The sequence below is a fragment of the Podarcis erhardii genome, assembly GCF_964252035.2.
Source record: "Podarcis erhardii genome assembly, chromosome: 5".
NCBI lineage: Eukaryota > Metazoa > Chordata > Lepidosauria > Squamata > Lacertidae > Podarcis > Podarcis erhardii.
Genome location: NC_138509.1, coordinates 14535852 through 14797112, shown reverse-complemented (window position 1 = coordinate 14797112; position 261261 = coordinate 14535852). Strand labels below are relative to the sequence as shown.

Genomic DNA, 261261 nt, shown 5'->3' with positions numbered 1-261261 from the left:
GTTTCAGTATATCCGTGTGATACAAAATCTTCAAAGCAAGTGAATGAAACATGGTGTATCCGGAGATGGGGAGGGAACTCTAATGACAGACTTCAACCTCTCACCTGTTGGATTCTGAGAAATGTATTGCTCCCCCTCCTCACACACATAATGTACACATCTTGACTGCCTTATATTTCCCACACTCCTGCAATCCAGCCCTTTCTTCTGGTGCATATCCTGTTAGTCACAAACAGATTCAGTGGGAAACAAATACACAGAAAACACTGGAGAATCAGAACCAAACCTGAAACTCCCTAACAGCCAAGAAAAAAATCAGGATTCCATACTCCACATCCTTGCTCTCATCTGTGAAAGTTGTGGGATTCTCCAGCACCATTTGCCCCTCCCCCCTTGAAAAAGTGGCTCTCTGTTCCTCTCAACCCATTAAGACGCTTCTATCTTCTTCCCTCACAATCAGAGGAAATGATGGATGCCTCTCAAATCCCCAAATCTCCCCCTGGAGAGTTCTCAGTGGTCTATGCCCTTTTGAGGCTGCCCTTTGCGGTTTTAGCATGAGTTTTAAGGCAGGGAATAAGGAAAAGCTCTTACAGTCACCTCCATTGTGCTCCTAAACAAGGTCCCTTCCGCAAGTTGTTTACAATATAGCAGGTTTTAAAAAACCAGTGCAAATATGTGCCTTTTCTGCTATCATGTATTAGGCCCACTGTGCATCTTGCAAATGTCTTCACTGAAAGGTCAAATCCACACTATTCATGGCTTTCCCCAAAGAATCCTGGGAATTGTAGTTTATCCCCCCACAAAGCTATAGTTCCCAGCACCGTCAACAAACTAAAGTCCCCATGATTCTTTGGGAGAAATCATGTGCTTTGCATGTATGGTGTGGATGTGAGCAGATTCTAATTCCTCCTTTACAGAGAGGATATAAGGCAGTCACACATGCGCACATGGCCACTAGATGGTGGTCTCGTGCTTCCATAGCCTAGCAGGGTTCTGCATTCACCTGCTGTAGTGATAAGTTGGGAGGATTTAAAATCTTATGGCAGACTTACAAATCCTCTCCACTTAATCTTTTGCCCTTTGGACTTCACAGAGAATCACATCTGGCAATTACTCTGTGCCACATATTTGCAGGGTTGCAAACCGATCGCACATTCTTGGCTCTGCAAACGGATGGCTTGCAAAAAATCTGTTTTGCTCCACCTGCGCTGTTATGATCACAGTCCGTGTCACAATTCTTCCACTTCGCCCAGCAGGCAGCTGTGGTCTAATGATGCTAACCTTTTGTTGCTTGTGCAGGTTACAACTAGTAAGGGCTTGCTGTTTGCTGCTGCCTTAGGCTCTCTGCAAGGGTGACATGCGTCACACACCACTGAACTACAAGAAAAACAAACGTCTGCGGAAAACAGAAATGTAACAACTCAGCATGGAAGCATCATGTATGAGGTCTCATTTAGAGGTATGATTTTGCATTTAGTGGTAGGAAAATATGGTCACATCATCAACATACATTTAAAGCAATGGCTTCCCTCAAAGAATCATGGGAACTATAGTTTGCTCCCCACAGAGCCACAAATTCCTGCACCCTTCACAGACTTCAGTTCAGGATTATTTGGGGGGAAACCATGTGATTTACATGTGTGTGGCCACATAGCTGGGTTTGTAAAAGCCTAGAGGTTTTGCATTCCCTATGTCAGATGCAACAAAAGCATCAGTGGTTTAAAACCAAATACACAGAATAGAAATACAACAGAGCATAATTTTCTAAACCAGTTCATCCAAGAACAGAACGAAAGGGTGAATCTAACCCTAGCCCACAATATTCAATCTATAATACTAACTAACTAATAATAATAATAATAATAATAATAAATTATTATTTATACCCCGCCCATCTGGCTGGGTTTCCTCAGCCACTCTGGGTGGCTTTCAACAAAACACTAAAATACAATAACCTATTAAACATTAAAAGCTTCCCTAAACAGGGCTGTCTTCTAAAAGTCTGGTAGTTGTTTTTCTCTTTGACATCTGGTGAAAGGGCATTCCACAGGGAAGGCGCCACTACCGAGAAGGCCCTCTGCCTGGTTCCCTGTAACTTGGCTTCTCGCAGCAAGGGAACCACCAGAAGGCCCTTGGTGCTGGACCTCAGTGTCCGGGCAGAACGATGGAGGTGGAGACGCTCCTTCAGGTATACTGAAACAAAGAAGATAAACAGAAAGAAAAAATGGGGGGTGTCAATTACTTAGGTTAAAATATGGATAAAGGTAAAAGGTAAAGGACCCCTGGACGGTTAAGTTCAGTCAAAGGCGACGGGTTGCGGCGCTCATCTTTCTTTCAGGCCGAGGGAGCTGGCATTTGTCCACAGACAGCTTTCTGGGTCATGTGGCCAGGATGACTAAACCGCTTCTGGCGCACGGAACACCGTGATGAAAGCCAGAACGCATGAAAATGCCGCTTACCTTTTAGAATATGAATAATATGAGAAGACAAGTGTAATCACAAAGAGGAAGAGGAGGGTTTGTTGTGTGCTTTTGAAGCAAAGCACATGAACCAAAGCTCCGCGTTCTGTTTTAAAGACAAAAATCAAAAGTACTTCTCATAAGTACTTCATAAGAGAGCACCTTCCGAAAATGGGATGAAAGGGAACCAACCCTCCAAGCAGAGAACCAGCTCCAGAAAAGCAAGCATCTGCCTTACTTCGGCTCAGTGCAGTGACCACTCTAAAGTCATCTTGCCCTTCTCACAATGTTCCAGTTTCTGCTTAAACAAACCACTTCACTTTTCCATTGCGCTAAAGTTTAGCACCTGGCTGCAAACAGCAGAAGAACTATTAGGACTCTGTTGTGAAATTTAAGGACTTGTTGAGGCAGCTTACAATGATTGGATTGGGATAAATGAGATACACTACAAAACACACATTTAAACCAGAAGCATTGGGTATTCAGGCAATTCTACTACAGGGCTGCAGGTGACGCTGTGGTCTAAATCACAGAGCCTAGGGCTTGCCGATCAGAAGGTCGGCGGTTCAAATCCCTGCGACAGGGTGAGTTCCTGTTGCTTGGTCCCTGCTCCTGCCAACCTAGCAGTTTGAAAGCACATCAAAGTGCAAGTAGATAAATAGGTACCACTCTGGCGGGAAGGTAAATGGCATTTCCGTGCGCTGCTCTGGTTCGCCAGAAGCGGCTTAGTCATACTGGCCACATGACCCGGAAGCTGTACGTCGGCTTCCTCGACCAATAAAGCGAGATGAGCGTCACACCCCAGAGTTGTCCATGACTGGACCTAACGGTCAGGGGTCCCTTTACCTTTACCTTACTACAGGGTAATATAGGCCTACTAAGTGACCTCAAGACGCCTTTCAGCTTAATCTACCTCACAGGGTTGTTGTGAATGAAATGTGGAGGGGGGATCATATACAGTACATTGGGCCCCTTGGAGGAAAGCCTGAATATAAATATAGCAAATGAAATAAAATTCACCTTGTAGTCACATTTCTTCCAGGGGTGTTCAGAGCATGACAGCCATAGGCTTGGGTCTTGCTCCATATGCCCAGGAACATGCAAGAAGACCCAAATACCTGACCAGGTTCCTTAAGAAAATTGAGCTAATTTGCATGCCAATACGTTGCTTACTTGAGTTTGTTGGCTGCTGTGATAGAATCTCCTTTTTAAACACGTTGAGCTTGTAGCCTTACGAGCTGACCACATGACAACTAGCAACAGCAATGAAATGGACAAGATGCACCAGCAACCGCCGTCCTATTGCAGCTTGTTATCCGTGACCTTAATTCAATCTTGCAAGAATGTAAGATGACACAAATGTCTAGGGCTGGGAGTGTCGATAGCTATATGTGTGTACACCTGGGGCAGAGCCAAGAATTTTGACTGCTATACCTTTCAGTAGAGCTGCACATGCCATTGGCTTTGAATATTTAGGGAAGTTCTGTCTTCTGAAGCTCTCTCCCTCACACACACAATTCTAAGTGCTGTGGATTTACAAGAGGAGTGACACTGCCAACAACGTGTGTTCCTTTGACTTTTGTATATATAGACAAGGAGGGTCAACATAGCTTCTGCAGGACTGGAGAGTACATAGATTTGTATGCAGAGCAACAGAGTTGCCATATCAACTTTCATAATGAGGGGCACAGCAAGCCAAACTCAGAAAATGATGTTAGGGACCTGAATGTGACACTTCTGCAATGTGTGGTGATACAAACCAGGACAGGCTCCCACAGAGAAACTGGGGTGAGAAACATGAGTCTCATGCTCTCCGCTGCATTATATCAAATTAGAACTTGGTAGGAACGACACGGGTGGTGCTGTGGTCTAAACCACAGGGCCTAGGGCTTGCTGATCAGAAGGTCGGTGGTTCAAATCCCCGCAATGGGGTGAGCTCCCATTGCTCGGTCCCAGCTTCTGCCAACCTAGCAGTTCAAAAGCATGTCGTGCAAGTAGATAAATAGGTACCGCTCTGGCAGGAAGGTAAATGGTGTTTCCGTGCACTGCTCTGGTTCATCAGAAGCGGCTTAGTCATGCTGGCCACATGACCCGGAAGCTGTCTGCAGACAAACGCTGGCTCCCTCGGCCTATAGGGCGAGATAAGCTCCGCAACCCCGGAGTTGGCAGCAACTGGACCTAATGATCAGGGGTACCTTTACCTTTACCTTTAGGAATGACAAAAGACCCTTTTGCCAAAGCAGTGCCCCTCACTGCTCACTGCCCTGGACCCTCACTGCCCTGGACCCTAATTTCAGAGCACCAAAGAATCTCAGGTTTCCCCAATTCTTTCTTCAGTTTTGTCAGAGCATCCTTACAATGCTACCACTCTAAGGAAATGAAACAAAACATCAAACATCCTTTCTTTCTTACAGTCATGAGATTTTTTTAAACAAATATTTAAATATAATAAACTGCATATAACCTTTAATGTAGGTTTTATATAATGTGATAGTGAGAAGCATGGACAGAACATGGTCCATACATTTAAAATTATCCCACTGTCACTACTGGCCATGCAAAGAGTCAGGATGAAGACCTTTCAGTCAAGCAGGCATAGTGGAAAGTACTTTCACTCAGGCATAGTCCCAGCCTGCCGTAATCCTACAACATGAGGACTCCACAGAAGCAGAGTCCACTGGGAATGACGGCTGGTCCATAGTCACCCTAGTAGATTAAGGTGAGAGAACCTTGAAGAGAGATCCCCACAGCTGGGAACCTTGACCGTAGCAGGAGAGTCTGGCCCTTTAACTACAGGAGACAGAACTTAGTGGGTGGGGCTTCCAGTCAATAACTACTATGTAGACCTGCTATAAAACTCAGCCAGTTGCTCTAGGCTCTTGCTACCACTTGGATGTGTTGCTTTAGCAGCTTTATCTATAATGCTGAACTCACAACTTGGGTCCTTTTGCCTGTACAGCCAGGAACTTCTGACCTCCGGTTTTGTGGACTATCACCCTTATTTGTGGTGGACATCCCTTCGGATCACAATACAGCCTGACCTGGAACTTCATATAGTTCTTCAACATGGAGGAGAGGCCAATGGACTGCCTGAGTGGGTAAAGTTATCTTAAATATAGAGCCTAAAGGGACATCATAGCTCAGCAAGCCATTCAACCTGGAACCTCAACAGCATACCATCTGGGGGTGGGATGTGCAATAACATAACATTTCAATTTGTAGCCCTAACAACTCCCGGCACCCACATGGAGAGGCCCCCATGGGATAGCCCATGTCTGAGAAGGGTGCTCTGGCCTGATAGCTGATTGCAAGAGACTGAGAGACTGCTTGGGAAAGGTTTTCTCTTTCAAAAAAGAAAGGGAATCCAGAGAGTGGATGCTCTGCAAGATCAGGCGCTGACATGAAACGACTCATACGTTCTTGCACAAGGCTATGGGAATGAGGTTACTTGCAGGGGAGAATGCTGAATGTATGAACCAAGACATGGAGAGCCTGCTTACCAGCAGCTGGCAAGACCCCAGCAGCACAGGATCCAAGGAAACTTTCAAAGAATTGAGATCCATCAATAGCCAGCCAAATCCCAAGTCTTGATGACTCCCAGAGCACTGTCCCACAATTGACAGTAGTTATGTGAAAGAGGAAAATTCAGCAGGTGTAGTTTGCACAACAAGCTGTCATTCCCTCTTCCGCACGATTATTAACAGCGCAAGAGCCCCGCCATCTTTTGCAACTGACCACAGTGGTTCAGAGTGTGAGTGCAGCATCCTCTTCTTCGGAAAGGCCTTTTCCTTTCAAATTCTATTTCTGATGGATTCAGGGACTCTGAGGTTGTGTTAGGGGGTTTCCAATAACTGAGGGGTCAGGGGCTGGGTCACAACAGTGCTGAGGGTAAGCATAAAAGCTCCTGGTGTCACATAACCGAAGCTGGAATTGCAGCAGTTACCAATGCAGAATCTGACAGCACTTGGTGTTTGGGAAGAAACACCTTGAATATGACCACCTTACTTGACTGCATCTTGCTGTCAGCAATTCCTCTACACTGCACCCTACACTGCACCCACCTGGCTGGGTTTCCCTAGCCACTCTGGGTGGCTTCCAACAAACCATTAAAAATACAATAAAACATCAAACATTAAAAACTTCCCTAAACAGGGCTGCCTTCAAATGTCTTCTAAATCAGATAGTTGTTTATTTCCTTGACATCTGAAGGGAGGGCGTTCCACAGGGAGGGTGCCACTACCGAGAAGGCCCTCTGCCTGGTTCCCTGTAACCTCACTTCTCGCAGTGAGGGAACCACCAGAAGGCCCTCAGTGTCCGGGCTGAACAGTGGGGGTAGAGATGCTCCTTCAGGTATACTGGGCCAAGGCCGTTTAGGGCTTTAACGGTCAGCACCAACACTTTGAATTGTGCTTAGAAATGTACTGGGAGACAATGTAGGTCTTTCAGAACTGGTGTTATGTAGTCCCGGCAGCCACTCCCAGTCACCAGTCTAGCTGCTGCATTCTGGATTAGTTGTAGTTTCCGGGTCACCTTCAAGGGTAGCCCCATGTAGAGCACATTGCAGTAGTTCAAGCGGGAGATAACCAGAGCATGCACCACTCTGGCGAGACAGTCCACAGGCAGGTAGGGTCTCAGCCTGCATACCAGATGTAGCTGATAGACAGTTGCCCAGGACACAGAGTTGACCTGCACCTCCATGGATAGTTGTGAGTCCAAAATGACTCCCAGGCTGTGCACCTAGTCCTTCAGGGGCACAGTTACCCCCTTCAAGACCAGGGAGTCCTCCACACCTGCCCGCCCCCTGTCCCCGCCCCCAAACAGTACTTCCATCTTGTCAGGATTCAACCCCAATCTGTTAGCCACCATCCTCCAAACGCCTCCATGCACTCACACAGGACCTTCACCATGGCTTTCACACTTGCAGCTCTTGCTTGGCATGCCTTGTGCTTCCAGTCCCTTGCTTCCCTGTGTTTCTCTTAGGGCACCTCCAGACTGCTTAATATTTTGTGAGACATTTAGGTTGCAAAAACTGAAGCAGTCTACCCTCTAGCACAACAAATCCATTTTGAAATTGAAATGGACTGTGGAAAGTGATGGGGAAACACTTTGAAAGGCACAAGATAGATGAATGATGAGCAGGACAGGACATAAATGCTCATTGTTCTTGCATAACCCACCTCCATGCAAACAAATCAGTATGAATGCTCAATGAAGACCGGATATAAACTAACTTCTGTGTATGCTTTGTGCAAGCAAACCAGGATGAATGTTAAATAAATAGGTCATCCAGGGGGAGCCCTCTATTCCCACAGTCCTGCTTTTCTCCAAATTTCCTGACACACATTCCTCTCAAGGAGTCAGGATTGCTCCATGCCTTACTTCCCTGCTCTGAGGCTTTCTAAATGGAGAGGCAACTTATAAATGTTAAAAGTAAATTTAGAAGGTAAATAATTTCCCCGTCTGCTGCAAGTACTCATACTTCTGTTGGTAAAAGTATGTGAACTGAAATGCAAAGTGTCTATTTTCTTCCTGCTTTGCACACTGGAGAGTTGAAACAAGTACACTGAGTCACCACTATGCCAACGGCAGCAGAAGTGACACGTGGCATGACATAGAGGGGCTGTGATCATATTGCTCGTCTGTGTTCCCCTCTGAGCCCCAGAACCTTTCCACGCCCATTCATCTCACAGAGCTGCCTGCCAAGTTCTGCAGAACTGCATGCCCCAACCGACCCATCTCTTATCAGCTTACAGCCCATTGCCCTTAAATGCATGATTTCAAATATGTAATTCATATAGCTTTTTATGCAGGTAGCAGCAATGCTTACAACCTAGAGGAAGGAGAGTGATGTGCAGAGCTGGTCCCCTGCTTGGTATCTGGCCCCAGGTTGAGGTAGCTGTCGTGGGAGTGCTGAGGTGCACTTTTCTCCCTTCCCAGCCTTGCCTGGGCTGGTGCTATCTGAGACTCTTGGACTCTGAGATCCCGTTGACTATTAATAACCCCAGGATGTCTGTGTGAGCAGTGTCTCCAAGAGTCAAATTCGCAGCACTCCACATCAGCACTTTGTGCCGTGCAGACCCTGAGCAGGGAGCGTGTGGGCCCCCGGATACCCAGGGGGGTCAAGAAGAGCTACTAAGCCTCCTGCAAGACCAAGCAAGCGAAGAACGCCAGACACACCAAGGTCTGCTCTTGCTGCTGGAGGCTCTGCGGAGTGGCCTGTGCATGCGTGCCTGAGGTGAGTGCCTCCACAAGGTGATGGTGAGCCGGGAAAGCTAGCTAGGAGGGACGGGACATTAAGAGAGGGGGCAGAACAAATGGTGGAAAGTTTGCATTGCAGTGCAGTGCGCTGCCTGGCAGTGGGGTAAGGGGTTAACAGGCAAAGCAGGCGGAAAGAAGTACTTGCACCTGTGAGCCTGAGACCCCCTTCCTCCTGAAACGCTCCTGAAACCACTAAATCCAGCGAATCCTCTTTCCTACACTAGAACAGCAAAATCCTGCTGAAGTCCCGCTCTTGGGGACAATGACCATTACAGACATCCCTTTTTCTTGAAGCGATCCACTCAAAATTGTCACCGCCGGCACTGGCAGCTTCAGCAGTCTTAAGTTACCATCCAGGACATTTGGGAAGGCTGCCAACTCTCCCGTTCCTTTCGTGGCCTTACTAAATGTCAAAATAGATCAGATCTTTCTCTTGGATGTATCTCAGTATACTGCACATAAGGGTGTTTCCTCCCATGTTTCCCCACTTACTAACTTATCTCACTAAGTAATACTACAGCAGAAGTTCTTTCCCATTCCCCATGAGGTCAGGTAGTAGCACCAATGCCTTGCCAGCTCGTTTCTGCTCCTTTTTTCTATCACCGGAGCAGCTGTCCAGGATCTTGCCGAAGTATTCATACGGGGCATTTAATTGGCACATCTGCTGCCCTTGATTTGGAGATATACACATTTGGCAACTACATGACATGGAGTTCACACTTGTTGGATGGATCCCAGTTAGAAAGAAAAGTGTGGAAATCAGTAAATAACTCCATTCCAGAAGACATTTTGTTGACCCGTTGGGTTCTCATTTACTCTGGCCAAGGTGCTACACAGCAACAATCAGCCTTCACTTCTCACCTCAAACTGTTCAAAATGGAATTTAAAAAACCCCAAAACCAGTAAAAACAGTTTTAAGATGAAAGAGCTCTAGCCCAGCCTGAGCTCTTGGGCTCAAATGAGGAATTACAGGGTGAAATGTGTTTTGACTTTTGAGACAAGAGTAATGCTGTCCTTTGCCCTTGAAATCTAAGAATAATGAATGAAAAACCTTGCTTGCAATGGATACATTTCGCAAATCCTCTCAGTTTAATGCCTGCAATTCTGTACTTTTAATCAGAGACTGGAGAACAGATGGCAGAAACAGCAGAATTTAGATGTCCAGCTAGCTGATTTCTTCTTCTGCTTTAAATAGAAGGTGCAATCAGCTCCCTGGACAGCTAGATTCTACCAGTTATACCATCTGTCAAATAAGTCCTACCTATTTTGTCATGGCTGAGACTTTGGGGTGCAATTGCCAGAACTCTCCCACATAATTGTAGAAGCAAAACTGGAAGTCCAAAGGTGGTCTTGCTTTATTTTTAACCACTTCCACAGCCTTAATTTTAATGATGGATAGCAAATGAATGTAACAAATTCATCTGCTGAATTCCTTGTCTCAGACATTCCTCATCTTGCCAAGGGAAAAGCTGGAAGACAAAAAGGTGAATTAGGATTGTGTGGTGTAATAATATCCCTGTGCTTTTGTTCCTACTGGTGTAAATAACTTCTGCATTAGCAAAAACAAAAGTAATGGAAGGGGTTTTCCTATGCAATCGGTTTTTTGAGAAAAGAACTTTCTAAGGTTCAAGAGATTGTCCTATATCTATATTCAACCTTCAAAGTGTACAACAAAATACAACAGCAGATTAATTATCATTTTATTGCATTGATTATGACTCGGAATGGGTGAATAATTCAATTTTGGTTTATGTCAGTGTCTCATTTTTCCAATCTGAGCACAGTTCTCAACATTTCCACATCAGTTTCCATTTTTTAAAAAATCTCATGAACATTCATCAGCATTTTAGTGCAAATTTCTCTTCGTATATACATTTTTGTATGTAATTTTTGCCTAACGCATTTTTGCAAAGCATTTTATTTTCCCTAATAGTTCTGTTTCTCCAAAAATAATGCATTTTTGAATGTTATTTTCACTGATATATCCATTTTCATGCATATTTTATCCCAGTATGTGCACTTTTGTACACATTGCTTGGCTGGCGAACTGCACTGCAAAATTCGGAGACGTGTGAATTTTGAACAGTTGCATTTCCGTTCACATATTGTTTCGTAAAATGTGAATTAGGCAGATTCGCCTTTGTTTGTGAACTGAATTGAACCTATGCCTACCTTGTAGGAACGTGACACATAGGTAAATAGATCCATTTCTACACAGTCTTTCAAAAATGTTGAGGTTCTCAAAGGCAAAATGCAGTATACAGAGACCAGAGCGGCTGCTAAGGAAACCAGAGAACACTGATTGGTGAGATTCTGGGAAACATATAAGAAAATTTAAATTTCCAGTGAATGCTCATGATTTGGGGGCAATGATTTGCTTACTTTAATGGAGGAACCCCTGCACAAAACCTTTGGCTAATATAGTGGCTGCTTGCTTCTTGGGAGACGAGACACAATTTCTGAAAGGATGTGAAAAATATAGGAAATAGTGTGATGGCTGGGAGGATCACAAGAAGAGTTGTTTGCCCAGGTATGAAGTTGGCCAGTCTCTTTAGGCAGCCATATAGGGAGCAGCAGGAATAGGCCTGTAGAAGTGTGGGTACCGTTGGCATAGGGAAATGTCAGAGGGATGACCTGGGTGCTAAATTTAGGCTGTTCGGTAAGAAATTTGGGACCTCCATGGTGGCTTTCTCTAAATAGACCTCCTGTTCCCAAATAGGAGCAGTAGGGCAAGCAGAGGTTCTGATGATCAATGGATTAACAAGAAACCAGTAGTTCTAACAAGTACATTTTTCCCCGCTATTAACAAAGGAATATTCTGTGCAGGAAAGAGATTACAAGCCAGCAATGAATTTAGAACTAAAACAGAATGGAACTGGGCATTATGATACAGAAACACTTGAAGAAGTAGTTGCAAATTAGAGAGTGGTGTGGACATGAACAGATTTTGCGGGGGAGGGGGGGACTCCCAGCGAAATTGCTAAAATCTAAGCAGGCCCTGGAGGTCACACAAAAATTCCACAGTGCCATTTCCTTGAATAAATTGGCAGCCCCCTATAGCTGCCTTGACGTTGGGTGGGGGAAGGGGGTAGATCTAAATTATGGTTCTGCTGAAACCTAATTTGGTTCTTGGACAGGGAGAGCGAGATTAAAAATGTCTCTTAACAATTAAACTCCCTGGGGACTCCTGGTCAAATCATCACCTTCTCTGTCTAATCTATGAGGCCACCACTTTCCTGAAGTTAAGCAGGTCTAACCTCTAGGGGAACCACATGTATGACACTTCGGGTTCCATTACAGAAGAATGGGTAAAATGCAAGTGTAAGAAAATGGCCGCTTACTCAGTCTCTGGGTGGGCAGCAGTTGTGGAATTCCCTCTGCCAGCTGCAAAGAATGGTGGGATAATCCACCACCCCTAGATTTCAATTTGGCCATCAGGTGGCCAGAGGGCCCAGCTATAAAGGTCAGTTGCATCCAAGTTTCGGACCATATTCAGATCCGAGAAGGAATTTCCTGCAAACAAGATTGACCCCGTTTGGAGATTTTGCCTTCCTGATAACAAATAGTCACAACTTTTGGCAGTTAAGGCATTGGGTGGAATCCTTTAGTCTAATATCGGGTTGGTGTGAAGTGGTGTATCACCTCTAATGCAAACTGGAGCGATCGCAGGGTACTCCATTAGAGGGGTCTAGTGAGAACTCTGTCCAGAAGCCAAGCATGGGCCACCTATGTAGACCCATGTTTTGAGAAAGTCCCATAATCTCAGGCACAACCCCACTCAAACATCTGCCACCCACCTGGAGGCTGAAATTGAATATGCACCCAATGACTGAGCCAAAGCCTATAACTATAATTACCTACAACTATAATCAATAAAAGTTGTGGCCAGTTTTAAAATCCCAGAATGCTTTCTTGTTTGGTTTGTGACACATAAACATTGCCTAGGCCTTTGCTGCCTGGGTTGGGGGTCACTGTGAGTGGGTCCGCTATAGCGATGCAGGCAAAGAGCATTTCAATGGAAAACAAGCAGAATTACATTTGAGTAGAAATACAGGATTGTGATGCCAACGCAGAAGTTTGAGAACTGTCAAAAACTGAGGCGTAACTAATTTAGTCTTAATAGGCATTGCAAATGTACCCAAATATTAGTGAGGTGATTATAAGGAATAGGCCTAACCAAAAGAAGCTTTATGTGCGGTTGTTGTTTTTTAAATCAATGTAACAGAAAGGAAAGTGGACATATGCTGGACCTTTGCCATTGGGCTACTAAATGTGGAAGTTTATTGGTGCATTTTTTTTTCCTGGTGGTGGCTTGTCATGTGTGTGGTGATATTTCAGTGGGTGGTCCCTTTTGCCACACCCTTGCTTCCATTTGCTTTCCCCTAAGCACAACCTAACGGGACGCGGGTGGCGCTATGGTGTAAACCACTGAGCCTAGGGTTCGAATCCCTGCGACGGGGTGAGCTCCTGTTGTTCGGTCCCCGCTCCTGCCAACCTAGCAGTTCGAAAGCATATCAGAGTGCAAGTAGATAAATAAATACCGCTCCGGCGGGAAGGTAAACGGCGTTTTCGTGCGCTGCTCTGGTTCACCAGAAGCGGCTTAGTCATGCTGGTCACATGATCTGGAAACTGCGGACAAACACCGGCTCCCTCGGCCTATAGAGCGAGATGAGCGCCGCAACCCCAGAGTCTGGACCTAACGGTCAGGGGTACCTTTACCTTTACCTTTTTAAGCACAACCTAATCATAAATTTAACATAAATTTATACATATACCATGCACTTTGCCCCTTCTGTTCCCACCCCAATATATATTTTCCTCTGGTAACTCCACTTGTAAGGAGCAGATTTCACTCATTTCCCTCTTGTGTAACCTACACATATGGCTAAGCATAGGCAGTCCAATGGAAGAATGGAAATCACTTAACTGTTGCAGTAGGGGGCTAATCCTGTCCCATATTCATCTTTATTTCTCTTGGCCTAAGCTAAGGGTATTTTGAGGGTAGGGAGGGTATATGTTTTACCAGCTGCCAACTGTGCCTTTGACTGGGAATGTGGACAAAGATTGCACTTTTTGAAATCGCTTACAAAATGTCACGCAATTCGCTGTTTTGTGCCCTCAAGCACAGCGAGCGAGATTCTTTGAGCGATCGCAGGATTACAGTGCTCTGCGTGGTGGTGGTGCTTTTTAAAATGAAAAATCTTCTTTTCCATAATGAATTCTGCCATTTTAGCTTCCCGTTATACAAGTAATCTCCTGGACATATGGCAAGTAGGGTGGTTATTATTATTATTATTATTATTGAAAACCTGTTAAAATTCCCAGGAAATCTCTCATTTTAGGGGGGGTGTTCCCAAAGAAAGCTAAACAACTTTGCCCCCCAACTTTGTCTGGAGTTCCACTTTGGGGGATATGGCAGCCCTAAAAATATGTAAGATTACGCAAACCAAAACCATGCTAGAATTTGTAGCTGGAATTCATGTTGAGAAACATACAGTCTGTCAAAGTTTTTGAAAACAATTATGAATTTTGTACTTCTTTTTTTTTTTTTACTCTTTTTACAACAGACGTATCACATTTATGAAAGAAAACAAGGTTTAAAGTGGGATGGGTTCAATAACTTGAGAAAAATAAATGAAATAAGACAACATCACAAATCACATCGTTATTGATAACTGAAACCAGAAAGAATGGAACATTGATAACCCAAGCGAGAAACACATGGGGACACATATTGCAGACTAACCTGCATCTCTGGAATACCTGAAACAGGCAGCAATTGTTAGTGGCAGAACTAATTTTTTTGCTCAAGCCATGAGCACAATATAGATACTCCCAATGTTAAAAACAAAACAAAAAACACCTCAGAGAAAAGCACTATCAATAACTAACCTTATTCTGTTGCAACGTAGATGTGACCTTTAAAACAAAAAAGCAGCTATGCTTTTAAGTAACAGATTTAAGTAATAAATCTGATAATATGCAAACTAATTATCAGATTATGTTTCTGCCATACAGCATGTTGTATCAACTTCTATTAAATATTGCTGAACAGATTTCTAACAATATATCTGGAACATTTATATGGTCCAGTGTTAGCAGAGAATCTTCCTTAGCTTCTTCAGCCTAGAAATTAATAAAGAGGCTTCCTGGTCCTTTCTATCCTCCTCAGGGACATGCCACATCTCTCTCTCTGGCTCCGATGGCAGTTCCCTGACATCCCAGTTGGGGAACTGCCCGAAGAGATTGCTGAAATTGGCCAAAACTGCAAAATGTGCAGCCAGAATGAAAAACAGGTCATGTGCCATCATTGTTCCTTAGGGTTTGCTGGGGCTAGGAAAGATTCCAGAAGCATTTGTGTGGACTGGCCCCTTTTGTCTTGAGAGAGGAAGTTGGTAGACACCTTTTCTATATATGCCAGAAGGGGGAAGGGATTAGCAAACGAAAGAAAACTCCATTGTGAAAGAGGCAACAGCTCTGTATTTAACCTAACACGAATGAGAAGTTCATTTACGCTATTCTATTCTCGTACAGAAACAGCATGCCTCTTGCAGGAACCCCGGCTCCCAATAAGAAGAGAAAGCCTACTAAACTCATTTTAGAACTAACCCAAGAAGGTAAGATATATGTGCACCTGAACGCAGACATAAAATCCTCTCTGAGCACTTCCTCCCTTGAGTATCTGTGGAGTGCCAAACAGAGAACAAGCATAGAAGCTTCTATGAAAATGAAGAGGCACGAGTGGTTAAGTTACGGCTTATGTAGACGGACCACAACAGTCTCCTGCTTTCAAGAATATTTACAGAGCCAAAGGGCTCACCCCAAAGAGCCAAACTGTATGTGATGATGTTTAGTCACATGCAGTTGGTCTCAATTTTTTCCTTTTTCTTTTACAAGCAGAACCCTCAAGCAGAAGAATGGCACAGTGAGGGACACAATGGCTACCCATATTTTCCCAGCTGAGGAGAAAATATGGATATTTATTGTGGTCTCTCACTGTCACTGAAGTTAAGTCCTTAGATTTCAAGTAGCACTGCAGCAGCAAATGTTACTTAGATATACACTGACCAGTGCCGGATTTACGTATAAGCTAAACAAGCTATAGCTTAGGGCCCCACTTTCTTGGGGCCCCCCAAAAAGTTCACTATTAATATACTTCTAAATTGTATTTCAGTTCAACAATAACTTTGATAAAATACATATTTTGTTATGTGCAAATGGCTTTAGATACCTATTAGGTCCATAAATTACCATATAGCATATATTCAACACAAAAAACAGTGACAATTTGTTGTTGACAAAGGACAGCTAGACATATAAAGGGCCCCATTACCTTCAGTGGTTTAGGGCCTCATCAAACCTAAATCCAACCCTGACACTGACATATGTGCCTCTCCTGCGCTACACATTGAAAACAGTATTATGCCACTTTAAACAGTCATGTTTCACCACAAAGAATCCTGGGAACTGTAGTTGGTTAAGGGTTTTGAGAGTTGAAAGGAGACTCCCTATTTCCCTCACAGAACCACAATTCCCAGAGTTCACTAGGAAGAGGGATTGAGTGTTAAGCCACTCTCAGGATTGCAGCTCAGAGAACTCTGGGAACTATAGCTCTGTAAGGGGAATAGTGGTCTCCCCACAACTCTCAGCATTATTAACAAACTATAGTCCCCAGGATCCTTTGAGGGCATCCATGACTGTTTAAAGTCATAATACGTACAGTGGTACCTTGGGTTAAGAACTTAAGTCGTTCTGGAGGTCCGTTCTTAACCTGAAACTGTTCTTAACCTGAAGCATCACTTTAGCTAATGGGACCTCCCACTGCCGCTGCGCCGCTGCTGCGTGATGTCTGTTCTCATCCTGAAGCAAAGTTCTTAACCTGAAGCACTATTTCTGGGTTAGCGGAATCTGTAACCTGAAGCGTCTGTAACCCGAGGTACCACTGTAATGCGTTAGAGGTACAGACAGGGTGGTAAAGAGTTGGGAAATAAGTTAATTGTTTAATTATCTTGCTTTGACTGGAAAACAGGCATGGCTTGATTCTGAATATCTAGTTCTTTGACTTGTTGATGGGGGGGGTGCATAAATATACTTGCACAAGCAAGCCACACGAACCTCTGATTCAGTATTGTAAATGAATGGCAGCGCCTTGGCTGAAATGTTTCAGTATTGCTTGAAACCTTGTCGCATGGCCTCCAGCATGCTGTGCACATAGTTTATCAGCACAGCAGCCACAGCAAGTGACTGCTGGGGTTGGGATATGAACAGCTGTGACCTAAGAACCATGAGGGATGTTAATGGTGGCAGAAATTTTAGGACCAGGTGGCCTTCAAGTTTAGGGCCTCAAACATATGCAGAGCTCAGACCATGCAAGGTGAGCAAAATGGTGTTGCTCCGATTGTGTGGCGTATAACTGGGCTCATCCCAGCTCTGTACTGCGGAAACATCAACAAAATCACAGAGGTTCCGTTGTTACAGTTCTCATGCTGGATTCCTGCTGAGGAAGCAACAATGGAATCCATGAGAGGCAACCGGGATTGCTGCCTTAGAAATGAAATGTTAACAGCCTGTTTTGTTTGTTTATGTTTGTATGTGGTTGGGAAAATTAAATAAAAATATTTCCTTTTAAAAAATGGCGAAGACCAAAAATTGGCTTCTGCTGGCTTCCTTGGTGTCAGGGCTAGCGTACATTAGAATTTCTAATGAGCATAATCTGCCAATTTCTGTTTGGATTAGGATGGAAATCATCAAAAGTAAAAAAAAACCCCAGAGATACAGAAACTAAGAATTCTGCTGTCAGGTGTGCAAATGCCATTCCCATTTTCACTTGCCTGAGTCAAACATCTGTTCTGACAATGACCCATAGAGATCAGTCCTTTTCCTCTCTCTTTTTGACACCCAATATCTGCTGTAAATGGTGGAAGTGGACATGGCGAGAGAGTTCCGATCTCCACTTCATAGAATAAGCAACTGAGGTCGACAGGTTGGCATGAAGTAATTTTAGTTTGTAGGCTAGTGTTATTGCTTCTCAAAGGTACCGCCAACCCTGCTTGATGCCACCTGAGTGATATTGCCGTTAACTGAGAAAGAACCATTTGTCTGTGATAGCTGGTAGTGTGTAAAGATGGGTAAAGTTGCAGGGTGAGTAGAACAAAAAACTGAACATGTTCAAAACTCAGTGGTGCTTGCTAAGCAGGACAGATAGAAGTAAACATGGTTAAGACTCTAAATGTCACTTCCGGGATAGCCAGAGGAAATGTCACATTGTACAGATACTTTCTTCCATTGTGGGGCCATCTCTGCTCTCCACATAATACCACCCATTACGCAGCCCCTTCCTACCACGTCAAACTTATTGCTTAAGCTTGACAGGCGATGGCTTCTTTGCTGCTGCTCTTCCTCCTCCTCTCTAGCTCTCAGGTAATCTCACTCCCTTTCTACTGCTTCCTCCTGCAAAATTTTCTCAGCCTCATTCCCTTTATGACCTCCTTTGTCCCTTACACTCCCATTAATTCTGATAGCCTGGATCCAGAGGTCCTATCGTTGCTCTCTCCTCAGTCAACTGTTTGGTATTCCTGTCACTCCAGCTGTTCTGGGCCTGCCAGGGTCCCTCATCCCCTTGGCTCTGGGCTTCCCTGCTCTCTCCTGGCTTGGTCTATCCTTCATCTTGACTCCTTGTGGTCCTCCACTTGCCCTCCATCCCCACTGCTTCTGGAACGCAACCATGGCCAGCATCCCCCGGTCTTCCACAGGGAGAAAACAACACACAGTTGCTGAGGAAATAGCTGATAACAAAACCTTGTCTGTTATTTCCCCCTTCGTTGGAAGATCATAACAACTGCTTTTGATATGACAACATGTGGCTTTTCTGGTCATACTTCTTACATGAAAGAAACATGACTAGAAAAGGTACCATTACATGTACAGTAACAAACTGTTTGCAAGGACACACAATTTGATGTCAATAATGTAGGAATTTTTACAGGGCAAGATTGAGGCTTTTTGTGTGTGTCTTTTTGGTGATTAGTAACAAGATGGTGGCCATTCAAGACCACTATTTGTTTCTTCATTTATTTACTTATTTCACTCATTTCCTTTAGCAATAATACTTGCAAGGTAGTCTACAAACCAAAATAACAATGCTACCAATAAAATAACAATAAAACTATAATTGAAACCAAATTAATCAAAAGAAACATACCCGCATAGTAATATATGCTTGAGTCAGGAGAAAACATGCACAAAAGTATTGTAAAATAGATGACATTGGTGTTATTTTTCTAGAAAAAGAGGTGTTGAAACTTACAATGAACACTTCCCTCATTCTCTCAGAATGGCAATGGCGCCCACCTGACAGGTGCCAGAACTGAGTTCTGGAGAGTTCCGGCTGAAAAAAAGTCATTAATAACCTATTCAGAATCTATTTAAAAGCAATGAGAGTTCTCACAGAAGGGGATTCAACCATAGCAGAGCTGCTCCTGAAAAATCCTTGCCCCTGTGTCCATTCATCTAATCTTTGCTAAAAATGGGTCAGAGAGCAAGGCCTCAGCAGCTGATTTTAATGGCTGAGGTAAGTTTGTGTTTGCAGAGGAGATCCTTCAAATAACTTTTGAAAGGTTAAAACCAGCACTGAAATGACTCGTCGTTAACCAGCATAGTTGTGGTACAGAATCAATAACTGCCCTGTTCATCTCAGCAAGTTGGAGAGCCAGAGTTTGAACCAACTGCGCTCTCCAAACTGTCTTTAAAAGCAGCTCCACTTGGAAAGCATAATTGTAGCCCAGTCTAGATGTGACCTGTGCACTGTGGAGGCTGGTCCATTTGGGTGAATGGGGGCACTGCTCCATCAGTCTTGCTCTCAGCCAGCTGCTACCTGTTTCTTCCAACCACTCCAAGGGATGGCACTGCCTGTCTGCTTCCTGCTCCTCCTTAGTCTCAGTACCACCTTTATGTAACTCAACAAGGAGGAGTAAGGTGACTAAATCTTGACTGTCATTGGCTCTGGTTCCACCTACTGCAGATTTCTTTAAAAGGCTGTGGGGATCATACCCTGTTAGAAACAACATAGGTTAGGGCAAACAACGCAGTTGGTAGGCCACAAACCTTCAAGCAGTCTCCTCAGGAAGCGAACACTTGAAACCTAACTGGGCGGTATACCATATACACTCATGATACAGGTGAAATCAAAGTCAGAGTGGACTCAAATGATTTTTATCTGCAAAAAGTATCGAAAACCTGTCACAACAGGCCACTGATAGCTCCATCAGCTGCTCCCTTGGGCTTGGCTGCAATAAAACCTTCACCACTCTGAAAAAGGTCAGCTGCTTGGCACTGTGCAAATGTGTGTTCCCAAGCCTACATTTTGCCAATACAATGGAAATGGAATCAATTACACAATATTTACAGAAAGGACAGAAGGGTGCTTACCCCCACCAGCACATGTAGATTCTCTCTTACAATCCCAGGTCATTTAAGTTCTTCTTACCTATTATTAAATTATCAAGGGCCCATAATTTCCTTTCAGAGAAGGCCAGCTCCACCAGTCATACTTTATAGGCTTTCTGTTTTTTAACTGCTCTGGTTGCACTGGTCTGGAGGAATGAAGAAAGAGGTCAAAATGTAGGTTTCTTGTAGTTGTAACTTTGTCCTTGTTGTACACCTTCAGTCATGCCACAAGAAGGGTCCAAGCTGAACCTGGGGAAGAAGATCAGCATCCCCAGGGATGTGATGCTAGAAGAACTCTCTCTCCTCACCAACAAGGGATCCAAGATGTTCAAACTTCGTCAACTAAGGGTAGAGAAATTCATATATGAGAACAACCCAGATGTGTTCACCGACAATTCTGTGGTAAGTATAGGAAAGTATAGAAATGTGTGGTCAATTGCATTTGTCCATGGTGATCAAAAGGATACCTAGATGGTTGCACACTGTCAAAAGTGCCCAAAGGTAGGACCGGCTGTGGTTCCTGGTGAAGTTTGTTTTTGTGCCTATATAAAAGCTGGCCCTAATACAAATACTGATCTTCAAATTATGTGTATACCTCCATACAAATGCATGGTAGTTAATAATAAATCTCTTTTTTGGCAGCACTGTTGTTGAATGGTTGGATATATTCGGGAGGGGGCATTTGAAATCATTTGGGAAGCCAGATCAGACCCACAGCTCACCAGAGTGGTTTTGGGTTAGTAGGTTGGATTGAGATATAAGACATCGAAATTCAAATTCCTGCCGTCAAGCTCATTTGAACAGACTCAAGCTGGTCTGTCCCTCTCATCCTAGCCTACGGTACCTGATCTTTTGAGGATAAAATGGAACAAGAACCTCTTGTCTAGAGGATGAGGCAGAAAAGCAGGTCACCTTACTATCTCCCTCGTATATTAATTTTCCAATAATATTGTTTCACCTACTTCTACAAATTGTTTGAAGTTCCAGGGGCAGTCGCTACAGGAGCTATTTCCTTGTGAGGAGAAAGTTCTGGAGATGTGTGGCATTTTTTGGGTGATATATGTTTGTTTATAAGTATACAAATTGTGCATAGAGATCTGACAACTGTGTTCCCACATGGGAGTCTAAAACAGTGCAAGGGACCCAAAAGCAAATATAATCTACCTGCTGTCCTTCCCCTGCTAAGAACAGACCCAGATTGCTGCCTGTAGCTGAACTACAAATGATTCCCCTTGCTCTCAGGCAAGGTGCATAGAGCCTAAGGCTAGGCAAGTTATTTTAGCATCTGAGGCAGAAAATCCTGCGAGTGCTTCTCCTTGGGAGTAGAAATACAACAACAGGTACAATTTGTTGACTCTCAAAATTAGTTGCCCCACTCTGCCCAATGTTAGAGCTGGCACTGCAACTGCAGAGGATGATTACCATCCAGAAGCAAGAAAGCCACATCACTTAAGAACAACAAGAGGGAAAATTTACAGCATACATATATATTTTATTATACATTGTTAATATATGTGATGCTATAAAAGATTGTTTTTATTCTTGAATTTGACTGTGTTTGAAGTTGCTTTTCGAAGCGTACAAAGAGGAGCACATAGGTTATAATGAAGCAAATGACCCTTCCTACCATTTTAAATATAGCCAAAATAGTTTAATAGACCAGGGGTCTGTTTTTCAACCCAAAGGGCTGTAATTCCTCGTGGGGAGCCTTCCAGGGGCTGCATGCCAGGGGGAAATCCAAAGCATGTCCTGGATTCACATGTTGCCCTGTTCTGCATAGTGTGATATCTCATTATATTTCCTAGACCCTCCCTAAGTTTTGCAGTCAAACTAAGGAAGCAAGAGATAGTGGCAGGCAGAGGCAGAGCTTCGCTGCTTCTTCTCAGGCCACTGAATTCCATGTGGCAAGCCAAGAAGGTCCTAGTCTTTCCTCCATATCTAAGTGCTGGGCCTTGGACAAGGGCAGCTTTTTCAAGCTACGTGCCGACCAATAATTGCTGGCCTGCCCACAGGCCAGTGGCATAGTGTGCAGGGGCTCAGGGGCAATTGTCTTGGGTGCAACATTGTTAGGGGCGCAAAATTTAAACACCCGGTGCTGCCTCAAAACAGCTGTGTGCTTCCCTCGCTGGACTCTGTTGTAAACAGCTTCTCCATGCGAACCAGGAAGTGGCCTTTCCAGACAACAGAACGACTGTCCTCTGTGGCTGCAATCTCTTGGGTGACACAGATGCTGTTAGGCAGTTGAATGTGCATGCATACCCTGTCCATTTCCTTCCCTCCCATCCCCCCTCCGCACGTGCAAGGCCCCGGATGCTGGCAACCCACGCTATGTTGCGGACTGCCCCTGGACTCCCACAGGGCTTATGGGTCCAGGACAGTGCCAGAGGCTGGAGTTCCTAATTCAGGATCCCCAACAACATGCAGACACCGTTAGCGTTGCATGTAGGTTGCAGAAACGATCACTGATTGGCTTTATTTTCAATGGCTGTTGTTTTTAGCAGTGTTGGGGTGCATACCCTCCAACATTTCCCCAATAAAAATAGGTACATTCTATTTAATAATAATAATAATAATAATAATAATAATAATAATAATAATTATACCCTGCCCATACGACTGGGTTGCCCCAGCCACTCTGGGTGGCTTTCAACTTATATAAAAACATAATAAAACATCAGACATTAAAAAACTTCACAATACAGGGCTGCCTTCAGATGTCTTCTAAAGGCTGTATAGTTACTTATCTCCTCGGCTCAGGGGGTCACATAACTCCATACCCTCCCACATTTCTCCAATGGAAATAGAGACGTCCTACCATAGCTTTCCAGTATTTCTCCAATGAAAATAGGAACATTCTAAGGAAAAACAGGACTTTCCGGGATCAAATCAGCTTCTGTAAAGACTTTCCCTGGAAAACAGGGACACTTGGAGGGTGTGGGGAAGGGTTCAGGGTTCAGAATCTTAGGTGGCCTCTCACTCCTGACATAGGAGATGCAGGCAGCAATTCTGTCCTAATGAGCATAGGAAGATTTACTTCTAAATAAACATGTACAGAATTGCAACGAAACACCTCACAGGTATTATTTTAACTTTTTATAGAAATATTACCTGCACAGGTAAGGGCAGGGTTGCTCATTATCAGCAGTATCGCAGATTCCAGCCGTTAGCGACCCGTGACATGCAAAAAAAACCTAGATCCTTGTAGCATTCAGTGCTTGTCATGGATATATTGGGGTTTTCATTACTTTGCCAGCAACTGTGAATAGTGGTTTGAGTACTGGGGAAATGTAGTTCCCAAACAATCTGACAGGCTATTTGAGGAAAGGCGTTTGACTCCCTTATAACAACTGACTAATTACAGAGGATTTCAGCTTCCATGTACAACACAACATGGATTTAGAGAGGTCTTAACTTCCCCCATTTCAAACTAAAGGCTCCTTTCTACGAGGGCTGAGGACAGTGACTGAAGGCGAGTGACTGTAACTCCAGACGTGTTGTTAATAACATAGACTGTAAGCATTTTGGGAAGCTCTTCATCAGGGAGGTGGAAATAGAAACACACATGGTGGTCTCAATCATTCCCTTTAGGGCACACTGAAAAGAGCTTCATGGCATCTCCCCAACTCAGCAGGCCTCCCCCCCCCCCCCAGTGACGTCAGGACCTTGAGATGCCTAGCAGTTCCATCTCCCTGAGGTGGATCGTTTTTCATTGCCTAGTTCTCCTGAAGCACATATAGAAATGCTGGAACTAAAGACAGCCAAAGTGCCTTGCGGCATCAGGAAAGTTGCCGCTATTGGGAGGCATGCTGAAGGGCACACAAGTGGAGTTCTCTCCTGTTGAAACAGAAGGCTTGGCCTGCACCAGATTTGAAGGTGCCCTCTGGGCTAGCCAGGCTATTTGGTGACCAACTCAAGCCACTTTGGGCAAATGTCCAAAGGACATCAGTATGCCAGCTGTTAAGTTGTGGGTGAACATATCAGACAACACAGCGATTCTTCAAACAGCTCTTGTTTATTCAGGGCCAGAACTGAACTGAACTGAAGAGCTCAGTCAGCCTGCTTATATAGAGCTCCAGAACAACGTAACTGTAGCAGCTTTCTAAAACTATCCAATCACTGAACGTCACTTTCAATCTTCATTTGCATAACTATCTACAGTATCCCCCTGCTGGCCCAGGGTGAGAACTTCAGTACATAACACCGGGCTTTAGTGTGCAGTAGACAAGCAGCTCCTGTGCCTTGGGGATATTTTGGTCCTATATTAAAATGGCATTGAAAGTAACAACAAAAAGAAAAGTGAGATGTATGCAAATGCCCTTTGCTGATGTCTGAAGCAGTTACTTTTTACATGAGCTGCACCACACTTGGTCCTGTGTCCCACTGCAATGAGCACTGTACTCATGGGGTGATTAATACCTCACAGAACAGGAATGAGCCATACCACATTGTCACTTTGCCAGGACAAACATTTTTCTAATGCCCCCACCAAACCGTTGCCCTCCCCATCTCTTCTACCTTTGTGTGTGTGTGTGTGTGTGTGTGTGTGTGTAAATAGAATGTGCACACATCTACCTTCTCACTTGTCTTCTTCACTAGATATCTCATATCTCATCTCTACCATTCCATCATTCACCAGCCTCCCAAACTTGCAGAAATATAGTTTTGCACATATATTGTTTTGTGTGTGTGTGTTGCATACATTTCTCCCCTTGGTTTCATGTTCTGTGGATGGAAGTACTCATTTGCTCATTTCCATACCATTTGCCTGTATTCAAGATATTATGAAGGGGGGAAACCTTTCAAGATTCATCAGCATCTCTTATTATTATGCCCAGATATTTATTAATGGGGACACCAATTACACTGCCGGTATTAACCCTAAGAACTGACTTTTTGGCTTTCAAAGAAAGAACACTTTAAATAGGGTTTCTGTTCACCTGTCTGTTCAAGAATTAGAACCAGGTATATTATTGGATTGTTGGGGGAATGAGAACTCTGTGTAAGATGATGAACAGTGTGGAAAGAAGAAATGGGTAACATTTCCCTTGCCTTCACACAATGCTAGAACTCAAGAGCCCCTTTCAGCCACTTCATATTAGGGTTAAATAAACATGCAAGGGGGAGCCTTGGGAACCAGCACATTGTCTGCAGCTGCATCACTCTCCCCATAACTCTCTTTGAGTGGGAGGGCAAACCTGTGAACTCAGGAACCTAGGGAACTCTAGGTTCCAAAATGTGGCGGGAGCCCTGACACAATGGCTAGGAGTGTTAGTCGGCAGGGTGTAAATTCAGGAAAGACAAAAATAAGGACTTCTTTGCACAATCAATGTATGCAATCCATTGTCCCAAGATGTAGCAAATAGTTTGAATGACTCTAATTATTATTATATAAATTTGTGCAAGATAGGTCTCGCAACAGCTGTTGTATCCATGATAAATTGGTCCTTCAGTGAATATCTTGGTGAACAGCCCATCAATTTATCCCTTTTCTATTGCCTCTGAACAAAACATACCTATAGCTATTGCAGACAACACACATCCATATGTCTCACCCCATTATGTCTTCATAATGCCAATATGGGTCATAATCCTGCTGGTGTCCCCCAAAACCAGTCTCTCCCAATAATTTTTCATAATAAATGCATTTTTCTATGTACAAACATCTAAAACAACCTGATGCATCAATACCCCTTTTTCCCTTTGGCTGTTTTCTGATTGGCATCGTTCGCTCATGATTTTGCAGACTTTGCCTAAAGCACAGAGAAGATTCCTCTTTGGACTTTTGTCTCTCCCTTCCACCAAGCCTGGTGTTTGGTTTTGTTAACCCTTCTTTGCTAGGCCTTTTCGAGTCACCATCCGAAGATTCCCTTCCTAATTGTACTCAGGTGGAGCTCGTCTGTCCCCAGAACTCTTGGTTTTTTCCTGAACAGCAGCTCTTGGGTCACAGTCACACTAGCTATTTAAAGCACAACACGTTGCTTAACAAACTACAGTTCCCAGGATTCTTTCTGGGGCATGCTTCAAATATATGGTGTGTGTGTGTGTGTGTGTGTGTAGCTGTAGAAAGGACCCAGTGGAAGGGAATGTTCCAGTTTAGTGTACCAGATAAGCGTGTCAGATTTCGAGCAGGAAGACCCATGTTTAAATCCCTGCTCAGTTATGAAGCTCTGGGGCAGTCACCAGCTCTCAGACTATCCTACTAACATAGTAGTTTGTAGACCCTCCAAGTGTCCCTATTTTCCAGGGGCAGTCCTGGATTTACAGAAGCCAGTTTCTGATATGATCCCGGAATGTCCCACGTTCCCTTAGGATGTCCCTATTTTAATCAGAGAAATGTTGGAGGGTATGAAGATATCTGAAGGCAACCCTGTATAGGGAAGTGGGGTTTTTTAAATGTTTAATTATTCATTATGTTTTTATATCTGTTGGAAGCTGCCCAGAGTGGCTGGGGCAACCAGTAAGATTGGCGGTGGGGTAATAATAATAATAATAATAATAATAATAATAATAATAATAGAATACTATTATTGAATCGACCATCCCTATTTTCATTGGGGAAATGCTGGAGGGTGTGCAGGCAAAGAATATGTTCTTTTAAATATCCCACAGGCCAGAAACTAAACAACTGTTTCAAGGGTGGGTGAACAGGACTGCGTCCATACAAAGAGGCAGAGAACAGAATTAAGGAAGTTGTGTACCAAGCCATATACAGTATATCTCACTGAATGAGACCTCCATTTACCATATGATATACCCAATGACTTAGGAGCAGAATTATGTGGGCATCTCCATTTGTTTGATCACCTCCATCCTTCCGTATATTTTGAGCCTCTTGTGACAAGGCTGGTAAACTTGTCACCCTTCAAATAGACTTCACCTTCCATCCTCCTTGACCACTGGCCATGCTGACTGATGCTGCTCTGTGCCCTCTTTTGGTAGGAATATGTGGTCAAAAGAGTTTCTTTACTATGTGCCTAGGAATTAGGATTGTAGTGTATGGGACGTTTTGTGATTGGGCTAGACAGAGGCTACAGTATTGATGTTATTGTGCAGCTAAGTTAGATCAGTGCCCAGGGATTTCCTCTTCTTCACTCTCATCTGCCCACATCCCCTGCTCAGTCCGGCTTTCCATTCTCCTTGTTGAAGGCAACCACCAAACTTTTGAGCTGTCTGTAGAAAATCCAGGTGGTGCATGATTGGATCTCAGTAACTGAAATGCACTGGAAGCATTTCACTGCATGTGCACTTTCTATTTTGTACTGCAAGCACCACTAAATACCACCAGTTTACATGCATGCGATTGTTTCAAATTGTGGGCCTAGCCATTCTTAGAACAGCTCGGCATTTCAGAGGATGAATTGTGGTTTTGTTAAGAGTGGGTGCTTTTTGCTAGCTCCTTTTGCTGGATAAGCACAAGGCTGGTGTGCCCCACAGTTTTGGTAAGCGCTGGCAGGGACGTTAGCCTGGCAGAAGAGGAAGCAGATGCGAGGGAGGGAAGCAGCCCAGATTGTTCTTGGCGACTGGAGTTTAGTGAGAAGCTGTGCTGAGGAATTGCCCACCTGCAGACATAGGCATCATCGTCACATGTTCACCCTTCAAGCAGTCTGGCCTCCTGAACTCAGAAACCAGTTGCGGATTTCAGTTCGCATTTGTGCCGCTCCATGCTTCCCTGTTTAGTATGCGAACAGACAGCCCTACCAGCCATAGCCTCCAGCTCCAGGCAGCATCCGAGATGAAACCTTCCATGACTCAGATTCTCTTCCTCTTTTCCTCTCTCCCCCTCTCAACCCCCAATCCCATATTTCCTAACATTCAGAGGGAATTCATTCTCCTTGTTCTTAAAATGGGAAATTTATATAGGCAAGGGAGGGAGATTCCCCAGAGCTCTGTCAGTTTAGTTTGCTTGATGGCTCTGTGCCCAGACTGCAGATTGGATGACCTGCTGTGAAGCCCTGGCGACTGCAGCTGAATACATGGAGTGGAGTGTTAGATAATTCTACACTCAGCCTTGTGGGGTTTTCACTTCTTCTCTCCTATATTTAGCTGACCGAACAGCTGGCCTTGGAAGCCTGTTTACAGCCTGGAAAGCTTCTCATCACTAAACAGTGCTGCATGTAACAGGCAAGCAAAGTGCTTGACTCTTTAAAAAAAACACCAATGTGGGGTTTTGCTAGGATCTCTCAGAGGTGATTTTGCAGGTGGACCCAGTGGGCCTTGCAATTTTGCAATCATGCGCCTTTGCTCAACAGAACCCGAGTAGTTGCTGTTATCTCTCTGTTTTATGATTTGCACAGGCTGCCTGTGTGATTCCTTAATTTTTTCCTGCAAAATGTATTTAGTGAAGGCAAATAGCTGGATAATATGAACATTGTCTAGTTTAGTGCACAGATTGCCTGTTGTTGGCAAAAGTCAAAATGACTTGCTGGGATTAGCTGCATGCAGAAGGAAACAACCTGCAGGAAAAAACGCCCGACAAATCTGCATGCAGATGGCAAAGCAGAGGTGTTTGTTTTTAATCATGGGGCGAAGAAGGGGACCCTGCTGATCAGCCTCTCTCCGTTCTATTTCTACAATATTCAGAACTGGTGGAGGAGGTTCCCTTAGATGTCAATTAAGCTGCCAACCAATCAATGTCATACACTTGTATGGATTTTCTGCCCACACACAAATCTAAGTTTGTAGGCAAACTTCACTAAGTCAAGTTTAAAATTGCAGGTAGGCTTGGTAATTTTTGTTCCTTTTCTAGCAGGTCTCTTTCTGCTGCTATGCATTGTTTGTGTCTTAGTTGTGCCTTTTACCACCCGTTACATCTTGAATGCTGCCCTAGTATTGCAACAAGGGGCACTTTGTCCTAACAATCTAGTTCTCAGAACCTAAATTATTATTATTTCTTAATTATCATTATTATTATTAATTAAATTTGTATCATCCGAATATCACAGGGCGGTTCACAGTGTAAGTAAACCTAGCAAAGATACAGAGACTCTTCCCAGCGCCAATTCTCACTGTTGCTCCTTTCTAATATTTTATTTTATCTAAAGAATTTATATGCTGCTTAACTACAACACTCTCTAAGCGGTTTACAAAGATAACCTTGAGGCCAATGCATTTACACCTATGGCATAACTGCTCACAGGGTGGATTTGATTTAAATCAAATCAATTTAAATCACGATTTAAATCACTAGCTAGTAAGACTTGATTTAAATAATTTTTAACAGAAAGACTCATTCTTTCTGGTATAATCTTGATATTTACAACCAGATTAAGGTTTCATTTTTTGAATAATAAATTTTCAGAGTAGTTTTTACAGTTATATAAAAATTACTGATTTGGTTATACTATTAGAAATACATAGACTGATAATTATGAAATTATTGGGAGGTTTAATAAGTTAACTGTTTATCACTGAACAACTTTTCTGCTGTACTTCATTGGAAGGAGAAAAACAATCATTTCCTTAATAACAATTTAAATAATTTATTTAACTAAAACAATAACATTATAGCATATGTATCCATGTTTGTTAACTGATGTGGTTAAGCAATTAAAAAAACAAAAACAAAACCTAGACTGAGTTTTAGCACATATGAAAAACTTCTTTCCTGATGAATTGTATTTGGACTATAATGTAACTTAAATAGAAAACTTTCTTTAGAAATATTTTTCCTCCAAAAGCATTTTATTTTAAAAATCCAATTTACCGTATTTTTTGCTCTATAAGACTCACTTTTCCCTCCTAAAAAGTAAAGGGAAATGTGTGTGCGTCTTATGGAGCGAATGCACGCTGAGCGGCTATCTCAGAAGCCAGAACAGCAAGAGGGATCACTGCTTTTGCTGTGCAGCGATCCCTCTTGCTGTTCTGGCTTCTGGGATTCAGATTTTTTTTTTTCTTGTTTTCCTCCTCCAAAAACTAGGTGCGTCTTATGGTTTGGTGCGTCTTATGGAGCAAAAAATACAGTACATTAAAAAAAATGGATTGATTTTTATCCACCCTGCCAACAGCAATAGGGCCCACTAAGAATTTTGTTAGCTGGGAATAGGTGTAATGAATCTGCACCTTGATGTTCACACTTCTTTCTTTCTCTCTTTCTCTCTTTCTCTCTTTCTCTCTTTCTCTCTTTCTCTTTCTCTCTCCTCCCTTCCAGGATCATTTTCAGAGATTCATCCCATCTGGGGGACACTACGGAGTTGATTCTCACGGTTATTCACACAGCAGTGGGAGGATGGTGGGCGGTGTAACTGTAGGGCAGTATGGATCCAGTAAACTGCAATACCCTCCTGCTCCTCCTCCAAAACCTGGGAGCAAAGGTGGAGCTGGAGGAACAGGAGGAACAGGAGGAGACCACACCCAGGGATCTGCCGGCACAGGAGGGGGCGTGGATGGTAGCGGAGGAAGTGACACCACTGGCGGGAAAGGCAAGTATCTGTGAGCATATTGCGCATATATATATATATATATATATATATATATATATATATATATATTTGCTTTCGTAGATTTTCACGGGTACAGGAATGCAGGTTTTGGTGTCCTCGGGTGTCTTCCCGTGTAAAAGTTGGGGTGTCTAGGCGACGTTTCGACGAGGTCTCACTCGTCATCTTCAGGCTGGTGCTTTCGGCTTCTTGTTACTGGAACAGAGCAGGATCTCAGTGTTTGAGTTCCTATAAATACTGTAGAGGGGGTGTGGTGTATAGCCTCCAATGTTCTGGGCAGAGAGGAAGTTCCCAGGCTAGTGTGCCTTTTCTTCTTTTGTTCCTTAATTACTTGAGAGATATCTTGAGTGATTTCTTGAGTGATATCCTGAGTACCACTTAGGTGGGTCATTAGGTGTGGATTAGTTGTTAAAGTCTTTGTGTCTTGACCTCTTGAACTTTGTGAAGAGTTTTCCTGAGAAGATGGCTGTACTGTACTTAGTTGTGCTCTGGCTTGGCTTCGTGTATAGGGGCGAGCTGTGGTTTTGTGGCTTGTGTCAGCCAGATCTGTGTAGGGATTGCAGGGGGGTGCAGCATCCGGAGGTGCCACCATGGATTGGCTACTGGATGGTGTCTGTAATTCATCTGTGGAGAGGGTCTGGGTTTGGGTCTGGTGTGGTTGATTGGTGTTGGCGTTCTGTGTGTCTCTGGATCTGGTGTCAGTTTTTGTGGGGAGGGCTAATTTCCAGATGTCTGGCAAGCGGGATGTGTCGTCACGCTTGTTCACAACACCCTCACAACATGAACAAGCGTGACGACACATCCCGCTTGCCAGACATCTGGAAATTAGCCCTCCCCACAAAAACTGACACCAGATCCAGAGGCACACAGAACGCCAACACCAATCAACCACACCAGACCCAAACCCAGACCCTCTCCACAGATGAATTACAGACACCATCCAGTAGCCAATCCATGGTGGCACCTCCGGATGCTGCACCCCCCTGCAATCCCTACACAGATCTGGCTGACACAAGCCACAAAACCACAGCTCGCCCCTATACACGAAGCCAAGCCAGAGCACAACTAAGTACAGTACAGCCATCTTCTCAGGAAAACTCTTCACAAAGTTCAAGAGGTCAAGACACAAAGACTTTAACAACTAATCCACACCTAATGACCCACCTAAGTGGTACTCAGGATATCACTCAAGAAATCACTCAAGATATCTCTCAAGTAATTAAGGAACAAAAGAAGAAAAGGCACACTAGCCTGGGAACTTCCTCTCTGCCCAGAACATTGGAGGCTATACACCACACCCCCTCTACAGTATTTATAGGAACTCAAACACTGAGATCCTGCTCTGTTCCAGTAACAAGAAGCCGAAAGCACCAGCCTGAAGATGACGAGTGAGACCTCGTCGAAACGTCGCCTAGACACCCCAACTTTTACACGGGAAGACACCCGAGGACACCAAAACCTGCATATATATATATATATATATATATATATATCTCACATACAAGTTTAAGTGAGGAAAGATGCCAGGTTTTGGGGGCTATTGCTTCAGAGATTGAAATACGTGTTTCAGTTGAGCAAGAAGCAATCCGCATCTTGCCTTTTGCATTATCTTTCCCAAAATCTGGATACCCCTGACAGTCATAAAACATTCAATTGTTTATGCTTCCTGGTCCAGGAAAAGGACAAGTTTGCAGACATTTCAGCACCACTGAAAGATGGGTTGGGTATTAATAATTATATTATTATTATTATTATTATTATTATTATTATTATTATTATTACAACATTATTATTCCTACTACTAACTTATTCCAGCTGCATCCAAATAAATGATAATGTGGCACTCTGGTAAATCCACACAGAATGGAACAACTTGCGTAATTTATTCTGAATGGAGGTTTTCTGATTCTTTGGTGCAGAATTTGGATTTTGTTTGAAGCAACCTACTGCTACCTTTTGATAGCCCCACTGGCATTCTTTTATGTGTTCCTCTGCTTTGCCTTTAAAAGATGACCTAAATCATCTGTTGTTGTTGTTGTTGTTGTTGTTGTTGTTGTTGTTGTTGTTGTTGTTATATTTCAGGTGACGGCAAAGGTGGAAGTGGGAAACATGTCTCAATTTTTAAGACCTACATCTCTCCATGGGAAAGAGCTCTAGGCATGACCCCTCAAGAGAAAAGTGAATTCACAATTGACCTCCTTTCTTATGGCTCCAAAGCAGACCTCTGCCATTATAAATCTTTCAACAGGTAAGGGGAAACTTTTGATATATTGGTGGAGGCTGATAGTGGATGGTAAGTAAGATTATTGTGAGTTAAACGGAAAACGGATTTGATCTGGAGCTTCAGCAAAAGGAAGTAAGACTCTCGTATTAGGAAAAAGACCCTTTCCCCTTAAATGCAAGGGAAATGAGCTGTTTGGTTATTAGGGAAATAATACTGCAAGTACAAGACAAAATAGCCAAGGTCTGTTGATACTGGAAATCCCTGTTCCCTGCTGGGACTGAAAGAGGCTCTGGTTCCACCCATTGTGTGAAGCCAAGGGGTAGACCTGAACCCCATGCAAAATGGCATTTTGGTTTCTTCCAAATTGATGATCCTATAAACTGTGAAGGGCTGAGCAGAGAAGATGCAGAGAGTACACACACTAATAATAATAATAATAATAATAATAATAATAATAATAATAATAATATTTTTTTATTTATACCCCGCCCTCCCCAGCCAAGGCCGGGCTCAGAGCGGCTTACAAGCAATAATAAAAACAAGATGAATGATTACAACTTAAAAACAAAAATAAAACACAACATTAAAATAATGGAACATTAAAATATTAAAATGTAGCCTCATCGCAGGAGGAAAGATGGAAAATGATAGGGAGTTGTTACAAGGAAAACTGCACGACAAAGTGGCAGGGGAGGGGAGGGTATGTTGAATGTGGACAGTACGACAGCAGGGAAAGATATTTGATTGTTTGTTTATTCAGTTTCTATACTGCCTTTCATCTGGGGATCACAGGGCTGATTACAGAGGTGTACTTCAGGGGGCGCATGCGAAACTGACCTCCACTGGGGGCGTAGGCCCAGGCCCCCCTCCAAGGAGTCACCTATCAGACTGTGGAGAGTGTGACGCATATGTGTGTGTGCTGTTGTGGCAATATCAAACACAAGATAAGTTTCCCGTTTGTCTCACACTGTGGCACAAAGGCGTGTGGTAAAGTGATTTTTTAAAGGGAGAGAGTGCTGATACAGCCCATTGCCAAGGTTGCAAAGGACCCTAGGTACACCTCTGGTGGTTAACAGTATAAAAACGCAAAAATACGTAACATAAAGGTAAAGGTAAAGGGACCCCTGACCATTAGGTCCAGTCGTGCCCGACTCTGGGGTTGCAGCGCTCATCTCGCTTTATTGGCCGGCGTACAGCTTCCGGGTCATGTGGCCAGCATGACAAAGCCGCTTCTGGCGAACCACAGCAGTGCACAAAAACGCCGTTTACCTTCCCGCCGGAGCGGTACCTATTTATCTACTTGCATTTTGATGTGCTTTCGAACTGCTAAGTTGGCAGGAGCAGGGACCGAGCAATGGGAGCTCACCCCATCGCAGGGATTCGAACTGCCGACCTTCTTATCGGCAAGCCCTAGGCTCTGTGGTTTAACCCACAGCGCCACCAGCGTCCCAACATAAAGGTAAAGGTAAAGGGACCCCTGATCCTTAGGTCCAGTCATGACTGACTCTGGGGTTGCGGCACTCAACCACCACAAACAGTTTAATTAGACAATGGGGAGGAGGAAGTCCCCCCCCCCAAGCATGTAACAAAGGCGCCAAGCAACTCTCCCTTGGGAGAGCATTGCTTTTCCTCAATTAACCGGAAGCAGAATTAAAACAATGATTCCACAGGGCACGATACCATGTTATATTATCTGCCAAGGCCTGCCCCCTTGGCCAAGATCCTTCTATTATGTGTACTCAGAAGTCATTCCCATTCAGAAGAAGTCCTCTGCTTCTTCCTTCCAGTTTCAACCTCTAGTTGCTTTCTGTTCAGCCCCGTACAGCAGTAGTAATTAATTGCCTCACAAAGCACTTGTTTCCCTTTCCCATGGGGCAGGGGAGGCTTTCATTTCTATGTAATTAAGGGGAATCTCATCACTGCACACATCTTGAGCGACCTAGAAAGCAATGAGAGTGAGGGGAACTCAGTGAGGACACTTCTAATGAAAGGTACAGTAGCCCTGAAAGGCCTCAACAGCACTTTGCCAATTCAGACTAGACCAGCTGGTGCCGCAACTGCATTTTAAGTGGGGGGAAGTTTGCCACAAATTGGGTCTGTAAAAAGATAGCAGGACCACACAGAGAGAGAGACACACACAAAAAGACTGGAATGCTAAGGGTTGACAATAGCATCATCAGGCTTCTCCGTAAAAGGTGAGTGGATGAAGGGGCAAATCAGTTTACAGTGGTGCCTCGCAAGACGAAATTAATTCGTTCCGCGAGTTTTTTCGTCTTGCGAAGCACGGACTTTGGAAAAGCTTCAAAAATCACCAAAGTCTTCAAAAACCTCAAAAAAGGCGTGCTATGAGTTGCTCCTCGAAGTGAATGCACGGTTTTAAGAAAAAGGAAACAAACTTGCAAGACAAAGGAAACAAACTTGCAAGATGTTTTCATCTTGTGAAGCAAGCCCATAGGGAAATCCGTCTTGCAAAGCAACTCAAAAAACGAAAAACTCTTTCGTTTTGCGGGTTTTTCGTCTTACAAGGCATTCATCTTGCGAGGTACCACTCTATATTTGTTACAAAGCTCTGGTCTTCTAGGATGCAGTCATTTAGAAGACATGGGGTAAGCCAGACTGGTGTTCTACTGGACACAACCACCTTCCCTTTTAAATAAAATTCTGATTGTTTAACATTATGATCAAACACAATCTGTATTGTGACATTATTATTTTCTGATTATTGTTTTCTTCAACACTTTGAGATGAAGCCTGCAAACCCGGTCTCAATACATTTATTAACAAAGATTTTGTCTCCATGTTGATTTGTTCCTACTTCCCTATTTTGGAATGTCTTTTTTTTTTTAATAATAATAATTTTTATTAAGTACAAATTAGAAAACATACATATTTACAACAAAAGAAAATACAAAGGAAAAAGAAAATACATATAACCAAGGAAAAAAATTAGAGAATACTTTGCCTCTTTTCATATTTACCATTATTTATACCTCTATAAAATGCTGTTCACAATAAAGGAGTGAAATGAAAGATATCAGAAAAAAGAAAAAAAGAACAAAGAAAAAATAAAGAAGTAAAAGAAAAGGATCATAGGTGAAAAATTTTAAAAGTAGATAAGTATTCACTATACATAGCCGTTTCCCATCTATATTTATATTCAATTGTATAATTTCATATTGTCCTTGTCCTTGTCTTTTTTTTGGGGGGGGGTAGTGTGGAACAGAGAAGGGGTTTTTCTGCCCACCGTGTCTCCATTCCAAATCACCCGATTATGTGTAGCTGTTTCTCATTCCCCTGCCCTTCCTTTCCTTTCCAGGGTTCAGACATGTTTTGCTTTGGATAGCTGGGAAACAAAGCTAAGCATCTTCATTATCAAAGTAGTGGCTGGGTTGGCTTTCTCCCTGGGTCACGTATAGCTAGGGCAGGCATAGGCAAACTCCGGCCCTCCAGTTGTTTGGGACTGCAATTCCCATCATCCCTGACCACTGGTCCTGTTAGCTAGGGGTGATGGGAATTGTAGTCCCAAACATCTGGAGGGCCGGAGTTTGCCTATGCCTGAGCTATGGCTTCCCTATGCACTGAACTGTCCCTGGTGCTGAGGCCAACACCTTGATTGCCAATTCTACTTCTCCCTAGGACTGCAATGCCGTATGGGGGATATGAGAAGGCAGCCAAGCTAATGACCTTCCAAATGCCCGAATTTGATGCTGGCCCTTTGGTACCCGAACCTATCATTGTGTGCAACCAAGAAGTCACCAATAGACCGTCTTTCAACAGAACCCCGGTACCCTGGCTAGGGTCTGGAGAGCCTACTGAATACACCATTGAAGTGAACGTGCCAGTTGCAGGTGAAACAGAAGAATTATAGAACCTTCCTTCCCTGCCCCCTCCTTTCTGCATCTGCCCACATGCAAGTCTGTTACAAGGAGCTGAAAAATGCACTTCCAGTCCCAGAGATTCCTAATCTTTGTCCTTAGAACAGCCAAGTTCCCACTAGGTTCTCAAACGTATCTTTGCTGTGGTATTTATCCATATCAGAGGTAGAAGAAGGAAAGCACTAAAGTAGGAAAGAAGAAAGAGAGATGGTGTGGGGAGGGGGAGATAAATGACTTATATATCTGCCCTCCAAAACAAAACAAAGGGACAGTCTTGGAATGTTTAAGCCGCCTGCCTGCTCTGTACCGGGTTTGATCCTGTTTTGTCATTTGGCAAAAACAAATAAAGCATCTAGAAAGAAAGAAGACAAGACTCTCTAATCTTTGTTTCATGTTCACAGTTTATTTAAAACATCCACATCCTACTTTACATTGTGAGGGTGGGGGGAATCTAACAGGGCACAAAGAACTACCATTCAGCTTTGCCATGATCCAAGGTTGCCAAATATATTTGTGGCTCTGGTATGTAAGGATGCACCAATGGGACTGGCACCAACAACCAGTTCAGTTGCGCATCAACTGCCAATAGGTAGCTTTTGAAGTTGCGCAGGTCTTGTGGAATTATGCTGCTCATCTGCTTAGCAGTCCAAGAAGAAATTTAAACCTTTTACTCATCAACTTCCTGTTTGACCAGCCACAGTCTAAAGGCTCTTCCACGTAATGGCTGGATCCACACTGCAGCCCCTTACAGTTGCAAGGTATTGCTGTACTAGGTTGTTGTTGTTGTTGTTGTTTTACAAATGCAATTGCCGCTCATTAAAAAAAAAAAAAAATAGCCATTTGGTATTGAGAATAAAATGGAGAATAAAACTTCATTCCTAGAACTATTCAGCTGAGATGAAAGGTTAAAAGTCAATTTCAAGCTGCCTATTTTGCAAAAAGGAAATTGGTTGAATACAGTGGCACCTCGGGTTACATACGCTTGAGGTTACAGACTCCGCTAAGCCAGAAATAGTACCTCGGGTTAAGAACTTTGCTTCAGGATGAGAACAGAAATTGCACGGCAGCAGCGGGAGGCCCCATTAGCTAAAATGGTGCTTCAGGTTAAGAACAGTTTCAGATTAAGAACAGACCTCCGGAACAAATTAAGTACGTAACCAGAGGTACCATTGTACTGGGGATTTCCCCCCCCCCAAAAAAAAAACTAAAGTAGTCTGACACAAGAAATCTACTTTAAATAGCCCCAAACTTTTTGCTGTTAGGAAAGTGATGGATAATGCACTAAAAAGTGTGGGGGAAATGATTGATTAATGGGAAGATGTATAACCACTTATGAAAGGAAATCAGGATGAATGTTCATTTTCATATAGTCAACCTGCAAACAAATCAGAAGGAACATGGGGAGGGGGGGAATCCTGACATCACCTAACTGCCACATAAGCTGTGTGCAAGCACACCAGGAAGCATGCCCAAGAAACAGGAACCCAAATATGGTGTGGGGGCAGAAGGTGAGGAAAAAGGGTACCTAGCTGGTTTTCCAGGATTGACACCACTCCTATCCGTAACTGCATTAATGTCATGCAGGTGGTTGACGGGACCTGAACTGCAGAAGGAAAAAGCAACAACTCAACAAAGTCACCATAAAAGTAGGCTGCAGAATCCTGAAATAAAGGGTCAGTAGTTGCAGTATTACTTCAGGTAGGGGGCCTGTGTCATGTACCTCACAAGCAAGCCAGAAACACAATACAGTACCGAGGCAGAGTGCAAATTTGGATCTGACCAAGAGTCATCGTATCCTAGCTGGGATTTCAGACTTTACTCAATACACCTCTCAGTTCCTGTTCAATGGTAATAGCATGCAACCACTTGCCTTGGAGCCTCACTTCCTGTGAATGATATAAAAATCACACTGAGATGGGAGACTGGAAATTCCCTAGTTAACTGACCTTTTTCATGGAATCCCGTGCTTAGTGCAGTCAGATGTAAGTGAATATTAAGCAGCATTTGTGCAGCCATCGCTACCCCACATTTGGCAAACCCTCAGCATGATCAACTCCTGCCCAGAAACCTATGTCCCCATTGTGGAAGGACGTGCAGATCCAGAATTGGCCTCCACAGTCATCTACGGACACACTGTTAAGACCATATTCATGGAAGACCATCTTACTCGGCCTTGAGTGTTAAGTTGTGGGCGAACATATCAGACGACACAGCGATTCTTCCAAAGCAGCTCTTTATTTGTAAGCTGGAACAGAACTGAACTGAAGAGCTCAGTCAGCCTGCTTTATAGAGCTCCAGAACAACGTAACTGTAGCAACTTTCTAACACTATCCAATCACTGAACGTCACTTTCTATCCTTCATTTGCATAACTATCTACAGTATCCCCCTGCTGGCCCAGGGTGAGAACTTCCGTACATAACAACGAGTGATCGCCAAAGAAGAAGGAAGACATTGCAATAATGCCATGTTGCATGCTTTGCCTTCTCCAAAGAAAGAGAAAGCAGCCTGTTTTTGCTTACCCTCCCAACACCCTATTTCGTTTTTCATCTATTAGGACCCTTATTCTTCCATCCCTGTGTTGTTGCCTAAAAACTCAAGGAGTCACTCAGTATCCACACATGTAACTAGGAGTAAGTTCCAGTGAATTTGGCTGGATTCAATTCTGTGTAGACATAGTTAGGACTAATTTGCTAGTCCCATAAGCTTCAGAAGCTTATATGTTGGAAAAAAACATCAGTTGGCAATTACTAAGGTGCCTAAGCAGTATGCTTACTCATAGGATTCAAAGGTAACAGAGTGGTAAATTAGATCTATTATGCACTGGCTACTGCCCAACGCAGTATGCTTGCCAAGTCTGCATGTACGGCAGTACCTTCTCTGCTAGAGTGTGAAAGTGCAGTACTGGAGAAGAATGGTATCCTAAGAAGCCACGCTGCCTGCTTGGTCCTATGGCTGAAGAGAGAATATCTTTCTCAATGAGTCCAGAGGCATTGCACAAAGAAACAGAGAGGTGGACACGTGAGACAATTCGTGCTGGAAGATGGGTTGGAAAAGTTCAGTACTGTCATTAAACTAAACTTATTAGGAAGAAACAGAGCATAAATTAGATAATGCATAGTTCTTCCCAAGATGGGTTTCTAGACTACTTATGTAAGAAATTCAGACCAATCAAGTGTGTTTTGGGATTTTAACATGCAATTTATTTTATTTCAATGTTTTGTGCTTTTGTAAACCACCCTGGGAGCTTTGCTGAGGCATGGTACACACATTTTTTATTTAGCAAACTGCATCATGTTACAGTCACCCTGTTAAAGCAGATTCTCAACGTGGGATTTCTTGTCATTGTGACTATGTTGTAACTCTTCTGAATATCAGTTGCCGGAAATTATGAGCAAGGAAAGTGATGTTTCCCTCGGTCCTGCTTGTGGGGTCCCCATAAGCATCAGGTTGGTCACAGGATGCTGGTCCAGATGGGTCTTTGATCTGATCCAGCAGGGTCCTTCTTAAATTCTTATATTCTTACTCTTGAACCTAGTTCTGTTCCTTGAAAGGAGTTGGGCAGCTTGAAAGCACCTTTCATCAATTATATCTGAAAGGCCTGCTGTGTTTGCCTTACACAGAAACAGGGATTGAGCTAATGTCTTCCATGCATTGAAACTTCAAAGCACAGAAACGTCGTGATGCGGGTGGCGCTGTGGTCTAACCCATTGAGCCTATTGGGCTTGCCGATCAGAAGGTCGACAGTTTGAATCCCCGCGGCGGGGTGAGCTCTTGTTGCTCTGTCCCAGCTTCTGCCAACCTAGCATTTCGAAAGCACACCAGTGCAAGTAGACAAATAGGTAGAGCTGCGGAGGGAAGGTAAATGGTGTTTCCGTGCACTCTGGCTTCTGTCACAGTGTTCTGTTGCACCAGAAAAAGTTTAGTCACGCTGGCCACATGACTCGGAAAGCTATCTGTGGACAAAGGCCAGCTCCCTTGGCCTGTAACTGAGATGTGCGCCACAACCCCATAGTCACTTTTGACTGGACTTAACCATCCAGGGATCCTTAACCTTTTACCTTTTACTTCTTATTAATGTGTGGGAAGGCAAAGGCAGGCAAAAAGAGTAGAATTTTGGTAGGCCTGTGGAGTACAGAACACCCCCAACTCTGGAAGGATTTTAGCAGAACAAGTCAGACTGCTCACAGTTGCCACACAAATTCAGTTACACAGCGCCTCAGCCAAATTCCACAGTGCATATTGGATGAGTAATTACTTCCACATTCTACTGGAAGCACACAAGCATCTTCCAGTAGCCCTGAAGCAAGTGCAGACTCGGGGCTTTCTTCTATTTCTTCTTGTTAAGTGTTTGCCTTAATTATTTTGGGTCCCGCAGAGAATCTCAAGGCATTGCCTCCACGGCACCTCCAGTTTCTGAACGGGTCAGTACACAAGCACGATGACTTAGAGAACTGAGTGACTCTTGTGGTGAAGAGGCAAATCTTTTGAAAAATATGTGCATCTCCTTGTAGTTTTCAGATAAACATATATACTTAAAAAATATATTAATAACTTGGTGTTGCAGTTAAAACATATTGCAGATACTAAAAATCCCAGCTCTGTCAAAGGCAATAAGCAAAAGATAGCTGAATGAGGCTTGGACTGCCCCCTATAGGCTTCACTGATTATTTATTAACTAATGAACGCAATACAAAACAGAATACTTTGCAGCACTACCCAAATCAATTCAAACCATGCCCAGCAAGTCAAGTAGCCACAATAGAAATATTCTAGAATTTAATTCTCGTTTTTATGATAGTATTTCATAAAGAGCTAAAACAGAAGAAAAATCAATAAAATGCCATTCTTCAAGCTGATCTACACCTGGCCATTCTTGAGATCTGCATATCCTTCTAATTTAAGCATTGCATGAATATACAGAACTTTTGGCAAATTATCCTTCAATCAAACTTCGTCTGCAGCAACGTTCTTGTACATTTGTGTACAGGGGGAGCTCAAAAGCAGAAGTGATCCACAACTGCACTCTGGTCTGAGTTCACCTGTGAGGCAGGCGAGGAATCCTTCCTTGGGGAAGTAACATACCAGTCCTAAGGTGTTGAAAGATCTGCCTAGGCCAGCAGAACAGAGGCAGCTTGTGCTGGAGAAGACTCCTATGGCAATCTCACAAGTGCCACTGAGTCTCTTTAGTCCTATATGCAAAGTTGAAAGTAGACAGCAGCTACATTTAAATCATCTATTTGAGATTATATATTCTAATTGCGTATGAGGATAAGTGCAAAACCCATTTAATCATTACTTCTGAAAACAACCATTGCTGCTCTGCATTGAGAGGCTCTACCACGGGCAACCTTCCTGAAACTGGTGGCCTCCACATGGACTTCTGTGAGTATATGTGTGTCAATCTGAACGTTTTCTATGGTTTATTATTGTAGATCAGTGCTTTTTTTCTAAAAAAAAAATGTTTATCGGTACTCTCATTTTCCTACTCATTGAAATACTGCCCCTCAATGAGGCCAAACTTAGTTTCACAAAATGTTTAGGGGTATGCTTACCCCCCCCCGAAAAAGCACCTCTGTAGATCGCTGCATAAGTAAAAAGGTTGACATAACTTAGTATGACAGGAGACCCTGCCTGACTTTGGGAACCAGTCTGATCTCCAAAACATGTCCTGGAAGGCATTTAGAAACACCCTAAGCTTCTAATACTTTGCATAAAGGTCAGCACATGTAAATCTAGCTACCATTAAAATTTACTTACCACTTGAATGGATACCTATCAAGATTCATAGTGGGATAATTTTGAGACAGGAGGCGGACAGGAATGGCCAGTTTTGTCAATCCATCCCTAGAAACCTGTTCTTTCAACTGTTAATTAATCAAGATGGGCAAGGTTGGGAAGGAAGCAGGAAACTCTGGGATAAGTTTCATTAGCAGTGTAAAGATGTGGAAATTATAGGACTTGTTAATCTCAAAACCCACTGCATTCTCCTTTGGAATGCACCAACTAAAAACAGAACAAAAAACACTAGATTTTGAATGCTTAGTTAGCTCTCCTAGCTCCCACAAAGAATTTATGCAGGATTCTCAAGGAATCCAACACCTGCTTTGTCTTAAGGACAGATATACCCTTTCCTTCCTCCTCTTCTCTTTTTTTTTTTTTAAATGATATTTATTAAAGTTTCGAATAAACACATATAAACACACACAACAATAAAAACATACATAAACCAACAAACAAATCAAAAACAAGTATACATTCAAACCTTTTTTTTCTAAACCTAATTTCACCGACCTCCTCACACCTCCCCCTTCTGTATTCTAATCTCATTTATCTTATCAGCAAATCCATTCCCATATTTCCCATAGTTTTTAATAATTCTATTCTTTTCCTTTAATCAACGCCCCTGCAAACCACTATTTTTTAAACCCATATCTTTTTAGCCTTCATTAATTTTATAATGTTTATTAAGATAGTCTTTGAACTTCTTCCAATCTTCTTCCACTGTCTCTTTGCCCTGGTCTCGGATTCTGCCAGTCATCTCTGCCAGTCCCCTCCTCTTCTCATCTTTCTATTAGTGTGAGTTCTGTAGCAAAATTGCCACACTCACTTCTGTAGGCTTACGAGAATAGTAGAGATTCTTTCACTCTTTATTAGCTCAAGGTGTGTCTGTATTATAGGATTTGCTGCCTGCTTACTTTGTATTTTTGCTGTCTGAAGCAGCATTTATATATTCTGTCCCTTTCATTTGATATTATTATATCAAATGGTTTATTAACCAAGCTTTCTTTATTCATTTTGTGTAAGGACTTATTGTGGGCGTAAGGTTTGTTATAAGAATTTAAGGACACAGATATATAAATTAAATGTACAAAGCAAACACATACATAAATACATAAACTACATGCCTGAAACAGTACAGGAAGACAGTCCTGAAACCATTTTGACTCTCCCAAACTGACCAAATGTTTCTCCGCAAGGAGAGAGGAAATGAAAAAAACCTCCCCATTGTCTCTGTGCTCACAAATCCTGCCTTAAGGGCACATTTAAGGTGTGAATAGGGTGAGCCTGTGACCTGTGACCTGGATTCAGGAATTAAGTTGTTATAATAACAGCAGAGGACGAGATGGTTGAACAGTGTTCTCGAAGCTACCAGCATGAGTTTGACCAAACTGCGGGAGGCAGTGGAAGACAGAAGTGCCTGGCGTGCTCTGGTCCATGGGGTCACGAAGAGTTGGACACGACTAAACGACTAAACAACAACAACAATAACAAAAGAGTGGCCAAAACCCAGATAATGCAATCAAAGCAACCTGCCAGACAGGAGATAAACAACATACTCAGGATTCCGTTTTAGACTGTGCCCTGTGATGTATGTGTGATATATTGGGGGAGGTGGTCCTGGGCTACACCCCTTCTGTGATGTATGTATGATATTTCTGGGGGTGGTCTGGAATTTGAGGGTGGGCAATTTAAAAAGTCTATATAAGGGCGGGCACACCTTTGTTCTGGGTCCTCCTCCTCTCTCCTGCGTGTGAGGGGAGCTCCCTGTTGCAACAGCTTTAATAAAGATCAGGCTTACTAGCTTCTTTGCTTCTCAGTATTCTCTGGTTGGCCTCTGTTATTTTCTCCTACCGATGGAGAACCTACAAAGGACTCTATAAGGGCTCTTGTGTACCCCATAAGGGAATAAGGGCGGATTTCGTTTACAACAGGTTAAAGGTATACAAATATTCATAACCAACGGACATCCTAACTCTAGCAAAAGATCCCAAACACTCTGGACACAAACGTGGGCTGAGACACATACAGCTGTATTGGCTGGAACTGATGGGACCTGAAGCCTGAAACATCTGGAGGGAACCAGATATGGGAAGACTGGTTAAGAGCAATTACATGCACAAAGCTAGAATTAAGCAGTGACATTATATAACTCGGGCTCACACTGCATGTGATATGGACTTCAATCCCTCTCCTCCATTTTTTGAAAAAGTTACAATCTTCCTCTGTGGGCTGGAGGTGATGGTGAATGGATGTCACCTAACCATTCATGCTCTGCTTATTCACTGTGGCTATAAAAGATACAGGATCTCCCTATTTATTTATAAAATAGTTTTTATCCTGCTTTTCAGCCCCACACAGGAACCCAAGGCAGCTGAATTTACAATCAACAGTTTTAAACATAGCGTAAAAAAATTAAATGGAATGTTAGAAACCCGAGCCTTTTCACAGAGGGTGAAAAAAGAAGAACTCTACAGGATCAGACCAAAGTTCATGATCCTGCTTTCCACACTGGCCAAACCAGAGGCCTCCAGGAAATTCACAAGCAGGGATTAAGGGGATTAGACCTTTTCTGCCGTTTCTCCCCATCAAGTGATATTTACTGTTGTACTGTACTGCCTCTGAACCAGGATGATTCACTATAGCCATCACTTTCACTAGTACTGACCTTGGGCAAATGTACTGATGGCATGCTAGGCAAAATGGCCTCAGCTGTGAACAGGAGAGGGAACTCTGCATGCTCAAAACTCTGCGGTTTCCCAAAATCCAAAAAACGAAAGTGAGAAAGCCACATGCCCCTAACAGAAACAAACAGCCCACCCAGACCGCACATGAAATGGCCACTAGGTGGATCTAAGACAGGCATAGGCAAACTCCAGCCCTCCAGATGTTTGGGACTACAATTCCCATCATCCCAACTAACAGGACCAGTGGTCAGGGATGATAGGAATTGTAGTCCCAAACATCTGGAGGGCTGGAGTTTGCCTATGCCTGGTCTAGGACGGTGCATAAAAGGAGAGCTTGGAACAAATGCAGAAGTGAGAGGGGCGGTCAGCTAAGCTGTCCACACATAGCACAAGCCACCTTTTAATCACAGTGGAAGAGAAAGCAATTGTGCTGGATCTTGGAGGTAGGAAAAATTAGGGCAAAGAAGCCGTGGGGTGAGTGAGGATCCAGGAAGAAGGGAGGGAGAGGGAAGGGTAACAAGTGAAGCAGCGGCACCCAAGAGACATGGTGCAACAGCAGAGAGAAATAAAGGGTGCAGGAGAGATAGCTGGTAGAGAAGAATCTGGAGGCAGAATGTCTTCCGCACATACACACAAGGCCTCCCTTGTCACAACTAATAGTCGTTGATAGATCAATCCTCTAATACAGGGCTCCACTGGGCTCCAGGCTGTATCTGGCTCCTCTGCCATGCCCTACTCCCAGCTCACATGCTGCTTCCGGTCCATCATCCTGTCTGAACATTGCCTAGGAGAAGGCAGAGGAGGAAGAAAGATTAAGCTGCCCTTCATTCCCCAGACGATCAAGAGCGAGAACAGGGACCGATGGAGCGACTGCTGCACAGATTCACACATGAAGGACTGATTGTGTGTGTGATTTATTTCTGAGTAAAATATGCCCAAGGGGAACAAATTTATTGAAGGGATCTAGGTGAATATTTTTGAGGTGGGGAAAATTGACTTGGGGTGATCTCCAGGTAGGAAATTAATTTGGGACGAACTTATTGATTGCCGTCAGGTTCTGGTGGCGGTATGTGTGGGAGAGAGGGAGAGAGAATGAATGAATGGATGAATGAATGAGGTGCATGCCTGTATGAATGAATAAGTGAGAGGTTGCTCATGTGTGTGATGGTGATGAAATAAAAATATGATCCACCTAGATAATATCCCACTAGCCAAGTTACACCAGCAGAACAGGTGAAAGCAGGATGGGGATGTGGCAGAGCTACAATTTATCCTAAGCTCCTTCATTTTTACTGACAACGATGACACAACTTCAGGCCAGATCAAAGGCCTGAATAAAGATCAAAGGTAAATATTTTTCCTCCCTTTGAAGTCAACAAAGCAAAGAAAAATTAAAATTAAAAAGCTGTCTTCCTGCTTCTTGCCATGCCAATGTGGAAATGAAAGAGAACAGGATAATGTGTGGACCCACACCCAGCCACGTGACACCTCATGCGGTATACAAACGGCACACTGGGAGGCCACAAGTGAGATGAAAGGTGCCATGGCCCTTTCTAGAAGCTATTTAATTTGTTTCTTGTTCTTCTGATACTACGTGGGCCTAGCTGCCACAGAGATGCATTAAAGTACCCAAGCCAAAGAAAAGCCCACGATCCTGAGGTAACGCTACTTGGTGATGAAAGGATCTTAAAACTGCTTCACTCGGTAAATACATTTGGATAAGTGCTCCTGAAAATTTTAAAAATTGAAATGTATTCAACATACTGCATTTTGTAAATAAATTATGAGTACCACCAGGTACTTGAAGCTATATGCTTTTTCACCTTCTGGTGCTTTATTTCCTTCCATTTTAAATTTCTCAACCTGAGGAATAATCCACAGTTCAAGAAATATGGATGGGAAATACATCAAGAACAGGGGAGACTCATCAAGGGAACAAAACAAATCTGCAATATAGACGCATTGCTAAAGGGGGGGGGGAGTGTGAGCAAATGAGATTTTAATCAAATTTCCCACTGTATGTATAATATTTTTGTTTCCTCTCCAGACGTAAGGTTATCAGCCTCATAACTACAGCAATCCTCTTCAGAGGTCAACAAGGGAACACACCTGGCATTCTTCTAGCAAACGTGTCTTTCAGCCTGAGGCATGTTGATGCACTCAGTTGTGGGAAGCATAATGCACCGTTTGTTTATTTATTTAGATGAGTTATATTCCGCCCTTTGCATACATCACAGGGCAGTTTACAACAAGGCAGGTTATGACTGGCTTATTAGTTCAGGGGCAGGAAAGCAGGTTGGGTGGCCTGTCTGTCCATGGTGGCAGTGCTGAGCAGAGAGCTCCAGCCTACACACCTAAAACCCATGGCTTTTTTTTCCATTTGGAAATCACCAAAACTCAGTTCCAGCACCTCTCAGGTGGGCACCATGACATGGTGAGTTCTGGCACCTTTTTTTAAATAGAAAAATAGCACTGCTAAAGCCTCACCCGTCTTAATAATACAGGACTTGCCCCTGATGCATACATTCTGGGAAGAGATGGCATGCTGGAGGCTGCCAAGTTCAGATGTGCAGGCCATTACTGTTGCCAGACTGCCCTCCCTAGTCTGAATCACGGTCAGTCTGTGTATGCTGCTGAATGAAGCTCTATGCCCACGTCTCAATTTCCTGGCCTGACCATCTATCTACTTGTTCTCCCCGACGTACACACATTTGGTGTAGGGGCTGATACAAGTAAGATGGCAGTGCCAGAGCATTTTGGGTTTGCAGGTGCAAAGTTCTGCTGCTGCATCATTCACCATCCCTGCTGTTTGCCCCTCAGCCCTGGGCACCAGGCCTGCTGGAAACAGATGTTACCAGTATACATTTCTGAGATAGAATCCTAAGACATACACAAAATTTAAAAATAATGCGATCTCAAGGACCACCTGCACATTAGAGAGCAAGCTTTCGCCGCCAGCCTGAAGAAAGGAATGGCGGAAATGATGTTTGAGGTAGAATCCTATGTTGCAGTTATTCAATCTTTTATTCATTCATTGTATGTATACCTATAGGCGCCAGGTAAATACGTTCCTTTTTAACCAGGCCTTTGGTTGACCTGATTGACATCCTATATACTAAGGTTACCAGATTTTTTCCAATGAATCCGGGGACACTTTTCAAGTTCAATGTATTTTGTATGGGGACTGATGTGTAAATCTGGGGACTGTCCCCGGGAAACAGGGACGTCTGGTAACCTTACTATATACCCTTTTAAAATGTGGCTCTTTTGGGGCAGATGTTATTGGGTTGTTGTTATTATTTTGATTTTATATATTGCGATCTTTTCTGTGAACCGCCCCGAGACCTCCGCATATAGGGCGGTATATAAATTCAATAAATAAATGAAAACAATAGCTAAGGAGAGAAACTCTTTGCTGGCTAATTGCATCAGGAGGATGCAATCAGGTCGGCCCCCACAAGAAAAGGAAAAGAATATTGTTAGCTTATTCTTTGCTGAGAAAACAGCCCCTTACAAGAGAGCAGAATAGAAGGCTGGTATCTTCCCAGGACCAGGAAATCACAGGGCGCTCCCGAGCAGCCCAACCACAAACACCCCGCCCCCAGGGGCGCATCTGGCTATTAACCAGCTGTTTAATATCCCTTCCATCTCCACAACTCTCTATTATTTATATACGCTCTGCAGTAGCGGCGGTGGGCCTCGCTGGCTCTCGCGATACTTGGGTTCCTTTATTCCCGCCGCCACATTCCCCCCCTTCCACGCCCCCCCCCTCTCTCTCTCTCGCGGGCCGCGTCCCCTCGCGCCTGAGCTATCGCGAGAAGCGGTTGCCTTGGCTCCCCGTAGCTATAGCAGTAGTGACACAGCGGCCCGAAGGGCGAGGGGGGCGGGGAAGGAGGCGAAGCCGCCGAGGAGGCGAGGCGAGGCGATGCTCTTCGCGAGAGACGCTCCTGAGGGGGAACGGGCAGGGTTGGCCGGCGGTGAGTAGGCATAAGTTGGTAGACCCCGTTGAAACTCCTCGGAGCGGGCCGGCCAGAGGGCCTTGCTTCAAGCTGGGCCGGGTCGAAGCCGGGGAGCCCAGAGACCTCGGGTGGGGGGGGGAAGAGTAAGGCGGCGCGCGACCCCCCGGCTCTGATGAGGGTTTTTTTGGGGGGGGGGCGGGATAAGCACCCCCTCCAATTCCCTCGAAATATGGGGAAGGTAAATCCCCCTCCATTTTCACTCACGTTTTTTGGGGGGACATTGTTCCCACCCCCGTCGTTTCAGGGCGCACCCCCCCCAATATCGTGCAAATGCTGAACTAGACTCTTAATCCCATTCCTCCCCCCCCCCCCCAATCCCGGTGTGGGCACCTTTTTGTTGTTGTTGCTTTGTCACGCTACAGGTGTTAAATGGGCACAGCATAGCTGGAGAATGCAGTTGTCACACACAGACATATACCCACACCCCGAAACGGCAACAAAACACATCCTGTTGAATAATCTTAAGGACTCGGATTCATCAGATGCAGAAAAGTGTTATCCTCATTTTGTCGGGCATGTTCATATGGGTTCGGGCAAAACATTGGCTCTGTATGGTATGGGCTATTTCGTTATCCTTGTTGGTATAAATTTGGGCTTTAGCAGGCCAGCTACTGCTACTTAACATTTTAAGGCCTCCTGCAGCCTGGACCTAACTTTTTAAAATACCTCCCACAATTGTGTATGTGTGTGCGTGTGTGTTATCTGGCAAGAAAAGATTATCTTTGTGGCATCTGAAAGCCTACTGCGGTCCACAATGCTTATGCGACAATAAACCTGTTTTTAAGGTTCCGCAGATCTCTTTTGCTCCATTCTGAAGGATCATGCTTCTTTCATTGTTCCCTGCTTCACATTATGCATTACTAGAAATGCCTGGTAACCTTTAGGAATCTTATAATTTGAAAACTGTGGATTAAGGCTGAAATTACAATATATAGACAGTATTGAGCTATTCACTTTCCTCATCTTCCTAATAACAAGGCAGGGGTATTTTGAAATAAAGGCTGTTCATCATACTGTATGGCATTGGCTTCCAAACTATTATGCAGATTGTTGAGTTATTTAGAAGTTTATCAGGGTTTTCTTAATGGGAAAATGAGTAATGGCAACCAGGGTTCCTTAAGTTTCTGCAAAGCAGGCTCCAGTCTTTTCCTGTAAGTAGATCCACTGCCAGTGGGCTGCAGAAGGTGGGAGGGTTTTGCTCTTCCATACAATGAAATCTCATCTCCCTCATGATTTGTAGCTGCAAGAGAGTATCATGTACAGTATTCGCCATTCAGAAAGAGTAATGATGAACACCGTGTGTGTGTGTGTGTGTGTGTGTGTGCGCGCACTCTGAAATGTGTTGTGCAACTCCAGGATCTTTTGGATGAGTTTGATCTCAGGTCTGATTTAAGTTCTAAAATTTCATTCCCCTGACAGGGGGACCCAGTTTATTTCCCCAGACCTCTCAGTGGGTTTTCATACGATCAGCTGTGGTATCTTTTTGATTTATTGCCTGGGTTAGGGACACTGTTTTACAGCAGTTCTGTTCCCACTTAAAAAACTGTAGTTTAAATACATTATTGTCTTACAATATGCTATATAAACAGCTCAAAGAAAGCCACCCTAGCATATAAAATAGCTGCATTTCTTGTTACTGTGTAGTCACATCTACATACACGTGCAAAGAAACACAATGCCTCTAGTATCCCTTTTCAAGATTAAACTTGCAGAAATTCTCTCACTGTAGTCCTAGGCACACTTATCTGGAAACAAGTCCAACTGAACATAGTGGGGCTGACTACTGCATTTTATTAGTACAGTGGTACCTCGGGTTACATACGCTTCAGGTTACATATGCTTCAGGTTACAGACTCTGCTAACCTAGAAATATTACTTCGGGTTAAGAACTTTGCTTCAGGATGAGAGCAGAAATCGTACTGCGGTGTTGCAGCAGCAGCAGGAGGCCGCATTAGCTAAAGTGGTGCTTCAGGTTAAAAACAGACCTCCAGAACGAATTAAGTTCTTAACCCAAGGTACCACTGTACTGGTTTTGTGGTTCTTGAAGGGACCCTGGAGAAACATTTTTTGAAGGGTTGTGGGAAATCAGGTACTGTATTTATCAGTGTGTAATTCATTTCAAATCCATCTTAAACTATAGCTGGTATTTCAAGTTGAGCATTTTCTGAAGGCATTGACAAATTACAGTATCTTGAATTCAGAATTTAAAAATTAAAGAAGTCTACCTGCATTTATTATTACAGTACCAACTAGCTTCCTCTGTCCTCATCTAACATGATGTTTAGCACACCCATGCAAACTAACTACAGTATAGGCATGAATGGAATCTCATATTCAACAATATCCTGACACATGGGGGAAAATTCCATTAGTTTTGGGTGACCTCATAGTCTCACTAGAGATGCACCAATTAAATCAGTATATCTTCTCTGTAATGTAAGTAGTATCACATCTAAAATATTTATGCAGTGCAATTTGATGTGGTTCATTACCTGCCCATGAAGAGCAGGGGGCAGCTGGGTACAGTTGTCTTGGGCCATGGTGGGCTAAGCTGGCCAGGGGCCCTCACCAAGGGCCTACTGGACTTATGCTGTCATGCCAAAAACACCCTGGGCCTCCCAGCCGACCGGGGACTCTTGCCTCAGTCAAGCTCTGCACAGGCCTGGTTCATAAAGTCTGTCCATGGACTGAAGCATAGTTTTAATGTTTAGAGCTCTTAGCCATTGTAATTTAGGAGTAGATTCTATTTTGCCAGTTTCCGTCAAACATTATACACCTTGTATAAAAAGTCTTTTTGGTCAAGAGAAGTCCCCATGAAAACTTCAGAAAGTTAGATTCCTTCTATGTATAAAAACAACAGCCACCTTCCATTGAATGCAGCTTCAAATTTCATGAATTTAAACAGGGGAAATGGTACCTTAGACAACTTTTGTATTATTTAGCCAAAGAGAAAATGTCCCCCTGAGCTGTATTTTATTCTTAGTTAAAATGTACTGATTGCCTTTATACAATAAAAATCATGCAGAGGGTGAGCACTTTAGTGTCATCTGTTCCAACTATCTACAGAAACCTATCCTCTTTTTAAAAAAATTCTTGCTAGGATAGCAGCACAATCATTTCTTTTAATATTCAATAAGGACAGGACTTCTGCTGGGCTTGAGAGAGGTTTGGCAAAGAGTCCTCTGCTCCCTGGAAAATGAAGATGATGGTGGCTGCTGCAGGAGTTTTGCCAAGTGCTTCGCTTCTCTTAGTGCTGGGCCGAGCACCACCATCCACTGCTGCTGTGAGCCACCACTGTCCAGTGCTGCCTGCCTCACTGCCTGTCTCCCATAGGGATGCCAGGATTGTGATGGGGCAGACTGTGATGATGGGAAGAGAAACTTCACAGCAACTTCTACCTTGGTTTCCCCAGAATGCCTGTGGGCACATGTGGGAGAGTATTTTTGTAACAGAGTTAAAAGGAAAGAGAAATCTGGGGCACACATAAAATGGCATATAAGAGACAAGTGACAAATAAGATCAAGATACAGAATTTAGAAGGAAGTTAAATGACTCGCTTGTGAAGAGTTTTGATTTACCAGTGTCAAAACATTTTCATAAAGCTGCTGAATAAACTGTTAGACAGTAAAACGTCATTCTTCAGTACAGTACAGTCCTAGTATGAAAGGAGCTCTGATGTAGGCGGATTCAGCTCTGCCTGAGATTATGTCTGCTCCCTCCCACAGGTTCAACAAAGGAAGAGGTGTTGTGGCACCCTGTTGCATTACAAGTTATGTTGCTTTCACACCAGCTTTTTTTCTTGGAATGTTTCCTAATACCAGCTGGAGTTGCTGAATCAGGTTCCTCTTTTGAGTTTGGCTGCAGGAAAGCGAGTTGCTTTTCCTCAGCAATGTTTCCCAAGACACTGTTTTCTGAGGAAGGACACCAGAACAGCTCCAACTCCTGCTGTATCACAAAGTGGGCTCCACTCTTCTTGCAAGTCACTGCCCCACTGCCATGGGGCTGGAGAAGGTGGGAGGGTTTTGCTCTTCCTTACAATGAAGCCTCCTCCTTCGTGACAGATCCCCCATCAGCTTGCTGTGAGATGGAGCATGTTAGAACCCTTTCTTATCAGCCTGTTTACTAGTTAATTCCTGTGCTGCTGTTTGCAGGTGCGAAATCCATGCATGCATGCAACCAACAGGACAGGAAGTCATAAGGATAAGCGGGGGCAATCTTGCTTCCCCATCCTTCTTGGAAGTTAACCAGTAGGCACACACAAGTAGGAATAGTGTTCTAATGATAGCACTGCCAGATCATCCAACCCTGTACAGTTTTACTGGTATACAGGAAAAATCATGTGGGTGAATTATTAATTACTGTTCTCCACTGAACAACCAACTGCTGTCTTGGAACCTAACTTTGCCATTTACTATGTGTAAGCATGCACCTGACATAAAAAGCTACATCAATTTGTATTGGCACAAAATTGGCCTAATTCGTGTAATCAGAGGTTATACACCAGGGATGTAAAGAGCTTTTTAAATGGACAAGAGTTGTTGTTTTTCTTTCAGTCTTCATGGGTACTAGGGACTCAAATCCGTTAACACAGTGGGACTTTTTTCTGAACAAATATACATAGGATTATGCTGCATGACTGACAGTGGATCACAAATAACTAGGTATGGTTGAGCAGGCAGGCTTATTCTTTTTTGAAAGCCTGTTGTATCCGTTTAAAAGGAGGAAAATCAACATGTTCTTACATACTTGAAATCCAGGATGTGATTAATGAGGGAATAAGAAGACTGCTTGTTAGGGGGGGAAACTGTGTTGCTTCTGTGTTGTTAACAACAGCTAAGGATGCTTTCTGCTGGAATATAATTTTGAATAGCTACATTAAAGCTTGTTTCTTAGTTATTTCAGTGCAGCAGGATTAATTACTAAAGCTGAAGTCTGAATACTATTTTGGAAGACTTTAAGTTTGCAACTAAAAATGTTATTCAGGAAATTCAGTGATGATAGCTCTGTAGTACTGTATTCTTGCTGGGCTGATAATGAGTTCTTTAACAGGATTACATATTCTGCCTGCCCAAGACAGTCTGTTTTGCTAGTAGATAATGTATTCTTCCCTGTATCAGAATTACATGAACATAAAATCTGGATGCTGGTTTTAATTGGCCTAATCATATGGAGTACCGTATGTTGTTTCATTAGGGTAGAACATGTGTCTGATGCCCACCTATGCAGGGAAGTTTTGAAAATGTCATCAATATTCAAACTATTCAGTAACAGGAAAAATACTCTTAAGTACCGTAATATCATACTGATAAATGAATACTCTTGGATCACTTATGTAACTGTAATAGAAACTAAACATTATTTCCCCTTTACAGCATAATTCCCTGCAAACGCACAAAAGGGAGGGCACTTTCTCTTTTAGAATACAGCTACATGGTTAAAGGTTTTAGTCTCCTGTTCTGAAGAATGATTATGGCTGCTGTTCTGTAACCAAGGATTAGAGTCCTAAAAATAAACCAAAACAAAGCTCTTAAAAATTTGCAGGTACTACACTCCTTTTGTTGGATCAGTAAATCAGTGAAAAGAGAATTGCTATGGGCATCATGGGCATAATAAAGTGATTGCTTTCAGTATTGTTAGTACAGAAAATGTATGCATAATTTAATTTTCAGATTTGAATTTTTTTACTTTATGTATCCTCAAAAGATCAGATAGGCAGGGCTTTTTTTTTAGCAGGAGCTCGGGGAAACTCAGTTCCGGCACTTCTCAGGTGGATGCCGTTGCCGTTCTAAGAGAACGAGGGAGACATTCATGGTGCGTTCCGGCACCACTTTTTATAGAAAAATAGCACTGGAGATAGGTAATAACAGTTTGTCTCCAGAATCTTCTGATTATCCCTTAAAATTAAATGCTCATGCAAATAAGATTTCTCGCCTTGTTTCTGAAACACTATAATATGGCCCCAGCATAAACCCTTGTAGCAAAGTCAAAACTGAATTAGGCAAACATACACTGTAGCCAGTTGTAGGATCAGAGTGGGAAGGGACCTCAGAAGTCATGTGGTCTATCTCCTACCCTGACTATGTAGTAAATGTGCTCCTGCAGCATCTTTGAAAGGTGGCCATCCAGCCTTTGCTTAAAAATGTCTAACAAAGGAAAGTCCACCGTATTCCAGTACACTACAGCATATTTCCTTGCTGATCAAACAACAAGGGTGCCAACTTGAATAAAATGTTCAAGGAGGGGCAGGTAAGCCCCACCCTCATAATCGATCACATGATGTGGTGCATGCACACCGTTTGAAGGGCAATGACCATCAATCTTGGGGCCCCCCTCAAATATTTTAGGGGGGCGAAGGGATCTTGGCCCCTAGGAGTTAGCTCCTATGTCAAACGGCTTGTACAATAAGGAAGTTCTTCTTAATGTTTAGTCTAAATAACTTTCTTTCTTGTATCAGGAGCCATTTCGGTTATTCATCAGGAAAGCTTGCGCAGATGAAAGGGATAAAATGAACAAACTGATTTGCTTTTAAACCGATAGATAGATAGATAGATAGATAGATAGATAGATAGATAGTACAGTTAGTTTAAGCAAGGAATATGCCACTTATTGGGGCCTGAATTATTTAGTTTAGATGGAAAACAGTTTGACAGAAACAGTAATTCAATAAGCCGATTCATGAAGCAGGTGTAGTAACCCTCCCTTCATTACTTCCATCAAAGTTCAAGTGAGGCAAAGGTCAGACCAGTTAATACAGTTGAAACCGAGAATTCTAATGCTCACTCAGAAACAAGATCAGCACACTCAAATGAGAGTGAAAAGTGTAGAGCTGTTCAGGTACATACTTCAGGTTCTCCGTTTAGCTGTTGGTATAATCTTATCCATTAGGCTCTTCGGACTGTCAAGCAATGCTTCATAGAAAGCCAGGAATCTGAGTCAATATTGTTTTGCTGTTCTTCCTTTTGTGATGTCCTAAGTGCATGTGCTGATAACCATGCTTGGTGTGATTGCTGAGATGCTACCACAGCTAAGATTGAGGTTTTTATCTAGGAAAACTAGAAAACTCCTCCCTCTGTCAGTACCTTGTTAAGGAGCTATGGTGTAGTTGGTGAAGACAACCAAAAGAGCATACTTCTCCCTCTGCATTCGCCATGTCCTCAAGTTAGTTTCTGAACACCTATTGTCCTTACTCTAGAAGTGAAGTGGTGTACATCTTTTCAGTTGTGGCACTGCAACGCTGAGAGAGGTCCAACTGGTCTCCTCTAGGTGAGCAGTGAAAACCTGATTATTTAGCAAGGCTTGCGTGATGAGTTGATACTGCTTGACTGGTCGATTTAGATGTAGTTTTAAGCGTAGATTTCTGTGTAGCAATCTCTCTGTTGCTTCTCCCTGACTTTGTAGATTATTATGGCTTATTGTTGTTTTAATCTTGTATAAACTTTGTTGTAGTGGAGGTCCTTGAATCCTAAATTTGTTGTATTAAATGGTCAAATAAATAATGAACTGCTGTTGGTTGATCATGTATGTGGGGCTAGCTCATCTTGGTTGTGACCTGGGTGAGCAAAGTATATATAAGGAAATAGTCTCAAGGCATATGGTGCAGTAATTTTGCTAAAACTAACATTTCTAGGTTTCATCATGTGGACGGTAGCCTCAAATGTTCTGTGCTGCTTTTAATTTCCATGAAAGAAATATGGGAAATAAATGTAATAATTATGAAAACAAATGTCCATTCCCTCCTCTGTTCCCATTACATTTTTGTATTACGTGAGAATGATAGCATACCTCACACAATCCATTGAATCTTTGATTACATTTTGTCTGGAGGGGAAAGAGAGTTCTGTCGAACTTGAAAGTACCTAGTTTTCCCAGCAAAAGTAATGGCTATGATGACACTATTAGCATTGAAAATCTTGATAGTCTCCGTAGCTTCTGTTGAGACTACCAATTAATTTCTCACAGCTGTTGAACAATCTTTTTTCTTGAACTATGAGCTATCTTACGTTAAACCAGTGCCTTGCCGTTAAAAAGTAGTGTATCCTGTTACCAATCCCTTGAGCCACCCAGATGCCTCTTTATCCCAAATCTTACTTGATCTCTGCTCCAGACTCTACCATGTCCATTTAACAACACATTAAGACTGCCTGCTCTGGATGTGAGTAAACGGTTGGTTAAATATAGAAACGGTTTCTTATTTAGTGAAGATTTCCATGACAAATCCTTGTGGATCACCATATAAACACAACCATATGGCCAAGTTCAGTATTATCTTAAAACGATTAGCTTGGAGCTTAATACTGTCATTAACTGAAAAATACACACATCATTTTATTTGTATTCCACCTTTCCATAGTTCTAACCATGCTCAAGGCAGTTTACAACATGAAGACAATTGCTTAATTACAAACATAACCAAAAGGAGCCTTAAATAATAAATAAAACATCAAAAAGTACATACCGAAATAGAACAATTTCCACATAAATAATAAGAAATAAAAGAAAGATACAAATGATTAATATCAATACCAGCATCAACCCTCAAGCGAACCCCCTAAACAGTATTCCAGCCCAAGATTGAATTCACAGCTTTTGCGACTGGCTTGTGTCAAGCTATTGATAATTACCGTATTTTTTGCTCTATAAGACTCAGTTTTTCCCTCCTAAAAAGTAAGGGGAAATGTGTGTGCGTCTTATGGAGCGAATGCAGGCTGCGCAGCTATCCCAGAAGCCAGAACAAGAAGAGGGATTGCTGCTTTCACTGCGCAGCGATCCCTCTTGCTGTTCTGACTTCTGAGATTCAAAATATTTTTTTTCTTGTTTTCCTCCTCCAAAAACTAGGTGCGTCTTGTGGTCTGGTGCGTCTTATAGAGCGAAAAATACGGTATATGTAAAAAAAGTTGCCGTAAGCATAAATAAAAGAACATTATCACACATTCATTAATTTCTTGATCTCATGAGATCTTATTGATTGTTGTTTTATTTAGTGTTCATTGATGATGTTTAATGGAACCTAACTGGAGCTTTTTTGTTTTTGTTTTTGTTTTTTTAAAAAAGGGAAGAAAACTGTTGGATAACATCCTTCCCACATTGATTTTAAAAGGTACTTCAAGCAAAGCAGTTCACACAAATGCATACAGTGGTGCCTCGCAAGACGAAATTAATCCGTTCCGCGAGTCTCTTCACCTAGCAGTTTTTTAGTCTTGCGAAGCAAGCCCATTGACGGCTTAGCGGATTAGCGCTATTAGCGGCTTATCGGCTTTTAGCGGCTTAGCGGATCAGCTGATAAGCGGCTTAGCGGCTTAGAAAAAGGGGGGGGGGAGGAAAAAAACCCTGCAGGAACTCGCAAGACATTTTCGTCTTGCGAAGCAAGCCCATAGGGAAATTCGTTTTGCGAAGCGCCTCCAAAACGGAAAACCCTTTCGTCTAGCGGGTTTTCCATCTTGCGAGGCGTTCGTCTTGCAGGGCACCACTGTACTTACTAACCCCTCAATTATACCTGTTTTGTTTATTTTTAAATAGTTTCTGGGATGGACAGACTTTAGTTGTGGCCAATTTCATACCAATTTGCTTGGCACCATTCTGTCTGTCGTTGAAACTGATTGTTACCCCTTCATTTGTATAAATGCATTATAATATGGATTGTTTTTCTATTCTATATTAGCAAGTGAGAGCAAGTATGATTTAGTGGTTTGAGTGCTTGACTAGGACCTGAGAGGCCAGGGCTCAAATCCTCACTCAGTCATGAAGATCACTGGGGGCCTTGTGCCAGTCATGGTCTGTCAGCCTAACCTACCACAGGGGTGTTGTGAGGATAATATGAAGAGGAAAGAAATATGTACACCACCTTGAGATCCTTGGAGGAAAAGTGGGATCTAAACACAATAACCCACCTTTTTATCATTACAGCAAGCTAGCAACTGATTGATTGCTCAAATTTATATTGAACTGTTTGCTCCAGTGTGTAACACTTTACATTTACTTAAGATGGATCTTATTTGCCTATTTGCTTCTTTTTGGAGCTGTTCACAATTTGTGTTTTCACCATCCTAATATAAGTAATCCGGGGCAATCTGCAAACTGGACTTCCTTTCAGCTTAGCATTTGCACAGATCATTTATTATTAAGTTAAATCATATGTTTGTCCTCATTATTTTTATGATATTCAAATATCTGTTTTGGTCCATTGTGTCTTTGCTGTAAGAGTTTTCAATTTCACTGTTTAGTTAAATCCAGAGACTTTTCTTCCCATGGAGAAAGTCTATTAGGTATATGCATGTCAACAGTACAGGTTGACAGTGTTCCAAACTCCCATTGTTCTAGGTGCATTTTGTGACAGGGAATTTCATTAGTGCATGCAATTTCTGAGCTCTGGGTGCAGTACTATGCCTAAGATTTCAGATTAAACTGCAGAATGGAAAGAAAAGAACCCTTTTCTGCCTCTCCCCTTCTAGCTACTCTCTGAAGACTGGAGAAGAGACCCTCTTAAGAATATTAGGGGGGTAGACAGGGGAAGGAATAGACCATGTGAAAATTGAACATAATATTTTAGCTGCAGTTTGTTCATTTTCAGCTTTGTATTATTATTATTATTATTATTATTATTATTATTATTATTATTATTATTATTATTAAAAAGCACACCTAGACATTCCGCTGTTGCGCCCATAACCTAGGTTTAAGGTGCCATTTAGCTCCTACCTTTCATATCTCACTTTCTAACACTGAAGTTGGAGAATCTTTTCAAGCAAATCTAAGACAACATTTGACTGAAATTTGTAAAATTTAATAGACACTATTGGTTAGATTAGTGCTTGTACTCTTTGGAATTGCAACTTCTTCTTTTGTTTAGCCAGGTTTCTCTTTCCCAGTTTTCTCTGCATGCTGTCCAGTTGAGCCTTTCTGTTTATTGATGTGTTTCAACTCAGAGAGGTATTTTCCAAGCAGTGGTGGCTGTGGTGATGTGCTACAAACTCATCTATTTTGCAGCGCTATGAAAGGCTCCATGTTTCTGTTGTTGTCAGCTGACTAGAGCCAAGGCCCTTTGTTTTTCCATTGTTTTTTCTACCAAGTGGGATGTTGATGGAATTGATTGAAATGTATTGAAGTGTTTAGTGCTGATTGTGGTTGGGAAGTCAGCTCTGAAAGGAAACTCATTGTTCTGAATGATGTGTCCTGCGGTTTCATTTTAGCTGTCAAAATAAAGATTTCTCTCCAGGGCCAAGCTAAAAAAAAAAAAAAAAAAGTAGAATTGCTAATTTAGCATATGCTTACAGGGCATAGTTATAAAGAGGAACAGCAATTATTTATTTTGTCCTCTTTTGATGTATTTTAGAATAAATATTAAAAAAGGTAAAGGTACCCCTGCCCGTACGGGCCAGTCGTGTCCGACTCTAGGGTTGCGCGCTCATCTCGCTTAAGAGGCCGGGAGCCGGCGCCATCCGAAGACACTTCTGGGTCACGTGGCCAGCGTGACAAAGCTGCTCTGGCGAGCCAGCACCAGCGCAGCACATGGAAACGCCGTTACCTTCCCACTATAAAGCGGTACCTATTTATCTACTTGCACTTAGGGGTGCTTTCGAACTGCTAGGTGGGCAGGAGCTGGGACGGAACGATGGGAGCTCACCCCGCCGCGGGGATTCGAACCGCTGACCTTGCGATCAGCAAGTCCTAGGCACTGAGGTTTTACCCACAGCGCCACCTGCGTCCCAGAATAAATATTAGATTTTGTAAAATTGCCGGGGGGGGGGGGGGCAAAGCTCCCAACAATGCAACAATTCTCTCACAAATTAATTTCCACCCTTTGCAGAGGCACTAGCCACAGTACCAGTATTTGGTACTGGTAGTGAGGGCTGAAAGTATCCCAAATACATGGTTTCCCTTATACCAAAACCATTATTTGTGTTTTTACCTCATTGCCTTGATATTATTTCCCCATCCATGTTTAGAGAGAGCTTATAAAAATAAATCTGATGACATTCAAATAGAAGCAGCTTTACAATTGTGTGTGTCTGGTTTTGGGATGTCAAACTGGAAGCTATTGCTGAGAGGTAGGTTGTAGAATTTTCCTTATCATGGAAATGTTTGTGAAGGTCTGATTACACAAGGTTCTTGCGTGTGGGTGCTTTCGGGAGGTGGGTACCTAGATCAGTATTACCTTAGTGCTGTCTGCTCACAAGTTCTTACATGTTCCTTATCTTGAAGCAGCAGGTCAGCACCTGCTGCGAGATCTTTTGTTGAATAGTCTTGACTGTCTTTTTTCCCTCCCAAAGAGCTAAAGTCTTTGAATATTATTGGGAAATTTATTTCTAGGTAAGTGTCAGTCAAGAAATTCTGCTGGAAGGGTGGGGGGGACTCCTTTGCTTAGTGTAAGATTGGGTTTAGCAAAGCTTGATGGATTTGGCTGCCAAGAAATCGGCAGCTATTTAACTGAGTCTTGCTATGCAACTTTAAAGATTTGCTGCGGCTGTGCTGAATCAAGTTCAATAGCTCAATGTGCAAAATAATGGCAATATTGTTCCATTCATATTAGAAAAGCAAGAGCTGAGAACTTGTGTACTATCAAATAGCTGTTTATTTCAACATCTGACTTGTGTAGTCAAAACAAAATTTCAGAACAGAACATTATGCTGGTAAAGAAAGTCGAGTGATAGATGAAGTCTTAAGGATTAAGATTAAAGTCTGTATTCAGAATCAAAGTTATGGCAAAATACCGGTAGTTTTGCTTAACTGGTTTAGTGATCTCAGCCCAAAGCACCCAGTCAGTTCAGAATTTAATGTCTGCATATCTGTCAGCATATAGATAACTTGCTCCAATAACAAATTGGCTCACTTCTCCTAATCTAACATCTGCAATGCTCTGGCTTACTAAATTCATGTTGATATTGGGGGAGGGGGGAGACTATTGAAAAACTGTGACAAGGACCTCGAGTGTATTTGAGAGAAGGGAACTAATCAAATTTTCTTTCTCATGTTTGTTTTTAACTTGCTTTATTATTGTGCTCAAGAGAAAATGGCATAGCATTAAACTGTTGTATGTTTTGAGTGTTTGAGAAAAAGTTGGCCATGTCTAAGTGTATTGCTCCTTATATTATGTAGATGCCCATTGTGTACATCCTGGAGGCCTAAGTAGGAGGAGATACAGATTAGGAAATTACGTGGATCGAAGAGGCTTCCTACCCTTGCAGAAAACAAACAAACAGAAGGTTGGAATGGCCTCCCCACCTGAAAATCCAAATTCCCCCCCAAACGTCTGCAGGTTGTGAAAACCCAATAAATGTCCCAGCTGAGTGGGAATTTGAACTTGGGTTTCCCTCCTCTTAGTCTAGCCCTCTAACCACAAGTTTCCATTGCCTCCTTTTAAATGATTTTATGTAGGAATGTGTGTGTGAGAGTTGAACAATAAAGCAGATCGTGTATAGGAGAGCTACCAACTACCCAGGGCAAATGTTTTCTTTCATCTGGAGAAAGCTCAGTGCCATCATCTAATAACTTTTTCATCCGAAACTTATGTTGTATCTCTTTACAAAAAATCCTGTGTGTATTCTTCAGTGGCAAAAATTGAAGTGAAATCACTGGGACCTGCTTTTTAAGAGATGCATTTTGATGACAATCATGAAAATACAACCACCTTCTAATTTTGTGTGTGTCATTATGTGTCAGAGAACTCTTGTCACTTCTCAGTCGAGCATATTTGTAGAGTCAAGTCTTATGGTTAGCTACTGTTTAAGAGATACAAAAGAAGTAAAACTTGTAACATTTTAGATGTAAAAGGAATTAGCCTGTTATTGCTGTGTTGTGTTTGGAGTATTTAACATGCAGGTTGAAGAACCTGCTTCCTTTCTGCTGCCATAGAGTATATCAGCAGCAGAGCACATGGGTAATCTTTGCTATCTGGGTAAGGGAAGCCATGTGCATTCCCTCAGCTTAACAAGGCCCCCAGTGAATGTTTTAAAGGACAATGTTTGTTCTGTCATTTTGGTGAAAAGAGCAAGGTTTTACCTCCACTGCCAAAAGTAATTTGGTGGGGAGGGGTGGAATTGTGATTTAAAAAGAAAAAGGGCCTCTTTCTGCCTGAGACCAGTTCATCTCTCTGCTCAGCAACAATTGTTCCTAGGACAAAAGGCTACTAAGATCACTCTTGGCTACTGAAATGGAGCCAGCCTCTAAGGGTGGATACATTGCAGAGGGGAAGGAAAGGAGTGATACCACAGTTTTAAAAAATCGATTTATAATGACCCCATAGTTTGGACAATAAATACTACGAGAACCAAAACTCCCTTTTTCTTTCCTTCTCCTGACAATTCCTTGCTGGTGTGTGTGTATAGTATGCTTGCCACTTTTTTATGCAAAACCTGTTGGGATATTGTCTGTAAAAGTTTGCTTTAACTTGGACAGCAGATCTTCCCACAGATTTCCTTAGCATATTCTAAAACTTTTAATGAGGAAGACGAGGCCTTCAGGCACAGAAGAACAAGCATGGTTTGGATTTCAGTTTGCTTTGTCAACTAAATAGTAGAGCAAGGATAACTAACATGAGGAGCCATTGTTAGGGATAATGGGGTTTCAGTCCTGCCCTCTTTTCTTCCCAACCCTATATGGCATATAACACCAGTGTCTCACAACAAATTTAACTGAAGAACCTGAAGAAAGAGACAATGCATGTGTTTTTTAAAACGAGGGGAAATTATTGTTTTATTTTAAAAAAGAAAAGGAGTGTGCAGCAGCCCCCAGTATTTAAAGAGCCCCAACCCCATTACATCATTAGAACCAGAACATAAACTGGAAAAGAGCAAAAAATATCAATGTTTGGTCCAGATCATAGGTCCATAGGTACCATAGACTGTATGGATGATTCACTAAATGATTGTAGGATGACGTGTGTACCTGAGCTTATGGCCTCAAATTCACTTTATCTTATATGCTGCTTTATTACAAAAATGATGACTGGACTACTGATCCTAAACGGAATAGTTGCCCAACCACCCCCTCCAGAACCCACCGCTCTCAAATGACTCTCAACTGCCTCGCATTCAAACTCCCTTTCAAATCCTCATCCAATCATCACTCACCACCAGAATTCCACAATCTCTCTTTCCCCCTCCCTCCTTAACATTCCCATAATAATTCTGATACAATTACCTTAATAACCTTATCACATTCAATATTTTATACACACTGCTCCCTATAACCATACTGTTCGAAGCACTTGAGCTTCCCATTCCTGATTCCTAGGAAATGGGTGGTGAGCAAACTGCAGGTTCTCCATCCCTGTTCTAAAAACCAGATGTCTTCTCCCAAATGATCCTGGGAATTGTAGTTTGTTAGGGGTTTTGGGGATTGTAGGTCCGTGAGAGGGAAGCAACAATGGCACGAATCATTTCGGGGGAAGTCATGTGCTTTAAAGGCACATTGGATGCAATGAAGGAATCTCAACTAGGTGATCCATGGCTGATGGCCATCCAAGCTCTGCTTAAAAACCTCCAAGGAAGGAGAGTCACTGCTTCAGGCCCTAAGGGCCTCTGGAGCAGGAGAAAGGAAGCTTGCTCCATCCTCCATGTGACAGCCCTTTATACTTTAGTTATTGAAAAGGCTGCATGGTGTGGATCTCATATCAGTGTTATGAGAGTGTAAGCAACACATTTCTCTCCCCTTTCTCCACACCATGAAGAATTGCAATGGTAACCAGAAGGCTGGAGTTTGGAGCCCAGCCAGGGCTGGCTGTGGGCAGGATCTTTGTTTTGCCGGGGGGTTGACTAGATTACCCTTGAGATCCCTTCCACCTCTGCCATGCTATGATTATATCAAGCAGCTAAAGGAACAAAAAGATGCTTCTGAAACATTTGGGGAATCATAGGCACATTCTCCCCACCAGTGGCTTCCGGCAAGAGCTTGCATCTTCCTTAGGAGAGAGGCAGTCCAGAACAAGGAGGGAAAGGCTCAGAGTTCAGGTAGGTGGAAATGCCAATTGAATGCCCTATACTATAGGAATGCTTCCTTCCCGTGTCCCCCACCCTCATGTGCCAGACTGGTGCTAGCATGGCTGGGAGCCAGGTGCCTGCTTATTCCTCCATTTTCTTTGCAGGGGGGAGCCTTTCCCCAACATATACCGTATTTTTCGCTCTATAAGACGCACCAGACCACAAGACGCACCTAGTTTTTGGAGGAGGAAAACAAGAAAAAAAAATATTCTGAATCTCAGAAGCCAGAACAGCAAGAGGGATCTCTGCGCAGTGGAAGCAGCAATCCCTCTTGCTGTTCTGGCTTCTGGGATAGCCGCACAGCCTGCATTCGCTCCATAAGACGCACACACATTTCCCCTTACTTTTTAGGAGGGAAAAAGTGAGTCTTATAGAGCAAAAAATACGGTACTTTGTTCTGACCAAATCCCTGAAGAGATGTGATGACCCTCAGGTACTGGGGCAGAGGGAAGGAAGGGGTCCTTATGAAACACATTTGGGGAGTCTGTGGCTTCCAGGAGGTGCTTTTCAGAAGCATTGCTCCCTCCAACAGGGGAGGCTGAGCATAGCCATCACAGCTAGCTGCCTTTGATAGGCCTCTCCTCCATGCAATTGTCTAGCCCTCTTTGAAAGCCATCCCATCCAAGATGCTCTTGTGGTGCATCTGATTCTCCTGTGGTTCCTTGCTCCTGCAAGGAGATGACTATGGTGAGATCCTTTGGTTAACATCTGTCTGGGCTGGAAAATATTAAAGAATCAGAGGACTGGTGAGCTTCGCTTGAAGCACAACTGATCAAAGGCAGGCAGATCTGTTAGCACCTTGATAAAGATGCTCAAACAGCAAAGGATGCTATCATACCCCGCAAGCATCTCAGAAAAAGCTCCCAAGCTGATGGAGAAGAGAGCAGTTAAGTGGTCAGTGGGACTCCAGGTTGCCGTTTCCAGATCCCACCACAGCCCTTCCAAGTTGCCCAAGAAATCAATGCCGCAACAGTTTTTTCCTCACGCCTCCTCCCCATGATCCCTCATGGGGCCTTCTCAGACATATGCTGTGTCTGAACCAGCAGATCCCACCAAACAAAGTAATTTGAGGACCCAGAAAAGGAGTGTGCACAGTCATACCATAAATAAGCAAAATAACTAAACAGGTACTAGAAGTCACCCCAGAACTGGTCCTACTGAACATCTTCCAAGATAACAATGCCCACTCGCACTAGAAAGAGCTCATAACCCACCGACAGCATACGATTCAATATGGCTAACTTAACCCGACAACACTCCTCACCCATGCACAAACAAATCCCACTGCAGCCAGGCAAAGAAGAAGAAGAAGAAGAGTTTAGATTTGATATCCCGCCTTTCACTCCCCTTCAGGAGTCTCAAAGCGGCTAACAATCTCCTTTCCCTTCCTCCCCCACAACAAACACTCTGTGAGGTGAGTGGGGCTGAGAGACTTCAAAGAAGTGTGACTAGCCCAAGGTCACCCAGCAGCTGCACGTGGAAGAGTGGAGACGCGAACCCGGTTCTCCAGATTACGAGACTACCGCTCTTAACCACTACACCACACTGGCTCTCCCTCACTGGCCAAAGGTTTGAATCCCCGTGGCGGGGTGAGCTCCCATTGCTCGGTCCCAGCTCCTGCCAACCTAGCAGTTTGAAAGCAAGTGCAAGTAGATAAATACTGTATTTTTCGCTCTATAGGGTGCACCTGACCATAGGGCGCACCTAGTTTTCAGAGGGGGAAATCAAGGGAAAAAATATGACCCCCCCCAGCAGCCTGTGCACTTCTCCCAGACCTTCTCCCTGCTATTGCTATTGCGGGAGGTGGGGGAATTCCCCTATATCCCGCAACAGCCCACAGGAGGTAGAAGGGACTGATTCAGTCAGACAGTCCCTTCTCCCTCCTTGGGGAAAAGCCCCCAAGAGTTGGGGGGAATTCCCCCATCTCCCACAAAAGCCCACAGGAGCCATGCACCCTTTAAAGAGCGCGCAGCTCCTGTGGGCTTTTCGACTAAGCTTGTGGGGTTGGAGTGGGGGGAAGCGCTGCTTTCCCCCACCTCCAGCCTCAAAACCAGGTCGGGGAGCAGCGCAAAGGCGTCACGCGCCTTCCCGCTGCCCCCGAGCCTGTGGGGATGGCGGTGGGGGGAAGCGCTGCTTTCGCTACCACCAGCCTCAAAACCAGGTCGGGGAGCAGCGCAAAGGCGTCACGCGCCTTCCCGCTGCCCCCCGAGCCTGTGGGGCTGGCGGTGGGGGGAAGCGCTGCTTTCCCCCACCGCCAGCCTCAGAGACCAGACTCTCCTGGCCTCAGCGAAAGCAACGCGAAGCCTCCGGAGCGCAGGCATCAGAGGCTTCGCGTTGCTATCGCTGAAGCCAGGGAGCCTGCATTCGCTCCATAGGATGCACACACATTTCCCCTTAATCTTTGGAGGGGAAAAAGTGTGTCCTATAGAGCGAAAAATACAGTAGCTTCCTCTGGCAGGAAGGTAACGGTGTTTCCGCGTGCTGCTCTGGTTTTGGTGTTCCGCTGCACCAGAAGTGGCTCAGTCATGCTGGCCACATGACCTGGAAAAACTGCGGACAAACGCCGGCTCCCTCGGCCTGTAAAGCGAGATGAGCACTGCAACCCCAGAGTCATCTGTGACTGGATTTAACTGTCAGGGGTCCTTTACCTTTACTTTTTTAGGAATATTAAACACCTGTATATGGTTGCTAGCAATTTTGAATGAAAGTAGCTTGTGTTCTTTATTACTAATCCATACCCTGCAACATTTCACAGATAAAGATTTGACACCTGCATGTAACACCTCCCATACTGTTAAATATGGTGGTTTAATATATTTAATATTACCCCTCTTTTCTCTGCAATAGCTTGTCCTGCACTGGTTTAAAATCTGATAAGAGTCTGTTTGGTTTTTGGGCTAAAATTATACTTAAAAAACAATGAGCTTTCTCTTGGGTTATTAAGAATCAAAAGGAGCTTCACCAACATATGCAGTTGCTGTCTGTGCACTGCATGGTGCTTTAGTGTTTCTGCGCACATGTCTACATGCATATAAAGAGACAAGATGCATCCACCACCCCACTTCTTGTGAGCCTGGGAAGAGAGCTAAATATGGAAAACTGACAGCAGCTCTGGCAACTCCCACTAAAATTTTTTTATCAAGACTTCCCCCAAAGGCAAATATAGAGACAGTGATTGTACAGGAAATATAGATAATCAGAGCATATGCTGAATAAGCATGTGCTGTGCAAGAACAACACTTTTAGGCATTTATGGTGGGAACATAATTTCAAAAGTTACAGAATACAGAGCATCTTTAGGCATGGGGTCGAAATTAGGGATGTACCAAGCATGTCGGTGGAATGTCTTTATACAATATAGTCACTTTTTTCAGATTCCTTCTTTAAAACAGGGATTAAAAATTCCTAACTCAATTACATGAACCCAGCCTTAGACCAATGAGTGTATTGATGGAGGTAACTCAAAACTCGTTTATAGTAGATTATTCTAAAACAGGCTTCCATAACATGATGATTTCCAGATGTTGGACTACATCACTGCAATACCTCAAGAATGGCCTCTCTGCATATAAACCAACCTAGACTGTGTTCATAATCTGAGGCCTTTCTTTGTGTGCCTCCTCCATGTGAGGTCCAGAGAGTGGCAACATGAGAATGGGCCTTTGCTGCAGTGGCTCCCAGTTTGTGGAATTTTCTCCCCAGGAAGGTTCATCTGGTGCCTTATATATCTTTAGGCACCAGGCAGAAATATTCCTCTTCAACCAGACCTTTGGCTGATTAATATTCTACAGCTTTTTCAATGTATTTGTAGGAGGGGGGTTATTGTATTGTTGTTTCTGTTTCAGCTATTTATTTGTGCTTTTATCTCGTGTTTTTATCTTATGAGATGCCCTGAGACCTTTTGATGAAGGGTGGTATATAAATCTAATAAAGAATATATCATCCCTAACCACTGCTGGCTGTGGCAGATGTGAGCTGAAATGGAACAATATCTGGAGGGCACTAGGGACTTGGCTAGATTGGTAAAGAAAAAGTGTTTTATGTGTGTTGTATAGGTGCTATAACACTGTGACACTAGATGGCACTGTGGAGTCCTGTCTTTCCATACCGGATATCCCTGTATGTGTTTAACTGAATTGCTTCTTTGACATGTCTAGATCCAGCCCAGCTTAGAGAAGACTGCTTTAGGAAGTGAGCAAACAGATTCTTCTTACTCATAAACTCATGCACACACACAATCCAACAATCTTTCTTTCTCATGTTCTATTCACCTAAGCAGGTGGGCAGGGCTAAGGTTGCTGGTTTGACCACAACACAGCCTTGAGCCTCAAATACTAGGAAAAGATAGCCTAACATGTGGATACGTTGCTGCTACTTTACCACACTACTCTGCATCTATGTCTCCCCTTGCAGGCCAATTGCCACCACTGTGTTCCTCCACCTCTTCTCTATCCAGGTCAGTTGTGTACACACAATTTAAAGAAGAAAGAGGAGGGGTTGGAATGGTGTTAAAATCTGGCCTGGCAAGCTTACACTTATTCATCCTTTGTTGCCTGTGGAAAGCAAAAAACTGAGTGCTAGTCAGTCAATTCACAGCAGACAGGAAGAAAAAATCCTGGGTGTGTTTGTATTATTTGTTTGCTGAATTGTGACCATAGATCATATTTATTTTATATATTGCAGTAGAGATAGTAGGATTAGGAAAAGGGACATTTTTGTAGTGACTAGAGGAGGAAATGGAGGTAAAATATTCAGAGCTAAAATGTTTTTGAAATCTTAGTCTCTAATATGAAAGAGAGATTTCTCTCATCTACCTTTACACATTTGGGGCAGAAGTATGGGACTAAACTGCATTGTCTTTGGTTTATTGTTTGTTATAGAAGAATTGTGAATTGTCACCTGCGTTTCAGCGAAAAATGACATTTCTTTGCTGTGGGTCCCCCCCCCCCCCAAAGGAGCAATTTACATCCAGGCTGAGCAGAGCAGAGCAGGAAAAATGCAGAAATTGAATGATTACGGGAGTATGTTCTGCAGTGCTGAGAACACACTGGCAAGGGCGGTCTCTGGCTGTCACTTTAAAAAAAAAATGACCTGCTTGTTGGAGGAGGGGCAGTTTCCTGAGAATCAGGTGCATGTCTGTAGAGATGATGTCATCTTTCTAAGTAGACCTGCTTGAGAGAGACGGATGCAGAGGAGGGAATGATTTCCTAATTGCAGATCTCCAGCTGGGAGGAGTAAGAAATGGATAGAGCACAGGCAGTTTGTAAGTATTAAAAATATTGCTGAAGTCATCTGCAGTCTTCAGGAATTAATTGCTGTGTGAAGGTGATACAAAGAGCATGCTTCTTAATTGAGGACTGGAAAGACACTGGTTTGAAAAGGTGTTTTTTAAAAATTACTAGTGCCCCATGTTTAGAGGTAACGTTTCTTAGGTTTCTTCCTAATGACAGTAAGTGTCATATGCTTTCTTCCTAGGGAAAAAAGCATGCTGTGTGGCTTATTGAGTAATTTTATCTGCCTTTTCATACTGCCTTCTTCATACGAAGAGGCAGTGCTGTAGCACTCACTTGTGGTAAAATGTAGTCCTGTATTGATGAGAAATGTCCTTGGTCCCCAGGCACTGCTTGCTTGTACCTTGGCTTTTAATTTTTGGCTTGCAAATGTAATTAACACATGCAAGATGGACAAGAACAACAAAAGTTAGCTGCTTTCTTGTCTTTGATATCAGCTGTCAGCCTGCTTTGTGGTCTGTGATGTGATTGTTGGACTGTGCTGAAATAGTTCTGGCATTGCACCACATTATCTAGGTGAACAGAGGGTCTCTAAATAGTGGCTTCATGGTGACTTGTTAGCCATTCTTCTCAGTATTCTCTTTCTTCTGATTCAGAAATAACCAGGCCTCTGCAGACTCCTTAGGCACCCACATACACAAAGAGAAGCAGTTAGTGCTAGTGGATAGGTATGGTAGGTTTTGAACTGTAATAGTAGACCTAAATTAAGCTAGCACAGAACCTAGAAAGACTGCAGTTACAGCATATGGCTGTAGTGGATTGTTGTTTGCTCTGACACGTGTAAATTTCAGGAGGAAGTGAAATGTTTACTTTTGATGAAAGCAGTACTTTAAGGGAAGAGAATCTGCAATTGGATTGAAAGACTAGCAGAACTTACTGGCTATTTCAGAAAAGGTTCTTTGTGTACACTACTTGCATCTTTAGTGTTTATAGTATCTACCATGTATGAGGCAGTGAACATAAGTAAAATGTACCTGCTGTTGTGTCTTGTGAAGTTGAAAGTAGAATTATGGTTTGGTGGAGAAAGTTGCTATAGGCAGTGGGGTACTGGCATATAGATAGAAACAGGCAGTGTGGAATGGCACCCCTAGGTGAGCTGAGTTTCAGTGTGAAGAGGCCCAGAGTTTATATACAAGGAAGGTAATTGGTTCATTCTGTTCACATGACTCCTTTGCCAGAAGAATTCTGCTTGAGGTTTCCATCTGATGACTTAAAAGGCCTGCAAGCTCCTATTCCGATGAACTCTCCTGCTAGCGCAGCATGTTAAGGGAACAGGGACCTGACTCTCAGTGTTCTGATGTGAATGCTCCAGTCCCTGACAAGAATGCTGCACTTATGAGTTGGTGCTGCCTCAGTTTTTTTCTCCCATCGTCCCCTTGGATGCTTATCAGCACATGGCTTCCAGTAGGTTCTAGGGCACACACATGCCCTGTTGTGGCTGTCTTACTGCCTGAGATTATTCCATCAGCTTCATAGGGTCACAGGAGAAGAAAGTACCTGATCTTTGGGTAGGCCCATTTCTACAGAGCTAACTATCCCTTACTGATTTGGTGTGTATTTATTATAGGTTGAAGGTGTACATTTGGAAGTTGGATTCATGAATGGAGGGGAGCCATGGATTCAGAACTACTAGAGGCAAATGGACTTGCTTTAGCCCAACATAAAACATGTTCTGAAAATGTACACTGTTCATTAGAAAGGGAGTTCATTAGCTGTGTTCTAAAAGCTTTAATAATTACATAGTAACCGTTAAGAGCTGCAAGTTTAGTCGAGAGCTAGGAATCCACCTCTTGTAGATCCCTAGGTGTACCACTTGTGCCACTTAGAGCTGTGGAGGTGGGGACCCTGCTGTGGGATTTTACAGACCTGCAAATGCTGCTCTACCACTTTGTTTCATGTTGAAGGTAAAGGGCTGTTCTGTTCCAGGTAGTGGTCTCAGCCAGATGAGGTTATAGCTCAAGGTGGTGTTTGTGGGTTGATGTTAGGCACAAATTTGTGTTCAAGCAAGGAAACCAAGGCAAAGTCAAGGATATCCAGGTTCTGGTCTAGCAAGGGAAAATTCAGCTTCTACTAAAGCAAAGCCCAGCAAAGTGGAAGCCAGGTTCCAAGGAGGTTGGGGTAGGGAAGTTTTTCAACCTGGAGACCACATGCTAGTGGTGGGTAGAACCATAAGCAAAAATGAACAGAACGGTGAATATTAGTTACCTTTGTATAGTAGGCTTACTGTACTTACCCACACTCTTCTCCATCCAGGCAAGCAATAAGCATTATTAACGACATGTTCTAACCAGGCAAAGTACTCAAGGAGAGTACACAACAGGGATGGTGAGAGGATGTGCCTGGGGAGAATTCTAAGAACCAGACAGAGAGGCACCAAGAGCTGCATTTGGTCCCTGGGCCTGAGATTTCCCATCCCTCCAGTAAGACAAAGTCTAGTAAAGCAGAGATCAAATTCTGCTAAGGCAAGGCAAGCAAAGCAAGTAGCACTGTGGATAGCTCCATTTGCCACTCAGGCTGGAGAGCCAAATGTTGCTTCAGCAACAAGCAAGCCCAGACTGAGCCAGCAGTTAAAGGGTCTTAGTCTGCTTCAGCAGTAGTAGTATTTGTTGCTGTTGTTGTTTGTACTCTGCCCATCTGACTAAGTTGCTCCAGCCACTCTGGGCAGTTTCCAACAGAATATACAAAAACACAACAGAACATCACATATTAAAAGCTTTCTGATACAGGGCTGCCTTAAGATGTCTACAGAAGGTTGTATAATTATTTATCTCTTTGACATCTGCCGGGAAGGTGTTTCATACCATGGGCATCACTACCGAGAAGTCCCTCTGCCTGATTCTCTGTAACCTGAGTTTTCATCATGAGGGAACTACCTGGACCTCAGTTTCCGGGCTGAACAATGGGGGGTGGAGACACTCCTTCAGGCATGCAGGGCCAAAGCCGTTTAGGGCATTAAAGGTCACCACCAACACTTGGAATTGTGCTTAGAAACGTACTGGGAGCCAATGTAGATATTTTAGGACCAGTGTTATATGGCCCTGGCAACCATTCCTAGACACTGGTCTAGCAGCTGCATTCTGGATTAATTGTAGTTTCTGAGTCACCTTCAAAGGTACCTCCCTGTAGGGGGCAATGCAGTAGTCTAAGCGGGAGATAACCAGAGCATGTACCACTCTGGGAAGACAGTGGGCAGACAGGCAGGGTCTCACCTAGCATACCAGAAGGAGTCGCTAAACAGTCGCCCAGGACACAGAGTTGACCTTCGCCTTTATGGACAGCTGTGAATCCAAAATGACCCCAAGGCTGCACTGCTGGTCCTTTAGGGGCACAGTTACCCCATTCAGGAGCAGCAAGTCTCGCACACCTGCCCGTCCCCTGTTCCCCAGAAACAGTACTTCTGCCTTGTTGGGATTCAGCCTCAATCTGTGGACTGCCATTTCCTCCAGCCACTCACACAGGACATTCACCGCCTTCACTGGTTCTGATTTAAATGAGAGGTTAAAGGGTAAAGGGACCCCTGACCATTAAGTCCAGTCGTGGCCGACTCTGGGGTTGCGGCGCTCATCTCACTTTATTGGCCGAGGGAGCCGGCGTACAGCTTCCGGGTCATGTGGCCAGCATGATTAAGCCGCTTCTGGTGAACCAGAGCAGCGCACGGAAATGCCATTTACCTTCCCGCCGGAGTGGTACCTATTTATCTACTTGCACTTTGACATGCTTTCAAACTGCTAGGTTGGCAGGAGCAGGGACCGAGCAATGGGAGCTCACCCCGTCGCAGGGATTTGAACCACCGACCTTCTGATCGGTAAGTCCTAGGCTCTGTGGTTTAACTCACAGTGCCACCCACGTCCCGCCAGTGAGAGGGTAGAGCTGGCTATTATCTGCATACTAGTGGACACTCAGCCCAAACCCCCAGCCATTTTATATAGATGTTAAAAAGCATGGGGGAGTGGATGAAGCCCTGAGGCACCCCACATGTGAACGCCAGGGGTCTTAACACTCACACCCCAACACCACTTTCTGGACATAGCCCAGGAGGAAGGAGTAACCACTGACTGATGGCACAGAAGTGACTGTAGTTTTCTGGAGTCCTCAGAATTTGAGGATGTCAGTGTAACTTTCTCAGGCTGGAGTGATGAAACAGTCCGCTCCTGTGCTACAGCTTTCTGGACAGTAAAGTTTGACTTATTCCAGGGGCAAATCCCTCACTTACTTTGATACTTCCTCTGAATCTCTGGCCCCATACCCCAAAGATGGGGAGTCTGTCCATGGGTCTTGAAAAGGGGACACTTGGAAGAGCATGTATGGCAAGGTGCTTGTGCTAGTGTGTGCATGTATGTACGTGTGTGCGCGCGCACTTATACACAAGGAATGAAGTACTGCATATGTGAGAAAGCAGGGTGTTGCTGCATATTTGAGGGTTGATGCGGCATTTATATTTCAAAAGATACCATGGGTTTTCAAGAAGAGATGCCTGTGGCAGCATATTAGCTCATGGACCAAATTGTAGTTCTGTCTGTGTGGTGGTAGGATTTTGCCGTCACCTCTGCTCACATCTTTTCCAGTGTGCTATCTTGCAAAGCCATTGCATACATTCCGCCTCAGTGCACTGAACCCTTGGAGCTAAATGATGCTGCGGAACTTGGATTTGTGGGTCATGCAGTTTGAGTTGGTGCTCCTCAACTGTAGGTTAATGGTTTCAATGTCCATGCCTATTCCAGGCTTTAGTGTTATATGAATTTTTCATAGCAAAATGCCAGGTATGCTAGTAAATTCAAACTGTTCAGAGTAGTAAACTCCTGTGCAGGTGCATTCTCTACCTGTTGGTGGAAGTGACTAGTTCTGTAGATGTCTTCTTCAGACACTGACTTTGCAATTAATTTCTTCCACTTAGCTTCCCAGTGTAAATTGAGTAAAAGTGTCATATTTGTATTGGAGCAGCTGCACTGAAGTACAGCATAGAAAGATTTCCTATGCTCTGTTGTTATTAATGATAGTTCTTTGTGGTTTCTGTTCAGTCCAGCCTTTGCGATTAAATATGTGCAGGCCATACTACTTGGGAATCCCAGAAAGTTCTGATAGTTGAAAAGGCCTTTGGCTCATGTTTTTCAGGGAGTGTGTGGGAAAGTGTGTGATCTTATACTTGTGTTTTTATAATATCTTTAAACAGGCATAATTACATCTGGGCAGTATTGTTTCACGCCATGCTGCTCATCATGAAGTAAGTGGTAGCTTCTCACGATCTGTTTGAACTGAACAAATCTCAGTGCTGTTTGTTATGAAAATGCCCTCTATTAATTTTATGAGCTATAGATCCCAGAACAAATAGCAAAATTAAAGGATAATGCTGAAACTAGGGCTGGGCTAATATTTTGGCCAAGAGTTTTTTTTCAGCTGCTCACAGAGGTTGGGGAAGAAATTGCCCTCAAAAACTGGGGCAAGATGGTGAAAATTAGGAGAAATTAGCAGGTGTACTGTCGAAACGCCGGGGGCAGGGTGACAATGCAGAGCCCCCTGCACTGACATATACTGACATGTACTAGGACACTTACCTTTTATTTAAATTACAAGATAACTGAGTATGTGTGCATGAATTTTTCTATGCTTGTGTCCATGCTTCCTTTAATTAATTTTTTAAAAAACCACAATCCTTGTGCAGTTCTGCAGCTGGAGCACTTGAAAGCAATGCAAAAATATTTTGCCATTCCCAGGCTCTCCACAGGTAGCATCACCAGCTGCTCACAGGTCCTTCTGTTTCGAAACACATTCCAGGAAGCACAGGCAATAGTGAGACTGCGGAGCTGCAAAAGCATTGTTGGGGATTTTTGGTGATTAAAGGAAGTGCACACATACACCCTCAGTCATCTCGTAATGTAAATAAAAAGTAAGTGTCACAGCATACTCTTGCTAATTTCTAGGGATTTCCCCAACAGTTGTTCTGCAGGTCAGCAATGCTCAGTCTGGTAGAGCTGCCAGGGAATGAGGTGGACAGATGGAATCAATTGCCTCTCCCCCATCCCCATGCTTGTACTGCCTGGTTTGACAGTCAATCAGCATCCTTTCCATCTTGTACTGTCAGTGCTTCATGTTTCGGCTGCTTGCTCTTGGCTGAGAGCTGTAGGATTAAAACCCTTGCTAGGCACAAGCCTTAAATATTACTGGGAGGGGAAATGTTATTGCACCTATTGCTGTGACAGATCTATGGTGTTTAAAGTTTCCTTTGGTTAAACCTCTAAAATATTGTTTGCAAGATTTAAGAGGTCTTTCACCCATTGATCTACATCAGGAGAGCTTGTGGCTTTCCATTTTTGCAGGATGATATGTTTGGTCCTGTAATAATCACATGCATTCAGTTCTGCAGTCCAGACAGCTGCAACAATAATCTATTTCTATGATTTTTCCAACTATGATCCAAGATAAATATCAATACTTTTAAGTTTAACAGGGCAGTGGGTCTGTGATCAAAGAACCACTGACAGTCTATACTTCCAAGTGGTCTTGAAAGAAAAGAAATGCTGAATTGACAGTAATAAATGCCACAACTCCTTCTATAATAATAATAATAATAATAATAATAATAATAATAAATTTTATTTATATCCCGCCCTCCCCAGCCGAAGCCGGGCTCAGGGCGGCTAACAACAATCAACAATCAAACAATCAGATATTCACACATTCTAAAAATATTACATTATAAAAATCAATTAAAATCAAATTAATGGCAACTAATTAAGCAAGATTCTAAGCAGGTTGCCAGAGGAGGGAGTCAGACTGCGCCCTGACCAAAGGCCTGGTGGAACAACTCTGTCTTGCAGGCCCTGCGGAAGGATGTCAGGTCCCGCAGGGCCCTAGTCTCTTGTGACAGAGCGTTCCACCAGATTGGAGCCGCAGCCGAGAAGGCCCTGGCTCTAGTTGAGGCCAGCCTAACCTCTCTGAGGCCTGGGACCTTGAGGATGTTAGTATTTGCAGACCGTAGGTTTCTCTGTGGGGCATACCAGGAGAGGCGGTCCCGTAGGTACGAGGGTCCTAGGCCGTATAGGGCTTTAAAGGTTAAAACCAGCACCTTAAACCTGATCCTGTACTCCACCGGGAGCCAGTGCAGCTGGTATAGTACCGGTTGAATGTGATCTCGCACTGAGTATGTGGGGTGGAGAGAGAGATTGTCCCCCACGCCATTGAACTTTTTGTCAATTAACATCACAATCCTAACCATATCTTAAATTGAATTTGGACCACACTTATACAGTATTTTCAGGAGGTATACAAAGATTAAATATCTGTGGAGATTCTTTGACTTAAGACAGAGAGGTTAAAAGAGAATCGGGTTTAAGAAGAAATCTTAATGCAGCTAAATCTAAATAATCCTTACTTCTTCCTTCAGGGCAGTTTGACTTTGACTTGGTGAAATTTTGCACTTCCAGGACTGCATCAGTCTAGTACTGGGTGCAGTACTAGATTATTTGATGTTTAGAAAACAAAACTTGTCATTGTAGCTGTAGAGACAGTGTTTGGAAACATAGGTAGTGACTGCAGAAGTTAATCATTTAGCTAATTGGTTTAAAACTTTTTTTCTACCCTGCTTGCCAATAAAATGTTTTCAATGTGGTTTGCAATAAGCATGCTAAATAGTGATGAAAAACAGTTAAATAAAAGATCAGCAAATTCCTTAATAGTCAACCATAGACTAATCTGGAAACAATTAAAAGACTAGGAAAACACAGTACTTTTAATCTGGTGCCAAAATGAATTGATATGGAGAAGGAGTTTCATTCCATTGATAAAGCTTGATCCTGATAGCCAACCTCCTCATTTCTGGGTACCATGAGTCAAGTTTCTAAGAAATATTTCCCAACTCCGCTTTTAAAAGACCTAACACTTCCTTCCTCATTAGCTAGATCAGACGGTCACATCCTCTCCAAGCAGTTTCATGTAATATTGAATGGCATGGGAGTTTCTGAATAGCATGGGAAACTTGCAGAACCTCACCATGTAAATGTCATGGTCCAAAGCACCTGTGTCTCCGTTTTACCTTCTGGAACTATTCAGCCAAATTATCAAAATGTTAAGCCTTCCATTCCCACCCAGACAAATTCGTCCAGAACAATACAATCATACCAAGCATGTCAAGTTGTTGTCTCTTTCCTGATATGTGTCACCCAGTGGGGTGGTTTTATTTCTCAGAGCTTGCTGGAAACAAGACTGAAGTGGGCCTAGATCAGGATGTGAAACCCTGTGGCCCTACAGATATATTCACTTTCGAACTCCACCCAGTCATCAGCTGGATAGCTCAGTTGGTTAGAGCATGGTGCTGATAAGGTTGCAAGTTCGATCCCTGTTGAATTTTATTGTTTTATTTAACTTAAATATCAGATTTCCTGGCTTTGGAAGTTAGGCATTGTGAAACAATAATATCCTTTCTTTCCCTAGCACTTAGATTTGTAGCAAACCAAACTTATTTTTTGCTTAGGGGCAGGTTGTGGGGGGAGGGTTGACTTCAGATATGTTTGAATACTGTCTCTTTTTCTATCAAGATAAAGAAGATAACTTTGCTAGTTCTGTTCACTGTAAACAGCTTCACTGTTAGTTGCCAGCATTGAAAGCATTGAGGTTATATATTTTATTGGATCAGGTGCTATTGGTGTGCATTATTAAGGAAGATTACATTGTGTTTGATGTAACTTAAAAACAAACAAACAAACCTAAATTTTGCTGTGGTGATCTTTCTGTGTGTCCCCCGCCTCTTTTTTCTGTTGAACATTTTGTTTCTGAAACAACTGTTATGGAATCCCTTTCCCCACTAAGCTATGACTTGGCAGAGAGAGCAAGCTGTGAAAACATTGTGCTCTGTTACTTTATTGGGAAGTTTGTATCATAAAAAGCTAAAGGTCGTGATATGTTAGTGGATTTTCCCACGTTTAGGAAACAAAGATTTAGCAGGTGTCTGGGATTTGACTAAATCATAGTGGTTCTCAAAGGGTAGGGCATGCTGCACTGGTGTGGCAGGAGAGAATGGCAAGTGTGGCAGGCAGAGTCGAGGACAATCAAAGAAACATTTAAATGTTTCAGTGTAATATAGGCTAGGATAGTATCGTTTATTAAAAATATATATATACAACCAGAAACAGTATTCATGCCTCTCTTCAAGAGCATTGGCTATTCCTCTACGGTTTTCCACAACGTATCTTTGTCAACAAAGAATTTTATCTCTGACAAATATGAAAGATCAGAAAAGAGAGAGGCTTATTCCATGAAAAGAGTGGTATCAGTAGGTTTCCAGGAAAAAAAAAAAAATTAAGGGGAAAAACCTGAATGAGGAAAGTGCATTAAGAACTGAGCATGTGCAGTGGCCATGGAATGCTGACTTCCTGTTCAGGGGAAGAGATGGAAAACTTGGGGAGAGCGTGATACTTCCAGGAATCCAGGATGTTTTCCATATCCTGGGAAATGATATGGTTAGCAAACTGGAACCCCGAACAGGAGCACTCCAAACAGTAGCATTTTGTTGCAACTCCCACTTGTATCTGTTTAATGCACATTACTTTGAGGCTGCTAATTTATATGATTGCTAAGTCATTTGATCATCCCCTGCCTCCTGGGAAAGAACATTATGGCAATGGGAAAACCAGCCTGGTCCATCCATCACCCCAAGAATGAGCAGCTGAAGGGGATTTCTTTCCCTTCTCCCTGCCAGAGAGAACACTTGGCTGCAACTCTGGGTTGACCTCAGCTGCATCTACCTTAGGGACAAATAACAGGGCGCAAGGCCAGGATCCCGCAGCTTAGCAGGGAGCCAAATAAATTACAGGGGCAGCTGCACCAATATATTTGTTCACCTTTAAAATCTTTTTTGCAGAGCTGGGTGTATTGCAAAGTGAAGCTCCAACTGTACCCACCGTCTTCATTTCCCCAGTGTGCCTGTGGTCCCACATGGATCCCAGGCACTCTAGGGAAATGAAGTTGGTGGGCGTGACTGATTACTTACCCTTAGTATGCTTGGCCATTGTAAGAGAAAAAGAAGCTAAAGGGATCTCTTGGTGTGCAGCTGCAATGAACCTTCTGTCATGGCCACCATATTAATTTTTTCTAGGGAAATGGGTGCAATTTGGAGCTTTGCTGCCCAATGCACATTACAAAAACCTCTGTCAAAAGACAAAGGGATTAATTTATCTGTGCCCCTGCCCCCAACTGGCACAGGTAGAAGGGATAAATGGATCAACCAAGCTGCATAGTGGGTGGTGGTAGGAAATGAGTCCCTTTTACTTTTAAGAACACTTTTTACAGAGTTTGTTGTTGGGCGTGATGGACAGCAAGCTTCCGGTTGTGCCCACCAGCAACCTCTGTATAAAGTTTAAAGGGGGGGGGGCAAGCAATTAAGCTTGCTTTGCTGGTGGGCGGAGAGAGGAAACAGGACACCAGAGTGACTTGGGTACTACAAGGGGGGGCCCAGCAGTCATCTGGCCCAGCACAGGGACCCTTCAAACATTGAGAACAGAAGAGAAGTGGCACCTTCTGTCAGGCACGGGGGAAAAGGCTTCATGTCTGTACGTGTGCGCATGTTCATGTGCATGGAATTTTTCTCTTCCTGTTATCACAGCCTGTTGCTTGTAAGCCACTGTGAGAATAATTTGATTGAAAGTTGGGGCATAAATCTTCTAAACAAATAAATAAATAAATGGAAAGTATTCAGCAACACTTCTGCCTCTTCAGTTCCTGCTGCACTATTAAATATTTATCCATTCTTATTTAGCTTCTTATAAAAAGCTTTGCAGTGTCAATAGTTGTGCTGCTTTTTTCCAGTCTTTCTCAATATTTACTCTAGTAAAAACACATCACGTTGCAAGCATTAGTGGATATATGCCAGTAGACTACCTCTCCCTTCTGGTGTGTAAGGGGCATACTCACATTTCTTTACAGTTTGTACATTGTATGGTGAGGCAGGGACTATGACAAGACCCCGCAGTGTGTGGCCTTTTCTTTCTTTGGGTTGTATTCGGCCATTAGCACAAATACTTCCTTTTGTGCAATAGAACTTCCCCTCTCTCCCCCCTCCAATCTGTTATGGGGCTTTCCTCAACTCAGAACAGGTCTGTAGGTAGAAGAGAGAAGTTTCATTGCTCAAGAAGTCATCCTTCTGCTAACCGTAACCTCATTATTCTATATTTATTTATATCCTGCCCTTTCCATAACAGAGATACTAGGCAGCTTGCAGATAAAATAAGAACTAAAAGCAGGGATGATGATGGTGATGATAAATTAATAGAAATCTATCTATCTATCTATCTATCTATCTATCTATCTATCATCTATCTATGTATCTATCATCTGTCTGTCTGTCTGTCTGTCTATCTATCTATCTATCTATCTATCTAACTGTCCATCTGTCCATCTGTCCATCTGTCTGTCATCTCTATCTAAAGATCTATTAAAATCATACAAATAATTACAATAAAACCAGTTAGGCACCCTTTCATTAAAAGCAGATTTCCCAAAAGCCTGTTGGAATAAGAAAGTTCTCACCTGCCAGCAGAAAAATGAGAAGGAGGGAGTCAGTCTAACTTCTCCAAGAAGGGAATGCCAAAGTCTGAAAGCAGCCACTGAGAAAGCCCTCTGTTGCATCCCTACCAAGCATGCCTGGGAGAGCGGCAGGACCAAGAGAAGGGCCTCCCCAGAAGAACCTTGACAGGTTTGGATGAGGTCCTTGCATGCTGTGGCATTACATGAAATACAGACATGTACCTGATACTTTCAAAACTTATGAACTGTCCCTAGATAATAAGGGATAGTTGGTCAGTTATGGAACTGTTTTAAGTAGCAGTTTCAAGAGAGAAGCTTTGGTGCTTGATGCTTTGGGGTTTTCTATAGAATATGCATCATACTTTTCTGACCTCTCCCCCTCTCCTTTTCTTCTTCCTTTCTTCCTTTCTCATAGCAGGGAAGAGGTAAAATGGATAGCTTGTGTGAGAATGCTCCATGTTCCTATAGTATTTCCAGGGCTTAAGCATAGCTTGAGCTTCTGTTTGAATTAAAGAGACCATTCTCTTTTGCCTGGTTATTCAGTAGCAAATACTTAACTTCTATACCAGGGGTGACCAACTCCCAAGAGACTGCGATCTACTCACAGAATTAAAAACTGGCAGTGATCTACCCCCTTTTGGGGGGGTTTAGGTCAAAGAGTTGTTAAGCTTTTTTTAGGGAGGGGGAAAGCCTAACCTCAAGGGAGAAAGTGGAACAGCCACCCATCAGCAGGTCGATGAGTAAGCTCCATCTTCTGTTCTGCAGATCGTGGAACAATGGAGGGTGGAGATACAGGACGGGGTCGGATTTTATTTTACCTACGCTAAGGAAAGGGATCCAGCGATCTACCAAAACCTCCTAGGGATCTACCAGTACATTGCAATCGACTGGTTGGACATTCGAGTGCTCTTCATGTATTAGAACAGATTCCCTATCAGGAGAATCAGATGTGTTCAGTGTAGTAATTTGAGGCTGTCCCAGAGTTTTCCTCAGATCTCTTTCCTAGGGAGGAAGTAGTCAGTCAGTCACTGCACTCTCCATGGCATCAGAGGAACAAATATTTTACAAGTAGGAGTAATTAGAGAAGAATTCATACCTGCTTGTCAGGAAAACTGAAGCATGTTGAGGGCTTGTGATGCCCCTGCAGCTGCTTATGTGAGCTAAAGTGCCTTTTAAGCCCATACTGTCTCTTCAAAATTGTCTGACTTTTGTTAGATGTCTGATTAAACTTCTACAAAGCAGAAAATTGCTCAAAAGGATTCACAGGAGTTGTGTGGTCTCTGTTGCCTTTATCCTACTTTGTCCATTTTGCCTGTATTAACCTGAATTTGAGTGTTATTTCTCATTGTATGACCATTTCACAGGTAGTGCCCATTTGCAATAGTGTGTTTCATGCCTTCCACATCTCCCAGTGTCGCATTAGACAAGATATAAAACAAACACCAACCCACAGACATTTACTAGATTTCAAGATGATGCAGCCTCTGAATTACTTTTAACAGCACACTCCCATTTTTATAAGCCTGATTCTCATATAAACTGATAGGTTATTCTAGGGGTGTGTGCACATACTCTTTTTACTGAGATTGGTGTGAAAAAAATAAGTTGACTGTCCCATGGGAAAGTGAGTAGTGTTGACAGCTCTTGACATAAAACATTATGGCACCTGGATGGGGCCTTAGGGTTGAAACTTCTCATGCCTAGGGGCAGGGCTTGCAGAAAATGCTCTGCTCATCTGAGCAGTACATCTGTTGCATGTACATACAAGTTCTGTGCAACAAGCAGTGCTGTGAATGCAAGTTCCCCTAGATCACTGTGCAATCCAGACTACAACTTTTCAAGAAAGCGGGGAAGAATTTCTCTGCAGAACAGATAACACAACAAAATGAGCCAAGCTACTTGGTGTGCGTCAAGTCACATATATGGATTATAAGGCAAAAGGATTTGTTGGAAATCCCTAAAACTCACTTAGCATAGTCCTTAACTGGCACAGTTCATTTTGGGTGGGTGAGCAAACTGTGGATGTAGCTCCTGGCCAGAGGACTGAGGGGGCATGACGGGGACTGCAGCCACAACTGGCTGTGCTAGGGGTGTGGGACCTATCACATGATTGATTGATTCATTCAAATGAATCTCAAAGTGGCTTACAACCAATAAATAACCATAACAAAATAAAACATAATAGCATATTGCAAATACAGCATACATCATGTAAAATAATTAACAAATTTTCAATAAAACAGTTTCAGTTTTTAAAAAAATTAACAAAACAGCAACTGAAAAATAAGCTTCACAATTATGGCAAGTCGTGTAATTAACAAATCAATGAGGCATTTAGAATCTATAAAATGATATTAAAAACATTAACAAAATAGCAACTAAAATTATAAGCTAAGCAGTAAGTTCATTCACACAATCTCTGCACCCCCATGACTCATACCCTTTCCCCTTTAAACAAAATAAAACTGTACAGCAAACCAACAAGACAATACTAATTGAAATAATGAGAGTTACATTTATACTAAAACTAAATTACCGTAATCCCCAGCCCCGACAAATGTCCATCCCACCCACAAAGCGCAAAAAACAACATTTAAAACACCATAAATTAACAAATATTTTAAACATTTAAAAACTTTTAAAAACATTTTTGACATACTCAGAGTAAGTGTGGGTCCTGCACCCTAGGCCATGTGAAAATGGGCCTTGCAAGCAGGGAGCGGTCTTCCTTCCACACTCACAGCAGCAGCAATGTCCCGGTGGCCTCTTAGGAGCCATTTAGCTGATCAGGGAGGGTAGGCTAACCAGCTAGAGAATAAGATCTAGCCAAATAGCATCTGTCCCTGCTTTTGGTCTTCCTTCTAGACCATGGAATCCCTGGTTCCTTGTTATCTACTCACTCTCTGTATGATTCATTCAATTCATTCAAGTTAATGTTGTGTCCTTTCTCTCCCATAAAACATACATCTTGCAGGATTAGATCCTAAAGAAAGAAGCTAACCAGTCATATGATACTGAGACTTGGCTTGTATAGTGGCCGGAGTATCCAACAAGGACCCAGAGGACCCAGGTTCAAATTCCCATTCATCTATATTGCTCAAAATGTGACCTTGGGCCAGTCACCATCTCACAGCCTTACCTACCTCACAAGGTTGTTGCAAGGATAAATTGGGCAGGGAAACCACACACTGAGCTCTCCGAAGGAAAAACAGTAATCTAGTGAAATAATGTACAGTATCAACATATGGAGGTTGGGCAGGGAGCTGGAACAGACATGGTCCACAAGGGTATCATCTCACTCATCAGACACTTAGTCTAGCAGAGCAGCTTTATTGTGTCTATGTATCTATTGTTCTTGGGACAGAATAGAGATTTCTGTTTGTCTGTAATTGAGCTCACAGAAATGGTGCTGGACCCAGTGTTGGAAATGCCCTGAGTGTTAGTCCTGGATGAGATTTCAAAATCCTTCCTATGGTTGCTTGTGGCTACTGTGACAACCATGGGATGTCCCACTGTGTTTCTGGCCCTATGCAAGTTGCTGGTAATATATCAAGATGGAATTCTATAGCAGTCAAGGGACAGTTTGTGAGTGGAAGACACCAATCACAAACCTTTTGTGATGTATAGTTGTAACAGTGGGTTGGAATGGAACTCTTAGGAATGGAAAAAACCTTTGCAAAGATAAGGGGCCAGCTAAAATTTTTCTCCCCCAGAGGCTTGCTGAATTCAGGAGGATTCCAAACTCCCACTGGAGTTTCCAGCTGACCTGGCAAGCTCTCTTGCTCAAGAAGTTTAAAGATGCTGAATTGACCTAGTCAAGTGGCACAAGTATTCTCTCTGGGACTGTGGTTTACTGCACAGCTGCTAGAAATTAAGCAAGTGAAACAATAGCTAGAGCACAGGAGGTAGAGAACCCAGAATGAACCTGGCAGTTTTAAAGCAATCTGGACAGAAAAGTGGTCCTGTTGCTGCATTGTGTCTAAAGCAGGCTTCCTCAACCTTGGCCCTCCAGATGTTTTGAGACTACAATTCCCATCATCCCTGACCACTGGCCCTGCTAGCTAGGGATCATGGGAGTTGTAGGCAAAAAACATCTGGAGGGCCAAGGTTGAGGAAGCCTGGTCTAAAGTATGCTGTGCAACATAACTTTTCATACTGGTTCATAGCCCCGGATGATTCCCTGCAGTCATCAATTAGTCCTCTGTGACTTATTTGCAAGGCATTTTGAGGATAAAGTTCCTTATGCCCTGTAATGGTTCTAAGGGGGTTGCTCGTGCGTAAGTTGCCGCCACTCCTGGCTAGGTTGCCTGGTTGAACCCTTTCTCTCTGGACAGCCTTGCACTCGTGGCTGTCTCAGTCTCTGGCAGAATCCGTCAGTGGGCGTTTCTTAAACTTCTTCCAACAAAGAAGTTCTTTGACGCCAAGTCTCCTCCTACTCTCCCTGCACAGAAGTCTTCTGCGCAGGGAGGGTGTGGGCAGCAGAGTACCCGTGCTCTCCCCACTGGTCTCTGGTGAAGAGTCCTGGAGCCTTTTCTCCGATTCCCCCATCTGCCCCCCTTCACCCCTGGTGTTACGCTGATTTCCTTCCCCAGCAGATGGGCTGCCTCTCTCCCTGCTGGGACCCTCTCCGGCATCGCTCTGGAGTCTTCCCTCCGCCTCTGGCTCCGATGGCAGTTCCCTGACATGCCCCCTCCAATAAGGGTTCCATATTAGCTGCATAACCATTTGCTTTATTTTAATAAATTGTGCTCCCAATTTTATAATCACTTTTGTCTATATCAGTTACCTTATAAACAAAGTGCATTTTTAATTGAAAGCCCTCACACTTCTTCTTTTATGACTGGATATTATCAGAAATCCTCATGCTTGGTAATTTATTATTACTGTTCTATCTTTCAGGATACAGATCCTTCCAGGGTGGTGTAAAAGTAACATTAAAATACGTTAACAGCAGCAATACATAAAAAATCATTGGGATTGTTACCACAGGGCAGTTGGTGGTACATGGGTCCAATGGGGAGAGATCAGCCGGAGCAGGCTCAGGTCTTCCTCCTTCTCTTGGGATCTTTAACATGGTGGCAAATGGCCCTGACTTCTGAATCTAAAGGGGGATGGATGGTGCTAAAGGGTCTATTGATAGCTTCTTGCCCAAGGGCCCAATAGATAGAAGACTTCTTACAGATTTATCAGAGAATGAATTTTAATGCAGTTGAATGAAAGACTAGCCCTTTCCTTAATGTCATTAAATATTAAGACCTCCTTAAGAGCTTTCTGCAAGGAAACAAATGGAACCTTAAAATTTAACTGATGGTTGATTTAATTTATATTATAGGTTTTAATCACATTGAGTCTTATTTTTTAAATTAATTGAAACTAGATGTTTTTTATTGATTGGCTACAAAAATTAAAATGAAGTGCTACATTTGTAGCTTCATCTAGCCTGAGAATACAAAACTGCACAGATTTGTTTATGTCATTATGTTGTTTGACATACATCTGTTCTGCTTCTTAACACACAAAATATTTTTCAAAACATGTTTTGTTTACTAGATAATTAACATTTTCCACATGATGCTGTGTCATGCTGGGGCATTAGATTCATTTATAATATTGCAAGAGAGAGAATTTGGGAAACATTTGTTCAAATTGTAAGTTGTGTGGGCACATTATTACAACCCCCCCCAATTGCTTTTAGCAACATAGCAAGCATTTATTTCTTATATCAGTACATTGGATAATGCAACACCTGTTCATTGTAAATATATGAAACTTTGGAACAATAGTTAAGTGTGTCCAATTTTCCATCTACACTTCTGGGATGAATTGTCAATATATTTGAGGACATAGATTCCATGGACATGATATTGACACGATAGATCTCCACAATGCATCCTGCAGTAAGAACAAGAGCAGACTTTATTCTTTTTCATTATTTTTATGTCTGTACTGGTATTTCTGTTGTATATTGTTCTAATAATAAAAATGCACTTACAAGCATGAACTGGTGGGTCCATTTGGGGTCCCCTTGACTTGATGCAGGTTGGGGAGCCTGTAACTTCCTGATGCTGGATTCTACTCCCATTATCCCATACCATTTGCAATGTTGGCAGGGGCTGATGGAAGCTAGAGTCGAACAACCTCTAAAGGGAAACAGGTTCCTCATCTCTGTCTTAATATGCTTTCCAAAGGCTATAGTCCTAAAATTCTGCCTTCAAGCACTCTCCCCAATTTACCTCTTCCTTGTCATACCACTTGTCCATTGCTGTTCCAAACACAGCAGAAAATTGTTTGTTGTAGCAGCTGTCCAGTTAGGGTTGCTTTCTTCCACAGCAAACAGCTCTTCTTTGGCTGCCATGCCTCTGATCTTGAGTCTTGCCATATTCTCATCATTTTTTTGGGACAGGATTCGCTATTGTTTCCCATGAGAGTGTGAATGAACCCTAATCAAGAGTGATTTTATCAAATTCAAACGTGGCTTTTAAAATACATTTATATTTGCAAGGGAAAATCTAACAGAAACAAGCCATAAGACAAATGCTCATCTGAGTTAGTCCATATCAGGCTTCCAAGCAATAGGGAATACTTTACTACATGACATAAAAATAGGCATTTGTACCCACATATATAACATTTAAATGAAAGGAGAGCTAGATTGCTTTGGAGTATCACATAGTTTATCGGTGTGAGTTCCTACTTGTTTCTTTAGCCCCACTGAATTTAATAGGACTTCCTTTTGAGTTGTTAGTAATTAGGATTGCACTGTTAAGTGTCATTCCCCCCCTCCATGTGCTATTGCTTGGTACGTGCCCTTTTAAAGTACTCTTGCACCATGTTCTTGATTGAAAAGAATTCACTCTGGTTATGCACCACAACAGCAAAAGTGGCATCCTGTTATCGTGTTGCAAGCAAGTGGAATGCCAAACAAGCACATTATGAGAGATGGAGAACAAAACTGTCTAGCTTTTTCCATTTGCTATGTTGTCACTAGGCAGCAGCACATAGTAGATGGGTTTTTAAAAGAGCATTAATTTCCACAGTGAAAGATTAAATGCTTACATGCATCATCTGATAATTGGCTGGCTAAATCCTACCCTTGTTTTATAGACTTAACCTGGTGCATATTAACTGGGTCACTTTGTTGTTTATGAAATAATTGTTAAATTATCTAACCCGGTTAGAAATATCCAAGAAAGCTTGGAGCACCTCAGCAACCTGGTCCCAAAACAACCCCTGGCTTCCCATCCTGACTGCAGGTTTAGAAAAAGGCGGTAGGGTTTATCCCTCAATTGCACTGGGCTTTGAACAGGAGCTTGTTTGTGTTGTGCTAATAGGACAGAACAAGATATTTTAATTTCTGTTTCAGTGGGTCTTCTGTAACACATAAGAAAGGAACTACTTGTTTATTATACCAGATAGGACAAGTTTAGAAACTTTAGGAGTTTGAAACAATTGTTTGTTGGTTTTTTTCAGAAGACCTGTAACATTATATTCTTTGTGCTCTGATTAAGAAACATCCTTTTTTGTTGAAGTAATCTGATCTAGCCAGAGTCTAAACCGTTTTAGCTTGCCCCACAAACTTCCTTGGCCTCTCTCTGCCATGCTACTGCAGAGGTGTGTAACTTCTAGGAAACTGAGTGGGAAGAGATTTGAGAAGCTGGCAGAAAGGTGACTCAGTACCCTTATCAGAAGCTTGCTCCTCAAAATATTTTGAATCTTACTGCACTGTTAATTCAGTAAGTGGCAGCAGTTAGCAATTCATTATTGTCCCAGTGGTAAAACTTGGATGCTTAAGGCACCATTTAATTTTATTTTAATTGACTTGCCTAGTGACTCTAGGGTACTAGGCTAAGTACTCACATATGCCCCAGATATAGACATCTTCCTTCCAAGAGATGTTATTTAAGAAACTTGTTTACTCTCATCTCTTATTTGTGGCTTCAGTTTAGATCAGTGTTGTTTTAATTAGATTTTTAGTTGGCTGATTGACACAGTATTCAAGAGTCCTTTTTTCACTAATGCCCACCAAACTTTGATTTACATGTGGAGTAGCTTCATATAGGTGAAGGTGAGAATGGATTTCTGTACACATACACTTTCAAAAAGATGTTCTTAAAGATTGAGAGGACCCTCTGAAATAGAATGGGATATGGCAGTAGACATTGGGGGGGGGGGGCGTTGGGTGTTTTTATTTTTGCAAATTTAGGTACTCTGACTTGGCGTAAATATAAATATTTACCTGTAAGGCAAAGTCACCATTGGATATAATCTCTTTCATATTCTGCTGCTCTTATATATACTTTGCAATAAAGGAATTTGTTTTGCTTCTGTCAAACTGAAATAATTAGTTTGGAATCCACAGTGTAATCCTATTTTTTTTTTCTTTTGCCACAATAGAATTAATTCATATAGTTATAGATAATGTGGCTATATTTTAAGGCAATATAAATGAATAGTTGTCAATGAATTCATTGCATTAAGTGCTTCTGGATTGGCTTTTGAGTTTGAGCAAAGACTGGGACTGGCATTGTAATAGGTCTTGGATATTATTCAGTGTTTAGGAATGTTGGAGAACTGGTTTGTTCTTATTCTTTGTACTTGCATCCCCTAAAGGAGCATAGATGAATAGTTAGGGCACTAAAGGAATAATTCTTCTGCAAAATCTGAATTATACTTTATTACTTCATAGGGATGTGGAGACTTAATTAATATTTTGTAGAATCTGATCTTCAGATAATGAAATGAAAGAGCAAAATACCCATTAGGATGACTGAAGCTTGCATTGGAACACACATTTGTATTTTTTCTGGACTGTGTTCATTATATTCTAATAAGAAACATGGTATATAATGGAGGTCCGGGAAGCAAAGGCAGTCTCCAAATGCTTTTCATTTGGTCCCCAACAATAGCCCCCATCTGAAAAACTAATGGACACACCATTTTGTTCTACCAACATTTTTATCCTGTATCAACAGAAAGTAAGACACTGGCAAAAGGCTTTTTAACATACGCACACCCATGTGAACAGCAAGTGTGTAGTTCAGGTGCTCACTCCCATGTGTAAGTTAAGACACGAGACAGTAGTGGTAAACAGCTGTAGGTTGTCCGTAGCCTGTCTTCTCTGCGGAGGTATAACCCTATGCAAGCTGATATCCCAAGTGTTCTGACTGTTTATCCTGCTTGAATTAAGAATTCCCTAACAGGGAGGAAGTTTTCTCTCCTCTCTCCACCTCCACCATTTAGTTCCACACAGATTATTTTCTTCATGGGTTTTTCACTTTTATTTGCTGGTTTTTTGCACATCTGGAAGAATGTGCTTCCTGAATTAAAAACACCTAGGTAACAAGTGACACTGGGAAATAAAAAAATAAACCTTTGAAAGAATCTTAATCTTCATCATAATGAACTGAATTTTCTGTCTGCCATCTCTTCCATGTTCAACAGTGATTTAGGAACCGTATCTATAATACTGAATAGAAAACTGTCATTTGTAATTATTTATCCAGGATAGATCTAGGTAAATAACTGGCTACTTTGAGATTTCTCTGAGCATGTGTCTAGCAAGAGATACTATAGCCCAGCCATAGGCAAACTCCGGCCTTCCAGATGTTTTGGAACTACAATTCCCATCATCCCTAGCTAACAGGACCAGTGGTCAGGGATGATAGGAGTTGTAGTCTCAGAACATCTGGAGGGCCGGAATTTGTCTATGCCTGCTATAGTCTCATCGTAAAAAGCTATGTGTAATGTCTTAAAATATGCAAGTTTTCTGTTCTAGGAGTATCTATAAACCTGACCGTGGTAATGCATCTTAGCTGCAATGGTTAGTTTCTGGTTGGGATTTTGTTTTGCTTTGTTTTGACTCTGGTCCCGAGTTTCTGGTAGGAGGTGAGGCAATGCTAATCTTGGCAGAAGAGAACAAAACCAAGTGAGTAATTAAGTGATGCAAGCCTTTGATTATTTTTCTCTCTCTTCTCTCCTCTCTCTCTCTCTCTGGCACAGCTAGGCATTCCATTTGCAAGAGAAGGAACATTAGAAGAAACTGCTCAAGTTCTACGCAGGACGTTAAAAGAACTTCAGGAAGACCTTTTTCTGCTCGGATTAAAGAACATTATTCTTGAATCTCTCCTTTGCTCAGCTTCTAAAGAGCCAGTTTGCCTAAATCAGTATTCCAGCAAGAAACTACTGACAAGAAGCAGTGAGGGGGTTGGTTTTTCTTTACTGGATTTTTTCTCTGTTGGATTTGGCTCATCAATCTGAGAAGATTTCAAAAGAAAGGGAAGTTGTTTTTGTTTTTGCTTGTTTTGTATCCATTTTGAACACTTACAATTTTTTTTATTTTCAAAGTGTTACCTGAATTGTTATTATTTTTATACTAAAGGATGGCACATAATCACAACGCTCCTTGAAAGACTATGACTTCTTTTAGTATGCCTTCCATCTTTTCAGCTGTTATGACAGGTGTTTCTCTACATGGACTGTAGTTTTATATAGCAAAATTAGCAGCATTTGAAGAAAATTATGGTTTACTATACCTTGATGCAATACAAATGAGAAATCTGGAGACAGAATTTAGTTTTGGTGTTATGCAAGCTACTTCTGATTTTGAATCAAGGAAAGGACTTTGCGTACATAACATGCAGGTATAAAACCTTCCATATGATAAAGACTGAAGTGTGAAAGATGTCTTGGAAGAGGAATTATTTTTCGGTGGGACGGGGCACTGTGCAAGGAATGTTCACTCCACGTAATACAACATCTATAGCACCTAGTAAAGGTCTCAGCAATGAGCCTGGACAGAACAGCTGTTTCTTGAATAGTGCATTACAGGTAAGAAATCTAAAAGAGTGTGTGCCTATCTTTTATACATATTTTTTCTCTTAATTTTTTGTGCTATCAATTATGGTGCTTCTGCAAGAACATCTAAACAGCAAAACAACAACATAAAAACTATCAAACCCTTCTATGAATTTATTTCCTCTTAATTCAGGTACCAGTCACTGGTACAATTATTGTTTCTTGTCTTGGATTTGTATAAATTCGTTCAATTATTTATAAGGTTAAAAAGTATTTCAGAGTGGTAACAAATGTTACTTCGAAATCACATACAATTGCAAGGCTGTTAGCAGCGGTTTGGATTTGACGCTTGGTTGAGGTGAGACTCTATTGCACAATCTTTATGTAGGCTTTTCAAATTGGCTCCCATGTGAAAGTCGTGCTTGGGAATAAATGGCCTGGGCACACCCTGTTCTTGTAAATGTAGTATGTTTTCACTGCTTTTAATTCTGAATTTTGAAATTGTTGTAACCCACCGTAGGGCCTGCTGGTGTAAGGTGCATAATATATAAATTGTGTAATAATAATAATAATAATTTTTTTAGCAAGCATTAGTTGGAATGTAATAATGTCAGGAAATGCCCCATTAGCTTGTGACAATTATTTATAATAGTCCTTTGGATTAATTACACAGTATGTTTAGAATAAGTTTAAGTGCTACCTATTATTCTAATTTTATGAAAAGATTTGCTAAAGCATTTGATCTAATTGCTCAGGACTATGAAACTTTGGTAATAAAGCCAGGATAGACATACATCTGATTTTGTTTACACCAGAGATCGTTGGTACTAGTACAGGGTAACCAATAGAATTAATAAGTTTTATGAGAGCAAGACATATTCTTTTTGATTAGAGACAGAAATACGCAGAAATATTTTTGTGCAGGTGTGATTATTGTTATTGGCTGCTTTAGTTCTATGGATAGTGGCATATCACTTTTGATTTTCCCTTACTAAGAGAGGCATGGAAAACTGTTGAGCAAGTATTGAGGCAGTGTTATGGATACACATGATGGTTCACTAAATGAATAGCAAAACCGCAGGGTTTTGGAGTATATCTGTGTCTAGCTCTGTCTTATAATAATAATATAATAATAATAATTTATTAATTATACCCCGCCCATCTGGCTGGGCCTCCCCAGCCACTCTGGGCGGCTTCCAAAAGAATATTAAAATACTATGATACATCAAACATTAAAAGCATCCCTAAACAGGGCTGCCTTCAGATGTCTTCTAAAAGTCTGTTAGTTGTTGTTCTCTTTGACATCTGGTGGGAGGGCGTTCCACAGGGAGGGCGCCACTACCGAGAAGGCCCTCTGCCTGGTTCCCTGTAACTTGGCTTCTCGCAGTGAGGGAACCGCCAGAAGGCCCTCGGTGCTGGACCTCAGTGTCCGGGTAGAACGATGGGGGTGGAGACGCTCCTTCAGGTATACTGGACCAAGGCCGTTTAAGGCTTTAAAGGTCAACACCAACACTTTGAATTGTGCTCAGAAACATACTGGGAGCCAATGTAGGTCTTTCAAGACCGGTGTTATATGGTCTCGGCGGCCGCTCCCTGTCACCAGTCTGGCTGCTGCATTCTGGATTAGTTGTAGTTTCCGGGTCACCTTCAAAGGTAGCCCCACGTAGAGTGCATTGCAGTAGTCCAAGCGGGAGATAACCAGAGCATGCACCACTCTGGCGAGACAGTCCGCAGGCAGATAGGGTCTCAGCCTACGTACCAGATGGAGCTGGTAGACAGCTGCCCTGGGCACAGATTTGACCTGTGCCTCCATGGACAGCTGTGAGTCCAAAATGACTCCCAGGCTGCGCACCTGGTCCTTCAGGGGCACAGTTACCCCATTCAGGACCAGGGAATCCTCCACACCTGCCCGCCTCCTGTCCCCCAGAAACAGTACTTCTGTCTTGTCAGGATTCAGTCTCAATCTGTTAGCCGCCATCCATCCTCCAACCGCCTCCAGACACTCACACAGGACCGTCACCGCCTTCACTGGTTCTGATTTGAAAGAGAGGTAGAGGTCTTAAATGGAGTTGCTCTGAAGCTGGACATGTATCTGCTTATTTTTATTGAGACAGCCCATTTTTATTTTTTGCATGGTTGCCACTTTGAAACTGAAGAAACTTTATTCAGTAGTGGACCTGAAATGGTTTCACCTGGAAAATATGATCAACCCTATTTAAAACTAGGTCCGTGACATGGGCATAGCCAGGATTTATGTTGGGGGTGGGGGGAGAACTGATCTATCTGCGACAGAAATGGTCAGTTAAGCATTTTTATTTATTTACTTGATGGGGGGGGGCAAGTGCCCCCCAGCTCACTGGCTATGCCCATGGTCCTTGCTCAATAGACCAGAGGAAAAGCTAGAAGAGGAAGTGTTGGTTTACTGTCTCATATTAAGAGGCACTCATTGTACTTCTGTTGCTTTATCTGCAAACATCCAGGACATCAAGCTACATTTTAAATAGTTATATTTAGGATTCCTATCTTTTAAATATGAAAATTACTTCTAATAGTAAGCTGGCAGTGAACAGGAGATAAACTACAACTTTAGTAGTTAGAACTTATACCAGACCTAGAATTTGGTCATATCCAAAATATAGAACCATTATTATGTTATAAACTGCAGAGAGAACTTTAATCTTCTGCTTAGTCAGTGAAATGATAAAAGCCCTTAATTCAGGGGTCAGTAAACTTTTTCAGCAGGGGGCCGGTCCACTGTCCCTCACACCTTGTGGGGGGCTGGACGATATTTATTTTTTTTGGGGGGGGGAATGAACAAATTCCTATGTCCCACAAACAACCCAGAAATGCATTTTAAATAAAAGGACACATTCTACTCATGTAAAAACACGCTGATTCCCGGAGCGTCTGCGGGTCGGATTTAGAAGGCGATTGGGCTGGATCCAGCCCCCGGGCCTTAGTTTGCCTACCTATGCCTTTATTGGTTAGATGCTATGAAGGGCTGTAGCTCAATGTTAGAGCCTAACTGCCTTGCGTGAAGAAGGTCCCATTTTTTTAACCTTATCTATCTCTATCCCAATGTTTGAGTTAGTACCACAGAATTGCAGAGGTGGAAGGGACCATGTGGGTCATCTAGTCCAACCCCTGCAATGCAGGAATCTTTTGCCCAACATGGGCGTCTTTACTAGTCCTATCTAGAGATGCCAATCAGAAACCGTGGAGATCCATTGCCAAGCAGTGTAGACAATACTGAGCTAAATGGACCACTATTGTGACTTGGTATAATGGAGCATTCTTGTGCATGTTCATAAAATTAGTTTATTAAAGTTATTATTTGAAGAGCCATATTTTATTTTTTTAGGATTATCCCTTACTGCAGATAATGCTAGCCTATATAAAATACAATATGACCACCCTAATTTGAACTGCTCCCCAAATCCAATATTATGGGATGCTTTAATATAAAAAAGAATTTATCGAGCCATTAAACATTTGACTATCTTGGTAAAGAAACTCAGATCCAGACAATAACTAAAGCTTTTTAATTAAAAGAAGATGAAGAAGACATTGTCCAGGCTTTAATACCTTGCATTGTTATTAAACTTTCACACAATCAAATTAGCATTTAAATATATTAAAAATAAGATCATTTTGATAGTGAACTTTCTAGCAATTTTGAAACAAAATGGGGCCATTTTGGGACTCCCAGCAAGCGGAAGTATAAGTTTGTACACTAAAAGAAAAATAAATAAAGAAACCTGAGCTTCCATGACCTATGGAATGTTGTGAGCATGAATATAAGAATATTCTACATAATCCATATAATTGTTTGGAGAAAAGCTTCTGGGATTAACTTCTGCCTTTGCTGCTACTTTGTTCTGGGTTGGAGGTGGAGAAAGAACATGCTGCTGGCAATTACATCTCCTCTAAAATCCTGGATTTTTAATTATTTTCTATAGGCAACTCTCATTTCCATTTGGGGAGAGAAAAAAGCGGTAAAGGAAAAAAGTCAGGCAGACTAAGACTATGAGTCTAGCAATAAAGTTTGTGGTTTAGGACAGTTGAGCCATGGAAGTTGAAGGTATCAGTTAAAAACAGAGAATGAAGGAAGAAAGGGAAAGTTGACATACTTGAGCATTGGCGCTGTGGGGGGTATAAACCGGAGTTAAACACACACACACACACACACACACACACACACAAATAAATATATACCCACACTGATAGCTGATATATAGGCAACTCCCCACCTGTGCATGTCCATGCATACATGTAGTGCTGGGAACCCAGAAGTGGTTCATGGGAAGACCCTCCCCAGAGCCTGAAGAGGACATCTTTTTCAGGCTTTGGAGAGCATCTCCACACAAGCCAGAGGCGCAGTGGGGCTTTGTTGAGGCTGTTCAGCCTCCCTACCTAACACCTGACATGCATTTTTCCCGCATGTCAGCTGAAGAGCCTTAACAAAGGCCCACTGTGTGTCCAGCTCACGAGAAGGCCCGCCCCAAAGCTCAAAGAGGGCATCCTCTTTTCTCCAGGGGTGGACTCTTTGTGAGCCACAAGGACTCGAACAGAGTGCTGCCCACTTACATACATTTCACTTATGCACTCAGGGCCTGGAACGTAACCCTGTGTAAATGGGGAGTCACCTTTGTAGCACTGGGTGGAAGAAGAAGGTTTTAAGAGGGTGATGGGGGCGGGGGGAAGGTGCCAACTTCAAAAAGCTCTACAAGCTTCCTGTTGCATGCTGGCTGGAACCATGAAGAAGAACACTCCTAATAGTGTCTGGATATATAGTATAGTGTTTTGCTGCAGCTACATTGCTGGCAAAACTAGTAGCCAGTGGTAGATCCATACTCTCTGAATTGGTCTAATTGCTTTTCCCACATCATGCATAATTTTATACATCTCTTTCGTATCACACCTTAGTTGTCCTTATTAAAAAGATACTAAAAGGCACTGATTCTAACTCCCTTCCAAACTGGGAAACTATGGTTACCAGGTTTGGAAGAAACCAGAATTTTACAGCAAATTCCAGCCGTGGTTTATGATCCTAGCTTGTTATGAATTTCATAACCATAGTTTCCTCGTTCTCATTAAATGGGAAACTATGGTTAATTAAAAACTCTGTGACTTACTGTGGCCTGCTTAAAAGAGATTAGAAAAGGCTTGAGGACAGAACAAGTGGGCAAAAGGCTCATATAAATAAAGTGGCTGAATAATGTGAGGTATGTGTTTGAAATATATTAGGAATATTCATATCACCTAGTTTATTCTGATAAAGCATACCTCTTTCAGTCCTGGATCTTACCCCCTTTTACTCTTTTAATTTTTATTCTCTGGGATAAATTGATTAGTAGAGCATGAGGCTCTCAATCTCAGGATCGTGGGTTTGAGCCCCATGTTGGGCAAAAGATTCCCGCATTGCAGGGGGTTGGACTAGATGACCCACATGGTCCCTTCCAACTCTACAATTCTATGATTCTATGATACTAACTCAAACATTGGGATAGAAATAGAGAAGGTTAAAAAAAATGCTAATCTCCAGATTAGATTTATCCCAAAGGTACTTAGATGCTGCTGATGAATTTATTATCTGTCTAATTTTAGCCAGAGATTCTTATCTAAGACATTCTGAAATGGATAAATTAAAAATCACATTCTTCTTCTTTGCTTTACAGGTTCTCTGGCATCTGGATATATTTCGACGTAGTTTTCGACAACTTACAACGCACAAGTGTATGGGAGATTCCTGTATATTTTGTGCTCTCAAAGTGAGTAATTTGTCAGTTCAGTTCAGTTCAGATTTAGATGAAAAAGTAAGTGTATATTAGCTCCATCTTCATTCATTGAAGATTCATATCCTTCCCTTCCTCCAGTCAGGAGCTCAGAGAAGCTCATGACTGATAGATAAACAATCATACAAAATGAGATTTAAACAACAAAAGTCCTAATAATGTTGTAGCAGTATTTCAAGGTATGTGCCTCGCTTTACTTTCAAGCTATACTTTGGTCACACTGAAGTGAAGCCATGAGATAGAACTTTGTGAAGTGCTTCAATTTATGGACTGTAACTCGGGTTTCTCCAGCAAGAAATTCTTCACTGTGGTTTTTCCATTCATGTGAATATAAATTCACATTCTGCAAGAATTAATTTGTGTCTTACTGCTCATACGCTTTCGTCTACATTGAGTGTCGTCGTTCAGAACCTGTCATACCTGCTCATATCAAAATAAGACGTGCTCCTATTGTAGCTTTCATAATCTGAGCTGCAATCTTAAACCTCTGCCTTGGGAAAACAACCGTGAGTGGTAGTGATGCATGGATCAAGGCTCCTACTTGCTTTCAGGCCAGCTGTCTTAGTGACTGTAGAATGCAGAAGTGCTGCCTTGACACTAGAACAATTTTGTGATCTATTATTCATTTTGATGTCTGCTGTGCACAGTCCTTGCTTTCTTTATTCATCTAATGTATGACTTTGGTTTGGAGTTTGTTTATCTCTGCTCAGGGAAGGGGGGGATTGGTCTGCGGTACTAAGCATGCCACAAAGAGTTTGTTTGCCTTCCAGGGATTGTAGTGCCAGGATGTAGGACAGAGGGTGTTTTGTTGTTGGTGGAGAAGAATGCAGCATTGATTTGTACATTCTGCTAGAGCTTCTGTATTAGAAGTTTTTCATATGTAACAAAAGCAGGAAGAATTAACTTTCTGGGCAGAACGGGTGTTTTCTGAGGTGAAAGCTGAGACACACAGTGTTTGGACTGACATTAGGGACAAGAAATGTACTGTTCTAATTTTAGTAGGTAAGTCCATATTGAGCAAGCAAAATAAATTATGTACATCTGTACAGATCTACTTACATTGCTAAAGCTGTGTTCTGGTTTCTGAGACTCCTGGCGCCACTGCCAACTTGTTCTTTCAAAATGTCCTCTTGTTAGGCTAGACACTCCCTCTGTTCCAGGATTGGGGAACCTGTGGCCCTTCAGATGTTGTTAGACTCCCAACTTCCATCCAGAATGACCAGTGGCTAAAGATGGTTGGAGTTTTCATAGAATCATAGAGTTGGGACGGACCACGGGGATCATCTAGTACAACCCCCGTGATGCGGGTCTCTTTTGCCCCATGTGGGGCTCAAACCCACAGCCCTGAGAAGTTGTAGCCCAGGAGCGTCTGGAGAGCCACAAGTTTCCTGTTCTGTGTGTAATCATACATTCTTTCACTAAGATACATACACGGAAACACACATGTCATTAAGGCAGACTTGCACACATTCTTCTCATTTATGGAGCAAGACAAACACACAAATTATTTTAAGGAATGAGATACATACCTGGATGTTTGACTGGATTAGTAGGCATTCTCTCCGTCAGTCAAAGGGTGTATTGTTACAGGCCACCCAAATCTGTGTCAAGCGGTGCACATGATTCCAAGGGTCTTGGCGCTTAGCCAGGGTTTGTGGTTTGCAAAATTAGGCACAACAGAGGCTGTAGTGTCTTTATGATATATGGTTTATTTGCACATATATGCAACCTGAAGCTTTCATTGGAGGGGTTCACAGCGGCAGCACCCCAAAGCGTGCCAGCTTACTCCATAGTCGCAGCATCAGGATCTTTTCTCTGCAGCCTCTCTTGTTCTGCATGACACATCCCAGCTTAACTGTTCCTCTCTGCTTCCTGGTTACATCCTTTCCCTGAATTAAGCCCTCTTTGTCTATAGAGGGAGGGAAGACTCCATTCATTTGTACTCTTAACACCTATTTCTTTTGAGGCTTTGAACTCCTAATGGTTAATCCCCCCCCCACTGTTTTTGCTTTACTTCATTAACACTTGTTGATCGACTAGTATTACAATGTCCTATACACAACCCAGGAAGTGTGCCTAGAATACACACTATGCTTCCTTAGGTTTTAACCCCTAGATAGTATGACTCAGTTTTTCACACATGCTTAATTAAACACCTCAAGTCACCTCCTCACTTAATTGGCTTTTGATACTTAGCTTAATTGCACACTTAAATGCATGAGTCTAGCTATCACTTCACACCGGGAGACTACCGTATTTTTCCATGTGCATGATGACCTTTTTTTCTGAAATTGGGGGGGGGGGTCGTCTTATACACGGGTTAATAAGTTAAGTAATTGAGGGCTGGAGCTGCTTGCAAAAAGAAGCTCAACAACTGTTTTTGCCGTTTCCCTAAGAAAGCTCAACAACTTCCTTAATTTTTAAATTTCTTAATTTTGGCCTCCCAAAATAGGGGTCATCTTATACATGGGGTCAGGTTATACCTGGAAAAATATGGTAGCTTTTGCCACCCCAAACCTTAATTAAATCATGGCACTAGGCTGCCTTGCACCCCTAAATTCTTAACATTATTAAGGCTTAACATTTCTCTCATTCACACCCCAGTTGCTATCATCTGCAGCAGTGTTAGTAGAAACATTTGTCTTGAGAAAAGGCAAGGAAAATGATTGTTGTGTATCATTACCTTTCTTATTTTTTATCATTAGCCATTAGTTATTAAGTAGTCTTCTGTCACTCTGGGGCAATGTTGCTGGGTCCAAGAGAAAATTATTTCCTCCTATTTTAGTAGCAGATTTTTGTTGACAGCAGTTTAAATAATTGTTAATCTATTGATTAAATTTGCACAAAGGTAAAAACAATATTTCTTCACCAAGAAGTATATTTTCCTTGCTTTTTAGGTCATACACAGGTGTCATTTTAGGAAAATAGGTGTGTGAAAGAAGGGTGAATACCTCTTTTAAGATGATACTCTATGCTTTCCTTTAGTCTCTTGCCAATCCTCCTTTTTCCTAATCTACACTTTAAGTATTTATTATTTATTATATTTCTTGTTGGAAAATGCCCTGGGGTGCCCCTGCAGCCCCCGAACTCACTGTTCTTCCTAAAGGAGCCCAGAGGTCATCTTGTATGCAAATTCCCTGCCCTTCTAGAAGCTAGGCTTGCTCCATATTAGTAAACAGGCAGCCCTAAAGGTTAATAGGGAAATTTCATTGGACTGCAAATACAATGATCGTAGTATTGCTTTATTGTAGAATTTGATTTTTTAAATGAATGTTGAAAAGTGCCTTTTTAAGCTCCTTCCTCACCCATGAAAATTCTTTATTAAAAAAGACTGACTAAAGGTGGCATGATTCATGATTTGTATTCAGAAAAACTCCCATTACACATAAAAATGGAAATTAAAGGTCCTAACGGATTGTGCTTAATTTTGAAAATAGAATTAGGATTAGGAAAATGGAACCAGAAAATAACTCTTAGGATGTCTAATTCTAATAATGCTTACTGGTGGTTTTATTTCCGTTTGAAAAAAAATTAAAGATCGCTGGATGGAAGTTAATATTTTATTCAAGGAGCTTGAACAAAACGTTGGAGCCTTCTCCCTCGTATTGAATATATATATATAAATCTACACGATATTGTATATATAAATCTACACGATACTGATTTGATGCGATCTGAGGAGAAGCCAGAGTATATTGTTTTGTGATGCTTAGGAGACAGTCCTCCACAAGATTTCATTAGTGTTACGGTTAGAAGCCCATTAGCATCATAGGAAGTTAATTGCTCATTTAGAAAGGTAGAAATTATTGCAAACCGGAAGAGGACAGTGTCCCTAATGTCACTAACACTAAGAAGCTTTGAGTTAGTTGTAATGAAAAGTGGATTGGAATATTTCTAGCCATAGATGAAAGCAAATGGGGTTGCTTTTAGTAGTAAAACATTTTTAAAAGGAATATACCAGAGTTAAAATGAATAGAATAATTTCAACCATTTGAGACAAAAAAAGTATCAAAGTACCAGCAATCAGCAAACAAGTGGGTCTAAGACTGTAAGACATACATGGCTGGGGTGTAGTAGTTAAAGTGCCAAACTAGGATTGGAGAAGCTCAGTCTCAAATCACTCCACCGTGAAGTTTGTTCAACTAGACACAATCTCTCAGCCTAACTTACCTCACAGGATTGTTTTTAGAATAAAAATGGATAGTACCAAAAATGGATGTATGAAATATTTTGTACGTATTTATTCTTAAGTCCAATTTTGCTAAAGCTATATTTGCAGATGTTTTCCCCATGACAATTTATTGATAATATGAATGTTTAGAATAGTTGCCGTTGGGTACTAACTAAGGACTGCAATTTGCATTTTCACATTGGGGCTTTTTAAGTGCCTTTCCTGTTGCATCCCCTTGCACACCTGAAAATTTTCTCTTGGTTGTTGGAACCCTTTGCAGCAGAATGGAGTCCAGTGCAAGGAGGTGCAGTCAAACTAAAATAGTCAAATCCCCTATATGTGTTTCAGATACTGATGTCTTTTGTTATGCCAGTCAGATGCCTAACTATTACAGGCAAGTCAGGAACCTATAAACGGCCACCTGTTTGCCGTATCTTAAGAACATTGAAGCCTGGTTGTTTATAGGGTTGTTAACAAAAATACATGCAAAATGTTTTGTGCAGTAACATTCCTGGCAGTAATCTCTGATGTATGGATGTGGGGATGGTATGCTGGTGCAGTCTAGTAAACACTCCTGGTGGTGTGGTGTCAAAAGCAGAGGAAGCAGGCACGTGAGTGTGAGAAAGGGTCAAGAATTTAGCACGAGCATTTGAACCAAAAACAGGATAAAAGTAATACATGTAGCTAAGATGCCAAAAGCAGGAAAAGAGTGAAAGGGTGAGTCTGCAATTAGTACAGTGGTGCCCCGCAAGACGAACGCCTCGCAAGACGGAAAACCCGCTAGACGAAAGGGTTTTCCGTTTTGGAGGCGCTTCGCAAAACGAATTTCCCTATGGGCTTGCTTCGCAAGACGAAAATGTCTTGCGAGTTCCTGCGGTTTTTTCCCCCTTTTTTCCCCCTTTTCCTAAGCCGCTAAGCCGCTTATCAGCTGATCCGCTGATAAGCCGCTTAACAGCTGATCACTAAAAGCCGCTAAACCGCTAATAGCGCTAATCCGCTAAGCTGTCAATGGGCTTGCTTCGCAAGACGAAAAAACCGCTATACGAAGAGCCTCACGGAACGGATTAATTTCGTCTTGCGAGGCACCACTGTATCAAGGTTTTCATATATGACATGATAACATGACAGATACTGGTAACTGGATTCACTTTGTGTAAATGTACACTCACTTAAGATATGTGAGTTCATGTAAAAGCTGACCTTTAACTTTCCTCCTGTCCTAGGGTATCTTTAACCAGTTTCAATGCAGCAGTGAGAAAGTGTTGCCATCTGATGCACTTCGTAGTGCTCTTGCAAAGACTTTTCAAGATGAACAGCGTTTCCAGTTGGGCATCATGGATGATGCTGCCGAATGCTTTGTGAGTATGACTTCTGTGGAATAGCTGAAAATTCTTGCAGGAAAGAATGCCTTGCCTTGCTAAGCACAAACTAGCAGATAAAATCTCCATATTCTCAATTAATAATAAGTATTTTACAGCAGAGGTAATAGTGAGGAACGCTGAGCTGCTTCTAGTGAGACACTTGGTAGGCTATACAGTGTAATAGTGAAGATAACACTGTTGCAAAAGCAGGCGAATTTAACAACTATTTTAACCCATCTAAACAGCTGTATGTTTGTGAATAAGACTGTGAGAAAAGCCACAGTTTGGGGCTTAAATAACGATAGCATTAAATTCTACTAATAATATAGTTTAGCCTTCACTCTCTTGCTCTCTCGCTGCTTAAGTAGAAGCATAATTTTAAAATATCAGATCTTTGAAGCATCTCTTACATACTGTAAATCCTTCAAACGTCCATTGTTCTAGAAACAATCATGTCAGCTGTTAAGAAAGTGATCTTTCTTGAATTCAGAGACACTATTGTGATAGTACTGGCCAAGTCATTGTGTTAATTTTACCAGGAAGAGAAAATGTTATATCTGGCATAATTTAATGTCTCTGCTTGGTGCCTAGTGGGTTGCATCTGCTCCCTTATTTTGCTATTTTAGATGATTCTTGCCACTAATAATAATAATAATAATAATAATAATAATAATAATAATAAATTTTATTTATATCCCGCCCTCCCCAGCCGAAGCCGGGCTCAGGGTGGCTAACAATAACCTGCCATATGGTTACCATTTTCTTAAAAAAAAAAACCCCTATAACTAGTTAAAGTTTTGAGGTACAGTATTTATTCTGTTTGGAATGTCAGTGTTTTGCGTATCTCTGTTTTCTCGGGCTTTTGGTGCATGGTATCAAGACTTAATTGAACTGGGAAATCTTAGTTGATATGGCTCCTGTTTCCCTGTGATTTTGGCTAGGTTTGTGAAGCTGCCTTTCTATATCTGCTGATGAAAAGGGGGAAGTAATATTAATTGGCAGTCACTTGCATATTGCGTACCCATACTCACAATAGTAAAAGGATATGTCATAACTGGTTATATAAAACCCACTTGTAATGTTTTGTAGCTAAAACTGGAAAAGGATAGGAACTCAAGACTTGCCAAGCCAGCTTATAGATGCTAACAAATACAGTATACAGTTTGTGTCATCACAAAATGTGATATTTGCTAGCATTGCAAGCTGGTAGGCTGACATAAAGATTGTGGATGGAGAATGCAAATAGGTTCCCAATTAAACCTTATAACAACTTCATTACTTCATTTTCTTTCCTTAAAAGGTATGTCAGTATGTCAGTGCTGCTTAAGCCAATATTATATGTACTTGAGAAATCACTGAACAAAAGATAATAACGTTATACCAGGTCAGTAAGCAGATAGCTAGGCTCTGCCTGTCAACCTTTGTCAGCCCACTATTTAGATGCTGCTTTGTATTTCAGCCAAACCACTGACATTTGAATATTTGTCAAAATTAATAATGGCAAAACCTGAAGATTTGGTGTAACATCCAATATGGATGGAATACAGGGTAGCTTTCTGAGTTACATTAACTCATTCTTGACATTAGCTGTCAAGCTCCTAAATTCTTAAATAAATTTAGAATACTTAGAAGGTACATCCCACCTGACCCTAAAATGTCACCTTTGTCTTTTTGAAATTGTTAAATAATTCTTATTTTTATTTCCTCTCTCCCTGGCTGCAGGAAAACCTCTTAATGCGGATTCACTTTCACATTGCAGATGAATCTAAAGAAGACATCTGTACTGCCCCACACTGCATTTCACATCAAAAGTTTGCAATGACCCTATTTGAGCAGGTATGGTACAACATAACCATCCCAAACCAATTCAATCCTGTGATATAGAAATGTGGAAATGTGCATGAGAAACTGTTTTCAGTTTTGACTACTGACGGTTTTTATTTCTCTGATTTAGTGTGTTTGTACCAGTTGTGGTGCCACCTCTGATCCATTGCCCTTTATCCAGATGGTACATTATATCTCAACCACTTCACTCTGGTGAGTCTCAGTTCTTTGCAATGGAAAAGAAAAGGAAAAAAAATCCCTTTGTCTTATCTACATAACATACCATATATGTTATGTATATTATTGATAATTGGCCCCCAATTCATGATACAATACTTTCCAGATATCTTTTATTTATATTATAAAAGCATTTGTATACCTCCTTTTGGCTCTCAAGAGGATGCCCCTCCCTGTGTTTTACAGCACTAAAAATTATAAGAGGTGCTTGCTGGATCAGGTCCATCTTTCCAGCATCCTGTTCTCACAGTGATTGACTTGCAAGGAAACTTGCAAGCAGGATTTAAGCACTCTCCCCTCTTGTGGTTTCCAGCAACTGGTATTCAGAAGCATTGCTGCCTCAAACTGTGCAGGCAGAGCAATAGCCATCATGGCTAATAGCCATAGATAGCTCTCTCCTCCCAGGAATTTGTCTAATCCTTTTTAAAAGCCATCTCAGTTGGTGGTCATCACTGCCTCCTGGGGGAGTTCCATAGTTTAACTGCGCATTGCGTGAAGAAGTGCTTTAGACAATTAGAATTAAAATTTTAAAATATGAAAACCAGAGGGAAAATGAGATAATTTTTACACTGCATGATGTGATTTGATTAAATATACAAATTAAACAACATGTGGACAAGAAATACCTACAACTTATATTGCAATATGGTGTAGACAAGCGGGCACTGCTCATTAGCTCGCTGCTATTATTCTGTATTTTCCAAGTTGATTCGTTGAACAATTCATTGAACTGGTCTGCTGTAATCGCTTCATTATTATGTTCCGTAAAATAATATGTTTAGTATTTTACACTCCCCCCCCCCGTGGCCCTTTTTTTTGTCAGTCGTCTCATGTTTTATGATTTATGTGTGTGCAATTTTGTAACAGGAAAATAATAAATAAAATATAACAAACAGAGAGCATTAAATCAAGCTAACAAAATAAAGCTGCAAGCAGGTAGGAATTAAAATAAATCAAAGGCATGGCAAATTAAGAAGACCTGCCTAAAAATCATTATTGAGGAGACTTGGGGGGGAGTTCCATAGCTGAGGGGCTGCAATAGAGAATCTGATCTTTTTTGCATTTTAATTGGCACAAATGTGGCTTTGAGTATTTTAGAAAAGGCAGCATAATGTAGGAAAGAAAATGATTAAAACAATGTGTTATAAGTATTCACCCTTGAGGAACTTGTTACTGTATGTTTACATGACTAACAAGTTCCTTTCTGATCAAATTAGTAACTAGTCTCTCCCTTTCTCTGTTACTGTAGTCTTCCTCCCAATCGACATTAAATGTAAGCTCTTTTGGGGGAAAGGAACTGTCCTCCTTGCTTAACTTGTTTTCTAAAGCTGTGTGTATTCTGAAGCTTTTATTCAAATATTATATTGCAAGAAATGCACACAAAAAGTTGGGTATAAAATCTTAAGAGATTTCAATTAGTTTTCAACATTTGTAGGATGTGGAGGAGCAGAATAGTGTATCCAATACAGGGCAGTGAGCCGGCCGTTAAGTCCTTCATTGCTAAAAGCATCACTCAGATGCACATTAGATTCTGAATCATATGTTGCTCATGCACATGTTTCTGTTCAGCTTGTGAAGTTTGATTTTTAAGCTGAGACTCTGTACTTCTACACCAGATCTTAGGATAAATACGCTTTATTAAAGTATTGATCACAGACCAAAGTCTAATGTTTTTAATTCTTGCTCTATACATTTCCCCCCTCAACTTAAAGCAATCAGGCAATTTGCATGCTGGAAAGACGGGAGAAACCCACTCCAGATATGTTTGGAGAGCTGCTACAAAATGCCAGCACCATGGGGGACTTGAGAAACTGTCCGGTGTGTATATGCTGTTTTCCTTTAATAGAAGCAGTAGACTGAATGGTATCTACGGAAATCTGTGTCTACCTGTATCTAATTGTAGAATCCGCCATGTCTTAATTCATCAGCATACTAGAAATAGTAGAAAATATTCCTGGTTTCATAATGGAAATTGTACAAGTTTGTGTATGACTGTCAATTGTCAATATTGTCAATGTTCTAACTGGATGAGGTTTTCTGACTCCCTCCTTGTTTCATATTGTCAGTTTACTTAAACTCACTGTGGGTGCTTCCAGACAAAGAAACCTGCACCACCTAGACTTGCATTTGCTTTGTGAATCAGTTACATTTCAAGCCCTTTCTGTCTTAGAGCAATATATTTAGGGTGGAAAGAGGTCAGGATTTGAGAGGATACTAAACAACAGGAAGCCGCATTAATTCCAGTTTTAGTTAACCTGGGACTTTATTTGTTACTCTTTTTTTCAGAGCAACTGTGGGGAAAAGATTCGCATTCGTCGTGTACTGATGAACTCTCCCCAGATCATCACTATTGGGCTGGTGTGGGACTCTGATCACTCTGATCTGGCTGAGGATGTAATTCATAGCCTGGGCACCTGTCTTAAACTGGGAGATGTAAGTCCATTGCATCCTGTAGCAATATGTCTCTTCTTTTTTGTTTTTTTGTTTTTGTTTATGCCAGTGCTGTTAAATTTTTGTTCCTTTTTACTATCAAATGGACTGCATGGGCTAGATTTATGGTTGAGCTAAATAGTTAACTTCCTTTCTTTTCTTTTTAGAAGAAAAAATAATAATGACCTTTCCATACAAAAGACAATACAATTTTTGCTTTTTCCTCTCCTTTTTAAAAAGCTTTTCTTCAGAGTAACTGATGACAGAGCAAAACAATGTGAACTATATTTGGTGGGAATGATCTGTTACTATGGAAAACATTACTCTACCTTCTTCTTCCAAACAAAGATCCGCAAGTGGATGTACTTTGATGATGCTCATGTCAAAGAGGTAAGAAAATTAGATTTGTTTATTTGAAAGTTCAGTAAAGACGTTTGGGTGTTTGTGAGAATGTGGGTCTATTTTGTTTTTCCTAAAGATTTTTAGATCATTTTAGGATGGGTTTTCACATATCAGCTCATACTTGCTTTACCTCATGCAACTTGTTCTTGTACAGTTTTCGTTTATTTCCAGGAATCTCGTGCTGGAAACGTGCAAAGTAAGCTGTGCTTATTGCTTCTAAAAGTGTCACTCACTAGGAAGGCACTTTATTTTTGAGAGCAGAGGCTGGTGTTCATGTAAACTACATATCATTTGAGGGAAACTACATATCATTTGAATAAAACAGAAATGGGCTGCCTCCCTATAGCAATATGTGTTCTGGTCCATATATCTAGAGAGCTGTGCAGGGCAAAGGCAGGTTCTTATAGAAAAGTGATCACTTAAAAAGGAAAAAGAATGATGAGTGTGAGGGGAGGGTATCAGAGAAACATGGAGGAGAGCAGAAAAAATAGGAGGCTTACTTAACCACACCTTCGTTTTGACTATACATGATGGATGCCCTTTCTGATATTTGTTCCCCCCCGCAGCATGTGTAATATTTGGTTGTGTGGTATATGAGTGGTATTTCTTTCTAAGTTTGCATTGTCCATTGCTGAAATTGTTCCTGGCTGGCAGTGCTGCTTGTGTCTACATTTCAAATACCTGTGGACTTGTATACAGCACAGCCACCAATGCCTGATATCATGACACTTGGTGCATTGCTCAGAGTGCAACGTTTGGGTTACTTGTTTGCCTTCCTGCATCAGGTTGGAACCCTTCAATTTATAAGCTTTATGTCTTATTCCCTTCTTCTCAGGTGTTTCTGTACAGCTGGCTTTTGCAAAGCTTGTAGCTGAATGAATCATAAATAGCTTATGTAGTTCACCCATCAGCGGCCTGTCCCAGCTGGTTCCCCATTCTTGTTCTTTCTGCAAAATAAAATACAACAGACTGTAGCAGATGTTGGCTAGTGCAAACATGCCATCATTTAAGCATGCTGTTTCCTAATTAGAAGTTCTTCTCTCTTGCTGCTCTGGATGAAGTACTTGCCATGAAATCCATCAGTTTGAGCATACAGTTCACTTTGATATTCTCTGTGGTTCTCATCTTCTGTTCCTACTTGTCAAAAGCCAAAAAGTAACAAAAGGAACCATCCTATTGCAATGTGAATATTCACAACCCCTAAAAGAGGAACTTTACCTCTTTAATTTATTTTTGGTTGTCTTTCTCTGCCGTAAATTACCTGTATTTAAAAAAACATCCCTGTGTAAGGATAAAATGCATTTTAAGGTGCTTACTTCAGTGCATGTCTATGAAGTACAGGTGGTGACCATTTTGCATGGGGGTTCCGTTCTTGGCCCCCATGTGCATCAGTGGAGTGTACATAAGCCTGCCCCACCCTGTTCTGCCACCCATTCTGCTCTCTTCTGGGTCCAAAAGGACCTGCACATCAATTGGACATGTGTGTAATAGTCACCACCTGTACGAAACAGAGTAGTGGTTATTGGAACACTCAGAATGCTACTTGTATTTTGCATGCTATACAGATCCTTTTCTGTATATTCCTTCTGATGGACATCAAGCCTTTGATCTTGAAAGTATGTGCAACTCAGATTTAAATAATTAAGAGGTTTTGTCAACAGTACAGTAGTGCCCCGCAAGACGAACGCCTCGCAAGACGGAAAACCCGCTAGACGAAAGGGTTTTCTGTTTTGGAGGCGCTTCGCAAAACGAATTTCCCTATGGGCTTGCTTCGCAAGACGAAAATGTCTTGCGAGTTCTTGCGGTGTTTTTTCCCTCCCCCCCTTTCCTAAGCCCTAAGCCGCTTATCAGCTGATCCGCTGATAAGCCGCTTATCAGCTGATCCGCTAAAAGCCGCTAAACCGCTAATAGCGCTAATCTGCTAAGCTGTCAATGGGCTTGCTTCGCAAGACGAAAAAACCGCTATATGAAGAGCCTCACAGAACGGATTAATTTCGTCTTGCGAGGCACCACTGTAAATACTCATTGGCATATCATTTTCATTTTTAAGGCTTTTCAGCTCATTTTATATTTTGGAACGTTACTCCATTGCTACATTAAATCTTTTGTATGTAAGTTCATAATGGTTAATCAATGTTTGATTCCTGCCTGCCTCTCTGCCAAGACCAATGTCTTTTTCATATTATGGTGGCAAAGGAGGGAGGCTGAGCAATTCTGGCAAGGGACCAGGGGATTTAGAGCAGTAGGTCCACAAGCACATCCAAAATCCTATTGGCTCATGCCAGCCACATGGAGGGTAAGGTGGTACTTTAAGCTGGTGAAACTGGAGGACTGGGCCTTTAAGCAGATCCATGTAGCTTTGAATCCATCATATAAAAAGCTACCCCCACCCCTACCCTGAAATGGTCCATTTCAGAATTTCCCACTGGCTACTGCTGGTGAAAAGGCTACTGCATGCTGTCCTTGTCCTCAGCTACCAGCTTTTTGTCTGCATGAAGAAATCTGCTCATGAGAATACAAATTATCACTAAAATCTTTAAATCACATAGCCTTTAAGAATATCCACTGAGGGCAATTCCAAAAACCTAAAAGTTCTTGCTCAGGTTTGTCTTAGGAGATGCGTCCAAAAAACCCAAACCCCTCTCCAGCGAGTATTACATTTCCACATAGAGGATGCTGGGGCCGGGGGGAATCAGATTTCGTGATTTTCTCCCAACTGTAAGCATTAACACTCATTCAAAAGAAATAAAAGAGAATTATTTTTAATGTAACCTAAGTCAATGTGAATCTCGGTTGACTACTGGTGTGTTAAATTTTATCGTAATTCCAACTAAATGCAGGTAACCTCCACTAATGTGTTTTGAACTTTTACAAAAATTTCAGATAGGTCCGAAATGGAAAGATGTTGTGACCAAGTGCATTAAGGGTCATTATCAGCCCTTGCTACTACTATATGCAGACCCGAGAGGAACTCCAGTGTCAACGCAGGACCTTCCCACACAGGTGGACCTACAACAGTATAGCAGAACCTACTATGATAGTGAAGACTCAGGTAATCTTTGAGCACTCTAGTTTCAGAGTTTTGTGTGTATTTTTGCCAGTTACCAAGATTTATGGTGTGTTTGCCTGGTGAAATAACAGAAAGCAGAGGAGTTGCAAAGAAATCTTGCTGGATAAGAGATGGTGTTGAAGTGTTCTCCAAAACTGAGTATACAAATAAAATACCATTTTTAAAATCCAGAATTTCCAATGTGACTTGGAATCATTTGTTAATGTTAGGCTGCCGCAGTGCGGGTTATGACCTTCTGGTGAATCCTCAGGTGCTTAGATTTCATACTGAAAAACACAAGAGGGAACAGACAAGGACTTGCAGAGGAGCAAGGCAGAAGTCAGGGGCAAGTGATTCTCTTAATTCTTCTGCCTACCTGTTCTTTTCCCCACAAGGAATTGACCATTGCACAGGGTTAGATTGGGTTTAGATAACATTTCACCTGAGCCCAGTTCCTGTCTTGCAGCAGCGTCTGTTTACACAGTTGCCAATCGCTGTAGGTTTGATGTTTTCGCTTTTGCCAACCCTTGGTGAAGCTTTTGCAACCTACTTGGAACCTCACCCTTTTGTCATTTTGTTGCTGAGCTACATCTTGAAGTCTACTGAATTCCTGATTTGGAAGCAGGAAATCTTCCCCTAAATTCCTGTTCTTGAGGAACAAAGGAGGGACTGTTTTCTCACTTGTTTTTATGGGTTTGACTCATCATTTTTATGGGTTGGGCTCATCATTCTGAACAACAACAGCTCCACAAGGAAGGGCAAATCACAACTAGCTCTTCCTCCTGCCTTGAAGACTGGAGGGCATAACTCAGCAGCAATTAATTCCTTCATTTCATCTTTGAGAAGAGGAACGTATGAACTAAAAATTCACCCCCCCCCAATGCTTTCCATGTATCATGTGAGGTAGCAAAGGCCCAGGGAGATATATTCATTATTCTCTTGAATACTTGCCACTGCTAGAGCATCTTTCAGATGCACCGTAAGAGCTTTCCATTTGATGAACTGTTTGGTGTGGCAGGGAGCTAGGTTAAAATGCTACATCTGTCCCAGTGCTATAGGATCATTTTCAGTTGATTTCGACTTGCTTGTGGTAATGCATCAGCCATGTGCCCTCTGGCCCCCTTCCCTTCCTGACTGGTTGAAGCTAGTTGGAGGGGGATGATCAGGTAGACCAAGGGTGTTGTGAAGACATCATTGTGTGATGGGGTGCTGCCTGCAGCCCTTAAGGAGGTGGTGGTGTCCCCTCCAACCCAATGGTGTGTAATAAGTACTGTCCGGTCACCAATACCCCATCTTGAACAACTTGTGTGCCACCTGAGTCCTTATATCCTAGCTTGATCACTCAGTTCATCCAGAGTACTGCTGTTATTTATCCCCGTGTTTCAGGAGCCGACTGGCTTCAACTAGCAGTCCGGCTGTTAGTGTCGCCCGGCCCATGCTGTGGAATAGTCTTCCCGCATAGATTCGGACATCTCTTGAAGACCTTTTAAGGCCAACAGGCTATTCAGTAGTTTAAACTTTGGCAAGATGAGATGCTTATTTTGTATTGGTTTATGCTATTTTATTTTGTATTGTACTTGCATATTTTGCTGTACACCACCTTAATATTCTAGATGAGTGGGTTTTAAAAAAGTATTTTGTATAATAAGAGTTGTTGTTTTTTTGTAAGGTAATTAAAACATTTCCTGTGCTTTTGAGGAAATTTATCAATTGCAAAAAAAGGTTGTTCTTGGCTGCACTGAGATATGTTATTATGCGCAGTGGTTGTTGTACATCATTGTATAACACTTCTCAGTTACTGTTTTCCATCTTAGCCCTTTTCAGATTTGCCCTTCTAATTCTCCTATCATTTCTTTTTATCAGGGCGTGAGCCTTCTATCGCAAGTGACACTAGGACAGACTCTTCTACAGACAGCTATCCCTATAAACATTCCCACCACGAATCTGTGGTCAGTCACTTCTCTTCTGATTCTCAGGGAACTGTCATTTACAACATGGAAAACGATGTAGCTTCACAAAGCAGCAGGGACACAGGTAATCATTTTCTTCATTAAATGCAAACACAAAGTTGGCCTTATTATGAGCTACACAGAGCCACATGGCTTAAGGCAGCAGATCCGGGGTGGGGGTGAGGGTGGTGGCATTTGTGCTGACTGAGCTCCCATATGCCTCCTGCAGGGCCACCCACCCAAGTTCAGGCGATCAAATGTCTTATCAAAGTAGGGATTTTTCAAAGGTCTGCTGGGCTGCCAGCCTGCCTGTCAGATCCTTAGAGCTGTGCTTCCCTCTCCTTATTTCTTGGGTTGGGACTATGAAAACAAAGCCATTGAAAGATATGAGCTGGGTTTTCTGCAGCTGTAGGAAAAATCAGCAGTATCTGTCAATGGGTGGGCATTTACTATCACCCAATCCAGCTCAATTAAGGAAGGAAAATGAATGGTAGAAGGTAGGTGAGCTGAGGGGGAGCAGGTGAACACTAAGCAATGGGCTAAAAGCAATGGGAATAGTTGAAGACAAGAAACAATTTACTTTCCTTTCTTCTCTCTGTGATTCTTTGATCCGCTTGCTGCTGCTTGCCTTTTGCTACCTGTTTTGTCATTCTGTTGTGCGTTCCCATGCTTTGGATTATGGTCAAAGCTTTGCAACCCGCCAAGCATTGGATATGGATGTTGTGAAAATAAACTGTTCAGAGCCAAAATAGTGCAGTGTGGCTAGTGGACCTGAATATGAAAACCTGGGTTCAAATTCCCACTCAGACATGAAGCGCTTGTGGGATGACCTTGGGCCACCCCCCCTTTCTCAGCCCAATCTAATTCACAAGGATGTTGTGAGGATACAGCGTGGAGGAGACAACTGCTACCTTGATCTTTGTTGAAGAAATGTAAAATATAATTGCAATATATGAATATGCTGGTGTGAAATGAATAAGGAGCTCTTTTGGATGTGGCCCAGTCTGCTCCCACACCCGCAAGAGGGAGTTGCTGAATAATTAAAACACCAGCAACACAGCATTACACAAAATATATTCAAAACAATGTGTTGTTTCCCCCACACCAGGCTTTATTTCTGTTGGTTCTGTTTTCATGGTTTGCAAATTTTTGAAGTTTTAAATATGCTACAGTAATAGGCTCCCAGCCCTAATAAGAGAGGAAGGTGAGCCAGAAAAGGGAGCTGAAGCAGGTATCACTTCTATGTAAACATGTAATTAGTTGCAATTAACTAATTCACCCTGTGCATCCTTACCTGCTGAGTTACCTGGTGCCCTGTGTAGTTCCGATGGTGATCTGAAGAGTTCATGCTGGGTCCAGTATATGTAATCTTTGTATCTATAAGTTCTTTCAGTTGCCATGGGAACCATACAGGCTGGTGAACAGCAAATATGAAATCTTTTTCTTTCAAAATATTAATGCTTAAGGACTTTCTCAAAGCTTGCCCTTGTCAAAATTTTGTATTGTTTCATCTCTAAATTTCAGGTTCACTTATTACTTTCCCTTGAAGGGGCGGTTATCTCCTCCTATTGGCTATGGGCAAATCTAGTTGCTGGGGCTCCATTAGAAAGAGAGTTGTAGGCAGATAGTGATGCAAAGATACGTTCCAGACCTTATGGGCAATTTTTAAAAGTAACATCATCGCTGTTGTTTCAATGCCACTTTTATAGAAACAAATCTAAAGGTGTTTTACAAAACCTTAAAACATCAAATAAAACTGTGCAGAATAAAACAAATCACTGCATCCAGATGACATCTACTCTGAGAGAACTTAAATAACTCAGATAGGAAGCTGTTGATCTGACAAAAATAAGTAACTTTCCCCTAAGATTGGTCTTCATAATGGTGGACTAGAAAATGGCCATTGCAGTGCTTTCTCTTTCTTTTTTTAAAGTAATGGGGCAGGTGGCGGCGGCGAGAAATGCAGAAAATTGCAAGCCAGTTAGCTTAACATTTATTCTAGGTAAATTGTTGAAACACACATTGCTAAAGATAAATTTATCAAGCATATGGAATAGAGTGATAGACAAATCTTGCTGAAGAAGGATCAATATGATTTTTGTAAGACAAATTTTATCTCACTAACTTTTTAGATTTTTGTTAAGTGTTCCAGTGAGCCCACTGATCTTCTTTTAATTGGGGAAGGGAGGGAATCTGGAACGGCACAGCCATTGCGGAGAGCAGAAATGCTCCGAGGAGGTTTTCCTGATCAGTTCGTACAGCTGGCTGATGACACAGTGAGTCAATGCCAGTACTAGGGCACAGCAGAGGCATTTGGGATATTAGGTTGGGGGTGAGAAGAAGGTAGTCAGGAGGGAAACCAAGCTATAATGTAGCAAGCTTGATCATCTGTGGTACGACTGGAAGTTTAACCATAGTTTGTTACCTAAAGCATGACTTAGCGTCACATGCAAACCAGACCATTGTTGGGTGGGGGGTAAGTAAGGGACAGATGATGGGAGCTGTATGAAATTATGCATGGTATGGAGAAAGTGGATAGAAACCCCTTGGGGTTATCTCCAGGGTCATCTGGAGAAGATGGATGGTGGGAGATTCAGGACAGGCAAAAGGAAGTACTTCACAAAACACACAGTTATACTTCAGAATTCCCTTCATAAAATATTACCATTTTGATGGCCACTAATTTAGACAGCTTTAAAAGGTCATTGAACAAATTGATTGAGGATAAGGCTAGCCATGTCTCCTAATCATGACATCTGTACCATGCCTCTGAATAGGAGATGTTGGAGAACAACTGTGGCAGAGGACTGTTGTGTTCAGGCTCTGCTTTTGGGCTTCCCATAGGCACTTGATTGACCACTGAGAGAAACAGGATGGTGGACTATATAGGCTTTTGGTCTCATCCAACAAGGCTCTTCCTACATTCTTTGCATACCATGTTGTTATAGAAGAGCTCAGGTATGGAAATGGGATATATACGTATTTGAGAAGATAAGAGGAAGTTCTTCTGAGCTGTAAGGCAGAACTGCAAGAAAACAAAAGTAGAAAATGATCCCTTCCCCTTTTTGTTACATACATTATTAAATGTATTTTCAACCTTTTCAGACTTGATTCCCCCTCCCCCCATTATTATCTTACACAATATGCTGAATTTCTGAACTGGGGTGGCCAACCTCTGACTTTCCTAGATGTAGCTGGACTCTAGTTTCCATCAGCTCTAGTAGTCAGGAAAGAGGGCAGTTGTAGTCTAGCAACATCTGGACCAACCACAGGTTCTCCGCCCCTGTTCTCAACTGGGCTGATAGCTGTGGAATGATACCAAGAAATGACCGTAAGTGCAGCAGGAGGAAGAGTGAAAAATAGGTATTCACATTTGCTTGGAGAGATGCATGAATTCTGTCTGTTAGTATGGTAGTACTGAAAGGTGCTAGTGGCCCCGGAGGATTTTGAGCCAAAGCTCAGTGCATTGCCTCCTGTCCCTCTGAATTAGCTATTTAACTTACCACATCTAGTTGGATAGTTGCTTTTATTATACTGTAACTCTTCACTTCCAGATACACTTACTGAAAGCTATTCATTTTACTCAGCTCTAGCATTAACCGGCAGTTTGTGGGGAGTGAAAAAGGTTTGCTATTCTTAGAATGCAACACAGCCAATTGGAATGCTCTTTCCATCTGAAGTATATTCTTTTCTTTCAGGACACCTGACTGACAGTGAATGTAATCAGAGGCATATTTCCAAAAAGGGTTCGCTGACAGACCGCAAGAGGAGTTCCAGCAGGTCTCGGAAAAAGGGAGATGAATCACAGCCGTCAGGATATCACAGTGAAGGCAAGAAGAATGGTTTAATTCTTCTGTGTGTCTGTCCAGCATAGATCGAATCTCTTCTTTTGCCTCTGCCAGTTTAGAAAGATGATAAAAGTACTGTTAATTTAAAAGAAAGTTATGTAGCTCATACTGTCTTCTGCTTCTCTTCTTGAGCTGCAGGGGAAACATTGAAGGAGAAACAAGCCCCCAGAACTGCCCCTAAGACATCCAGCAGTACCAGCAGGCTAAGGGAATTTAAAGAGACTGTCAGCAACATGATCCACAACAGACCATCACAGACAAGCCAGGGCTCTCCACGAACAGGGAAGGATCAGGCTGAGATACAGTCACTGCCCAGAGCTCTGCCTGCTCTGTCTCGAGACTGGGAAATGGAGAGCACAAGCAGCGAATCCAAATCAAGTTCTTCTAGCAAGTACCGTCCAACCTGGAGACCCAAAAGGGAGTCACTGAACATAGACAGCATCTTCAATAAAGAAAAGAGGAGACAGTGTGGTTACACACAACTCAGCCCCTTCTCTGAGGATTCAGGTAAGAATTTGGGAGAGGTGTGGGTTGGGAGAGTAAGAAAAATGCATTCATTTTTTTATTAGTCACTATGTAGAAACAACTGATAACGTTGTTAACTAGTATGCATAGCCAGTGCATTTTCTTAGGCTGTATCAGATGAATCTGTGAGGGAAGCCTGAATTATCCCTTGTGCCATTTTGACCCTGTGAACAACGTGTTTGCTGAAATATTTCAAACACACTCAAAGGTCTATATTTACATTGTGAGAGGTCCTTTCGTCATTCCCTTTCACTTGTCTCTGCAAAACACAGCAGTCATATTTTGCTTTTTTTCTGCTGTACAGTAATTTAGGACGCTAGATTAGAAAAGCAATTGAGGACAGCTACTCACTACTGTTTCTGTTGAATCTCTCTGACAGTGAAATTGACTGATACAGAATCAGCGAGTGACTAACCCTGGTTTTCCTCGAATAGAAAAGCCCTTTAATTGTCAAACCAAAACCCAGTCTTCAGTAAGGAAACATCAGAAACTATATTCTCCGTGTGAAAATGGAAGATGGGCGTATTCGCTAATCCTGCTCCTGCTTATCCATAATGGTTAGGGATGCAAACTTTTTTTTAAAAGCAAGAAACCTGCACAAGGAATGGTGAAGACATTTTGAAGTGGTCTCCACTTCAGAGGTTTCAGAATTAGGGTTGCTTGCATTTAGGATGAAAAAAATTGAGGCTGTTTAATGGTGTAGCAAATGGATGGGAAGGAGGTAGTGGAAACTATTGATACGCTCTTTAAGAATTGGAAATTGCTGAGAATTCAATAGAAAAAGGAAAGGCATCTTTCTAGGTGAATTAAAGAAATCGAGACAGGAAGGATTGATTTACATAACCAATTTCTATCACCAAGTAGAATCAACTCATTTAAAGCATTTGTTTTAATTAAAAATAATTTATTTAGAGGCTTCTTTAACATGAATATAACCTTTATGCAAACTCAGGTGGCACCCTCCAAGATTCTGAAATACTTAACTTTAATAAAATGCTATACAGTGCACTGCTTATTTTTAGATAATAAACCAATTTGCAGGGATCAGGTAGCTGCAAAGCATAAAATAGGCGCAAAAAGGTCACTCAGATAAATCAGTGGAATAACAATTCTGATCTGACCTGGCCCTAATTTCAAGCCATAATCTAGGTATAGGATGACAGATTGTGACGATTTTCCTCACAGGACTTCCTTTGCCAAAGCAAGCAGCTTTTCATCATTGTTTATGGTTGTGTTTATTGTAAATTAAGAGCTACTTTCAAACATAGTGGCCACACTTGGAGCGCACAGTCCACTAACTCATAATCTTAATTTGGTAGGTATTGATCTGCACAAAAAAAGATAATAAGCAGAGCACAATTAACAAGTTCTTTGCAAAACAATGCAGGAGGTTTTGTGGCTTGAAAATACTGCTTTGGTAATTGATGAGAGCTCATTCACAACTGAGCATACCCAGTGGGTTTTTGTTTACTTGCTTGCTTCGTTCTGTTTGCTTAGGGTTATTTCCAGTCTCTATAGCAGCTGACAATCTGTTAAGGGCAAGCTTATTTATCATGTTGATTTGTATTAAATCCAGATTTCATTTAAACCATTTTTTAAAAATATACTTTCAATATAACTTATTAAAAACCCCAATTTAAATCTGATTTCCAACATACCGTCTTTTATCTATCATCATAGTTATCTCTTAGGGGACCTCTATAGAGTCAGGAAGAGGAGCCTGTGCTCCTGCAGACATTGTTGGATTCCCATTAGCCCCAGTCACTCTGGTCAGTTATCTGGGACAATAACATCTGGAAAGCCACAAAGAAGAGAGACTGGTTGCTTACCTGCAGTTGATGTTCTTCAAGTGGTCATCTGTGCAGTCACACAGCCCTGTTGGTGCTTCCCTTCTCCCCCCGACCCCCCCCCCCAAAAAAATCTGCTGGCAGTTAGAAAGAACTGAATGGAAAAGTCCTTGGCTCACCTCTTTAACCAAAGGTTCCTCGTATTTCTGGGAGGGAAGGGTAGTTGTTGGTTAGATAAGCAATCTTTCTAGGATGCTGAATTGTATAGAGAGTGTGACAGAATAAAATTTGATTTTTCACTCATGTTCTTTGTATCTTATCAGCTAAAGAATTTATGGAGGAGGAGCCAAAGGAGCCAATCTCCCAAACGAGATCAAACCAACCCAACAGGTATAAGCAATGGACTCTAGGTCGGGGTGCGCACTATATGATGGATCAACAACCTCGTCTGATTCAAAGGATGGAATCTGGCTATGAAAGCAGCGAACGCAACAGCAACAGCCCAGTCAGCCTGGACATGCCTTTATCAGAGAGCTCTAGCACCTCCAGGTAAGTTTCATAAAAATATAACCTGGTTCCAGTTTCAGCGCTCTAAAGCTCAGTTCACACATTATTCTCTTAATAAATCATCGCAAGATTTCCCTGTTAACCACATTGGGAGCTTACATGGAGAGATGGTCTGTAAATTAGAATAAATTAAAAATCTGCACAGGCCTCCCAAAGGCTTTCATGGCTGCTAAATTGACAACTGAAGAAGAGTAGAAAAAGAGTTTGGATTTGATATCCCACTTTATCACTACCCTAAGGAGCCTCAAAGCAGCTAATAATCTCCTTTCCCTTCCTCCCCCACAACAAACACTCTGTGAGGTGAGGCTGAGAGACTTCAGAGAAGTGTGACTGGCCCAGGGTCACCCAGCAGCTGCATGTGGAGGAGCGGGGAATCAAACCTGGTTCATCACCAGATTACGAGTCCACCGCTCTTAACCACTACACCACATTGGCTACAGGTGCATGTGTTGAAGGGATGCTTTTCATCTCTCACTTTGCCCCATTCCCCAAGCGGGCAGGGCAGCCAACATTTGCCAACAGTGCCCCACTATCTCTTGCAAAGAGGAACAAGGAAGTCCCAAACTGTTTACTTTCTTGTTCCATTTGACTTTAGTTATTCCCACCCACTCTTTATGTTCTGTTCTAAACTGCAGGCAAGAGGAGCCGAGCAGCTAATATTAGAGATAACAGGGAATGATAATTGCTGGGGAGGGATTTCCTTGTTTCTCTGTGCAGGGAAACAGTGTTGCTGGGGGACAGAATTGCCCACAGTGGCCAGATAAAGAAGCTTCTGTACCTGTTAAGAGGTTAATGTATAAACTATGCCTAGGATCTTGGAGTTTGAGATAAAATATAAATTCACTACAGTGTTGGAAGTAAACAAAACACCAGAGATTTCAGCCCCTTGTTCTTAATTTTAGACCTTTCTATGGGAGTGCATTTTGGGGTTCTAAGGAGCCAGAATGCCATATGTGAAATACAGGCTAGGTCTCTAGCTTCTACTTTTAGGATCTGTATACTTCCGACTGAAAAGGTAAAAATGTTAACTAATGTTGAGGAAGGTATGGAAATCACCTTTTGAAGATCTGGCAGGTCTAAATCCATGGCTTCTAGGGCAAAGGCTATACAATAATACTGCACCTAAAGTGTAAAAAAGACTGGGAGGGCAAGGGAGGAACAAAATGGGGAGGGGTGAGGTGGAAAGGGTTTGGTCAGGTGTGGAAAGTGGGTTGGCAAAGGCCTTTGTGAGTAGGCAGGGTTGGTGCGTGGCACAAGCAAGGACAGCAGACCCCAGTAGTTCATATTAGAATAACCTTGCTTTTCTTTGGGTTAAAGAGATTCTCATATGAAGCGACCTGGAGCTTTTGTTCCTGCCTGGCGTAACATTCCCAAATCACATAGCAGCAGTATCTTGGAGGTAGAATCTGCACCAACTGCTAGTTGCTGGTCAAAGAACAAGCACGCCATCGGTAATGGTAAGGATTTATTTTCCCTCCTAAAGTACTTGCAGTCCTTGGAGCATGTTATTTCTATTACTCCCTCCACCTGCTGGTCCCCCCCCCATCCTCACACAAGTAGAAGGCATCAGAGCTGTGTCACACTAGCACAAGCTCTTAGTATTGGCGGCAGAGTATCGTTGGCCCTCAACACCAAAAGAAAGGCTGGTGAAAGCTCAAGGGATAGGCTGTGAGGGCTCAGAGTACCTGCAGTGCGAACAGAACACACTACATACACAATTCGCTGAATAATCAGGCATATTGAGAAAGGAATGAATCTTTTCTCTTATACTTTCAGTTCCATTTAACAGAAATGGCACTTGACCCATTTTCAGTTGTATTATTTTTGCTTGGTGCTGTGGTAGTGGGGAAAATGAAAAGCAACCACAATTAGAAGTAGGCTGTTGTCATCCAGAAAAATACATGGTTTTTTTGTAAACAACAAAGAGCCTGCTGGTACCTTAGAGACTAACATTTGTTACGGCATAAGCTTTTGTGAACTGCAGTACATACCATCAGATGTATGAAGCGTTATCCTAAATTGCGGCATGGGTGGGTATCTGTCTGTACACACACACACACAATCTGAAATATATTTACCAGGTAAATCACTGTTTAGATGCCTGCTTTCATTTTCAGTCTATTCCACACTGCTACATCTAGGTGCAAGAGCCTTCAATGGTGGAGCAGTGGTCATAACCATGGTTTGTAAAAGCATACTAAACAATAGCACAAAACATTGTTTGCAAACCCACTTCAAACTGGTTTCTAATTTGGGTTTATTGGCTAATTACAAGCTATGGTTGGTCACTTCATTGCAGCAACCACCCAGAAGTTGTAGGACTGCAACCCCCATCATTCCTTACCATCGGCCAAACTCCATGGGAGTTGTGAGAGTTGGAGTCCAACAGCCACAGAGTCCATAGGTTCCCAAGCCCTGCACTAAACATAGTTAAGCTTTATTGGTTGTGGTTTATTATGATGTCTGAAGAGAGAGAGAGAGAGAGAGAGAGAGTTAGTTAGTTTAATGTAGATTGAACTGAATTAGCAAAAGGAAATTGGGTGGATGAGAAGCCCAAGGAACAGCCTATCTTTTCCAGACTAATTTGGGGAACAAGAAATTGTACAGCGGTTTGGGTTTTGTGGTGAAAGAATAGAAGGTATAGGAGATGATGCTAAAATTGCATGCCCAGCAAGTAGAGAGGTATTGGTGTGGGCAGAAATAGCAGGTTTTCACCTCCTTGATAAGTCTCATATTGGAAGTAATTGCTTGGTACAAACTTTGTATGAGCTATAGTAGATTTAAGAAAACTGACCAAGTTTTTTTTTGGGGGGGGGAGTGGAATCCTGGAAAGAAAACGGCATGTTTATTAACAAAATGCAGTGTTCTTGATGTTTTTTTTTCCTTTTCAAGGCGGGGAGGTGCTTGTCTCTTCTAAGAGTGAACTGGATGAATTACAGGAAGAAGTGGCAAGGAGGGCCCAGGAGCAGGAACTTCGAAGGAAACGGGAAAAGGAACTGGAAGCTGCAATGGGCTTTAATCCCCGCCCAAGCAGGTTCATGGACCTGGATGAACTGCAAAACCAGGGTAACATGTATGGGCAGGCTATCCATCTTGCACAGAAGCGGTAGCATTGGGGTTGGCTGATCTGTGCCTAGCATGATAAATGGGGAGAGAATGGTTTACTACAAAGATCATTTCACACCTTTTGGGGGTTGCAGTGTAACTTCTGTAGCAGTTTCATATGTACTTGCAGAGTTTGTTAGATGTGTTTCAGTAGAAAAAGGAGGTCCTTAGCTTTATTGATTTCCTTTCCTTTCTGTACTATCATTGGATCCCAAAGGGCTCTAAAAGCATTAAAATAAGTGAAAATAAGTGAAATATTTTTTTACATTGGGGCTGCTGTCAAGAGTGAACTAGATGAATTACACCCAGAAGCTATAAAACGCCCAAGAATGAAAAACAAATATACAGATTTCCACTAGAGATAATATGTTTTGTGATACCTCTTATTCTGAAGGTTTTTTTTCCTGTCTATGTTCTATCCACTTTTAAACAAAGTTCCTCAAAGTAGTTTACAGAAATGGAGTTAATAAACCAACCGCTCTAACCAGTAGTTTGAACTGAGCTTGAAAATGAACAGAGAGCTAGGGAAGCTGTTTTTAAAACCGCAAGGTATGTTCCAAACAATCAGTTCTGGTTAGTTGCGTTTTCACTGCATTGTACACAGGCTGTCATTTCTGAATAGTCTTCAAAGGGAGTTCAACATATAATATGTTGCAGTAGTTAATTTGGACGTTGCCAGGGCATAGATGACAGGTGGTTAAGCCATCTCAGTCCGGGAGGAATCTTAGCTGGTGCACTAGCTTTAGATAATGAAAGGGACATCTGAAGTTGGTGCTGAAATTAACAGCAGTTTCAAACTGTGAATCTGACCCTTTAGGGGAAGAAGAAACTCTCCAGAGCAGGCTGAACAAATATTCTACCTTTTCTGGACTGAGCTTCGGTTTATTAGCCCTTATCCAGTTCATTACTGCTCCTGGGTTCCATATTTAGCCCACCCAGCTCCTCCCTGTATTAGAGGAAAATGAAGGATAAAACTCAATATCATCAACATACTAATGATACTTGCTTCTTAATCCCTGGATAGCTTGGCTGCATTTGACCCACAGTTTTCCCTCTCTTTCTCTCTGCTGTGCTTGTGATTCTGAGAAGGGTCTGCTATTCAAAATGTTGCAGAGCTAAGGTTGCTCTGCGTTAGGGAGGGGATGTTATCTTTTGCTGAGGTGAAGCGGGGAAAGGAAACTTGGAAAGAATGTCAATGAAAATGAAGAGTGCTGCCCCCTTGCAGGGAGGACTGATGGCTTTGAGAGGTCTGTGCAGGAGGCAGATTCAGTCTTTGAAGAGTCACTGCATCAAGAGCAGAAGGGAGACTGTGCTGCAGCTTTGGCTCTCTGTAATGAAGCTATATGTAAGTAATTCTTAATTGCTTCAGCTTACCCCGCTTTTTGCAGTTTACTAATATCTAATATCATCACTTAGGAAAGTAAAACTGGACAGGTCAATGCAAACTCACAGTTGGAAAAAGCTTGCGTGTGTGTCTTAAAAGTGTATGGAAGCATCTTCTTTGTGAGCACCATCATCCCTGGAATTCAGTCCTAGCGTTTCCCCATCCCCTTTTCCGACTGGGGCTCCTTTTGAACTAAGGCAATAGAAAGAGGAACAAAAATGTTCCACTTGATGCCAACAGTTCTGACTGTTCTACCTCCAGTTCTACCTCCTGCTTTCCAGCCGCCCGTCTCCCCCACGGCATACATTTCCCCCCCCCAGTTCAGAGACTGGTTTCTCAAAAAGTTTAAATTCCCAAAGTACAGCATATAGTTGCCTGATCCCCCCAGAAAGGAGAGAGTGTAAGCTGTACCAATTGAAATTTTGTGATGGAAGAGGAGGCATCAGTGTTTCAATAAGTTTAAGATATGTGCTGTGACTTTTGGGAACATGTGCTGCTGCATTTCTTTATTTTGATACGTTATATTTTTGATTGGCTGACTCTTTCCCCACCCTCCATTCCCTTCTTGCTGGTTAGCAAGGTTGCAGACAAACTGATTTCTAATGTCATGGCTTTGGAAGGTTGAAAGTATTTCTTTTTGGAAGTCTGTTCTCATGGATTAAAGGAAACAAGAAGGCAAAACACAGACTTCACAAAGGCTCTGGTAGCAAGTGTCCCAACTGGCTATATCTTGGATTTCATATCCTGACCAGATTCATTTGTATATAGAGTATTATTACAGTATTTGGAGCTAAACACGGCCATTTGAAATGAAACAATTAGTTGCTTCAATGCATGAGGGAGTGACCCATGTCACAGAGAAGAGGGGTTTCCTAAAAAAAGAAAAATAACAAAACTCAGCTTCGTATCTTTTCAGTTTTGATTAACCTGTTTGGACACATAGCTAACCTGAATGTGCATTAATGGGAACGGATGCATCCTTGTGGACTCTTCTGTGGCAGTATTTGCATGTTTCTTTTTTATGTTTTTGTTGCATCTTTTGTTTTTCTCTCCCTCCCCCCCAGTTTTGTTTTTGTTTCTGCTATGTTTTCTTTTGCTTTTTAGCTAAACTAAGACTTGCCATGCATGATGCCAGCTCTAGCACTCACAGCAGAGCTCTAGTCGATAAGAAGCTGCAAATCTGTATCCGAAAAGCACGGAGCCTCCAGGATCGCATGCAGCAACAGCAGCCAGCACAGCCGCCGCCCACCCGCCACCCGCCACTGGGGGGCAACATGACCCAATCTTCAAGGTAGACTAAGAATATTGCAGTACTCCAGATCTGAATTGGGCCTGATCTGGAAAGAAGAAGTGAGCTTATATGTTCCCCGGTTTGTGTGAAACCCCTTCTTTAACTCATGCCCCCAAGCAACTTAGAATATCGTGGACCTCTCCAGGTGGTGAGAATAATTGGATTTTGTTTTTTGGTGTTGAACAGTGCAAACCCTGATCCAGAACTAGGACCACAATCCATTGAAAGGTTAATGCCTCTGTAACAGATGTGGGAAAGGTGTCTTGTTTTAATGGAAATCTTCAATTTGGCAGGGGTAGGGGGTGGAATATGCACTCTAGTGCTGAAGATGGAAGTATACATCTCATTTTTAAAAAGTCTGCAAAGTATGCACAGTGGTTGAGGAATGCTGCTCATAAGGCAGTAAGCTTGCTGGTTTTGGGGGGTTTGCTGTGCTCATTTCTAAAGGCCACTCTTCTTCCATTCTTCCAACAGGGAATAATAGTACCTCTCCTTTTTTAAAGGCTGAGAATGGTGTGGGCATAGGAGCAGAGTGAATGTTCCTTATCCCTAGAGATACTGTGGATGTTGGCTAACAAGGAACCAGCAGGGGCACACAAGGAATTTTACTGCGTGTGCCTAGCTAAGGGGGAATCACAACAACAAAATGGCAGTTTAGATGCTGAGAAAACAAAACAGAACCACTTATAAGGAGAAAGAGAGAGAGAGAGAGATCCACTGCAACAGCCAAGTGCAACAACTTTGCATTAATTGTACAATAAAACAATTGTCTAGTAAGGTATTCAAAGAAATTGATAGTAGTTTGCTAACCCATGCAGGTTTTCTTCACCATAAAGAAAAAAAATAATAGATAGATGAAAGTACCATTTAAAAAAGAAGCCATGTGAAGGCAAAAATGAGAAGATGTGAATGAGTGAGAGTAAAAAAAAAAAAAAAAAAAAAAAAAAAAAGCTTTACAATACCAAAGTTGAATACACCATGTAGAGAAAAGAAAGCCCTTCTATTGATGAGTTTTGGTGAGACATCTTTGGAAATCACAATGATGACCCTGCAATAGCTGTCCACAGGGTGTGTGCACCCTAGCAGCTCAACACTGACTGCCATACAATCAGTTATTGTCTGATTTCTGCAAATCCTGAATTATTATTTTTTAACCAAGTTTGTGTGTATGGAGGCTTCCTAGTCTGCAAAGTAGTTTTAGAATGTGGCACAAAGTGTTTGAGTATGTTCTTCAGTACCAATCAAATTGTCAACGCCAAGTTACAGGTACTGAACCAGGATCAATACTTATGTGGTAGCAAGCTGATTTTTAAAATTGTATCTAACGTCCCAAAATGCACACAAACTAGCAAATAAAATGTGGAAGCATGCCCTTTTCCAAACTAGTATTCAGTGAAGTCCTTAGTACAGTGGTGCCCCGCAAGACGAACGCCTCGCAAGACGGAAAACCCACTAGACGAAAGGGTTTTCCGTTTTGGAGGTGCTTCGCTAAACCAATTTCTCTATGGGGTTGCTTCGCAAGACGAAAAAATCTTGTGAGTTCCCGCGGTTTTTTTCCGCTCCCCCCCCCTTTCCTAAGCCGCTAAGCCGCTTATCAGTTGTTCCACTGATAAGCCGCATAACAGCTGATCGCTAAAAGCCGCTAGACCGCTAATAGCACTAATCCGCTAAGCTGTCAATGGGCTTGCTTCGCAAGACAAAAAAAACGCTAGATGAAGAGAATCACGGAACGGATTCTTTTCGTCTTGCGAGGCACCACTGTAGATAGATAGTCAGTCAATCTTTGGAAGTATCCTGACTTCTGCTCAGTTTAGGAGCATACCGTTTCTTTTTCCATGCATTGGAGGGTTGCTTCCTGTGTTCTGAAATTTGGGGACTTGGTAGCAGGAAAACTCTCTTAATATCAAGGGGGATGAGAACCTCCCTACTCTAGTACTTCAGAGATGCATCTGAAAAGAGACACATGTTCAAAGTTTCCTCAGCTTCAACAATAGCTGTATCATATGGCCAAATTGCTTTATAGTAAAGGGCAAACAGCAATTGGGGTGGGTGTGAGAGAGTGAGTGGCGGGCAGGAAGTTGGTATGATCCGCACATCCAAACCAAGAACACATTTCAGACCTGGGACACACAGCTGCTTTTTCTTCAGAATAAAAGTGGCCAGTTTGAGTATGCTTTTTAAAAAGCATGAATAACATAATGCAGATTTATGCTAAGCCTTCTTGTTACAGCTTTCTGAAAGCCAAAATTCTTTGGGTTGGGGGCAGGCAGAAAGGGCTGGAGAAAAGAGACTCTGCCCTTAGGTATTTCTTCCAAAATCCATGCTAGTTTTGCTTCAGATTTAATAGTTCTCAATCTACCCACCTTATGGTGGTCGTTGGAGAGATGTTACATTGAGAACGGACCATATTGCCCCATTTCCTCTCGTTCAGACTGTTGTGGTTGTGACAATCACTTGTGGAGAAAAACTTAGAAGACATCAAAAGGTTATATCTTCGCCACGTTATCAGCCTAGAGTTCTGGTTATTTCCTCCATTACAATGTGCTGTGGTGTACTGTACACTAATTTAGATCCCTACGGCGTGTATTATACAGACATGAGTGAAAATAAGATCTCTGGAAAATAAAGTTCCATCACAGTTTTAAAATTTGACCTCACCATATGCACAAAAAGTATTCTTTTACGTATTATATTTTGTAGATATGTATCTGTTACAGAAATACTCATGTTAAAACAACATTACTTCAAAGGTAATTTTTAATGTGGAGAGTAAATCAACTTGTAACACTATTATAGTCACTGGTTCTCAGGGTGAAGAGTCAACTCCATCTAAAGTGCTTACTGGTTGAATCTTCTACATGATGGCTTCAAACTTCCTTTTACACTTGCTTTTAGAAAACTTCAACTTAAAAAAAATGTGGAGAAAATAAGTTCTAAGAAGAGTTCTACCATAACACAGTAGATGATGCACATAAGCTAGGAATTGCGTCTTCTTGGTTTTATGAGGATCTCCTCCGCCCTACTCAGATTAAAAAAACATACTCCATGTTTGGGTTTCCCTCTAGATATCTCCAAACTGCAACTGCATTTCACATGCACTTTAACTAGGAGTATATTGACAGAATGCACACCAAAGCTCTTTGTTATGTATACTGCTTTGGGAGTGATGATGATAAGTACCAATGGGACTCATGCCTGTAAGAAGACTAAATGTTATCCTGAAATCAGTAGCCTTTCTTCTCCCACCCCACCAATTTATTATTTTTTTAAAATGCTAGAAGAATTAACAATGTGCCTTGTTGAAGGTGAATTAGAATGGGCGTTGGTGGAGCACAAGGGGTTTCAAATTCCTCCTAAGATTTGTTTTCCAATTAAGAAGCACTAAAAACTGACTGTGATTTTATGTGTGTTTCAGTGAACAGACTGGCCCGCTCCAAGTACTGCTGAGCCAGAAGATTGTACTGGAACCCAGCAGAGAAGCAGAACTTGGGTCCAGTTCTTACTTCCATCCACCTGCTTCCCATCATGAAATGCAGTCATCCTATCCCAAGTCCTTTCTCCCACCTCCTCCTGAAAGCAACCCCTCTTGCAAGCCTTCTCTGAACTTTCAAACTGCTTCTGCTGGTTTCAGTGATCGAGCTCCCTCTTTTCCAAGTAGACATGGGGTGGGTGACAGATCCACTGGAACGGAGAATGAAATCTGCCATGATCCAGTGCTAGAGGGAGTCTCTCCCACTAGTCTAAAAGACAATAAGGATTGCAGCAGTAGCAGTAAGCTCGAAGAAGTGCATAACATAGTGGCTTCTCTCACACCATATTGCAAATTGAAAAGTAACATGGTAAACTCTGGATCTTTGCCTACGCTCTTCCCCTCTTCACATCCAGCGCAAGCACCATCTGATAAAAACAGCATTCATAATCCATGCTTCAAACCATCAGGTTTTTCAGAGAGGCCTCTTGTTGAGCAGCAGTGGGCCAATCACGCCATAACCCTGACTTCTCTTTCCCCTTTGCCCCACTGTCCTCCAGATCCATTGCCGACTGCAAATAGGTACCCAAGAGCAAATAGCCATGAGAGTTTACATCACTCACAGGAAGAATTTGTCAATGGGGGTTCTCTGAAACCTGAGATGATCAGTGCTAAGGGGCATGTTCGCTCCCTTGCAGAGCAATTTCAGCGGTTGCAGGGTGTCCCCCAGAAGGAGGGCACTCATGAGAAAGAAAGGGAAGTGTCTGTCTGTCATGATCAGTATGCTCCAATGTTACAACAGGAGCCCTTCAGCAATCCTCAATTCCTAGGGCATAGGCAGCCAGTAGTTGGAAGGCAAGAGAATGGAATATGGCTTGCTGAGAAGTTGAACTCGTGCCTGAGTTCTAGAGACAAGTTCAGTTCTGGAAATTATTTTAGTGCTCACAGTAAAATGTCTGAGAGTTCTGGATCACACAATGAAGAACTGTGTAACAAAGGGGAACAATGTTCCGTAGATCCTGACTTATCCCCAGGGAAGTTCAACCACGAGGGAGAAGTGAGAGAGGTGAATGACGGCAATCTTGCTGGCTTGGTTACATCTATGCCTGTGGACTGTTGGGTAGACAATGTTAAAAGGTATTATAGTTCTCAGCTGGATTGCAAGAGTGCTACCTGTCTTCCGGTGCCTAGGAACAAGTCGCCTGTGTCTCATCAAGTAGCCTTTGGGGAGGACCCAATACAGAAGCACCCACAGTGGAATGAAGACACAGAACAGGAGATTTCTGAGCTGGAGTCACTGTATCAGGCTAGCTTACAGGCATCTCAGACAAGCCAGTCTGTATCGGGAAGGCTGGACAATCCCTGGCATCCATTGGGCAAGACAGGTAATGTAAATGCTATGAATTGCCATATATATATATGGGGACCTAGACTGGCAAAATATTGCAAGTACTCAGTGCCTTGGAGTGTATAAAAGGCATTTCAATTTAAATTAAAGGCCAGTGGCATTGCATGTTTTGACATATATTGCACCAGTTGGTAACATTGGGAGTTTGCAGTATAATTTCTGTTGCTCAAAAAGGCACAATATGAAATTTTTGGAAACAAATGTGTAAAACGAACATGTCATGAAATAAATGCTTAAAGCACACAAGTTATGCAGAGAAATCTATATCGCCAGGAAAATGCTGCCAACATTTTCCTCTGAACTGATATGCTTTGATGTTCAGTTAATTTCTTCATTTGATCTGTGCACGTTCCTTGTAAAGGTTTCCCTCGGTGCGCAAGTCTATCAAGCTCCATGCAAAAGCTCAAACCTCTGCCATTAACTGGAGTGTTCTTGTACTATTTCCTACAAGTCATACCTACTTTTCTTCTATGCCAGAACCTCAGATTTGATGGGTTATTATTCCTCAGAAGAATTCAGTTTTTATGAACACGATAATCAACAGTTTTGTAGCAATTCTCATTAATCATGACCTATCTTCAGTCAAGATAACCCTCTTAGCTTGGCATCTGGAACTGCATTTTTTACAAACTTTTAGCAAGCTGTGGCTTTTCCTAAGTTTAAAAAATAGAAATGTGCATTTCATGAGGAAGAAGCCACGGTTATGCAATATTCTGACATTGTAGGATGAGTCTTTTACTCAGCAGTTCATGCCTGCCTTTTCCCTAAATTGATGGTAATAGCCAAAATTGGACTGGTAGAATAGAAGGGGTTAGGGTAAGGCCCTTGTAATAATAATAATAATAATAATAATAATAATAATAATAATAATAATAATAATTTATACCCCACCCTCCCCAGCCAAGGCTTGGCTCAGTGCAGCTAACAAGCAATAATAAAAACAAGTTGAATGAATTCAACTTAAAAACAAGATTAAAATACAACAATTAAAACATTGAAACATTAAAATATTAAAATGCAGCCTCATCACAGGTGGAGAAAGGAAAAAGAAAAAAGAAAGAAGAAAGAGGGTAAGGGAATCAAATTGGTTCCAAGCTAAAGGCCAGGCAGAACAACTCTGTCTTACAGGCCCTGTGGAAATAAATTTGTAGTCTTAAGGTAGTCTTCCCCTCCCCTGCCATATCCTTCCTTCAATCTTTCCACTTTTCCTGGTTTTGCTCCCTGTATATGCTGAGCTTTCAATGCTCCTAGGCCAGCATGGGTTGTAATTGAGAGGCAACAGGATGAGTAAATTTAATTCCATGTGTTGAATGGCCATGCCCTACCATTCTTCCTGTGTTCTGCCATCAGTGGCCTTTGAGTGCTCCAAGCAAAGTTCAGTTGTGCAGCTTAGTGAAAAACAGTCACTGGTGCAGACAGTGCAGCTCCTCTGCCAAACACACACATAGTTTTTCACCTTGGTTAATATGAATAAAACTAAGGCAATAGCTGTGAGAGGTACAGTATACGAATATGAAACTAAGTTATGAGTAATTTAGCTATTTTTTTTACTACTGATAATCTGTGTAATAAAAATGAAATGGAACTGTATAATTTTAAATTGTGACTTAATTGTTTCTGAACCTTAAATATGGTGTCCTGTAAAAATAATAGGTTATGGGATAGATTATAAAGATCTCTGTTCTTTTTGCTAGCTCTCATAGTTTATACTACTGTACTGGTCACTGATGGTTGGCAGGAAAAACCTGAATGTTTTACAGATGTATACTTAAAAGTTCAGCTTACCACTACTTTTCCCCCTCCCCTTCCCCCACAGCATCTGCAAACTTACCTACCAGAAAGATGCGCGGTGTAGCTTGCATGGGTCTTTCAAAAACACCAACAGCAGAGATCGAACGTAACCTCTATGGAACCATTGCATCTCCAGTCTCCAAGGTAGCAACACATTGTACATGTGTGCTGAAAAGAGGGTTGTGTTAAATAAAGGAATGCTAAAAAGATGTGAGGAAATGAAGAGGTAGAAGCTGGGCAGTTATAAATACTTGTTTTAGATTAAACCTTTCATCATATCCAGCATTAGAAGTAATGTAAAGGTAAAGGGACCCCTGACCATTAGGTCCAGTCGCGGACGACTCTGGGGTTGCGGCGCTCATCTCGCTTTATTGGCCGAGGGAGCCGGCGTGCGGCTTCCGGGTCATGTGGCCAGCATGACTAAGCCACTTCTGGTGAACCAGAGCAGCACACGGAAACACCGTTTACCTTCCCGCTGGAGCAGTACCTATTTATCTACTTGCACTTGACGTGTTTTCGAACTGCTAGGTTGGCAGGAGCTGGGACCGAGCAACAGGAGCTCACCTCGTCGCGGGGATTCGAACCGCTGACCTTCTGATCAGCAAGTCCTGGGCTCTGTGGTTTAACCCACAGCACCACCCGCATCCCTAACATTAGAAGTAGGGGCAACTAAATAAGTTTACCTGGTCATGATCCTAATACCTTTTTAGTATGGTTTACTGAACCATAAGATGAAAGAAATAATGTTCTAAACCCAAGCACACATATGCCAGTCCTTTCCCAGTGGACTTAAATCGATACAGAGCAAACTGTTCAATTTCCACGTTCTGCTGGAACAGTTCTTGAGCTGGGCTAACCTGATGCTGAACATAGTTGCTGCATTTTAAGATGGCTTCTCCACATCCAGCATAATACCATTATTTTCTAAATCTGATGCAAACTGATTTCTATTGCTTTGCAGCCTTGGGTGGAACCTAACATAGTGCTAAGACAGTTGTTCCATCAATGCAATTCTGCAATGGAACATTCTCCCTCTCTCCTCCCACTGTGCTAGGGGTTCCAACAACCCTCTGAAGCAGATTTGGGGATGGCATGGAGCATGTTTAGGGGAAGAAGTCCTGGGGCACAAGTGGAAATCCATTCGTAGAATGCCCCGCTTTGCTTCCTTATTTTTGCCATTTCTGAAATGGAAATGTTAATGATCGATGTAGTTTCAGTGTCCATTTCTGAAACTGCGTGTCATATTGCTGTGGTCTCCTTTAGCTAACAGTGTTGTATGCCCGTTTTCAACGGCAACATCTCTTCAGGTACCATACCCAAGAAACCACGGCAGAGAGCCAGAAGAGGAAATGTACAGTGCAGAGAATTTCCGCCGCATTGCACGTAGTCTCAGTGGGACCGTCCTCACAAGCAAGGAGGAGACACTTGTTTCTTCCCACAGTTTTGTAAGTACAAGATTCAAATATGAGTGTGATTGAGTCACCCCCCCACCCCAAATAATTTCTTTAGCTTTATTGCCAAGTTCTAAACAGGGGGGACATTTTAATAAGCTTGTTCTATGAGCCGTTCTTACATCTCTTCTCATTTAACAGAAAGTGCCTTCCTGCTTATGCCATTGGCACATTGGTCAGTTAAGTTTCACCTCTCTTTTAGGTTGTTTTGCTGTTTATAGTACCAATATTCTAAACCAAGGGTAGCCAGTCTGGTTCCTTGCAGATGTTTTGGATTACAACCCCTACCATCCAGGACTAGTGGCCATGCTGGCTGGAGGTGGTGGAGAGTGTTATAGTCCAAGCCTTTTTGAGGGCATCCTACTCTGTATCTAAAACCTTTCAACTGCTTTTCCAACACTTTCCCTCAGAACCCCACATCCAAAGCCTTTGCATTAAAAGATTGTGAACAGCCATGCAGTCAGTAGGGTGCTATGGCCAAATTTCAAAGATTCTAGGGCTGTGTTTGGTGCAACATACACTCATTTCTACTAATCATAAAGTGCTTCAGAGTGCAATCCTGTATTCAGAAGGGAATTCCACGGTGATCAGTGGGACTTATTCACAGGTACAACCTGCCTGCTTAAGCAATCCACCCAATAGTGCTTCCCTTCCTCATCATCTCCAAAACAGAATACAAGTCCTTGGAAATGAAATACACTTATAGAGACTCTATAAGAGACCCTTACAGGAGTGTTCCTTTGGGGCAGGAATGCCTCAAATCTTTCTTCAGAGGGCATATGGTATTCAGCTCCCACCTTGAGTTTTAGAATCACTGGAGATGGTGAATATGTTTTGGAAGGATAAATCTGAGTTTGTGTCTGAGGAATCTGCAGGGAAGATGGAAGAATTGGAACTGGAGACCTGAGGATACAGACTGATAGAAAGATCAGGATATCTGGGAAGGGCAGAGAAGATCTTGATTTTCAAACCACATGCAATGGGAAGACTGGTGTAAGGCATTTATTCTTTGTGTTCCCTGTTCAGGGACAAATAAATCATGCATTTATGCAGCATGATGTCTGGAATTTTCTAAAGCTAAATCCAACCCCTTTTTGCTTTTAAACATGGAGTCCACTTCTCCCAAGAGGAAGCTACATGCCCAAATAGGTGGAGCAAGAGCCCTCCTGCTCCATTCTCTTGACAGCATCAACATCAATAGTTTTCTCTGTGGCTTTCTTCCACAGTGAGCCCGCTATACCTTTTCTTCCTTTAGCCATCTTTTTTAGTCTTCCTCATTCTCATTTTGCATTTTTGTTCTCCCTCCCTCAGTGTACTTTCCCCAACAATCATGTGCTTTGGGTGCAATGACCTTCTTTAAGTAAGTGTTGGAAGGATCGTGGCAAACCCCTGAACCCCTCAGATGTGACTGTTCTGCCTCAGTGCAGGGCACACGATGGCACTAGCTAGCAGTCAAAAACAGGCTGAAACAAGCATGCCGCAATGTATTTTTTCCTTTCGATGCCATTCTGTGGGAGCACACCCTTTCAGCTTTGGATGCCTCAGGCTCCACCTTCTCCCTCATCACAAACCTGCTCTCCCCCACCCTATACTTTCGGCTGATCCCAGTGCCATAGCAACTTTTCCACATTGGTACTGGCCTCAGGTTCTAAACAAGCTGGGGAGAAAAGAAAGCTGCTGCTGACTCTTTTCCACCAGGAGATCCTATGGGAAAGGGGAAGGAAGGAAGGAAGAAGAAGCAGTGCCGTTCACCAACTTCCAGCACCAGTTGCAGCCCTTCGTGGACAGGAATAATCCTGCTTCAGTATTCATGTGCTGGTGACTTCCCATTTGGATTACTGCAATGCTCTGTGCCTGGGGCTGCCTCCGAAGACAGTCTACAAACTTCACTTAGTTCAGAATATGGCCATGAGTGTATTAAGTGGGCCTGGGTGAAATGAGCCCATAGGCTTCAACATATTCACTGGCTCTCAGTTTTGTTTCTGAGCTGAATTCGGAGTGATGGTTTTTGATCTTTTAAGGTCCTTCACCATGGCTTGGGACCAGGGTTCCTAATGGACTCCCTCCTCCTACCTGTACCTGCCCACACAGGGACATCTTCGGAGGCCATTCTCAGGGTGCTGCTGTTGCCAAATGAGGTGTGGCAGGCAGCTACGAGAGACAGGATTTTTTGTGCGGTGGCACCTTAGCTGTGCAATGCCTTCCCAATATTTTATTTTTACACACACACACACACACACACACACACACACACACCTGACATTTTCATTGATGCTTTTTATTTCCCCAGATCCTTTTAATCTATTTTAGCTTCAAGGTGTATTTGGTTTTATGCTGTATTATACTTTTTATTGTCAATTCTTTTACTCTTCTTGAATATGAGATTGTTTTGTTGCAGTTGCTTGCCACCTGAGAAGAGAGGGGCTTATAAAGACTGATAGCAAAAAGGAAGAGAACAGAGACCCAGGCTAAACTTCTCTAGCAGTGCTGAACACCCACCCACACACCCATTTGGTTTAATATCTCCAGTCTTTGCTCCTGTCCAGATTGCCACAACTCCCTGTTTTGGGAGACAAACCAGGCACATGTCTATTTATTAACAACTGCCCACTAGTTTGGCAATAAACTGCTTGTGGTGGGTTACCTTTTAGTATTAAAAGGAGTGGGACATCTTATGTCCCTGTGTTTTGATGCTTTAAGACTTTCGCCCCTGCTCCCCAGCCCAGTTGCAATACCAGGCTTAAAGCAGTAGAATGTGAGGGAGTAAAACAGAGCAAAGGGAGAGAAAAGGCTGCTCCCATTTCTTGCCTTCTCCTTTTAAAAGTTTTATCTGCCACTGCTGTTTTGTAGCTAAAGCCGTTGATTGCATGTTAAGTATGAATGCATTTGGTCTTGCCCTGAATTGTTACTTCAGCCGATATTAGGACAAACTCCAGCAAATGTTGTTGTGCTCTCCTGATATTCATGTCCTTGGCTCAGAAGGTGAGATCAATGAAACATCAATGAAACAATTTTGGATTCATTCTCTGTGCCTGAATCACTCTCCTTCTAGCTCAACCAGGCATGATTCACCTCATTCTCACCTCTCCTTGTCCTGTTCTCCAGTAGGACAATTGCTTCAGATATAATAATCACATTCAGGCTTGGGACTATGACTGCTTAGAGCATATACACTCCATCCATGCTGCCAGTATTGAACCCAGCACCCACTGAAAATCTTGCACATAAAATCAGTTTGTCTAAAGGATTAATGAAACCAGTTGCTATTTTGGGGGGTATCCTTTTATTGCTTATGTTGGTGCTGATGCTCTTTGCCCTGGAATGATGCAGACAACCTTCTGGAAAGACTTAATTAGTTGGTCTCAACTTCTTTACTCTGTTATGCAGTGACAAGTGGGACTTGCAACAAAATGTTGCAGTTCAGAGTGCTCCTGTTCAGTGTTGGTCATGTCTTCCGTCAAGATAATTCCATTCCATTTCCTCCGCCTCCTTATCCATTCCTGCCCCAGGATTCCTTGTCCACTCAATAAGCTCGAACCTCATTGGACTGTTGAGGGTTTTTATTGGTCTCCTTAGGGTTTTGATCCACAAGTTTTATTTAATACTTTTTCAAACCTTGATGTTCCTAAAGGTTACTAATAACTTCCTTCTGTTTGTGAATGGTACTGTTTTTACTACCTAAGGGTTGGCACTCTGAAAATTGAGTTTGCTATTGGTGTATACAATGTTTGCCAAGTAATGTTGGTGTACAGAAACTCTATTTTATTAAGTTAATAGTATATGAAGCATTTTTATTGATACTTATTTCCCGATGCTGTATATATCTGGCATTTCAATAAAATTTTGCAGGTTGTTTTTTTAAAAAGAAATCAGCAACAAAAAAGTGATTCTTCAAGCATTTCTGGTCATAGTCACCCATTGGTTGGTGAAATAACCAGTCTGTTTGTCTGTACCTTGACTTTCTCATCTATGAACATGTGGGTTGATGGGAATGGTATGTGTCTGATTATCGAAGGGAACTGTGGAGCTGAGCAACAGGCAGCAGTGAGCAAATTCACTGAGCCCACAAGTAGATCCTTGGTTTCTGAAACCTTCAGGAAATCACTGGAAAGTGTAGACATGGGAATTATTATTATTTATTATTTATACCCCGCCTATCTGGCTGGGTTTCCCCAGCCACTCTGGGTGGCTCCCAACCGAATATTAAAAACACAAGACAGCATTAAATATTAAAAACTTCCCTAAATAGGGCTGCCTTCAGATGTCTTTTAAAGTAAGATAGTTGCTTATTTGCTTGGCATTCCACAGGGCAGGCACCACTACCGCAAAGGCCCTCTGCCTAGTTCCCTGTAACCTCACTTCTCGCAGTGAGGGAACCACCAACGGCCCTTGGTGCTGGACCTCAGTGTCCGGGCTGAACAGTGGGGGTGGAGACGCTCCTTCAGGTATACAGGACTGAGGCCCTTTAGGGCTTTAAAGGTCAGCACCAACACTTTGAATTGTGCTCGAAAACGTACTGGGAGCCAATGTAGGTCTCTCAGGACCGATGTTATATGGTCTCGGCGGCCACTCCCAGTCATCAGACTGGCTACTGCATTCTGGATTAATTGCAGTTTCCAAGTCACCTTCAAAGGTAGCCCCATGTAGAGCACATTGCAGTAGTCCAAGCGGGAGATAACTAGAGCGTGCACCACTCTGACGAGACAGTCCACGGGCAAGTAGGGTCTCAGCCTGCATGCCAGATGGAACTGGTAGACAGCTGCCCTGGACACAGAATTGACCTGTGCCTCCATGGACAGCTGTGAGTCCAAAATGGCTCCCAGGCTGTGGACCTAGTCCTTCAGGGCCACAGCTGCCCCATTCAGGACCAGGGAGTCCTCCACACCCGCCTGCCTCCTGTCCCCCAAGAACAATACTTCTGTCTTGTCAGGATTCAACCTCAATCTGTTAACTGCCATCCATCCTCCAACATGTTGTTAACACTCAGATGTTTGTTGCACCTGAGATTGGGATGAAGGCAGGTTACAGATAGGTTGTGAGTTGGAAGGGGAACTTCAGTGGTCATGAGGGTACCTAAACTGAGAACTGCTTATAAAATTTCTGGTTGGATATTTGAAAAGGGGGCGTGAGATCTCCAAGTCACGACCTGCCCTTTTTTTTCTTACTGACAGCTGGCTTCAAAATGAGAGTTGATTACGATGCAGAATTCCTTCCATCCTCTTGCTGCTCTTTGATGGTTTTGCACAGTGTGGGATTGCTGAAAAGCAGACACACCAAATTCAGATTATGAATAGAACTAAACCTGGCCTTACTTACCTGGTATCTATGCATTGCATATGCCAGAGATCTTGATGCATCGCAACCTGGGAAAAAACCAAAAAAACTGAACGTCCCTGTTAATGCTTCATGTTATCCTGACCCTCAGCTTACTTTGAGTGTGGTTTGTGCTGTCCACATACTTAACATGCTGGAGATATTACGGGTTATGTCCAAGGACAGCCAGTATTGTGCCCTCTAGATGTTGCTGTAGCACAGCTTCCATCCTTGACCATGGGCATCTTTATTTATGCTCTGTCTCTAATCCACTTACTGTAATTTACAATGATGACATGTGTTGTTTTTGATGAAGACCATGGTTCTTTATTTATTTTAAAAGTTGACCTTAGTAATTTTATTCATGTCTATGTCTTCAAATTACGTTGCACTAGATTTTGCAATATTAATAATAATAAAATAAGTACAATAAACAAGGGTTTTTTAAAAAATAAATAAATCTTGGCAATTCTTTTTTACAAGTTCTGAGAACTGTGATGGCCACACCTACAACTTTTCTATTCCTCTTCACAAGCAGTTGCATGCCCTTTGGGGAGTGACCATATCACTCAGTTGTCCCTGCACTCTCCCCCACCTGTTATCCCAGTTCTTTACTTGCCTGGTTTTCCCCCCGGTTCTGTGTTTAATCATCATTTTCAATTCTATTTCCCTTTTTCCCTTTTGTCAAAAGGAAGTGTCCAATGAGAGGAAAATGCCAGTGGAAGCCAGACACCGTTCCTCCAGCACCACTTCCCTCACTTTCCCTCACGATTCTCCTCCTGTGTTACCCTTTGATCCCCAGCACTATTCAACCCAACTGCAGCACCTCTCCCATGATGCACCAGTGCCTAGCATGGTGGGCAAGACACATAGGCCATCAGGTAATCACTGGGCTCTTCCTCCTCCTCCTCCTGTGTCATGGGAGAGTAAGTACGCCGCTCTTTCATCAGCTGTAGCACAAGGCTGGGCTCTTCTGCAATAGTGATGCTTTTGATCCCTCCAGCTGCCTGGAATGATGCATGACCTTTCCACAATATGTTGTCTTAACACACCGCACTGCTCAATCTATACTGTAGCGAGTGGGCATATAAAATAACCTGTTCATCTTTAGCCTATGTTAAGTAGCAGTATTTCTTCATCCTGTCATGGAGGTATATCTGTCATATGACTATATCCCCCCACAAAGAAAAGGGTGTGAGAAGAGTTGGCATTGTTTGTTTAAGTTGTTGTTTTTACATACTAGTTATAGGCTTATCAAGTTTGATGGAGGTATGGGATGAAGAATATCAGTCATTTTCTTCAATATTACAACACCCTACCATCCTACCGACCATTGAAGCCTTTACTCTTGAGAAGCGAGGGGCAGTACTGTGTTGTTGTTTTCTTTCCCCAAACCTGAACCTGTTGCCTCTTCCTTCTAACCCTGGAGTCACCTTTAGGAGAAGGAGGATGTATGATATTTCATATCTGTCGTAAGCACCCTAGTGACCCTGTGTGAGGGGGCCGTAGTCAGGTTTTGCCTATAGTTCAGTATTGTCCCCAAGGAATGAATAGCAGCTATTTACGAATTTTGCTAGTGTTTTGTTTTAAAGCACTCAAAACACCTTTGCTAGTAGCTTTTGAGGTACATTGTTGATATATCATTACTTAAAAAACCAACAAAAAACATCTGCTCGGGGCAAATAATTTTACATTTTTCCTTTTCTCAGGAAATCAGAAGAACATCCAAAAAATTTTGGCTGTGCCTGACAGGGGTGAAACTTTCCAAGGTGAAGACAACCCAGCTGTGGCACTGAACTATGGGAGCCTCACGTACAAACAGCAGGGCCTGCCTTCTCAACTTGGGCAGAGACCTCTTCTTAATCAACATTTAGGAAGCAAAGAAGCATCTGGCCCCGCTGGCCACTGGCTGCAGATGAGTCACACTGCCAGACAAACAGCAACACTGCCAGATAGACAAACAGTACACTGGGGATACGCTGCTCCAACAAGCAAGGGATCACAAAAACATTTACTCCAGCAGCCACTGCAGCAAGGAAAACGGGATGCTTGTGCCGCTGACTGTAGGTCGCCGCTTGGCTCGAGTTACAGTACCTTAAGCATACCTCAGTGGGCTTCAAGAGACACAGGTGGCTTTCAAGGTTGTCCAGTGCCACCCACACAGGCCAAGGCTCCAGGTCCCAGAAGGGTAGATATGCCCCCAGATGAAGACTGGCGGCAGAATAGCTATACCTCTCAGCCTGGAGCAAGGAGAGTGTTGCCAGTGCACATGATAGATGGAACTTATTCATCTGCTTCCGAAGCTCACCGTAGGATGCTGGCCCGTGCAGCTGCTGCTTCCATGCACAACAGCAACTGGTGAGGTCTCTTTAACTTCAGAAGGGATCGCCCCCTTATGAAACAGGTTGTCCGAGCTATAGTTGATAAGACAGCAAGATTTTTTTTCAGTCCGTGTCTGTGCCAGTCTTGTCTTTAAAAGTAGCTATACGATAAGTGAAAGCTAATTGCACTGTGTTTCTGTACTGCCGAACCGCTGTCCATGGGGAACTTTTTGGAGACTCCATTCTCAGCCTCTCTCCACAGAAAATGGTTTCAGGCCCACTAGCAATTGGAAGAAGAGCAAGAGCTGCAAATGAAGTCAGTTGTTGACAACAGGCTATGTTTAAAAGGACTTAAGTCATGAAAAGCATCGCTACTAATCCCATACGCCAACCCATTATTCAGTTTTGAGTTCTTCTTCTCCGTTAGGTGGGGCCTGATAAACTTCCCATGTTCTCTGAAGTTAGAGATTTGGCAGTGCTTATGGGTTAATGAGGCAAATGTATCCTTCTTTGTGTTGAGATGTTAGGCACAGATGACTGCCGTAGGTGCTAGTTCGGAGCTGGAAAGAAGGCATAGCTCATGTGTAAATCAGGCCTTCTCCCACTTCCTCAAAGCAGACTAACAGTGATTCAGAAAGCAAAGACTGTTAAGGCTGCACACTTAATTATAACATTGTAAACACAGAATCACTTTAACTATTTTAGGGTCAAACATACTTGCCTTTGTAAGTATTTTTCAAATAAATTTATGAAATAGTTATATTTATTGGGTGGTGTATGAATTGCTCTTTTTGTCTTTCAACCAGGCGATTTAAAAAACCTAACAAACTGGTATTCTACAGTTCTTGCACATTCATTAGCTCTTACTTTTGCTTTGCACATGAGCTGCATATTATGGAAACTATCCCCTGGCATCTGATACAGGTTCGCTCATGAGCCTGTATTTGGAGCAAACCTCTGGAAACAGGTAGGACTTCCCACTCTATAGGCAGAGGTCTAAGAGTACCGTGCTGCTATGTTTTTGGCATCCGTCTGTCTGGAGAGACAAGGGAGTGTGCCTCCAGAGGTGAAGACAAACGGCTGCATTAGCAGCACCAAAGTAACCTCAGGGCGCAAGCCTGGGCAGTGTGTTTGGAGGTTTTTGACTGCCCAGATGACAGGACTCCCCCTCCCCTCTCATCCTCACTGATGTGGTCCAAAGAGAAGCAGAGCTACACGTTTGACACCAGCTTGGCTACAGGAGTTGCTAGACGGGGGCGTACCAAGGCACCATCCAGCCACCTTAGGGACTCCAGATTTGCGTAGGATTTACTTCTTAGCCTTTTCTTCTCCCAAAGATGTTCCTAACTCACCAAGGATTTGAGACCCATCAGCTACCCTCACCTGGTTTAGCCAGCCAATCAAAGCCATTTCCAGGGTGTGGCTGCTGTTACATGCTGGCAACTTCTAGTAGCCACGGGTGAAAGCTGAGTGCAGGGTATGGACCAAAGGTGGACAAATTACCCCAGAAGCAGCACAATATGCCCCCCAACAGAGATACTACCTCTCCCCTAACACCCTATACTAGTGTGGTTATTCTATAAACATATGTAGAAGTTCACCAGTGTGGCTGGATGAAGGCCAAGAAGTTCAAATCCCAGCTCAGTCATCAAGCTTGCCAGGCAACTTTTGGCCAATCGGTCTCATACCCTACCTCATAGGGTCATTGTGAATATTAAATTGAAAGGTAAGGCACATGTATGCTGACCTGAGCTCTTTGGAGGAAAGGGGGGGGGGTAATTAAAGATAAAAATTAAAAGATAAAACAATTTGTTAACAGGTAAGGAATCTCCATACCATCTGCTGCCTGTCAGAGTTAGTCTGAGACTTTATTTGAAGGAAAACTGCTCTCTGCCTGTTAGAGGGGCTGGGCTGGCTACTGACTTCCATATGATCTCCGTTCCTTTTGGGATTTTTTTACATTGCCCGTAGCTCCTGCTAAAAGGTAGGTGTGTTGAATTGGTAATTAATTGCTTTTAAAAAATTAGATATTTTGAACTTAGGAGCTAGCTCTACCAGGAGTGTTGGTGTGTGAAAAATCTGAGCTTTGTGAATTGTTCTTCTTTGTCTCATTGCTTGAGTCCTGCAAGAACCTGGCACATTGTTACATTATCCTTTTAGGAAATATCGTCAAAGACTTGCCAGTGTTACAATGAACACCATTGTTTGCTCCCACACAGAAACTATTAGACTGAAAAGTGGATTGTTAAGTTCTTGACCTCCATATAAAACCTAGACTGCTGCCTAGTGTTCCTTCTAAATACATATGCCAAATTGTCATCCTGCTCGACAATTATGCTTTTTTTCCTAGTGCAACTTACTAAATGTACAGCTCATTTAACATGATGCTGTGGTTTCTGGGGTTTGTTTTTTGTTTTTTTGCATGCAGTCTGAGCACTGAGCTGCAGATAATATTTTTACACCTGACCTAAATGTGATATGGTTGCCCATTCAATTTTCAGTATTCCTCTGTAGCACTGTCTCTAGTAACAACTACGCTCAGAGCAACCTTTTAAAAGCTCTCATGTCACCTGCTAGTGGTGATGCAGGAGCGATCAGCTGGAGTGAATTGCCTTGTTACAAAGCTGAATAGAGCACAGCTGTGCCAAAAACAGTCTTACTGGGCTGCAAATCAAGGCCAAAGGCTCGTATCAGCGATGTGCGAGCATCATTGTGAACCCTGACTTCTGATGCTGCCTCGATTCTGGTGAAAAGTAAGTACATTGAGTATAAGGTGAAACAGAGGCTGCTATTTCACTTTTGATTTTATTTTTTGCTTTGTAGATGAGGATTTGTGAAGACACTGGTTTTCTTACATTTTAATACTTTTAAGGTGGTAGAATAAGGTAACAAAAGACAACACACAAATTAGGTTACAAGGTGGTGATCTATATGCCCTTATCGTTTGGCTGGAATCCAGGCTAATGAAGAAGGTGCTAGTGAGAGGGGCAAGGGTTAGCTGGAAAATAAATGCAAATTTGATCACGTTTGAATTCCTACATATTGTAAGTATTTTGTTGCAATCAGCTTGGCCTGTGGTCAGGGATGTTGCTACAGGCACTATTAATATAGGTGGGCTATAATTTTAAATAAATGGGAGTGGAGAGAGAAGTATGTGTGTTAAGAGAAAGGTGAGTTAAGGAGTGTTTGAAAATGTGGCTTGGGTTAAGGATTCAGCATGTTCTGTGTCGGGTGTAGCAATGTGTATAGATGTTAGGAGACTGCAGGTTTTGGTGTCCTCGGGTGTCTTCCCGTGTAAAAGTTGGGGTGTCTAGGCGAGACTATATATATTTATTAGATGTTATGCGTCCTCACATTTGTGAGTTCGGCAGAGTGCATCCTTTTGCAGCTTATAAAGAAGCTTAGATAGGCTAGTTTTAGCCTTTCAGTTTAAGTAATGCAAGATGCTTTAAGGCAGACTGGATTCTCCTGATATCCCCCCCTTCCTCCCCCTTAAAAGAATAATCACACAAGCAACATTGTAAAAGGTAAAAATAACCTTTACTCAGTTTCTGTTGCAGAATAACAGATACAGTAGCTTTGTTCAGGTAGGCTTAAAATGACACTTCAATTAGACATGCTTCAGTTTAGCTTCAGATGATGTCTGAACTGCGAAGCTCAGCCATGCAGATTGTTTTCAGCTTTGTGGCTTGTGGTGGGCTAAAAGCTTTTTTGCCTGGATTTTCACATTTTGAAGTACGGCAACCCTATGTTCTCTCTAGCAAACTGGTCCAGGAGCTTCGACTTATAACTCTACACAGGTAAAACATTCCCTCAAGGGTCACACCTGCTGCTTAAAAATTATTTGTCAATAGCAAATAAAAGCTAGGAAGGAGAAATATGTGTAGCATGGAAGTCTAAGCAAGCTAAAAAGAGATCACTGTTGTTTCATAAAAATCTCATTGTTACGATCCTGAGTTCACATAAAGATATACAAGGTGAATATATTCCCCTAGATGTAGAAACTGATGCAGAATAATATTTTCTTAATATGGATGGTCTTGATCTAGTCCAAGGTGCCCACCAGTTTATTGTCCAGTTTAATAACCTCTCTCGAGACAGAGGAGGCCCTCTCGGATAAGCATCCTGTATCCCATAGTCTGAACCAGGACCACTTTCTAGTTTTTATAAAAGCCTGGGTTTGCCAGTTAAAAAGTCCAGCATAAAAGCCTCTAGGCAGAGTAATTTAATATTAATGGTGATTTAATATGAAGCTACCAAAAGAGCCTTTTCTTTGGACAATGCACGAATTGTCACATGAAATAATTTATTCAGCATGATGACACTGGGGAAGTGAGCTTCCTAAATGTTTCGGACCGCTTGAAGGCTTTTAAAGGGAGTTTTATTATAGCTTCTGCCTGTGCAAAAAAATAAAGTTGTAATTGCAGTTTCGTTCACTTTTTCTTTTATTATTATTGCTGGCGCTGGATTTAGGGAAGCCTCAGCAGTTCCCCTCGACAGGATACTGAGCCGAGAGGGTCCAATCCCATTTAAAAAGCAATCGTGTCTGTGTGGAAAATAAGAGATATTATGGGAGGTCCCTTGGGACTGTGGCTCTCGCCCTTGTTTTATTGCTTGGGGGAATTTCGACACGCTTCTTTTTTTTACACTTTTGTGAGCCGCCTTGCAACCGTCCAATATCAATACCGCTGGGGGGTGGGGCAGTTAATATGCCACAAACTAATATTTTTACTGAGAGGAATAGACGCTTTGAAAAAAAAGAAAGGGGGAAAGAAAAGCATTTCGGAAGCACCCTCATTTATTTGCATGAGGAGCCTTTAATTATGGTGCCTCAGCCGAGCACTTCTGAGGCGCTCCCTTAAGCCTCGTGGCGGGGGCGGCGGGGGGGGGGATTGCGGGCGCGGTGCATGCCGGTCCCGAGGCGGGCTGCACCCGCCGCCTCGTCACTCGCGCTCGCGCGCTCTTTTTCCCTCAGCGGCTAGTCCGCCGCCATGTTGCTTTGGGCCCTGGCTGCTCCCGCCCGCCCCTAGTCTCTCGCCGCCCGCCCCTCGCCCTCGCGCTGGCCGGGCCCCGGCGGGAGGCGGATAAAGAGAACCGCAGCCGGGGCGGGGGGCGGCCGGGGCGGGTAGAGACGCTGAGGGAGCCGCCGTCGTTGCTGCTGCTGCTGCTCTCGCCGCCCGCGCCATGTCCGGCAAGGAGGGGACTCGGGTTGCGCTGGCGACGCCTCACGGTACCTGTGAGCGGGCCGTCAAGGGTGAGTGACAGGCCCGGCCAGGCCCGGCCGCCTCGCTAGGCCCGCCTCCTGGGGCTGGGCTGGGCTGGGCGATCCCGCGCCTCGCCCGTCAGTTCCCCTCGCTCCGCGTGTGTATGTGGGGAGTTCATACGTGCTGCGGGTGCGGGCCTGAGAGGCGGTTGCAGGCGCCACTCGCGTCCTCTTCGTGCCCGCTTCCTCACCCGAGGGAGGGAAGAGCGCACTGGCTGCTTGTTTGCATGGCGCCTGCCTGCGAGCGTGGTTGTGTGGTGGATGTCCATCGGGATGCCGGGGCGGGGGGAGGGATTTTTCTGTGGTGTTGTAGTTGTTTCCTTTATGCAGCGAAGGTGCGGGCTGGGTTTTGTTTGGTAACCCTCTTGATTTGGGCTGAGAGAGTTTGTGGGGTTGCCTCCCCCCACCTGAAATTTCGGCGGAGATTGCTTATTTGAATCCTGGGTTTTCGGGTTAGTTCCCCCCCCCCCAAGGCAGGGAAACAAAAAGGGGTGAGATGAAAGGGAAATACATTGAGTGTTCCAGCTGGTATAGCACAGCTGTTCTCTGTCGAGGGCAATGTATGTAAAATGTTTATGTATTTTATTTATACCCTGTCTTTCCCCCCTGATGAGCACTCAAGGCAGCTTACAGATAAAAAGAACTGCTAGGAACGTGATTAATATTATTATTGAAAAGCTTTTCTTTGTCAAGGGCCATATAGTAGAATGAAATATTGTTATCTATATATTTATACCCCAACTTTCCCCCTGATTGGGACTCATGGTAGCTTACAGATAAAAACACAAACTGCTAAAAACATCATCATCATAATACAGAGTGATTTACAATATTTAAAAAAAAAATACATAACATAGTAACAAACAAAAAAACAATAACACTGTTCTGTCTCAGACTTTTTAATTAGCCAAAGGCCTGGGAGAAGATCATTTTTTGCCTCCCACAGGGGCCACAACAGAAAAGACCTTTTCTTTTGTTGTCACCCTCCCAACTTCTCATGGAAGGGGGCACACGAAGGAGTTCAGGTGCTGATCACAGGGTCCAGTGCCGTAAGGTCACCAAATGAATGAGTTGGATTATGTAGAAGGAAATACTTAGTATTCACTGCCATATAAATCAGCAACAACCCGTTAAACTTGGCTTGGTAGTTCAGTTGAGCACATGTGTGTTATGTGCACAGTAGAATGTACCACTGAGCCAGTGTGGTGTAGTGGTTAAGAGCGGTAGTCTCCTAATCTGGGGAACCGGGTTCGCGTCCCCGCTCCTCCACATGCAGCTGCTGGGTGACCTTGGGCCAGTCACACTTCTGTGAAGTCTCTCAGCCCCACTCACCTCACAGAGTGTTTGTTGTGGGGGAGGAAGGGAAAGGAGAATGTTAGCCGCTTTGAGACTCCTTAAAGGGAGTGAAAGGCGGGATATCAAATCCAAACTCTTCTTCTTCTTCTTCTTCTAACCACTGTGTTTTGCACTAGCTGCAGATTCTGAATAAACTGTAAGGACAGCCCTACATATAATGCAGCTTGGTGATTCAGCAATATAAAAATAGCAGAAGTACAGTAAATAATAAAATAAAATAAATAATGCAATCTGGAGGCTACTGTATCTAAACTGTCTCTGTTCAGGAAAGGGTTCACCAGCCGAAAATTGGGTGTTTTTTGGTGGTAGAGAGTTGAGACACATTACATTCATTTTACACCAAGTGGACTGGTTGACACTGTGCTTCCAGATCCAGTTTCCTGTCCTGGTGTTTTTAAACTTTTATGTATTGCCTTTATGCCTATGAATCTATCTGTGGCTTAAAACTGGATTTGCAGCCTTGCTCCTTTCATACCATCAGCTCCCATCAACAACTTGGCCGCCAAATTTTGCATGAGCTGCAGATTCTGAACTGCCTTTAAAGGTAGCCAATGCACTGCAGTAGTCCAAACTAGGGTTACCAGTGCACAGGCAATAGAAGTCAGGCTTCCCCTGTCCAGATACGGCTGCAGCTGGGCCACCAGTTGAAGGCTCATGCAACATAATGGATCCAGAAGTACCCCCAAGCTATGCACTCACTCCTTCCAAGAAAGTGTATAATATTCAGCCTTGATTATTGTAAATCTTAGATCTGTTTCAACATCATCATATTGAAATCAGAAATACTATGTCTGATCTTGCTCTAAATGTAGTTTTGTCATCCTAAAATCAATTGATGAGAAATCTAGCATAACATAATTTGTTTACAGTTCCTGAAACATGAGTTCTTTGCATGGTTTAGGAGTGGCTCTGGGAGAGAGCAGAGCTCTTTGCCTTGAATGACCATTTAGCAGGTGGAAATCTAACAATCTAACAGACATTTTATGTGTAATCTCTTATTTGTTTTTTTCTGTGAGTCAGTGGCCCTTAAAAAAAAATCAAAGATTTCCCACCCCTGCTTTATACTTATCATAGCAAAAAGACCCAGGTATGGATTAGTCTCCTAACCTGGTTACCATCTTCCCCACTATGGGTAGAGCTAATTTACCTATAAATTAGTATATGCAAATTTGTATCCTCTTTTGGGAGGGGCAATACATATATAGTGTACTGGGCCCAAAGAACTCGGCACACTGATCCCTCTTGTGTGCCCAGAAACCTGCCCTCTCAGACGTGGGCAGGACAGCAGGATCAGACCTTTGTTCACATTGCTGAGGAAACAGCTCTCCTTGTGGGAGGATTCTCTAGCCACCACCTTCAGGAGTGTGCTGTCCAAGGTCCTGATAGCCCCTACCTTACCTGTTGTGACCCTGCCTTGCTTTGCCTGCTGTGAGTCAGACTAACTGGTAAGTGCCTTTGCAGCCGTATGCTTTGCCTGAGCTTCAAGCTGGGTCAGGGCAGGACACATGCTTTTCATTAGACAAAGTGGTCCAGGCAGCTGCTGCTGAGGGGCTACTTTTCTTGGCTGCTTACAGCAACTTTCTGCCTTTACTGAACCCATTCCCAACTTAACATATATATATTTTTTAATGTTAACAGTGCCATCCTACAAATTTGTATTCAAAAGTCTTGGTATGTTCAGTGGTGCATCCTCCAGTGTCATAGGAGGTATATAATAAAGCAAAACATAAAATAAAAATCACCCCTCACAGCATCTAAACCTATTATAAAGTAAGCCTTGTAAATGCAAACAAATTCATTATTGCATTGTTACAGTAAAGCTAAATTTGATTGAGTGGGAGCTTCTTTTCTGTTATTTTGGTATTTGCATTTGATGGAGTAAAGTGTAGTCCACAAAAGGTTATGTATTTAAGATGCCACAAGACTTTGTTGTGCTACAAAAACCTAGCATAGATATCCTCTGGAAATAACAGATAATGAATCTTATAATGTATAAATTATCACTGAATAAAATCTGTGTGGTCTTCTGCAAGCTGAGTCAATATTTTGAACCAGATACCATTTTTAAAATGAAATAATTAAATTTGTGTTCAAACCCCCTGTAATGAAGGAATCTCAGCTAGATAATGCATTACAGATAGCCATCCACCCTCTGCTTTAAAGCCTTCACAGAATCGTAGAATTGTAGAGTTGGATAGATATTGGCATTGATTCTTTTTCCATAACACCCAGCAGGATTTAATTGGGAACAAAGGGGACTGAATAAATTCCCAGTAGCAGGGCAATCTGAGCCTTCAGTCTGCTTTACTGGATGGGGTTTGGGGGTGGCCCTCTGCTGAGCCCTGCTTGGATCTACCAACAAAGAGCAAATACCCAAATGGGGAAAAGTTACTACCAGCACCACTGGCATTAATTCCCACCCCATGTCTTCCCTTTTCACCTAGGGAGATTAAGCCCTTCCTCATTTAGTGTTGAGTGCGGCAGCCAGCACACCTGCCATATACCACTTGACTGGGACTATCCCAGTCAGTTGGACAAATATAAGTTAAAACAATCTCCTTTAAGGAACAAAACAAGTCCAAAAGGGGGTGGCTGCCCTTGTGGCATTCTCCTTTGATGTCATCCCTTTGGATGGCACTGGCCTGGCCTGTCACATTGCAGCATGTTGCTTTTATGGGCAGGAAATTATGCCAGAGTTAATTTTTACCGTCATATCTCCATTTGGTAGTGCCATAACCATAGAGCTTCACAGATGGATGAGGACTTTTAGGAGTTGAGGAGAGGTGATGATAATATGCGTCCCCTGCCCCTTTCCTCCGCACTGTCCACCACAAACACAGAAAAAAAAGCAGAGTTTGTGACTTTCTACACCAAACCATAGCTTGCTCTAACCACAGCTTAGAACCCAAACAGTGTCCTGAGCTTCCCAAAGTAGCTGGTTTATAATTGCTTTTCTGTTTCCAGTTTCATTGTCAGATTTTTTTGTTTACTCCAGTCCTTATGGTGAATCAGCCTGCGGAGCTAGATTATATTTATGGCTTTGTTTAACTGAATTCAGACAGCTCCTCAAACTGCTTAATGAACTTTAGTTTGGCATTATATATGAACTGAACCATACTCTTGTGCTCTAGACCAAAAAGGGAACTGTACAAATAGGCCCCAGCTTGGTTTTCTAAGTTGCTGCAGTCACAAGACGTAGGGAATATGTTTATTTCAAACCTCAGTGGTATCCTAAAGCACACCCTTTTATTTCTCTAATAATAGTGCCTGCCACTTTTCTTGTGTGGAATACTAAATCAATGCACATGCATTTTTGAAACTGAATGGCCTTGCCCTCACTGCCAAGGAAACTATATTTTTGTGTGCTTTGTGCACACCCTATAATGTATTCCATCCCCACACATTCAGCCCCCTCATTTTCCTAGTATACATACATAAATAACCAAGCCAACTGTTTCTTCCTTCCTTTTTTAAAAAGTCACTTTTTTGTCTGTCTTAGATCAAAATGGTGCTCAGAGCTTTTTCAAGTCATTGATTGTAAGTAATATTTGCGGTATTTCATTTTCAGCTGTCCCTTTTCCGCCAACACACCGATTAACATCAGAAGAAGTGTTTGATGCAGCTGGAAAACCTCGGGTTGATATTTTGAAAAACCACCTAATAAAAGAAGGTCGGGTAGATGAAGAAATTGCACTAAGAATCATCAATGATGGTGCTGCAATTTTAAGAAGAGAGAAAACCATGATAGAAGTTGAAGCTCCTATTACAGGTGCAAGCTCTGGCTAACTGTTGCCACTTTTAATGTCATAAATGCATGGAATGAGGTTTCAATACCTTTGGAAGTAAAATAATTTAGGTAGAAAGATTGAAGGTGTAGAATTTTTGCATGAATGGTAAAGAAAAGAAAGGGATTATATGAGCTTTGAAATATACTGGGGTAGTGATGTCATTGATAACCCTTGAGACCTGTCCTCCCACTTTTTCTTCCTCACGTGGTACAATTGCAAGGAGGTGATTTTATGCTTTCAGTTGACTACAGTTTAACATTACATCAGAACATAAACCATCTAGTACTAGCTATGATTTGCGGCCAGGTGGGAGGAATATTCATAATCTCTAGTTGGAAGTTGACTTGTTTCAAACAAACCATAGTTAATATTAACCGTAGTTTGTTGGGTTCAGATGCAATGAAAAGCTGCAGTTAAAATGGCATTGTATCTAATCTCCTTGCTGGTGTGCCAAAGGAGAGAGCAGAGGGTGAGTGTGCAAGTCTCAGACTTGTCTCATATCATTCTTGTCATTATACAAATCATGATTTCTTGTGATGTTTGAACCAGCTCACTGTACCTTGGATGAAGCTTTGCTTTTCAGCTTGCTAAAAAAAATACAATTTAATGGTCCACTGGAAACTAGAACAAGTCTTTCTGAAATTTTATATTTGCTTAATAATTTTAGTAGTGATATAATTTACACTTCTGAAATTGAATACATTTAAATTTTATCTAAGGCTTGATTTGGTTGTTTATAAGTTTGGCTATGTGTCAGTAACTTACCTTGGAGCAGGACGGGGAAAAGTGGCAGAGATGTCTTGTAATCCCCTAAGGTAAAGGTAAAGGGACTCCTGACCATTAGGTCCAGTTGTGACCGACTCTGGGCTTGCAGCGCTCATCTTGCTTTATTGGCCGAGGGAGCCAGAGTACAGCTTCCGGGTCATGTGGCCAGCATGACTAAGCCGCTTCTGGCGAACCAGAGCAGCGCACGGAAATGCCGTTTACCTTCCTTATTTATCTACTTGCACTTTGATGTGCTTTCGAACTGCTAGGTTGGCAGGAGCAGGGACTGAGCAATGGGAGCTCACCCCATTGTGGGGATTCGAACCGCTGACCTTCTGATTGGCAAGTCCTAGGCTCTGTGGTTTAACCCACAGCGCCACCTGCATGCCTTGTACTCCCCTAGCCCCAGAGAAATGACTTTTCTTGATGAGGATTGAGATTACTAGTGGGAAACTGATGGATGTGCATCATTCCTGCCTGGGAAGAAGGCCCTTGGACACTGCTGGGACATGGACACTGCCTACCACCTCTCCAACCTTACTTTGGGTTCTGAACTGAACAGAGAGATCTTGGGGCAGGGAAGGGGAGACGGTACTCGCAGGATAAATATGATCATCCACCCTGCATGCCGCAAATCTTCTCCCAGGCAGAAATGATGTGCATAGCATCACTTTCCTTATGGGCATTTTGGAACTGATAGTTAAGAGTTTGCCAGGAAAAGCCACTCTACCAGGACTTTCATCATCTCTCTCTCTCTCTCCCCCCCCCAGTCCTTCCTCCCAAGATTAGTTACTGGTCTTTGGGACAAGGAAAGGGGGAACACTTGCTGGTGCTCACTGAGGCAAAGCAAGGACAGATTGCACTTTTAGCAGGCTGTGAACACGGCTGTGCACACAAGCATTCAGGCTGGGATGCTGCTCACTGTTGCAAGTGCTCCTAGCATCTTGAAGATTCAATGGGCATGATTTTTCATAGACCAGAGGTTAATTAATTAATTAGATGGTAGATTAATTTGGAAAGCTGGTAGATACATAGGCAGTGGAGGTTGAATCCTAAATAATAGAGTTCATTAGCAAATTTGACAGTGTTTATTTCCTTTCAAATTAAGACTATGTTTGTATATTTCAGAATATAGCTTTATTCTTGAACACCTAGAACTGGTAGGTATTAGTAATCTACTGATTACTTGCAGTAAAGATGATAATAGTAAAAAAAAATTGAAGAATTGGCAGGTGTAATTGGTGAGTAAAATAAATCATGTCAAATGACTACAGAAAGTTGATATGATTAATGCTTTGCAGAAAATAAAGGCTACCTTTTAATATTTTGGAACTGGACAGAACACTGGAAAATCTTGCATAAGAAATGTTGGTTCTGAAATGAGATAGGTTATTGTGCTTTATTTGTAATATAAGAAATGCTTTAAAGTTGTAGACATGGATATTTGAATAGTATGACATCAAAAGTGTGAAGGTTAATTTCTTCCGCAGTTCTCTTCTGCATATATTTATTACTGTTCAATTCAAGTTAAATACTATCGGCTTAACTGATGTTCTGACTGACCTTATTCGTGATTCATTTCTTGGAAATTAACTTTGCCCCCTGATGCATGTGCTACTCAGTTGACAACAGGTAGGTCTTTCCTCAGTTAGCAGCCTAATGTTCAACTTCCCAGACTAATATTAAGAGTTCCTTTCTTTGATAAAGCAGATGGTTCTCTGCTTTCTACACAGATGCTAGGCTTTTTAAGAGTGGTTTTAAATCATTTTTTACTTTGAAGTCTTTCTGTCCCTTTATCTTTATGAAAAATTTCCCCTATCCCTTAGGAGATTGTGCTCTTTTTACTTTCAGGCTGGGACCTTTTCAGTTAAAGAGAATCCGCTTTCTGAATGCATTGCAGCTGGATTATCATACTTTTGACTGGTTTCCATATATAGTGTCAGCCTCCATTTGTGTGTATGTGTTTCTCTCCTCACCCCCCAAAAAAGTATCTTATCTATATGGGATCGTAGCCCCAGAGAACTCTGCAGCAGCATTAGGAAAAAACTGGGAGCCAAATACACAATGCTTTTCTATTAAGTATGTTTTCCTATCTACCACCATTGATGGTGGAGCTGCATAGTGAACACCACGGGGAACATTCAGAGTTGGTTGTGGAATGGGATAAATTCCGTGGTCACTCAGAAAACAAGTCCATATGGGAAACTCTGTATCACACTACCTTGTTAAACAGAGTAAATGCATGAAATGTCATGTGCCAGAGTTGGTTGCCTACAGGACTATATGCCATTGGTGTGTGAAAAATTCCACCCAGTACCACGTGGTCCTGGGAGAGGTGGAAATTACATGCAGGAATAGTTAACAGAAAGAAGAGGGGGTGTAAGGACAAAGACTGAAAGGAAAATTAGGAAAAAGAAGAAAGGTCAACATGAGGAAGAGATTTGAGCAAAAGTTATGGTAAAAAATGAATGGAGCAATAGCAAGTGATAAATTAATGAGGAAAAAGAGGACAAGTTTGCTTGAATACAATTTAAGATTCTAGTTCTGCAATAATCTAGATTTGAGAAAGTTCAAATAACTTTTAGTCTTCCTTTAGGGAAGTTGGAAATAAAAATGTTTGATAGCTCCTAGGGTATGCAGACAACCCACTGAATAGCCCTGAACAGTTTATATGTTCCTAACACTTGAACATTCTTGGTGGCACCTGACACTGCAAATATTTTCCCCAGTCCTATTAATCTGAGTGTGAACAGTAGCTGAAAAACAGATGGTGCAAGATTGGTGCTGGGGTGGGAAGTCATTGCTACTTAAAATTAATTCTAATTGCTACTTATAATTAAGATGCAATGACTAGATTCTTGACCTGAAATTCTGATTGAAACAAGTTTGGGTGGTTTTCCCACCAGTAGAACTTCATCATGGTTTTTTAATCAGCAGCATTTTTATTGCAGTGTGTGGTGACATTCATGGCCAATTCTTTGACCTAATGAAGCTATTTGAAGTGGGAGGATCACCTGCTAACACAAGATACCTGTTCCTTGGTGACTATGTAGACAGAGGATATTTTAGCATAGAGGTAATTGAATGTGTGTGTCCTGATGTTAATATCAACAATGGTTTTCCCATTTATTTGCTATAGTAACTGTTTCACCATGGTAAGATGTATGTTTATTCTCTCTGAAGGAAGTGATGATAAAACTGCTATTAAAGAAGCTGAGTTCTAGATTCCTCAGCTTTGGAAAATTACTGTCCCATTTCAGGCTTACTGTTGCTCAGCAAGGTCCTAGAGTGAGTGAAGTCTTGCCAGCATCAGGCAGTTTGGAGGATGCCAGTTATTTAGAACAGCTCCATTTTTTTTTCCTTTTTCCTTTGCCTGGATTCAGGATGGAAACTGCCTTGTTTGCCCTGGTGGGTGACTTATCCTGAGAACATTGAAAATATGACCCCTCTGGTTCTTCTGGGCCTCATGGCAGCTTCCAGTAACATAAACCATTATATTATGTGCCTACACCCTTTATTAGCCTTTCTTGGTTTGTAATTTTTTCCACAATCACAACCTTTCACATATTACTACACCATAAGGCAGTGTTTCGGTCCGCTAGAGGTTTCCATGTGCTAAAGGACTTCTGTTCCTCCTCTTGACCACTGACCTTTGGAGTTCCTCAGGGCTCTGTTTTGCTCCCATGCTTTTCATCATCTACATGGAATTGTTGGGAGAACTAGTGTAGAGATTTGGGCCGCAGTGTCATCAGTATGCAGATGAGACACAGCTCTTCTTGTTTCTGTAATCTAATCCTAAAGAGTCGATGGAAGTTCTGAGCAGGTGTCTAGAGGCAGTTCTGGGATGGTTGAGGGCAAGCCAGATTAAGCTTAATCCTGACAAGATGGAAATTTGGCAGGTTGGGAAACTGCTGATCTGGATGGATGGATGCAGTCTGTTTTAGAGAGGATTGCACTCCCCCTGGCAAATGAGGTAGGCACTCTGGGTTTGCTTCTGGGCTTGGCGCTCTTGATGAAGTGGCCAGAACTGCTTTTCATCAGCATTGGCTAATTTTCCAGCTATCGCCCTATCTGGAGAAAGTAGCTTGCCTTAGTGGCATGTGCACTGCTTATGTCCAGGCTGGATTACTGATGTGTTCTATGTGAGGCTACCTTTAAAGTTGGTTTGGAAACCATAGCTGGTGCAGAATGCAGCAGCAAGAATGCTTATATGGGCCCAAGCAGCTGGAACACATTGCACCAATTCTGTACCAGTGGTTGCCTGTTGGTTTCATGGCCCAACTTAAATTTGAAGCCGCTAGGTTTCAGATTTGATTTGAAACCTATAATAGTCTCAGAACGTTTATGTACAGCAGCCTGTTCTCTGACTTGTCAATAAGAGATGTTGGGTTGATGGGTCCCTGGTACAGGGACTTTCTGGGAGTGGCACCGTCCCTCTGGAATTTCCTATCCCCATCCAAGAAATAATTGTGGCACACATCACTGTCGGTTTTTAAGAGAAATGTTAAAACATGTTTATTTCAATCCACTTTTTATTGATTTTATTGTGATAAAGATTTCCTTCTAGAATGACCACCCTTGCCACATGATAGGCCTGAAAATAAGTTGTACCCCTCTTAGTTGTACGTTGCCTGCTCCTTCCTACATTACATCAGTAAACAATTAGGAAACTGACTGATAGGAAGCAAGCATTCTAGAGTTCTGTGAAACTAGATTCAAAGATTCATTAGATTAATTGTGAACAGCTTTTTATCTATCTTTTTTTTTTTAAAAAAAGGAACTTTCTTTTCTGTATCCTTAATACTCCATACCATACAGAATAGTGTGCTCTTGGAGCAGAGCCATCTATGTTGACAACTGTGTGTGCAAGGGCATCTTAAGACATTTGGATGCATTTTTTGGAAACACTGGGCCTTTCAAAACTGATGTGGCTGGTTTTATAATACTAATGCAAGGACATTCCACTGTGCTGCTGTACACCAGGCATTTTGCACAGAATTTGATACTATGTTCTTGCACCAACAGGAAATATTCATTAGAATGCCTCTGAAGTGTCAGGCAGTTATTGCCAAGTAGTAATGGATTTTAGGTTACCACCATGTTTGAACTCAGCTTCAGCCACAAAGTAGAATTACATACAAGTGTTGATGGAAGGATCCATTGGGCAGTATGTTTAACCCTTCTGCTTGTCAATTCTCATCTCATCACTTCCCCAGTAGGAATGTTTCTTGATGGGGAGGAGGTGAAGGGGTATCAGGGGAAAGATGGGCTCAGTATGCTATTCCCACCTGCCAATAATTGCCTTCCAGTTCCCTTGCCTCTCAGCAGTAACAGAATGCAAGTTGGGAATTCTGTCTTATTCTGTGTCATTCCTTTCCAAATTGCCATGGTAATTTTCTAATACACTGTCCTGAGTTCCCTGAAGGAAGGGTGGTATACAAATGTGATAAATGAAGTTTAAGTGAGCATTATTCTATATGTGAGCTGTATATTATGCTGTAATACTTGAAATGGGGCGATCACATATGACTAGTACTCTTGTTTTTCAACAGTGTGTGCTATATTTGTGGGTTCTGAAGATTCTGTATCCAAGCACATTATTTCTTTTGAGAGGCAACCATGAATGCAGGCACCTCACAGAATATTTTACTTTTAAGCAGGAATGTAAGTATTAATAACAGTGGTAATTGTTGGCTTCCTGAATACTTAGTTATCAGTCCCCCCCCCTTTTTTTACACATTTTTGTCTTGCTTCATATGTATTTGAACGTTTTCCGGGATCTGCTGCAACATTGTAGTCTTGAGATATCTATAACAGTACTGTGTATGTGTTTCTTTTGTGCACTTTCCCATGAAAATGTTAGAATAGGACATATCAGTATGGTTATTTCTTTAATAAATATTTGTCCTTTCAGCCCAAGTGGCTGCCAGGATAGGATGGCAGCCTACCTTGCTATTAGACTCACGTGGATTTCATTAAGTGACTTACCCCTATCTACAAATTGAAATTGATGGCTATCCTACAGCTCTTAACACTGTGCCAAACAGGAACAAACCCTTTGAGCTTAAGATAACAACCAGCCAATCAATTAAAAAAAATGAAGACAACATGTAAATACATTTACCAAGAAATGAAGCTAGATCCATATATCACAAGTCAGTTAGCTAACTTTATAGAAAAGTTGCTTTACTATTAGAGGAAGGCTGCAGAGCCTACATACAGATTGGGGCCTCTAGCAGATCAGGTATGTGTGGACCATATATCCACTTTTTAACTGAGCCAGGACAACTTCCTGCCTGCAGTTCTTTGGGGATGCACCTGACCATGATCAGAGTATTCCAGCATTGGAATTTAAGATGACAGGCAGATTGGAATTTTGTATGGACAACCAGGCTACTAATTATTTTTAATGGAAAGGTGATTTTTAATGTACTTATTGGCAAAGCTGGTATTCTTCTTCTTTCCCATTCTAGAATATCATATTATTAAGACATGTGTCAGCTTATATTCATCTAGTTAAATGTGCTTTGCCAGAGAGTTCTCCCTTTTATTTTATTTTTTGTTTAAATTATGATACGCATTCATCAATTTTTAAATTATGATACGCATTCATCAATTCATCAAATTTTCAAGGAACAATCTTGATAACTTATTTTTAAATGCTCCTAAGATGCAAGCCTGCCATCATAAACAAATGTATGTCATAGACTATGTCTCTCTCTCCCCATCCCCACCTTTATAGGTAAAATAAAATATTCTGAAAGAGTCTATGATGCTTGTATGGAAGCTTTTGATTGCCTTCCTCTTGCTGCACTTCTAAACCAGCAGTTTCTTTGTGTCCATGGTGGACTCTCTCCAGAAATAAATACAATAGATGACATTAGGAGGGTGAGTGTTACTGTGCTAAAGGCATGGGGATGTTGGGGTCTTTTGTAATGGTCTTGACGTGCCACTCTTAAATGTTAAGCTAATTCTTGTCTTGTCCTTTGTTAGACATCAAATGAAAATTAACTGCAACCCTATACGTGCCTGCTAAGAAATAAGCCACATTGAGGCTTATTCCCCACTGTGACTTAGTTCCTGGTAACTGTGTATAGGATTGCAGCCTAATTCTCTGATTTATGGAGTTTTTCAGTCTGAGAAGGTAAGTGATAGATGAAAAAAACATAAAGCAATGAATATCCTTTTATTTCTTTGGTATGATTGGATGTTTGTAATCTATATAGCTTAACAAGAGAGTGAGAATAATAAAAGAAAATGGACGTACTGAAAATGAAGATCACTGTGGTATTTTTCATTGAAACAGCTAGATAGATTCAAAGAGCCCCCAGCATTTGGACCAATGTGCGACTTGTTGTGGTCAGATCCCTCTGAAGACTTTGGAAATGAAAAATCACAGGAGCATTTCAGTCACAATACAGTCAGAGGATGTTCCTATTTTTATAGGTAAAAAATAAAACTGATCAAGTTGATAAGTGATTGCATGAAAGTATTACTTTATACTCATAGTTGTTTCATTTCACAGCTATCCTGCAGTTTGCGAATTTTTGCAGAGTAATAATTTGTTGTCTATTATCAGAGCTCATGAAGCACAAGATGCAGGGTAAGTATCTTGCCCTCCCATTATACAAATATTCAGTACTCAAATATTCAGCTTCACCACTTCCTTTGTGACACCAAGTCAACTGTCCTTATTTTACAGTTATAGAATGTACAGGAAAAGTCAAACGACAGGGTTCCCATCATTAATAACAATTTTTTCTGCACCTAATTACTTGGATGTCTACAATAATAAAGGTAAGAGCATGTTGCTAACAAAGGTAAACATGTCTGAAACATAATCTGTCTTTGTTTAAGAACATTTCTAAACTGATTAATATTTTTAAAAAATCTCTTGTGGTGTATGCTATTTACAAAAAAGATTAGACAGCAAAACAAATACAAGATAAAAGAAATACAGTGGCAGCTTGGTTTAAGAACAGTTTAGTTTATGAACAGCTTGGATTAAGAATGCTGCAAACTCGGAAGTAGGTGTTTTGGTTTGTAAACTTTGCCTTGGAATAAGAACATGTTTCGCTTCCTGTTGAGTGTGTTCCATTTGTAAATTGAGTCCCCCGCTGCTATGGGAAAGCACACCTTGGTTTAAGAGCGCTTTGGTTTAAGAATGGATTTCCGGAACAGATTAAGTTAGTAAATGAAGGTACCACTGTAAAACAATATAAAAACATAAAAACAAGTGATACAGAAATTCAGGGGATTCATGCACATTAATCATGGTCCAGTCTTACAGGTCAGGAAAGCCTAGGCAAAAAGATAAGTCCTTACAGGACATCTGAAGCAACTGGTGGTTGCTGCTTCATCTATAGCAAAGTGAAGGGTATTCCACAAAAAAGGGGGGCAACAGCAGAAAACGTCCATGTCCACTCACCCCCCTATGATATTCTGCTGGTTATGGTTTCACGAGTAGAACATTGGAGTAGTTGAAGGGAAGAATGAATTGTACAATATGTATGCAATTGAACACAAACGTTCACAGTAACTTGTATAAAAGAATCCAGGAAGTTCTTTAAAATGCTACGGTCTGGTTCTGCTTCATAGATTCTATGTCAGGCTTAGGTGAACTTGGCCCTCCAGATGTTTTGGGACTACAACTCCCATCATCCCTAGCTAAAAGGTCCCAGTGGTCAGAGATAATGGGAGTTGTAGTCCCAAAACATCTGGAGGGCCATTTGCCTATGACTGTTCTATGCAGTGCCCCACACGGTCTGCAGAGGCACATTCCCATATGCAGAACCATCTGGAAACCTCTGGAAGATTAGAAGAACCGAAGTGCAGATGCAGTTATATTTCATTACATTTCCACTTAGGGTAATTTCTCACACGCACATGGCCACAGCAGAAACGGTCCTCTCTTTATAGAGCTGCTTAAACATTTGCCATAAGTTTGTTCGATATCTATCCAATATTCAGTTGTTTCTCTTTAATCAAAAATTTGTACCATGGAGAGAGAGAGCTTTGTTTTTTAAATGCCACAAGTGCAGCATCTACATTCCAAAATCAGGCGTTCATGGCTCCTGCCTTACATGGTTGAGTGAGAGCCTGGTCATGGAAATCTGCAAGTACTTTCAGAAACCCAGTGAAAGAATTTACAAATTAAAGGCTCAGTACCGGGTGGCGCTGTGGGTTAAACTACAGAGCCTAGGGCTTGCTGATCAGAAGGTCGGCGGTTTGAATCCCTGTGATGAGGTGAGCTCCCGTTGCTTGGTCCCTGCTCCTGCCAACCTAGCAGTTTGAAAGCACGTCAAAGTGCAAGTAGATAAATAGGTACCGCTCCGGCGGGAAGGTAAACGGCGTTTCCGTGCGCTGCTCTGGTTCGCCAGAAGCGGCTTAGTCATGCTGGCCACATGACCCAGAAGCTGTACGCTGGCTCCCTCGGTCAATAAAGCAAGATGAGCTCCGCAACCCCAGAGTCAGTCCCGACTGGACCTAACAGTCAGGGGTCCCTTTACCTTTTACCTCCCAAGTCACTATGTGAAAGAAGCCCTTCAAGACATACTTCATCATACCAGTTCTCCTGTATTCCTAGGTGGAACTTCTCTAGGCTTCTGCCTCCCACACTTCATTATGTTCTGGCCCCTTTCCTGCTCTTTCTTCAATATCTGACCTGAGTCACCTATATCTGGCTCCTTGTCACCTGCTGATCCAGAGTGCCCCAGGGAAAGTACCCTTAACGCCAGTAAAGCCTTCTGGTTCCAAATCTTCACCTAAGAGTTAGAATTTTGGATATTGAACTACCAATGCATTGTCTTCAGCGTTTAGATTCTGAAGTGGGGGGTTATTGGGTTGTTGTTTTGATTTTGATTATATATTTTGTGGTTCTATATTCTGATTTTGTGCTGTGAACCACCCTGAGACCTCCGGTTATAGGGCAGTATATAAATTCAATAAACAAAATTATAAATCCTCAGCTCCTGAGCATTTCAAAGTTGATTGCAATAAGGTTCTACTTACTTCTAGTCAGGACTCAGGGGGTGGCACTCAAACTCATAGCCCTCATGTAACTGAAAATGAGTGTGGCACAGATCTGATACCTACACTCTCCAACTCAGTTCCATCAGATGAGAACGGGTGGGGAGAACGAGGACATTATGCTCACATTGCAGGTCAGACAAAACCAGAGTTGTTTCCTTCTGTTACAGTGTAGGACACACAGAGACAGACAGACAGAGTGATGGAGGGCAGCGGGTTGACAATAACTTGTAATGTAATTCACTATTATCCCTATATTGCAGGTTATGGTGGGGGTTACCACAAATTGTGTTGTGTTCTCCAGATTTCAGATGAGGGCGCAAGCTGCTTAATAGTAGCTTACAACAAGTCTCTTTAATGGAAATTGTGTATCACAGACACAAGCCCCCATTGCAGTACTACAGAGTGTACATGTGTTATCAAGATGCAGGTAGTTACACAGGATATGCATTTCAAGTCTAAATCACCTGAAGCGCATCCACACTGAAAACAAGACAGCACAGGAAGAAATAACTCCTACAAAAAATACCTCAGGTAAATCTCTAACCATCTCCTTTGCACCACCAGCAGCACACTGAAAGCCAGCCCTCAGTTAAAAGTAGACTCATTGTGCTTCACTTACAGGCAGACACTTGCTTTTAACCCATCCTCTAATGTAGAATAGAGATCCCGAATAGGAAAGCAGAGTGTGACTAGCCCTCTGGAAATAACCGGCTTCGCCAACCTCACCCAATGCATAGAATTCTATAATATGTGGGATGAGGGGCCAGTGTTCCTAATCTTCTACACCTTTCTAAAAGGTCACTACTGTATATGTGAAACTGACTTATAAGAACAGGTTACAGGTAAGCAACTCTGTATTCGCTCTCTTGCCTTTGGAAAGTGGGACTAACACTGTTTGAACACTGTTCTGAAGAAGTGTGCATGCACACGAAAGCTCATACCAAGAACTGACTTAGTTGGTCTTTAAGGTGCTACTGGAAGGAATTTGTTTTGTTTTGACTATGGCAGACCAACACGGCTACCTATCTGTAACTGTTTGAAGTGAGATCAAGCTTGCACTGGAGGCACCAATTGTGTGAGGCCAGTGCCTCTATGAGTGGAGCTCAGTTGTGGCCCAGCATTGACCCTGTGCATTCCTGAGGTGATGGTGAGATGTGAGAAACATTTTTTAAAAGGAGGAAAGGGAAACTAAGGAAATAAATAACAACCCCCCCCCAAAAAAAACACCTGATGGGGCGAAAAGAAGGTTCCCCCAGAATGGATCCAAAGAAGCATTAGTGGGAAGAAATAGGAATAATATGAGGGTTTCAAAAGCAAGGAAATAGCTAATATGAAAACAGTGCTGTATATTTTTGAAATAATTCTCAAAGGGACTCAAAACTGATGGAGATGCTGTATTTCATATAGATGGAAATGGAGAGCAAGTGTCTGGGGCACTGAAGAAACAATAATAGGGCCTGGCTTTAGAGAATGCTCACATGAGAGTTTGGCTGTGACAATGGAAATACAAGGATGGAGCCTCAGTGTTGAGAGAGAGAGAGAGAGAAAAGGCAGCAGGTTTAATTCTTCTTTGAGCAAATGTCACACAGCATCATGTATGTGTGTGGCTGTCTGGGAAACACTTGTCAGGAGTGTCAGGAGTTTACAGGAGAGACATCCCCACGTCTGCTAAGACAGACAACCAGGTTATATATTGGGAGTGGGGAACAAGAACTTTCTATTTTCTGTCTTCCTAAGGGGAGCAGAAGTGCACAGATATCAGTGTACCTGGCATCTGCTTATGCATCTGTTCACTAGTGGTGTGACCCCTTCCCTGTTGGATGGAGGGGAATGTTCCCTCCTGCTTGCCATCACTTCAGACTTCTGCATTTATACTCTTCCTCTGGGGAGGTGGCTTCGTCTTTATGCTCTTCAACACACTAATTCCTTGAGTAACTAATGGTGATCTTGGTAGGAGTGGGAAGTAAAGTAGGATAGCCTTAAAGTGCTCTTTCTCTGGTACAAATCTCCACACATCTAGGGCAGATGACCACTTTCTACTGAGCTTTGGAGCATTGCACATGGCAGCTCTCAGGATAAAAGTTATTTTGTTTATTAAAATATTTCTGTCTTGCCTTTCAGCCCCAAGTTAGTTCAGTCTCAGATTAAAGCAAAATACAGTATAAAACCACAAAGGGAAAACAGAGCTAGAAGACTTGTTCTTGTTTATATTTTGATTATGTATTCTGTGTTCTTATATCATGATTTTATCCTCTGAACCGCCCTGAAACCTGTGGGTATAGGGCAGTATGTAAATTTCTTAAATAATAATAAAAGACCGAGCTTACTACTAAAATATATGTACAGCAGGAGGGGAATCAAAACCTCAGCAAAACAAGATATATCTACAGAATGTTGGAAAGTGTTTAGAGATTGACCTCCCAAAGTAACAATTCCCACAGCCTAGGTGCTGAAACGGAAACCGCTGATGATAAAGAGATGCAGAGCGAGTCCTCAAATGAGAATCACAGTGGGTAGACAGGCTTATGTGGAAGAAGGCAATCCTTCTAATAACTTGTTCCCAAAATGTTATACGTAATAATAAGCACTTGAATTCTTTCAGCAGGATGAAATTAACAGTACAGTAGTACCTCTGGATATGAACGGGATCCGTTCCGGAGCCCCGTTCGCATCCTGAAGTGAACGCAACCCGTAGGTTGTGATTCGCTGCTTCTGCGCATGCATTTGACGTCATTTTGAGCGTCTGCGCATGCGCGGAGTACAACCCGAAAACGCTCAACCAGAAGCTCCTTCAACCCGAGGTATGACTGTATCAGAATTAATATGCTCTGAAAAGCCACCATATTTTGCACCACCTAAAGTCTCCAAACACATTTAAGAGACTGCGTCCCATAGGGTGCATTTCATTACTCTCATCTGAATGTGACCAAGATAGTGCAATTTGCATTCCTGAATTATATTTGAGTCAGATGTATAGACACGTGTCATGTAGACACGATGTAGCAGTAGCAGCAGTATTTTGTGAGAGTCCTAAGGGACAACTGCAGCTAGTCATTCCAACGTACCTACTTCTTCAGGGCAGAAGGAATGTTTCATTACTCAGGAAGAGACATCTATGTTAGTGAATCTGATGCCATTACTCAGCTTCCTTATCTTTCCCACCTTCACGTTAGCTAAAACCAGTTGGCAAGGCCACAGTTGTTCCGGATGAGAAAGAAGCACAAAGGTCTCTCAGTATATCCTGATACAGTGGTGGTAAAACCTCAAGTCTGATCATCTTGTGCAGAATGAGAATTTGACTCATCTAAAGCTTTAACTGGCTTTCCTTCCAGCATCTGCAACTTTCAGGGAGAGCACTCATCTATCTTTGGAAATTCCTGCTATGTCCAAGATGACACTAGCTTGATACTCTGTGTTGCTGCTGCTTGTTAGAGGCCATATTGGATTATATCCTACAAGTTCCACTGTGTGCCTACTATGGTTGTGGTTGAATAGTTACAGGGGCTGTTTAAGCATAATGCCAAATGCTAACTGTATAGTGTTACAAGAATAGGAAAGGCATGGACCTTGGTGTTTTCTCCTCTTGTGCTCTGAAATTAGTAACTCCTAGTCCTTGTTTGTGACAATTGTTTATTATTTTGTTCAAACAAACCAATTCATGGTTTGTGTTTGCTTGCTAGCCAGGCTCACAAACTAAGGGCCTTGTGCCTGCTTAAACTCGCATATGAATAGCCCGATAGAATCTACAATTCACACAACTGTTGGCTGTTTAAAAAATGTCAAACAACCCTCAGGTGTTGGAATGAATGTGCTAGCTGAAAGGTTTGCAGTTATTATTGATTGCTTGATACGTAATTTCAGCTAATCACTAAAACTTTTTTACAGCTGCTGTATTGAAATATGAAAATAATGTTATGAATATTCGGCAGTTCAACTGTTCACCGCATCCTTATTGGCTGCCAAATTTTATGGATGTCTTCACATGGTCTTTGCCATTTGTTGGAGAAAAAGGTACGTTATATCATGAAACAAGACATAAAAACAGGTTGTCACTCAAACATTTGCCACTTATCTAGTGTTACATTTATGCAAGTAGATTTAAATGCATGCTTTCAACTGATAGCTTGTATGTATCTGTGTGGCCAGATAAAACCTGCCTGTAGCCCAGCAATTCAGACACTGCCTACAAACTGTATTTTTGCCCATTGTTTGATATTCACTTTGGGTTTTGTTGTTTGTTTTGTTTCAGGCAGGTAGCTAAATTACAGTGCTTGTTGAGCCCCGTTGAGTTGCCATATTTGACTGTTAGGTGGGTTCAGCATAATACATTACACACAGTACTATAGTTGTGCTTTACATTGTTGGACTGCAGATTTTTATTTATGTATGTAAAACAGACATTTCTGTTAAGAGTCAGCAGCCATCAATATACTGCACAAGCCCTCCCCGTTTTAGGCGCAACTGATATGCATGCAATCACGCACAGCACCGAACCCAGAAGTAACTCGGAAATGTCATAAAAAGTGTCATTAGAAGGGCTGGGCAGGATGGGGTGGAGTAGGGTGGAATGAGGCAGAACGGGGTGCTTGCAGGCTGTTTAAATTGCATGTGATTTCACACAATCACCTGGAACGCAACCCCTGCTGGGAGCAAGGACTGATGCCTTCATGCCCTGTTTGTGAGCTCTCTAATGGCACCGATTGTTCTTACTTAATTTCTGATCCAGCAATGCTGTTCTTTTATTAAATGACTTACAGTGAAGGATTGGAAGTTGACCTATTTGGCTTTTCATATAATTTTGTTCTGTCTCCCTCCAATGTATTTTGCATTTTAATAGTATTGTAGCATTTTAAACTATTCAGCTTATAATAAGTATTATGATGTGTTGGATTATTTTTTTAATTTAGTGACAGAAATGCTGGTGAACGTTCTGAGTATTTGTTCTGATGATGAACTGATGACTGAGGGTGAAGATCAATTTGACGGTAAGGCTACTTTTATGACTTACGGGTCTGTACTGTGAATTCCTGAAAGTTTTATTCTGTGCATAATTTGTGAACTTTTAAGGGTTTCACTTTTGAGGAATGCTATTAGATTTTTAAAAGAGAGTCTTCAAATGATTCTGGTATATTAAGAATTGAAAACTTGGTGTGCTTATATTTTCTGTATTAAAATTCTTAATGTAAAATATTTATTCCATTGCATAGAATAAAAAGACACAAGATCTGCTTCTTCATTTTCTCCCCCTGCCCCCTGCAACACACACACGATTGCCATCATGCAAGGGGCAGAGTAGGGATGAACTATTTGTCCCCAACACTTCCTACACATCCCCAACGTATTGAGGGCTAAACCTCTTCAGTAGGGAACTTGACTAGGCTCCCCGGCGCAGTCTAGAACCCTGACTTAGGGGCTAAACCATAAGTGGAGCCTGTGCAAGTAGAAAAGACTCCTTGCTGCACAAGTTCAGCCCCAAACACTGGGGAGAAAGATGGCATTGGTAGCAAGGAAAGTTTGTCCAAAGGGGAGAATGTCTGAATAGGGCTGTAGATTATCAATTATTTAGCCCATATTTCACATTTCTGCTTCCTGATACATGTAATTTATTATTACTCATTGCAAGGAAACCTATGAAGTCTGTTTTGTTTATAGAACTTTTACTTATTTTGACAACTTTTACTTATTTTCACTTTGGGGTGCTTTTTATACTATATATTTAACAGTGTTTGTTTGTATATTTGTGTTACTTGAAATTTATGTCCTTCCTACACTTTATATCATCCTGTCAACAAACTCACTGAACAGACATTACAAATGCTACCAATATATTTTAAAAATGCACTCAGCAGTATGCAGTATTCTATGAGAGTAGCAGTTTTCCATTTTTCCTCCTCATTTTTCTTTTCAACTTCCATTCTTTATTATCACTGCCAATGTAAAAGCTCTTCCTTTTAGTTTTCCTCACTCACCTTTTTCTCCATCGTTCACTTTCTTTTTTTCTGGACTCTCCATCTGAAGAACGAATCATATATGGCAATAAAAAAGGTACAGAAAAGACGGAGTAATATTGTTTTGAAATATGACTTATCAAAGTTATCAAAGTAGAGAACACATTTATATATTTTCCTTATATAAATGTGTAGTATTTGTTTTATTGCCAGTCTTTCTGTGCATGAAGGGTTTCTCCTCTTTTCCATTCCCCTTTTGTAGTAGCTTTCATATTTTCCCTACTTTTAATATCTCTTTTTCTGATCCTGCATGTGTAGGAAAGTTTTCAGTTGTCTGCCTTGTTTATGATTTTAGTGTAAGCATTCTACATTACAAATGGTGCATGAAATGTGATCTCTGTAATGTTTCAGTTGCTGTTTGTGCAGTAATTTTGTTCTCTTCCAGCTAATATTTGTATGAGAAAGCTTTACATCACTATTGTGCTAGTTTCAAACTGATGTGTATAATAATAAGTTAGAATAATTTATATTACTAAGGTAAGGCCTGCAGGGACGCGGGTGGCGCTGTGGGTTAAACCACAGAGCCTAGGGATTGCTGATCAGAAGGTTGGCAGTTCGAATCCCCGTGACGGGGTGAGCTCCTGTTGCTCATTCCCTGCTCCTGCCAACCTAGCAGTTTGAAAGCACGTCAAAGTGCAAGTAGATAAATAGGTACCGCTCCGGCGGGGAGGTAAAGGGCGTTTCCGGGCGCTGCTCTGGTTTGTCAGAAACGGCTTAGTCATGCTGGCCACATGACCTGAAAGCTGTATGCCGGCTCCCTCGGCCAGTAAAGCGAGATGAGCACCGCAACTTCAGAGTCGGCCACGACTGGACCTAATGGTCAGGGGTCTCTTTTAACCAGGCCTGCAAGCAGAAGTTTGCGCAAAGACTTTCGCTAGCACAACAGGGCTTTCCCTGCACCGTCCTCTCCCCACAAGCCCCCTGTTTTTACCCCTCCCCATTTGCATGGAGGAGGTTAGGAGAACTCCCAGAAAGGCACATGGGAGGCAGGTGAGCAGAGATTGCTCCATCAGCATAAGCATAAGTGTTTGCACTGATAGAGCAATCTGCTTGGCGCTATGTAGAATTCCTCGCAGAACTTTCATAATGAGCAGAAGTATATTTTAATAGCTTTGAAAGAACCCGTTACTAAATATTGCTGCAGTGCTATTGCCGGAGATCCAAAGAACTGTGCAACTTGCTCTACACATGTGAGGGAGCTTTCGACTTGTGTTTCTTTAATGGCCCTCTCCCAGCCTCCCAGTTGCATGGAAAACCATTTTTTTGGGGGGAGGGCTTTTTAAAGCTGTGATATCACATAGTGGGGATGGTTCTATTGTTTTAAAGTAAAAATTAAACATTCCATGGGGCTTGCCCAAATCCTTGGGTGCACCAAATATAACCCAGACATGACCTTTATTGACCAGGCTTTGGGGACAGATATTAAACACAATTATGATAAGAATGTAAATTATGCAACCAGTATGCTGGTAGTGGCTTGTTAGATTGCCTACTAAGTGTGCATCTTAAATAAAGAAGAAATGTCCCAGTAATTCTCTAGTCTTCCTTCTGAAAGCTATATTGGAAACTGCCTTTTGTTCCTTATATTTCTCCCAGTTGCACACTGTATTAAGTACAGTCTTGCAGTTCATTGGTTGAGGAGACAACTTCTTTCTAGTCTCCATCCCCACCTACCTTCCTGCTTTCTTGTGTTGTTGGTGGGATTTTTGTTCCTATCCATGCCTAGAGCTTAGAATTTTTCTAAGAGGGAATCATGCAACTTAGTTTCATATGTAGTTAAAGCAAGTAGCCTGCAGTACAAAGGTAAAGTATACATGCTCTTTGCCTCTGACGCTGCCCACCCCTGGCAGGCTGCCCAGAAGAGAATGTGGCCCTTGAGCTGAAAGGTCCCCCACCCCTGTCCTACAGTCTCGGTAGACCACATCCCTGAAGGAAAATCATGTTCATGTGTGTGTATGGGAGTCTAATCTAATTTTTCAAACAAAGAAGAGATACCGTGTTTTTCCGCGTATAAGACGAGCTTTTTTGACCCAAAAATGAGGTTCAAAATTTAGGATCATCTTATACACGGGTAGTGCTGAGGGGGGATGGGCGAATGGTTTTTTTGGCATGACCCTGAGATTGTAAGTGGTGATTGGCCGCTTGATTGGTGGGGCGGGACGCTGAAAATCGCTCACCCGCCAGAACGCAGCTCACAGCTGCTCGTGTCGCTTACAATCGGCACTTACAAAATCAGGCTCACGTTTCTTTCCGGTGGGTGAGCAATTTTCAACATTCCCCTCCCCACACACAATCAAGTGGCCAATTGCCGCTTACAATCTTGGGCTCACGCTTCGTTACAGCGGGTGAGCGATTTTCAGCATTGGCCGCCGGAACGCAGCACACAACTGCTCACGTCGCAGCTGCCCCATCACCGCCATTAGCCCTCCTGATTGCTGCTGCGGCAGCCAATAGACAGCTGCCCTTGTTGCAGCAAGCAGGAGCATGATTGGCGGCCGCTGGTGGCGATTGGGAAGCTGATAGGTGGTTTCTGCTATCAGCTATCCACTTCCTGAGAGGAGCGGGTGGTCCTTTTACTGCGTGTGTGGCAAGGAGCGACGGCAGCGGTGACCTGCACCTCGCGAGCGTCGTTGCCTGGCTCTGCGCGGTCGTGTCCTGCCTGTTCCCTAGCCTCCAGCAAAGCAGAGCAGCTCAACAACTCTGCCCCCCCCCCAAGAAAATGAAGTGTGTGTGTGTGTTTCTGCCAGGAGGGAACAGCTGATAGGCAGCTTGTTGGATGCGTGTGGCTGTCAGCGTTTGTCAACTATTTTCCCTAAAAAAAAAGCTCTACAAGTCAGGGCAATCTCCCCCCCACTTTCTAAATTTGGAGTCCCCAAATATAGGGTTGTCCTATACATTGGGGTGTCCAATACACGGAAAAATATGGTATATGCCTGGAAGAACCTTACAAGTGAAACAGCACTTAGGTTGGAATGAAGTATACATGCTAGGAGAGGGAATGTTAGCTAGCTAATTGAATTCATGAATCACTTCCCACATCAGAAAGTCCCGAACTGATTTACATGAATAAAATATAGTGATTGTGGGAGATAGAGGGAGAGATGGAGATGGATGAATAGACATGCTGTTCAGTGTTCTAGAACACTGTCGATTTGGAGCACAATTAGGTTGCCAGTTAGTAATTTGAATGCCAGCTATGGTATAAGTCCCATTTATTCCTTGAATTTTCTATTTGTGCTCAGTCAGGTTCATAACTGTTTAAGAGATCAGCAGTCAAAAGCCTAAGAATGAAATGCCATCAGTAAACAATTGGCAGCAATTAATAGTCTTATATTTGTCACTTAGTGTTTAGAACTGTTTAATCTTTTCAGGATGTTTGGTGATCTGTGGACTGAAGAGATTTGTCTGTGATGAGGCATCTTTATTCAATCACCTTAAGTTCCAGGCTGAAGGAGAACCATATGTTATCACAGTTTTATTGATGGTCACATTGTATGCAATTTTTGTTGTGTGCTCCATTAGCTTGAGACTTTCTTCTTCCATTGGAAGTAGGTACAGCTGCAGCACGAAAAGAAATAATCAGAAACAAAATCCGTGCAATTGGCAAGATGGCAAGAGTCTTCTCTGTTCTCAGGTAATTACTATTCTCAACTTGCCTGATCTGTTTATATGGAAAGACTACGTGTTAGCCGCTCCCTACCCACTCTTACAACTAAGTGCAGCTGTAACTTTTTTAATAGATGAGTTATCTATTGCTAATACTGTACTTCTGCTAAACATTTATTTAGCACCAATACTTGTTTTTCAGAATGTGGAACTATCCTAACCCTTTCTCATGCAGCTGAATAATGAGAGCAGAGCAAAGGTGATGGCAGGATCAAAGAGTAAAAAAATAATGGCAAGAAAAGCTGTGCCAAAGAAATGGGCTCTGAAAGACAGGTGCAAAGGAGGGAAAGGAAATAATGTCATGGGCGCAGTGAATGGACAACACAAGAAGCAGAATTTAAAGGCAGCAGGTGTAAGAGACGAGAACAAAGGGATTTGGTATTTTGTTTCGCTTAAAAATAATCTGCCATATCCAAGCTCAGAGTAGCTCCTGACATATAATATTTTTGAAAGGCAAAAAGATGCCAAAGATGTACAGTCGTACCTTAGAAGTCGAACGGAATCCATTCCGGAAGTCCGTTCGACTTCCAAAATGTTTGGAAACCAAAGTGCGGTTTCTGATTGGCTGCAGGAAGGTGCTGCAGCCAATTGGAAGCCAATTGGAAGCCCCGTCGGACATTTGGGTTCCAGTGAACGTTTGCAAACTGGAACACTCATTTCCGGGTTTGCGGCGTTCGGGAGCCAAAACGTCCGAGTACCAAGGTGTTCAGGACCCAAGGTACGACTGTATGTATAATGGGAGGAGGAAATGTCTTTCTTTCCTTCCTAAACACCAGGGAACAGAGCTGGCAGACCTCTCCTGAGATTGTGTTCCCCAGCCTCCACCTTCCTCTCACACCCTCCCTGCTATTTTCACTTGCAGTATTACATTACCCAGTTCTTCAGTGTTAGATAGGAGACAGTGGATTTGGGGGATGAGAAGAGCTCAGGCAAGGACCTGCATGCAAGTCTGAAGCATATTGGGTAAGAAGACCTCTTTGGGTAAAACAGTTTCCCCCCTCCCCTTTTTTGTCTCCTAAATTCAGGGAAGAGAGCGAAAGTGTACTGACACTCAAGGGTTTGACTCCCACTGGAATGTTACCTAGTGGAGTATTGGCTGGAGGACGCCAGACCTTGCAAAGTGGTAATGATATGCAACTTGCTGTGCCTCAGATGGAATGGGGCACGTCTCACTCTTTCGCTAACACCACACACAGTGCATGCAGGGAATTCCTTATGCTTTTCAGTTCTTGTCTTAGCGGCTGATGATAAAGCATAACTTTATGTATTAATCAGGCAATGTAAAACCAGTATTTAACCAGGGTATTAAACAAAAAGCAAGCAGTATTAGTCACACTGTGCTAATCTTTGTCTGTCTTTGAGCTTTCCTTGATAGAGCATTTCAGATAGCAAGATTGTTTATGAACTGGGAAAAGATTGGCAGGGTAGGTCAGAAAATTAAAGAGACATCATTATTTCATTAGATATCAAATATGGCCTTATTCTTTATTCCTACAGTTTTATTACAGACGTTAATCTGTTTAGTAAATGCCAGTTGCCTTTTAGTATTGATAGCTACAAGTTTCCAAGCTCAATTTTGCATTCCACGGATGGAAAATGTGCTTTGTTTCGTACCCTGGTGATTGATGCCAAAGTTTGTTCCTTCATGTTGTTTGTCAAATGTTCTGTGTAATACTACTTGACTTCCCTGAATTGTCCTTGTAAGTTGCTATTTCCTTCCTCTGCAGATGTAGCTGCTTTTTTTAGATCTGTCTGTCTTTCTCTAGGTATCGCTGTATGTCTGTATAAGTGTGTAAAAAAATTAAATCACTATCTCAGACACTTGTCTGTCTCTTGATGTACAAGCAACTTCGTAGCACCTTATTTTTGAGGTTGGCTGCATTTGACTCTGCACCCGATGCATTCTGATGGCTAATGTAACTGAAAAATAAGCAATAGCTGTTATAAAATCCAGTTGAGAATAAAGGGGCTAAATGAAAACCTTGTAAATAAGTCAGACTCAAAGGGTGTTTAAGTGTGCTTATATTTTTTGCATGAAAATAAAAAGAAAATACACCTGTAATCTGGCTCATTGAATACTTTATAAAAGTTGATGGATTAGTTGTTGCCAGAAGAATATTGTGAGATTCTTTTTTCTTTTTTAATTTCTTCTGACTATATAGTTCATTTTTTTGTAATGGATGTCAAGAAAGAAAGTGGGCGTCATAACATTCCTGAGCTTTATTAACAGAAAACATTTTAGTTTTCTGTTTTGATATTTCTGTAATATCTGAGTTCAGTTTTACAGCACATGTTTTTTTCTTGTCTGTCAAAAAAAATATTTTTGCCACCTAATGTAATCAAAATTCAACATTTAAATGTAAATTTGTGAAACTTTTCTGGTACTGTGTCAGTCTAAAATAATTTTTGTTTGAGTTAACACCTTTTAATATTATTTAAACTGTTTTATTTACTATCATTATCCTCTTGGAGCATATAATGTCTCCAAGTTCACTTTTCATAAGTCCTTATATATGTATGTATTTGATCTGTGAATGTCTGTAATAGCAAATGGTGTGTATGTTCCTTGTATCATCAGATTTCTCCCTCTAAATGTTACTTTCAGTGTGTATATTCACTACCCAGCTTGCATATAGTAGTTTTCTCAGCACTATGTAAGCTGTAGAGAATTGGAACATACGCATTTGATCGGACTTGATAATGTTGTCTCATGTTTGTTTTAAAACAAGACAAGTGGACCTGACATATAACATCAATCAAAAATTTTAATTTCAGCATGACCACAACTTAGAATTTTAACTAACTTTACTCCTTTAGGAGCCTCAAATGGCAACAGCTTAACAGAAATGTTGTGAATTCAGTAGATTTTTAAGGTGCTCACACAATTTCTACTGTTGTTGATAGGGTAAACCAGATGATTCCTGTTGCAAGTTAGACGTTTTTAATGTTTAATGGAAAGTTGTAACACAAATTTTTCATCACTTACAACAATGAAACGTTATAGTAAATTGGACAAATAGAAAACTGGCATTCAGGAGTCATTTTGTTTTCCAAAGGAGTAATGCCATAATGTTGTCTACATTAAAATTAATGTAGTAGCAATATAAATCAAATGGCTTCTTGTGGTGAAAGATTTGATTGAGCACCATTGCTTTTATCCTATATTTTATTTTATTTTTTTGTAAAAGCAGCTGCATCTTATGGGTGAAGCTGTTGGGAGTGGGCATCCAGCCCTTAATAGCCTGACATTTCCATTCTTTAATTCAGGTAATCTTTCAGAACTATGAGGTACAAATGAAATACTACATCAAGATATTTGAGTTTTGGTATCTCTTTTGCTAGAGGGGGGAGAAACCCTGCCAGATAAATGATTAGCATTTCAGAGAAGCTAGTTCAGCTCACTAATTTAGTTTGTGCCAGAACTGATGCAAGTTAAGTAATTTCATCATGTTTGGTTGGAATTAAATGCTTAAAATGGTATCTCTGATTGTGCTGGTATGTGTGTGTTCTTGCATCCCACAATCACCTCCCTTTGCACTGTTGTTGTAGTCTAGGATTTAACCATCTTACACACTTGTAGATGGACTGGTCTTGTAGTAAGTTGAAGGTGTTGAAGTAAGTAGTAAGATGGTTGAAGGTGAACTCTGTGAGGTAGTAACTGCATTTCCAAACCAGCACCCTGATAAGTGCACTGTTGTTGCTGCTGCTGTATTGCTTGCCATAGGAGGAAAAATTACTTGAAGAAAAAGGCAAATGTTTCCCTGTCTTCCTTGACTAGACTGAATTATTTTTTAAAGACAGCAACCTTTATGTCACTGGTTTTCAGTGGCCTGGGTTGTGGTGCAATGGGATTCAGAAAAAAAAATATGATATTGTCTCTAAGTTTAAATGGTGACCAGTAAGAACAGTCCAGGCTTTGCCTACAAACTAATGCTGTGGCCCTCTTGCTATGTCCACACAGAACGATAAACTGTTTTCCCATTACAAGAAGGAGCCTAATCAACCATGTGCTCTTTTCTGCCACGTTTACAACAGCCACAAGGAGGAGACTGGAATCTTCAGCTTCAGTTGTCAATTAAACGCAGTTTAGGGATAACATTTCACCTGAACTGTTCAGAAACCACAGTTTGAAATTGGCTTGTTTCAGTAAACCACAGTTAGCACCAACTGCAGTTTATCCAGTTTCAAACGTAACATGAAACTGCAGCTAGTCAAAAACAGAAGCAGAAGCTTCTGATGTTTCTTCACGGCCAATCCTATAGGACAAAGAAGCCCACTGCCTGCCTAGGTTTATTCCTACAATAATAAACTGTAGTCTATTGTTGCATCTAAACTCAGTAGCGTTTTTTCAGTCCCATTTCCAGATCCAGGAGCATGACAAGCTGCTTTTGAAACTCAAGTGGGTTTCTTAAGAAATTTGAAGTGGGCTTTTGTGTTAAAGGAGAGTTTTATTAGAGTCACTTGGGACTTGAGTTTGGTTATTCCTGAAAGAAGTGAAATTAGTTTCTACAATGTTTTTTATTAGTCCACATCTGTTCCTGCGGTATCTTGGGAGGTTTCTAACCCCCCCCCCCAAAAAAAATACCCTGATTAAAAAATACAACAGTGCTTGGGGGTTTTTTTTTACATGCACATAAAACGCATTTTGAAGCAAAGCTTTATCACTGTAACTTCTAACAATATATGCCAAAACAAATGTTTCATCGTATTTCAAAGAATACAGTTCTGCACTTAAATGACAAACTGACAATCTAAAACTTGAGAATTATAGGTTGGCTTCAGCGTCTTTATCAATGGTTTCATTGTGGGTGAGTTTGTAGGTAATTCTGTAAACACAATATTGATCTGAAAGACCTTGTTGCCCATAACTCCTCCCGTTTTCACTCCTCTATATTCATTTGTAAATTTTGTCCCCACCTATTTCTTAATCCTACCCTGCTGATGGTAAACGCAGAAGAGGAACTTTTTTGATGGTAATAAGAGATCATTGCTTTATAGAACAGGTATTTGTCCTCTAAGATCTTACTGAGCTAATGGCATGGGTCACTGCTTTTTCAGTTGTCATGGTGGGTACACAGAGATGTTTGAATATTTCATCTTTCCAAAGGAAATTACAAAGAAAAACAGTTCATTCTTGATGATGTGATCATCAGTTTGTTTTACCTTGGCTATCAGTGAAGGGTCTTTACATTCCTTCTCATGTGAAATAGTGTTAGTCTGTTCATAAGTATATTAGAAAATGTGCAGAAGAATATCCAAAGTTTTATTTTTTTCATAGCTACTTTAAACAGTAGGGGGTTCACATCCGTTTTTAAAATCTGGGGATTCCCGTTATTAACTGCAGCTCACCTACAAACATGCAGACTTTCGTCTTCTTAGTTTGCATGGCAACTGGTTACATTTTTTAAAAAATATCATCATCATTGTATGTAAAGCAGCAGTTACTCATGATGATGATAAGAAACGTTCCTTTCTCAAATTCTTGTGTTTGACTCAGGAATAAAATACTTGATATTTTATTGCATGTTGGTATTGTGGACTAATGAAGAAAGTCCTCCCGAAACATTACAAACGGTCCCTTTCAGCCCTTTCCATGTTGTTGGGAACTCATATTAACCTGTGGTTTCTTTAAAAATAAATAAATGGTAGTATCAAAGCCAAAAAAGCAAGGAATTTTTTATTTTCAAAAAGGACTTCTTAAATCAACCTTCAGCTAGTATAATATTAATCATATTTTTTCTGCTATGTGATATTACACTCTTCATCTTTCTCATTCATTTTGCATGCATCTACTCACTTCTGTACAGCCACAGTAGAGGCAATTGAGGCTGAAAAAGGTATGGTCTCAGTGTCTTTGCTACTGGCAGGGATTGGGGTCTGGGAGGGATTTAAAAGTCTGTTCTGCTCTTTCAACTTGCACAACCAGAGATGAATCAATACACTGATTCATTTGTTGTTATCCGTAGCATTTTGTCTTGTCTTGATGATGATTGTTGCCTTTCGCTTTTGGGGTGATTTGCTTTTTCTGACTGTGGAATAAGGATGTGTTTTCTTTCGTTAGCATAATAGCATGCTATGTTTATGTCCCCTCTTTTAGTTGACATACTTCCTCTGGTGATAATGGATTTTAAATGTTGTCTCCAATCCAGCAGGCCACTTTTAAGTATATGCATGGCTTGAACACTCAAATTGAGCTTTTCATATTTGCTAGCTCCCCCCCCCCCCCCGCACCCAATATTTTGAATGTGACTTCTCAACAATACATCATAGCCCAGAGTTTCAAAAGTAGTTTCTGGTGCCATAGAATAATGCAGCCCTCCTCTCTTCCACTGTGCGCAGATATCTTCCCATATGGTTTTCTGGATTGAAGTCTGTGTCTTTTCGTTTCTTTCTCATAACCCATCTGGTAGTGCAAGATTTAGTTTTATAAAGGTGTTTTTATAATGTGTAGTATTCATTTGTGAACATTAAGTGCCAGGAAGCTGGCAAAGTAGAAAATGTTATCTTTGGATGAGAGCCGAATAATAATTTAGACATGGCCAAGGGCTTGCCTTATTTCCAGAGACACTTCTTATTTTGGAACAGCAACCTTTCATTCCATGTCACTGCTTTGGCAACTCTGTTCAGTTGCTTGGGTGGTGTGGGTAAAGGTTCCTGAAGTCTTCTTTGGATCCTAGCCCTAATAGCCGCTATCCATGTCGACTTTTATATCCCATCTTTGTCAGGCCATTGCTTTACTATAAGCGACAAAGTATGTCTATGTGCACAGATGAGCTACTGGTACCAAGCAAATCTGTGGTCTAATCACGTTTGCAGACTAATCTGTAAGGCTGGTGCATATGCTGCTTTTTAAATGTGTGCCAAGTCTGAAGACTTGGACTATACTTATTAGTGGCTCAGCATCTCCTTAAAAATCTTCAGAAGAACTTGCCGGGCCAGCAAGCTCCCTAATGGTTCAAGCACCATATTTATACATCACTGTTGATGATTAGTTACATATGCAGGGTGGGATTGTCTTGGTGGTGGAAAATGGAGTAAGATGCTTGGTACCATTGTACAGAACTCTAGTTTCTATAGCAGTGTGTGCACATGTCATTGTTCTTCAAAACTGAAAAATTGTCTTATTATCAGTGTTCAAAATAAAATGGGCTCCTGCCTGATGTGTAAGGTGATCTGTTGAAGTCTAGGTACTGTCCTTATTTTAAGGTGGCTTCCAAGGCTGTTGTGGTTATTCTCACGTGTTTAGCCTAGGTATTCAAAGTAATATCTTGCATTGCTGCCAACTTTAGTTTTTGTGTTCTCATAAGTGATGTTTGGAATGCCTAGCGGCCTTAAGCAAAAATTGGTATGATATAGTGAAGAAGAAAAGTCAGAGAGGCTGTACAACTCTGCTTACTTTTTGCAAGAGAAGTGTAAATACATAAAATCACATTTAATCTAACTTACTGGTTTTGTGGGTGTCTCCTCACCATTTTATTTTTTTTACATTTTGATATTATTTCTTAGAAGTTACTAAGAATACGCAGAGCTTTTCCCCCTTACTGACATGTCTAATTTGCATTTTGTTAAGCAATACGAGGATTCTCTCCACAACATAAAATCTGCAGTTTTGAAGAGGCAAAAGGACTGGATAGGATCAATGAGCGAATGCCGCCAAGGAAAGATGCTCTTCTTCAGGGTGGCATTAATTCTGTGAATGCAACAAATGCCAACGGAAACAATGGTGCTGGCAACAACAATGCACAGTGACCGTCGCATCTGCTTACTTACGTAATAATTCGTTGAGGACTGCTTCTTGAAAAGACAGTAGCCAAAACATCCCAGGGAGATGCAGTCCCCACGCTTTATCCGGAGCGAAATCACAACTTGATCTTACAGAAGAGAAGCCATGATGCTTTGGAGATGACAGCCACTCTTCTAAAAGTGACAACATGAATATTAACAGTGCATATTTGAAACTCACTTGTGGAGAGAGATCCAGGGACAAGCTTCTGCTGTTATCACTATAGACTTAGCATGTTACTTTTTTATCATTGTCAACACTTTTTATGTTTACAGAATGGGATTGTAGAGCTAGGTGGTGGGTTTGTGAGGTGGTTTTCTTTTGTTTTTAAATCGGACGTTCTAATGCATCCGTATTTATTTAATGGTCTTATGAACTGTCTTTAAATGATAGTTTTACAGTGGTCTTAAAATATAAATCTGAGGCTGCAGACATGTCTGTGTTTTAAATAGGTGAGGAAGAAATGCCAAAAATCTTAGTAATTATGTAAATTTCTGGTCTTGGGTATACTCCTGTTGCTAATTCTGTATAATGTTCAACATATTATTTTTAGTTAAAACTTATCAGAAGATTTCTATATAAAAATGTTTATTACTTGAACCATAGCTTTTGAAAAATATTTTAATTTAGAAACTTTTTTGCCCAACTTTTTGAGACTTTCCCCACACTTGAATGTTAAAAGAACTATTAACAGTAAAAAAAAAAAAAAGTTTAAAATTAAGGTACTTTGTACATTACGTTTCAAGTAAATTTGATTCATATCAGATCTGTAAAGCTTGGCTTTGTATTTTCTGTATGCATGTTTTAATTTTGCAGATATTTAATATATAGACCTAGGGTGTACAGGAGAAAACATCCTATAGGTTATGCAGCACAGCTGTTATGGGTATTTTTAGTTTATTGTATTAAAGTTGCTTAAATAGTTAATAATTGTTGGGCTGAGTGGCTGCAAGTGTGTTCTTTTAATTCTGTTTGGTTGTTTTTGTTTTTGTTTTGAACTTTTGGCCATACAATGCATAATTACTCTGGACATTAAGATGTTAGTGAAGATATAAAATCAAGATGCATGTTATGTTTTTGATAGCTGGACTGTTCGGTTAAAATAAAATCAAACCATGTGTTGATCTAACGAATGATGAACTGTAGTTAAATTCTCCCAACATTTTGTTACCTACCTTTCTTATTCTGTGGGAAGCTGTTGGAATCTTACGGCAATGGATTTCACCTGCAGTTTGTTTGCCACAAAGTGGAACTTGTGTGTGGCCCTAAGTTGGCTATTTGATGCATGTTTTAAACCATTCAAGTATTTTATAATAAGAAGCGCACAATAAAGTTTGTGCATGGGCCTCAGCTCGGATTGGTTTGCTTCTGTTTTTGTTTGCGTAATGAGGAACACAACACAACCAACCATTCTAGTTGACCTCCTGGGGGCAAATATCTGGAATGGGGAGGTTCCCAGCACATTTTAGAATCTTTGAAGTCCCCGAGTTAAGGAAGCCTCCCTATGTCAGAAGTTTGTTCCAACTTGAGGAAGGTGACAGGGGCAGAGCTGGTGTGCTCATTCCTACAATCCTTCCTCATATAGTTACTTGGATGTTGAGCAGTGCTGTACTTAATGAGACTTTTATATGGTGATTAGATCTCAAGCACAGCTAACTAAAATGGCAAAGGAACATTTCATTTGAAAGTCAGTGATGGTTTTGTATGTATGGACAACGTAGAGTTCCCAGCTCTGTTTATTAATGATGTGTGTAATTTGGGGTGGGGTGTTGTTGTTAAGTACCAAAGTTTATTTTTATTGATTTAAAAAAATAATAATATTGAAAAGTAACAGCCATATTTGTGCCCAGCGTTCCCAGCCTCCTCCATCCCTATCACAGGTGACCTCCCATGACCTATGTCACAAGGTGGTTGTGAGGTTAAACGGGGAGAGGGAGAGCCATGTACGCCACCCCGAGGACCTTAGTGGAAAAGTGGAATATAAATGAAAGAAAGAAAGAAAGGTAAGCCCGCAGGTACAATACAAAAGCAGCAAAGAATCTCCACTTTCCAGTGTCTCACGTATACAATCATAAATGTGTATGAAATACAGTGGAACCTCGGTTGTCAAATGTAATCCGTTCTGGAAGACTGTTCGACAACCGAGACTCAATGGGCGGTCAGCAAATCCCATTGAGAAAACCGAGAAACATGCCCCAGAAGCCATTCAGCTTCTGACGCGCTCAAAAACCGAGGTTCCACTGTATATTGAAAGGGGGGGGGTCATCGCCTCCTACATCAATTAGACCGCAGAACAAGTATATGCAATTTAACAGCAACGTTGCTCCACCATAAAGGGTGGGGGAAGACATGAAGTGGGTGAGTCTTCGGAATGCATGTACATAATGTGGGACAATACTGACTTTTCCCCACTTTCCCCACAGGTTTATGTGAAGCTTCCACCTTTCCCAATCTGCTATGCCATTCACTAAAGAGGTGAGAAACAGCAGTGTCTCTTAACTTGTGAGGTGGGTCTGTGGTTGGGGAGATTAAATGGTTAAATATCTGAAATGTTTAACTGCAAGAAAATGCAGTTCCACTCAGCTGCATTTGTTGTGAATTGACTGAGTGACTTGGCCACAGACTTATTCCATATTAATTTTATACTTTGAGATGTCCATCAAATGACTTATTTACGTGCATTACTTGAGGCACAGCAGCTGTCCCAGAAGAAAACTGTGTGCAGTTTTGTTTTTTCTTGGCATAAAATACTGGTTCCTTTTAATGTTTGTGACCTGATGTCTTGAGGATGCCAGAGCAATATAAACTAACAAGGGACAGCCCTGCCACTGTCTTTTAGCATCTTGACGTCCTTATACAGCCCTGAGCACAGACATAATTATTTCCAAATGCTTGCTAAGCATCTTCTCAATTTAGAACTCATTCCAACTGCTGGGAAATACAATTTGTGGTATAAGTCTGATGGATCTGTCCAGATCTCACCCTCCCTGCATGGAAGGGCTCCTGTCAGTGAGGCTTTTGATATAGCAGCAGGATCTCACTGGTAGAAGGGAGGTGACTTGCCTGTTTCCAATTCCCTCTGCAGCCTTCACACACTAATCCAGAAGGTGTCTCCGTCTTTCACAGTAGGTTTTTGGAGGCTGCAGGGGAAGTGGAAACTGGGAAATGTCACCGCTGTACTACTTCCAGTGGGAGCATTGTGTTCTGGGTAGTTCCCACCAGCAGGAGCAAAGTCTGGAAGCAAGCCTACTATTAAAACCTCACATATTAGTAAACTTGAAGCAGGCAAACTTTTGGTCTCTTTACTCTCTGCCCCTGCTAATGCAACTATTTCTGTGCTTACTGTTGTCTTGCTTTTTTCATCTCGTTCAAACGTACATGGAGTTAAATATTACTAGCCTCTTAACTGTGAAGAACACTGGGTCAACATGGCCTGAGCTGCTGCTCCACAAGCATCTCCTTCACTGAGGTTCTCTCTCAGTGAAGACAACTGGTTTAGTTTTGGGTTATAAAGTTCTATTGTTAAAAGTTATATGAGAGTCTGTGCTCTGGTTCCTCACTGCCATAACTGGACTAAGTCCTAGATGTACTGGTAGAATGCAAACAGTTGTTGGATAGTCTAAATGTTCAACTTTTAAAGCTGTCATTAGCACTGTGTGTTAGTTGAATAGGTGTTTGTTAATTCAATGCTCATTAATACATTGTGGCAAGGGATTTCCATGTTCACTCAAGCTACAAAATGCTGGGAAATGACCCAGTTTTGTGATTAGTTTCAACTTCCTTTGAGCTCAACGGCTGTCAGAGGCAGAATGTTAGATCCAAGTCCCAGATTTGTCTGTTCATGTTACAGGGGTACGCTAGTAGTACAGCTTAAAAATGTATGAGAATAGGAATTGGGAGGTAGGTTGAGGCTTCAATCCTGAGGTGTCATCACTCTGCCAGACTAAATCACTAGTGTCTGTTTCAGCTCCGATTAGGAAACGCTTACTACATATTATACAGATGAGTCTTTTTTGTATTGAATCACATTGTTAGTATGTTTGTGATCTTCACTGTTTTGTTGTTTCTTCAGCTAGCAAGCCTCCTTGTGTATAGTAATATAGAGAGGAAGTATACAAATGAACAGTGAAATGAAATGAAATACCTCATGCCACTGAACTTTCCTCATATAATCAGGATGCGTAAACCTGAGTGCTGGAGAGGTCAAAAGTTTTGTAATAAAATTCCTAAATTTGGGCATACAGGGATCTTCCTCTGTAGATAGTGGTGGTATACAGTGGTGCCTCGCAAGACGAAAAGAATCCGTTCCGCGAGTCTCTTCGTCTAGCGGTTTTTTCGTCTTGCAAAGCAAGCCCATTAGTGGATTAGCGCTATTAGCGGCTTTTAGCAGCTTAGCGGATAAGTGGCTTAGCAGCTTAGAAAAAGGGGGGGGAAGGGGGGAAAAGTCGGAAAAACTTGCAAGACATTTTCGTCTTGCGAAGCAAGCCTCTGGGGAAATTCGTCTTGCGAAGCACCTCCAAAACGGAAAATCCTTTCGTCTAGCGGGTTTTTCGTCTTGCGAGGCATTCGTCTTGCGGGGCACCACTGTATATTACTTCACTTCAATATGTGCTAAACTAGAGCTTTTCTGCTTGGGGCAGAATAACCAAGAGGACTCCCAAAGTCTGTCCTGCTGGCACCGCTGTGATTGAATAGTGAAAATGTTTCTATGACTAGCAAGTAACAGGGACAGCCCAATTAGATGCCTCACTCAAACACGCAGTATCAATATGGGATCAGACTCTGGAGAAATGGTTCTTGAGTAACATTACTACCATATGAACAGGGTTTTGGTCATTTCATACAGTGGTTGAAGATCTAGTTAAATCATAATCCTTTTAATGGATTGCTGTTCCATTTTATCAGTAGCTAGTATTTGCATACTTTGAAAACTGGAAGGGTAAAGGATAAAGCCCTGGCTTATTCACTTCAGGTTTCTAAATGAGACTGCAACAATGTGTTGCAGTGCAAAGAGCTGCAGGTTTCAGCTCTTAGTTGTTTTTTTAAATTGTTTTTATTAAAGATTTTCTTGGGTTACAAAAGTACATACATCTCTGTTTTGCATCATACAGTCCTTTAAACAGATCAGTTCTATTCGATGTTGTATACAGTATAAGGTTGTGGGAAGAGAAGTGGGGGCGTAGTAAACTTGCATTTTTACAGTGTATGTGCAAGGTTTTTGTGTCAGAGTCACATGCATAGGTTCCCTTTCTATTCATTCATTTGTGTTCATGGGGGCTACAGTAAGTTGCTACCTGTTTGTGCATGAAGGGTTGTTGGCTCAAGTTAGCCATGTCAATTCACATGCTGTCGCTGGCTTCTTGTTGGGCTGTGTGTGTAATAAAGGGGAACCACACTGGGGTGAAGGCATCCTTGTTTATGTGTCCCTGTGCTAGTTTTGGTTTGTTGGTTAGCTTTTCTAGTAAGGCTATTTCCCATACAGTTTGGTACCAGTGCTCCATGTTCACTCCTAACAGCTCCCTCCATTGTTGATGTTCTTGACTGCTGAGAGTAGGTGGCTTATAAGCTCTTTGTAGTGTGATTGTTTGTCTTGCAAAATGTTCCAACGGGGATAATTCTGGCATGGCTTCTAGTACTGTTTTGTTATTTTGCATATTTATTGAAGGTTTCAGCAAGACAGCCATGCATTATTCCAAGATACTTTATTATAGCCTTTTCTCCCCACCCCGGCATGTTCTGAACTGCTACAAACTTTGTACATATAAGAAAAATTTCCTAAGTAGAAAGGACTCTTTCTTGTATGTGTGAAATGCTCACAAGAATAAGGGGTTGGTATTCTACTAATGTGGTTCATTAAGTCTACTCTGAGTAATTTAGCTACAATCCAAGGTTATTTAATATTTGTAAATAAGTGATATTGGTTTATATTAATGTATTGAGTATAGCCACGGTAACAAGAAAAAGACACTTCTCTACAACTCAGACAGCAGGTGTCTTATTTTATATTGTAAAGTACATGATGTGCGAAATTAAGGCAATTATATGTGCAAAATAAACCATCCATTAGAAGCATACTTGTTTACATTGTCTAGGATAACTTATGCTCTTATATGCAATGATAGTCATTTGCCCAAGCAGCTCATTTTCCATTTTCTTTGTTTCAGTGTGGTCTATTGACCAACAAGGGCCAAGAGCAGACGCCTGTAATCTCCACTTGTGTCACTTTGTATCATTGTGCCCAAAGTCTTCTGATACATCTGGGTGAACATCTGTTTGATTTGTACAAGATCAATCTGTGCCAAAAGAAACAAAGCAGACAACTGAGAGAAGACACAACTTAATTCATGAATCCCATTAAACTCAACAGGCAGGTCCAGTGCCACTGAAATTCCAGATGGATTGTGCCCCATTCACCCACACCAGGCATTAAAACTTCAGTGCCAGTTTGATGAGGAGGAGGAGGAATTAATTTGACACCAGAAACACAGTCTGCAACATGTTACAAAGCTACTCAAGACATAGGTTTGCCTAGCGATCCAGCCCCTAATACTGCTGTCTATGAACAAGTAAGTAATGCATATATGTTACTTTCTGGTACAGTGGATGATGTGTAATGCAACCTTCATTTCAGTTCATGTTATTTGTATGCCACCTTTCCTGAAGGCATGGTTTTCACTATGGAAAGATAGCATACAAATAATAACTAGGGCTGGGCAGTTTACTGTATTTTTCGCTCTATAGGACACACCAGATGATAAGATGCACCTAGTTTGGGGGGGGGGGGAGAAAAAAAATATTTTGAATCCCAGAAGCCAGAACAGCAAGAGGGATCTGGCTTCTCGGATACCGTGTGGCTGTTCTGGCTTATGGGATAACTGTGCCAATCCTCTTTAGGGTAGTGGGATGAAGGCTCCCCCTGCCCGAAGAGGCTGTGCGCAGCTAAGGCAGAAGCCAGGGCAGGTGCATCGCTGAAGGGGCGCTGCGCAGAGAGGGAGAACTGTGCAGTGCCCCTTCAAGCGAAGTTGGAGAAGGAACAGAAGGAGACCTACTCCGGCTTCCAGGCAGGTGCGTGGCTGAAGCCTTTGGAGCGCAGCGGAAACTTGCGCTGCGCTCCAAAGGCTTCAGGCGGCCATCTCTGAAGCCAGGAGAGTCTTGCTCTCCCAGCTTCAGCAAAAGGAACCCGAAGCCTTCGGAGTGCAGTGCAAGTTTCCGCTGCGCTCCAAAGGCTTTGGGTGGCTATCCCTGAAGCCTGGAGAGCGAGAGGAGTCGGTGAGCACCGACCCCTCTCACTCTCCAGGCTTCAGCGAAAGCAACGCGAAGCCTCCGGAGGGAGTGCTCCCTCTGCACTTCAGAGGCTTCGTGTTGCTATCACTGAAGCCAAGGAGCCTGCATTCACTCCATAGGACGCACACACATTTCCCCTTAATTTTTGGAGGTGAAAAAGTGCGTCCTATAGAGCGAAAAATACAGTACATTTTTAACATTGTGGTGTCTCACCAGCAAGGGGTGAAACCAACCTCAGCTCTCACTGTTGAAGCTGAGGTGCTTTCACCCCAATGCCTGGTGGATGGGATGGCTCCTACCCCCCAACTAAGCAAGCCCTGGTGTGCCAGCAGCAGGGACCTCTTTTTGGAGGCGCTCTCTGCTGGTGTGGTACCTCTTTCCCCTGGGAGGAAGAGGCAGCAAACTTACCCCCCCCCCCGAAGATGGACCAGGCATCAGTAGCCAAGTTCACAGAGCCTGTCAGGCTCTGTGCATTGACTGCCCTTGCCTATGCAAGCAAGCCGCCACTTTCCTTGTGGGGTGGTAACAGACAGCCCACCCTCCCAGACAAAGGCAGCCACGTGCACAGAGCCTGGTCCTCAAGCCATGGGGTGCAAAACCACTGTATCCACACAGCCTCTGCACCCCCTGGCTGAGCCCATCCAACCCCCTAAGCGGCAGCAGTGAGGCAACTGCACATAGGCTAGTCTAACAGAGCCAGGAGAGGTGGGGGTTCCTTTAAACGTCTCTGTTGAGGGGTGCACACCTCAATGGAGAAGTGTGACAGAGCCTGCCCTTCCCCAGCCAAAATCCTGCCCACATGCAAGCAGGAGTGGGGCTGGGAAGCACTTTAACAGAGCCCCCACCCTACCGCTGGCTTGTGCGGTGATCTGCAAAACTGCTTGGCGAGGGCAGCGGCGTGCTCAGCCAAGCCGTTTAAAGAAGCACAGGGAGGAACAAGCTGTATCGTGCCTCGCCAATGCAGCTTGTCTCACCCTCTGCCGGTATGAGGGCACACGGGATGGCAGCTTCACTCAGGAGGTGGCAGTTTCACCCACACCATTGAATGAAGCTGTCATCACGGTCTGCCCCTCCTAGCAGTCCTGGGCAAGATATTGATGTATTGCCAGGCCTAATAACATGACAAAGGCAATCACACACAATAAATAAATACATGAAACAGTACATTGCTTTCATTCTTGCTCCAACCTGTCTTGGCAACTGCAGCTACCCCACCTCATGTTCATAGCCAGTCTTTCTACCTGGAAAGCCTCTAAAGCAATGACTCAATAATGAAGACTGAGAGGTTGGGGCCACTATCACTGCCAGGAACAATGTGGCACTGAGTCTGCTACCTAAGAGAAGAGTGCTTTCTATCATCTAGATCTGTGCCAGCTCAGGTAACTGGCATCACCGCTAATGGCCTTGAATCTATACAATGTGCCACTTGGGTTGTACAAGTTTAATAAAAAAAGCTGCTTATAATACCAGAAAAGTTTCAACTATCAATTTGTCAAAAGTGCTTACAGCTTCTGTCACCTCCCATTGTGCCTGAACAGTAAAAGACCGTATGCATTTGCGTTTTAATAAAGGAGCCATTTGACCTCTTTGGAAGTATGGCCAGATGGTGTGTATAATGAAGATTAAATAACTGGCCTTTAATTGCATAAAATTTACACATAATAAATTCTTACCTCACTGCGAGTGACTATAATTCGAACCAAGGTAGAATCATCTGTGCCAGCTCCTTTCATGGAATGATAAAGCCTCTCTGCAAAAAAGGCTGGGCGGTTCAGAGCACATTGCACTGCAATAAAACAGTATTAAGATCAACTCGGAGTTGACACTGACAGCTCAAAGCCACAAGATTCTAACAGCATCAACCTGTCAGAATCTTTAATCCAAATTCCATTTTTTGTCATTGCATTTCCCTCCAAGTATATTATAACATAAAAACTATACAAAGACCAAGAGTCCAAAAGCATAAAATTAACAATCATGTCCTTAACTAGGTAAATTAGATTTAAATGTTGTTAGATCAGCCCTAACTGGTTCTAGGGAGGAAATGGGTGGTGCATCTAAGCCCAGTCTCCAGTGAGGGCTTTCTTTGGGGAGTGTACCTTCTAGTGGAGAGAAAGGATTACTGCACCACCAGCAATCTGAAGCAGTGGTACCTTGGTTCTTGAACAGCTTAGTTGTTGAACAAATTGGCTCTTGAACGCCACTAACCCGGAAGTAAATGTTCCAGTTTGCGAATGTCTTTTGGAAGCCAATCATCCGACGCGGCTTCCACTTGAGTGCAGGAACCTCCTGCAGCCAATCAGAAGCCACGCCTTGGTTTTCAAACTATTTCGGGAGTCGAACAGACTCCCAGAACAGATTAAGTTTGACAACCAAGGTACCACTGTACATCACATGTGCAAATTAAGTAACTGACATCAGTCCTCTTATTTTGCATAAATTATTTTACAGGTCTGGGAAGGGCACTGAAGCCCCAGCTAATGCTCATTAATCAGTGAAGTTTCCAGCACCTAATAGTTGTAGGTGCTTGGTAAATAAATTGCCCATAAAAATGACCTCATTGAACAATGAAATGCAGGAAAAGTCCCTTACCGATAGCCTTCAAACCACGTTCTACATTTCCTGAAAACTCCCGGCCAATGCTGCTTAATAAATCTCGGTTAGCAACCTGCAAAAATATAATAATAATAATAATAATAATAATAATAATAATAATAATAATAATTTTTATTTATACTCCGCCCTCCCCAGCCAAGGCCGGGCTCAAAGCAGCTTACAAGCAATAATAAAAACAAGTTGAATGATTAAAACTTAAAAACAAAATTAAAATACATTAAAATATTGAAACATTAAAATATTAAAATGTAGCCTCATCGCAGGAGGAGAAGGAAAGGAAAAAAGAAGTAGGAAATAACTGATGAAAGCCAAATCCAGTCCTGTCTAGTCCACACAAATGCCGCCCCCTTCTCGTCTACCTGAGAGTAGGCTTCAATTGTGGCTTTCAGCTGGGGAAAGCTTCTAGTTGCCAGGACCATATTGAAGGCAGACTCATCAGTCCCTAGCTTCCCTTCACCAGCTTGGAAAAGGCGCTGGGCATCTTGTTGAGCCTTTTGGTAATCTACAGTTTGATTCTCATCCCGATTACCCTGTAGGAGAGAAAAATATTCATTACTACTATTATATACAGTAAGCCCACAAATGCAGGGGTAACATTCCAGGGATCACAGCAGAAATTGTGTATAGTCAGAACTCATTGGGGTCAATGGCAGGCAGGATTGCCAAGTCTTTTTCCCTGGATGCCCACCCTCTTTTAATTCACTTTTTTGCCAAGTACACAGGTTAAATGCATGTTGCAGGCTTACTGTACTAGCCTTGCTTGCAAGTTGCCTTCAACTATTTAAAAATGAAGTATAAGCATGGTGATTCCCTTTTCTCTTTCATTTAGACATAGCAAATCAAATGATTAAACATCTGGCCTCCATTTATGCTTTACAGTATCCTTGTCTGAACACAGCTATGGCTCCACAAATATGCAAAACGAAATGAGCAAACCTAAGATCAACTGTTCAGTCATCTCATAATTTAAATCGTCTAGAGGACAAGGCAAGATTGCCCCCCCCCCCAGTTTAATTTATATTTAAAGCCACTGGTAACTGTGACCAGGGAGAAATTAGAAATTAATACTTGCACGTTACAGTGGTAGCTAAATTAAGCAGAGCCACAGTGTAAGATAAATATTACTAACATGACCAAACTATTTATCTTTCTATCAGTTAACAACAGACTAGTCCAATACTTTTATTTTCATCAACAATGACAATCGCTTAGGGGAGAAATTTAAACTGAGCTGGATAGACAGACTAGTTTCAAACTTTCTTGGTACTGGAAGATTGTGAACATTGAAATAAACCAATTTTGTTCCCAGAACCAAAGGATCCGTCACCCCCACCATAGCAGCACATTAATAAAAGCGCATATTTTGAGGAAAAAAATTCAATACAATGTGCAAAAAGAGGAGGCCTGGTCCATGATCTGTGCCTGTATCAACACATTAACAGGTTGAACTGGTTAGGAGAGATGTATTCCAAATCAGAGTTTTGGTTTGGGCAAGATGGAACAGGTCTATTTAACACAGTACTTTGGTTGCATCTAAGAGAGAAAAAATTGTCCAATACATCCCGTTTTTGAGTGCCATGCTCACACATGAGATCACAGCCTGATACACAACATTGCAGTGCACCAAAACACACGTTTTTGGGCACCATGTTTGTGTGTGGGCCAAATGACTCGTGCAGGAGCACAGCCCAGAAGACACACATCCTGGTTTTTGTGCTGGGACATGTTGAAGGGTATGGTGGCACCATTCACATAACAAAAACTACCACATTTTCAAAAGTAGGTCTGTGGCTTGGATTTTGAAAAAGGGAGTCCACAGTACTAAGCTAATTGGGAGCTACTGATCTATTGTGTCTGTTTTATTCAATAATATTATTCCTCAGTAATAGGTCTCCTTCAGAGCTGGATGTCACATTGATCGGTTCCTAGATGGTCATGGTTAAGTCAAGACCATTTACTTTAAGAGATAGGTATTTGAAATCTCTGAGACTTTGAGACTTGAAATTTCCATCTGATAGAAAAAGCCTAGTCCTATCATCAAATCCTATTTCATACAAGGAATGGTACCTAACCCAGGATACATTTCAAAAGGGGTGGAAAACTTACAGGTGGAACTGTACTTGGTGCAAACTAGATACTTATATGGTGGCCTTGTTATCGAGAACAAGGTAAACATAAATGTGACAGAAGGTGGTTGTTCATCCTACCTGGCACATAGATACAAGTAATCGTTCAAAGTGTCCTGACGTATCAGACCGAATATCATGCTCAATATCTCTTCCAAATTCATTGTTGTAACATCTGACAATTTCTCGAATCTCCTGGTTTGTCCTTGTGCACAGAATCTCAATCAGCACATTCTCCTGTGTGCCTGCACCCTGCAGGCAGAGAAACAAAGCACTACAGACATTACCTCAATGCGGGCTGCTCAGAAAGCTGACCAGAACATCTAATTGTTTTATTACATTAGAAAGAAGATTGATCACTTTTTTGTACTGTAGGAACATCTGAGCCATATTGCTTCATTCAACTAGATCATGTTGCAAGCCATTGTGCATCTTTCAGCTCATGCAAAAAAAACCTACCCAACAAACTGGCTTCATTTAGCAACCAGCTACCAATAGTTCCTAAGGTTTGTTACAGAAGAAAAGTATTATAATCTAAGAGCATAATCCAGTGACGGTCTCACTGGAAATGAACAGGATACAGGCACAAGCACGGGCGAACATGACTTAGGTCTACTAATTTTAATGGGTCTATGCGTTAGTAAAACTCAGCTGGCTACCACCAGGGAACTGTGTCTATAGGGCATTTGTCACTTGTATCTCTAACACATACATATTTCCATATCTGGGTATATATAGAAGTCATGCAGCCAGAAATGTAAGGTGCTTGAGCAAAGAAAGCAAGGACACCAATCAATCCTTCAGTTATTCAGGACATAGAAGGCCTTCTCCATTTCTTAAAATAACTAAGGGATGTGTGGGGAGATTCATGTTAGGAATCGGTACCATGTACATATAAATTACACTTGGGCACTGCTATGCTCTTTGCACAGGTTTCATTCATTGTCAGTGGAGCAATATTTTCAACTAGACTGTAGCTTAAACTCACAGAGTGAGCATTCCTGCCTCCCTCCTGAAGTACTCCCACAGTTGTCTTACAGGTATTTCTGCATCTAGATCAATCATAGTCACCCAGCCCTGCTACTGGTGACAAGCCAGCGCTGCATATCTGACTTGTTGGCTGAGGGTGACAGAAGCATCACTCTCCTTCTGTATGCCTGACATTAAAAGTTTCTCTCACCTGCCTCCCCACCCGAGCTCTTGCCACTCCCAACCTGCCTTTCTGGAGAACTGAAGGGGGCTGAGGAGAAAACCAGGAGTGGATTCCAGTGGATTTGGGGGTGGGGGTGCAGGGTGTTAATTTGATGGTTTGTTTCTGCCAAGCACAAGGTGTTCCTGGATTGCACATGTGCCCCATTCCCCCAACAAGGGGGGGGGGGGTGGAATGAAGAACTGGGAGAGGGAAGAACAATCATCTCTGACTCTGACTGAAAGCCAAGTGAATAAGAAAACAAGAAGTGGGGTTCTGTGAGCAGCACAAAAGAATATGCAAAACAGAGGACCATGGTTAATTTTGCAAGACAGGCATTGGGGCCTATTTTTATGAGAGATTTGCCGTAATTTTGAGAGAGTGGGAGCAGGTTGCATTTGCCTATGAATATTCTGCAAATGTACACTGTATATATTCCTTAATTTTAAAAACTATTATCACAATTTTCACCTTTATTACTGAAAATAAATTTTGAAATGACTTTGATCCAGTTGAGCATTTGCAGTCCTTTACAGTTAATGTGACCATTTTACATGAAAATAAATGCCAGTGAAAATCATACCTTCATGGCATGCCGCAAACTCCAAGCATCATAATAGGTACTTGGCATGAACAGTGCAAGGATCAGCTCTTCCATATTTCCACTTAGCTCCGACTTCAGGTCTTTAATTAAATCCTGTCCAATTACAAAGTGGTATCAGAAAGACATACATTCATAAAATATGCATGTGCACACAGACTGAAAATGTACAGTTCAGCTGCTGGCAAATCAATGTTTACTGAAGTCTAGTGAGACATATTTTCAAGACAGAAAATGAAGGCAATAATCATGATAAATCAATTTAAAACTTCTTTTAAACTAGGGGATCATAACACAGGCAGCCATTTTAGAATAAATTACTATTTTATTTTATACAGCAGAATGCAAAAGAGTTGGTGTGTTGTAGACATATGCCTTGTATGTCAATACTAGTACCTCAACAAGGCCCATACTGACTTTTTATGTCAAAGAGCTATTTGGAATCTTCTATGATAGGAGAAGCCGCTGTCTGAAATAGGTTACATCACTCAGCACATACTGAACATGAAGCTACTGTCAACACTTCACTGTTACACATTATACTAGTAAAGCACAGCCGGAGGCTATGTCCACTCCTAGCTTTCTTGAAAACCACTACAGGGGGAGGGTTCACAGACCTCACTCTGCTCACGACAGTTAAGCACATAAACTGTCCATATGCTGTACCAGCTGCTGACTTGCTTTTCATTATTATGACTAAAACAAAATCACCAGCAATCATACCTTGCCATACATGGTCTTGAAAGCAGCCTTAATTTGCTGTCTCTGACTATTGGAGCGGTTGGACACAACATCAATGATTGCCTGTTCATCCGTTCCTAGGGAGCAAGAAGGCAACTCAGTGTAGTCTCGTATCAAGCCATTTCATCCCTTTTATTGTACACCCCAAGGTGTACATCGGGCAAAAACACTGCTTTAGTACAGAGACTTTGCAAACTGCTCACATTCATAGATTTCCTGTACAAAATGAAACTAGCACTTCACTGCAGAGTTTGAATGCAGCGAGATAGGCTTGCTTAAAACAGGTATTTAGCAATGCACAATGTAGGGAAAAGATTTCAAACCCGGGGACATCTGACAAAAGCTCTGGGGTAGAATCCAACTTGGTGCAAATGGACTTCTCTTATACAATGGAAATTCACCCTCCTCTCCTCCCACCTGCAGCCACCAAATCAGGCACCACCAAAATCTGCCCTGGACAATGTTGAATACACTTTAAACAAGGGAGTTCCCTGCCAAGGACAGTCTTGAGGAGCATCTAGAGCCCTGCATATTGTGCAATACTCTCTCATGGTTACGATTCTTCATGCCCCGCTCTACAGACCCATCTATCCCAAGTCTTGCTGCTCTTTTTCACTGTTGCCCGTATTTCTATTTTTAAAAATCCAAAATGGAAACCAAGCCATGGAAAGAGGAAGCCATGTTGAAAAAAATATTCCATATATACAATTCAGGTTGTAGAGTGAAAGGCTGATTTGCACCCCAAGTTATGTTAAAGACTATGGTTAAAATATATACAAGTGTTGGAAGGATCTAGTGAGAGACGTGCAGGATTAAGGTAGAGAAGAGAATTTGGTTTCTGGGCCTACACAAGTTTAAACACGAACACTGTATGAAACACAAAACCGCTCTTACCAAACCCTTTCATAGCCTTGCGCAGAATTTCTGCATCCCGGCCTGCATCAAAGTTCGGAGCTGGTCGAATTGTGCCTTGCATATGTTGAGTCATGGCTGCAGGCTGAGATTGAGAAATCTGTTTTACCATGTTATTGATCCATGTGAAATGCTTATTCAATCTCAACAATGAAATCTTAGGCATCAGTACTTTAGAGGGAAAGGAGAGACATCCTAAGCAGTCGGGAGGCCAATATATTCCAGATGAACAGAATTGGTTTACTAATATGATGGGGCACCTGTCATCGGCTCAAGCCTTTATAAGTATTTGCAGGAAATTTCCCCAGCAATCAATTTCAGGCTGTTGAATGTTAAGAAGGATGCTAGATTATAAAAAATTGGCCACCACTAAATTAGATTTGAATTTGATGATAAGTGAGATTAAAGAAAACATAAACCTTTTGGAGAATTGCTAGATTATATTTAAATGAGTGGATATAAGATCGTAAACAAGTTGATAATTTGCTTGGAAAAACCTTTTAACGATGTAAATGGGAGCGGGAGACGTGAGGGAGTCCAAAGAAGTGATGAAACCACGTTATTATATAAGTAAGGTTGTTTATTATTTGTGCATTTGTATCCAAAAATTTTTTAATAAATATTTATATATAAAAAAAAGCAATCAATTTCAGGCTGGAGGACACATCTCCCTTAGCATTCAGAGTTAAAACAGAAACACAGAGAGGGAGAGGTAGGCTTGAGGCGAAGAGAGGGAGAAGGAGAGAACAACTGAAGATGCAGCTGCAGGAAAAGCTCCACAGCATTTGGGGCTTTCAACAGGAACACAGGCACAGGAAGAGAATGTAAGAACCTACTAAGAGCCTACTGGATCAGGCCAATGGCCCATCTAGTCCGGTATCCTATTCTCATAGTGCCCAAACAGATGCCTGTGGGAAGCTTGCAAGCACAACCTTCTCCCCTGCTGCGGTTTCCAGCAACTGGTATTCAGAAGCATACAGCCTCTGACTGTGGAGGCAGAACACATGCATCATGGCTAATGTTGATATCCTTTATGAATTTGTCTAACCCTCTTTTAAAGCAGCAGACTCAACGATAAGTAGGAGGGTGACAATCCCTCACTCCCTTGGGAGTCAAAGGAAAGTTTATTGGGTGAGGCAAGAGGCAACAGCACTGCCTGTGTCAACTGTACAGGGGCCAGTCTAAGAGAAGGAAGGAAGAGGAATCTGAGCACAAGGAGATGGTAGAAGCCGCCCCTAGGAGGGTCCTGTGATGAACTGGGATCCTGAATTCTGAGAACAAGGGCTCACTGTGTCTACTCCAAAGCAAGAGTGGCCTGAACCTCAAGGGGGATGGCTTAGAGGGGAAACCACCCTGTTGTGAAGTGTAACTTTTGCCAAAATCTATTATGTTCCAAGTTACCACACTGGAATCATCAAGGCTGCAATTCTCAAAACATGGCAGGCCTTTACAAATGGCTACTGCAGAAGGGTTTTATTAGCATTTAATTTAAAAGCAGATTTTAAAAAACTAATATCAAACTTTTCCCTCTATTTAAATTTTACTATTTTGACAATTATTATTATTTGCCCCCAGCTCTTTCTTTTACATGGAAGGCTACAGCTCAAGCTAGGCCAAGTGATTTTCTCCTTGTGTACTCCAATTTATCTACCGTCCTTCCCGATTCATGACAACAAGTTTATTCAAAATCAGACAAGCAAAATCATTATAAGTTCCTCTCCAAACCATAATTGGAAACCCATTTCAAATCATGGTTTCCAATTCAGGCCTGGAGGTAAAATATGCAGCAACTATGGTTTGCCACATATGGATGACAAACTATGGTTATCACAAAACAAGGAAGGGAGGTAGGTAATTTGACACACACTGGAATTATGGCTTGCATACGCCTGAGCTGAGATTCCACAACCTCCCCTAGAAAGTTTTTCGCACACTTTCATTAAGCATACATTTTGTAGTTTAAACTGGTTCTATTTGTCCACCCAGAGCCCTTGCAACAACCTAGCCAATACAACACTAAGTTTGCTTAGCTTGATTTCCCTCAAAAGGAAAGCTTGCCCCCTAAGACTGAAGGACTCAGTTATTCTCTGGCTTCTCAAGCCAAACTCCAAGAGGTGTATTCAAATATGCTGCATACACAAGTGAGTAGTTTTCTATACTGATCTGCAGAACTGGACCACAACATCTTTTCTTTGTCAAAACAATTTGCATTCCCCACCATGATCAAATAAAACCAACAACATTTTGCCATTTTATAATACAAATGACATACCTGAGGTGGTGTTGGAGTTGGTCCACCTGGATACCCAGCTTAAGAAAAATAGAAAATTGAAATAAGATTTTATTGTTGCCATGCTGTGTGCATAAAATATCATCACAGCAAAATGTGAAGTCTGCTACTGATTCATGCACTGGTTTTCAGCTAATATTTCCTCATGCAGATCAGGGAGAACTTCAGGACTTGCAAAGCAGCCTGCAGGCTTCACAGTGACATGAGCACCCACCAAACTGTGTCACTTTCAATCACATTTCGGATTTCTGTCTCTTTCCTTGCATCTCCTGCTCCCTTCAGGGAGCTGTGCATGGAAGAAATACTTGCTGGATGCAAAGCTGACCATTAAAACACTATCACTTGCAGCCTGGAACTCCCTATCTTTATTTCCAAGGTCCTTTCTGACACAAGATAAGGAAGTGGGACTTCAGTAAGGCACAGTGCAGATGTGGCATTAACAGCAGGATAACCAAGATGAGGAGGAATGCCACAAATTCACAGGTTCCCTCTCGCTTTTTTGCACCAATTTCCCCCCTCCTTTTCCTGGTTAGTATTTACTAGGGTGTCATGTCATATCTGCATTGCCACTGAGCAGATTAACATTAACGATAGGAGCCAACTACGGCAGCATCCATGCAATCCAGGATCATACAGGACCACTAGTGGACTCACAAGCCAGCTGGGGCTGTGCATAGATGCTGTTTCTGTGAATCACTGTCCCCACATGGGATTATACATGAGGCCGGTGCAAGAGCTGCAGGCATTCGTCTGTCTCGAGAGACCATGAAGTGCGCTTCTGGGGTTGAAGTCAAACTACTGGAGAATCACAGCACCTGCTGTGGCTGCAGAGACTGGTAGTTCATAGCTGTTGCCTCTCACATTGTTTCTGGTATGTTAGCAACATCGAAGTGACCTCTCTGAGGCAGAGGCCTGGGCGATGTGTATGGAGGTCCTGGGGTTCCTAGATGACAAGAACCGCCACCCCGCCCCGCCCCACGGCGTCAAGGATGTGGCCCCAAGGAAAGCAGAGCAATACATTTGGCACCAGCTTGGCTGCGGGAGTTGCCAGAAGGAGGTGTACAAGGCCCCATCCAACCATCTTAGGGACTTCATTTCAAATTTGTGTAGGGTTTGCTCCTTGGCCTTTTCTTCTCCTGAAGATGTCCCACAAGGCAGTGGGTAACAGTACTTAACTACTATTTTGTGTTTCAGCAGTGGAATACAGACTTACAGTAAGACTTACAGATACAAGTTTGCTTCACTAGTCTCATATTTTACTGGGTGCATTCCACCTCTAAACCCATAAACAGAATGATTTATCCTTTCCATATCCAATCACAATAGTTGTTCAATACCTGGTACTTGTGCTGGTCCACCTCCCATATAATTTTGGGTTGGAGGCTGCGGATAGCCATAGCCAGAACCATTTGAAGGTACTCCAAACCCAGCGCCTGGAATAAGTACATTAAAAAAAATTAAAAATCTGATACCATGCAAGTGCAACCAAAATATTTCAATCACAAACAACAAAATATATAGTTAATACATCAATTTAAAGCTAGAAAATGCTCAGTTGATTTAATGTCTGTTTGAAAACCTGTATTACTTGTGCTCACTACCAGAATCCTAATATTTTTTCCCCCTTTATGTTGAGTAAGGAACTTTCCCAAATGAATCAGGCAGCTTACTGCATGCTGTGGGCAGAGAAGGGGGGTAAGTTAAAGAATCATTCAGCAGACACTGCAGAGTTAAGGCTAGCTGTTTCAAAGGCCAGCCTTATCCACACTTTCCAGGCACGGTCCATGCGCTTTAGAGCTCAGTGTCTGAGCACCTTTCTTTCTTTTTGTTCCAGAGCTTTCACCACGAAAAGCTGGTCTTTAAAGCTGAATCAGAGCAAATGGCAAACCACCTAAAACCCAAATTGCCATTTGCTCAAATTCAGCTTTAAAGAGTGGATTGTCGCAGGGAAAGCTCCGGAGGGAGTGGGGTGGCACACTCAGACACATGGACTGTGCCTGGAGAGAGCAAAGGAAAGGTATGTCTGGATAAGCCAGCCCTTGTCTGAAGCTTACCTATTCCTTAACATGGTTCTGGTTTAAAAAGTCATTCATGTGGGGCCAATGGTGGCAAGTATGCAGTAAGCTAACACTATGTAGGATTGGGACTGGCGTGTGGCCTTGAATAGTCACTCTCAGTTACGCAGTGTCCTTCCCTACCCTGTTCAGTGCCTGATTGGAAGACAAATGGGAGCTGAGCATTTACCTTTGCCCTTTTCATCTAAGCTTCTCTGACCTTTCTGAAACACAGAGAACATAACCAGCACCTCACCAAGAGCATTGATTTATTCCTTTCTTGCTTAGGGTCTAGTATGAAGTTGTCCCGTTAGTCAAGGACTTCCTCTTCCTCATGCCTACCCTCCGCAAGCCCATTCTGGGGGGTTTCCACAACCTTCCAGAGCAGATCTGGAGAGTGTGGGGATAGATGGGTAGAAAAAGAAGCCCTGCTGCACAGGTTGAGGGTCCTGCATTAACAGGATGGTTTTGCTGGGTACAACCTTGTATTTCTTAAGCCACCAAACAGAGGCATTCAACTACAGCAGAGATAAGCAGCCAACAGTGTTTCAGCACATTACCTCCAGGATAAGTTGGCATTCCACCAGGCTGAGGAGCCCCAGGGTATCCAGCAGGCGCAGGGGGGTACCCACCAGGTGCGGGTGGGTATCCTGTAGCCCCTGGGAAGCCACCAGCTGGTGGAGCAGCAGGATATGCACCACCTCCCATAGGTGGGAAGCCTCCAGGAGCAGCAGGGTAAGTATACTGACCAGCAGGTGGGTAAGTAGACTCTTGCCCTGTAGGCTAAACACAAGCAGTGGATCAAGAGTTAACACAGTTGAGAAAGAAAGACCCAGAGAAAGTCACAGAAAATTGAAAATCTATACTGAGGCTCTCACTTCAGCTCTACCACTTGCTGGATTAAAGAAAACAACTCTGCTGTACTTAAAAAAAAAAAAAATCACACATGGAACAAATATGCTTGCCTAATACATACAGTGCAAACCTGACCATTAAAACAGTTAATGCAATAAATTTGGGGGGGGGGCAGGGGTGTGGGGGGTTCCCTGGCGGGTGTGGGGGATTCCCTGGTCCTGAATGGGGTAACTGTGCCCCTGAAGGACCAGGTGCGCAGCCTGGGAGTCATTTTGGACTCGCAGCTGTCCATGGAGCCACAGGTTAATTCTGTGTCCAGGGCAGCTGTCTACCAGCTCCATCTGGTACGCAGGCTAAGACCCTACCTGCCCGCGGACTGTCTCACCAGAGTGGTGCATGCTCTGGTTATCTCCCGCTTGGACTACTGCAATGCGCTCTACGTGGGGCTACCTTTGAAGGTGACCTGGAAACTGCAATTAATTCAGAATGCGGCAGCTAGACTGGTGACTGGGAGTGGCCGCCGGGACCACATAACACCAGTTCTGAGAGATCTGCATTGGCTCCCAGTACGTTTCCGAGCACAATTCAAAGTGTTGGTGCTGACCTTTAAAGCCCTAAACGGCCTCGGTCCTGTATACCTGAAGGAGCGTCTCCACCCCCATCGTTCAGCCCAGACACTGAGATCCAGCACCGAGGGCCTTCTGGCGGTTCCCTCATTGCGAGAAGTAAGGTTACAGGGAACTAGGCAGAGGGCCTTCTCGGTAGTGGCGCCTGCCCTGTGGAACGCCCTCCCATCAGATGTCAAGGCAATAAACAACTATTTTACTTTTAAAAGACAACTGAAGGCAGTCCTCTTTAGGGAAGTTTTTAATGTCTAATGCTGTATTGTTTTAAATATTCAGTTGGAAGCCGCCCAGAGTGGCTGGGGAAACCCAGCCAGATGGGTGGGGTGTAAATAATAAATTATTATTATTATTATTATTATTATTATTATTATTATTATTAATGTAAAATAAAATGTAAATGTAAAATTCAAAATGCATTTGCCAGGACCAGAGACAGTATAATAAAGTTCCAATCTTGGAGTCCTCTTATGTACTCAAAGCTAACATTTCAGAATAACTTCTGCAATATGTATGCATGCATGTAACTAAGACAAGTTTTCATCAAGAAGATGGAACAGTATCTATTCTACAGAAAGCAACATCAGTAGTGAAATCCTCTCAACTGCAGTTGTTTAATCCACTTCTTGAAGAGGTTTGAAAGTGGGGCATATTTGATTTATATGGTCTATTTAGTTCCATTTATGGTCTATAAGTAAGCCAATCATCTCCCTTGTTAATTTGTAGTGTCCTCAATAGATGTTTATAAAACTATTTGTTCCGCATTTGGCAGTAGTGTAGCGTGGGTTGTCAGCACCCAGGGCAAGGCAAGTAATTTGCGCCCCCTAACCCGTGGATTTGCGCCCCCTAACCCTAACCCCCAGATGTTGCACCCGGTGCGGCCGGCCCCCCCGCACCCCCCACGCTACGCCACTGGCATTTGGTGCATTTATGCCAACTGTTGCTAGTTTTGCTCTGTGCATGGTTTCATTTAAGGAAGATAGACCAGTGATTTGCTTAGGACTATAGTTATTGGATCTCTGTTTCTAAAGTTTCTCAGTATACTGCAACTCCCTTAGATCTTTTATCCTGTTTTGGAGTGAGCTCTTAAACTTACAGTTTCCCACTTAAGATTTCATGGAAAGCATGGTTAAGAAACCAAAGCTAGACAATGTAGTGATGATCAGTAATTTAGATGGTTTTTGAAAGGGATTATGAATTCATGGACGATGAGCATTCCATGTTGGTATTCTGCTATCTTTGGAAGACGCACCTGTTTACGCAGTCATTTTTAAAAACACACCATAAAACAATTGCATTAAAACAACACAGTAGTTAAAACAGGAGACTCAGGTCGATAGGTCAAGGGAATGGCTGCGTAAACAGGTGCATCTTCCAAAGATAGCAGAATACCAACATGGAATGCTCATCGTCCATGAAGTGGGAAGCCTCTTCAAGAAGTGGAGATATATATATATATATATATATATATATATATATATATATATATATATATATATATTGGATTAAACAACTGCAATTGAGAGGATGTCACTACTACATACCATCAAGTGCCAGATATGGAGTCAGAAGCTAGACTGAAGATCACCTGCTTATCACCTGGGCTACAAGCATCTTGCAAAGAAAGAAACAGATACCCAGCTCTGCAAGGTTGCCAGAAGTTGGGCTCCCCTGTGAGTGTTTCTCCCTTCCGCTCTGAGCTTGCCAGAGAGGCAGAGAAAGCTCCATCGCATGCACCCAGTTTCCCAGCACTTTGCAAAATGGTGAAATTATCCCATCCTGCAAAGCTGTTGGAGTCTACCACTGAAGCAGAAAAAATACAGATCTATACAGAAACTGCCTCCGAGGTTGTGGCTGAGTAAACACTGGCCCTTATTCACCCTACCCACAACACTGGACTTCGGACTAAAGTAACAGAAGCAAGGTCAACCATAACGCCTACTGTTATCAACACAGAAAGATAAACTTCATTGATCAGAAATCCCAAAGGAGCAATGAAACAGACAATTAATTATTATGGACAACAGGGATCTTTCCCAGAGGGATTCAAATTTCTCTTTGAAAGGAGAAAGTCTACATACACCATGATCAAGCATAAGCAGACTTTGGGCAAAGACCCCCCCCCAACTCATGCTGGAAAGAGGGGATTGCACATTCCAGTTCACATCACAGATAATTTATACCCTAAGATGGTTCGAATATTTCTCCTACAACTCCTATTGGTTAAGAAACTGCAGTTTACAGGCTTCCCGATCCGCCTACATCATGTTTGCTCCTAAACACGTACCCCCAACAATACCATATATCCCATGTCTATTCAAATTAGCAGTTTTTACAATAGGGGTGTGTTTTATAATATTCATGCAGCATTTAAGCCTGCGTACTAGCGTGTGGCGCTGTGGGTTAAACCACAGAGCCTAGGGCTTGCCAAACAGAAGGTCGGCAGTTCGAATCCCCGCGACGGGGTGAGCTCCCGTTGCTCAGTCCCTGCTCCTGCCAACCTAGCAGTTCGAAAGCACACAGTTCAAGTAGATAAATAGGTACCACTGTAGTGGGAAGGTAAACGGTGTTTCCGTACACTGTTCTGGTTTGCCAGAAGTGGCTTAGTCATGCTAGCCACATGACCCGGAAGCTGTACGCCAGCTCCTTTGGCCAGTAACGTGAGATGAGCGCCACAACCCCAGAGTCATCCTCGACTGGACCTAATGGTCAGGGGTCCCTTTACCTTTTTTTTTACTAGTTCTTAAACTATCATCTGCTATTTCTCCTTGTTATATCGGGTCACCTCTAAACTATAAATCTATCCCTCTTTCAAGGCTAACAATCTAACACATTCTTTACTTAATTTTAACATCAACCAGGAAACGAGCCTCTTAGGGAGTCAAGCTTCTGAGTCCAATATTTGCTTTGTCTCAGCAACTCAGGATGTAAGACATTTACAACTCAGGTAGTAAAACATGCTAATAAACAGTTCTGCAAAGGGGCCCTCCTTGGGGCTCCTTTGAACCTCTTTGTTCACAGAATCGGTCTTAAGGCAGGCATGCTCATCTTCACCATACCATCCCTAAGAATAAAAGTCATTTTCATTCATTTACTCCACACCCTCCTATTCCAAAAATATAGTATCAACATCAAGACAAAGGGAAGTGAGGGCAATAAGCACATCATACAGTAGAGACTGTTCAGTCTCAGGGCAGATTAAGACCTACAAACATTTACAATATACGGTTCTGGGACTGATTAATATTTTATTGCCCTGAAGGTGCATCTCCCTTCTCCCTCCTTCTGCTTGGATGCAGAAGTACAAACAATTATGCCACACACGCACACAAACAAATCTAGTAATACACTACACTACCTGAATAAAAAAGTAAAAACTCTTTACACAATACCAACCATATCACTCATGGGAAAGATAAAAACAAACAGTTAAAATAGTGAATTGCAGTACAAATAAATGTAGACATGGAACAAACAAACAAAAAGCGGCCAAAAGGGGGGGAAAACACCACAATGAATAAAAAAGGGAGGAGGGAGAGAATGAGAAAAACACTGGTAAAAATAATACACATTATAGTAGACCAAACTAAAGAATATAAATAAAAAGCAACATTATAACAAAAAATAAATTAAAAATGCCAAAACCAAACATGAACAAAAGAAAGACCAAACAAGAATTTAAAGCATTAACACTGAAACAAGAAAAAAAAATATGAACAGAAGTAAAATATACTATTATGAAGAAGTGGACGAACACAAGAGCGAAACAATGTGTGTCCATTGAGTAAACATGAAACAGGAAAAAAATAGAGAAGTAAAAGTGCCATTGAGAGCATTTGCTGGAGAAGCACAAACTGTGCTTTTATGTGGTGAAACCTCAGAGCACTTCGGAGGACAGAAGATGCCATTATGCATGACAGAAGCAGATTGATGTGTGTGAGTCAATATCCTTCAGCACAACAATTCAAAACACTCTTAACATTTTCTTTTCCTCTGCAACTTCAAAACCCAATACAGGGAAAAATTCAATTTAATTTTTATTAAGCAATAATATGCGCTTGTTATTATATATAGTTACAACACAAGCCTCAGTGTTCTTACAGTAGTCCTGGTCCTGGACGAGAAGCACTGGCAATATCTCTGGGAGCTGTCTGAAACCCAAATAAAATTGATCCAGAAAGCTACCCTGAGACTGCTTCAACCACTGGTGGCTAACCTGCAACTCTCCAGGTGTTGCTGAGCTCCAACTCACATCGTCCCTGACTACTGGCCATTTCTAACAACATCTGGAGGGCCACAGATTGGCCATACCTGGCTTAAAGGCACCATCTGATTGAACCTTTATGCCTACTAAATACATAGCAAAACAATGCAAATCATCATTGTCTATTGCTGTGCTAAAGTGTGAAAAAAAGAGAGAACTGAAATATAGCAAATACTTACAGGATAGCCAGGGAAAGCAGGGTAACCTGAAGGGGGATATCCTGGGTACGACATTCTGTAAGACAAAAGAAAAGCACTTGAGAGCTTTTACTTAAGAGTGAAGTGATTTCCTCATGTGAGCACTTCACCACCAGAAGGATATAACAATCTGTTCATTGGTTGGTGCTGCTCGCTGTAGGGTTCTGGTTCACCAGCATGTTGCTTGTGGGGGAATATGCCAGCAAAACAGACCTTTGGCAGGTCTACTTGACAGGACCCACCTATCAGCCACCATGATGTTGAGCAAATGACAGGTGGTAGCCCCTCCCACATGTCAAAGTTGACCCACAAGGGCTGGAGGGAGATAACAATCTAGTCCATGGGCCAAAAAGGTTTCCCAGTCCTGTTTTAATGCATGTGCCATCCATATTATGGCCTTGGTAGTCATTCATCAGAATACAGAAAAGCAGGTTTCTTTTTTTCCTTGCTGAGCAACTGGGTACAATATTAACCTTGCCTCCATATAAAAGGGAGAAAGGCTTAAAAGCTTAGAAATCAGAGGTGGTGAATTGAAGTCAAGCCTCCATAAGCTCCACAGTGCCTATAGCCCTCTCAGGCATTTTCTGTTTTTCCAGAGAACTGAAGTCACATAATATGAGCTTACTAAAGCCAGCCAGCTTGTTTCCATCTCACAATGAGTCATTAATCCATGTTTCAGTGTATCCTCCTGAAGTAAAAAATGAGGACCACACCCTCCACAAAGGCAGTTACGTAACGCCAAGCAGAAAACAGAGTAGTTCATTTGACTGTGGAAAACTATGTGTGTGTTTTAGGAAAAACAGTCTAAAATTTAAAAGCTTTCAAGATAATTTAAAAGGATCTGCCTTTTTTATATTAAGGCTATCTGGGTAGCATTCAGTTACAACAGACTCTCTTCTCCCAAGCTTCATAGCAATGAAAATTAAATTAAGGCACTCCTCCTAATTCAGAATCTTGGAAGAGAAGCACTGATGAGGCATGGCTGTGCACTTTATCGCTGGATCAGTAAATCAAGTCTCCACAAATCTACTCCCCAAGGAGTAGAATCTCCCCTCCTTTTGAAGGAGAGGTTTAATGTCACAAACAGCTCCAAGTGTTTCTCAATGCAAAGCTTGGAAGGAAGCTCAGGGTAACAAAAGCCCCAGCCTGTTTGTCACTTGGCCAGATATGAAGATCTACTAGGCAATTCTCATCACCCTGCAGTCTGGAGGTGGTCACGGTGCAATTGTGCCATACACTTCCTCTGGCACATACAGGGGACTTGGAAGTGAGGGGTCAGAGGTGTCCATAAATTATGACCTGCTAGTGAGCCAAGTCAAAATCTGTAGATTCCTGTGCCAGACTACAGTCAAACCTGTTTCTGAAAACATCCCCTTCTTCCATGGCTACACCTTTCACATTTGCCGGTGCAAATTTAACTTTGTTACATTGCCGATTTAACTGGGTCAAATCTGAGATACAGAGGGTTTGTGAGACTATGCCATCTATTTCATTTCGCTTTGCCATATGCTTCTATGAATGTAAGAGTTGGCAATGAAGTTGCTAGTCCCTTGCTTTGTCTGTGATCCTCTTCCATTTCCTCTTATTTATATGGGGCCTGTTCCACACACAGAAATCTTATTCATTAACTGTTTATTCATTAGCAGGTTCACTCAGCACTTTCTTCCCCTTCCATACTGTTTCCTAGCAAGCTATGCAAGAGTAAAACAAAATCCAAAGTTGACTGTTAAAACTGTGATGACCTTCAGCAATGTTTGAGAAATCCTTTTAAAGAGATCTTGACAGGGGAGCAGACACGCAGACATATGGCTATACAGTACATATCCACAGTCCAGGACTAGGTAACCTTGCATTTACAAAACAAAACAAATTCCTTCCAGTAGCACCTTAAAGACCAACTAAGTCAGTTCTTGGTATGAGCTTTCGTGTGCATGCACACTTCTTCAGATACACTGAAACAGAAGTTTCCAGGGTCTGGAAACTTCTGTTTCAGTGTATCTGAAGAAGTGTGCATGCACACGAAAGCTCATACCAAGAACTGACTTAGTTGGTCTTTAAGGTGCTACTGGAAGGAATTTGTTTTGTTTTGACTATGGCAGACCAACACGGCTACCTATCTGTAACTTGCATTTACAGTTTCTGCTAGACTGATTTTCAAAGGAAAAACCTTTACCTCTTTTTCCCAACCTTGTCTTCTCTATGAATGATAGCAAAGCACATTCCTGGTTAGAGATTGTTTGGGGAAGCTTTAGGGCATTTTTGCTATGCTATCATTCTTGCATTAATTTCCAAAGCCTTTTCAAAATAGGTAATGGTGTAAATAAAACTGACTAATCAGGGAAGAAGCATGAAGGAACACAAGAACAAGGAAACTTGGTTAAAGAGTTTGAGAAGGATAAGGCACCAAAGCAGCATCATATCAAGTAACTGCAGGAATGGGAGATGGAACGAAACCCAAACACGAGATAAAGGTACCCACTACTTCAAATTAAGCTACAAATATAGAGGGAAGGTTTTTACAATTTTTAAAAGTGCAATAAATGCATCCTTGTTACTAAATTGTTTTTTTGGAATCCAGATATCCTCTACTTAAGGTAATGTTTTAGTGACAGGAGACACCAAGATTTTTCTAAAGCATTCAAACCATCATATTTTTGTTGCTGGGGAAGTTACATTCTTCCCACACACCAGTGAATCCAGTGCTCTTGCATAAGCATCACAGGCATCTACTAGATAGCACTGCAATACAACTGGAGAAGAAAAAAATAGGGGAATTCCATAAGTAAGATTTCACAACAGAAATGGACAGGGAATAAGAGGGCCAAAGCATTATGTGGGAAATCGACTATGGGAAAAAATACTGACAAAATCTCTCTCTTTTTGTAAAAACTTCAATGGAGCAAATATTAGGTTACATTATCCAAACACTATGTTTATTAACTTACTCTAAAGACAAGAGAGTAATGCTGCCAAAGGCAGCATTAGCGGCATATATGATAACAGCAGCTAGAACTATACCCAATCCTGAGGACAAAGAGAAATGAGTCTGAGAAGATAAAGCACTATGTGCTAATGGCAAAACTGATAAGCTAAAATGAGGGTGAAGAAAAGAGAGGAAAGACACACCTTCATTAAAAAGGGGAGCCTGTTTGCTGAATGCTGCAACAGAAATCAGCTGCGTTTAAATACAAATACAGTTATATTTTATTATCCTAATGAAGTATTTGTTTTTTTAAAAAAATAAAATAAAAAATAAAGCAACCATAAGAGGAACTGAATGAAAGGAGTAGCACTGAGAGAGCAGGTGGCGCTTTAACCCTTTTCGTCCCCACCCTGTTTCTTCACACCCATCAAGCACAATCTGCTATTAGCCCTTTCTGGGTGAAGACAGATAAGATGCAGGCAATTGTCCCATTCCACAGCAGGGCTAACACCAGCAGAGAGAAATGCCTTGCCCTAGCTTCTCTACTCCAAGTCAGTTTGGGGCCCCTTAAAAAACCCCTAAATACATATAACTATATGCAATAGTTGGCCCAGTAATAACACAGGGCTTAACAGGAAAATTGAATGAAGGTAGCAAAAAGGAATGTAGAAAGACAAGAGTTGAAGGAAGGAAGACCGGAGGAGATGTGCAAGGGGGCATACATGAATACTCTAGGAATCTGGGGGGCCCTTTATGGATTGCCTGCACTGAAGAACAAATATATCATATATGACTCATCTGCAGATTGTCACATGTAATGGCCCTACATGAATGTATTTCAGCATGTGTGCTTCAGTTCACAAACATTTATAGTATTATTTGTCCTGTATGATTATATACTCACTGGTTTCTAGCCTACACTAATTCCTATATGATAGTATCTAAGAAACCCATATATAGTGTGTAAAATTGCTTTCAAGATTATATGACTGATTTATTTTATTTCATTGTTGTTTTTTAATGAGACTACTAAACAGCAGCCACTTTTTTTTCTTGTAGTTGCATTTGTTTTCAGCTTGGGCTGTTTTGAATTAACAGATTAACAGAAAATAATGATGTACTATGAAGCTGTACTACGTGTGCTCAGAGAGATTGTTCTCAAAAACAGTCTCCTAAAAGGCAAGTCAAAATTCGTAACAGCCTGCTTAGGAGTTCAAACACAAGCTATTAACATCAATATGGAAGGTTCACTTTGGGAGAGAACATAAAATCACTTTATGTATGATACTCATTTTAATCCCACTCCCGGTCTACCCTTTCAATCAATGTTTTTGCATGAAATAGTAGCTAGAAATCTACAAGGGTAATTGCTCACACATGTATGTTCAGGGGTGATCATTAAGAGTGCACACAGGAACATAGGAAACTTGTTCATTTGTAGGGGTAATCTGTTAGGGCTAGTTTTAATATGAGGTAAGTGGTAAAGAATCATGTAATGGTCATTATCTGGTTATTTAAATTTCAGCCTTATGGACTTAAAATCTTACCCATCTTTGAGATGGGGCAGTTTATATGGATAAATGAATTGCAAGTACAGGACCACATAGCATTGTTTGATTAAGGAGAAAGTGCAATCTCATTCTGCCTGAAGTCCCAATTTCAGGATTACGTCATAATCTCCACCCCATATATAAATAAATGCCACACCTTTTAACTACTCAGCCTGCTTGTTTGCAAAGAAACTCAACAGCAGTTAACAGATCTTTAATATTAACTCAAAGTTCTGCAGGGAGCACCTGTTGAATGAAGGGCACTGTGAGCACACAAGGCAGGATGGCAAATCCAGGGTTACAGCTGCCTTGTATGACTCATGCGTTTGCCCACTGTCACGCTTTCCGTTTTGGACATACTGTACAACTAAAAGCAAATGTGTCAAGAATCATTGCATCGCAAAAGGCACACAGTCATAGAATCACAGAATTGTAAAGCTGGAAAGGGACCTCAAGGGTCTTCTAAATCCAAGCCCCCGCAATGCTTCACTTCAGCTTAATCCAGAAAAACTCCAGTACTTTCACAGTGTGTTAAACAAGAGGAGGCAGCTACTAGTCACTGTTAACATTGAAAGTGCATCGGCAAACAAATTTCCTCCAAAGAGCATGCATGCAGTTCAGTAACCACTTAAAAAAAAAAAGCACCTATTTATTTATTGAATTTATATACCGCCCTGTACCCGGAGGTCAAACCTAGACAGCATCTTAAAAAGCAGAGACATCACCTTGCCAACAAAGGTCCGTATAATTAAAGCTATGGTTTTCCCATAAAGGCGGCTGATCGCCAAAGAATTGATGCTTTTGAATTATGGTGCTGGAGGAGACTCTTGAGAGTCCCATGGACCGCAAGAAGATCAAACCTCTCCATTCTTAAGGAAATCAGCCCTGAGTGCTCACTGGAAGGACAGATCCTGAAGCTGAGGCTCCAATACTTTGGCCACCTCGTGAGAATAGAAGACTCCCTGGAAAAGACCCTGATGTTGGGAAAGATGGAGGGCACAAGGAGAAGGGGATGACAGAGGACGGGATGGTTGGACAGTGCTCTTGAAGCTACGAACATGAGTTTAACCAAACTGCGGGAGGCAGTGGAAGACAGGAGTGCCTGGCGTGCTCTGGTCCAGGGGGTCACGAAGAGCCGGGCACGACTGAACGACTAAATAACAACACCAGGAGGTCTCAGGGTGGTTCACAGTATATATATATAGAGAGAGAGAGAGAGAGAGAGAGAGAGAGAGTGTATATATATATATTCTGTATATATATCTCTTGCCACAACCATCATAAAAAAGACTCAGGGCCAGCCTAGCAGCAGAGGCAAACCAACCCCACGAAGGGGCAATCCCTGGGGCTTCCTCTGCCGCTTTAGGCGAGGCAGCACCTCTGCCCCTACTTTCTTGAGCAAGCAGCCGGTTTTATAGAATGCTAGCAGCTGAAGAAATCACGCGCTGATCTCCGCGGCTGCCGCCTGGGGCGCAAGGTTGAGGGGAAGGAAATGTGGGGGAAAATAATGCGCATTTATTTATCCCTTAACGTTCCCCTTAGTTACTCTCAGCCTCGGTCGCCTGATTTCCAAGGGAAGCTTCTCATTCCTAACCTTGCCCTGAGTTGAAAAGAGTCGGGGTTGCCCTGCGGCTGTTAATCCGAATTTGATCCGAATTTGAGGGAGGAGAGAGAGGGGGGGGAGGCAATGTCCGCAGCATTAAGAGTTTGCAGTTCAACTCTCGGAAAAGGGTCTGGAGGGGAGGAGGGGGCTTGTTTGTTTGCTCGAGCCACTTCAAAAACTTGGCACGCTCCGAAGCGGGGAGAGAGACCGTTGTCCCAAAAAAGCGGGGCGAGGGCTGAGGAGACGTCCACGTCGTCAAGAAGGAAAACAAACACGGGTTTGGTTTAAAACACACACACACACAACACGGGAAACGTCGCTGGAACTTAATACCCCTATTACCACTATTACTACTGCTACTATTACTGCGGTATTTTGCCCCCCGCGGGTTCCCGCCCTTCCCGCTCTCTCACCTGAGGCGCGGCCGACAATCCCCGCTATAACGCAGCTCAGCGAAGCAAAATGGAGACGTCGCCCCGGCGAGGTGAGGCCGGCGGAACCCGGCCCGCCCCTTCCCTGGGGCCGGGATTGACTTTCGCCCCGCCCGCCTTGAGAAAGCGAAGACCCGCCGCGCTGCCCCAGCGGCTGTGAGGGAGAAGGCGGCGGCGTTGTTCAAGGCGGCTCTTCTCGCGGGGAGGGCCCCGCCGCCACGTTCGCACGTTCAGGGCGGCTCCGCAACGCGGCGGCGCGTTCCCCACCACCCAGGAAACTGGGACGTTTGAACGGCCCACAGCTGCTCGCGAAGGTCGCGCTTGCTGTCGGGCAAGGTGGTGGCTATACCACTCCAAGCTCTCTTAGCCGAGAGGTGGATTAGCTAGACCAGCCGTGGGTGGGCAAATTGTGACTCGCAAGAATTTTTTTACCGGATTGCATTCCCACCACCCACAACCATGGGTTGATGGGAGGGCTGCAAGGTTCAGGACCAGTGTTAGCAACTGGGATGGGAGCTAAAGTTAGCTAGGAGCTAAATGGCACCTTAAGCCTAGCTTATGGGCGCCACAAGGGAATGTCCAGGCAGGCTTTTGAATGCAAGGCTGAAAATGAATGAACTGCAGCTAAAACATTATGTACATTTTTCACATGGTCTAGTTCTTCCTCTGCCCACCCCCCTAATATTCTTAAGAGGGTCTCTTCTTCAGGCTTCAGAGAGTAACTGGAAAATGGGGAGGCAGAAAAAAGTTTTTCTTTCCTTCCCCTCTGGAAGTCAATCCAAAATATTAGGTGCAGTAATGCGCCCAGACCTCATAAACAGCTCACCTAATTCCCTGTTGCAAAATGAGCCTAGGATGATGGGAGTTTCGAACGCTGTTCAGAACCACTAATCTACACCATCTCAATCCAGCCTTGAAACTGCTTTGGTCGCTCTAATAGCAGGAGACAGAAGAATGCAAGGGTAACAATTTTCATGGACCTTCCAGTGATACCACTAACAGCAGTATTATTCTGTGGGTAGGAGCATAGAGAAAGGAGATTCATTCATGACATCTTGGTTCCACCTTATCCCCAATGGTTTCTAACATGCATATGAAGCTGCTGAGGCAGCTCATCCAGAGCTTTAGAGTGAAATGTTACTAATAACACTGATGACCTCTATTTCTCCTTGTCATGGGAGTCATGTGAGGCACGTTCTGAACCAGTTCCTGGAATCAGTAATGAGCTGGATGAGGGCCAATAAACTAAAGCTAAATCCCAACACACTGAGGTTCTGTGAGTGGAAAACTTCTCTGGGTGGTGTTTAACCTTGTTTTGAATGGGGTTGCAGCACTCCCCCAGAAAGATCATGTTCAGTCTGGGGGTGCTCCCTGGAGGACCACGTTTTTAGTTGCATAGACTGCTTTAAAGAAGTGTGTGCATATATATATATATATATATATATATATATATATATATACATATACACACACACACACACACACACACACACACACAACCAACAGGCAGTAACTCACGTTTTTAAAGTTCCAAGTTATGTGCCGCATCTGAAAATCCCCACTGAGCAAAGATTGCAATTACCATGAGGGTTCTTTATTTGTTCCTTTTCTCTACCTTGTTTAACATTCTATGGTTCTGGTGTGGCACATACCTATGCTATTACTCAAACCCACATAGCTAAAGGAACACTTACCCCTGTATCAACCTGACCACACATTGGACTCATCTGTTGACTCCTCAGGGTGCCCTCACCCTCAGCTGAGGCAGGTGATGACTAGGGAGGGGGACATTTTCAGCAGAAGAGCCCCACTGAATTCTAGTTCCTAGGAATCCATTATTGGCACCTGCTTTGCTATCCATTCGTTGCCTGGCAAAAACTTCATTCTCATGAGTCTTAGTTGTGGTCGGTAGTTCAACCATTTGAAATATTTTGAGGGCTAACCTGCAGCCCTCTAGGTGTTGTGGGCTACAACTCCCATCTTCCATGACAACTGAATGTGCTGACTAGAGCTGAGGAGAGTTGGGAGTCCAACATAATAGATTCAGGCAGGTAGCCGTGTTGGTCTGATGCAGTTGAAATAAATAAAAAAATAGTCCAGTAGCTTATAGCCAGAACAACCTTCATAATAGGTTTGATTCACACAGGAACTGCTGCTAGAGATGGTCTCTATATATTTTCTCTATATATTTTTGTTGCCTCTCAGTCTTCTACGTTGTTCAAATATCATGTTTCATTATATTGTGTTCTCTATTGTATACCAGCCTGCAGTTTGCTGAAGGCCAGTTTAGACATTAAAAATAAATAAATTAGAGGTGAGCTAGGTAAATGCCAGCCTCTTCACCCACCATCCCAAGCGATGGCGTAATTTGTTGCCTGCCTCTGAACTAGCCATCAAGGAATGCTGAAAGAAAATGCAACAATTGTATAACCACACTCTATCCAACTTAAGCTAAGCAGCTGACGGTTGACCTTTCCCTATGCAAATTCCCTATGCAAATTACTGGTCAATAGTCCAGAATGGCTAATTGATGTCTCATCAGTGGGAGGCAATTGTTAGGTAGGAGATCAGAGTTCGAAGGATGATACACCAAGCACTGCTTGACACAGCTGAGAGGAGGGGATAAATATTGGCTCAAAACACTGCAAAATGGAGAGGAAGAGGGTCCGAGACCTCTGCTTGTCTATTATATATTTTGAAAAATGATTTGTCAATCTGGTCTCCAAAGTTTGGAAGTCTGTTGAGATATCACAACCAAACAGCACAAGAGTTCACAAGCTGGGGGTGGCAGACACTGCTGACTTTTGGACTCTGGACACCATTTTGAATCAAGATGGTGGACTGAAATGTGACTTTGGTGTGATTTTTTTAGGCTTAGGTTCTGCCACCTTTCAAGATATCATCACCAAACTTGGGATGAGAGTTCCTGGGGTGGGTGCAGCAGTCTTTGTCAATGTTTGGAGTCTGGGTATCATTTTAAATCAAGATAGCAGACCGAAATGTGACTTTGACATGACATCGCCTGCTTTTGGTATGACACACATACTATCCATTTAACTCACAGTATTTTTCAGTTTCTGAAATTTTCTGGGCAGCACCGAGCACTCCCTACTAGTATATTTACAAATAGTGAAAATATTACAAGGACACCCTCTATCTCTAGTGCACTCTCATCCAAAAGGAAACCAAAGTTGCATAGGGTTGCTTGAAGCTTTTCACTGCTCATCATCACTAAGATGCCAAAGTGCAAAAGAGCATGCAGGCATAAAAAAAGATGTCGGAAAGCAAAACACACATAGGTGTCACTAGAGCTCACAACTCTAATGTGCTATATAAACAGTAATATTGCCAAAACCACAATATAGGTGCATTTTGTGATAAGGAAACTAAGAGGTAACAACCAACCATATGTGAGAAAGGTCCCTTTCTTTCTCTCTCCTTTCCCCTATACCACCTATCAAAACTGGTGGAAATTTATAATCTCCATGTTTTTGTTTAACAATACGTTTCCATTTGTATCATTGATGAAAGAGGTGCCCCTCCCTGGCAAAGTTGTTCATAAATTTTAGTCACGGGTAAGCCTGCAGTGTCTTGAGACTATGAAGGGGCTCTGTAGCCTTGCTAACAGGTAGAATGTCACAAGGCTGCTGATTGAGAAGACAACTGTCAAGGCAAGCTTTTAGTATTAATGAGTTGAGTGGGGCAGGTGATAGGCAGAAACTGCAGTTCTTTCATTCATTAAAGGACATGCTTGTGAACAACCTCAGAAGCGAGATATACCTTTGCCTCCTCCCTTTTGTTTTCTTTCTGCCAAGCATACAATATATGCTGATAGGGGACAGACTAGTAACAATGGTGTGTTTTCACAAGCATCACAAAAGAGACCACAGATGCTGCCATCTCAGGTTTCTCAAGGGCCATTGTGTCACTACCATTAGCACAAATCATGGGTTGCCTCCACCACCATTTGACAGCCCAAGTAAAAAAAAAAAAAAACCCAGTACAGACAAGGGCAGTAGAACTTCCAGAGATACTGTATGTCCAAGTTTAAAGGGCTGCTCAAGCAAAGTGACCACTGGTGAGGCCCCTCTGTCAACAGGTTCTCTCCAACTAACCTGGTTTTGTTGGCAGCACTTAAAGCTGTGTTGGGTATAGCCATTCTCTGAATTTCCCATAATTCCTTTACATGGCACTAGATCAGGGGCATTGTTGGTACTATAATTAAAAGGTTGGCTAAATCCAACCAGGTGGCACTTCTTGGAGTATCAGACTGAAAATAGAATTTACAGTGGACCAGGGCAGGAATCATTAAAGCTGCTGGGATCCTAGCACCTGCTGGGACATCAGGTCCCAACAGTGGCACCGAGACCATCACAGGCAATGGAAAGTGCTATTCACATCCTCAGTTTATAGAGTTTGCTACCCTGACGTAACTTTGCAAACGGAATACACAATTTGGGCAGGCTTGCATGCGTTTATTTGTCTGCTTTTCGGGGTTGCAGTTAATAATAATAATAAATGCTACTGTTGAGCGCAAGTCTGCAATGGGCAAAATGGCTGACCAAGTCAGGATCTTTGAAAATGCTGATGCTTCCCTTTTATGTGCATTAAACTACATTTAAAAGGTTCAAATCCCTCTCTGATGAGTCCTCACAAAGACATCACAGTGGGGATATTTTCCACAAATGTGGAGATGAAGTGTGGTTGCTCTTGTACTTGGGGTTTAAAATCACAAAGGGTATTATTTTTCCACTTCATCCTTAGGATAGCAATAGAATTTTGTTGCCCAAAAGGTTCTCAAAATGAGAAACCACACTTTCCAATCAATATGTTGGCTATTGCCCATCACAGATTAAGCTAGCAACTGTGTACCATATTTTTCGCCCTATAGGACGCACTTTTCCCCTCCAAAAATGATATTTCCCCCCCCCCCCAAAACTAGGTGTGTCCTATGGGCCGGTGCGTCCTATGGGGCGAAAAATACGGTAAGTGTTTTTAAAGCATAATCTAGGAAGATCAAATTGATCTAGAAAGCCCTAAATGCTTATGTTCCAACAGATTGTGCCCTTCCGTGATAAATTATAAGTATAGGCATACAGAGGCTTTCAGAGGTTGCTTTGTGTAGTCCCAAGGTGAGGAACTCTGGTGCACTCCATATGGGATTCCAACAACTATCAACCCAGCAACTCTGGGAAGAGTGGATGGGAACTGTAGTCCAGCAACATTTGGAGGGCCAAAGGTTGTAATATTATTTTTTCATATTACGTATGAGAAATAGCACAGCTGTAGAGACCTGATGAAAGTGAAGGCTTCATCAAGCTTGGCAACAGTGAGTGTCAGAGAAACTAGAGTTTGGAATGCATTTTAGAGAGATTATAGTTAATCATGAGATACACAACTAAGTATCATATGCCTCTTGGCAGGATAGCTCCCTGCAACAGAGGAGACACTGTTATGTGTTTAGCTGGAAAACATGCTTAGGAGCCATACCCCCTTGCTGACACATGTGCTTTATATAGAAAAACTGGGACTTTAAACAATGGCTCCTTGCCATGGTTTAACATCAATTCAACACTGTTCTGAACAAGTCCACTTCCAATAAATTATTGTTGCCGCTTGGCTGGAATCTAATCTGCACCCCCGACTCCAAGAATATTGAACTCTTAGAGAGTCTTGGGGCAGAAGCCTCTAGGCCAAGGAAATGTCAGCCAACATCTCCCGCTCCATTAGATTCTCACAATTCTTCACTATATTTTATGTTTTCCCCCACCCCAAGGACTTTTGAAGCCCAAGCAGAGTTTGGGTAGTGCTGAAAGAACTTTGGCCATTTAGTAGAAAGGTTTCAAAGATCAGCAACATTTTATGTAGTTTGTTTTTGAAATGTTTGTGGTATGTATTATTAGGTTGTTCTTCCTCTGCCCTGAAGTGCTGAGGTTAAGAATAGATTTGTCAAAAAATGAATTAAAAAGGGTGGAATTTTACTTGGTTGGTTATTAAGATCGAAACATGAATGGGCAAGACTCAGCAGCTTGGGAGTTGCTAGCTTATTTTTAATTATTGTCTTCCTCTTTGTGATCCTGTTTGTTGGGGGGTGCGGTTCTTGAAGGGTTGGAAAGAGGGTCCAGGATAAAGTTGACAGTTTAGTTATCAGTCATTTCAAAAGTTATAGTCCAATTATAAGAACTGAATGACAAGGTTACAACTCCATAGTTTTCTTCACCTTCTCCTCTAATAAGATGGTTAGGAGTTAATTACAGGTTTAGGATTTTTTCATTGAGTGCGATCTGTGACTGTGTGAGATTTGCCAAGTAAGTCACCATCAGCAGGTCCTGAAAAGAAGAAAGGAGCATGCATAAGATTAGGCAGAAAACAGTTGTATAAAATAATAATCTGTTAATTTGCAGAAGCGTATTTAACATGGGTCCACCTGGTTGTGCCAAGAGACTGCAGAGCCTCTTAAGCTCCCAGTTCCAGATTGTTTAATACAGCTTGAAAGCCTTGCCAAAGAGTTACATTATCGTGAAGCTTTGTGCCAACGGGATTTAGTCCAGTAAGAGAGGTGCTCTACTAATTTTGATCTCATTCTCTGCAATATGGTATAGGAAGGGAAACCTTATTCCGCCTGAGGGCCACATTCCCTTATAAGCAACCTTCTGGGGGCCGCTTGCCAATGGTTGGTGTGGCCAGAAGCAAAAGCGGGCAGAGCAATAAATGAAACTCTTCTCTCTGCATGGTAGACTAATTCCAACCACACAAAAGCCAGAGGTTTTTACATCTCTCCACACACAAACACCCTCATCCAAACAAGCAAGATGAATTATCGAAGTCAAAGGACACATTCCAACCGGGCAAAAGGACTTGAAGAGAGCATGGAGCAGTGTCAATGAGGTGTGTGGCCTGGGTAGCCAGGCCCCAATGTTCCAGACCCGTTGTCCACAAAGGCTGCACAGTTGTTGTGCCTCCATTTTCCAGACAGGAAACCTGAACCAGAGGTAACCACCACTATCTTGAGTTATGCAGTCTGAACTGCTTGGCCACTGCCAATAATTTTACATGTCCAAGACTGCGGTGTGCAGTTGGGTAAACCAAGGCTCTGGTCAAGACCTAGGCTGTGACTGCAAAACTACACAAGAGCATTCAAGGGAGCTTGTGGGAAGGAGCTTATACATAGAACATACTGACTTGGCTACCATCCTTTTATAAGCAACATGTGTATGCACACACCCCACCCCAACGCTAACTTTGGAACTGGTCAGAGTCCATATTTTTATCCAAATGGGCAACTTTTCAGGATATGATCCAATACAACGCAAGTTCTTGATTTGCAGGGAAATAAGCCTTCATAAAAAGCAGCCAATTCAAAATCCCCTCTGGTTGTGCAGGAAGGTTGCTGCACCAGAGATCTAAGGCAGCCTTGCAAGTCAGTACACACAAGAGGTGCTACTAAACCAAACAGGAATCACCAGCTTACCCACCTATACATCTATATATTAGCCAATTGTGGCACATTGCTTGCATGGAGGAAGCTTCCAAGCGAGCGATGCTTTTACAAGCCAGCTGTACGGACTTACGTTGATATTGCTGTTCAACATTGTCTCAAAGTCCTCTGGCGAAATCTTCGGAACCTGGGTGATGAGGTCCATCAGGAAGCGGCCAACAGTGTTGTCAGCAGTCACCTTACCAGACTAGATATGAAGACAGGCAATGTTAACAAATTATTCAAAATAAAGGTGCACACAAACAAGGGTGCATTTATTTTCTAGCCAGACCACAACACTATCCTCACCAGCACATCTTCAGCATACTGCAGCACCGTGCTCAGGGTATCCTGAATCCGAGCAGAAGCAGCTCCCACTTGCTGAAGATCACTGGATAAACTGATCACTCGATTTGGACTGAAGCAAGTCTTCATGATGAGATCAACTGAGAACACAGGGTGTGGGAATGACTGTTAGAACAGCATTTGTCGTCACTGACAATTGCCATGTACCATAGCAATCATGATGCTTCACTACTCATATGCAGCCTTCTGAATCCATTGCCACACCCTTTCTAGTGGCAATTCAACAACTACTATTTGATGCTACTGCCTCATCTCTTCCCCCTGGCCACTGCATGGTTATTCAGCTGAAAGCATTGTTGGCAAAGCCTTTCGCTCATTAGAAACTGAAATCCAATTGTTAAAAATCCAGATTGCTGAAGGTTGATATTGCCAAACAGTGTGTGTCTTCCAATTTAGAGAAAGCATTTAAAAGCTGAACATGTTTAGATGAAGAACAGTGTCTCTGGGCACACAAGCATATTGCTACTGTAGCTGCTATTAAGTGGTTAATTTCCTTCCTGACAGCCAAATTCCCCTGCAAGTCCCTCCTCCCACCTGCTTTCCCTCACAATGTGGCAAACATATTATCTAGGACCTGAGCTGAAGGAAGGGAGTTGCAGGGGCAAAAAGCAATCAACAGAGATCAAGGCCCCTCACTCAACCCACTCGATTCAAGCAATGCACCCACTGCCTTTTTGCAGCTGTTCTCAGCCACCCAAAACCCAGCTGGACCCAAATATTCATAAACACAGTGGTATCTAAGCACTGAGCAGCGGACAGCTATCATTGTGCTCTCACTGCTGCCAGGAAAAGCCAGCACCATCCTACAGCCCAAGAACAGGTTCTCCAACCCCTGGAACAAAGTCATGTGGTAGTGGTAGGCTGTTTTCCCACATGGCCATGGCCGAACTTTAAAAGAGCAGCAACTGGAAAAGAATACCTTTCCCACAGCCTTATTTCTGAAAAAGAATCTTACATTTATTGTAGGTTCATTTTTATTTTTTACTGTGAGCTGTCTTGGAGGCCTACTGACAGGCAGAAAGGCAGGATATATATGGTTTAAAATAAATTTTTAATATGAGCTAAATAAATGCCAGTTCATTCAAGAAAATGTATTAGTTGATTAGCTGGTTATTATAGCCTTAACTATTACTACTCTACATCATTCAGCTCCAGCCTTACAAAAGAATGTTGGGTAACTGAATCCTCCGTCTTTTGTTCTAAATCACCCACAGCAAACCACCTCACCCCCACTACTTGGAAGTAGAGAGCATGCACAGAGACAGCAGCCATAATATGCGGAGGCAACACAAAGAAGTGCTATGAATGCTCTAGACTGGAATACACAACTATGGTCAAGTTGGCAGTATGTGCATTTGATAACTACTCACCCCAGGCAAACCAGATGGCTGCTGTGGATTATTTAAATAAAATCCCAGTCTTCCAACCTAAGGGTCAGCATCACCCATAGGAATGAGTGGCAACTATTTCACTTATACGGGGAGCAGCAAAGAGTGATCACAAACAAGCCCCACTCCTTATCCCTTTTTTTTTTTCCAAATACATTTTTATTAAGGTTATGCACATAACAAACATACAACCAAATACAAAAGAAAAAATTGTAACAAAAAAAAGAGTCAAGATATACAAGCCAACTTTTTCCTCTCTCTAACTATACAAAGATAGATTAATCTGGCTATTTCACAAAACAGTAAAAGATAAAAAAAAAAAACCACCCACAGAAACCGCCTCCTGGACTTCCTTCCATCCTTTTGGTAAGTATCGAATATCTGCTTCCATTACGTATTTGATTTTTAATCTATAGACCTAAATTCACACGCTGGTAGTATTTGTTCTGACCCTGCCAATCACATTAAGCATTTATTCCAATATAGTTCCAGTATTTACTCCAATTTTTCAGAGATTTCTGTTCATCGTGGTCTCTTAGTTTACCTGTTAATTTATCAAGCTCAGCATATTTTATCATTTTAATTTGCCAATCATTTATATTGGGGATAGTTTCCACTTTCTAATATTGTGTCAATAAAATTCTCGCTGCTGTGGTGGCATAGAGGAATATCGTTCTATCTTCTTTCTTAATATCTTTACCCGTCATTCCCAGCAAAAAGGCTTCGGGTCTTTTGGGAAAAGTGTATTTAAATATTCTTTTAAGCTCATTGTAAACCGATTCCCAAAAGCCTTTCACCTTTTTGCATGTCCACCATAGATGATATAGGTCACCCTCCACCTCCCCACATTTCCAGCATTTCTTATCTTTTAGTCTATACATTTTGGCCAACTTCACAGGGGTGTGGTACCACCTATATAGCATCTTCCAAACATTTTCTCTCAGAGACATACATGCTGTAAACTTTATGTTATAATTCCACACTTCCAGCCACCTTTCAAAATCGATGTTATAACCAAAGTCAATTGCCCATTTAATCATTGCCTCCTTCACCTCCTCGTCCTTTGTATACCACTCTAAAAGTATGTCATAGATTCTAGATAGGGTTTTGTTTTTACCTTCTATTACTTCTACATTAAATTTTGATTTTTTGTCATCAAAACCCAACTTCTTCTTGTCCTCTTTTAGCAAATCATTCACCTGGTGGTATTGCAACCACCCAGTGAATAGATTTTTTATCTCTTCATAAGGTCTAAGTCTTGGCCCTTGGTCTGTTTTTCTTAACATTTCTTCATAGGTGGCGTTTTTTTCCTCCATGTTTGTTTTCTTCACCGTTAAAGCCTCCACTCTTCACCGTTAAAGCCTCCACTCCTTATCCCTAGTAAGATCAGTCAGGCATAAGTGGCAGGTTAGGCCACTCTCAACTGTGTCCTAGATTATAGCCCTATTACTTTATCCCACAGAACACTGTCAAGCCAACCTCTACTTGTCTCAGCCCCAAATAATGAGAGAAACTTGGGAGGACAGGCACACACTACAGTCATACCTTGGTTTGCAGACGCTTCAGGTTGCATTTTTTCAGGTTACGGGCCGCCGAAACCCGGAAGTACCAGAACGGGTACTTTGCGCGTGCACAGAAGTGCTGAATAGCAACCTGCGCGTGCGCAGATGCAGGTTGCAAACGCTCCGGGGTGCGAATGTGCATTCTGCACGGATCACGTTCGCAACCTGAGCGTCCACTGTACTTTAATCACTCAAAGACATTTATAAAGTATCAAAAAAGGACAAGAATACTTACCACCTATCCGTTCTGTGTCGTAGTAAGTATATTTCACTGTGAGCGGAGTGAACATTACTCCCATAGTCTTACCAGGGACTCCCATTGCAGTACTAGAGGAAAAACAGATTTTCTTAGCACAAACAAGGGCTCAGAGGAAGCTTTATAGCACCCAAGAAGGTGGTTACACTGGCTTGATTCATATAGCATGGTAGGACAAACTATGGCTTACCGAGATGGTGCCAATGCATGGTGTTTTGGAGGAGCTCACTACCACTTGGCTCTTCCCAGGTCATTTTTGTTGCCACACTACACCAGACTATGCCTAAGTTTGCCTTAGGGTGTCATCTGAACCCAGGATCATGGTTAAGCTCCCTCTTCACTAACCATCAGCTAACACCAAGAACAAACCTTGGTTAACACAGCTCAAGTTAGTGAAAGGAGAGTTTAACTATGAATCCTGCTCTGGGCAACACAATAAGCCAAACTTTGGCAAGAACTGCAAATATACAAATAGTACTTCTGAATGCTCTGGCGGACAAATACCTGATTAAAAAGCAAGGAAATTGCAGAATGGTAGGAAACAGAAGAAAGCACAAATGAGAACATTAACACCTGTTCTCACCCCATCCCTTCTCCATACATAGTACGTGGAGGACCATCCACACAATTGGGATCCTTAAAAGCAGGATGGCGAATTTTTTCCTCTCTCCTTCCTCTGTAATGCCCATTGAAACGTTCTCCAAATCCTTTGTTAATTTGAAACTTACAGTCAGGAGCCCTGGAATGTTCTCATAAATTGAATGTCCTTGGGTATATGAGACAGACAGTGCCTTCTCCATGGTAGCGATTAAATAAGAGACATTCTTCCAAGCAAGTTCCACTGGGCTCAGGCTTTCTGTCTATAGATATGCTTTGAAAACATTTTTATTTTAAACTTATTTGATGGTCTACTCTATTGCATTTAGATTTTCGTTTTTGATATTTTATTGTCTTACTTGTTTTTGAAAGGCTATTTTTGTAAAACACCAGATAGCTAGTTAAAAGGAACAAAGATGGAGGTAGAACAAGTGCAGTACATGAAGGTTGTTTTGTAAATACCTGATATAGGCCTTAATGCTCATGCGCCCATTTTGTAGACTGGTATCCACCGTGAGGTGAATTGGATTGTGTGCTTCTCGACTGTAATATTCGTGAATCAAGACAGAGTGTTCTGTGATGTCATGCCCTGTTGCATACCTTCAAAAACATAATTTAGACTAATTAATACTTGCACACAATGAAGCCCATTCATTCAACACAGACCTTTTAGACACAGATGAGATATGCCAGTTAGATATATTAAACAACGCTAATTCAGATGTAGATACATCCATAAATCATTCTTGTGCTGCCCTCTGAATTACATTAAAGAAACATATCATAACTTGGTTTGGAGGCAAAAGATTCCTGCATTGCAGGGGGTTGGACTAGATTACCATTGTGATCTTTTCCAACTTTACAATTCTATGATTTGTTGATAAACCAGCTGCATCACAAAATAAATACAAGGAAAAAAGATAGCAAGAGAATTGCCAGCACCTCTGCTGAGAAAACATAAGCCCAGTGCAATTAGAAATTGCACTTAGTTAAAATAAACCAGAATCAAATGTTTGTCATTTGTTTAAACTAACTACAGTTAGAACTAGCCACAGTTCTCTAAGTCTGGATACAATAGAGAACTGTGGTTAATCTAAAAGTGAAAGTCGATAAACTTATAATATCCTCTTGGTTGTGCAGAGACGAAAAGTAACAGGGAGGTATATGCTTCTGAGGCTCACAAAATACTCATTCCTTTAATCACAGCCCAGTTTGTCATTATGTCTGAACCAGGCCCTTACACAGTGAACATATGTTATAGGTATGGGCAGACTGGCACATCCAACATTCATAAGTAATGTAGCCACATGATACTCCAGCCATTTAACCAATTGGTCTATATGGAACAAGAGGTTCCTCTCCTCCAACTAAATTGGCAGTCAGTTATATAGTGCAGTACTCACTATTTTTGGGTACAAAAAATATACTTTTGAAATGTTTTTGTGCTGAGTGTAAGCCATCATGGGGGGGGGCGGACTTTGGATTTTGAAAGATGGCATAAAAATATTAACAAATATGTATTTATTTAACATATTTATATTCCACCTTTCTCCCAAGTTGGGACTTGGCAGCAGTGCTTTAAAAAAAAAAAAATCAAATAAGATGCTCTAACATAGAACTAACAGAAGTCAGGAAATTGCTGTAGTTTTTAGGTAAGTCACAATTAATTTTACCTTCTCTGGCATGAGTTATGCAACGCAGGACTAAACACACTTTTGCCCCAGCATAACTTGCACTGTACATCAACAATTTGAAAAGCCCATTAATGCTGTTCTGTTTTTGTAAAAAGAATAGCAACCTACCATCCCAGAATAATTTCACTGGGAGAAACTTTCTTGTGCAGTTCATACATATTCTTGGCAAATTCCATGTCAACTGCCACCTAGAAGAAAGGAAGTAAGAGAATCTGTAGCAGTGAGTCTCATCTATTGCAATGGTAGCAACTCTCCAAGGTCTGAAGCAGTCTTTCCTGCCTTGTTAACTAAATTCTTGTGACTTTAGATGCTGGGGATTAAACCTGCATGAACTCTGCAAATGGTCTTACAGCTTCCCTGCCTTCATTTCAAACAATCACCAGGTTATCAAATTTCCAAGAAGTGATGCTGCACCAGAGTCACAGAGATTTTGAAACCCAGAATTCTCTAATCTAGCTATCAACTATTTCACCACCACACTGGGCTTAGCTCTGAGTGGCCAGTACATGACATAATACAGCATGGGGAGGAAGCAGGTACTCACCTCATCTTCTGACTCATTGTGAGGCACTGAGAAGCAGTTGGTGACTTCCACTGAATGCTTGTCAATGGTGCCTGCAAAAGGACAACATGTTTCTGTAAGATAAAGCCTTTCTAACCAAGGCCCCAAGATCATGCAAGGAGAGATTTTGTAATTAAGGTATAAGACAAGGATGAGCGATTGTCAGCTGCTGGGCTGGTCTCAGCTCATGAAGCCTTGCAATTCCAGAATGTTTGTCAACTGTGCCTGTGAAATTAAGAGATATGTTTCCATGAGAAAGCATCAGCCAGATCCCTGCCATGGCCCTCTCCACAGCTAGAGGGAGAGGCAAAAGTGCTGGAGGGTAGAGGGAGGAAACCAAGATTAATAGGCAAAATGCCTTCTTTATGCTGGAGAGTGTCTGATGTAATCGAATTGCAAAGTGTTGTGGGTCTGTGGGGAGAAAGAAACCAAAATTTAGGATGCTGGAGGGAGAAGCAAGGGGCTTTTTTTTTTTTAAGGGGTACTGCTGCTGTAGAGTATCAAAGCATTTGATGTACTCAAAATGCAAAGTGCTTTCCCTTTTATTGCTTTCTCTCGGAGGAAGAAAGGGAGGGAAGGATGAAGCCGACTGAGTCTCCAACATAATGAAACCCCTGACATCTTACAACTTGTGGATTGCAGCCCTTGACAGAAGGTTTCCCACCCTTGGCACAGAACTTAGGAGAAGCCTGACCAAAAGAAGAAGATTCAGGTTTGCTAAGAAAGTATATTGGAATTAGAAACATCACCCAGCTTTCTTCTCCAACTTCAGTTTCTTTCAGTATCTATTAAAGAATGCTTTTTATTGTGGTGTACAACGTGGCCATAATTTACACTAGCCCATGGGATCACGTTTCAGTATAAGGCCTGAGTATTTTGACCTTCAATAAACTACAGTATTTAGAAAAGTACAATGCAACAGATGCACTTTTCCTTGCCTTTTATGACAAGCTATCCTCTTCAAAAATCCCCTCTTCCACGTAAATTCACAGAATTGTAGAGTTGGAAGGGATCCTGGGGATCATCTAGTACAACTCCCTGCAATGAGGGAATATGCAGCTGTCTCATAAGGGAATCAAACCTGCAACCTTGATGTTATTTAAAGCACATTTAGTTCTCCACTACATTTGGGCATCCTAGGGCTGAGATGTGACCATGCAAGAGGTACCACAGCCTAGCGGCTTGACCTACAAATCAGTATGTTCCTGGTTTGCCTTGCCTCTTTGCCATAAAGTCATAAATTCAACACCCATCTGCAATATGGGAATAATCATACTCACTTGCCTGACAAACTGGTTGAGATACCATAGTGAGTGAAGTTTTCTGAGAGCCACTACAGTTGACGTGAATAGAACAGGGAGATCTGGCTTCCAAATTCCTTGCTCAGCCACTGCAGTATACACAGGCGGGCTGCTTTTTAGGCTACTTCACAGGAATGATTCTGCGCACCAGCCAAACAATGACAGAGGAAGCAGGAACAAAATGCAATCAATAATGCACCATTACAAAGCGGGAGCGTCGAAGCAGCAAAGCTGCCATGTGACCTCAGCTACAAGGCATAAAGCCCAGATTCAAATTTCACCTCTGCCTGACAAATACACTTGGAAAACTTTAAGAGGAGGAATGGGACCCTATGACCCTCAACTTACTGTTAGGCAAGAAATGATGGGAACTAGAGCCCACCAAGGTCTGGAGAGGCCAAAAGCTCCCCCATCCCTGTCTTTAAACTGCAATCCATGCAGTTTCAACCTCTGGCCTGTGGGTAACCCTGCAAAGCAGTCTAAACTAAGCACCACATAAATGCTGCCAAGCAGCTGCTTTTAGCATTTTAGCCTCTTGTACATTTTCAACACATGGTAGCTTTTCACCTGTTTATCTTTTTGTAACATGCTTTGAGGGTTTGGGATGTTGTTGTTTACAAATGACGTATAAACTTCATGAAATAAAAAAGCATAAAAATATTAACTAGCTTAGCTACATTTTAATTAGTATGGTGATGACTAGCTGTTTTTACATCTTGATTTTATTCTGTGAACCGCCCTAAGACCCCTGGATATAGGGCAGTATATAAATTTAATTAATAATAATACAGTGGTACCTCGGGTTAAGTATTTAATTCGTTCCGGAGGTCCGTTCTTAACCTGAAACTGTTCTTAACCTGAAGCACCACTTTAGGTAAAGGGGCCTCCTGCTGCAGCTCCGCTGCCGAAGCACAATTTCTGTTCTTATCCTGAAGCAAAGTTCTTAACCTGAAGCACTATTTCGGCGTTAGCGGAGTCTGTAACCTGAAGTGTATGTAACCTGAAGCGTATGTAACCCGAGGTACCACTGTAATAATAATAATAATTTTGCGTTTGATTGACGACCAGGCGATGTATATATTTTATGGGATAAAAACATAGGAAGCATAAAGTTATTAACTGGCACAGCTACATTTAAATGAGTACACAGTTGACTGACTTCCGAGTTCCACGCTTGTGTTTTAACACCCAAGCGGTGCCTACATTTTACGAAATAACTACGAACTAATACTATGCCAGTTAATTTATTGCTTCCGTTTCCTAAAACCTATACACCAGTCGGTTATAAAACAAAAGCAAGCCAGCGAAACTCCAAGCCGATTATTACCAGCCTAGCGACGAGTGCAAGGGAGGTAAAGAACGAAAGGCGGGCTTCTGAGTATGTGCAGAGTTCCGGCCACGAGGAAAAGCGGCGGCTGGGACGGAAGGGTGTCGTTGGCCTTACCGAGCAGCGTCCCGATGACCCGGGCGGCCCCCTCGTTCCGCCGCTCGAAGCTGTCCACGATGGAGGCGAGCACCACCGGGTGGATCCGGACCGCGCGGCCGCCGGGGAAAGGCGCCGCCAGAGCCGGCGGCGGGGCCGGGGCCGGAGTCGGGGCCGGCGCCGGGGCGGCCTGAAGGGGAACCGGAGCAGGAGCCGCGGGAGGCGCCGACGAAACGGCGGCGGCGGCGGTGGTGGAGGCAGCTGCGGGCGGGGAAGCAGCCGCGGGAGCAGGAGGCGGCGGCGGCGAGGGCGTCGCGGCGCTCTGAGGGGAACTGGCTGCTACGGCCGCCATCTTGTCGGCGAAAGGGACCCGTGGAAGCGGCTCCTCGGCGCTGATAGGCTGAGCCGAGGCCACTGGAGAGTCACGTGCTTCGCCCTCTTCCCGAGGAGGCGCGTCACGCCTCCCATCCCCCGCGACGCTTTGGTTGCCGTCGCCATAGACGTATAAAGAATGTCAGAGTGACGCGTTCAACCCGAGTGCCGTGGAGCTTCCTAGCTCCCTTTTCACTTCCTCCTTCCTCCTCAAGGTGCCCATAGAGGAGCAATGGAGAAACTCAGGGTTTTCAGCTTGCTTGTTATTGCCTACGAATTGTAGAGTTGGAAGGGACTAATCCAACCCTCCCCCTATAATTCTGGAAGCCTTTGACCAATGTGGGGCTCCAAACTACGACCTTTAGATTTAAAATCTCATGCTCTAGCGATTGAGCCACCCCATGTTAAATAGGTACTGGTTCTTCCCTGCCAGATTGTACTTGTTGTGGATATTTGATTTCTTGCGGGATGGGGAGAGAGCTTTAAAAAGTTTTTTTAAAAAAAAATACCAATACAGTCCAGTTACAGTGCTGGTGGGTAGACTGCGCTTCAGGCAGTTTACAACAATCCTGTAACATGCACTGATTGATATTGCAGGTATGAGTGGCACTGAAGCCATATAGATTCTTACATCAGTGCCCTACAACTTATCATACCCATCACACATGGGCATGATGACAATTATGTTGATGCATGACAACCCTGCAGTGTAGTCCAATATTATCTGGTCATCTACTACAATGTATTTTTATGGAAATACACTTGGGGTAGAAAGGATACATTTTCCTTAGGCTGGGAAAATATACAAGCCTGTTTTGGTTCTAAAGGATTTTCCAGGGGATGCCTCACATTTTCTGAGTGTTGCTGCTAGGAAAGCCTTGGTATCTTGGATGGTTTTCTTATAATTTGTATATCATTTTTCTGTTTTAAGGAGGGGTGTGTGTGTGTTGTTGTTTTTTCCATTACAGTGGTGCCCCGCAAGACGAATGCCTCGCAAGACGGAAAACTCGCTAGACGAAAGAGTTTTCTGTTTTGGAGGTGCTTCGCAAAACGAATTTCCTATGGGCTTGCTTCGCAAGACGAAAATGTCTTGCGAGTTCCTGCGGTTTTTTCCCCCTCCCCCCCTTTTTCTAAGCCGCTTATCCGCTTATCCGCTAAACCACTAATAGCGCTAATCCGCTAAGCCGTCAATGGGCTTGCTTCGCAAGACGAAAAAACCGCTAGACGAAGAGAATCGCGGAACGGATTCTTTTCGTCTTGCGAGGCACCACTGTACTTTCAATATGTCCATATAGAACAGCAAGTATTTTTTTTATTAGAAATACAGAATTGTAGAGTTGGAAGGGATCCCAAGGGTCATCTAATCTAACCTCCAGCAATGATGGAATCTCAACTAAAGCATCCCTAATGGATGGCTATTCAATCCCTGTTTTGAAACCTCCAAGAAAGGAGAGTCCACCCAGTGGCGTAGCGTGGGTTGTCAGCACCCGGGGCAAGGCAAGTAATTTGTGCCCCCTAACCCGTGGATTTGCGCCCCCTAACCCTAACCCCCAGATGTTGCGCCCAGTGCGGCCGGCCCCCCCTGCACCCCCCACGCTACGCCACTGAGTCCACCTCCTTCTGAGGGAGTCTGCTCCACTGTCAAAGAGGTCTTATCGTCTTATCCTCCTGAAAAGTTCTTCCTGATGTTTAGTCAGAATCTCCTTCCTTGTAACTTGAAGCCGTTGGGTTCAGGTCCTAACCTCTGGAGTAGGAGAAAACATGTTTGCTCCATCCTCCATCTCACCCAACTGCATAATTACATTTATAGGTAACATATGCTGAAAATGGGTTGCACTCTTATTGGAACAGAAATGAGAAAGACCTTGAGGAACACCACACATGGACACCTAAATCAGAAAATCAAAGTTTTTTTCTGCAGGAGGATCTCTTAGTATTCTGTAGGTACTGCTCTTCCACACAATCATGCGAAGACAACAACAGAATCAGACCTTTAGCTCTACTATAGACATGATGTCTGCTCAGTTGAGTCCTGAGTCCTGAGGCTACACAATCACTCTGTTGCAGGCCACCCCAATCTCTGCCGAGCCGTGTGATTCCAGGGGTCTTGAAACTCAACCAGGGTTTGTGTTGCGTTTGGAAAAATGAGGCACAGTGGAGACTGTAGTGTCTTTAAGATATATGGTTTTATTTACACATATATATGCCGAAATCTACAGTGGAGATTGTTCAAAGCAGTGGTTCCCAAATATCTAATTACAGAGGACCCCTTGTTTTTCAAAAGTCAAGTCATGGGCTTTTGAAAAATTTTATAACTCTGTGGTAGTTACATCTGCAAAGCAATTCTTTGAACAAAATGTGGGGTAGTCTCTAATAAGCAAAGGATTTTAGGTATACAGTGGTACCTCTGGTTACGAACTTAATTCGTTCCGGAGGTCTGTTCTTCACCTGAAACCGTTCTTCACCTGAGGTACCACTTTAGCTAATGGGGCCTCCTGCTGCCGCCATGCCACCAACGTGTGATTTCTGTTCTCATCCTGAGGTAAAGTTCTTAACCCGAGGTACTACTTCTGGGTTAGTGGAGTCTGTAACCCGAAGTGTTTGTAACCCAATGTGTTTATAACCCGAAGTAAAACTGTACTAAAAAATAGACTAGGGCTGAGCGATATCTGGTTTTTAACATTGTGATATATCATCAGCTAAACATCACAATATTCCAATATATCATGATGTCTGAAATTGGAGACTGGGTGTGGGGATGAGGGAAGGAGCAACCTTGGAGATCGGATGGGTGGGGGGAAGGAGTGGAAGCGGAGTCACCTCCACCTCATGGTTTTAGTGAGAGGGGATGGGGGGGTTGCATCAACGCACCATCAGTGGGGCAGCCAGCAGTGGCAGCCAGTGAAGATGCATGTCTACTGTGGCTTCTGCCGCTTTCCTGCTGAGAAAAGCTGCTCCATCCCAGTGCCAGGGGAAGGTAGTGGCACGGTGCCTTGAAGTGAGGGCGATCAGTTGCCCTGTTTTCCCTCAGCACGAGGGAAGGCAGCTCAGATCAGCAGCATTACTGGCTAAGATCGTCATGTGATATAAAAGGTGCCTTGAAATCGGCTGCCCTGCTCTCCCTTGCACAAGGAGCAATATATTGCTGTGTATTGCTGGCTCAAAATCATTATTGTGGTGTGATTTCAAAGCCAATTTGGGCCAATAAACTGAAAAATTGCACAGCCCTAAAACAGACATAAAATTTGAGATATTGCCATGCAAGAATGACAACAATTCAGTTGGGAGGGAGGCAAGAGATGGGGCCGTGACCCCCCTGGGTGCATTTCCCGGACCCCTAATTGGGAACCACTGGTTCAGAGCATTCTCATCTCAAAAGGGGCTTGCTTCCAGCAGGAGCACAGCCCTAGATTCCAGGGCAGGGGAAATAATTTTCTTGTTCCTTTAACAGCTGTTTGGCAGTCAGAAATTCAAAAGGCTTACCTTTCTTATAATGGAAATACAATTCTAGGAGAAGCTTCACCCTGACTGCTCTGATTTTGTGATGTCTCCTCCTCTTCTGGGTGGCAGTCTTTTGTGTTAGTCACACAATGGCTCCTGTGGAGTTTTGTCCTGAGTCTGAGCACTCACTCAAAATCCAAGATTTGTCCACAGGTCCAAAAAGCTTGGCAACCCCTGGTGCAGGACCTGGGTACCTCGATGACTGCTTACTCCAGTATAAACCTGATATACGTTGAGGTAAGCTGGTGCCCCATCTATGAAACACTCTCCTCACCCTCTGGCTGGCTCACCTGGTGCCTAAACATTGCAAGCTGCACTAAAGGGCTGAATATAAACAAGTATTATGCAAAATAACCACATCACTTAATTTACTTATTTCGTTAAGTTGGCTGTAACATAATCCTTGTGACATAATCTAGAATTTATTTTTTGGGAACAGGAAACAAACCAAAAATCGGTGAGAAATATAAAATAATTTCTCACTAGTGGCATCCATATTGAAATTCTGGTCACTGTTCTAATTAGTTTAAGTAATATTTCCTGACAATGACAAACCTAGACAGCATCTTAAAAAGTAGAGACATCACCTTGCCAACAAAGGTCCGTATAGTAAAAGCTATGGTTTTCCCAGTAGTGATGTATGGAAGTGAGAGCTGGACCATAAAGAAGGCTGATCGCCAAAGAATTGATGCTTTTGAATTATGGTGCTGGAGGAGACTCTTGAGAGTCCAATGGACTGCAAGAAGATCAAACCTCTCTATTCTTAAGGAAATCAGCCCTGAGTGCTCACTGGAAGGACAGATCGTGAAGCTGAGACTCCAATACTTTGGCCACCTCATGAGAAGAGAAGACTCCCTGAAAAAGACCCTGATGTTGGGAAAGATGGAAGGCACAAGGAGAAGGGGACAACAGAGGACGAGATGGTTGGACAGTGTTCTCGAAGCTACCAGCATGAGTTTGACCAAACTGCGTGAGGCAGTGGAAGACAGGAGTGCCTGGCGTGCTCTGGTCCATGGAGTCACGAAGGGTCGGAAACGACTAAACAACAACAACAACAACATTTCCAGTTTCCAAACAGAGGCAAACTACTGTGGATCAGAATGTGCTATGCATCCCACTACTGTATAATCTGCAAGGATTTCTGAGAAGTCTGTGCAGAACCCCTATGCACTGCTACCTGAAAAAAGATTGTCCAGTAACTGCATGGAGGATTTAATCTGCTCTATTAGAATTTATGAATAAAACCAGTGTTTATAAAATGAACTGCAAACACTACCAAAATAAGAGGGCCAAAATCATTTAATATCTGTCTGCCATTTAGGTATGAAAAGAACTGCAGACCCACCATGAAATTTAACTACACATATAAAACATTTCCAGATAGCCAGCCACAATTCACTTACAGTAAATTGTATTTATTTCTCCTCTTCCACAATTTTCCAAGGTGAAAATAAGTATCCAAGTGAACTTACCTCGGGAAAAACTGTTTTCGCTTTATACATACATACACCATACACACAGTTTAGGGCTAACCAACTCCCCTCACAGTAATTTGTCTTTTGGGAACACCTGCATTATTTGGAATCTGCCTTGCCGATACATGTTAAAATTAATCTCCAGTCATCTTTGAAAACAAGGAACCCTGAAGGCCTTGCTGCAACTAACTTCCAGAAATAATAGTCATTTGTCCACTATCTATTTCACCATCATAGCCTGTACACTTAATAGGTGCCTCTTCTCATGAGCCAGAAAGCTTCTTTCTAAATTAACAAAGCACACTGGAATTGGAATGTGACCTATCCTCTGGCGTTTTGATATATGGAGAATATGTAGCACTTTATTCAAGAATTGGTATTCTGCAGTACTGCTTGAAAAAAATTTCCAAGTGCGGAATTTATCTATTTTTTACAATCAGAACATTTGTCTGAAAAGTTTATTTCAAATTTTCTGAACACTTAAAGCAGCACTGCTTTAGGTGTTACACAAGTGTCCAGAGATAACTAAACAAAATTAGACTTATAAATTACAAGTTTTTGCTTCTGAAAGAGCTTCAGTCAACAGAAAACATGACACACACACACACACACACACACATTGCGAGGAAACCCCCCCAAAATTCATGCAACAGCAGGCAGGATGTAAAAAGCCACCTAAATTCACACGTTTGTACATTGAATCATCAGAAAAAGTATTCTTTAGTAAATCTGTACATCCAAATACATTTGGGAGCTACATCTAAGTTACATCATTTAATGTTTTATACACTTGTTACCCCTTTTAATCATCAAGTAAACACGCCAAACCGGGGAGGGGGCGGCTGAGTTAGGAAAAAAGAAAAAAAAATATCATTGTAGACATTCAATTATTTTTGTTACCTAGACCACCAAGTGTTGAATAAAAACCAATGGCATCATCTTTATTTACCGTTCTTGCTAACTGTACAAAAATTGCAGTGCAGAGAATTCCACCTTTGTACTTAAGATTCTTTGGATGGATCTCAGATATAGCTGGATATTCCTTTAATGACGAACCAATGGAAAGTCGGTCCTATTAGACTGATACTGCATGCAAATATTTGCCTTTTTAAAACAAATGCATGTAAATGTTAGAATATCCTGGTAGCATCCAGTGTCCCCTTACCCTGTAAAATAGCACTAACAACTGGATGGAGGAAATCTTTCCAGAACAGTATTTTAAAGTACCAGAAACTAATCAGCAAAGTTTTAGGATCCACAAGTTTCATTTTCCTTTTTTAATTAAATGGAACAAATGTGTAAATACAGTTTTGTCCTCTTCACTGAAGAGAGCTAGTCTATTTCATCTTTGTGAGCTAGTTTTTGGGAAGATTAGCATGTACTGGGGAGTGATGCCTACCGAATACAATCCAAGCTTTTGCTGAGAACAGTTGAAGAAAGTCAGTAAGAACCTAGGATCAATGAAAACAGATGTTGCTTTAAATGATCCACAAAAGAGAGACCCACAGAGTGCCCAGTGTTAAATACACAAATTTCTCCTTGCGCTTTCTGGTGTGCAAGTTTATATACTCTGTCCCCCACCCCACCCCACCCCACCCCACCCCACGGGTTAACTGTTCCAGAGTTCACTTTCCTTAGTCAATTTTCACATTAGTGTAGATTTTTCGAACAAAGGCACTTGTTCCCATATAGCCAATAGCTCCTGCAAAAACAAGGCAAATATATATAGGTTAGATTCGCTTAAGTTCTACAAGACAATGGCTGCAATCCTCAGCATATCTGCTACAATTATGTATTACTAAATTCATTAGGACTTCCTCCCAAGTAAAAGCACATCAGATAAGCTTCAATAATTACGTTTATGTCATACAACCATATAGCCTGCAAAAAGCTCCTTCCTTAAAAAGCTTAAGATATGCACCATTGTCATTTTTGGTATATCATTTTTTTAAAATTACATTTTGTTCACCCTGGAGTGCAAGCTTCTTTTCATCTCAAACAACACATGCATTTCGGCTTAGTGTCTGTACATGTGCTGCCAAGAGCCATACATATGACAAAAACCTTAAAGACTAAAAATCTGATAAGCTAGCAAACTCATGTTCCCCACCAGAATGAATCAGATCCAGAAAACCAATTTATGGAATGCTTCCCCCCATTTAGGAGTCTTCCTAGCTTGTGTTCCCTGTTTTCTCAATAGACTACGAACTCACAGGCAGAACAAATACATGCTAATTTAAGGCTGAAACACAATATAACAGAGATGACAGCATTTCAGTATGCTGCAGAAAACGTACCGCACATTATTCCCAGCGCTGTGCTAAATACTGCCATATAACCAAAGTAAAATGATGTCTGAAACAAGCCATACATCCTGAGAGGGAAAAAGAGGAAGAGGAATGTTTTTTGCATCTCCCATATTACCAATAATTCATCTTTTTTAAAAAATGTGAAGTATTAGCTTTCTTAATTTAAAAGGGAAGGAAAATACAAAATGTCAAAGGCTACGTACTTTGTCTTGAAAAAGTAGTAATAAAAGGAATACATGTAAACATAGATTGCCGTTGAAGCAGCAGACAGAAAACTTGTCCATTGCCTGAAAAACAGACAGAAATCTTTCAAACAACTGGGAATAAAAGCCTGGCAAACAGTACAAGAAAATCTAGACAAGAACTGTAACAGGAAGTCATAAAATTTGTTCAACTATTTTCCACCTTCCATGAAAAAACAAGCTAGCTTTCTTCATACTGTTGCACAAATTGTCCACAATCCTTGTGCACTTTTGTGGAACCACCATTTTCCAGTTCTGTTTTTCACATTTCAGAGGGAGAGATTTCTTTTTCTTTACATAACTTTTAAACAGTGCATTTAACATTGGAGACTCATCACTTAAATAAAAATATTTACCAAACAGAAAATGCATGCCATTTAACTGTAAAAATCTTCCAAGCATTTTACACAAAATGCACATAATAATCGTCAATAAAAAGAAATCAAACATAAGTAGTCCTAAACAATTCAAAATATAATTGAATCAACAGTTTTAAGTTTACATTATTTAAAGAGTACACATAAAAATGCATGACGTTATGTATCTGGTTAGGCTTGCTTAAAACACCCACACCCACACACCTGCCTGCCTGCCTGCAAAGCTACGTGTTACCCCACTGACAGATTTCTTCCAAGTGCAGAATAGACTAATTTCTAGCACTAATTTCTAGGTTTTTTGTTGCTTAAGACTGACTTGTAAGTGGGGAAAAAAATACTTACCACCTATAGTCCTCTGCATTCAGTAGAAAGTATGTACACACGATTGTCACACATACGGTCACAATGCAGAGAATAACCAGAACTAACATCATGAAGCCATAGACATAATAAATTTTGTAAGCCCAGAAGGAAGTGAATATAAAATACCTGCAGAATAAAGAAGCATTGTTTATTGTACAGACATGAACATTTAATTAAACCAGGCTGACAATGCCTAGTAAAGCGCTTGCAAAGTTCTCTAGGAAGAAGACTCACATTTCAATGAAAATGGATCCAAATGGGAGAATCCCACCTAGGCAAACAATAACAGCTGGTTCCATAAACCTGAAAAGAAATTAGAATTAACTTTCTCATTTGACCATAACTAATGGAATAGCTCACTTAAGAGAGGGGCTCTTGCAGAATCACTGAAATCAAATGGATAGCTGATTTAAGGATGCACTGGTGGCAAGATCTAAAAGGACTGTGATCACTTCAGTAAGGTTCAGACCATGTGAGTCCTGATTCTCCAGAACTCTTGCTGGCTTAGTTGCATTCTGCATGCAGTTACTGCTCTGGGTTAGAGCGCCAGCCCCCTGAATTCCACCTGTGCAAGGAGTTCATCACTGCTAGACCAAAAACATGATAGCAGTTCTAAATCAGGAATAAGGAACGCCTGTTCTTCAGGCCAAATTAAGGCACACACAGTCTTCTCCCTCAGCCACACCCACCTGTCCCCACATCGACAACACATGTGGGGCAAGTAAGGCTATGACTGCAAAAGGAACTGGAAGCTTTTAATGTGCATCCCCAATTGTTACTTGGCAGGCAAGGGTTGCGTTTGGCACCAAATGCAAGCCCTACCGGGAATGGTTCCCCTTGGGATCTCTGCCAAAAGCGGAGTTTGCAGCAGTGCCAAATCCTTTCAGCTTAAGAGTGAGCTCCCAATTCTTCCTTTGACGTTTGGATCACCTGATTGACAGCTGGTGACTGCTCACCTGTCAAAAGCAGCCCATGGAGGGTAGCCCATTTCCCTAATCCTGCTCTTCAAATTATCCACAATACTCATCATTGGTGCTGTGGTCTAAACCACTGAGCCTCTTGGGCCTGCCAATTGGAAGGTCTGTGATTTGAATCCATGTGACGGAGTGAGCTCCCGTTGCTCTGTCCCAGCTTCTGCCAACCTAGCAGTTCAAAAGCACACCAGCACAAGTAGATAGATAGGTACTACTGCAGTGGGAAGGTAAACAGTGTTTCCGTGGGCTCTGGCACTCATCATGGTGTCCCATTGTGCCAGAAGCGATTTAGTAATGCTGGCCACGAGACCCGGAAAGCTGTCTGTGGACAAACACTGGCTCCCTTGGCCTGAAGAGAGATGAGTGCCACAACCCATTGTTCACCTTTGACTGGATTTAACCATCTAGGGGTCCTTTACCTTTACCTTTTATTACAGGCAACAGACCAGAAATAAGACCGTACATTGCCTCAACCACTGATAAAAAGATGTGGCAACTACCAATGACACCCATAGGATTTTTATCTCTCAGCATGTATTTAACCTAAAATTGAACTGACCTTCTTGGTAGTTTGGCTAGTAAAGGGGCAAACCTACTTACAAGGGCAACCACCTACTTCACCAGATGCATGAACGCCAAGAGAAGCCATTTATACTTTACCATTTTTTCTCTGGGATTGGACGAGGAACAGCATTGACTCGGCAAGGAAAGTTGGGCTGACCCGAAAGGTTCCGTCCCAGTATTGTGCCAACGAGGTTCAAAGGAAGGATAACAAAGAAGCAGATGCAGCACACAGCCACCTGTAAACTCATAATCACACAAGAAGAGAAGATATAAAATGCATCAAAGCACATGCACCCATTATAACAATTTCTGCTTCCTAGCAACATTAACCTTAACATGACTATTCAGAATAGCAACACTAAGATTCATTCCGTGAAAGGATAAGTATCTGAAGGGGTGGTGGTGGGCGGCACCACCAGCTGCCTTTGGTTTTCCACAATGGTCATCTAGAAGCAGTCATTATATCAGACTAGTTTGCATCCTGAACTGCTTCCATGTAGCTGGCTGTTTTTAAAAATTAACTAAGATTTGTGGTGGAGCTTACCTTCCTTCTCTCTCCAACCCCCCCCCCCCCCGGCAATCCCTGTTTCTTGGCATGTTGTGTATTTTATGTTATAAGCTGTGGGGCAGGGACTGTCTTACTACAGATCTTGCAAGTCACTGACATGCAGACCCTCAAAAGGGTCCCCCATCCTTGCTTTAAATAAACTAATTATCAGGATGCATCAGTAAACCTAAGCTTTTGGCTTTCTTGTTGATGTGATGTAATTCAAAGTTTTGCATGCAAGTTCCCGCCTACTTTAAACTGTTAATTGCCCAAGGCAATGTATAGCAGCCTTCTTGATTTAATAGATCAAACCTACAGCGCTAATGTACTCACCATTGTTCCAAAGGGAATAGCCCTCGATGCATGATAATAGATGGCAATGAAATTAATGAAGAAGGCTGTGCCACACACCATTGCAGGAATAAGGAATGCCCCAATGAACATCTGCTTTATCCACCGCCTTCCTGCAAAGAGAAATATCCCAATGAAATTAAGATTCAGAACTCAAGTGGCATGTGAACATGTTCCTCTCTGTAGCCAAAAACACTGTGTTATGATATAGGAACGGTTAGGTAAAAGGAAAGCATAATGTATATTCAGTATAGCCCTGAAAAACAAATTTTGGTTCAGGGAAAATATTAATATGCTAAGATCAAAGTCTGATTATTTTTAGGCTGGAAATGTCTGGATCCTAGTATTATCTTTCTTGTGTAGATCTAAAACAGACTCACATCTCAAATGATTCTATCACCAACCTTACCTGTACAGTGGTACCTCGGTTTAAGAACAGCCCTGTTTACGAACTATTTGGTTTAAGAACTCTGCAAAACCGGAAGTTGTGTCCCAGTTTGCAAACTTTATCTCGGTCTAAGAATGGAAGCCAAACGGTGGAAGGGCAATGGCGGCGGAAGGCCTCATTAGAGAAAGTGTGCCTCAGTTTAAGAACAGTTTTGGTTTAAAAATGGACTTCCAGAACGGATTAAGTTCGTAAACCGAGGTACCACTGTATATGCTATTGTCAAGTAAGTATTTTGAAAGGTAAAAAAAAAATGACAATCATGAGTCATTAATACCAGGAAAAGCTTCTGTATCTTTTTAGAAAAGGCTCAAAGTAAACTCCTGGGCAGATGGAGAACATTTACCATCTGGTGGCCAGACATGCTTCTACGCTCTCCTTTGATAGTTACTAGTATGGTGGATCATGGGAATGCCATGGATGCAGTATATCTTGATTTCAGCAAAGCATATGATAGAGACTCCCTACACTAACAAGGTGGTAAAACAGGGGCTAGACAACACTATGTGATACAGCCACAGCTGGTTGAGAAACCATAGCTAACAAGCGCTCATAAAACATATCTGCATCGGCCTGGAAGAGGGCATTGTTCTAAGCACTATACTGTTCAACATCTTGGCACAATTCTGTCTTTCACCTCTAGGATTTTCAAGACAAGGAATAGATACAATTGATATGGTATCTGCAGGAGAATGGCCCTCTTATTATTTGTGGTGTCTGCTGTCACCTAGGAAACGCCTGCAGCCTCCCATTCCTCTCCAAAGCCTTAGGTTGGGGTGCATATTTTCCCATAAATGAGAACAGAGTCTGGCCTTCAGTAGATTCCAAAGGGTTTCTTCAGATGGCAACATATGCTCAAAGGGACATGAGAAGATACTGCAACACCTGTTCAGCTATTCCGATTATCATGCTGCTGAGGTACCGTGAACAAGAACCTCTGCCACAGGACACAAACTTGCTTACCCTTCACTGACTTAACTACCAAGCCCTTCTTGACTCCTTTCTGATCAGGTGGGAGCAATCTATCCCAAAGACAACAGCATACTACTACTGTATTTGCAACATCTAACTGCGGCCACAGTATTAATTTACTCTGTGCACTTACTCAAGGTATTCTCGCCACAGAGAAATTTGCTAGGCACAAAGCTGTCTGCAGAACCCAGAAAATTCACAACTGTATAATGGTGCAGGTAATCCCCAAAAGTCAAAAGCAACCCAGGATGGTGGTAAGATATTAAATTCCTTCCAAAATTATATTTAATACAAAAGTAATTTTAAAAGTCTCACCTCCTTGCCTGGCATAAAGGCTTCCTCCAAAGTAACCATTCACTGGGGATGTTGCAGCATAAACAAAAATAGCGGTACTTAGCATTGATCCTCTCCTAAAATGAAAGACATGTAGTTTTGGCTACACAAATGACTGCCTGAAGACTACCAATGTAAAAAGTTACAAGGAGCAAATTGTGGAAGGTATGCTGAATGTTTAGCTTCAGCTAGTGCAAAACACCAACAATTTTAATGTGCAGCAAGAACAAAATCCCAAAGTGCTTTGAACATCTGGATTAAGTATTCCATTATAGCCACAGTTACATGTCACCATAAGCTGCCGCATGCTGCTCAATCACACTTCCCCTAACCAGGATCATAAACCTTGGCTTATTGGAAAAACAACCCATGTTCCCACACCACATGGTTAGCCAAAGTTTGTAGTTTGTTCCTCCCCTAGCGTGAGCAGGAGCAATAATCAAGCAGTGTGACTCATTTGTGATAAGCTATGGTTTGTCATTATTTTTCAGATTACAGCAGTCTGGAAACGATACTCATAAGTTTTCGTTTCTGCTAAGTTCTACAATAGGGGTAGGCAACCTAAGGCCCAGGGGCCGGATGCGACCCAATAGCCTTCTCAATCTGGCCCGTGGACGGTCCAGGAATCAGCGTGTTTTTACATGAGTGGAATGTATCCTTTTATTTAAAATCCATCTCTGGGTTATTTGTGGGGCATAGGAAGTCATTCAGTTTTTTCTTCCCAAAATATAGTCCGGCCCACCACATGGTCTGAGGGACGGTGGACCAGACCACAGCTAAAAAAGGTTTAAGACCCCTGTTCTACAAAGATCACTTGGAAGCTTCTGGCTTGTACATAGAGTTCCAGAGGGTTTCCACAAAAACAAAGTGTCTCTCCAGAAGAGAGACTGGGAGAGCTGCAAGAAGCTGTTTCTCACCACTGGCCCGAAGCGCTCTCTTGCTATTCTATGTATTTTTTAAAAAAGCAGATACCCTTTACACCTTTTGAATGAATGTCAGTCACTGGAAAAACAGTCTTGGAATCCAGCAGGTTTTGGGTTCTTATCTAGTTCTGCTGTTTCGTGGCCAAGTCAACTCTTTTGAAGTCTGGGACCTAATTCATCATTTTTCCTCATCTGACGGGATGCACCTTCCCAGGTTGCCTGAGCCTCTACAATGCTCCCCCAAGTAATCAGTCTGTGTTACTAATTATGCTTTTAATCTGCACATAGAAAGTACAAAATCAGGAGGTTTCTGCCAACTCCTCCCTCTTTCCATTTGCACCACACTATTTCCAAACGGTTCCCCAGCCCTCGAGGGGCACAGGGAACAGGAAAACCTTGACATGAACTCTTGTTTCGTTCATAGAAAGAAAGCCAGGATCCAAGATGTTGTTTTAAACTTTTCATTTCTGAAATTACGCTCAAGGGTTCTGCACCATGATGGCCATTGAGAATGATTTATGAACACAGAGGTGGTTCTCATCCCCTGGGCATAGAAAAATTGCCCCAATGTGTAAACTGTAAGGAGTTCCTGAATCTCAGCCAAGATCTTTTAAGATATGATGAAGGCACGAAGCAATACTCACTCTGTGTATAAATCCTCCAGCATTGCAACAATGATCACTATGAAAGAAACTGCAAAGATCTGGCAGCCAGAACCAATCAAAGATGAAAATATTAAAGGATGACTGGATGGTCTGAAGACATCGCCGTGAACCTGTTTCCAGCCATATTCATCACCTAGATCTCTGTCCTGCACACAAAAAAGTTTGAAAACAATCACCAGGAAGGAAATGGCTAGTAGTCAATCCCGTTTAAGCAAAAATACCCATTTAAGGAGGAGAAAAAAGAGACAATGGCCAAACTGTTATAGGAAGGAAGCACTTTGTGAGACGCTATGTACCATGAGATGCAATAAATATTCCAAAGCACTGTACATGAGGGTACTAAAGCTCACTAAGTGCTTGATACAGTGAGGCATTCAGCAGAAGGTTCAGCCAGGCATCTGGCTACTTGTGGTTAGAGTGAGTTGCCATGGTTGGCTGTGATCCATTCTCTTTGCAACGCTAGGGTGCTACAACAGATTTGTATTTCAGCTGTGCCCATTCCCTTAGTAAGAATTCCTGGAAAAACAACACCAAATCCTGGGGCTCTGCCACTCAAATGCTAGATCCCAGAAAGCTGCTCTCCATAGACAATCAGCTTAGGCAGGGTGGAGGGCCATTCTGTGCACAGCACCAGAAACCTTGCTAAGGGCTCTCAAGGACTGCCCCAAGGAGAAAAATATTTTCTTTCAGATGAGCTCAAGCTTAGAACCTCTGATGTAAGGAGAACATTCAAGTACTGTGGTTCTTGGTCATTCATTCCCAGTGTTCTAAATGTTGGGTGTTTCAGAGGATCTCTCTGCAACCATTTTAGCACCACCAAGAGTGGATTGCTTGGACATAATTCCTGACTTATGTGTTGACTGGCTCAGGAGTCAAAAAGCTCTTTCGCTAATGAGCTCATGCTTTTGAGTGTCAATACTCTGCTATACTACCAGTGGGGATTAAATTGCTAGGGCACTTGCCTCAATCTGTATTCAATTGTGCTAGGTCAGCAAGCTTTTGAGAAAGTTCTTTGCCATAATCCACTTGCATTCCTTTCTTTGGAACAAGGGTCGAAAGAGTAAAAGGAATGTTGCTCCAAGCAGCTTTTCTTTTATGAGGCCTTGCATATTTGAATGCTCTGAGACTTTCCAACCCCACAGATGCACTTGTTTGAAGTCTACTCCTTGCACTCCTAAATAATTCCCTATACAGTCATACCTCGGGTTGAATACGCTTTGAGTTGAGCGCGTTCAAGTTGCGCTCCTCGGCAACCCGGAAGTAACGGAGCGCGTTACTTCTGGGTTTTGCCGCATGCGCAGATGCTCAAAATGACGTCACACGCATGCGCAGAAGCAGCGAAAAGCGGTGCGCCCATGCGCAGACGCGCCATCACTAGTTATGTTTAATTCTAGATGCGAACGGGGCTCCGGAACGGATCCCATTCGTATCTAGAGGTACCACTGTAGTGGTAGGGAGTTATTTTGACTTTCTGTCCAGGCATGTTGGGGTTGGGGGTTGGCAATGCCCTCCAAAGAAGGAAGGAAGGAAGGAAGGAAGGAAGGAAGGAAGGAAGGAAGGAAGATGCAAGCAATTAAACTGAATATATGGGGGAAACTGACAGAATATGATAGGTTACCTAGTCACCAAAAGGACTAGCTGCACCTCTGAAAGTCGAACATAAACTGAGCAGTAAGACACCCCCATATCAAGGAACTTCAACCTTCCTGAATTTAAGCCCTCACATAAATTACACAGAAACACCCAGAGGAACTGAAATCTGTCCGAAAACTTGTTCTAGTGATCCTTTCCTTTCACTGAAAAATTACTGTCACTTGGACAAGTGTTCCAGAAATGAAAATGCAATTTTTAAAAAGAAATAGTAGCAGATAAACAAGACTCTTACCATATCATCCATTTCTTCTTCTTTACTGTATCGTGCATAATCTTTTCTCAGTGTCCTCATTAAAATCATAGAAACCAAGCCCACCAGGAAAATAACCATCATGAAGGAATTGAAGATTGAAAACCAGTGAATCTAAAATAAAAAAGTGGAAATGTGTCAGCTTGTTTATTGTTTAAGCAAGCTACTCAAAAGACAAAATAAATACTGTAGCCCAGCGATGGGGAACCTCAAGAAAAGGGTCAAATGCTGCCCAGAAGGCCTCTCAGCTTGGCCCTTGGGACTGTTCCCAAGCCACGCCCCTCACTGTCCTGTCCACACCATCAAATGCTCCCCTACCTGGTTAAAATGTGACTTTGAAATGTAATAATGCTTCTTGTTTGACTGGATGGAGAACGGTGGTGGGTTTCATTGCATAGCTGAAATGTAGCCTACTGTACTAAGGTTTAAGAGTCACATCTAATAAATAATAATAATAATAATAATAATAATAATAAGGTTGGAGGAGCAAGGTGAAATTACCGTATTTTTCGCTCTATAGGACGCACCGGACCATAGGAGGGGGGAACAGGGAAATAAATTTTTCCCCTTGTTCTCCCCCTCTAAAACAAGGTGCGTTCAAGGTGCATTCACCCGAGCGTGTGAGGCTGGCGGTGGGGGGAAGCGCTGCTTCCCCCCACCGCCAGCCTCAAAGATCCCTGAAGCCTTTGGAGCGCAGCGCCCCGCTGCCCTGGAGAGGCTTTGCGCGCAGCCGTCCCCAAGCTAGAAGAGCGAGACGGAGCCCTCCGTCTCGCTGTTCTGGCTTGGGAACAGCCTTGCTAGCCTCTGCAGGAGAGCGGGGTGAAGGCACCCCGCTGCCCTGGAGAGGCTTTGCGCGCAGCTGTCCCCAAGCTAGAACAGTGAGACGGAGCGCTCCGCAGCGCTCCGTCTCCCTGTTCTGCCTTTGGGCTTAGCAGCACAGCCTGCATTCGCTCTATAGGACGCACACACATTTCCCCTTAATTTTTGGAGGGGAAAAAGTGCGTCCTATAGAGCGAAAAATACGGTAAAAGATTGAAGGAACATATCCTAGAAGCAGAGCTCATATGTAAAGCTAATGGAAGTTAGGGACACTAAAGAAGAAGAAAAAACTCTTGTTGCATGCTGATGTTTAAACGCCAAAGGTTTTAAGTGACCTCCCCAACCTTAACCCTGGTTAAAGATCTGAAGGAGAGTTCACTGTCCGATCTGGACACTACCCATTCAAGATTTAACCAGGACAGGAGTTTTCTGGGTTACTAATTATTATAATGTGTATATACATAAACTGAATAAAGGAAACATACCCTGTGTTGAAAGAAAGATGGGTCGAGGTACTTGTCAAATCTGTCTTCAAACTTCACATCTGACCTTTTCCATTTCACCTAGAAAGAAATTAACACTTGAAAAGCTGACAATATTTGGTTATAGGTCTACTGAATTCCAGTTCAGCAAATCACCTATAGTTAGGAAAAAATAAAACAGGTTGTGAACTGGCAATCTGAGTTGCCACCTTTCTTCGTGACCCTACTCCTGTGACATGCAAGAGAACCTTTTCCTAGTAGGGAGACAGAGACTTGTTTATTTCAGTCATTATTTTCTCCATGTCAACTGAAGGACCATCAAAAAAATAGCGGCAAGCTGGCAACCATACAGGAAGAAGGCTGTTGAAGCAGAAGACTGTGTGCCAGAGCACTGTTAATATGCAAGAGCCAAACTCAATAAAAACTCTGCTTCTATACAACCCTTTAAAGCACAAAGGTGCTTTTCAGGGTCTGGACTTGGAAATCCTAAGCATGCAGATAGGCCCAACATACAGCAATCCAGAGCATGAGGTGAGAGAGTAAGTTTTTGAAGATAACCTGCAGTTATATTCAACTGCCAGCTCTATTTTGATATATCGCTGGGAATAGGGTAGAAAGTGACAACGAGCACACCAGTTAGCTCTCAACGCAAGGCTAAAATGAAGAGATTAGCTCAGCTCGCTGAATGGCCTAGTCACCACTAACGTAAGAGTATAAATAATGTTACCCATGAATTTGAATTACTTACAGAGTAAGACATTTGGATTTTGGTGTTGGGAACTAGTTTAACTTTTCCTTCACTTGTCAGATTCACATCTACAATTCTATTTCCATTATAGCCTATTTCAAGTTTTTTGTACGTCCAGAGATAGTAATCTTCACCATTTTCGTCAGCTTCACCAACAATACCTGCAAAGAGGCAATGCTTGATCAAATAGGGAAGAAAGTAGGATAAAGCAGGACAGAAAGGCGTCAGATAAGATCAAGGGTATACTACTTATTTAAATGTTTTCCGTTTTGCAGGCAAACATTTCTTACCCCATATTGGCAAGTCATCTATGTACATCTGATACCAATAATGATTTTTGATAGCATAAACAAATGCATCTCTTGTTTGCTTATCCAAGTCTATTTCACAGTAAGTTGTCTGCATCACATCATCTGCGGAAATTATTGAAAAAAAATGCATTAATAGTGCATTAACTGAGAGTTCATTGAGCCCTGGATATTACCCTAACATTATTTTACTAAAAGGATCAGTCACTCAAAGATGATTTCCCCACTTTCAGCCCCGCTGAGCTCCTTTATGTTGCACTGTTGCTAACCCTTACTGCTGAACTACAAATAAAATTAAACCCACCCACAAGGCCCCAAAAGTCTATTGATGGGCATCAAATGCTCAAGGACTTAAGAGCAACCCAAATCCAGCTTTTTGGCTTTGAGTATATACAGCACTCTGTCCCTCAAAGCACACAGACTGCATAGACCATCACTCCTGCCATGCTTTTCTCCAAACCAATAACCAAATCACCAGATCAATCAATCACTCACACACACACACACACACACACACACAAATAAGACTCCCACAAAAAAGAGAGTATGTGTATAGGCTTCTGCCTGTGCAAATTTTCCAGCCATCCTTCATCATGGTTAATGGTAACCAAATTAAAACCCTGGTTTCAAATACAGTGGTACCTCTGGTTACGTACTTAATTCATTCCGGAGGTCCGTTCTTAACCTGAAACTGTTCTTAACCTGAAGCACCACTTTAGCTAATGGGGCCTCCCGCTGCTGCTCTGCTGCCGCCATGCGATTTCTGTTCTCATCCTGAAGCAAAGTTCTTAACCCAAGGTACTATTTCTGAGTTAGTGGAGTCTGTAACCTGAAGCATATGTAACCCAAGGTACCCCTGTACTGGTTAATAGCAATTCCCACTAAACCTTTTTCCTAATCTTAAGGTCAACACCAGCATTAACCTTTATGACAATGAAGACAGGTGTGGGAAAGGCCCATGGAAGGGAACAGGAGCGTGGCCTGCTTCTGAACCCTTAACAATAATTGTGAACAAAAGTAGTATCAATGATGGTGTTGGAGGGTTAACGAAGAAGTAACTGAGCTGCAGTAAACAAATTTCTGAACATAAGACAATATAATTCCAAGTGTGTGTGTTTAAGACTGGAACAGTCGTGTGCAAATTTGGAAAACATTAACAAAAGCAGTTTACCTTTAAATTTAATGTCCAGACCACTGAACTCCAATTCAACTCCTTGCAGTGCTTCTCCGAGCGTTTCATGGTAGTGACCAATGCTTTTTTTGGATCCACCACAGAAAGGGAGAGAAAAGTATTTGTATGTCTCCTGGCGATTGTGGTATGGTCCTACTGTATTCATCCATAAAACAACTTCTTCTTTATCTTGGTACTGAAAAGAAAGCATATTGAAAAGTAAAAGGATTATAAATAAATGTGTTATTTAGAACTGAGCAAATATTCACAGGAAAATCTGTGAAGAATGTGCAAAACACAGTGAGGAACATTTTTGCTTTCAAGGGCCACATTCCCGCAGAAGTAAACTGTTGAGGGCCAACTGAGCTGGAACTTATTATAGGCTCCCTCCTTGCCACTCACATGAAATTAGGCCAAGCTTGTACAGCCTTACTCTAAAATTAGAACTGCACTACATATTCAAATCCTTTTCTTTCTTGTATCCATCTTCTGCAGATAATAATAATAATATTAATAATAATAATTTATTATTTATACCCTGCCTATCTGGCTGGGTTTCCCCAGCCACTCTGGGAGGCTCCCAACAGAATTAAAAGCACAATAGAACACCAAACATTAAACATTAAACACGTCCCTAAACAGGTCTGCCTTCTACAAATCAGATAGTTGTTTATTTCCTTGACATCTGATGGGAGGGTGTTCCACAGGCCAGGCGCCACTACTGAGAAGGCCTCCTGCCTGGTTCCCTGTAACCTCACTTCTCACAGGGAGGGAACCGCCAGAGGGCCCTTGGCACTGGACCTCAGTGCCCAGGCTGAACGATGGAGGTGGAGATGCTCCTTCAGGTATACTGAGCCGAGGCCATTTAGGGCTTTAAAAGTCAGGACCAACAGCACCAGGTAGCACACTGTTGGCTGAATTGTGTAAGTTTAGCAGGATAATGAAGTGTTTGTCATTTGTTATGTATGGGCGTTAAAATGTCCAAGAATCCCATCTTACTTTTGATGGCTGCTCACATTCAGCAGACAATAGTGAGGTGCTGAGTTTTCTCAAAAAAAGGAACCGGTACATTCTGCTTATCTTCTCTTGACTTCCTTTGACAAACAATTATTGGTGGTTTGCCACCAAAACACACAGCTCCCTACTGGTGGCACAGCAGTTGCAGATCACAGCACTAATAGAAGCTGGCCTCAGCTTTGCCAAGCACAGTGCCCTGGCAGTTGTCCATGCATCCTCACACAAGGCAAAGAAAATCTTGGAGCATAGGGCTACTGCAGTGTCAAAAAGCTGAGGCAGGGCTGCAGCAAGTGGGTAGATAGTTAGGAGAAAAGGAACTGAAGAAGGCACAGGGAAGCTTATGAGATAGTTTTTGCTACCTACCTCAAAGTGCACTAGGTTTCTACCTAATTTGGGCTGCTAAATGTAAAAAAAAGTGCAGCTAAATATATTTTTTCCTATGCAAAAAGTAAGTAGTATCTGTACTCCTTTTTAAATAAGAGTACACGGGTCAAGTAATCGTCAAGGAAGATGTTAAAGAGGCATGGGTTAGAAATCTAGCTGGAATATGGCATTTTAAGATGGGAACAAATGTCAAAGGCTTCAGAGGAGAGAAGCAATTAAAAGAAGCTAACAGGGTAAATAAGAATAATGAGTCCCGTGGCACTTTTAAAAACGAACAAATTCATTGTGGCATAAGCTTTTGTGGACTACATTCCCCCCCGCCCCCATCAGATGCACAAAATATTATCCCAAGTTACAGGTACCTATACATTGCTTTGGGGGGAGGTGTTATGAACAGTAAGGTCAGAGAGAAACCCTGTCTCTTAGTTGGTTCGTGCCAGGGTAACAACCAATGAGCTGAGTTTGTTAACTGGCTTCACAAGAGGATCAAACTGTTTTAACAAGGAGCATTCTAAAATAAGTTGTTTATCATCATCATATTTATACCCCGGAGGACGCGGGTGGCGCTGTGGGTTAAACCACAGAGCCTAAGACTTGCCGATCAGAAGGTCGGCGGTTCGGCAGGGTGAGCTCCCATTGCTCGGTCCCAGCTCCTGCCAACCTAGCAGTTCAAAAGCATGTCAAAGTGCAAGTAGATTAATAGGGACGGCTCCGGCGGGAAGGTAAATGGCGTTTCCGTGCGCTGCTCTGGTTTGCCAGAAGTGGCTTAGTCATGCTGGCCACATGACCCAGAAGCTGTATGCTGGTTCCCTCGGCCAATACAGTGGTGCCCCGCAAGATGGAAAACCCGCTAGACGAAAGGGTTTTCCGTTTTGGAGGTGCTTCGCAAAACGAATTTCCTATGGGCTTGCTTCACAAGACGAAAATGTCTTGCGAGTTTTTCCGACTCCCCCCCCCCTTTTTCTAAGCCGCTAAGCCACTTATCTGCTTATCTGCTTATCCGCTAAAAGCCGCTAATAGCGCTAATCCGCTAAGCCGTCAATGGGCTTGCTTCGCAAGACGAAAAAACCGCTAGACGAAGAGAATCACAGAACGGATTCTTTTCGTCTTGCGAGGCACCACTGTAAAGCGAGATGTGCGCTGCAACCCCAGAGTTGGTCACAACTGGACCTAATGGTCAGGGGTCCCTTTACCTTTATTTATACCCCCCCCTTTTTTATCCTGACAGGGACTCAGTGCCTGTGTCGTTAACAAAAGCGCACACATCTGTTTGTGTATTAAATATCATTTAATAAATATATTAAATCTATACATTGTGAATTTAATTAGGTATTTAATTAAATATATATTAACTGTGTATATTAAAAATATTAACTATATTACAAAAACTTTAATTTATGATATGGTAATTTAATTCAGTGTATGGCCCACGGGTTCTGTGTCAAAGTACTCTTGTGGCCCACTTAAACTGAGAGGCTGGACCGCCCTGGTCTAGGATATAAGGCAGATGGCTGCTAGTCAGGTGGGAGAATTCAGTGAAGACAACATCTCTGAGCCACAAAAATGAAAAGGACTTCTGGCATGTAGGTTTGCGAAGTTAATGAAATCTATTTGATACATAACTCAGAAGCTTTCTTTTTACCATGTTATTTCTCTTTCGGCGTTTCGTATCTTATTTTTTAAACACTTGTTCCATGCTACCTACGCTAACCATGGGAAAAAGAGCTTAAAACATTGCAGATAACTACCGGTATAAGGTATAAAATAGGATACAGTATCATCCACATGGACTGTGTGGCTTATCCTGCTGATACAAGCTACGCTGCAATGACCAGCTAGTCCCTCTGTCCTGTAGGAAGCCCCCAATATAGTAATTTATATGAAATACAGATTTCATGTTGTGTTATTTTTAAATGGGAGAAAAGACCAGTTTGGATTATTTCTGAGGCTTCCTATGGACACTAGGGCCAAACACTTCTCTTGCCCTTCCCACTGTGCATTGACCGGCACAAAGATCCTGGCTTGTATTAAGCCAGTTCCTCGTTTTGCCCAGAACAGGCAATTCTGGCTTAATGTCTGTTAACCAACCAAGAAATAAGCCTGATCCTGGCTTCTTTTCCCGATTTAACTATACAGTTGTACCTCTGCTTACGTATCCCTCTGAATACGTTAACTTCGGGTTGCGAACGCGGCAAACCCACGTGTATACTTCCGGGTTTCCCCGTGTGTGTGTGTGCAGAAGCGCTCAATCACACCGCGCACGTACACAGAAGGGTGCCTCCAGTTACAAAGTTTTCAGGATGCAGCCAGGCCTCCGGAATGGATCCCATTCGTAACCGGAAGTACCAATGTATTAGGTCTGACAAAACACAGAACTCTTGGTTAATATACAAACCAAGATGTTTGCACTGAAACCAGTGTTTTCTTCTGTGTTTACCCATTCATCACACCCAAGAGGAGTTGTGGCTTCCTTCCAAGAAGCTGCACACCTTTTGATTCTATGGAAGTGAAATCAGTTACACAAAACCAAACTATGCCTTAGCAGAAATAAGCAGGTTCCCGAAAAAGCTTGCAGTCACTTTACTCCTCCACAGGCCCTTTTGTTGCTGCGCTGTGGCTTAGTGCACCATCCAAAGCAGGGCTTCCGGTTCAGAGAGGTGAATCCAAGGTTTGTTCTTGGTTTATAGTTCATGGTTAGTCTGGGAGAGCTAAACAATTAACTCTGATTCAGACAACATGGTAAGGCAAATCTTGGCTTCACTTATTGCAGCACAGCTCCAGAAACAATGGCAGAAAGAAAATCAGCTACCAGCTACTCCATGGGAGCCCACACATTCATGTTAAGCTAATGTTTGGCTTAGAATAACGTGCGACCCAGGACGGTCTGTGGTAGAATATTGCATAAAAATCAACACAAGAGCATTAAGAATACCATTGTTCCCCAGACTTTCAGTTATATCACACTGATAAGAGAATCTGTTTTTCCAAGCATGGAATAGCTCCCACAAATTATATATCCTCATAGGATACCTATAATGTTATTGAATATTCATCCCCAATAGCCAATGTTTAACCAATGTTCATAGAGAAACTTGATTCACAATTTTAAAAAATCAGCTTTCATCAGTGTGACAATTCCTGCCCAAACAATTCAGGTTTTCCTATTTGCCTTAGACAACCCCTTGTTTCTATGTACATGTTACAAGCATTCCTGCCATTTATCAAGAACTGTTAACAGCTGCCCTACCTATAAAGTCAAGCATTCAATATTCTGCCAGGGAAAACTTTGTTGGTTTAGTAGCACTTTTATACCAGGGATTAAGGCATATGCTATGTGCCAGAACAAACTCATCCCTCCTTGTCTTTGACAGAGAGTAGCCTTTGAACAGCACTACATAGGCTAAGGCTGCAGTCCTAGCTCCACTGAATTCAATGTGACTTACTTCTGAGTAGGCATAGGACTACAGCCTTAGTCTAAGATCTGGCCATTTTCTGTAGTGGCACCAAGACTGTACAACTCTTTGTTGGGAAAAATCTGCTTGCTGCTATCACTGCTTCTGCTTGCCTTTCAATAAACCAGGATATCCCTGATAAAGGGTCTGGAAACCAATGGTTGTGGGAGTTGGGTATGTTTAGGGGAGACGGAGAGGAGCCATCTTCAAATATCTAAAGGACTGTCACATGAAAGATGGAACAAGCTTGTTTTCGCCCATTCTGAAGGGTAGAACCTGGACCAATGGATTCAAGTTACTAGAAATGAGATTCTGACTAAACATCAGTAAAAGCTTTCTGATGGAGGTAGTCCTCTCCTTTATTAGAGGTTTTTAAGCAGAGGTTGGGTGGCCATCCATCATGGATAGGTTTTTTCAGAGTCCTGCATTGCAGGTGAATGGACCAGATGACCCTCAGGGTCCTTTCCAACTCTACAATTCCTCTTCCAATAGTTTTCAACAGGTATTGCTTTTAAAAAGGAATTCTGGTTGTTGGTCTGAAGACCAATGACCATCACCCACCTCCAGGAAGACTGCTTTGGCCCCATTCATTATGGATGGAAAGACTGCAGGATGTTTGCTTCCCCACTTGCTGCCAGAAAGAACATTCAGCTCCACTTTAATGAAGGATAACAAACTCTGGAACCATCCACCAGTTAGAAAACAAAGGCCTGCCAGGTGATGTGTATTTGAGAGTTGTGCATTACAGTTGGTTGCTTGAAAGGGAGAGCAAAAATCTTTAAAATAAATAAATATACTGCTTGTGGGGTTGTTTTTTGTTGTTATTTTACAAATTTACTTTGTAAATATGTACTGTGGGTTTTTATGTTGTTTTAATTTTCTATTACACCCTTTGCCACTTTGAATATTCTTTTTATAGAAAGGCATAGAGAGACGGAAAGAAAGCACACATGAACAGGAAGTCCCAGAATCAAACAATTCCATGGCTTTGCAGGTTCACCCGCAATGCTAAGCCAGCCTCTGGTTTCCTTCATCCCCCACCACAGCAAAGGGTTAGCAGGAGGAAGAGCGAACTGGAAACTTGAACAGTGTGCACCAGACACTACTTGCTTGTATGAAACCATAGATAAAAATAAACAATGGCTTAACTTGACACGCGAACCAGGTCAGTATTTTATGGGCTGCGCATTTCCTATGTGTTGTTATAGGCTACACAGCGCTGCAGGTCGGCCACGGCTTAAGGCACATATCCAAGATTGCACATTCAAGACCCTTGCTTAACTGCTCTCTAATGGGGCAATAACCTGCCACAGAAAGGTAGGAACCCCCCACCACCTTTTGCCATGCTAGAAGCCAAGACACGCAGAGAGGCAAGCTGCTGCCTCTCCCAACTTTCACGTGAAGGGACGACTATCACTAGCGCAGCCACGCCGCTGTTCTCAAAACTTGCCAAGCCCGTTATGCGATGTGAGACGAACGGTTTTTTGTTTTCTTAAGCGGATGTGGCTGGCGTTTCCCCACCATCACCACACACCAAACTCTCGCAGCGCAACGTTCCCTCAAGGAAGCGAAAGGGGTGGCGATATCCAGGGAATCTCTCCTCCTCCAACGTGACACGGGGCTACAAAAGTCTGACTCGCAATCCTAGGCTCGGTGAACTAAACGGGGCCGGGCGGCGCAGGGTGGAGCTGCACGGCATCCTGAGCTCGGGCGGCCACTTCGCCTCCCCCCCCCTCCACTGCAGAAAAGGCGGCTCTGGACGAGGCCCCCTCACCCCCCAGGCCCAACAGGACAAGAAGCCTTCCTCGCTCGGAGAGACGCGCGACGGGCCCTCACCGCCACCAAGCGAAGCCCCACTGGGCCCTCTCCCTCCTCGCGGCCCTCAGGACAGGCCTGGAGGAGGCAGAGGGGCCGCCCCGAACCAGGCCCTCTTAGGCAGGGCGGGCAAGCGAGCGACGGACGGACTGACGGCAGGGCGGAAGGAAGAGGGGAGGCCGCCCTCCGCGGCGCGCCGCCTCACCGTGTGCTCGTGCTCGTCGGCGCGGCCCCGCAGCACCAGCAAGGCCGCCACGCACCACAGGAGCCCGGCCGGCGCCATCCCCGTCTCCACCAGCCGCCGCCGAAGAAAAGGAGGCGCCGCCGCTTCCGCCGTTCCCGCCACGTCATCCGGGCGCACACCGGAACAGCCGGCGCTTACGGCGGCCGGCGCCGCCCAAAAAGGCTCAGAAGGCGCAGGCAGGAGAGTGGTGGAGGGGGGAGGCGTCGGCGGAGGGGCCAAGCACCACCCCGCGCGATCTTGTGACGCGGGAACGAGAGATAGAAGAGAAGAGTGCGGGAGGCGCCCGACGTGCGCCGGGTTTCCAATGAGTGGGCGGGGCGAGTTGAGCCGTCAATCCCGCGTGCGGGGAGGAGCTAGGAATGGCATGTTAAAGCCATGCGGGGGCCGCGGCTGCTGAATTAAGCGAGGATTTCCTTGAGGTTTTTTTTCTTCGCGGGGGACCAATGCAGTGTCGCATCTCCACGTTGTCTGCGCCTAACGATTATTTATTAATTTTTGCATCCCGATTTTTTATTTTTATTTTTATTATTATTATTAATTATTATATAACTCTCCTTGAGTCCCTGTCAAATAAAAAGGCGGGGTGTAAATAAATACAATAATGAATATAAGAATCACAGACAGAAACAGAAACCGCTAAAAACGTCGAAGGGGAAAAAAGCAAGCGATGGGAAAGGAGCAGGAAACCTGATTTTCAGAAATTGTAGTAAATTAATTTAATTTGGTTTGATTTGTAATACAGTGGTACCTCGGGTTACATACACTTCAGGTCACAGACTCCACTAACCCAGAAATAGTACCTCCGGTTAAGAACTTTGCTTCAGGATGAGAACAGAAATCGTGCTCCGGTGGCGCGGCGGCAGCAGGAGGCCCCATTAGCTAAAGTAGTGCTTCAGGTTAAGAACAGTTTCAGGTTAAGAACAGACCTCCAGAACGAATTAAGTTCTTAACCTGAGGTACCACTGTAATTTGGAAAATTAATTAAAATAATTTGGGAAGAAAAAAACAATTAAACACGGATAGAATGAAAACTCTCTGTGCCTGAGTGTAAGGTAAAGGTAAAGGTACCCCTGCCCGTACGGGCCAGTCTTGACAGACTCTAGGGTTGTGCGCTCATCTCACTCTAGAGACCGGGAGCCAGCGCTGTCCGCAGACACTTCCGGGTCACGTGGCCAGCGTGACGAAGCTGCTCTGGCGAGCCGGCACCAGCGCAGCACACGGAAACGCCGTTTACCTTCCCGCAATACAGCGGTACCTATTTATCTACTTGCACTTAAGGGTGCTTTCAAACTGCTAGGTGGGCAGGAGCTGGGACCGAACGACGGGAGCTCACCCCGCCGCGGGGATTCGAACCGCCGACCATGCGATTGGCAAGTCCTAGGTCCTGAGGTTTTACTCACAGCGCCACCCGCGTGCCTGAGTGTATACATATATAAAAACTAGCTCCGTTGGTTAGAGCATGGTGCTGATAATGCCAAGGTTGCAAGTTCGATCCCCGTATAGGACAGCTGCATATTCCTGCATTGAAAGGGGTTGGACTAGATGATCCTCAGGGTCCCTTCCAACTCTACAATTCTATGATTCTATGGAGATAGTGTGTGGAATGGCATAATAAGAATTATGCCCATGGACCTTATTCCCAGTCTCTACACCTTGACCAGATACTCTGCACAGAGGCTGCATGTTGTAAGCCGCCTTGAGCATTGTTTTAAGATGATGATGATGATGCAAGAGAAAAAGCCTTCAATTCCCTTACAGTTCTGCTGTCTGTTCTCCTCCTGACACTGGAGACCTGCTTGCCATAGCAGGTGAGGGAGCAGACCAGACCAGCACACTGCAAGCACAGGATCCAGGGGGACCTCAGTTGCCCCTGCTCCCACTACAGCATGTCAGGAAGAGTAAAAGGTGCTGACCCTAGACACCGGATGAAGAAAGCTCAGGAAACACTTCCACACAGGGGCACCTTCAGGCAATATAGTATTGTGACCTTTTTCCAGGAGAATGCAAGCTCCCTCTTCCACTATGCACTGGAAGCAAGTTACTGCAGTGTAGCTCTTGAAGCTACTAGCTCTGCCTGCTTACTAGAGCTAACATTGTATGGCTCTGCCTCCTGGCTTTACTCTTCACATTCCTGCGCTTCTGGGAAAACCCCAGTCAGCCACAGAACATTTCCTTGTTGGCTCAACAGATACCACACTCACATTGCTGATCATTCTCCCTCCTCCCCCTTACATGACTATAGCAAGTCAATTAATCCGTGCTTGGAGCAGTAACATAGATAGCAAACACTGCAGGAAAGGCATGCAGAAGCAGAGAGGACAATCTTTACCTAAGTCATACCCAGAAATGACCACTGGGAGGAGTGCAGAGAGAAGAAATGCCATGGTGTATCTGTATCTGCATTAGCACAACTGGACGCTTCCACCTGCCCCAGCTGCAACAAAACATGTTTCTCCTGTTTTGGTCTCTACAGCCACAGCAGGCACTGTAATTCTCCCACGGTTTGACTTCACCTCCGAAGGCACACTCCTCCATTGTCTCCCGAGACAGACGGGTGCCAAGGACGTACTTGGGGCAAGCCCGGCAAAATCAATGGACTTAATTTATTTAAATGGTTCTACATTGAGTATGATTGGATCTCACCCATAGACTTACCTTCACATACACCTGACTGTAAAATATCCAGGATTTGCAAGATGGGAACTGGTGATGTAACATCATGCCTGGGCATGTGTCTTTGCTTAGTTCAGGCATAGGCAAACTCGCCCCTCCAGATGTTTTGGGACTACAGTTCCCATCATCCCTGACCACTGGTCCTGTTAGCTAGGGATCATGGGAGTTGTAGGCCAAAAACATCTGGAGGGCTGAGTTTGCCTATGCCTGGCTTAGTTGCTACCTTTGTGAATGGACAGTAAAGGTGGGGAAATGACTCACCCTCTTATTTCATAAAATTTATATACTGCTTGATTGTTTTAAAAAAGAAAGCCCTCAAAGTGGTTTTGTCCTCCACCTGGACAGGGGGAGGGGACAACCTAAGGTTGCAGTTTTGGACTGAAGGTTGAACTACTCTCTGGAAGAATCCTGTGGTACTGGTGGCCCCCTAGGAACCGAATGGAAAGTCAGCTGAGTGATTGGGTGAAATTATGGAAGGAAGGTTTAAAATTTACTGCATGCAATGCCCTAAAAGAGAATGTGATGAAAATGATGTATAGATGGTATATTACACCTGTCAAGTTAGCGAAAATGTATAAAGTCAGTAATAAATGTTGGAAAAAGAGGGAACATTTTATCACATGTGGTGAGAATGTAAAAAGGTGAAATGCTTCTGGGAGATAATATATAATGAATTGAAAAAAAATGTTGAAATATACATTTATAAAGAAACCAGAAGCATTTCTATTGGGCATTGTGGGAAGTGACATAAATAGAAAGGAATGTAAGCTCTTTTTATATGCAATAACAGCAGCAAGAATATTATTGGCCCAAAAATGGAAGCAAGAAGAATTACCGACGATTGAAGAATGGAGGATGAAGTTAATGGACTATGCAGAATTAGATAAACTAACAGGAAGGATTTGAAACCGGCGAGACCAGAAATTCACAGAAGACTGGAGTAAATTTAGGGACTATTTGAAAAGTAATTGTGAAGAACAGACGACGTTTGTAGGGTTGCAAGAAGTTTTGTGAGGAGTATTATTAGAAGTATTGTAAAAATAGACAAGGGGGAGGATGATTTGTTAAGAGATGTAAAGGCAATATAAAGTTAAGAAATGCATAAGAAGTGGTTAAAACGGTGGCTCATCAGAGGTGCTGACAGAAGTCTAAAAAGATTGTATAAATGATAAGTTTTGCGGTACATTTTATAATTTATATGTTAAAATTAATAAAAAATATTATTAAAAAGGAACTGAATGGAAAGTCGTATCTGCTGGACTGTTAATGTTGTGATCTGTCTCTCTTATGTTCAACTTGTGTAAATGTGTAAAAAAACACATTATATTACAGAAGAACCACCAGTCTCCAATGACCCGCATTCCAAGGAAACAGAATCCTGGGTGAACACAGCACCCCTAAAACTTCACATTGCTCAGCACATGCCTAACAATACATTTGAAAACATATTGGTTTGTGCAAAAATATCTTCACCTGAAAAGGGCATTGCTTTTGTACCCTGGTTTGATACTAAGGCCTCTCTTAGGATTCCAGGCATTGTACCCCCAACCTTAAACAGTAAATCCTCAAACCTTTTCAAGTCAGCTCTCCATCCAAAACTCACTTTCACCAACAACCACAACCACACTAATGAGCAAACAGAGAGTAGGGATAGGCAAATCAGTCAGTTTGGTTTCTCTCCATTTCTGATTTTCCCACTCATAATTTCAGTTAATCACATTTTCACAACATTTTGCACTTTTAGAGCATTTTAGTGCAAATTTGTCCCATGAAACATACCTTTGTAATTTTGCCTTATGCACATTTCTGCAAGGCCTTTTTCCTAAATATAATGCATGTTTGTATGCTTCTTTAACAAATATATGCAATTTTGTTCACATGACTTGGCTGGAGAACTGCCTTGCAAAATTCAGAGTATGCAAATTTTGAAGAATGATTGTGTTTTGGTTCGCATATTGCTTTGCAAAGTGTGAATTAGGTAGGTTTCTCTTTAATGCAAACAAAATCAAATTTATCCATCTCTAGTGGACAGTAATGTTCACATGAAATCAT

At 42.3% G+C, this 261261-nt stretch overlaps 6 protein-coding genes and 1 long non-coding RNA gene across 17 annotated transcripts; 3 read left to right on the top strand and 4 right to left on the bottom strand.

Annotated features, from left to right (window-relative positions):
- The first annotated feature begins 8492 nt into the window (after nt 1–8492).
- Nucleotides 8493–37068, top strand: MYOZ1 (myozenin 1). 2 transcript variants are annotated; one of them, XM_081864412.1, is made up of 6 exons: nt 8493–8694; nt 15252–15334; nt 20383–20564; nt 30310–30580; nt 32681–32846; nt 36459–37068. In XM_081864412.1, exons 2-6 carry the CDS (start codon nt 15259–15261, stop codon nt 36688–36690), a joined length of 927 nt encoding a protein of 308 aa, XP_081720538.1. In that variant the 5' UTR covers nt 8493–8694; nt 15252–15258; the 3' UTR covers nt 36691–37068. The 2 variants fall into 2 exon arrangements, with proteins under 2 accessions (XP_081720538.1, XP_081720539.1); XM_081864413.1 differs by lacking the exon at nt 15252–15334.
- An 11928-nt stretch (nt 37069–48996) lies between these two features.
- On the top strand, nt 48997–143000 carry USP54 (ubiquitin specific peptidase 54). Of its 5 annotated transcripts, none has more exons than XM_081864196.1 (23): nt 48998–49141; nt 91962–92789; nt 98435–98527; nt 103946–104080; nt 105806–105919; nt 106038–106120; nt 107857–107962; nt 108431–108577; nt 108815–108964; nt 111860–112028; nt 113889–114059; nt 117673–117798; nt 117955–118329; nt 120458–120683; nt 122019–122158; nt 123594–123767; nt 125032–125151; nt 126295–126481; nt 129897–131335; nt 133175–133293; nt 134457–134594; nt 140605–140794; nt 141623–143000. In XM_081864196.1, exons 2-23 carry the CDS (start codon nt 92643–92645, stop codon nt 142273–142275), a joined length of 5202 nt encoding a protein of 1733 aa, XP_081720322.1. In that variant the 5' UTR covers nt 48998–49141; nt 91962–92642; the 3' UTR covers nt 142276–143000. The 5 variants fall into 5 exon arrangements, with proteins under 5 accessions (XP_081720325.1, XP_081720326.1, XP_081720322.1 ...); XM_081864197.1 differs by having other exon boundaries at nt 49029–49141; nt 91966–92789; XM_081864198.1 differs by lacking the exon at nt 48998–49141 and adding an exon at nt 70360–70420.
- Nucleotides 127622–128340, bottom strand: LOC309343211. Its single transcript, XR_014157188.1, has 2 exons — nt 128238–128340; nt 127622–127881 (listed from the first exon to the last, which is right to left on the bottom strand). It is a non-coding gene; the product is annotated as an uncharacterized lncRNA (long non-coding RNA).
- Nucleotides 143001–144857: 1857 nt separating the features above from the next.
- PPP3CB (protein phosphatase 3 catalytic subunit beta) lies at nt 144858–182245 on the top strand. Of its 6 annotated transcripts, none has more exons than XM_081864343.1 (15): nt 144858–144987; nt 152422–152622; nt 156358–156482; nt 158959–159070; nt 160149–160294; nt 160713–160852; nt 160932–161009; nt 161109–161203; nt 167324–167449; nt 168346–168423; nt 169457–169483; nt 172996–173080; nt 174138–174235; nt 178920–178949; nt 180683–182245. In XM_081864343.1, the coding sequence occupies exons 2-15, from the start codon at nt 152595–152597 to the stop codon at nt 180859–180861; spliced, it is 1347 nt and encodes a 448-aa protein (XP_081720469.1). In that variant the 5' UTR covers nt 144858–144987; nt 152422–152594; the 3' UTR covers nt 180862–182245. The 6 variants fall into 6 exon arrangements, with proteins under 6 accessions (XP_081720469.1, XP_081720464.1, XP_081720466.1 ...); XM_081864338.1 differs by lacking the exon at nt 144858–144987 and adding an exon at nt 147209–147488; XM_081864340.1 differs by lacking the exons at nt 144858–144987; nt 169457–169483 and adding an exon at nt 147210–147488.
- Nucleotides 182246–186580: 4335 nt separating this feature from the next.
- On the bottom strand, nt 186581–213295 carry ANXA7 (annexin A7). The gene is made up of 13 exons (XM_081864363.1): nt 213137–213295; nt 206630–206684; nt 201269–201491; nt 199992–200087; nt 198637–198674; nt 196347–196449; nt 195435–195529; nt 194694–194807; nt 193003–193173; nt 191155–191325; nt 190772–190847; nt 189853–189965; nt 186581–187188 (listed from the first exon to the last, which is right to left on the bottom strand). The coding sequence occupies exons 2-13, from the start codon at nt 206681–206683 to the stop codon at nt 187066–187068; spliced, it is 1377 nt and encodes a 458-aa protein (XP_081720489.1). The 5' UTR covers nt 206684; nt 213137–213295; the 3' UTR covers nt 186581–187065.
- A 5888-nt stretch (nt 213296–219183) lies between these two features.
- On the bottom strand, nt 219184–230147 carry EIF3F (eukaryotic translation initiation factor 3 subunit F). Its single transcript, XM_081864407.1, has 8 exons — nt 229802–230147; nt 227039–227109; nt 226603–226682; nt 225263–225400; nt 224183–224274; nt 220941–221077; nt 220726–220839; nt 219184–219483 (listed from the first exon to the last, which is right to left on the bottom strand). The coding sequence occupies exons 1-8, from the start codon at nt 230130–230132 to the stop codon at nt 219406–219408; spliced, it is 1041 nt and encodes a 346-aa protein (XP_081720533.1). The 5' UTR covers nt 230133–230147; the 3' UTR covers nt 219184–219405.
- A 4787-nt stretch (nt 230148–234934) lies between these two features.
- Nucleotides 234935–256658, bottom strand: TM9SF3 (transmembrane 9 superfamily member 3). Its single transcript, XM_081864320.1, has 15 exons — nt 256498–256658; nt 249625–249820; nt 248436–248558; nt 248146–248306; nt 247401–247478; nt 246079–246210; nt 244173–244339; nt 242588–242682; nt 240838–240968; nt 240054–240193; nt 238654–238722; nt 238399–238545; nt 237641–237724; nt 237426–237502; nt 234935–236830 (listed from the first exon to the last, which is right to left on the bottom strand). Exons 1-15 carry the CDS (start codon nt 256573–256575, stop codon nt 236763–236765), a joined length of 1746 nt encoding a protein of 581 aa, XP_081720446.1. The 5' UTR covers nt 256576–256658; the 3' UTR covers nt 234935–236762.
- Between the last annotated feature and the right edge of the window lie 4603 nt (nt 256659–261261).

Bases quoted from the DNA above. Each gene is read 5' to 3' on its own strand.
- MYOZ1 (XM_081864412.1), top strand. From the start codon at position 15,259: ATGCCTCTTGCAGGAACCCCGGCTCCCAATAAGAAGAGAAAGCCTACT. The intron at 15,335-20,382 runs GTAAGATATATG...GTACACCTTCAG, and splicing joins TTTAGAACTAACCCAAGAAG to TCATGCCACAAGAAGGGTCC. The intron at 30,581-32,680 runs GCAAGTATCTGT...GTTATATTTCAG, and splicing joins TGACACCACTGGCGGGAAAG to GTGACGGCAAAGGTGGAAGT.
- USP54 (XM_081864196.1), top strand. From the start codon at position 92,643: ATGTCTTGGAAGAGGAATTATTTTTCGGTGGGACGGGGCACTGTGCAA. The intron at 92,790-98,434 runs GTAAGAAATCTA...TTTGCTTTACAG, and splicing joins TCTTGAATAGTGCATTACAG to GTTCTCTGGCATCTGGATAT. The intron at 131,336-133,174 runs GTAATGTAAATG...CTTCCCCCACAG, and splicing joins GCATCCATTGGGCAAGACAG to CATCTGCAAACTTACCTACC.
- PPP3CB (XM_081864338.1), top strand. From the start codon at position 147,419: ATGTCCGGCAAGGAGGGGACTCGGGTTGCGCTGGCGACGCCTCACGGT. The intron at 156,483-158,958 runs GTAATTGAATGT...GTTTTTCAACAG, and splicing joins GAGGATATTTTAGCATAGAG to TGTGTGCTATATTTGTGGGT. The intron at 173,081-174,137 runs GTAATTACTATT...TCCTAAATTCAG, and splicing joins AGAGTCTTCTCTGTTCTCAG to GGAAGAGAGCGAAAGTGTAC.
- ANXA7 (XM_081864363.1), bottom strand. From the start codon at position 206,683: ATGTCGTACCCAGGATATCCCCCTTCAGGTTACCCTGCTTTCCCTGGC. The intron at 200,088-201,268 runs GTAATGTGCTGA...TACTTATTCCAG, and splicing joins AATGCCAACTTATCCTGGAG to GCGCTGGGTTTGGAGTACCT. The intron at 189,966-190,771 runs GTAAGGGACTTT...GTTTTATTGCAG, and splicing joins ACGTGGTTTGAAGGCTATCG to TGCAATGTGCTCTGAACCGC.
- EIF3F (XM_081864407.1), bottom strand. From the start codon at position 230,132: ATGGCGGCCGTAGCAGCCAGTTCCCCTCAGAGCGCCGCGACGCCCTCG. The intron at 224,275-225,262 runs GTATTTACAAAA...TTTTTCCTCTAG, and splicing joins AGCATTAAGGCCTATATCAG to TACTGCAATGGGAGTCCCTG. The intron at 220,840-220,940 runs GTGAGGATAGTG...CTTCATATCTAG, and splicing joins AGTATGCTGAAGATGTGCTG to TCTGGTAAGGTGACTGCTGA.
- TM9SF3 (XM_081864320.1), bottom strand. From the start codon at position 256,575: ATGGCGCCGGCCGGGCTCCTGTGGTGCGTGGCGGCCTTGCTGGTGCTG. The intron at 246,211-247,400 runs GTATGTTTCCTT...TTTTTATTTTAG, and splicing joins CATCTTTCTTTCAACACAGG to ATTCACTGGTTTTCAATCTT. The intron at 240,969-242,587 runs GTGAGACTTTTA...TTCTCTTTGCAG, and splicing joins CCTTTATGCCAGGCAAGGAG to GAAGGCGGTGGATAAAGCAG.